At 43.9% G+C, this 264,028-nt stretch overlaps 1 protein-coding gene across 2 annotated transcripts; it reads right to left on the bottom strand.

The window, feature by feature from the left end:
- Window positions 1-22,185: 22,185 nt before the first annotated feature.
- On the bottom strand, window positions 22,186-227,006 carry DISP2 (dispatched RND transporter family member 2). 2 transcript variants are annotated; one of them, XM_086937397.1, is made up of 8 exons: window positions 226,786-227,006; window positions 207,160-207,618; window positions 174,714-174,743; window positions 114,128-114,251; window positions 78,492-78,607; window positions 61,852-61,982; window positions 32,071-32,168; window positions 22,186-26,808 (listed from the first exon to the last, which is right to left on the bottom strand). In XM_086937397.1, exons 1-8 carry the CDS (start codon window positions 226,854-226,856, stop codon window positions 23,389-23,391), a joined length of 4,449 nt encoding a protein of 1,482 aa, XP_086793523.1. In that variant the 5' UTR covers window positions 226,857-227,006; the 3' UTR covers window positions 22,186-23,388. The 2 variants fall into 2 exon arrangements, with proteins under 2 accessions (XP_086793523.1, XP_086793524.1); XM_086937398.1 differs by lacking the exon at window positions 174,714-174,743.
- Window positions 227,007-264,028: the final 37,022 nt, after the last annotated feature.

The raw sequence follows: 264,028 nt of genomic DNA, 5'->3' as shown, positions 1-264,028 counted from the left end.
GGCAGAGAGCAGTGTTCTCCGCAGAGAAGACTACAGAGGCCTCCGAAAGAAACTAATAGCGATGGACTGGGACACTTTCATTGACATAGTTTCTTAGTATTAAATGTATAGTGCAATTTTCTAGCAGCTGCTTAATACACAACAAGAATGTCTTTCCTTTTTTTGTTACTATACAAAGGTATTGTACACACAAAAATTAAAGTTCTTTCTCCATGACTAAACAGAAAATGAAGCCTACTTATCACAATGATCAAATTATCTGCTATGACTATGGTAATACCTTGTTGTATGTGATTATAAAATATCAATAAAGTTTGTTTAAAAAAAATAAAATACCCTGTCCTTGTTGTGTCTGTTGTTGCAGGTTTCCCCGTTGGGTGAAATGGGGCGCACCAAAGCCCAATGACTTCCTGTATGTATGGAAAAGAACTCTCTATTGAAACAGATCGGTATCACATAACTTAACCTCACTGTACATTTTATAACCAACACTCCTTACCCCCACCCCTAAATCCCACCTCCCCATAAACATACCCCATAAAATATACATCATGACATATTGTACTTCTAAGCTTGCCTCGCTTTAAATTTCCCCTCTCGCTTAACAGTGAACCAGTTAATGTGGTCAACTTGATATTTCTATGGCGTAACCTTTCCCTCCAAGACTTCTGGTGTGTGCTTGTTGACACCCTCCCTTTCTGCCTGATTAGCCTATGTTAACCAAAATAACCTTAGCCTATGTTAACCAAAATAACATTAAGTAAAGGCCTGCATACTTGTGGACCAACTGCCATTTCCAGGACCTGTTCCAAAGCGACACCCAAACACAACTACCTACCCCTTACGCATCTGCTGCAAATAGCTGTTCCCAAATGTAAGTTAATAAAACAAAATAATTTCCCTAAACTCATACAACAGAGAGGCGAGGGCGGGACGGAGAAAATTCTTTGTCAAAATAATGGTTGCCACAGTGTAGACCTACAATAAAATGGTGGGTGGCAGCCCAAAAATGGCGAGATATATACCTCTTGGGCTATATCCTTTTCTGGATCTAGACCAAAAATGCAGAGTCATCTAGACTTCACCTCTATCCCCCCAATGCCCCAAGGTAACATACCTCCCTTTAATCGGCTGTCCCCCAAAGCCCTATTGGGTGAAATGGGGTGCACCAAAGACCACTGACTCATTGTATGTGTGAAAGAGGCCGCTTTATTGAAACAGGTGTGTATCACATAACACAACCGTAGTCTAACGCCTTACAGAACTAAACCTCACTGTACATTTTATGACCTACACTCACCCCTACCCCTAAATCCCACCCCTCATAAACATACCTCTCAAAATTTCGTAGATCTTAACATGGTGATGTTTCTAAATAAGTTTGCTAAAGACCCAGAGGCTTGACAGAGCTTGGAGGGGATAACAGAAAAAAACTAATGGATGTGTCAGGTCCCCTCACTAGGATTTTAGACCTGGCAGCCTGTGCTAAGGATTTCAATTCCCATCTCGGTCCAACTGAAGTCTTGGAATGGACACAGAGAGTGCTTTGCTTTCTAGGGAACGCTAACTGTGACTTATCAACAGAATGTCGAAAATCCTTTCTGTTGAGGATCGATGCTCTATTGGCAGATTTGGCCTCTGCAGAGGCGGGCTCCTTAGCCAATGGTCTGTTGTTTGGCAACAAATTTGTAAAAGATTTGGAGAAATATGTCTCCACGTTTTCTGCCCTGGAGAAGTCCCAGACTTCACTTAAAAAAGTTTCTCACAGTGGCCTTTTTGCCAGGGCTAGACGCTTCAGGGGTCGAGCGCTGGGCCATGGATTGTACCGGGCCTCCAGAGGAAATGAGACCAGAGGACGTGGGGGAGCCCCGCTCCAATTTCTATCCCACCCACAATTGGGGTGGTAGAGGCAGAAAGAACTGTGGAGGATATAGAGGAGGGAACAACTCCGGTGACGCCTCATATGCAGGTAAAGATTGTTCAGCTTTGGGAAGTGTTGGTGGGAGGAAGGATTGGTTTCTTTCACCACAATTAGGAGACATTGACCTGGGATCCATGGGTTCTTCAGACGGTCCAGGGTTTTTGCTTGGAATTCTACTCCTCCCCAATACAAGGTCAGAGTCTGGATCCTCTCCATTTTTCCCTAACAGAGAATGCTTACATAGACAACGAGGTTATGTCCATGTTAAAGGAAGGGGCTATTATAAAATCATGTCCTCATCCTCATGGCTTCATCAGCACAATATTTCTGGTTCTGAAGAATGACCAAGCATTCCGTCTAGTGTTAAATCTCAAGGAATTCAATTCCTGGATCGTGTATCGCCACTTCAAGATGGAGGGCATACATTTGTTGAGAGATCTATTATTAGAGGGAGACTGGAGGTTCATCTCAACCTCATTGGAGGTTCCTACAGTTTCTATTGTGAAATCGATGGTTCGAGTTTATTTTCATGCTCTTCAGCCTTCCACCGCCCCCCCCCGCCCCCCCCTTGGGGTTTCACAAAATTACTCAGACCGGTTGCACAATATCTCTTGGAAAGGGGAGCTCGTTTGATTATTTATCTAGACGATATTCTAGTCATGGCACAGAGTGTGGAAACCATCTTACTGCACTTATCCTGGATGACCGCACTAGTTCAAGATCTGAGGTTCATCATCAATACGGACAAATCGGTCATGATTCCCTCCCAGACGCTTGAGTTTCTGGGGCTCCAAGTGGGCTCATTTTTTACACAATTATTTCTTTCGTTTAAGAAAAAGTTGAGGAGAGTGCTTGGCTCCCCGACTGTATTCTTGCGTATTCTGGCTCTCCTGGTGGATCTTTTGACCTCTTCGATTCAGGCGATATACCTGGACCCTCTGCATTATCGTGCACTGCAACGGTTTAAGATCTTGCATCTTCGTAAGCGTTCAACTTACTCGGAACAGATTGTTCTGTCCACGTAAGCCAGTACGGAAATATCCGGGTGGATGGATACATGGAATGGCAAGGCCATTTTTGCATTGGTTTCTTAGGTAATGATAGAATTGGATACTAGTCGAGTGGGTTGGGAGGCCCGTTGTAGCTCGGTGGAGATGGGGGCAGGTGGTCTCTGGAGGAATTACACCTATATATCAACTGTCTGGAACTCCTGGTGGGTTGTTTTGCTACTCAGACTCTATCCCTGCGAATGGACAGCAATATGGTACATCATTTGTTTGGGCGGCATGAGGTCATGTGTCCTGGCAGAAATATTCAAGGTCTTCTGGCATTATTGCCTTCAACACCATCTCTCAGTGATGGCGGAATACCTTCTGCGCAGCTTCACTTCGGTGGCAGATTGAAATTCCCATTTTTTGGGGTATTCCAGCAATTGAAGACTTCACTCCAAGGTGTTTCAACAACTGAGCTTGAAGTGGGGTCCTTGCATTATAGACCTTTTTGCATCACGACTGAACACTCAACTAACCCTGTTTTACAGTTAATGGCCAGATCCCTGGTCGCTTAATTTGGATGCATGTCTTTAATCTTGGATGACGGGCACGATTTATGCATTTCCCCCATTCCCCATGATTCAGCGGGTACTGGCACAGATTTGTCGCCAAGGAGCAGAGGTGCTCTTGATCACTCCTTATTGGAAGGCTCAGTCATGGTTTCCGGTGGCACTAACTCTGTCCTGTGCCCCTCAGATTCGACTTCTCTCGTTCCCAGACCTTCTGCGAGATGTGATGGACCCCTTTGTCCTCTTGTGGCTCAGGGTCAGTTGTCCTTCATGGCCTGGAGACTTTCCAGCTATGCTGGCGGGTGCCAGGAGTTTCGCAGGACGCAATGCTTTTTCTGTCACCATCTTGGGCTCACTCTGCTCACAAACGTGATGAATCGGCTTGGCGTAGATGGGTTTGTTGGTGTGGTGCATGTGAGGTGGATCACTTGGGATCAGGTATTCATATGATTGTTAATTTTCAATCAGACATTGCAAGTCGGGGACTGGTGTATAGAACATTTAATAACGGTTGTTCCGCAATTTTTGGCGGGACATCCGCATGCTGATGGCAAGCCTGTGGGGGAACATCTTCTTGTTTGTAAACTATTGCGGCCCATGAGATTGGCTCAACCTCCCAAACCTAGATATTCCACAGTGTGGGATGTAGATGTGGTTCTGCGTTTTATCAGGAATTGGCCCACGAATAAAGGGCTTTCACGCAAACAATTATCGGCAAAACATACTCTCTTGCTGTGTCTCATCTCCTGCAGAAGGTTGTCAGATGTAAGGGCCATGGATTTGGCATGTAGAGTATTTACTCCATCTGGAGGATCTTTTACAATTTCTCAGCGGACTAAGACTAATTTCAGATGTGTGAGTTATCCTGCATTTCCACATCATAAAAAATGATGGGCCACATGTATGAACAAACTTTGGGCCACATGCATTAAGGTATTTAGGAGTCGCAAACGGTGCGAATCGGTAAATTCGGCCGTTTGCGATTCCTAAATATCTTTTTTGAATGCATCAAGCATTTTTGATAAAATCGCTATTTTTAGCGAATTCCAAAAATGCGATTGCTTTTAAGGAATCGCAAATTTGCGATTCCTTAAAAGCAATGCCTGATTGCTTTTGAAATTGCGTATTCGCAATTAGGGGTTGCGAATTACCTAGAGGGTGAACCTCGTGGTAATTTGCGAAAAAAATTTAAAATGCACAAAATTGCATTTTAAACACTGTCATGTCACAGACACACATGTCCTTAGGACATGTGTGTGTGTAACATGCACTTACAAATGCATTTCAGGGGTGCAGGGGGGGGTCATTTGGACCCCCCCTGCACCCATGGAATGCATTAACATTTTGCGAATCGCTAATAGAAATTCGCAAAATGTCAATGCCTTCCCATTGATTCCTATGGGCCTTTTGGCCCATAGGAATCAATGGGAATTGCGAAATCGCTATTTAGAATTCGCATAATCCTTGCGATTCGGTAAAAATTGCGATTTTCACAGAATCGCAAAAATTATGCGAATAAATTGATGCATCCCGTTTTGCGATTCCTTATTTGCGATTCCCTAAAAATCGCAAATAAGGAATCGCAAAACCTTACAATGATGCATGTAGCCATTAGCGTGTACAACCGGGCTGATCAGCCTTACATGTCTGAGTTGGCTACCATGATATAAACAGAGCGCACAAAAAAGAGTGATTTTGTTTATTTGGGATTGGTCAGTTGATTCTTGGGGTGACTAATGTGGTACATACCCCAAGTAACAGCTGATTCACTGAAATTTCCAGCCGCACATGCTCCTGCAACTTCGCTTTACCTTGCCAAACGTAATTTAGTTTTTTTACATTTTAACTTTGAAACGATGTATGTTTTCAAATCTTTCAATATGATTGTTCTACTCTTTGGTTGACAGTTGGAGCCAATTTTATTGTCAATTGTTACAATTTCACATTATTTAATTAATGGGGAAAGACAGATTAATCTAGCATTTTAATAGAGGCTTTAAAATTTGTAAAAGATGTATTTGCTGGACTTGGCAGTTTCTTTGTTGCAGTCCATTAGTTATGCTTTTTGCTTTGAAAAAAAGAAAGCTTAAAACGGTTTCTAAACATTCACAGGGAATTTCTTATTTTTACTGTTCAGAAGAAAGGTTTTCTCGGCAGGCTTCGTTAACATCAAGTCTTTTTTTTGGCAATGCTCGACAAAACCCCAGTCTCAAATGAGATGTTGTCACTGGTTGCTGAACTTGTCTGGCGACAAACTAATGAAAACACTGTCAAAACCAATTGGTCTTGAACTTTAAAAGTGATGCAGACAGACCTCAAGGCCTCTCTAAACTGCAAGTTGGATGATGAGTGAATGTGTCATGCCTCTCCTATTTACAAGATGCAAAAGTAAGTATCAATTTTTTGTGACTGCAATCCAAGCTGCGGTGCTAAGTGATTTGAAACATGGAAGCTGAAATCAAATGTAAGGAGGTCAAATATACCTTAGTTAGTTTCTATGGGCCCAATGAAGATGATACTACACCGTTGAATAACCTTTGTCTTGCCCTGGCCGACTTTGAGGCCCCTTTGATCTTGAAGGGGGGGGGGGAGGGATTTTACCGTGCTCTTAGATAATAAGCTAGATAGGTCTTCTCCTCGTATACAGATAGCAGTTCCCCGGGTTAAAGCACATCTTGTGAATATCTTAATTTTTTTTAACCTTTGCCATGTGTGGAGGACAAAATATGGAGAGATCAGGGAGTACTCCTTCTATAGTAAAAAGAATTCTCACTACTCTAGAATTGACTATATATTCATGGAGCACTCGGAATTCGATAAGGTTAGTCTAATTAAATATCTGCCTATTCACTTATCGGATCACGGAGCCATGGTTTTTAACATGGATCTCCCTCCAGATTTCACTATGAGGAGATGGACATTAATTAGGAGATTCCGCTTGTTATCTTCTACTCTGGGCTTTTTAAAGCTTGAAACTGACACTTTTTTTCATAATAATTTAGGGCACAGCTTTCCAAACTGTGTGGCGTGACACATTACTGTGTCGCTACCCACACGTAGGTGTGTTGCGCGATGCGACGCGATAACGTCTGCTTAGGGGAATGCGACGTGAGCCCCCTCACTCAGTGATCGCGACGTGCAAGGCGGAAGGCGGAGCAGCTGCAGAGCGGAGCCCCGTGGACAAGAGCTCCAGTGAGTATTGACCCCCCCCCCCTACGCGGCCTTTCTGGGACACCGTGATATCGGAGCTGCCTTCACCCCACCATCCCAGGCACTCGGTTGGTAAGTAGTGAGGCTTTGGGGCACTTTTAAATTGCTAAATCTACTGTTCGCCTGCTAGTCTCTCAGACGGGGAGCCAGACAGCATGAATACAAGGCCGGGCGCGCAGAAGGTAAAACCCAGGGCTTCTTGGCTATATTTATTATTGGTGTACTTTAACTTCCTGCGCGCTCACTGAAACTTCGACTCGCAGCTATTTTGGAGAAGCTATGATTGGTTGACAATTTTCGCTATGCGAAATAATTTTACTTTACTCTAATACCAAATTTTAAAATAACTCCCAATTTTTTTACATGTGCCATCGAACTGAAATGAGTTAAAATTGGCGAAAACAAGTAGCAAACCCTTATAATAACCTAATAGTAGCCAATACGTCAAACAATATTTGAACTTCATGTTCATTATTTAAAAGGCTCATGGGGAGCTCAGCCTACTGCAATAACTGAACGGAAAAGCGCTCTCCTATTAAAAACAAATTCATTTAAATATTTCCTCATACCTTTACCACCTTCCTCTTATCAGTCAGCATGCATCTGTCGGTCCCTTTTCAGAAGACACCTTGCTTTGTGGCCCTGCTGAACAGCACTGGCTTTACTCATCTGTGCCTCAATGTTGAGTTTCCGCACTGACACACAAAAGCATGGTTCCTCCTAACCTTCCAACTGCTCAATTATTCACTGCAGAGAAGGATTAATTCAAGACGCCACAAAGACCCCTACCGGTGCCATTAGAAGTCTCCCAGGCCCAAAGTCTGCCCTCCTGGGTGGGACTCCTAACTACACTCTCATAGGGTTCCTGCTAATGTGGTTGTTGTGGACTAGGATAAAAACACACACACAAATATATATATACATACATATATATATATATATATATATATACACATATATATGTGAAAAAACTGATGTGCTAGGCAATAATGACTTTTGAGCTGCATTGTTCACCAAACTACTAATGTTGCTAGTCTGTGCTCGTGTTACATCCATACACCTTGTTCTTTTGTACACAGACTGCACCTAGCAAAACAATTCTTTTTCCATAGGCTGATCACAGATGATTGATCAGACTTCTGATTAATTTTGGCTCGAGTGCCTATGAAATTGCCCGGCACCCAATCAGTTACACAAGTATTTGCTTTTGTCTTTTACCTTATTCGGTCCTCTCTTTGTGTCTTCAGAAATTGTAATAGCAAAAGTTATGCTTCTCTTAGCAGAACAGATAGAAGAATATACATACTCCCCTACCTATCTAGCTCCAACACAATACAACACCTTTTTCATCTCTTTGATTAAGAGAACCCAGCTATTGCTTTTCCCTTTGAGTCTTCTTACTGTAGGGGTGGCAGAAATTACCACCGTCGGGGTTTTGTAGCTACATTCCACTCCTGTGGCTTCATTGTATGCTGGATAGGGGGAAATAACAGAAGACCTGCACAACAGAGGAAGGAAGATCCAAACACAGTGTCCCGACCATGAGAAGGAATTCTGAAAGTTGCACCTTTCCAAGTGGAGAATTATTTTTTTCTGCATAGAGAAGAAAATCCACCTCCTTGACGTTATCCAGAAGTGAATTTCTAGAGCACGGGTACAATTAATGAAAATAAATCTGTTATTACCAAATTGGAGCTGGGGGGGCTAAGCAATCTAAAAGGGCATGCCTGTGGCTGAAGTATTTATTTTTATTTCAATTTAAGTGCCTTGCTATCTATCAGACGTGTTTGATAAGGTATCAGAAATTGTGCAGAAGAAAAAATTTCATCAGGTTTGTCACATAAACATAAGATTGTGTCAGAGAATTATTAGTGGAGGGATTTAAACAGCAGATTAGCAGGCTTGTGAGATAGATAGTAATGTTGTTATCCAAGGGTTGTGAGGGAAAGCGGTCAGCTGATTCTATGTTTAAGACTGGATTTTATCTTGGGTCCAAGAGAGGTCTTGGGGTAACGCACAGTGCACAGATTTCAACTCTAAGAGCAAATGCCAGACACTAAAGGGCCCATTATGATGTCGGGCGGATTGCCCCCACCAGGCTGGCGGTGGCAATCCGCCCGACATCCACTCTTGATTTCCCCCGCCATATTAGTACGGCGGGGAGGACCTCGGCGGACGGAAAGACCGTCCGCTGCTTTTCCGCCCGGTCGCCTTGCGGCCGGGGCGGAAAAGGAATAATATGGTGGCGGTGTCTATCAGACACTGCCAGCCATATTATAATAGGCATTTTTCAATGCCGCCACGGAAAGGCATGCAGACTTCACTCTGGGGGCCCCCTGCAGGCCCCCAGAGTGAAGGAGAGTAGAGGGGTGCACATGGGGGTACCTGTGGTACCCCCCTGCATTTGCATAATCAAAGCGGCAGGCACCGGGCGGTGCCTGCCGCTTTGATTATGCAAATGCAAAAGTGCTTTTTAAGCATTGTGGAGGGCGGTGCTGAGAGCACCGCCCGCCACAATACTTAACATGCACGCCACTGTGGCGGGCACATCTTTATACCCCCCACTGGACCCCCGCCCTTATGGCGGGCGGTCCCTATTACCACGAGGATGGCGGGCTGGCAAAGTCCACCCGCCATCCTAATGACCCCCTAAATGTTGCTAGCTGGACATGATCGATGACTTAGACGAGGAAAATGATGGACGTAGCTCCTGTATTCTGGACCAGCTGTTTCTTCACGAGGTCAGAGGAGACGCCAATGTCAAAGTAGCCGGTATAGTCACTCTCAGAAAATGCAATGGCTCATATCAGAAAAAACAGGTGATAAGCATAATTATTTTAGCATGCCTGGGGTAGTAGCCATCTGATAAATTTTGTGACACGTGCATCAAAGGTCACTTTGTGATTTAACAAAATATCAAGGCTGAGAACCACGCAGACAAATTTGTGAGATGGTTCAGTGGAGTCGGCCATTGAAAGGGGAGAAAACCAAGTAATTGGGGGGGGGGGTGAATGGAAAACATATGACTCATCTTGTTTTCTGTTGTCTTTTGGCGCGATGCACGGATGAAAGTGGTCCCACCTGAGTTCAATGCGCAGAGACCGCTTGATAAGTTGCATGATTGTTTTATCACTCACAATTCCCCCTTCCTGAATGGACTTTTGTATAAGTCATATTCAGCAAGGCAGCAGGTGGACTTTGTGCGTGGTTGAAAGGGTTGGCAGGTTACGCACCTGCCCTTTTTGTGCCGTAAATCACTGGGGCACGTATGCATGATTATATTATTGTTTCATGCACAAACCTAACCTTGCTTACACTCAGTTTTGCCAGTCACTGGCTTTTTTAGACCAGATTAACAATTGCTTTATTAACCTTCCTGCTTTCTCAAATTTGCTGGAAATGCACCATTTGCCCACTACTTTTTCTCGCTCACGTTACTGTGTCCCTCAAAATTTTTTCATAAAAAGGTGTGTCACCAACATGAAAAGTTTGGAAAGCTGTGATTTAGGGTCTGCCCCCTACATATTGTCTGGGATACCTTCAAGGCTTGGCTGAGGGGAAATTAAAAGGGGCTGTAGTGGGGTGGGCAAGGTCTGAGAGGGAAGAACAGGCCAACTTACAAAAACAGATAGCGGGTCAGAAGCTGTCTTAAAGGCGAGTTCTCCTGATGACCTTGAGATAGACAGTTGGATAAAGAGGGTGGAGGAGCTTCAGTTAAAATTCAGACTTAAGTCAGAAGAGATCTTACACCAAAAATAGGAGATAAGTAAAATGAGGGCGTTTGACCAAGGGGATAATTGTGGTAATCCATGCCAAGAAGACCAGGGTTGATAGAGCCAATAATTACATAAGTAAGTTCAAAGTGAGTACACAATTTATAGAGGAGAAAGATAAAATAGAACAGGCCTTCGCACTGTTCTTCCAAGAATTATATCATGAAGATCTTCAGGGGGTGGAGGAGCATATGGTTAGGTAGCTGAATGAGAAACCGCTTCAAAAAATAACTGAGGCCAGCCAAGAATGACTTTCTCTAGAAAGATCAGGGAGCGAGATATTAGTTGTGTTAAATTCTGTTAAAAAAGGAAAAGACGCAGGCCCGGATTCAATCCCAATCCAGATTTATTCTATGTTGAGGGAAGAAATCCTTCCGGTTGGCTCAAACTGTTTAATGAAATACTAAAAGGTATATCTTCGTAGCCGGACTCATGGTGTGATGCAGTTATCACCTTGATCCTGAAGCCCGGTAAGGGCTCTTCTCAGTGCCACTCATATCGACCAATTTCTTTATTAAACGCCGATTATAAGGTCTTTGCAGGGATTTTAAATATTCGGCTTTGTAAGATCATAGGCTAAATGATCCATGAAGATCAAAAGGGCTTTCTCCCGGGTAGACAGATGTCAGAGTTGGTATACACTTTAATTGGAATAGTGGATATGGCGTCATCACAGGGTCTCCCTCTGTCAATTATCATGGTCGACAAGGCCAAAGCCGTCAATTGTGTGAATTGGCATTTTTTAGATAGGACCTTGAACGCTTTGGGCTTTACCCCCGGTTTTCAGAGATGTTATTAAAAAAAATTATAGATCACCATGGGCTCGGAACCTGGTTAATGGAAGCCTCTCTCCTGTTGCTAATATAGAATGTGACACTAGGCAAGGTTGCCCACTGTCTCCTATTTTATTTGACATTATATAGAACCTCTGGCCCAGAGTTCAAGATTAAATACAAAGATTGCTCCTTTTAAAATAGGTGGGTTCTTTACAAAAATAGCTCTTTATGCGGATGACCTAGTTGTATTTTCCTCTAATGTGGACATCACATTACAGGAACTTATTACTGAAACTCAAACTTTGGAAAATGTTCTGGCTACGAGACAAATAAAGATAAAACGGAGATTATGGCATGGAATATTCCTGTTCCACAGATCTTAGATACCCTAGAATTACAATATCCTAAGACCCCATAGAAATTCCAACAGTTAATCTAGATAGAGTTTCAAAGGAAGGTGAGAGCCTTTTAACATTTTTTTTTTATTTTCATTTGCCTCAGACCTCAGTTGACACAACAGTAGGATGTCTGCAGCTGGTTCTCATTTTATGGGAGACGTAGGGTTCAAGATCGAATCGGGGGAAGGCATCCACCTACCGGCTACCAACAAACCCGCATGATGTCACTGTACCCCCATTTGGAAAAGGGGAATGGTCCCACTCTTTTCTGATAGCTTCTGACCGGTGACTGTTTATTTTGGCCAGATAGACAAAGGCCCAACACAGTCAAAGAGCATCCATGAGGCTTAATCATAGGACTCATAAAGTTTTTATGGAAGGAGGTAAACATTTAGCGTGTCTGAGTCCTCTTTACAAAACATTCCCGTATTGCTTTTTTTTTGTTACTTTGTAGTCTGGCCAAATCGATCTTTGATATTTTATATAGAGAAGACAGCCATTCTGTGTGGGTGGGGTCACAACCTCTACCCATTTCTTACAAATTTCCCTCCTTCCCTTTGAAAAAAAATGGCAGAACATACCACTCTCTCACTATGGCCAGGTTAACGTGATAAAAATGTGTTTCCTCCCGAAATAAACTTATCTTTTTAATTATATACCAAAAAAATTTTCAAAAGCTGAGACTCTTAAAATTCAGGGCAAAATGTCCTCATTTATCTGGGCAGGCAAAGTCTTGGAAAAACTCATGCGCAAATTAATGCAAGGAGGTATGGGTTTACCAGATCTTCAGCGCTATTGTTGGGCTTACCAATTAAAAAACGCCAGGATGTTACTGCTTACCCCAGATGACTCGCTAATTGGCAGCATGTTTAAAGTCATGTTAGATGGGGTAGGGGAGAATAGCTCCTATTTTTTTTTAATCCACCTGAAGATGCTGCGTATAGAGGCCAAGTTATGGTCGGACTGTCGAGACTGCTTGGGGCTTGTCTACTATAGCGATTGGGCACCGGTGTGGGACTCTCCTGGAACTCTGGATTGCCTTTAGGATGCTTTAGCCCAGCCACTAAAAGAGGCAGGAGTTTCACACTGGAAGGATGTAGTAGTGGGCAATAAATGTCACCCTTTGGAATTTTGGAGCCATACTACGAATGGAACCTCATCTAGATTTAAATTTTATCAGCTTACATCATGGTGCAAGAGTCAACGCTGGTCTCTTTTGGAGGAGAATCGTATGGAAAATGATCTACAAAACCAAGCCCCAAGCAAGAAGGAAGTTGCTCTATGGTATAACTATCTTCTGGCTGCAGCAGAAAGAAAGATGGGTAAGCCATTTCGGGTCTCGGATAATTACTTGCCGTGTAAAGAGCGGAAAGAGTTAGGGCAAGTATTTATTGACATGCTTTACCCATTGATTAAATCAGCTGCACTCAAAAGAAACCACGTTTTTACACTCCATAGGATATATTGGACCCCCCTCAAAATTTCATTTCCAGAATGAAGGGTGGAGGAGAAGATAGATGCTGGAGGTGTGGATTCCAGAATGCAGATGACGTTCATGTATTTGCTTCGTGTCCTAAGATACAAGAATTTTGGAGTGATGTGGGTAAGACTATCCCAAGAGTCATGCGGGCCGATGTGGAGGTAAGCCCAACTCATATTTTACTTGACATTGCACCTATGTTGGGTGGGGTACGAGACCAGATTGGGCCACAATATAAATTGGTGTTTTACTTGATTTTGTTGACGAGGAGAGAGATTTGTAAACTGTGGCACCAGGAAGCTCCTCCTAGTTGGAATGCCTGGTGGAATTCTGTCAAGTATTTCAGAGCTTTAGATCAGAGGGTAAATGTTTCTAGAGAGAGGCCTGATTCTGGGTTGTTTTGGAATTGGTTGGATGATTCTCTGTGAGATTATTTCAGAATAGATCAAGGTACAGGATTAATTCCTATGATTAAAACCTCTGGGACTGCTCAAGTTGTGTATAAACGGGCAATCCCCGTAAAGAAAATAACAGCTGAGACTAGGAATCACCAACGTTATTTGTGCAGGAGGTGGACTAGGTCGAGAGGCGGCTGTAGCTACGGAGGTCATATGAGGGAAAAAAAAGAAAAATGTAAGCTGTCCTTGTGGGTCACCGTCCAGTTTGGGAATCGTTATGGCCAGACTGGATGACCACAAGGATCATGCTTCCTCCAGTGTCTTCCCAACCTCGTAATATATATATACTAGTACTTGCAGTTCATCAACTTTTTCCACCAATTAGGGGAATGTATTCTACATTCAAAAAGGGACTGCGATATGGAGTCAGGACAGGGAGCATAGGTATCTGAAGAGGGACGATTCCCGAAACGCGTCATGCCATAAGAAACACTGAATAAAATTACCTGTATTCTGCCCGCTGTGTCCCTCGTTGTCTTCTATGAGTAGGCGACTGTATGTGGATATTGTTTGCGAGGTCACAAGCGCAATGGGGGAGACCCGCCCTGACGAGCCAAGCACTTCTGTGGCATAACTGAGGAGAATTGCGGGAGTAATAGGGTGCTTGGAGGGTGCAAGCCACTGGAGGGCAGACATCGGGCCTAGATGGGACCGCGACTTCGCGGTAAAGCACGGAGCACTGTCACAACGCTTCCCCGATTAACCCCCACGGAGGCTGCAGAAGGCGTTGGGCAGCAAGGGATAATTGATTCAGCCCCAATAAAAGGAACTATTCCGAGTCCTGGCAGCCTGATCAGACTTCCCACCACAAGGGTTGCTGGTACTTGCAGTCCATCAACTTTTTCCACCAATGAGGGGGATGTATTCTACATACAAAAAGGGACTGCTATATGGAGTCAGGACGGGGAGCATAGGCATCTGAAGAGGGACGATTCCCGAAACACGTCATGCCATAAGAAACACTGAATAAAATTACCTGTATTCTGCCCGCTGAGTCCCTCGTTGTCTTCTGTGAGGAGGCGCCTGTACGTGGATATTGTTTGCGAGGCCACAAGTGCAATGAAGGAGACCCGCCCTGACGAGCCAAGCACTTCTGTGGCACAACGGAGGAGAATTGCGGGAGTTATAGGGTGTTTGGAGCGCTGCAAGCCACGGCAGGGCAGACATCGGACCCAGATGGGACCGCGACTTCGCGGTGAAGCACAGAGCACTGTCACTGCGCTTCCCGATTAACCCCCACGGAGGCTGCAGAAGGTGTTGGGCAGCAAGGGATAATTGATTCAGCCCCAATAAAAGGAACTATTCCGAGTTCTGGCAGCCTGATCAGACTTCCCACCACAAGGGTTGCTGGTACTTGCAGTCCATCAACTTTTTCCACCAAGAGGGGGATGTATTCTACATTCAAAAAGGGACTGCTATATGGAGTCAGGACAGGGAGCATAGGCATCTGAAGAGGGACGATTCCCGAAACGCGTCATGCCATAAGAAACACTGAATAAAATTACCTGCTTTCTGCCCGCTGAGTCCCTCGTGATCTTCTGTGAGGAGGCGACTGTATGTGGATATTGTTTGCGAGGTCACAAGCGCAATGGAGGAGACCCGCCCTGACAAGCGAAGCACTTCTGTGGCACAACGGAGGAGAATTGCGGGAGTAATAAGGTACTTGGAGCGCTGCAAGCCATGGGAGGGCAGACATCGGACCCAGATGGGACCGCGACTTCGCAAAGAAGCACGGAGCACTGTCATGGCGCTTCCCCGATTAACCCGCACGGAGGCTGCAGAAGGCGTTGGGCAGGAAGGGATAATTGATTCAGCCCCAATAAAAGGAACTATTCCGAGTCCTGGCAGCCTGATCAGACTTCCCACCACAAGGGTTGCTGGTACTTGCAGTCCATCAACTTTTTCCACCAATGAGGGTGATGTATTCTACATTCAAAAAGGGACTGCTATATGGAGTCAGGACGGGGAGCATAGGTATCTGAAGAGGGGCGATTCCCGAAACGCGCCATGCCATAAGAAACACTGAATAAAGTTACCTGTATTCTGCCCGCTGAGTCCCTCGTTGTTTTCTGTGAGGAGGCGATTGTACGTGGATATTGTTTGCGAAGTCACAAGCGTAATGGAGGAGATCCGCCCTGACGAGCCAAGCACTTCTGTGGCACAACAGAGGAGATTTGCGGGAGTAATAGGGTGCTTGGAGCGCTGCAAGCCACGGCAGGGCAGACATCGGACCCAGATGGGACTGCAACTTCGCGGTGAAGCACCGAGCACTGTCACAGCACTTCCCGGATTAATCCCCACGGAGGCTGCAGAAGGCGTTGGGCAGCAAGGGATAATTGATTCAGCTCCAATAAAAGGAACTATTCAGAGTTCTGGCATCCTGATCAGACTTCCCACCACAAGGGTTGCTGGTACTTGCTGTCCATCAACTTTTTCCACCAATGAGGGGGATGTATTCTACATTAAAAAAGGGACTGCTATATGGAGTCAGGACGGGGAGCATAGGCATCTGAAGAGGGACGATTCCTGAAACGCGTCATGCCATAAGAAACACTGAATAAAATTACCTGTATTCTGCCCGCTGAGTACCTCGTTGTCTTCTGTGAGGAGGCGACGGTACGTGGATATTGTTTGCGAGGTCACAAGCGCAATGGAGGAGACCCGCCCTGACGAGCCAAGCACTTCTGTGGCACAACGGAGGAGAATTGCGGGAGTAATAGGGTGCTTGGAGCGCTGCAAGCCATGGGAGGGCAGACATCAGACCCAGATGGGACCGCGACTTTGCGGTGAAGCACGGAGCCCTGTCACGGCGCTTCCCCGATTAACCCGCACGAAGGCTGCAGAAGGCGTTGGGCAGGAAGAGATAATTGATTCAGCCCCAATAAAAGGAACTATTCCGAGTCCTGGCAGCCTGATCAGACTTCCCACCACAAGGGTTGCTGGTACTTGCTGTCCATCAACTTTTTCCACCAATGAGGGGGATGTATTCTACATTCAAAAAGGGACTGCTATATGGAGTCAGGACGGGGAGCATAGGCATCTGAAGAGGGACGATTCCCGAAACGCGTCATGCCATAAGAAACACTGAATAAAATTACCTGTATTCTGCCCGCTGAGTCCCTCTTTGTCTTCTTTGAGGAGGCGACTGTATGTGGATATTGTTTGCGAGGTCACAAGCGCAATGGGGGAGACCCGCCCTGATGAGCCAAGCACTTCTGTGGCAAAACGGAGGAGAATTGCGGGAGTAATAGGGTGCTTGGAGGGTGCAAGCCACGGTAGGGCAGACATCGGACCTAGATGGGAACGCGACTTCGCGGTGAAGCACGGAGCACTGTCACGGCGATTCCCGGATTGACCCCCACGGAGGCTGCAGAAGGCGTTGGGCAGCAAGGGATAATTGATTCAGCCGCAATAAAAGGAACTATTCTGAGTCCTGGCAGCCTGATCAGACTTCCCACCACAAGGGTTGCTGGTACTTGCAGTCCATCAACTTTTTCCACCAATGAGGAGGATGTATTATACATTGGAAAAGGGACTGCTATACGGAGTCAGGACGGGGAGCATAGGCATCTGAAGAGGGACGATTCCCGAAAGGCGTCATGCCATAAGAAACAATAAATAAAATTACCTGTATTCTGCCTGCTGAGTCCCTCTTTGTCTTCTGTGAAGAGGCGACTGTACGTGGATATTGTTTGCGAGGCCACAAGCGCAATGGAGGAGACCCGCCCTGACGAGCCAAGCACTTCTGTGGCACAACGGAGGAGAATTGCGGGAGTAATAGGGTGCTTGGAGCGCTGCAAGCCATGGGAGGGCAGACTTCAGACCCAGATGGGACCGCGACTTTGCGGTGAAGCACGGAGCCCTGTCACGGCGCTTCCCCGATTAACCTGCACGAAGGCTGCAGAAGGCGTTGGGCAGGAAGGGATAATTGATTCAGCCCCAATAAAAGGAACTATTCCGAGTCCTGGCAGCCTGATCAGACTTCCCACCACAAGGGTTGCTGGTACTTGCAGTCCATCAACTTTTTCCACCAATGAGGGGTATGTATTCTACATTTAAAAGGGGACTGCTATATGGAGTCAGGACAGGGAGCATAGGCATCTGAAGAGGGACGATTCCCGAAACGCGCCATGCCATAAGAAACAATAAATAAAATTACCTGTATTCTGCCCGCTGAGTCCCTCTTTGTCTTCTGTGAGGAGGCGACTGTACGTGGATATTGTTTTGGAGGCCACAAGCGCAATGGAGGAGACCCGCCCTGACGAGCCAAGCACTTCTGTGGCACAACGGAGGAGAACTGCGGGAGTAATAGGGTGCTTGGAGCGCTGCAAGCCATGGGAGGGCAGACATCAGACCCAGATGGGACCGCGACTTCGCGGTGAAGCACGGAGCACTGTCACGGCGCTTCCCCGATTAACCTGCACGAAGGCTGCAGAAGGCGTTGGGCAGGAAGGGATAATTGATTCAGCCCCAATAAAAGGAACTATTCCGAGTCCTGGCAGCCTGATCAGACTTCCCACCACAAGGGTTGCTGGTACTTGCAGTCCATCAACTTTTTCCACCAGTGAGGGGTATGTATTCTACATTTAAAAGGGGACTGCTATATGGAGTCAGGACAGGGAGCATAGGCATCTGAAGAGGGACGATTCCCGAAACGCGCCATGCCATAAGAAACACTGAATAAAATTAGCTGTATTCTGCCCGCTGAGTACCTCGTTGTCTTCTGTGAGGAGGCGACTGTACGTGGATATTGTTTGCGAGGCCACAAGCGCAATGGAGGAGACCCGCCCTGACGAGCAAAGCACTTCTGTGGCACAACGGAGGAGAATTGCGGGAATAATAGGGTGCTTGGAGCGCTGCAAGCCACGGCAGGGCAGACATCGGACCCAGATGGGACTGCGACTTTGCGGTGAAGCACAAAGCACTGTCACTGCGCTTTCCCGATTAACCCCCACGGAGCCTGCAGAAGGCGTTGGGCAGCAAGGGATAATTGATTCAGCCCCAATAAAAGGAACTATTCCGAGTCCTGGCAGCCTGATCAGACTTCCCACGACAAGGGTTGCTGGTACTTGCAGTCCATCAACTTTTTCCACCAATGAGGGACGATTCCCGAAACGCGTCATGCCATAAGAAACACTGAATAAAATTACCTGTATTCTGCCCGCTGAGTCCCTCGTTGTCTTCTGTGAGGAGGAGACTGTACGTGGATATTGTTTGCGAGGTCACAAGCGTAATGGAGGAGACCCGCCCTGAGGAGCCAAGCACATCTGTGGCACAACGGAGGAGAATTGCGGGAGTAATAGGGTGCTTGGAGCGCTGCAAGCCACGGCAGGGCAGACATCGAACCCAGATGGGACCGCGACTTCGCGGTGAAGCACGGAGCACTGTCACGGCCCTTCCCAGATTAACCCCCACGGAGGCTGCAGAAGGCGTTGGGTAGCAAAGGATAATTGATTCAGCCCCAATAAAAGGAACTATTCCGAGTCCTGGCAGCCTGATCAGACTTCCCACCACAAGGGTTGCTGGTACTTGCAGTCCATCAACTTTTTCCACCAATGAGGGGGATGTATTCTACATTCAAAAAGGGACTGCTATATGGAGTCAGGACGGGGAGCATAGGCATCTGAAGAGGGACGATTCCCGAAACGAGTCATGCCATAAGAAACACTGAATAAAATTACCTGTATTCTGCCCGCTGAGTCCCTCGTTGTCTTCTGTGAGGAGGCGACTGTACGTGGATATTGTTTGCGAGGTCAAAAGCGTAATGGAGGAGACCCGCCCTGACCAGCCAAGCACTTCTGTGGCACAACGGAGGAGAATTGCGTGAGTAATAGGGTGCTTGGAGCGCTGCAAGCCACTGCAGGGCAGACATCGGACCCAGTTGGGGCCGCGACTTCGCGGTGAAGCACGAAGCACTGTCACTGCGCTTCCTCGATTAACTCCCACGGAGGCTGCAGAAGGCATTGGGCAGCAAGGGATAATTGATTCAGCCCCAATAAAAGGAACTATTCCGAGTCCTGGCAGCCTGATCAGACTTCCCACCACAAGGGTTGCTGGTACTTGCAGTCCATCAACTTTTTCCACCAATGAGGGACGATTCCCGAAACGCGTCATGCCATAAGAAACACTGAATAAAATTACTTGTATTCTGCCCACTGAGTCCCTCATTGTCTTCTGTGAGGAGGCGACTGTACGTGGATATATATATATTTAAATTTTTTTAAAATATATATATAAATATATATATATTTAAAAAAATCTTTTTTTTTAATGTTTTTATTTTATTTTCAAATGCAAGTCAGGAACCAGAAAGCTAGGATGATAGTCTGCAGTCCTTCCATGCATTCAAAGTCATTTTCAAAGTTAGAAGAGTGCCTCCATAGTGCAATATTATTCCGGAGGGAGCAGGATTTGTAAATATACATTTTACGATGTGATAGATTAGCACATGAGTTGAATCATAATGCAGCACTGTTTGCAAACCAGTCTGTGTAGTTTGCTCCTTCTAGTTTGGAAGCAAGGCTTCATACATCGGGCCCATAATCCTTTGACAGTTTCCTTAAAAAAACTCAAAATGACATTTTCTGCTTTGTTTCCTGGCCTGGATATTAAATGAGGGGTAAGCCTGTCACCTTTTGTTAATTCCCGTCAGTTGTGTAAGTTGTGATATATAACTTTCCTTTGTTTACTTATGGTCCCAGGGTTGACATATGGTACTAAGGTAGATTTACCTCACACCAGAGGTTGCTGTTAGTTGAGAAAACAACAGGGTGTGTGTTGATCGGATACTTACTCTATCCAACGTCATAGAGCAGTGCACGGAGTGGTTGAGACAACTATACATCAACTTAATCGATTTTGAGAATGACTTTGACAATATTCACCTTGACAGGCTCTGGCGTATACAGAGCGCCTAGGGCATACTGCAGCAGATAGTTCTCCTCATCAAGAACTTCTATGATAATTGCACCTTTAGGGTGGGAGTTAGTGAGTATAGCTTCAAAGTCAAGACTGGTGTGAGATAGGGATATCAGCGCTGCTCTTCAACTTAGTCATCGACTCGGTGATGCGACACACAACTGAGTCCAAGCCAGAGGCATCAGATGGATCTTATTTTCTACAATAGAGCACCATGAATATGCGGATGGCTTTGCTTTAACACACACACCAGCATATGCAAGAAAAGATATTTCGCCGCAAAATCTATGTACATCAAGTAGGCCTAAAGATTAACATAAAAAATCAGAAGACATTCTACTCAACATCCCTAACCCTTCACCAATCAAGGTGGATTGAGAGGACCTAGCCGTGACTGAAGAGTTCACCTCTGCAGGCAGTACTATCAGACATGATGGAGGGGAAGCCAGTGACATCAAGAGCAGACTGAAAAAGCTAGGAATGTCTTCAGAACGTTGTGTGGAAGGCATCACAGTACAGCACCAACACCAACCTGAGGCTTTACCAGAGCTAAATTCTGTCGGTACTCTAGCAAGGATCAGAAGGCTGGCGGATGATGAAAAGCAACATCAGCAAACTGTCAGCCTTTCACTCCAGTAACCTGACAAGAATATTGTGCATGTTTTGACCATGAACCATCTCCAACCAGGAACTGCCCACGAGATGCAAGCAAAAGAACGTGGTCACTATCCATAATTATGAGAACAAAATGAGGATAGATAGGACACAATATCAGAAGAGAACAAGAGTCTATCTCCAGAACAGATCTTCACTGGACCCCGGAAGGCAAACGGAAGAAAGGCAGGCCAAAGAACCCCTGGAAGTGAACTGTGGAAACAGAAAGGAAGACTCTAAACCACATCTGGGGCACAGTTAACAAACTTGCAAAAGACAGACAGAAGTGGAGGTCATTCATTTCTGACCTACGTGCCAGTCAGCATAACGGTCAGTAAGTAGAAGGTAAGAGATTCTCATAGAACCTTAGCTGTGTCTCCCTGAATGATGGTGTAGGCCTCTAAACCTAAAAACACAAAAATCATATACCTCTACACTTACTGCAATAAGCATCTTTTCCTGCTTAAGCAGTGACACAATCTTATGTGAGGTTGGAAGATTGACAGAAATTCCATGCAAAAAGACATATTTCACAATGGAATATGGTTAGGAAATCAGGATGAAGATCGGCTATCCATCAATAAATTCTGTAGGATGAGAAACATCAGAGAACATACGGTTGTGCTGTGTTACCATGCGGTCCTGGGATTGAAATTGCTTAACAAACAAAATATATACTGTTACCAGTGATATTACATTAGTAGTGGGCAGACCACAAACCCTATAAAAACCTACCCATCTCAGGAATGGTAGGGACTTTTAATAAGGTATTACCCTAGTTAGCATTTGTGAACTCATGTTTTTCTGGCTGATTAACACAACAGCACAAGAAGATATTAATGCAGATGTGGTACAAAAAATTATCTATGGGTGTACTGAAAAAACGTTTGCGGTTATCTGGAAAGACAAGGCAAAGATAGTCTATATATGGACACTCATAGGCAAAATTCTGAAAAACAACCTGGAACTTGCAAATAACTTGCCGCTAAAAACATACATTATTGTCCAACACCAGAACACAAAAGGCCACCTTCTGGAAAACAGGAATATCATTTGTTTAATTGTTCATCTGAGATCACATCATTACATATGTACAAAGGCAATAACTGAATTATATTCTGAAATGGAAATACATTTATAAGATGCTTCGATCATTTTTAAATATTTATAAAAATGCAAACATGTAGGTGCTGTGTGAAATCTTTATACAATTGAATGCACATTTTCTGCAAGGGCATGATTTGCTTTCATAAATCAAAGTCTGGTTAAAAATTCTTCTTTCACTAATGGTCCAAGCACACCACTTATTCCGATACATTTAACCCCCATCTTCCTTCTGCATTCTTCAATACAACTTGTGCCCCTTCCCTTATTGAACCAATGCGCATCCATTCAAATGTATTTAGTAACATTTGCTAAAATTTAGTATGGAGCAAAAAAGGAACATCGTGATATTTGTCATCTAGTAAAATACTTATTAGAAAGGGGGCTATCAGTTATGTCTAATCTGTCGTGCGCATGTTTTAGTGTGGACCCTGGAGCATATCTTGGCAATACAGACTACCTATTGGTAAATATAGCAGTCTCTATGATTGAGCTCAACCAAGTTTCTACTTGGGAATTTTTAAGGCATAATGCACTGCAATCAGCTGAGATTGCCTAATACAGTACCTTATAAGATTTAGAAAACATAATTTGTGTATAGTATGGCAACCTATGTGATCAATTAATTTTAGGTAGCTCATGTAGTTACGAAACGGTGCCTTTGAAAACAAGCTGCACACCCTTTCCAAGATCTGACTGCATTTTTACAAGGGAATGAATAATGATGCTATGCCTCACGGAGGTGGGAATTTCATCAGGTAATGTGCCACTCGAAGAGTGCATAGCTATGCATTCACCAAAAGTGCAAAGAGAGAAGGCGAACAAATACTGTATGCAATATTGCTTATTTCCTAAGCATTGGTTTAAAACCATCGCACAATGTTAGCAAATGGACTCACAATGTGTTTTCTGGATAGAGGCACAAAATAACTATGTTTATAAGACCCTGCTGCATCCATTGTTTAATATGCACACTCATACATGGACACCAATACTTCCAACCCTAGTTTACTTATTTCGATGACATCCTAATACTGTTTTGGGAACCTACTTTTTCAGTTTTGATATTTACAGATCTTAAAGTGATGCCAATATGTTGGCAGCAGGAAGATAATTTATTTGGAGAAAAAAAATCTTAGCTGCTATACCCAGAATTCTGGTCACTAGATCGTCTAATCCAGACATCGGGCATGTCTGGCTTACTATTGGGTAAAATTATTGGAGCTTCAGTACTGTAGGAAACATGATTTTTCCATGCGGTAATGTTTTGCTGAGAGGATGGTGGGGATATGTCAAAAACAGTTTCCCTTAAGGTTAGTTTCAGGGTATCCCTCTTTCCATTTAGGTTCCCTTTCTCAGCCAGGTACGATGACCCAACGACATCCACATCTGATGAACTAATCGATTCAATCAGCTTAGTGCTCTGATCAAAATCACTGAGACACGTTTCATTCGAGTCATTCAGAATATCAAACGAGCTTCCAGAAGAACAAAGGCACCTAGTATATTTATATCCTTCTGCCTCTGGCAGTTGTTCTTTTCCAGACCTGGATCTTATCTGCTGTTGAACGCTGCCTCCCTTATCGGCAGATACACCTAAATGGACTTCTTTTTCAATACCTGCAGAATGGCGATGGTCAAACACGGAGCCATTCCAAACCCTTGGACTGTATTTTTGGCATCTACAACCCCTACAGAGTTTATTTCCTAGAACTTCTGTTTCTGCTTCAAAGCTGATTTGCTTGTAAGGTGATGATGTCTGCATGGCAGAACACTGTCCAAAATCTGTTTGGTGGCTGGCAAGGTTCTCTCCCATTTTTGGTGCGTCCACTTTAAGAGTGTGATGGGTTCCCACCTTGGAGGGCTTGTTTTCCTGGAACTGCATGTCTTCTGAGAGGACAGAGGGTCGGTTGGACAACTTGCTTGTACAGGTGCTGTTATCAAAACTGTCACTGCGTTTTCGAGATAGTGGCTGAAGTTCATACTGTTCAGTATCTGCATTGGACTCTTGGTCTTTTCGTAAATGTATCTGTTTCTCGTTTCCTACGCAGTTGAATGTTCCATTTGGTCTAGGATCATCCTGGTATTCCTTTGCCGCATTGCTACATGGCCAAAGAATCTGCCCAAAATTCTTTTCAGGTCCAAAAAAACAGCACAAAGACTGGAAAAAGAAGCTAGCAAATCCACAGCTGATGCACTTGATCATCATAATAAATATCCCTAGTTTTCTGTATGCCAGCACAGTAGCCGGCAACATTATAATCCCAGCAGAGAACAAAGCAGAGGACCCCATGGCAGTTGCACAGCTCATCTGTTTGATTGAAAAAGCCACACGGGCCAAGCGATCAGAATGTGGGCACGTGTGGTAAGAAACACTGTAGTTCACGGTAAAGTCAACAGAGAGACCAACTGCTGCTGAGACAAAAAGAGACTCAACTGCGTTAAGCTGCCATTCTAAAAGAACCAGGAGCCCAATGGTCACCAATACTGTACCTCCAATGGCTATAACAGAAAACACACTGAGCAAAATATTCCACGTAGTGAGTAGTAGTACCACAAGTGCAATGGCTATGGACAAGCCAGTTACCACCATGGTTTCGGTGCTCAGGCTGAGCTGGAGATTGTACAAGTCCAAGTTACTTGTGAACCACCCATTCTGAAGTCCAGGCGGAGCTGCCCTTATTTCATTTGAAAGCCAGTGGCTTATTTTATTGTAAAATTGTCTGGTTGTACTATAATTGAAACTGTAATGATAGTTGGTTTGAAACTCCAAGACTAAAGCAGCTATATTTCCATCCACATTAAATCGTAGACCCAAATCATTTGCATTGGTATGATCACCTCCTTGTTCCATAACCATCATTTTTATGCAGTGCATAAAGACCTCACTCTTGTATGGGAAGGGGAAATGGTTGCAGCACAGATTAAGGTTGTGATCTCCCTTGGAGCACTGGCGACTACCCATCCACTTTTGGAAATCCTCCATGAAGCAAACTGTGGGTTTCGTTTCTGCACTGAAATGGTAGAAAGATAGATTTTTCACTTTGTGACAGAAATCAAGCAGCCACTTCTGGGCGTCAGAGCTCTGGATGGAAAAGGTGGGATCTGACACAAGTGTTCCATTGCTTTTTGGATTGAAGTGATCCCCATTGTCCACAGGCATGATTCCCCAAACCAAGGATATTGGCATTCGCTGTCCTTCTCCATGGTCCTGTCTTTCAAACATGAACTGGTGGCAGTATTCGGCATCATATCGTTCAAACGGGTGACTTAATCGGAACACTTGGACAGATGACATTTCAGAAGTAGGAAGTTTTAGTTTTGGGCTATAGCATGAAATGTAAGCACCTCCTATTGCTAAAGCAGCAAACCAGCAGATCCAGATGTACCGAAATTTGATAACACCACATGGCAAAAGTTTTTCAAATAAAAGTTTTGAAGTTTCAGACACTGTTTTTTGGAGGCCCTCAAATTTTTGGTGGAGGGACAAAATAACTTTTTTGTGCCCATGGGTATTCCAATATTCGTCCGCCTTGTACGTACAGTTTGTTGCTATGTATCTTTCATAAATCACCATTGATGCAGGAAGCCAGGTCACCATAAAGGTCAAGCTGATGAGCACAGATGTTCCCATGTAGATGGCAAAACACCGGACAGCAGTAATTTTGCTCATGTAACTAGAGTAGAATGCGGCTGCAGTTGTGAAGCATGAAACCAGCATAAGATACCCAAACTGGTGCATAGTTTGGAATACCCAATGCTGCAATCCTAGTGTTGGGTACTGTATTTTATTAAAGTTCCACAGATCATAGAAAACAAAGGTATGATTGGCACATATATTGCTGAGTAGAACGATCGCTATGAGGTTCACCAAAGGGAAGTAGGTCACTCTAAATGCTACCTTGTACAAAAAGAAAGAAATTATCAAAGAGCTGATAATTGCCAACATGACCATAAAAGTGATGAAAACAGAACGCAAATAAATAGATACACTTAATAAAATTGCTAATATTGCCAGAACAGGATACACAGTATCCAAGACCAGGTAGTGCTGGAATAACTTCTGTTTTAGTCCAAGATCCATCCCAGTGATTGAAGTGTAATTATCAAAGAGTTCCCAGGATTCAAGGTTGTCCATGTAGATACTCATCATTGATGGCCCTTTCTTTGCAGGTAAAAACAACACGCTGTACTTCAGGGATGGTACCTGGTAGTTGGTGGTCTGGGGGCTCAGGAAGTCTTTATCAACAAGGAAATGAAGGAGTTGGTAAATGGCACTGTATCGGGTACATTTGTCAGGAACTTTGGCACACTGGGGATGCTTCTCCGTTTCAGTACTGGGACCTAAGCATGATGGAACAAGGGTGCCTCGGTGGTAGTCTGGTGCACAAGAGCGAAGTACTGTCAGCGTATGGGAGATATCAGCCTGCGTGATCTCGAAGCATGAAGACCTATTGTACAGAACAGCAATGTAGTTCCCGAGAGACCAGCTTGGGCAGCACTCATTGGCTTCTGTACGTACACACAGCTCTTCAAAACTCGAATGGGAGCGTATCTAGAAAAGAGAAATAAAAAATAGGTGGTTAGCACAATATATAATTCCTTTGCATAGCAGTAGCACCAAAGCCCAGTGGTGAAAAGCCGAATGAACATTGACCCATACAAAGTATTGGCATATAACATACTTTTTATAAAGTATAAGCACAGCAACAGGAAATAGGCACATGAAATGATCCTTCAGCTCAGCCCTTTAAGATGGCCAAACACTGCAATACAGATGGCTCCTGCTCCGCTTCTTTGGGGAAAGATGTCCGCTTTTTGTATACAATAAATTACTAAGTGCCTGATTTATATCCTAGCTGATGGACCATGGTTCCGGCAGGGCAACGTAGTAAATAACTCTGTTGTCCTAGTTGAAGAACCGCCTGCCAGAGTTATAAATGACCGCCTACCTGGCGGTCATTTATAAAGCAACACTAGGAGATGATGGAAGAAGCAATGAAACGTTTCATACACTCACCCCCAGTCACAGATCTGGGTTGAAGCCATCATCGTTCTTTAGCTTACTTTGCCACCCCAGTTTATTTATAAAGGCATTGACAGGAACTGCCATTACGACGGTTCTGGACAATGCATTTTGCTGTTTGCTCCAGGGCTGTGTTAGAAGGATGCTGGGGATTACAATGGTCCACACGTAACTCTACATCTGACTGACCTGACAGATGACTTTGCCTGCTGATTGAGCTCTTAGCCTACCCGGCATTTACCCCGATGAGCGAACATTCCCCAATGGAACATTTGAGAAGCCATCCGGTTTAGCACGACTCAACAAGATTTATATATCTGTAGAAGTGCTTGACTCCACACATTTAGATTTATTTCTGTTGTTATGCACTGTACACATGAAATTTAGCCTACTGGACACAATACGTAAGGGTTCTAGAACTTGTATTACCAGTAAAAGACACTGCTACATGTTATGATTACAGTTAGATATATGTATTTGAGAATGTTGTATGAGTCTGTATGAGATTGGATGGTTGCTTTGTAGTATGTATGAATTTTTTTCTTATGTATCGTTTCTCACTCAGTGGTTATTTGCTTAACAGTGTATTGCATTTAAACTTGAATTTTATGTAACAATTTTGTTTATTTGTATGTACATGTATACGTAAATAGTTTTAAAAAAGGAGAAAAAAGTAAAGACATTTTTGATATATAAAAAAGAAGTCAAATAAACAATGATAAAATCAATGTTGTCATATGAATTTTGTTGATGTTATGACATTGTTGTTTAGCCCATGCTGAATTCAGTTCTATATTCATGAAAGAAATATAGGTCATGAGGTAGCTCTCTATATTGTGTTGCAGCCCTGCATGAAACAATAGTCTTTTTTCTTTTCAAAAACAAAATCTGGAAACAGGATTTTCTTTTTGAAAAGAAAAAAGTAATACTCCCCTCACCACAAGAGGCTTCTCCTACAGCAGTGGGAGCTTTATTACGATTTTACTGTTCCTTACGGCAGATTTTTCCTGGTGGTAAGGAGCAAAAGCCTGGAGAGCCAGTGCTTGCTTGAAGTTGTTAGGGTCTTAGATCTAAGAATTCCTGCTTGGAATAGAGAGCACCCACCTTACCTGTGGGGGAGTTTTACTGCTAAACACATCTTAAATAAGTAATTTTCATTGGAAGTGGTTCAGGTTCGTTCAAAGAAGGACCTTGATATTGATTAATCAGTGCATCAGTGAAAGATATGTCAAACAATCTATTTGGTCTATTTTGAAGGAAGGGCTGAAAATGCAATATCGTTTTTCAAGTTCTTTGCAGTGCTTTTAATCTGTGATGTAACAATAGCACCCTCGGGGGGGGGGGGCGGTATCTGAGCTCCAGGGGAGCCCATCCTGCAATGCAAGGGTGGCAGCTGAGAGCTCGTGACTGGGTCCAGAGCTTTGGGGTACCCCCCATGTATTTTTGCAGGGGCTCACCCTCAAGTTTTGTTACGCCATTCCTCCTAGTAAGACATTCTGTCTTGAGGTAGGTCTTACCACTAGCTGGGAGGAAAGCAGTGGGCCTGCTTGAGAGAGGACATGTTGGCAGTGTACAACAAAGACTGGCAGTGTTGGATGCAGGTTACGAGCTTATAGAGGTTGCTCCACGCGATACTGCCCGACAGTTAACTGCAGGTCCCAAGGCCCTATGTACTCTCATGGGGGCTGGCGATGGCGGAGGCCAACTTGGAAAACTGGGTATAACTCCCCTCGCTCTTCGTGTTGCCCTCAGATGTTGCTGCAGTTCGACCCCTTGCTCTGTTTACCATTATTCAAGTTTTTTCTGCTTGAGAAATCGCTGACAGGCATTCTGCTGGATATCCAGTCAGTTGAAAACAAACTCTGAACTGTTATATGAACCTATATTTAGTGAGCACAGATTTGGGGACTTCTGCATTACTTTTAAATTCGAACACTTTTTGAAGAAACAGAAAGAATTTTATCACCAAGTATCTTTGATTATGAAATGTCTATGTGACGCAACAACAACAAGGTTATGGATAGAATGTTTGAATTATTCTCAGCCAATGGCAATCACTCGGGCCACACCCCAGACTATTGTTTTCCACCCATCGTGCCACCACAGATTGGACACCGTTCATATGCAAATCAGTCCTGATCCTGGTTCAATATGAACATTCCAGCCCAAACTGTCAGACCAGGTCCTCCTTGAACCGAACACAAGCAACCCAAGACCAGTTAGCCATGATTAGGGTTCAACTGTCGGGTATAGCCTGGCAGTTCGGAGTGGACTGTTTCTGATGTAGCAGGCTCAAGATTGATTTGCATATGACTGGATCCGAACTGTGGTGGTATGGTGGGCAAAATAACAATGGACTTTGATGAAGCCTGAGTAATTACCATGCCTGAAATCAATTCAAGCATTCCAACCATCATTTCTTGTACACTCAAGTGTGTATGTGATGAGCATTTATAGTACAAGTAGTATTTAAGAAATTATGCATCTGTGTTGTAATTAGGAATTGAGGTAAATCAATGTATATGAATTATTTTTCAATTGCTTTGTTGAAAAATCAGAACTTAAAACCCATACATATTAAGAAGCGCACAGACATGACATTGAAAGTTGTTGTCTTACTAATAGGGAGAAAGGTTAATACATGTCCAAGTGATTACTTAGGTTTTGCTGAGTTTCAGCTTAAGGAGAGTCAAATTCATGTCCTGTTTGCAGAGAGCTACTTCAAGGTATGCCACAGTCAATATGAGAGTTGTATGCTGAACATTCATGACAGAATATTTAGGATCCCTTATTTATTTGTAGATATCATTTCAAACCTACAGACATCAGGGCCCGGCAAAGAGATGAGGCAGAGGAGTCAAATTCAGTGTTTATTTTATCTCTATTTATTCCACTGCCATTTCCCTGTTTTCGATATTTGTCTCACCTCTTATTTTTTGTAGAGTGACTAGTGAGTGCAGTGAGGAGTGGAAAAACCTTTCGCTCCATTTAATCTGTAGAAAAAAGTTAGTGCTTTCTGACACATTCTCCTTCCAAGATGACCAAAGGCATTTAGAGTTGGACTATAGCAGGCTTTCCTTGGAACATACTGATATCATACATTGTTGAGCCTTCGTGCAGACCTGACCATGCTCAAGAGTGTTGTACAAGCAGTCGCTTCCTAAGCAGTGTTGCAGGTGTGGGACTGTCTGTGCAGTAGTGCAGGGAGCCAGTTGGACATTACAACCATCTGCCTTTCTCCCACCACCACATCTTCTGCCATTTTGCTATCACTGTGTATACATGTCCTGCGAGTTGCAGGGATGTGATGGCAGAACCTCTAGGACAAAAAGTTATCCCAGTAGGTGACATGCAGTCTTGTAGATGGCGAGTGAGAGGGGATGCAGACCAGGCCCGTATGAGGGAGCACTGTAAATCAGTTGCATCCTGAGACAGACGTCTGTCAGCAGTCTGCTAAATATAAATCTGAGCAGTACAACTGTGGGCTAGTGCAAATCTGAAAGACGCTTCAGTCAAGCATTGGCTGATGGCAGCCTGAACCAAATCGAACAATATCCGATAAGGACTGACCCAAAGGCCTTCTGTGTAATTGTTTGTTGGTGTTGATGATCTAAGCTCTTGAAATCAGCCGAAGCTTTCTGTATCCAGACCTAAAAATGGATGTCAGATTTCCCCTTAGAAGGATTGACCTTGCAAGTGAATCTGTCTGCTTAAAGTAGAGATATGGGGTAATGAGGAGTGTCGGAGAGAGTAATAGGGGGGTGGGAGGTGGGAAAAGCTGAAGATAATTCATGTTTATCATCAAAGGTACGATATTAGGGGATTACAAGGACCGTTATGTAAGACTGAGATGCAAAAATGAAATGTAGGACTCAGACACTGCACTTACATAGGTTGACTGTGAATTTTGGTGTAGTGGAATTTCATAAAAAATCATAGAACAAGAATCAGTTAAACAAATATGTGAGCTATAGAACACAGAACAGAGTAACTAGGGGCATAATTATGATGCCGGTAGGACTTTCATCTGACCACCATCCTGTCGGGAATGGGACCGCCCCACTAGCTGTTGGCAGTCCCACTACAGGTATTACCATGCCCTTCAAGGTGGCCGCACTGTGTATATTTTGCATTGCGGCATGTGCTGTGGGTTTCAGCAAACGGCGCAATACAAAAAACACATTTAGCATTTCCCTGCCCTATGTGGCAGGCACCATGCGGTGCCTGCCACATGGTGCAGAAATATGGGCGCCCATGTCAGAGGGCCAGGGAAAAGTAGGCCAGCAAGTTGCTTTCCAGGTTAACCCCCATGAAAAGATCGTCAGAAAGGGACATTGAAATAACTACGGCGGTGCCTGAGCACGCACCACCACTGTGGTAGGGATTGCAGTCCCTCCAAAGGTCCAACGGGCTCAAGGAGCCTGTCCGATCCATGGCGGTTGGTCTTTCCACCCTCCTTTCATCCGCCCTCCATCGTAATGCGGCGGGAGGTCAAGCAGGATCCAATGGCTGTGGGACTGCCACCGATGGTGGCGGTCCCACCGCCATCATAATCAGGCCCTAGGTTCTGAAAGATCTTGTTTGTTATTGCAATTTACTCTTCCAGTGAACGAACAATGGAATGATGTTTGCATGTAGTGAACGAGAAGTTATTACCCATTTCCGGACAAGAAATTAGCAGTGGACTGTGTCCTGTTTTGCTTTTTCATCTAATACACAATTGCAACATTCAGAAAATGCATAAATTAATTTAAGCTGACACATGATAAGGAAGAAGGTTGCCTCACTAACCTTGTCCTGTTCTATTCGACACATAGACTGAATTGCCTGCAGGTTCCATAAGCTCCCAGATGTTTTTGACATAAACACGAGTTGCGAGTAACTCTTTCCTACAAAATAAAATGTAAGTTTAGGCAATATTGGCAAGGGTGTTCGATCCATGAGAAGGTGTGTAATGCATACAACTTGTATTTTAGAGCAATGTTTTGTTTTTTACACATTCATTTTTAGTTTTTTTCACCAACACTAGATTATGAAGGCATTTGGCCAACAGTCGTAAATGTAAAGTCTTTTGAACTGTGAGAGACTCCTTAATACCTTCTGAAGTTACATGTAGAACATCTCCTTATGTCAAATACATTGTTTTCTAGAATTGCTAGAAGAAAAATTACAAAAGCTTGTATTACCCCCTCATTAAAGTTTCATGACATATCAGTGTTTCTTATCACCCTTCGACCATCTATAACCCCAACTCTCATAACCATGTCATGTTCTACTTCTCATCTCCTTCTGGTTGAGAAATGAGAGAATCCATCTATCTTCTTGTATACTGGCTGCTGAGCAACTGAACATGGTTATTCTATGCTTGCTGAATTAGTTGGAGGTGGTATCTGTTAGACGTGAAGTCTCCCACCTAAAGCCTAAGTGATCACTGTCCCCTAGTTGCCATCTACCATTCTGCAATTTAACTTTTCAATGGAGCTGTAGTGGAACAATATTATGTTATTTTCTTGTGCATGTGTCACCAGTGGCGACTGCTAGCAGGAAAATCGGTGGGGCGGCCTGGGGGAAAAAAACGTACCTGCAGCCTGACATCCGCTGCCTCGCCATGCGTCTGCTGCTTCGAACAGTGGGGCGACGCTCCTCCGCCATAGCAGAGGAGCCACCCATGTGTGTCACTTTAACTCATGCATAATCACTGCTGAGAAACTGGCAATTGTTCTTTGCTCGCCGAAATAGTTGGAAGGAGTAGAGGGGGATCTGCTACCAGCTGAGAGATTGACTGCTCCTCCCCTAGTTGCGGCCTACCCTGTTGTATTTAAACTAGGGGGCTCATTAGGATGCCTGTGGGACCAACACTGACGGCACATCGGTGTCGGTCCCATCGGCATCTTAAGCAACAGTCAGACCACCGCATTACAATGTGGTTGATCCGACTGCATGTGTTAGGGACAGACCACTGTGGTTCCGACATGCTCAAGGAGCCCACTACAGTGCGCTTGACGAAGGTATTTTGAGGTGCGCCGAAGGGCTCCCTCGTACGCTGAACTTGCACTGCCATTTTTTTATTAGATAACCTCTTGAAAATCGCTTCTGTTTTTAAAATTGTTCTGCACAAAATTGTAATTTACACTGTACCTACCAGCTCCACGGTCCCCGGTCCACCACCAAGTTTTTGGATTGTTGTGGAGGGACGCAGGACGAGATTTCGGGCCCCGGAAGTGATTTACTACTTCCGGGCCCATCCGCCTTTCAGTCACACCAATCACTCATCCCCACTTACCCGCCCACTCACTACATAGCCAGATGGTTTACAAGTCGCGCAGCGGGCGCGCCGCTGGCGCGCCTAAGGCAAGCCCGTCTACGCCCGTCCGGGGCCGGCCGGGGCCTAGGGCCATACCCCCTGCCCAACTTGCCCTCGCTTATCCCTCAGCAGAGCTCAGAACCTGCCATGGCAACTGGCCCATTAGCACTGAACTCCGCAGCAGGCTACGCAACACCGGGATTTACTCCCTACCCCTGAGGTTCTGCCCGCAACTCTGGCTGATCCATCCCCTACCACTCCCCTGGCACTTTCCAGTGCCCTCCAAACCCCTTCCCCAATCACTCACCCCAAACCCACTCCCAACAAACTCTCCATCTGGTATCTAAACACCCGCTTGTTAGCCGGGCACCAGGTAGAGATCTTCCACCTGCTCGACACTAACAGTCCTGACATCCTGTTTCTCTCCGAAACATGGCTCTCATCTGAGTCCACACCAGACATCCTGGCTGCTCTCCCTGATAATTACTATATCCTCCAGACTAACCGGACAGATGGGAAGATTGGGGGGGGAGTTGCCACCATCATTGCTCACCCACACATCTTCACTTCCCTTAAAATTCCTATTAGCCATTTGGCTGACATCCTAGCAGTCACACTGCACTCTAAACATTTTCCGCTGGCATGTGTTCTCTGCTACCGGCCACCTAACCCTTCTCCGAACTTTATCCAGTTCTTCAGCAATCTGGCCGCAGAGCTGGTGGTCAACCACGGCAAGCTCCTCATCATAGGAGATTTCAACTACTTGCCACATGACCCACTTGAGAATCCCTGCTCCAAACAATTTAGGAACTTACTCTCTGGGCTTAACCTCTCAGAACAGATCAAAGTGGCTACCCACATTAAAGTGAAATCGTTTTTGGACCAGGTCTGGAGTCTAAACCTGGACATTCTTGAACTCCGAGTATCCCCCTGTGCCTGGTCCGACCACTACTTTGTTTCCCTCTCCATCAGCCTGCCGATCTCCACCGTAACACACACAGCTGCTCCCACTATGGTCAGAAATTGGAAGCATGTAGACATTCCCTCCCTCTGCAATAGCCTCACCTCCACCCTTCCCGCCTTTCCCGACCTCATGGATCCTCAATGCTCATCGCACACGCAGGCTGAAGCCCTCACCTCCTGGCTGACCCAGCCAAGAGACAACTTTGCCCCTTTGTAAGTTCTTGAAATAAAGAGACCCCACGACGCCAAACTTTGGTTTACTACAGACCTTAGGGACAGGAAGCTCGCTCTGCGCCAATTGGAGCGCAAGTGGAGGCTTCACTACTGCCCCCTCAAAAAATCTTTGTTCTTAATAGCCCTACAGGACTACAAAGTAGCCATCGTTGCGGCTAACTCTGCATACTTCTCTGCGAAAATACTTAGTTCCAGCTGTGAATCGAAAACCATTTTTTCTATCGTGGATGAGCTGGTAAAACCTGACCGCATCACTGATAAATCCCCCCATCGCAATCCCTCTGCGACTCCCTCAATAGCTATTTTATTGAAAAAATCATAACAATTAAAACTAGTATCCCCACTGCTGCTACCATACCGCATTCCACAGTGGCCCCCCCAACCCCGTTCACTATCTCACGTTCCCCACGCTCACTGAAGAAACATTCTTTTCTCTTCTCTGGAAAATTAAGTCTGGCTCCCCCAGGATAGCTGTCCCCCTCACATCAGTCGTGAGATTTACCTTAATATTCCCACGCCCCCTCTCACTCTCTTAAATAACTCTCTCTCATCAGGGGTGGTCCCCCTCTCCTTCAAAACAGCTGTGGTCTCACCCATCCTTAAAAAACCTGGAGCAGACCCCGGCACTCCCTACAATTTCCGCCCAATTTCCCTCCTCCCCTATTTGGGTAAAGTCCTGGAAGCCTTTGTGGTTAACTGCCTGAGCACTTTCATCGAATCTATCCACTTCCTTGACCCCCACCAGGCTGGCTTCAGGCCTCAGCACTCCACTGAATCAATCGCCCTGGCCGTCCATGAGGAGCTAAGAAAGGGGGCAGACCAGAACATCTCTCAGGCTCTGGTGCTCCTGGATCTGTCGGCGGCGCTCGACACCGTTGACCACACCATCCTACTTGAAAGTGTCAAACACGCCGGCATCCGGGGGCTACCACTGAGATGGCTTACCTCCTTTCTCCAAGATCGTGTTCAGGCAGTCTCCCTCCCACCCTTCTCCTCAGTAGGAAAGCGTCTCACCTGTGGAGTCCAGCAGGGCTCCTCGCTCTCACCACTCCTTTTCAATCTTTACATTCGTCCCCTCATCTCGGAGCTTCAACAAAAATCAGTCACCATCTTCAACTATGCTGACGACCTGCAGATTATCTTTAACATCAACCCCTCCCCATCCTCCATCCAAAACGTCCATTTGGCCATGAATTTTATCAGCTCCTGGAGGAACCTAAATCAGCTCAAACTTAACCCAGACAAGACTGAGTTAGTTCTCACTGGTCCCCACAGTAACCCCTGGAATTCTTCTTTCTGGCCTCTCTCACTTGGCCCCTCCCCTTCCCCTGTTGACTCTGTCAAGAGCCTAGGCATCACTATTTGCAAGGACCTCTCCATGAAGGCGCAAATTAACTCAGTTGTATCCGTCTGCTTCTACCATCTGTGCCGCATCCGCAAAATCAGCAGACTTCTCTCCCGAGAAGCTCTTGTGCAGGTCACCCTGGGGCTAGTCAGGTCCCGCATCGAATATGCAAACTCCCTATATGTGGGCATACCAGCATATCAATCACAACACCTCCAACTCATCCAGAATCAGGCAGCCAGGTTGATCTATGGCCTGCCAAAATCCACCCACACCAAGCATCTCCTTAAGAACCTTCATTGTCTCTCAGTTGCCCAGCGCAGCCTCTTCAAACTTGGCCGCCTAATTCACAAAGCCCTTTCCTCTCAGGGGCCCCCTTTCATCTCCTCCCTCTTACATCGATATGTTCCCCAACGTGCTCTTCGCGCCTCCAACTACAATCTTCTCACCCCCTGCTCCTTCAGGCGTAAGAAACATGGAGGCCTGTGATTCTCCACCCAGGATCCTCTCCCTTGGAAATCCCTCCCCCCTGCACTCCGCCTTCTCCCTTCCTACGCTCACTTCAGAAAATCACTTAAAACCTGGCTTTTCTCGTTAGCTCACAACTAGTTCGCCAGTTATGTACCGCACAGCCCTCCCACTCCAACGCCAAGAAACCGTTTACAAGTCCCATTTATCATATCATCATATCACTGGCCCTGCATTGGAATTTAAACCCTACAATGAGGGGGGTGCCTGCTAATGCACCACCGTAGGGATTACAATTGCCCTTCCGGACGGCATTTCATTGGTGGTCCGACTGCCATTGAAAGGCTGTCAGAAACGGACTTTAGAGGCACCTAGCAGGGCCCCCATCCCTCCGTGGTATCTGCTAAGAGGCCTGGGGGCACCACTGGCGCCCCCACAAACATCCATGCCTCAGGGTGCAGGGGTGTTTAAAAAGATGCATTTTGGCATTGGGGCTTGTGCTACAGTCCTTTTCTGGGCCTCAGCACAAGTCTCAATGCAAAGAGGCATGTTTCCGACCCCCTCCACGGTGATCGGATCCTAATTAGGAGGTCAGGACTCCTGACTACCTGTTGGCCACTGCTACGATGTCGGTCGGACAGTCATGGTTGATGCTGTGAAATCGTTTTTTTACTTGCTGAGAACTCTACCAAAGCCTTGCATTATTGCACATTAACACATATTTTAAATGTACTGCCAGCTTGTATTTTGGTAGTGTATGCTGTGCATTTAGCTTTAAGCTCGAGAAAGCAGAGCCTCGTTCTAAAGTTGGCTTAGACAAGCGAGAAACTGCAGATTTAGTGAAGTCAGCTTTCTACCTTACCCAACTGTATTTATATTCCAATGTTTCCTAAAAGTCGTCCCACAAGAACGGCTGGGCTCCTTGTTAGCTCCTATCTTGAGTTATATATTTGAAAATGTGCTCTATCTCCCACTGGTTGTGTAGTTGCGTTAAAAAAATGTATAAATATCGAAATTGAAGTGAAAACTAGCATTGTATGCTCCAACTACTTAGATGGTGAAGCACCTATCTTTTGAAATTAAGAATTTGAATTTAGAATATTTTTGCTGCCAGCTATATTTTTGCACTTAACATGCATTAGACTCCAGTGGGCTTCGCAGAGTGTTATTTTTCTTCAGCAATACAGAGTGTCAGCATGCAAGGTGAAGACTGGGGCCATCAGAGCCCAGAAACTGTTTGTTTTTAGAATTGCATGATGTCCTGAATGTACAAGCGAACTAAAATGGAACATTCATCTGTTAAAGTAAGAACAAGGGGCTAGATGCACTAAACACTGTCTCAAATTGTGATCAGTACTTTTGCTACCAGTGTGATATTTTGAAAACTGACCTATGTACTAATCGGCCGGTTTGAAAAAAACTCAAAAAAACAAATCCCAGTGGATCGCAATATTCATGAATATTAGTGAGGCAGGTTTGAAATTTCTACCTACTATGATTCGCTGCCATCACAGGGATGGTGGCCAGCTGGAAGGGCGCACAGCAAAAAGGTTACCACCTCCTTTGAAGTGTCGATAAAATATCAATGTTTTGCGCCTGACTTAGGTTGCAAAACATTGATACATAGCATACCGATTCGGTGTTTAGAAGGGACGCTTACAACACACACCAATCCGTATCCATTTCTAAACATATTTAGAGTTTTACAAACAGTTTTCTGGATCACTAAATGCATTGAGTAGATGTGAAAAAAGGCTTTAGCATATGTAAACCATAGAGCTGTTTACATTAAATCAGGACAGTGAACTCAGCTCCGCTCAGGAAGTTTGCAGATTTATTTGCACTTTTTGCCTAATGCGGAGCTCGCTGAGTTCTGAAAAACTATGCTACACATAGCGTAGCAGAGTTTTTTTCCTCGTTTGCGTTCGTCAACGTCAAGTTGTTGAGCGTGAGCGAGGAAAATCTACCTCCTGGAGAGATTTTTCCTTGTTTGTGATCATCACATCAAGTTGGCGAGCCCAAGCATGGAAAATCAACCTCCCGGCGAGATTTCTCAACGCGGGCAGTAGGATTTCTCATTGCGAGTGGTAGCATATGCTTGCTACAGCTGTCGTTGAGAAACTGCCACTCAACTTTTTTTATACTTTTTACTCAAGCGAAAGAAAGGAAGCAGCATCCGCTTGTGCTGTGCAAGGTGCTGTTTGCAGCAATCGCACACTGTGGACAAGCAGCTGGCACTGAAAATCACTGCTAATAGCATTTATCTAATGCACTCCGCCACTTGCGGAGCTCCAGGTAGTCCAGCGGACTTTATTTTCCACTTTGAGCGGAACTCCGCAAACTCTGCCCAGGCTTACTTTACATATTGTTATAAAGGGTGTGTTCTACAGAATCTGTTTTTAGATCTACTGGTGGAAGCTAGGAGCAAGGTTTTTCCTAAACTAGAACTGTCAGGTTTTGTAATCTATGGTTGTGGGGGGAAGAAGTGGTCTGTGGCCAAGCTTCCTTTGTTGACTGTCACCACCAGGTTCCGCCACTGTGGTGCCATTGGGTAGATTTGTAGGTTGGACCCAACCTAGATTGGACATGGATGTCCATCTGATGTACATTAATCATTGAGGACATACTCACTGTTCGTTACTCTGAAATGGTAGGCAGAAAGCTGATAAAAAGTGCTCTAAAGAACTGAATTGTTTCTGCGTTGCTAAGTGTTTTCTCCTATTTCGACTTATACCTGTTATATAGGATACCAGACGACTCCACTTTACCAGCGACACAGTGATTCAATACTGCGCCTTCTTTAACAACCTAATGCATTCTTGGAGTAGTAGTCCTGGTTCACTTCAGTTTATTCACTTGAACTAACAGCAATTAGCAAAGCAATAATGGCCTTATTGTGAGTTTGGGGGTCTTGGAGCGGGCCGCCATGCCAGCACCCTGGTCCAAATTCGCCAAACCTGTAGTGAGTCCGCCCAATGCATTACAAGTTGTAATCCTGGTGGGCAGTCCTGCGGTGGCGGTGCCTTTCAAAGGCTCACAGGAGAGTCTTAGAAAGGCACCACCGTAGGAGTGCCACAGCCTGTTCCTTGCACGGACAGACATGAACAATTTTGTGCATTTCTGTCCATGCAGGAACAGAGGATGCAAAAATGCAGAGGGGGCAAAGCTTGTGTCCCCCTACATGCACCACCGTGCACAAATGCAAGAGGGAGCCCTGTCGGGCTCCCTTTGTTTCCTCACTGCTATCATTTTCATGGTGGGCTCACTGCCATGAAAAGGGTTGCAGTGAGTAAACTAGTAATATGCTTGGTGGTGTCGCAGTGGCACCGCCAGCATATCACAGCATCACACTGCTGCACCACTGTTGTGAGATCCCTGGCTTTTGCAGCGGTTCTGTGGTGGCCCCACTGCCGTAGTTGTAATATGGCTGGTGGAACGCAACTCTGGTGGTCCAGGGAACTCATAATTAGGCCTTAGTCTTTGGTGAAACCAAATCATACTGTATGCAATCACAGCCTTGTTATCTCTCATTGGGCTTGTCTTTAAGACTGCCCTAACCATCCGAAACAACTTTACTTATCATGATAGCTGAACCTTCTGACAGTGAAATATGTAAGCTAGAGGAGCAATGGGCATAGAAATAAAAATGTCTATGTATTTGTATTTGTAGAACAATGGGATACCTTTAACATCAAGCAAAAAGTGACAGTTACTATACCCTGGAAGTGACTTCCATTACTGGGGCTTCCAGGCCCCTGGGGGTCCTTCCTGAAAATGACACCGCTTTGGGGGTCACATTACTGTGTTGGGTCACGTGTGTTGTGACATCACTCTGGTTACGTGCTAGTCACGTGCTCATGGCCCTAACATGTTGTAAGGGTGCAGTCACAGCAGGCACTGGGCTTTTCCTAGTGTAAAGGACATTGTAACAGGCAAAATGGCAGCACTCTTGGGGTGCACAGTCTGAAACTCTCTAACAAAACAAGCCTGGGCATGTTCAGACAGCCACAGTCATGTGTCAGCTTGGGTCTGAACATACCCTGGCCTGTTTTGTTAGAGACGCCCTATTTATTATTCAGCTTTTAGAGGACTGTTGGTGGGTTTCGTCAAATAGGGTCAAATTAATGCCTTTGTATTATGTAACGTCTGTCCTCTGGACGTGGGCAAAACAGAGCCGTTTGTGGTGAGGGGAGATTTGTATAGACGGTTTTAGAAGGAGGGGGTGAGGAATGAATGGTGGAGAAAGAACGAGAGAGAGGGAGGAAACAGAGAAAGAGAAAAATATAAATGAATATAAATGAATTAAAAGGAAAATATGTCTGTCTATCATATAGTCTGTGCATGAAGAGAAGATGTTACTGCATTGATCCTGCAGCTAACCACACGAAGGAGCTTTTCAAGCTAGTCAATGAGTTCTCCAACTCAGCAGCCATAGAAAACAACATCAACACCTCCCAGGAACCCTCAAACACCCTTTCGGACTACTCCCACAACAAGATCTCCGCCATCTACAACAACTTTGACCCCCCAACCCACCTCCCTCAGACAACCTCAGTCAACCAGCAAACACCGACTGAATGATAATAATCTGATAGCCTCTCACCACCCAGACCACAAAAGACATCATGGCGACCACCCACCCCTGTGCCCACCATCTCTTCAACCTTGGAACCATCCAATCAACTCAGAACTCACCAACATCCTAAACTCCTCCATCTCCCCCACAACCTTTCCAAATATCTGCAAAGATGCCGAAGTCAAACCCCTCACTAAAAAGCCATCCACCAACCACAACAAACTCAAAAACTACAGTCAGTCTCCATGCTTCACAGCCCTGAACAAGTAGTTGAGAAGGCCATCAACCAACAGCTCACCAAACACTTTGAACACAACCACATGCTCAACATCTCACAGTCAGGACCGAGACTGCACTGATCGCTGCCACAGACGACATGAGATCCATACTTAACAATGGAGAAAATGTGGCCATGATCCTCCTTGAGCTCTCGGCGGCTTTTGACACCGTCTCCCATCACACCCTCATCGAAAGACTCTACATTATAGGCATCCAGCAGAAGCCGTCAAACCGATCATCTCATTCCTCACAGGGCGCACACAGGCCTTTCATCTGCCTACCTTCACCTCAGGTCCCAAGAACCTCTTCTGTGGTGTACCTCAAGGATCATCCCTCAGCCCCACCCTCTTCAATATCTATATGACCCCCTTGTAGATGTCATCAAATCCCACGGACTCAACATAATCTCCTTCACTGTCAACACCCAACTAATCCTCTCACTCATCGAAGACCATGCCAACACTGGAATCAACTTCCACAATGCAATGACTGACTTAGCCAATTGAATGAGAGACTGCTGCCTCAAACTGAACTTGGACAAAAACAGAAGTGCTGATATTTGGAAGGAACACCACCGCATGGGCCCACACCTGGTGGCCAGCAGAACTCGGACCAACAGCTGCACCGACAGACCATATGTGCAACCTGGGCATCATCATCGACAGCAAATTGACCATGAAATACCACATCAATGGAGTCACCTTCTCCTGCTGTTACAACAACCTGTGCATGCTCTGCAGAATCTTAAGATGGATCCAAAGTGACACCAAAAAGACTGTCACTCAGACATTCATCTATAGCCGCCTTGACTACAGCACTTCCCTTCACACTGGAATTTCCACCCACCTCCTCAGAAGACTCCAAACCATACAGAACACTGCAGAGAGACTCATCCTGGACTTCCCCAAATGGACCCAAGTCACTCGACACCTCACAAACCTCCACTGGCTCTCCATTCAGAAGAGATGCCAATTCAAGATCCTTACACATGCCTACACAACCTTAAACAACTAGGTGCTGTCCTGCTTAAACATTGGCTGAAATGCCACCAGCCCTCAAGACACCTGTGTTCCACCTCACTCGCCCTCACCCACACCCCTCACATCTGCTGTAGCTGCTTCTTCTCCTACATCACCACCAGGACCTGGAACAACCTGCCACTCAGCCTTCGGACTGATCCCACCCTGGAGGTTGTCAAAAAGAAACTCAAGAACGGGCTGTTTGACTAAGCTCCGGCAGGTTCAGCGCCCAGATAACCCTCAGAGTGACAGCGCTAAACAAATGCTGATTGATTGATTGACTGCAGCAAAAGCCTTTCATAGCCCCATAGAGCCAGAGCACATCTCCGGCACATAAATTACACGCCAGAATCCTTGATGAGACAAATGGGGGCTCCTCAACGAGATGCATGGGAAATACAGAGGAAACCCCGCTTTCTCCCTAAGCCTTCTGTCTTATCTTAGGCTGTGAATATAAGACGTAAAAAGGTCCTTTTTTTTAGAAAAGTCCAGACAAATGTATAAATCAATCAAGACTGATATGAAATGGAACATGGGTATGGGCCCTACCCACACCATCCCAAAGTGTGCCCATCTCATTAAAAAAAAACAGCATTTTGACTAAGCATGGGCAAATTTTGCGAATTCGCAATTTGCGAATTTGCGAATTTGTGAATTCGCAATCCGCAAAATCCGCGAATTTGCGGATTCGCGGATTTTGCGGATTGTGTGGGTAAAGGCCGGGCGGGAAAATGGTGCACATCGCTAGTGTGAGGGGCAGGGCCAAACTGGCGAGGCTTATATGCGAGTTCACATGCCTCTTGTGTGTATAAAAGGACAGGCACGGATCAGAGAAGATCGTGGTCACAGGAACTGCACAGGGATTGAGCTCGTGAAAGTCAATAATGCAAAGGCCTCCATCAAGCATCATAGCTATTTTTCGACGATAGATATGGGGAGAACGCACACCTGCCCAGCCTCGACAAAACTCACATTTTTGGGGGGGCTGATTAACTTTGCCATCACACCGAAGAGCACCGGGGTCCCTCGAGTGAGCTGTCCTTCATAGTGGGTAAAGGGCTGGAAAACGATGCACATCGCTAGTGTGAGGGGCAGGGCCAAACGGGCGAGCCTTATATGCGAGTTCACATGCCTCTTGTGTGTATAAAAGGACAGGCACGGATCAGAGAAGCTCGTGGTCACAGGAACTGCACATGGATTGAGCTCATGAAAGTCAATTATGCAAAGGCCTCCATCAAGCATCATAGCTATTTTTCGACGATAGATATGGGGAGAACGCACACCTGCCCAGCCTCGACAAAACTCACATTTTTGGGGGGGCTGATTAACTTTGCCATCACACCGAAGAGCACCGGGGTCCCTCGAGTGAGCTGTCCTTCATAGTGGGTAAAGGGCTGGAAAACGGTGCACATCGCTAGTGTGAGGGGCAGGGCCAAACGGGCGAGCCTTATATGCGAGTTCACAATCCATCTTGTGTGCATAAAAGGACAGGCACGGATCAGAGAAGCTCGTGGTCACAGGAACTGCACAGGGATTGAGCTCGTGAAAGTCACTAATGCAAAGGCCTCCATCAAGCATCATAGCTAATTTTCGACGATAGATATGGGGAGAACGCACACCCGCCCAACCTCGACAAAACTCACATTTTTGTCCTGTAACTATTTTAAGATGGCGCCGGCAAGCTGCCAGCGTCATCCTAAAATAGTTACTAAATTAGCTTCATCAGGAAGCACTAATAGATAAAATAAAGCAGGTGCTCGAGCACCTGCTTTATTTTATTTATTAGTGCTTCCTGTTGAAGCTAACTTAGTAACTATTTTAGGATGGCGCTGGCAGCCTGCCGGCACCATCCTAAAATAGTTACAAGTTCAACAGGCTTGAACTTTTGCCCCCCAAATCCGCCGCTTGCGGATTTTGCGGATTTTCAGTAAATTCGCGGGAGTTCGCGGATCGCGGATTTACCGAAAATCCGCGAAATCCACGAGCGGAACGGATTTTGCGCACATGCTTAATTTTGACCAAACTAAGTCTTTTTTTTAAAATTCATGAAGCTGGAGTGGCTTTGGAGGTGTGGAAATCTGTGCATTATTAGTATTCTCTACTAAGTATAAAATGCCACCCTAATCCCCGACATAGCCAGAATCAGCCATGAAACGCCTATTTTAAGTCTGTGGACAGAGGGGATTCCCGATCAACATGGAGAAATGCTTTGACCTGTAACATGATGGGAAGACTGGGGACACAGGACCACTTCTGCTGCAGGTAAAAACAATGATAGCTTATATCATTTAAATGATATTTTCCCCTTCAATGTACTAAATTGCACCATTTCTGCTTTTGTATGGTTTGCAAAAAAGTGTGTCAGCTTGTAGCTTTCAATTGTGAAAATGCTAAGTGTTACAATGTCCCCCAAGGCTGATCGTCAAAATGTGCATATTAAAGGCTAATTGTATGTGTGTAGAATCAAGCGCTGTTTAAAGGGAGTTATTGCTAATATGCTGAGATCATTTGTACCGGTCTTAGGTAAAATTGTAAATGTTGACAAGGTAGCCCTTGGTAATATCTGGTAAATATTCAAATATGTGTGTAAAACATGGTTGTCAGTTTGACCACTAGTTCTTTTTAACTGAGAAGTCTCCAGGCCCTTGTTGTGGCTTGTTGTACAATAGCTTAGCACATAGGCACTGAAGCATATCATGTGTTTCAAGGCATTGCTTTGTTTATGAGGATGCAGGCCATGTAGAAATCTGCATTTACAAAATGTACAAATAAAATATGTTGCTTAAACCGCAGGTTTGCAAGGGTTACAAGTCAACAGTAGGCTTTGAGCGGTGCTGCAAAGCAGGGTGTGACAAGTCTGGTATGCACGACGGAGGGCATGGGCGAGAAGGTGGGTTAGACCCACTAGGGCAGCTGCAAGGATTTAAAAAATAAATTTGAAGGGTTTCATTGTTTTATTTGTTTTTGAGCAGAAGAGTGTAACTATTGATTATTGACTTGTGATTGTTTAATGTTACGAGGTGTCCCCCTGTGAGTTTATCAATGACAAAACCTAAGCGTTGTGTTGGAAATACATAAAAGAGTACCCCACAACTTGTAACAATATAAACCTCTTCATAGCCTAATTAACAACAGCTTTAGAGCTTTACAAAGTGATGGATAAACTTCTGGACCGGTGTCTGCATCACAATACCAACTCAGTTATTTTTTGTGAGCAAATTAGGGAATGAAGATCCCCAGCTCGGTGAATATCTAGGCAATTTAATCAGCAAGTTAGAAGATGATGAGTACATAGTTGAGTTCATGTCAGCTGGCCACAAGACCTATTCTTACAAAACCTCTAACAACGCAGTATGTATGAAAGTCAAAAGCATCAACTTTAAATGTTAAAAACACAGATCAAATCAATTTTGACAATATAAAGGATGTGGTGAACAAATACTATACCTCGAGCGACCCCGAAAATGATAAAACAATCCTTGTAAACAACCTAGCATAATGCAGTCCAAAAAATGTTGGGAAATTACAACCCAGTCTTTACATAAAACCTTGTGTGTAGAGTTTTAGAAAAGGGTCCTGACTGAAAACTACAAGACCCTACCATACAGTTATTGAAGGTGAATTAGAGTCTAGCAACCCCCCAGCTATAAACATCAGATCGCAACACACGTTCTTCAGCATTTTAGCAAGCCCCTCAAACTGGGATAAAAGCTATTTTATAAAGAAACTACTAAAAAATGCTCATAGTGTTTTCTTCCAAATCCCTATCAGTATTGCTTGGCTTTATTTGTGCTGGCAAACTCTTTATACAGAACTATCCCTAAGATTCCCACACATCAAATTTATAGAAAGCATACTGAATAATCGCAATGATGATGCTTTGTTACCTATAGACCTTGTAAACGTGGTGATTGTGGATGCCCTTATGAGCAAAGGCGGGGATCACCTGGAGAGAAAGCTTTTACTTAATATTCATCACAATCTAAGCATATGTTACATTGTGCAGAACTTGTTTTACAAGGGTAAGAGCAGTCATTCTATAGCTCTCAACGCCTCATATCTGGTTTTATTAAAACCCCAAAGGCAAACAACAGATATCCATTGTAGCTAAACAGATGTACCCTGGAAACATACAGTTTTTCTTCACAGCCTTTAACGACAATACAGAGAAACCCCACGGTTATTTACTGGTAGACTTAAAACCCAATACTGCTGTTATCTCCCCATCATTTACACACTTAAACCAAGCCCAAAGCCTATAAAAGGAATTGTGAAAGAGACCCTCGTAATATTTACACTCAAGGTCTTATAATACCAGGTACTAACCATTTCAGCACATCTATCCAGTAATTATTCCCTCCTAAAAATGCTAGTCACCGCTAGCCCCCAGCAAAGAAAGCCCATTCTGTGTGCGGTTTCGGACAATTTAATGGCTACAATTTCAAGTATGGTCCTAAACACCCTAAGAGGTAATATCACGATATCAGAGCGCCATTTCTGTGTTGTGAAAAAGAAGTGTCAGCTTATCAAGAAGCTCAGTAATAAAAGGGCTTCCCTCGTTTCTAAAAAGAAACTGGTAAAACAGTCGGGAGGTTTTATAGGTACTTTGTTGGTCATAGCTATTACACTAATTACTAGCCTCCTAAGCAGGAACTGATGGAGTATGCATAAAAGATGTACTTGGTACCACGGAAGTAGCTGGACCAGTTAGGGACAGCCAACACCTGGGATATCCGGAAAAATTACACACATAGCCTGGATGCCGAGTTTAAAGACATTGTGAACCGTACTGAATTAAAACCTTATGACAAAGCAGGTCTTTATTCCAGCGCTGTTCAAAACTTCAAAACATATTACAGTCAGGGGACTGACAAAAGAAGCAGGTTGTCTCTATATGCCCCTGATTCTCAACAGCTGCAACCACTTCCTTCAACACCTCAAGAACCAACACCATCCTCGGAGAGCTTTAAAAAAATATAAGTTAAAGGTACAGAGTGCCTGGACAAATGCTGCTGAGTAAAATGCCAGCCTCTATCGACCTCGCCTCATGGAATGAAAAAGGGGAATTCCTCTACAAAGGGCAGCCAGTTGTTGGCTCCCACAAGTAAGATTAGTCAAAGGTCCTTCTGACTAGTCTGACTCTGAACCTGCTAGTTAGGACCCCAGTCAGTTTGCTTCCTCTCTAAATTGGTTATTTAAATTGGCCTATTTGGCTACTGGGGCACCCTAGTAAGTCCCTAGTATATGGTACTATGGTACCTAGGGCATGGGTACCCCAGGGATCCTTTAAGGGCTGCAGCATGCATTATACCACCCATGAGGGACCCTCCAAACTTCGTCTACGGGCCTGCCATAGCAGCTGGTGTGTTTGTGCATGCACCTCTCACAAAAGATATGTTTCCTTATATCTTACCTCACTGCACTTGAAACCTGTAAGTCACCCCTCTAGCAGGCCTTTCAGTCCCACATGCAGGGTGCTTGGTTCCAAGTGTGAGGGTGGCACTGTATGAGCAGACCACCCATACAAACCCTGGAGTCCATTCTCCAGACTTTGTAAGTGAATCAGTCATTACGATATAGAGAGGCCATGCGTCATTATGCGATGACGAACTCTAAACGGGCTGGAACGAACCTGGGCATGTTTGGTATCAAACATGTTGGAATCATACCCCAACAGTGTATCCGGTGTTGGAGTATGATTGCGTCCACGGTACGGCACCTCCGGGAAGCTCTCCAAGCTCCCGGGACCAATCTTAGAGAGCCTGACAGCAACCTAGGGCTGCTGCTGACCACAGACACGATTCTGCCCTCCTGCTGCTGGGCCAAGTCCGAGCAGGGGAAGGTAGGACAATAGGTTTCCTGTCACAGACAGGTGTGACCACCTCTCAGACAGGATTTAGTGTGTTAGGCTGGAGTGGGGGCGCTTGCCAGCACCACATAGTCTGCTAGAAGGGCACATTTGGTACCCTCCTTGCACACTTCAGCTCAAACCAGCTCAGGGAGCCATTGGCACCCGTTCTGGTTTGAAACTGGACAAAGGACATGGGAGTATCCTCCCCTTTGTCCAGCCCCTCTTCTGGGAGGGACCCCTGAATCCTCCCAACTCTCTCCTGAGGGTATTTAAGGGCTTACCTGTGGGTGGGTCCATAGATTCATTGTGGTATTCGATTCAGCTCCAACTCCACTTCATCTTTGGCCGTCTGTCTGCTCTTGACCTCATCATCCTGCAAACCTGCTGCATCATCAGTGTCCGTGCTCGACACAGGTTCTGCCCTGGGCCTCTGGACATCTAAAGACATCCAAAGGAATCTCCCTTGGAGTGAAGGAGTCAATCCCCTACATCCGCCGGCACTGCAACACAATCGACCTGTCTGCCGAACTTGGGCTCCAACGCACTCCAAATGGTTCAGCATCACGGGTGGTGGTTCTGCATTCCCTCAAGGCCTGAATTGTCCGCTCATCGAGATGAGGCCAGCATCCCTCATGGAACATGCTGTATTCGAACCCCTGTGCACCACGTTGCTGCATCACTTCATTACACGGTAACCGCATCGTTTCCCACGGCCGACTTGTGTCAACGGAGTTAGACACATATAAAGGTTCTGTCAACGAGTCTGTCCCCGCTATTACTGACGCATGCCGATGTGGTTGGCTGGATGGACAGATCCTGTTGTCTGCAGTATCACGATGGCTCGGGCAGAGCTACCGATTAGGTGTACTCGTACTTGAAGCCTTTTCATCAACTCACCTGTTTTCATTGAACTTGATTGGCCTTCTTATTTTGTGCCTCCTGGACATCCCAGAGCGGCATAGACTCTGTCCCCTCTGCTTTCAGGTACTTTTCGACACAAACCCACGCCCGGGTTCCAACAGACTCTTTCATCCTTCTGCAACAGCGGTCTCATCTTGAAGTTCTATATTGTGTTCGACAGTGGTTGTAAATCTTCTGATTCCGAGGGTATGCACAGGTGGGGTGCCTCCTCAACCTTCTGTCTTCCACGGGGTATCTTCGTAGTCCACTGGGAAAGGTCTTTCCTCTTCAAGACTTCAACCGCAACGTACCCTGAGTAGTATTGAGTACGTGGTCGTATATCCTCTTGGCATATGACTATCGTGGGTTGCCTAGACTCTCACCTGGGGTGGTATCTTGTGTCCCCGACTCTCTACACCTTCTGGGTCCAGTCTCATCAACTGTCGTGGTTCACCTTCCACTATTCTTGCATATAGTTTGGTCTCCCCCAGGGGACCGCTATTTATTAGTGCTTCTTACTGTTCTATTTTGAAGTATTGTGTGCATTGTCAGTATATCTCTGGGTGTGAAAGTGTATAATGTTAGTAAGTGACTGTGATAAATATCTATTTTTATAAGTAAACTGTGTGGTTCTTTTTCACTTAGCATAATCAAAAGATTGGATACTGGTGAACCCTAGCTGCTTTACACTTCTCCTAGAGTAAGCCTGAAGGCTGCTCTCCACAGCTACCACTTAGAGAGTCTTTCTACAGTTGTATAAACCACTAACATCACAATAAGGGTTGCCTGGATTAGTGCAGGGTGCTACGCTTACATAAGTGAACATCATGTACTAAGCCATCCTCTCACAGACAATACATCCACTGTTAATATATATCGAGCTTTGTTATCATGCTTGGCTAGATCTTAAAGACTGATTATGTCCTCCTGCCATTAATAATCTAGCTACTAATTAACAGTGGTCGGTCTCCTCTTAAAATGACTCCTAGAGGACTTGTGCAGTGAATATGCCTCTTCAGCAGATAACCAGGTCTTCACATGCACTCTATTTCCTGGCTCGTTTTCAACTTGAGCCCTTCTAAGCAGAGCTTCAACGCTTCCAAAGCTTCTGACCCTGCTTGTATCATAAAAAGCTTCCTTAATACAGTCCGACTTGTTATCAGCCCTGGCCTCCCATGAAATGAAAGACAATGGTTTGGTATAAGGTAATTTTATAAAAAATAAACAATGTTGGCAACACATAAACAGGACATACTTTAAAGTTTCATGGTAAACGTCTTGTTGTTGGGCAGCTTGCTTATTTTTGATTAGGCATACATAACACAACACTTGCTACACACGTATTCGTATTCAAAAACTTTATTCGATACATAAAATGAATCATAAAAGTATTGAACATACAATCATATCGCCTTTCAAGAAGAATTTAAGAACACATTTGTACTAATAGTATTAAAAACTAATTTGAAAACACAATTACACAAATAATTAAAAAAAAAGACATGATGATAACAATGACAGAGATTCAAAAAATAACTTTACAGTATAAAATTTTGCGAAATTTCTATACATGTGGTGCTACCCATAATTCTTTCTAATCTTTAGGGAGATTCTGATAAAATTTAACATTGCACAACAGATTTCCACAGAAGATAAGGATAACAAATATTCATAACCTTCCTTGTAAGTGCAAGGTTGCCTACCCTTCAAGATTGGTTTAATAAACCGGAGTCTTGGCTCTTTGTACAGGGAGCAAAAGAGAACCAGGTGTAAGGTACTCTGCCTATCCTTGTTATTACAGGGACAAGGGGACAGTCTCTCACCCCAACCCCCTTGTTTAGGAAAAGCAAGTAAAAAGTGGAGAATCTCCAGCCTAAACCTTGTTAAAAGGAATCGCCATTGCACATTAAGGGTAAATGTTAAATAAAACTGAGGCTGTGGTTTACGGGCATAAGTAGTGCCAGTGTCAATTATATCCCTAGAAGGCTGATTCACTGACTTCAAATACTTTGTCTTTATGTCTATCTTATAATTCCCCTCGATTTTCCCGGGGCTGTAGAAATAGGAACCAAGTTCGATTTTGTTCAACATATTACAGACATAAGACAACCAGGGGATCTGTTTTGAGTTTTGTAAAGCCATGCAATCAGTAATGATTTCTTTTGTTAGTTGCAGGTCTTCAGATTGCCAGATTTTACCCCATAACAGTAAAGGGGACATGCGGATTGTATCGGATACGCTAACCATACCAATTTCGTTATGACAGAAGGTGTTTGAGGTGCTTTTTGGAACTGACAAGACCCTTTTTATAAAGTTATTTTCCACCACCTGTATTGCGGCAGGCATTTCAGTCCCCCACACCCCTGCCCCGTAGGTGGCAACAGATAAGCATTTTGAGGTGTAAAGGGTTCTGAGATGCATGATGTGCTTTTGCCCTAGTTTACTACAGAAGCGGAAGATACCCTCTATTGCCCTTGTCATGTTCTGGGCTCGGACCTTCATTACCGGTGTCCAGCTTAGTTTACTATCAAACAGATTACCAAGATAGTTAAAACTATCCACTTTCCCAATTATGCGGTTGTTTACCACGAACTTCCTAATAGACGACCCCTTTGGGCCACAAGACATTACAAAGGATTTTTCGAAGTTTACCTTTAGATATAAATCAAGCATGAATTTATTAAATGCATTTAAACACATTTGCATGCTGTTGCCTGTTAATGTCATTAGGACAGTATCGTCCGCATACGAGAGCATAGGAATGCTTTTACCATTAATTTTTGGGAAATCACAGCCCTGGTTTAATAGGTACTGTTCTAATCCATTTGTATAAACCAAGAAGAGGAAAGGCGCCAAGATACATCCTTGACGCACTCCTTCAGTAGAAGGTATTGGTTTCGTTAATTCCCCTCCAGAGCCAAATCTGATGGACACATTTGTTGCTTCGTGTAACCTACGGAGCAAGGCCACTAGAGGTTCCTCAAAGCCCATGTCACTCATCATCTTCCACAACTTGCTCCTGCAAACAGTATCGAAAGCGCTTGTCAAGTCCATGAAGGCCAGATGTATAGCGGAGTTTTTGGCCTTCATATACTTGCCCAAGATCAGTGCCAAATTAAGGCACTGCTCATTTGTCCCCTTTCCATGCCTGAAACCATATTGGGAATCAACTATCAATCCAACAGAATCTGCCCAGCTTTCCAATCTCACCAAGATTACTCTGCCTAGAATTTTACAGGCAGCATCTATTAAGGAAATTGGACGGTAACAACGAGGATCTGATCTATTACCCTTCTTAAAGATTGGCACTACAGTTGCCTCTTTCCATGTGCCAGGGATGCGGCCAACCACTACAGCTTTGAAAACATTCAATAAAATGGGTGCCCACAGACTAATATTAGATTTAAAAAGATCCAGAGGGACAGCATCTGGGCCCGGGGCTTTTAATGATGCTCCCTTCCCTAGGGCTTCCTCAATCTCAGTCAATGTAATTGAGGAGCTGAGGGTCAAAGCCGAGGGAGATGATAGCACCACGTCCCCTGTCCCCTCATTGCTTGGCATTATTGAATAGGATTTGGGGTTAAAAATCTTACTATAGTGTTGAACCCATTGTTCAGCGGTGACCTGCATAGCTATAGCTTCGTTGTTATTACTCTTAAAAAGGGGGCGATTTATAACCTCCCAAAATAGCCTGCTGTCTTTCAGTTCTGCTGCCTTTTCAAGATCATCCCAGGCCATGTCTTTCAGGTCTTGCTTTCTTTTTGTGATGGCATCTCTATAAGCTTTCCTACTGATCTTTACAAGCTCTTTGTTTCTTGGCTTTTGAGACAGAGCTAATTTTAGTGATCTGTGTGTGGCAGAACACACAGAATCAAACCATCTAAAGGCCTTTTGGCCACCCTTCCCTTTAGGCTTTTTTAGGCACTGTCCTATATGGCAACACAACTTCTCAAAACTACCTATGACCTTATGTGAATCAGATCCTGCTAAACATATATCTATTTCAGCTTTACAATTTGCAGCAATATCATCTTGCAGCTGGGGCACGTTTATCTTCCCCCATTTCAGAGTAACACCCTGATTTTTATTATATTGAATAGATTGTTCACAGGACCTTGGTGCTTCATGTTTCGGAACCCAAATTGATAGAATTAAAGGATTATGATCACTGGTGGGATTTGCTACCACCTCCAACTTTTCCACGTACTTAAGAAAGGTACCTGATACCAAAACAAAATCAATTGTACTCATTTCACCCCTCAAGCCCTGAAAAGTTGGTAAATGCAGGGTATCTGGGGGAGACCAGGGGTCTACTACACACAAATCATTAGTTATGATGATATTGTTCAGGGCATCCCCCTGCGGTGTGTGCCTAAAATGGTTTAGAGGCTGGACATTCAAATCCTCTAAACCGCATACATTCGATCCTGCATAAGTGCAAAGTGTACAATTAAAATCACCAACCCAAATGAGCGGAGAAGAAGGATGCCTACAGCGGACTTTACCCAAAGCATACTCCAAATCTTGAATTATTGAGGTATCGTGTCCATTAAAGATGTTATAGTACCAGTTAATTAATAACACTGCTTCAGGGAAAAGGTGTTCCAATAGCAACACTTGATACCAGTTTGTCTCTACCAATGTCGAGATTTTGGGGTCCTGTAGTTTTGTTGACAGTGCTGTCAATATTCCACCTTTTGCCCTTCCTGATGTAGATGGGACAGCCGGGACAGCAAGTGATTGAAAGCCCTCGATATCACAGGTGGTCCTAGACCATGTCTCTTGTAAACACAGAATTTCATAAGGTTCCACAAAATCTAGCCAAATCTCATCTTCTAGTTTATTCATTATTCCAAAGATGTTCCAGGACAATAGGGATATTAATGAAGATGAAGATGAAGACCCTTGTATTCCATGGCTATTTCCCAAATCATCTCCTACGACAGTGGTATTTGGGTTGAGAAATGATAACCTATTTTGTTCATGGCCTTTGTCTGTGCTGACCATTGGCACAGCAACAGACCCCATCTGTGAATGTCCAACAGTCGCATTATCACCAACCGGAGATGTCCGCACTAAGTTGCCATCATTAATGCATATCCCTTGGTCTTCCTTCGTTCCCCCAGTTTTTACTGATGGTTCTATGGCCTTAGTCCTGGGTGGCAGTCAATCTACCTCATCCAGGTTCATTAAAGGGTCAAAGCGATTCCTCAGTGGGATGTTGTTATTATAATTATTATTTGGGAACCAGCCAGGATATTCTGTGCCCCTGAACCTTGGTCTTCGTGGGTTATAAGGGACTTGTATAAAGTTACCCATACTTGGCGGCCCCATGAAGTGGGCTGTCTCGTGCCAAGGGGTGTAAAGGTGATGCGGTCCATGATTCGTATTTAGATTATGTGCCCAACCCGTTTGATATCTACCATTTGTGCCATGCCCTTGGCGGAAGGGGTTTTGATCAGGGATAGACTGATAGAGATTGGGATAAAAATATTCAAGACCCACACACTGAATGTCCCCCATCCTCCCAAACCTAGCCTTGCTACAAATAATATCCTTGACCCAGTTATCTCTAAAATTTATCAAGATACAATCGCCCTCCAGGTCTTTTTTACTTGGACCAACCCAGGGAACCCTCCGAACACTTAGGATTTTTGTGACTGTATCCTCAGTCAGTAGCCTATTTGTATTTAGCCAAAATTTTGTTTTATTTAGGAGGTCCTCATTTTTCTCGTATTTATTCTCTGGGATTACTGGTACACCTGTCAGGATTGCCATGTAAGGGGCAGACTCCGGAGGTATATTTACGTAGATCTCTCTACCTTGCAATGGGGTTTTGCTGGGAGCCTGAGGTTTACTCTTCGGAGTTTCTTTCACTTCCTTATTAATCTGGGCCAGTGGAGATGTAGTAACCGGTGTGGTTACCACCGGCGAATTACTTGGCTTAAGGCCCAACGTGTTCCCCTGCTTGGTTTTTATTGTTGAAGTCGGTACTAAAGAGGGGGTACCGCTGGATAGGGGTTGGGGTATCAGGTTGGGCTTAGGGCCCTTTTTACCTGAACTGGTGTTATCACTATTAGTCTTGCCAACAGTGGTAGCTGGTGGTTTTTTACTTCCTACTAGGTTTTCCAATAAGGCGGTGTTCTTAGATGTTAGGAACTCCAATTGGTCAAGTTTTGAATTTATTATTTGAGTTTTCTCCATCAGGGGGTTCCATAAACTTTTTATAAGTTTCTCGATGCCAACCATTAGGTCTTTATCTTCCTTGCCGGGATGTTTTTTCCCTGATTGTGAGATGCTCTTATCAATATTGGAAAGTTGGGATCCTATCTGTGATAATCTGTCCTCAAAGGGGTTTAGGAGCTTTTTAAGCGTTTCCCACACTACGGTCAGAAATTCAACGTCTTCCCCGTTTATGACACAAAGTGGTGCTTCATTATTCTCCTTTACTATCGTCAGTTTATCCTTCTCTTGGATTATCTCCAGCGAATCCACCGCAACCTCTGATATAAAGTCAGGATGTTGTGTAATGGTCGCTGGAGATGGGGATGGCAACTTAGTGGATAATTGGGATTTTGCAACCTTTACTTTTTTCCTGGTGTAAGATGTTTGATTACCACGCTTCCTTTTGGTGTATGGCCCTTGCTGTTTGTTTCCAAAAGTTCCCCCAGCCTGCTTTATAGAATTAGTTGTTAAGCCCGACACCGGCACATCTTTTTTACACTCATTCAATTCCTCTATTACTCCAGACATAGACATAGACATAGGTGCCATTAAAAGATTAGGGGGCAATGAAGTTGATGGTGGGGTCTCACCTAATGTCGGTATAGTAGGAACAGTTGGCTGGTGAATGTCTGCAGTTGTTTCAATCAATTTTAGTGGCTGGGCAATGGAACGGTCGGGAGTTTTGGCAAAGGCAAAAGTACCTAAGGAGGATTTTTTGGCCGCAGCTATCTCATGTGACAGCCTCCTTGCAGCGTCCAGTTCAGATGAAACTCGACGCTGCATTTTGGCAATCTCATTGTCTATAGCGGAATGGGTTTTGGTAATAAAATCATCTAGGGTTCCGTTTTTTAATTTAGTTTTAGCAGCCCTCTCCTTGTACTCCCGGGATGACATATTACCTTGTGATTACAAGAAGGACCCGTGTATAGCGACTTAGAGGGCTGGCCCAGCCCAGTCCACTCAGTCCTCGAACGGCCTCAAACGGCCCACTCTTTGCCCGCTCTTCGCCCCGAGCTGCGTCCCGCGCTGCGGGAGATTACGTCTATTATGTAAGGGACGTAAGGGGCAGGGGGCGGGCCAGCAGGGAGAGCGGACCGTCAGCTGTTACCCGGTCTCGCAGGGACTCCTGGTCACTGGAGTCCCTGCACGCTCGCAGCCCCGCCGAGCCTCTCACCCGGACCGCCTTAGGAGCCGCCTTGAAGCCCGCTGACTCACACCAACTCGAAGCGGCACCCGCGGAGCGGGTGCGGCGAGAAGTCGACCCGGTTTTGCTGGGTATGTTACACACGCCGTCAGTTTCCAAATGCCTCCGTCGATAGGTTCAAACAAGTGTCCCAATGGTGGAAGGTAGAACGCTCCTTTTACCAGCTACAAGGGGCGGGGGGCGGGCCAGCAGGGAGAGCGGACCGTCAGCTGTTACCCGGTCTCGCAGGGACTCCTGGTCACTGGAGTCCCTGCACGCTCGCAGCCCCGCCGAGCCTCTCACCCGGACCGCCTTAGGAGCCGCCTTGAAGCCCGCTGACTCACACCAACTTGAAGCGGCACCCGCGGAGCGGGTGCGGCGAGAAGTCGAGCCGGTTTTGCTGGGTATGTTACACACGCCGTCAGTTTCCAAATGCCTCCGTCGATAGGTTCAAACAAGTGTCCCAATGGTGGAAGGTAGAACGCTCCTTTTACCAGCTGCGGGGGGCGGGCCAGCAGGGAGAGCGGACCGTCAGCTGTTACCCGGTCTCGCAGGGACTCCTGGTCACTGGAGTCCCTGCACGCTCGCAGCCCCGCCGAGCCTCTCACCCGGACCGCCTTAGGAGCCGCCTTGAAGCCCGCTGACTCACACCAACTCGAAGCGGCACCCGCGGAGCGGGTGCGGCGAGAAGTCGAGCCGGTTTTGCTGGGTATGCTACACACGCCGTCAGTTTCCAAATGCCTCCGTCGATAGGTTCAAACAAGTTTCCCAATGGTGGAAGGTAGAACGCTCCTTTTACCAGCTACAAGGGGCGGGGGGCGGGCCAGCAGGGAGAGCGGACCGTCAGCTGTTACCCGGTCTCGCAGGGACTCCTGGTCACTGGAGTCCCTGCACGCTCGCAGCCCCGCCGAGCCTCTCACCCGGACTGCCTTAGGAGCCGCCTTGAAGCCCGCTGACTCAGACCAACTCGAAGCGGCACCCGCGGAGCGGGTGCGGCGAGAAGTCGAGCCGGTTTTGCTGGGTATGTTACACATGCCGTCAGTTTCCAAATGCCTCCGTCGATAGGTTCAAACAAGTGTCCCAATGGTGGAAGGTAGAACGCTCCTTTTACCAGCTACAAGGGGCGGGGGGCGGGCCAGCAGGGAGAGCGGACCGTCAGCTGTTACCCGGTCTCGCAGGGACTCCTGGTCACTGGAGTCCCTGCACGCTAGCAGCCCCGCCGAGCCTCTCACCCGGACCGCCTTAGGAGCCGCCTTGAAGCCCGCTGACTCACACCAACTCGAAGCGGCACCCGTGGAGCGGGTGCGGCGAGAAGTCGAGCCGGTTTTGCTGGGTATGTTACACACGCCGTCAGTTTCCAAATGCCTCCGTCGATAGGTTCAAACAAGTGTCCCAATGGTGGAAGGTAGAACGCTCCTTTTACCAGCTACAAGGGGCGGGGGGCGGGCCAGAAGGGAGAGCGGACCGTCAGCTGTTACCCGGTCTCGCAGGGACTCCTGGTCACTGGAGTCCCTGCACGCTCGCAGCCCCGCCGAGCCTCTCACCCGGACCGCCTTAGGAGCCGCCTTGAAGCCCGCTGACTCACACCAACTCAAAGCGGCACCCGCGGAGCGGGTGCGGCGAGAAGTCGAGCCGGTTTTGCTGGGTATGTTACACACGCCGTCAGTTTCCAAATGCCTCCGTCGATAGGTTCAAACAAGTGTCCCCACATTACTAGAGGGGTAGGCATATAATTTGCGCAGCATCCCAAGTTTTGATATTTTTGCAGCTATAAACTCAACGGCTCTAGACAGGACTTCCTGGTCACCTTTCCTATAACTTTGCACACTTAGGATACTGACAGCATTCAAAAGATTGTACAATTCTCTGTCGTACAATACAAAACCTTTATTTCTGAAATAACCTTTAGTCAAAAGTTCCAATGCGATATGTAACCTCGTCATTGGTGATAGTATTAATTCCAGCATAGGGTAATTGTACGAGCTCCAGTATTCATCTGATGTAGGTAGCCATGCATTGACACATCAGATGGCTATACACGTGGGCAGTCACACTGCATAACCGTGGATGGTTCAACAAGCTTCAAATAACACAGAGTTGCAGCCTGTATTTTGTCTATTCTTTCTTTAAGCAACACATATATCAATTTGCCAATACAAATGTATCCTCGAGGTAACTCAGAATCATCTTGCGCAGCGACATTCTGATCTTTGTTCTGAAAGTGAGCAAGTATGTAACGTTAAATAATACATTAATCACACAATACAGAAGGACTCATCAATTTTGAAACAGTTTTCACAGGGCTAAAGATAGGATTTGTCTATTTTTAAAATAAATATTGCACATACATCTTTCTATAGCCCTTTCTGCCATCCTTCTAACAAAATATGTACATAGCCCTTGCATACAGCAGAGTTTTGAGCCTAGTTTGCATTAGCATCAGATTTCTTTCAGCGTGGCGACAAGACCGTAATCATATCAGGGTAGACATTTTTCTTTTCCTCTGTCAAACAATACGCCATTCATAATAGTTTATATAATTCGGGCAGGTCTAACTAGCTACTTATATGACAGATTATTCTTGATGTGTTTGAGGCGTATAGACACTTCTGCTTGTGAGCCTCCTGCTATGGCTCATTAACTTTATGGCAGGAACAGAGGTTATAAAAGTCATGGTTGAGACAAGCATTCTCAATAATCACAGCAAAACGTTTAACAACCCACATTTCATTGTAGGACACACCTGCTGCTTCCTTTTCAAAATCTGTGATATCATAAGTACAAACACATTTCTAATGCAGCTCTTTATTTTGGATTGTGGAACTTTCAGTCTGTTTTGAACAGCATAAGCAGTAAAAAGTTATGGCGTTTACCATCAGCTATGTCCCCTATACGATAACTCTTTTTGCTAATTCTTTTCAAAAAAGAAAGACAAACTATTAGCTAAAATTAAAATGTAGCCTTATTTATGGTAAAAGTAAGTGACTATAATCTTAACTAACCTCTGCATTTTGAGGGACTAGTCAATGATTGTGAATCTTGAGAGTCGCTGAGATCCATTGAGGCATAACCAACGTTGGAGTTTGTGCTTGACTGTTGCACCAAGTTAGCCTCCAAAGCCGGTTCCTCCAGAAACCCCATATCTTCATAGATCAGCGCGTTTGGAGTTGTTATAGATTCTTCACCATCCTCCATTTTGGTGACATTGTTTCCGACAGTTGTTTCGTTATTCAAGGCTTGGCCGCTGGAGCCCTTGAAAGGGGATATCAGTTGCGGCAAATAATTGAGAATGAGCATTTCCGACAGGCGACAGAGCTCCTCATCAGAACTTCTGACCTCATGCCCACCCTCATAAAAGGTTGCTCTACTGTGTTTTCTGCTCCATTGTCACAGGTGTAGGCAGTGATAATATCTATTGATAGTGTTAAAACCACCACCCGTGCGCGCTTTTTTGATGAGGTGGGGGTGGCTGAATCTCTTTATTATGACCGGGCAATCTTTTTCTGGACGGTGGCTCCTGGGTTTGGCCTAGGCTGCTTAGGAGTTCTTTATATGTAATCTAAGCATAAAAAAGGGGCGTACTCCTTGATATCACATCATGGTCATCTGATTTCCTGGGGCTGTGGTTCATGGAGGACTGCCGCATAACCCTAACCACGTGTTAGGGCCATGATCATGTGAATAACACGTGACCAGGGTGATGTCACACAACACGTGACCCAACACGGTCTTGAGGCCACCGGAAGTAGTGCCATTTCTGGGAAGGGCCCCCAAGGGCCCAGAAGACCTTGTAATGGATGTGACGTCTCTTCTGGGGCATTATAACTGTCAATTTTTGCTTGATGTTAAAGGTATACCATTGTTCCACTTTTATAGCGTTGTTTACTTTAGAAACCAAAAATAATGTAAAGCACCAATCACATGAATTTGATCCACATAATATTCATTTAGAGTGTCTTAACATACTCCCAGGAACCGTTATTTCCTGAGGTATTCAATGCAGCTTACTGTCGACAGAGTGCCCGCGTCAATTATGTTTGACCACAGTAAGTCTCAAGCAAAAGGCATTGATGCTTTATATCAAACGTCACACACCCGATCCTTTTTACATTGCTTTATCAAGGGCAGGTGAACACTTACTATTGGCCTGACCTCACTGACCCTCAGTTAGCCCTACAAACCTTCAACATGAGTAATGTAAAGCTGCCTACAGGGCTAGTGCCTGTTTTTCATTTGACTAGGAGGATGCAGCCCAGAAGAAGCTCTGTTGAACAGAGCTTTAGAAGCACCATTTACTCTTGGGGCACTAATGGGGAGGAATATGAAATCCTCCAGTAAAGCCACTAAAACCCAGGACAGCAGAGGCAAAAACCAGCAGGGGAGCAACCCACAAAGCTGCAGTAGCCAGACCGCATCAATACCCAGTTTGCCCTGCTACCAAGCGTGTCATTCTGATGCTGTTTTACTAAAATGACTTCACTGTATTTTTAGGGAAGTTCTTTCATTTACAAGTCTGGGACTGGGGCATGAACTTGAGTGTCCATTGCAGGATAGCACTGGGCTGTTGGGGGTGAAGAGTTGGAAGACCTTTGGGAACACAGCAGGCAGCAACTCTGCTGAAGAGAATATTCTCAAATGATTATGGTCAAGCAGTTGGAATGGGCACAAGGAGAAATAATTGAGAACTTGACTACAGCCCTGGAGATATAGGGGTGGCACACTCACAGTGTGCTACAAGGTGTCTTAGTGATGCACAACACAGAACATACTGTAGGGAAGGATAGTGAAGGACCAGTGATGGGAAGGAAAGGATGTTTTGCAAAGATAACTCTTCTGAGAAATGACCAGACCAAGAAAATGAGAGATAATGTGCTAGAAAGTACAACTATTACTTGATAGCATTAATAAAGCAATTATATTGAATTTTGTCATAAAGGAACTAACAAAAGGACCCTGAATACACCATGCACACTAATAATCCACATATATAGGACAATGCAGGCCTGGTGAGGTAAGGTGCAAACGTAAAAGTGCAAATTATGAAAGGACTGCATATATACTAACACATTCCTTCGCTTCATTCCAAATATCATTACAGTCTCCACATTTATGGTTTAACACTGCACTTTTGAAAGTGTGCTTGTTTTTAGGTAGGTTTTCAGAGATGAATACCACATCTCTTTCATCACACTAACAGGGGTTCTTTATATCCTACTGTCACTCACCTGGCGGACCACAGAAGAAACCATCTTTCCCATACTCTTGTTCCACCATTCTGCGGGTGCGTGCATCTCTTTTACTAGTCATGACACTGACTGACGGTTCTCTTCTGCTGCTGAGGCCCATCTCATCAAAACTGGAAAGAAATGAGAATGTTAATCTCCTGACGTGTCCAGATGCAAATGTGATGCTCAGTGAAATGCAGCATGGCAATGGTATGCCACACTAATTAACTGGCAGCAAAAACAACAACTGTCCATCCTGACCTGCTAGAAAAGGCGCCCTTCAGAAGGGAACACAAGCAACCCCAGACTGGTCTCAGCCTTTCAGAGCCTCATTGGTAGGGTTTAGCTTACGTCCTATAGCACAGTGAGCAATGCAAAAGGGCCAAAATTGCTGCAGAAGCATTACACTACACCACAGCTTGGTAGGTCCCTTGGTGTACAATGCCCACGAATGTGCAATACCATCTGTCCATTCCTAAAAGCATGTACCGAACATTTATGGAAACTTCTGAAAACCAAATTTTGAATTCTTACAGAACTTTCTGACTACCACGGTCTGTGACCGCAAAACATTAGCCACAGGTATTCAATATAACTGGTTGGACACGTTCGCCCTCTCTGTTGCTCCATTCTTTAGACAGCGCATAGTTTCATTATTCATCTTGCTGTCTGAAGTAACTGATAGGTTACAAGAAGAACACTATAATATCCCCAAATAAATAAGCAGCTAAAGTGTAGATTACTTATTTATAGACCATAACGGTAGGGAATTGAATAGATCACCGTTAGAAAAGTATCCAAGGCCAACATTTTGAGCCTTTCGTATGACCTGAAAATTGGCACAGATGCTGGCCTCCGCTCACCTGATAAAGGGCTGCAATATTTCGAAATTCCAGCCTGCCTGACTTGAATCTCAGCGTTACAAAAGTAGGGTCAACCCAAAGAAAGTCACTGGGACCTGGGTATACAGTTTTGTAGTAAGAGGGGTCCCAGAAACGGGAGGACAGATATAACAAGTCAAAAGAGATTCAAAGATATCTGTAAGATTAGGAGTACAATGCTGTTTATTCACAGAGTACTCATCCAAATATTTGGTATACATTGCCTGAAACATATCCATTGGTAAATAATTGTGCCCAAAATGGGAGGGGGGTGGTATGGAGGGGGGATGTGGTAGGAAGTGGTGCAGGATAGGGAACTTGGTGCAGGTCAAGAATACATTATTTACAGACAAAGTTATTGGCTTCCCACGTGAGCCAAGCATGAGTACCACAAGTGTTCATAGAATTTTACAAGCAACCAGGCTTCAGAGGTAAGCAGTGTAATTCTTGCTAGGGGTAGAAGCTGGTACGGGGGTAGTAGTCTACGTTTCGACCCTGACTGGTGTAGGGTAGTTGTTCCCTTACAAACAGGTCTTCATCAGGACAGGAAAGGAGGGATTGGGCAGAGTTCCTAGAGGGTGGCATAAAAATAAAATTAAAATGGAAAAGGGTCCATATGGGATCCCGGAGAGAAAAACACAGAGGATTGTTGTATACAGAGGATCGTTGCATGATTGCCAAGTTATTGTGGATTGAACACAGATAGACAGAACACCAACATTGTTGGCTGGGGACTACACACAGGAGCATTGACTGCTTACAAAAGGAAAAACAGCTTCAAAACAAACGGGCCGTCAGAAAACGTTAGTGAATACAAAGGACCCTTGCATGATCAGGCATGATTCTAATGGACTGAAAGACATTCTGAGCTATACTGAACACCATCAATGAAGGGGACTAAACACGGGAGCACTTACTGCTTGCAAAAGAAACTTCAAAATGTATAATTGGGCTGTCAGGAAACGTTTGTAAATGGAGGCGGTCCTCTAGAGGGGTAAATAAACCTAGTGTTATTTGTGAAGAGAGTCGGGGTAAAGGATAGACGTCCATTGTTTAAAATTGTGCTATATATATATATAGTTACCTTCAAAGATGAAGCTGGAGCTATACCTCGTGGTGGGCCTCGGGATGATTAGGGGCATACGTTGACGCCGATGGCTGAAAATAACGGGGGATCCGTATTAGGGAAAAAAGGGACCAGAGCGTGTCATTAAGTCAAGGAACAGAGCCTAGAGGGCCAGAGGTTACCTGACAACGGGACGGATTCCATCAGGAAGTACCGGGATGTCGGCTGCTAAGCTCGAGTGGGAATGTGGCGGCCAAAGGTTGAGATTGACAGGGGGCGTTACCAAAAAGGGGCACTTTTGATGTCATGCTCGAAACGGTAAAGACGGTAAAAATACTAAGGGTCCCAGTAACCATGGTAATGCTTGTGTATACAAAACAAGGTCAGATTGCAGTTAATGGCAATAAAAACATAGACATATATTGCGCGTACCAACCTAGCATGGCGGTAAAAGCGCATGCATAAACAAGTCCCAAAAGGATCAGGAGGGGAACATGAATCATACATAATACATTGCCGTGGTGGCAAATAATGGGATAGCCAGACATGGCAGTGTAACACATTATGGCAGCACTCAGATATGAATCTAACTTTTAAATTAAATAAAGTGTTGGCTCACAGTCCGGACCTGCCGCGCAGGGTGGTAAAGGCACTGAGAGGTCAAACTCACAAGGCTCACCAAAACGTCATCCAATAAGTTCAAGTATATTGAGGCAGGGGGAGAAGATTACTACTAAAGTGTCTCAAAACACAAACCTACCGCACAGGGTGGTACAGGCGCTGAGGGGTCGGACACATGTATGCAGATAAAGTCATCAAATTAACAGTGCGCTTACCTGCCACGCAGGGTGGTAAGAACGCCTAGATGTTATTCCAAAAATAGAGATTCAAGCAAAGAAAGGGAGGTCAAGGCCAAGCCCTAGCTAGTGTATCATTCTGCATGAAGGTAAAAACATGTAGGTGCCTGACTCTGCCAAAGCGAGGAAAGAAAGCTTTAGATAGTTGTAGAGTGATTTATAATGTTGCAAGTTGGGCGTAGCAGCTATCTGACTCATTTAGCCCGCTGTGCATGGAGTCAAAAGTAGTTATCCATTTGAGTTCTCGGATGTTCTGTATTGTGCCAATGTTACCGCACATTGGGCCCAGGGGTACTCGTTCAAGGACAATCCACTTAAAACACTCCGGGGAGTGTCTAGCTTGCTTGAAATGTTCCACCAACGGTGCACCAATTACTTCGCATCTAATGCGACTGCAGTGCTGTAAAATCCTTATTTTTATCTTCTGTTGAGTTTGTCCTATGTAGATCAAATTACATGTGCAGATAATGCAGTATATGACATCAGATGTATTCCAGTTCGTGTGAGATTTGAGTGGAACTTTGTAATGTTTGAATTGGAATTATTTGGTCTGAATGCTGCTGGCACAGGCCTTACAACTCCGACACCTCTGGTGACCAAGGACAGGAGGAAGGGTCCAAAGTAATAGTATTGTAGTCACAGCTGGTGGATCCAAAAAGGATCGAACCACGTGGTCACGGATATTCTTGGCCTTTTTAAAGGAATGCATGGGTGGCATATCACCGCCCAGATCATCGGATATCAATTTCCAATATTTATTTATGTTTTTTTTTATATCATTACTCTTGGTTGAAAAAGTGGTTACACAAATCAGACGTTGTTCATCAGTGTTCACGCGTTCCTTAGGTTTCAGGAGAGATTCACGAGGGCTTAACCAAGCTTGTTTCCTCGCTCTTTTTATTAGTCTTTTTGGATATCCTCGCTGGATGAGATGTTCCAATAGATTTTCAGACTCATTCGTGTAGTCTTCCTTTAGGGGAGCAGTTAAGCCGATCACATATGGACCCTTTTTAATTTTAATTTCATTTTTATGCCACCCTCTAGGAACTCTGCCCAACCCCTCCTTTCCCGTCCTGATGAAGCCCCGTTTGTAAGGGAACACCTACCCTACACCAGTCAGGGTCGAAACGTAGACTACTACCCCCCCATACCAGCTTCTACCTCTAGCAAGAATTACACTGCTTACCTCTGAAGCCTGGTTGCTTGTAAAATTATATGAACACTTTTGGTACTCATGCTTGGCACACGTGGGAAGCCAATAACTTTGTTTGTCTGTAAATAATGTAATCTTGACCTGCACCAAGTTCCCTATCCTACACCACCCTACTAATTCACCCCCTCTATCCCACCCCCCTCCCATTTTGGGCACAATTTTTTACCAATGGATATTTTTCATGCAATGTATACCTAATATGTGGTTGAGTACTCTGTGAATAAACAACATTGTACTCCTAATCTTACAGATATCTTTGAATCTCTTTTGACTTGTTATATCTTTCCTCCCATTTCTGGGACCCCTCTTACAACAAAAATGACTTGAATCTCAGGGCCTATAGTGTAAGCAGTGTTGTGGAGCCATTGTAAGTAGAGCTGTATACCGATCAGGCACCACATTTTTTGTCTCCGGTCAGCATACTGGTTTAGCTCACAAGTCAAAAACTGGAGTTTGTGTCAGTGATACAAAAGAAAATAACATAACATGTGTATTTGCAAAGCGCACGTTCACCCCAGCAACGAGGCAACAGATGTATATTATTACCCAACTCAATGGTACCCATTTTATCGACCTCAAATGGAGGAAAGGCTGAGTGGACCTGCCGGGATTTGATCCTGTGACCATGAGGTTGAACACAAGCCCCTGCAGTGGATGCATTAATGCACTGAGCTAATAGAGTCGGCTTGACCTAGACATGCAGGGAGTTTTTCTCCAACATTTCTTGGTCATTGTTTGTATTCCTTTCTAGCGTTCCATGCAGGTAAAATGAGTTAGTGATTTCCCAACATTAAACAGGAGGGGAATTGGGGCGGCCATGGTGACCCAGCAACCCATTGGCCGAAGGGCTTTCATCATATCAAGCATTTCTGATGGTGGAGCCAGCTGAAGCTCTGCTGTCGGAATCCCTGTGGTTCGCTCACCTCTAAATGAGGCAGGGGGATTACAAATTTGGCTGATAAGGCATCCACCATTTTATTTCAAAGGTTCAACAACCGCCAACATTTACGTAGGATGGTTAGAGACCCTAGTTCTCTACACACTAAAACACAATTATCAAGAGATGAAAAATAAGTGTACTTTTCAAGGATAACTATAATCATACTTACAAGGTGCAAGAAGAAAGGAAACTATTTACAAAAATTAAAATGGGCCGACTGGGAACCCAAAGCAGCCCTGACAACTTTTGTCAGACCTGCCCAATATGGTGTGCAGCGATCGAGTGCAGTGAGCAAGTCTGACCATTCAAAGCAGGCTTGGAGGAGTTCTCCCAAAGAAAATTTAGAGATAAAAAGGAAAAATGGTGCACTTTACAATACATTTTTCATAATGTATATATATATATATGCACCAGGATACCCAGTTATGACCACGGAAATTCTTAGAGAGAACATAAAGACATACCAGAGATATATTGAAATTTAGATTTGTAGAGCACTCTACCAAAGGTGTCTAGGCACTAAGGGTAGTAATGTATGGATTAAGGAGTTTAACAGGTAAGTAAACATATAAATAAATAAAATGAATTTTGTTGCGCGCACTGCATTACCAAATGCGATGCAGTGCGCGCAACGAAATTCGTTTTATTTGTTTATATGTTTACTTACCTGTTAAACTCCTTAATCCATACATTACTACCCCCCACCCTGCCCCTCCCCCTCCCCATTTCACCGCCCTGCAGGAACTCCTACTGCCGACCGCGGCTGCCCTCAGAGGCTGGAAAGTGGGCCCATTTAATGTGAGGTATGGTGGTCTGCTTGATTGGACCCCTGTAACAAAGCAGGGCCTCACCCCTTCCGGCCTGCCAGGGAAACGCCCAGTGCCCAGTACTGCCAGTCAGGGCCTGCAAATTAAGTTGAATGGCTGTACACACTATTAGCTGAAACACCAAACATCGGAGTATAACTTCAGAGTGTGATTTGTACACACTGCAATAATGTTTAACTGATTTCTATGGGAAAATGTAATTTAAATAATTTACCAACTTACACATTGGGCTGGCAGAGAAATTATAAACAATGAAAAACTGTATACAATGTCAGCATTAAACTCTCAGAATACAGATCACCAACAATGGCATTTAAATAAAAACAAAAGATTCATAATTATTCTGAGAGCACTATGGGCTAGCTAATTTTATGTTACACATTCTGGGAAAATTGTATTTGAAAAAGAGGAAGGAAAGCTGATGGCAAGAGGGAGATATGAGGTAAGGAGAGAAGGAAGCAAATAGGACCTCTTTTACCTGCCTAACTTGTTGCATTGTCCCAAACCTCAGTCTTGCTTTCAAGAGGCAGCAGCTTGCATGTGCATCTCTGAGCGCACTGTGATTCATAGTCCACTGAAATTAATCAGTGCTCCGCCTTGCCCATATATTTAAAGCTTCTTCTTTATCCAAATTGAAGTAGATAGATGAGTGTTAAAATCCCCACTTGGAGATGCAGTCTATTCGTATAGCCACTTGAGCCCACTAACTGCAAGCCACAACTTCCATTGGCCACGGCAAAGTCAACCTGTGCAGAGACACCGCATATACAACGAGCAGACCATACATAGGACATCTACCTTCTTATAGAAACAGCGTACCTCAAGAAACCAACACCATGCATTTTACTGGCAGGTGCAACCCAGAATATAGCAAAGTATTTGCACATTTTAATACGTCTTCCACTTCAGATACATCAAAGTATAATAGCCCATCATGTCAGCATGCAACTTGACACAAAGGAAAGCATATCCATTCCTATGGACATAAATAAGCACTGAGTAAAAATCCGTACACTTCCTTTCATCATGATGCAAATAAGCACACAGCAAGAACATCTAACATTCAACTGCTTAGGGCTGTTGGTGATCTGGACAGACATGGTGTGCAGATGTGCAGACATGGTTCGAGCCCTTCCCCCAGGTTTTCTAATATACCATCTTGATAGACCAGAGGGGCGGCATCGCCATTATATATAGAGATACGTTTGTGTGTAGGGCGCAGAACAGTGACGTCCAGGACTGTGAGAGCTGTCAGTTCTCACTTCAGATGTCCCCCACGGTGACTGTGTCAGGCGTCTTGATCTATCGCCCACCAGGTGGCATGGGAAACGCAGTTGGCCTCTTCGAAGACTAATTTTATGGCGTTAGGGGATCTGAATCTTCATTTTAACGAACCGGCGGACTTAGTGGCGGCTGATTTGTTGGGTGACCTTAAAGCTTACAATCTTAGTTTAAAAAACTCAGGACCTTCGCATTCCAAGGGCCGCCTTCTTGATCCCATCTTTTCGAACATCCCGTACCTTACAGCTCTGCCCGTTTGCCCTTTACCCTAGACAGACCATTTTCTGGTCCCGGTCAGTCTGCAAGTTGATCCAAGAACTACCTCCTCTCCGAGAGTTTACACCTTGGAAAGAGCTTGGTCCAGGTTATCAGTTGATAACTGGATCGCTAAACTTGAGAGTTCATGCCCTCCTGTAGCAGTGGACCCGGTAACGGCTGACGCGGATTTTGAGCTGTGGATAACTAACTTCCTGGATGCCATCCTCCCTAAAAAGAGAGTGGCAAAGAGGGGAAAGAGGACGGGTTCCGCCCCTTGGTATTCGCCGGAACTGCGAATCCTCAGGAAAGGATGTAAGAGGCTGGAGAGGACTTGGAGAAAAAATTGGGGGGTGGCTAGCCGGGATGAATATCGCGCTGCGATTAGAGCATATAAAAATGCCCTTCGCAGTGCTAAGGCTCAATTTTTTGAGGAAAGGATAAAAAGTTCCTCCAATTCGTCGAGAGAGACGTTTAAAGTAATAAAGGAAAATCGTTAAAATTCCGTAGCCCCGCTGATTCAGGATAATCCTGCTGAGAAGTGTAGAGATCTAGCGGAGTATTTCCAATTAAAAATAGAAAACATCATAGGTGCACTGCCTCAAGTTTTGCAGACTGCACACATAGGCAATCAGACAGGAGGAGATTGTGCCCGCCTGGACACCTTTGGTCCAATACCTGTAGCAGAGGTCGCAAAGGAGCTAGGATCCATGAAGAGTGGTTCCCCAGGGGATCCAGCCCCAATGAGATTTCTGAAACAGGTGACATCCGTGGTTGCGGCCCCCATTGCGAACCTGATTAATACTTCCCTTTCCCAGGGTGTGGTGCCGCCGAGCTGGAAAAAAGCAGTTGTAAAGGCTCTCCTGAAGAAACCCAATCTGGATTCATCAGATTTGGCAAACTTCAGGCCCATCTCTCTGCTGCCGGGTCTTGGTAAGATCGCAGAAAGACTGGTCAACCATCGACTATCTGACTTTCTGGAATCCAACGGCCTGCTGCGAGAGTCACAAACGGGCTTTCGGCCAGGGCAGGGCACAGACACCGCCCTATTGGCAGTCGTTGAGGAAGCAAGGAGCATTCTGGATTCAGGAGGGTCAGTGGCAGTGATCCTCCTGGACGTCAGTGCTGCCTTTGACACTGAAAACCACCAAGTGTTGATCCAACGGCTGTCCAATGCGGGGGTCACAGGAGTGGCGTTGCAGTGGCTTAGGTAATTTCTGTGTGGTCGTACTTATCAGGTCTGGGAAGGCAGTGAGAAGTCTACATCTATCCCCCTCCAGTGCGGTGTGCCACAGGGCTCTTCGTTGAGCCCTACGTTGTTTAACGTTTATATAGCCCCCCTGGAGGATGTTGTTGCCCCTTTTGGGATAAAAATTGTCAGCTATGCTGACGATACCCAGCTTGTGGTTGCATTATCCCAATTGGTGAAGAACCCAGACTCGCTGCGCCTATGCCTGACCGATGTACACACTTGGATGTGTGAATCGTCGCTCAAATTAAACGGTTCCAAGACCGAGATAATGCTGTTAGGGCATAAGACTCCCTCACTTCCCGCGACCATATGGCCTAGCTGCCTGGGTGAGCTCCCCACCCCCAAGCAGGAGATCAAGAGTTTGGGGGTATGGTTGGAGCAAGATCTCTCCTTTAAGACCCAGGCTACGAAAACGGCGGGGATCTGTTTTGGGCTTCTTCGCTCAGCCTGTAAAGTCTTGCCTCTCCTCCCCTTGCCATCGAGGAGGTTACTCATCCAGGGGCTAATTATTTCTAGGCTCGATTACTGCAATGCCATTTTCCTTGGCGCCCCGGAAGCCACGTTCAGCAAGCTGGAGCAGGTGCAAAATGCTGCTGCTAGGATGCTGACTAATGCGCCAAGGAGGCAATCAGCTAAGCCTGCCTTGAAAACATTGCATTGCATTGAGAGGGTTAAGTTTAAAGCTCTCTGTACAGCCCATAAAATACTCCAGGGGAAAGGTCCCCCCTCCCTAAGGAAGTTAGTGGTGCCTTATAAAGCGAACAGAGCTCTTCGTTCTGATCAGAAACTTCTGCTTCAGGTCCCCAGAGTTTATAAGGCCCGTACTGGGGGCAGAAGATTTTGGGTGCACACAGCCACCCTTTGGAATGCGCTCCCATTGAAAATCCGCCTTGAGACATGCACTCTTCGTTTTCGGAAGCTTCTGAAGACACACCTCTTCCCGTCTTAAGATGTCAGATTTCGCTTTGCAGCTTGTCGGTGGATACCTGGACAAGCGCTGGGATGCCCCAGGGTAACCATGCGCTATATAAGATTCACAATAAATAAATAAATAAATAAATAAATCTGGATTAAGGATGATGGGAGTCTTGGACCCTAAACCTGGGGTGTAGTCCGAAAGGAAGAAAAGGGTTAACGAGTTGAGGAATTCTAAGGGTGCTGTGCCTGAGACCTGATGAATAATAATGAGAACAACAGTGGTCCCATGCACAGAGGAATTTCAAGAATGGAGTAAATATAGACACAATGGAAACTATATTATGTACTGACTTGCCCAGCCGGGCAGAGGTCCAATTTTTAATTTAAACAACAATTGTTTTGGAGAAAATACCTTCAACAATTTCTTAGAGAAGGGCACAAGCCTGTACCCAAACATTTACAAATTGTCATAGTGAGCAGAGTGGACAGAAAGTAGAGCAAGATTTTTAGGCAAGAGCTATTGTATTCTGTGAATATTACAGTAACAGAATTTATTTTCATTCATACCATTACTAGCCCTATAGTAATTGATACATATCACAGTATATGGTGTTGTAATTGTCGACGGCGTTCCGATCCCATTGAAAAAGTTAGAGGGATCATCATCAGGACTGAATAATGCCTAATTATTACTAGCCATGATAGCCGTGATGGGTAGCCTGCGCACATTGGTGCCGGCCGGTACACAGTGAGCAAAGCAGTTGTGACCCGTGAAGGAACTAGTAAATACACGTTCCGTTTTGAAGCGGGCAGTAATTCCGCAGTCGGACGGAGATCAGTCTCCCCGTTTACGCTACGACGCGACCGCAGTTTGCTTGGTCGTGTCAGAAAGGAGCCTTCACAATGGACTGCAGTGACTTTCCAGGCCGGTCTGGAAAGTCACTGCAGTCCGTTGTGAAGGCTCCTTTCTGACACGACCAAGCAAACTGCTGGCGCGTCGTAGCGTAAACGGGGAGACTGAACTAACCTGCAGATGCCAATGTCCAAACTTGCAGCTCGACACACATCCTGAGTGGTTTCTCAAGAACCGGCACGCCAAGCACGTTTCCGTGTATACCACTGATCGCGTTCTAATTGGTTAACGGTCCGATCATGTGACAAGAAACAGACAACAGACTATCCGACGCTAGACAACTATCCAATCCCTTAACATGTCTCAATCCTTCGTAAAGGATTCCGGTTCTTCTTGAGAAACCACTCGGGATGTTTGTCGAGCTACAAGTTTGGACGTTGGCATCTGCAGGTTAGTTTGGCTACAGACCAGGGATGTAGGAGTTTGGTTAACATACGAGGACTAATATGTTGGTTATCATTGGACTCATCCGTCTTTATGTATCATTTTTATCACAGATTGTTAGTTTGCCGCCAACAGACGGCATGTAAGTTTCTTTTTGAGCGTTTTTGACTGCTTCACTTATTACCATGCGGGCATTAAGGTTATAAGGTGACACCATAGAGTCACGGATCTACAGCACAAGACACACCACTAGTTTTTATCCTTTGAAGCGTGTGTTGAGCACCACATAACACCAGAAGGACATGGGCATATATATTACATTGTTGATGTTGACAGCATCAGAATATATTATGTTTTATTGTTTATTCCCCAGTATTGCTCCCTGACGAAGGGCGTTCTTTATGTCCGAAATGCATTGGAGTTTGCTTCAGTAATGCCGTTTTGAACACGTTTACAATTTTGAATGAAAAAAAGAAATTCAAAGAAATTACGTGAAATAAAAAATGAAGTACTTTTCATCATGAACTAGTGTGGAATCCTCATTTCTTACAGAGGAGCATGAGTGTGCCTACAGGGATGCAACTAATGCACCATTAGGAGCACGTACTTAATTATACTTCAGACGCCCACGGACGGAGGCGCCACCTGTAGAGCACCTGAAAATTTGTGAAAGTATCACAGTACATTGGAAAAAGAAGGCATTGGAAAAATTAGGCTGTGCACCTGACCCATCAAATTTCATTCCTATGAGAAGTCACAGCGATAGTTAGTGGAATTTTAACCCTCTTTCATTAAGTAGTAACACACTCAAAACACTATGAAACAATTGATATAGTATAAAGATTTATTTTAAAAACAAAATCCTATCCTAGTGCACACAATATGAATTGTAACAATAATAAAGATAAACTGATTAGTAGCTGCAACGTTTATCAAAAGCATGAACAGCAAAAAATACGCTAACATATTTGCTGTATAATCTTTATAGCAATTCCTACCCCATTCTTCTATTCAACACGCCAATTTTAGCACCAAAAGGAAAGCCTAATTGAGTTTCCGAGATGGTTCACACCCACATACCTGTTTGAACAATAATTTGTTATGTTCAGTATAATAGCACAGTGTGTTATTCTTGTCTTGTGTTGGCAGCTGGGCTGAAAAGTGCAGCAAGTAAAGGCTGAATACTTTCCCGTTAGCCTTCAGCCAAAGTAGGTGATGCGATTCTACGAGGTCTGTCTCAATTGTGTCACCTGACATGAAGTTTTTCTCTAATCTTTCACACCCTAATCCCAGCTTACATAGCATTATTTAGTTGTTAGTTAGGGCCCGATGTAGGTAAATGCCATTTACCGATTTTAAAATACCGAATCCTACCGATTCGGTATTTCAAAATCGGTAAATGGTATGTAGGTCCCAACATCTGGATTCGTTACCGAATCCTTAACAATTCTTTAATTACCGATTCGGTAAATACCGAATCGGTAATGCCCATTCATTCCTATGGGCTTTGAAGCCCATAGGAATGATTAGGCATTACCGATTCGGTATTTACCGAATCGGTAATTAAAGAATTCACAAGGGTGCAGGGGGTGTCACTTTGACACCCTCTGGCACCCCCAAAACAGGCACAGGTGCCATGTGGCAGGCATACCTGCCCTAAGGGCAGGTCTGCCTGTCACATGACATAGGTGTGCATGCACACATGTGCATGCACACCGGAATCGGTATTTTACCATGGATTTGTATTCCATGGTAAAATACCGATTCTGTAAGCCATGTGCAGAAGGTACATTGCCTACCTACATTGCATTTTCGGTAATTTTACCGAATCGGTAAATATTACCGAATCGGTAATTATTTTACCGATTCGGTACATATTACCGAATCGGTATATTTACCGATTCGGTAATGATACCGATTCGGTAAAATTACCGAAAATGTGCCCCTACATCTCGGTAGCCCTTTACCGATCGGAATCGGCCGAAAATCGGTATTTTCGGCCGATTCGGATCGGTAAAGGGCTACCTACATCGGGCCCTTAATCTTTTAGTTTAAACAATTATTAGAAAGTGGCCTAATGCCTTTTTACTTTGAATAATAACAAGAAATGAGACACAAAAATAAATGTGCATTATACATTAATCACAGGTATTCACTTCTAAATGATTAACAGGTGTAACCTAAAAGAGGGATACATAGAAGAGAAAAACATAATTATAACAATTTGGTGCCTTGGGCTCTTGAAAGTGGACACTTGGCAGTGGTCCAGTCAGCTTGCTGGCATGGTAGGTGAGTTTGTGTCAAAATCATATACCTTGCATATGCTGAGGCGCTGGATGGGATGAAGATGCGAATCTTTAGGACTGGAGGGCAAAGGGTGAGTGGCTATCACCACCCAAGAAGTGGCAGAGGAGGTGATGCCTTGGGGTTAAGGTAAGCCTGTTGGGTCTTTGGGAGGAGGGGAAACTTGTGGCTGATAGTGAGGAGACCATTTGAAACAGAATTGTAAACTGGTAGCTTGTGCATGTGGAGCATCACAGACTGCAGGCGCCTTTTGAAGTTATTTGGATTGTGGAGTATGAGGACTGCATGCTGGTGGCACTGATACATTTTACCTGGGACACTAACATGGCAGCTTCACCTGTCCAGCTAGAATGGGTCCTACGTCATATCTTGTGGTGGGTGTTGGTTGTAGAAGGATGGCCTTTTATCGTCTTCTTGCCATGCTACACTTCTTGTGACAGTTAGAAATCTGTCACAACAAGATATTTATCATTGCCTGGAACAACCATTGGACAGGAATTTATGCCAGATGTCAGGAGAAAGTGTTTCATTTTCCATTTAGAGACAAACATGCCTGCAGGAAGTACTGATTTCATGCCGAAATACAGTAGGCAACCAAAGGTGAGGATTAATCTATTTGGAATTTGATATTTGAGGGTGTAGCGCAGTAAGGGCTTAAGTAGCAAGGAAGAGGGGATTTTTGCTGCCCTTTGGTTTGTAGGAATCACATTTATATTTTTGTGTAGATGTATGAAAGAGCTCTGTGGAAGAGCTGTTTACCTTACCATCAAACTTCAAAAGGGATGGCTGATGTAGTGTGTTCTGCCAGTCACTTAGAATATTTAAATGAACAAGAAGAAAAGACAGAAATATTTTATTTGCTGGGGTATTACACTTACTGCCAATTGTGACAATTCCCCTATATTTCATTTTCCATTCATGTACTCTACAGTGGTGCATGTGCCTAGTATGTATCTAAGAAAGATATCTGTATCATTAACTGAGACCTCTGAAGAAATTTCAGTGTTGTTTATTAACTATGGTATCATAGGGGTTTTAGCCACTGGATTCCCATAGGTGCTCTAAAAGAGCAAGGTTTTGTCCTGCTATGAAGGGCTACTGAAAGACCCACTGCAGTAAATGGGCTGCCAGACCTACAACAAAGCAAAAAAGGCTGTTCACTGAATATTTTGCACTGATTTTGCTCCTTCCAATATAGGAATTCTAACAAATAGGGTTTGCTTCAGTCTATGTTGTTTTAAGATGTGTGTGGGGCTTTGTGGGACTGTAGAGTATTGGGTGATATGAGTCTTTTTTCTAACTTCAACACAATGCCATCGTTTGAGTAGTCCATGATAGTTCTCCAGCCCTTGAAATTAACTCAAACTAGTGTATACCAATCACAGCCGCCAAGCTTTTAGGTTGCTTATATGTGACATTTTTGTGATTATAGGTGCTTATGTATGACGTTTCAAACCATATGTGGGATATTTTATTGCGAGTAGATAATTGCCTATGCAATGAGATTTAGTGGTCTGGAAACAGCAGCATCAATGATGAACAGACTACGCAAAATCTTTAATGTACTTCCGCAGTCTGTTTCTCACTCAGAATGTTCATGATGGAGTGTGTGTAAGTGGCTAGGCCGAGGAAATACAAGTCAAAACTGCATATTGCACTAGCACCAATGGACAGCAGATGGTTCACAATGGAACCACCTTACAAGGGGTGAACATAACGTAAACACAGCTCACCACACTGACAATTGATACCTCAATCGCTCATTAGCAAAAATACTCCCTAGGTTGGAGGGGTGTCCTGGTGGCCAAACATGCCTTAAAATAGTAAACCAATGTGATATGTTTATCCAAAACTAGCCAAAGGTGTGAAAATGCATTTCAGTTTTCATATGGGCAGTTGCTTAAAAAACTGCAAAGCAATGCATTTACGTCACATGATTCATTCAATGTAAACATGACTCTGCCTGGAGCGCCAACCAACTTGTGAGGGATCACTTCTGGTGTACAAGTGTGATCTCTTTCAGGACAGTAACAGCGGTGCTTTTTCAAAGTTTAGTAAATGGTCTATGCGGTGTCTGACAGTAGGATTGTCAACAATTTTCGGCAGGACCCTGGTAACGTCTGGCCAACAGTTTCCTACTCTAAAATAGTATTACTTACGGAATTAAGGGCTATTTTTCACACTTAATTCTACTTGGTGACTTGCGCTGAGCCTTAGAGAAGTTGCCTTCTAAGGAGACATGAATTTATAGGGTGATTTGGGAATAAAACTTTTGAAACTTTATGAATCGATTTTTTACAACTGTTTTTGTATTGGACTATACATCATGTGTGCTTCGGTATCATGTGTTTTCTGCTGTGGGATTACAAACCTTATAGTTTATGAGTAACTTACACCCTAGTAGTACCCGGTGTAGAATACCATGCAAGCACCATTATTGAATAATAGGGTCCCGTATATGAACTCAAGCCAACATTTGGAGGTGTCAGATGTGCAATTATCAAACCATAGATACCAAAGTATTGCATATATGTAATATACATGTAAGCCTGCATGTCATGAGTAGTTTGAAGAGAGAAATGAGAATGGACTCCAGCTTAACATTCTTATGCTATTCAATAGGCAAGTAAAGGTATCCACTCTCCTCACATTTATGGACGACCTCTCTCATCAAATAATAGCATAAAAAGAACAATAATGAAAGTGCATCTTCTGGTGTATTTATTGGGTGCCAAATGAGGAAAATGAACGTATTAATGGCTGAAATTCAGTTTCAAAAGCTCCAATGGTATTTTGGTATCGTTCACACAATCACAAAGATTCAGCAATGCCAGTTATTAACCTCTTAGGTGCTGCGCCTATTCCAACGGCCGACGGCACCACTACCTCAGGAGTGCTGCCGTCGGCCGTTGGACGTTCGAACCTCACCTGCGCAATGGAACGTTCAGCACTGGAGCTGGACGTTCCATAGCTGCTAAGAGGCTAATGATCGTACCAGAGATATGTAATTGAGAAGCATTTTGGACGATAGCAATATAGGGACTCCCAGATCTTTAGATAAAGATATAATTAAGCTGCTTTACCCAGACTGGAGCAGAACAGTCCACAGTGATGGCCTGCTGAGCCTGTATACAGAACAAGACTCGTAGCAACTCTGGGCAAGTACCTGTGAGTTTTGGAAACATCCTTTACAACGCAACTTTTACTCCACTCTGCCATTACGATGCAGCTATTACAACGCAAGTCGTTACAACGACTTGCGCTGGAGGGTGCTGTAGGAAAGGGAATAGTTTAATTTTCTATCCAACACCTTCCCTACTATCCACACGGACTGGAGTTGGAATACAAAATTAAACTATTCCACTATCCAGCGCCCCCCAACGCAAGTCGTTGTAACGACTTGCGTTGTAAAAACTGCGTTGTAATGGCATGCGGAGTAAAAGCATGCTTTGTGATGACATACATCCGAGAGTTTAACGGTTGCTGCCCCCAGAGTTCAGTTAGAAATGCCATGTACACCCAAAAAAACGAGCAGTGCTTTTACTATACCTGCTCTTCTCTGCATAGGGGTAAAGAGATAACTTCTTCCTATAGCCGGTGTGACTCTGCAAGCGCTTCCAGACAATCAGCTTCCTCCCAATGTCAGTGTCTGTGGGTTCAAACCCCTGCAGGCAAATACAAGCACAAGTCATTTTAACATCTGCACAAGCAACTGTTAACATTAACTCTTTCTATTATCTCTCAGTATGACTGCTGGTGTGAGGGTTTCACTTGAAGACCTTTCATTTAGTAAGTGTGAAAGACTATAGGGCACTTCGTATACATAGATTGGAGGTACTTGGTTTGATGGTAACTGATGACACATGGTAAAGATGCATATAAGCCAGTATTAGCTGTTGAATTAACTGGTGAGAATCTTAAGAGACATCTAAAACTTGTGGGTGGAGGGGACTGAACTGTTCTTTACGGAGCGAGTTTTCAGTGGGTCCAGAAATCCAGCAGCAGTGTAAAGTGTTTCTAGAGGTACTAGGAGTTTTTGACTGGTTGAGAGAAGGTTGTCAGACAGGCTGTACTGGGCCAGCATTTGGGAGAGATTGTTGGAGTAATTTTTGATGACTTTAAACCCAAGGGTCAATAGTTTTTAGAGAGCCCTGTTTTAGGCTGAAAGCCTTCTAACATTTTCAAAAAAGGATGAGGAGTGGTATATTTAGTAAGATTATACTGGGTTCTTTTGCTGATGGTTACTACTTTGTCTAGAGGGAATGTTATGTTATGTGATTTTATGTTGACTTGCATTGTGCACTAATCACCGAGAGGGTACCCAGGAATGAGGATCTAGGACTAGTGCAGGCATCAGCATTTCTTGGATGCGTGGAATGACATGTTTATTTGGCTACTGAGAGGTTTAAAACTTAGTATTTGCCTGCAGTGCTTGGAACAGTAATGAAATATTCCGATCACATGGTGGGTTGAAGAGCAAGTCAAGGCTTTTGCTGGTGGTGATTGGGTCCGATTTTCAGGGGGAAAGGCCATATAGCCAAGTAGGGTGCTAGGTGCTGAGGTGGCAGGGAAGTAGAGCATCTTTGTTTTTGAGGAACAGAATATACCCTTAATGGGTCAGGCAGCTCCTATAAATATATTTTTAATTCATACACAGCACCTCATTGTCTCAGTGTTTGTGTTTAATGTGGTACACTTCATGTGAGATTTCTCGACTGCTGAATAATGTTTCCATACGTTTTCATATCTCTTCTCCCTAAGAAGAACTCCAAATTTTGTGATAACTTAGCAAAAGTATGTGAACATTAAAAGCATTGTTTGTCTTTCCAAAAATAGCAACCTACGACGAAGGTCCTAAATTCACTATAATGTCTTACAAGGCCCTTAAGGAGGGAGATGCAAGACTGCTCCAGTAATCCCTGGACATAAAATGCAAGTATACATCTCTGCAATCAAAGGTCGCCCATGGTCTTCTCTTAATACTTTTAGAGGTCACTCTTTTCATAAGAGAGTGCACTCAATCATTGATCAAAAATATATTGGGCTCACACCTGATAAAGCTGTCTTGCGTATATGGCTTGCTGTCATCCTCCTGCAATAACGATGTCCTACCCCCAGTCAACATCAGAGAGGTCTTTATTGTCAATGTATTCATTATTACAGCTTTTGCCACTGCAACAATGATTGACAGTGAGATGCTTCTTGCTATGAATGGGTCACCCTCCACCAAATCAGTCAATACGGCAACGGCAAGAATCTTCGAGACGCCAATTGAAGGAAAGATGCAGTCTACCGTTGAGACTCCCTCACCATCCATGATGTCTCCTTCAATATTCAGAAAGTATCCGAAAGTGTAACATGACTATTCAGGCCTCTACCACAAAAGGCTGTATGTAGAAATCTGCAACACCAGGCAAAGGTTTTTACATGGAATCTGAGGGGATTCTACCTAAATGTTTAGGCAACTTTTAGGTCTTTACAGGTAAATGTTTAGGCCTTTAGAGATGCTGTTTGCTTCAGAATGGACCACGAATTTGAAGTTTTGGAGAATCAGCACAAGATCCACACCGCTCACAGAAATAAGGTGTGACTCAGCGAGTACTTCCCTTTCAGTTTCACAATGGATGAAACCTTGCGGCTTTCCAGACAATCTCCTTTTAATGACTTTTAAGCTGTCACCTAAAATGTGTTCAGGATTCCCGAAAGATTTATCAGAACATTGAAATGTTGGGACCTACACTGAAGACTAGGAAGTGGCAGAGGGCCAATAATGGCTGGTATAGACCTTCTTGTTCAAAATTCCACTGCTTGAATTTGTTTCTCTCCATTTACTTTAGGATATCATATATCTGGTAGGTAATAGCTTTGTAGTCCTTATCCCTTGGGCTATACCAGTCATTCAAGGCTCCCTTCCTTGTTACAGACCCTCGCTTGTTGCTTGGGTCTCAAACTTGAGGGAGGACTGATACAGCCCTTGGCAGTAGGCCATCATTTCTTCCCTCTTTTGTCCTACTCCTGACATCCATTAATCTGTGAACCAATCATCTGTGAACCCTTGAGGCTTCAGCTGAAAACTTGGGGGCAAATTTACAAGCTCCGTACGCCACATTTGAGCTGCCGCTGCGAACACTTTTGTGACGCAGCGGCGGCGCAAAGCCCGCGCCATGCTGCGGGGTATTTACAACGTGGTGCATCTTGGAGATGCAACACATTGTAAAGCCCTGCGCCACATGTGGGCGTTCCGGCACTGGGGGAGGAGGGGTGTTCCAGCGCAGGAACGCCTCCTCAAAGTGGCTGAGTGAAATCTACAAGATTAAACTCAGTCAATTTTAAGGCCATGCTGCGTCAAAGCCTTGCGCCTGCTTGATGCAGGCATAAGGATTGACGCAGCATGTTAGGGATAGGGGCACCCTAGCAATGCTGGAGCTGCGTCGCACTTGCAACGCAACTCCAGGTGCTTCTCCAACGGCTGTCGGGGGTGGGAGTCTCCGGGACGGCCCTCGAGTGGTTTGCTTCCTTTTTGGAAGGCCGGACGTTTTAGGTGTGGGAAGGCCACGAGAAATCAGCTTCGGTACCTCTCCAGTGTGGTGTGCCACAGGGCTCATCGTTGAGCCCTACCCTATTTAACATTTACATGGCCCCTCTGGAGAGTGTGGTACTGCCTCTGGGTATCAAGATCATCAGCTACGCTGATGATACTCAGTTGGTGGTAGGGCTTTCCCAGTCGGCTTACCATCCCGACCGGCTGCACATGTGTTTGGATAAGATCTTCACGTGGATGTGTAGCTCAGCACTCAAGCGTAACGGCTCCAAAACGGAACTGATGCTGCTGGAGAACTCCTCTCCCTCTTTATCATCTAGCAGTTGGCCCAGCTGCCTGGGAGCCGCACCCACCCCCAAGCAGGAGATCAAGAGCTTGGGGGTCTGGTTGGAGCAGGACCTCTCCTTTTAGACACACGCTAAAAAGACTGCTGGCGTGTGTTTCGGTCTGCTCCGATCAGCCCGGAAGATCTTACCTCTCCTCCCAGTGGCCTCTAGGAGGTTACTCATTCAGGGGCTTATCATCTCGCGGCTAGACTTTAGTAACGCATTGTTTCTGGGTGCTCCAGAATCCACCCTAAACAAACTGCAGCAAGTGCAGAACGCGGCCGCTAGGCTCTTGACGGATCTTCCTAGGCGTCAGTCAGCTCGCCCCGCATTGAAGGCGCTGCACTGGCTCCCTGTCAGAGAGAGGGTGAAATTTAAGGCACTGTGTATGGTCCACAAGATTCTGCAATGGAAAGGCCCACCTATCCTTCGGGATATGGTTCAACCCTATAAGGCCTCCCGCTCTCTCGGTTCCGACCACCAACACCTGTTGCAGGTTATGAGGGTAAGGAAGGCACGAACTGGAGGTAGAAGATTCTCTATAAATGTGGCCAACCTGTGGAACTCCCTCCCTCTCCATCTGCGTGCGGAAACAAGCTTTTTACGGTTCCGCAAACTGTTAAAAACCCACCTGTTCCCTGCCTAATTGTTGTGCTTAAGGTTGCAGCGTTTTTGTCTCTGGATGAGCGCGGGGATGCCCAAGGGTAACCAGGCGCTATATAAAACTCTTTAATAATAATAATAATAATAATAACTCCAGCAATGCGTCAGCTTTACGGTAGCAGATGAGTCACGCATCTGCCTATTCTTGCCCCATGGTGCGCCGCATTGTAAATGCGGTGCATTCATGGTGGCGCAAGAGGTGTCTGCCGTGACCCACAATAACTGGCGCATCCCTGCTGATATGCAAGGATGCGCCAGTTATTGTAGATCTGCCACTTGGTTCCTCTTGTTCAAAGTATTATTGAAGTACAGTATTTTTCTAGGTATAGCAGCAATAAAAGTAGAAATATGGCAATGGCTATCTCTTTCTTTGAATTGTTGTCCTACAGTTGATTCAGTTGCAGTTTTGCAGTAGGAAGGAAGAATTTTTCAGAGCCTATTCTCAATTACGCATCAAAAGACAATATACAAATGGAGATCATAGACACAAAGGTATGCACCCACCATATTAGTGTACCCTTGCTTAACAACTCTCTTCCGCCATTGTGTCAGTTCCATATAGTAAATATTTGAAGACTTTATGAAATATCTTCACCAGATGTCTGTAGGATTTAGGTATTGTAGGAAAGTGGATTATTAGTCGTTGGGGGCATTCAACTTTTGCTAGCAATAATATCAAAATCACTAATAGGATCAGTCAGGTCTCAATGAATAAACTAATCCTTGCTCAACTGTTGGTAGCTTGGCAAACAAGCAGTCAGGCTTAACTTAGGCGACATCACCAACACAGCAAATAAGTAAAAGACACAACACAATAAATATCCAACATCAATTTATTAAAATAGAAAATATATTTATTTTCAGAACAACACCAGAATATCAAAAGTGCAATGTAGGGAACCACAGTTATGAATTTTTAAGATTAAATCAAAATTGTGCATTCTAGTGCCAAAAAGCTTAAACCGCCCCTCTCACCTATTTGGTCTTGCTGGACCGGGACAAAGTCAGAGTTTTAGGCCGACTGCAATGGAGCGCGGGTCAGTTGGGATATGGGCTAGGTCCCGGCCAAAGTTTACCTTCGGACTTAGTCTCTTTCTTGGAACTTTTTTCTTATTGATGGGCTCATCGGCGGGTCCATGGGCTTCTCGGATTCGAAGTTAGATTCGACGATGGCGACCTGCTGCAGCACAATGTCTTGGCAATTCTCCAAGTCTTTGTCCTTGACATTGAAAGCTAGGAACACCGGAAATTTCAGTGGGGCAAGCCAGCGTGGTCTGGATAATTTGGACGTCGATGACGGTAGCTTGACTCCTGACGAGCCTGTCTCCTTCAGAAGCTTTCCTGAGAAAATTTGCAGAGAGTTTCTGAACTTTTAAATCTTGATGTTTCTTTGCTACCTTGGGGAAAATAAGTGTCAAATATCTCAGTCCAAAGGTTCAGAAATAAATTCTAGATTGCCTCTTGGGGCCTAGGACTCAATTTATCACAGTGAAACTGCAAAGTCTAGGAAAAATCCGGTTGCAACTGGTCAGCTGGGGTGATCCTCTCTTTGGGCTTGCAGGTGATTTCTTCCAGCTCTGTTGTACCTGTTGCTGATTAGAGAGTCCTCTCCTTTTACTTTGAGTCAGGCACAGTCATTTCTTTGTAAAGCCTTGAGAGTTCAGCAGGTGTAGTCCTTCTGAGTGCAAGCCTTCTGTGGTGCAGTCCAAGAGACCAACAGGCCAGTCCTTCTTCTTTTGTTGCTGGCAGTGTTCTGAGGATCTCTTGTAGTTCTCCCATATTTATCCTCCAGTCTGGGCTGGGAAAAGGAGGTACACACCAACCAACAGGGGTAAAGTTACCTCCTTTTGCTATGACCACTTCCTGCAAAGTGTGGCATATTTGTAACTCAGAAGGCACTGTTCTCTCAAAAATAAAAATGAAGAAAATCTCTCCTTAGTGTGTCTGTGTACCCCAACCCAAAGGTGTGCAACAACTCACTACACTCCTCTTCCAGCCCCTCTCCTAATCTAATTAGGTGACTCCCACCTCTTTGGGGATCAAGGAAGTGGGGGCTGGCCTGGGTCCTGGGACATCTGTACTCCTGCCTTTAAAGCCCAGCTGATCTCCCCATGCCCCTTCCTCTCCCTAGCTTCTCTAGGAAGCAAATCTCCTCCTACAAAATGGCTGTATTGTTTTAGCCCCTAAGCCTCTTCACACCTACTCATGAAGCAGCTTGGCTCAGGCTGTCAAAGGCTGGCAAATCAGAAGAGGCAGCTTTAGGTAACCTCAGGATAGTAAGTTCTTAAACTACTTTCCTGTAATAGTTATAATAAATGTGACCATGGCAAGTTTCTGGAATTATTGTAACCATTAATTTGATACTTTGAATGATATTGCAAGCTAGTTCCTAAGGAAAAAAGTCTTCCCATGTTAGCCTCTGGTTCTAGAAGCACTACAGTAGAGAAAACAACGTTGGCTCATTTTCCCTACCAGGGCATATAACACATATTTTGTATTGTTCCTGCTATTTATAACAATGCACCCTACTCTTGGGGCACCTAGGGCAGACCTTAGGAGAGACATATAAGTTACAGAACAGTAGTTTTGGGCTTTGGAAGGACCTTTAACCCAAAGCTGAATTTGGACAGGGGTTTTAATTTTAAAACCAGTCTGAAAAGCAGGCCTAGCTTACCTTTTACCTTTGGAGGACAGAACACTGACCCTGGGCCTGGTTAGCAGAGCCCAGGGCACTTTCGAGCCAGTAATCACCAGCATTAGTGAAAACATGGGGGTGGTAAGGGCAAAAAGGACAACTTTCCTACCCCCCTAAACAAAAGGCGATGGGTAACTAACCTACATCCTGGCAGTCCTCATCATCTAAGTATAAAAACCTGGAAACTCCATCGCATTGGCATGGGCAGTGCCAGGCCTGTGCTCCACTGTGAAGTGCATTCCTTGGAGAGAAATGGACCACCTCAACAATTCTGAGTTCTCCCCCCTCATCTCCATGAGCCATCTGAGAGACCTGTTGAACACGAAAGATAGTACCAAACAGGAATGACTTCAGATTCTTCAGAGACCAGACAACAGCAAAGACTTCCCTCTCAATGGTACTCCATCTTTGCTCTCTGGGGAGTGGTCACCTGCTAATGAAGGTGACTGCTTGATCTTGGCCCTCTTCATTTACTTGTGCCATCTGTCTATATCACAACTCGGTAATTTATTCAGGGGCTAATGGGGCTGGTGGTAAAAACATAGCCTCCTTCAGAATGTTAAAGGCCTTCTGACCCTCTGTGGTTCTAATAACCTTTTTGGACTGCTTCTTTTATGTAAGTTCTGTCAGGGGAGCCTCAATGAACCCTTAACTCATCACAAACCTCGTGTAGTACCCAGTCATGCCAAGAAAGGCCCTCACCTGTGTCTGGGTTTTTTGATCGTCCCAATCCAGAATTGTCTGGATCATTGGCTGGAGAGGTTGTACATGGCTTCTACCTACAAGCTGGCCCAGGTACTCCGCTACTCCTTGCCTTACCTAGCGTTTGCAGCCTTGATAGTCAGACCCACCCGCTGCAGGGCCTGAAACACTTCTCACAGATGGACCAGGTGCTCCTCCCCGGTGGAACTGAAAACAGTTATATCATCCAGATGAGCTACATAGAAAGTTTCTAATCCAGTTAGGACTCTGTTCACCATCCTTTGATGGAAGGTGGCAGGGGCATTCTTTAAGCCAAAGGGCATCACCTTGAACTTAAAGCAGCCCTCTGGGGTGGAAAAGGCTGACCTCTCCAGGACTTAGAGCAATCTACCAGCAACCTGAGGTCAAATTAAATATACTCAGGTACTTTGCAGCCCCAATCTGTCAATGAGCTCATCAGCTCTAGGTACGGGATAAGTGCCAGTCTTGGCGACTGCGTTCAAGCCGCTGTATTCCACAGAAAGCCTCAATTCCTTCTTTCTCCCTTGTCACTGGGCCAGTCACTGGACTGGCCCATGGACTGTCAGAGGGCTTAATTACCTCAAGCTCCAGCATCTTGGCTACCTCAGCCTTAATGCCATCTTTGACCTGACCAGTCAGCATGTGCAATTTGTTTTTGAAACATAGGCTGTCACCAGTGTCAATATCATGGACACACCAAGTGGTGAGTCCAGGGGTCGGGGAGAACAGGCCAGGATATTGCCCCAACACTTGAGAGCAGCCCATTTGCTGGTGGTCTTTCAATTTGGGGGAGAGTACTACTCCCTCCACTGACCCATCTTGTGCATAGGTGGAGAGGAGATCTAGCAGAGGCTCACTCTGCTCCTCCCCTCCTTCATCTGTGAACATCAGCATGGTCAAATCTACCCTGTCTTGGTGGGGTTTTAATCTGTTGACATGAAGTAACCTATGGGGATTTAGGGGTGCCAAGATCCCCCAAGTAGGTGATCTTACCTGTTTTCTCCAGAAAGTGGTAGGGCCCAGTCCACTTGTCCAGAAGGACCATTCGAGCCATAGCCTCCAACACCCATAACAAATCTTTTGGATAGTACTCAGGCATAGAAGCCGCCTGGTCATACCAAAGCATAATAAACTATTGGCTGGCCTCCAGATGCTGCTTACTCTCTTCATTTACTCTGCAATGCGGGACCGCAGACCTAGCACATAATCCAGCATTTCTTGTTTGTGCTCCTTGGTAGGCTTCTCCCAAGATTCTCTAATCAAACACAACAACTCTCTTACAGGATAGCCAATCAGTAACTCAAAGTGGTTAAAACCAACCCCTTTCTTTTGGTACCTCTCTGCGAGCAAACAATAGGCAATGGAGGAGAACATACCATCTCCTCCTGAGCGTGTCATATTAGCCCATGATCATCTCATTCAGGGTCTTATTGAATCTCTCCACCAAACCGTTTATCTGGGGATGACATGGGGTGGTTAACTTGTAGGTAACACCACATTCATCTCACATCGCCTTCGGGTAGGCAGACATAAAATGAGTCGTCCTATCCAAGACCACCACTTTTGATAAGTCTACTCTGGTGAAGATGCCAAAGAGGCTCTGACCCCTGTGGGAGCAGTGACTTTCTTGAGGGGTATTGCTTCTGGGTATCTGGTGGAATGGTCCACTACCACCAAGAAATATCTGTTCCCAGAGGCACTTGGTGGGTCAAAGGGACCAACAATGTCAATTCCAGCCCTCTCAAAAGGAGTCCCACTCACTGGTAGTGGTATCAAGGGAGCCTTTGGCTTAGCCCCTGTCTTGCCACTGGCTTGACGGATTACACAGGAGCCTCAAAACTCTTTTACCTTACCAGAAATGAGGGTCAATGGAAATGGCTGACCAACCTGTTCCAGGTCTTGGTCTGTACCATATGTCCGACTAAGTGGATGTCATGAGCCAATTTGGGGAAAAACTATCTATACTTCTAGACTTCTGGGGGACCACCACTCTCCTGGTTGCCCCTGGTTTGGGGTCCCTGGCCTCAGTATAGAGGGCTCCATCCTCCCAATAGACTCTGGAAACCGCTGACTTCACCCTTTTCTTGCTTGGAGGGAGTCTGCCTCAGGCCCTCTAGTGTGGTACAATCCCTTTGTCCCTGGCACAGCTCCTCCCTGGAGGGTTCACCTGCTCCCTGCAACTCCGCTAAACCAGACAGATCTTGCAAAGGTGGAATCCCCCTTCTGGTACCACATGCTCCCACTCATGGTTGGATTCCTTATGGAGTTCTTGAGTTGCTTGCGCTGGCTCACCAGACCCTCTACCTGCTCTCTTATTCTTGGAAGTGTGGCCACCTGTCCAGGGTCCAAGTGCCCAGTACTCCCCTGATGTGCTGCCTGGGCCCTCATCACAGCACAAACCCATTCTGAGAAGTTCAACATTTGAGCATAGACTTGCCTTTCCACCCCTGACCACTCAGAAGCTTCGATATCATTTCCCAGCAGACACTCTTCTGGGAGGGCAGGAGACACAACTACCTTCTTAGGGCCAGTCACACCTCCTCATTCCAAGATCACCATTGCCATGGGATGGAGCTTTTCTCTGTTGTCTGCATAGGTAACCTGGTGAAATACACCAGGTAGGATCTGCTCTGGGGATACACACCATGGTCATACTGGCTTCTGTATCCTTCAGAACCTCAACCCCAGTCCTGTTGATCTTAGGCCTTTGCCTGTACTTCTCCATGCTTGGAGGTAAGGCTGCCAGGGTTGCAACTTCCATTCCATTCATGGAAACTAAGGTCACCTCTGCAAACCCTTACCCCATATCTGGGCAGACTTCCACCCACACACTTACACTAGCAATCCCCATGGAGTGCCCACAGGTGGGTGGCTTCTTTGCGCAAAATGCATCTCCCCTTTTATGTCCTGACTGCAAGCAATCAAAACGCAACCACACCGTCGTAGCGTCAACATTTCTTCCCTGATAACACTTCCCCTTCTAAGAGGATTGTTTCTGGAAATTAGCTCATTGGTCTGGTGTTTGGGGACCTTTTGAGGACTGTTTCTGTTTTTGATCTTGGTTACCAGGGGCTTTCCTCTGGGAGTGGACCTATCCTACGTCCTTCTAATTACCTCCCTATTTTTTCTAGGTCAACTTGTTGCAAGCCAACTCATCTGCTGTCTTGCCCAGTTCCCTGGGACTAGACACCACAGCAATGCACACCTAAGTGCATTAAATCCACGGGGATCTCTAAACCTACATGGCCTACCATACCAATTACCATATACCTTTAGAGGACAGAGCACTGGCCCTGGGCCTTGTTAGCAGAGCCCAGGGCACTTTCACAGACAGTAACCACCAGCATCAGTCATAAAATGGGGGTTGAGCAGGGCAAAAAGGATGACTTTCCTACAGATGTTTTGTCAAAAACTTGACCCCTTTTTTATTAAATCCAACATAAGTTCTCACCTCGTGGCAGAGCTTTATTCCCTGTTGCATGTTAGCTGTATGCAAACATTGTTTTAGCAAATGCCCAAATCAAGGTTACATTTTACTTTCAAAGTACACTCTCAAATTCCAAAAGATGTTTCACTAGCTGACTACTAGCTTCATCGGAACAAAAATGTTTATCATGGCGAACTGCTGAATTTCTCATACAAAGCAAGAGGGTTCATGCCTTACCATAATTGTAAATAGTGGCTTTAAGATGGTATTGTCCTTTCAAGCTATTTTTACATCCATATGTTGCAAGTTTTTAAGTGATCTGACTTCAATAAGCTTCTGCCTGACATGATAATTGGGCAGAAGCTGAATGAATTGAGTATATTGAATATTAATTGATAGATTAATATTAGAACTGCACATAGTAAAGAATGCAAAGTTCCTATGCTTGTATTTCTGTATAAGAATAAAATGGGTCGTCAGAAGGGCTGTCATAGCGTAACCAACTCACCAGAGCATCTATTGATTTTCCTGACTTTTGTATACAGGTGTCTCCTATAACATTTCCAAGGGTGTTAGCCTTAGCTTCATTCTGTTGTGCCTCTAGTCTGTGCACATGAATACATCTACAGGCTATACTTTCTCACCTGCAGGTGGCCATCACATAACATATGAGCATTTTTGAAGCACACGTTTAGCCTGAAGGGTATCTTGGTGATGAATAACAGATGTTTATTGTTACCTAACGGTGCTCATTTTATTGACCTCTGAAGGATGAAAGGCTGAGTGGACCCGCCAGGATTTGAACCTGTGACCAAGAGGTTGAACACAGGTCTCCACAGTGGACACATTAATCCACTGAGCCACCAGATCCAGCTTTACAAGGGCAAATAACACACGATACTCTGTTCATGTATCAGAAAAGCTCTAAATGATCTGTGATGAAAAAACTGTTAATTAACCCAGCAGCTTAAAAAGCAATGACGTTCAGTCAGCATACATCAAATATTTGCCTTTGTTTCCCTATTAAATATTTCTCGGATCCTTTCCTCCTTCTCATCTTCAAAATGTTACAGTGTGCCACTCTTAGGTTTCTTTCAGCACTCCATACCCTCAGAACCTACTCTGCAGCTCTTGCACTCAATGTACTGCTGAATTAGTATTACACTTTTCTCCTAGCCATGGTGACCCCAGTGATGGACTTTTTGTTGCTTCTGTTCTGTCCTGTTCTGACCACTGGGGTGTTCATTTGGACTAGTAAAGCCCTCAAACTGTTTATTTTGACCTACTTTTACGAAGCTCAGCCACATGTAATCCTAGTAAAATCTGTCTTTGATCCTGAATAATTGGGGACACAGCATATATACGAAGAAAATAGAAGGGTAATCCCTCCCTGCAGAAAGACTAATATTATAAAAATGCTGTTGCAAACCAATGCAAAATCCCTTACAAAGCTCTAGGCAGTGAAGGCTGCAAAACACTAAAAAACGTTTTACTTCATGATGTTAATTTATGTACTAGCTTACCCGTCGCACGTTGCTGCGATCTCAGAAGAAAGGACATTTAAGGAAACTTGTTATGATAACATTTAATTTACTTTGTGTCATTTTTATTGAAACTTATTCATTTTATTATGGAAAACATTTTAAAGTGTTGTTTTAGTTTTGTTTATTTATTCGAGTGCTTGTGGATACACAGTATTTTTTATTTTTCCGTCTGGTGCGTACACGAATAAATCAGAAGGTTTTCCGACGCGTGAGCTGGCCATATTCAGTTGTCCATGTGAGAAGCACGGATTCTCCAAATCTAGTCCACACACTTGCAGCGATTGTTCTTGTGCTTTGTTGATGGTCATTGCAAAAGCGAGTCGCACCGGAAACGGTAAACGTTCAGCATTGGAAAGATTATAAAGGCCCTGGGGGGCCGGAGGGCCGATTTTAACAATTTTTTTTTGTTGCCAGAAACCTTTGCGGTAGTGTACTCAACAACTTTTAACAATTTTTTTTTTTTTGCCAGAAACCTTCGCAGGAGTGTACTCAACAACTTCCCAAAGTTTCATGCCGATCGGAGGAATGGTGTAGTAATGCATAAAGGACAAACAGACAGACATACTTTCGTTTATATATATATAGATACATGCGTGAATCAAATTATGTTGGTCAAGTTACATTTATTTAGTGGTGGCTCATAGTTCCAGAAGTCTACAGTGCAGATATTATTGGACTTTCCCAACCATTGGCACTTAAAGACTTGGCATTCTCCTTCCAAAAGGAACCTGCCTTTTGATAGGCATGTAATAGGACAAAAAGTAACCCTGTCAAGATTATAGGCGATCCCCTCCACCTGACCTGCTGCAGCCCACAAGCATAATCGGTATGAAGTGGAAAGAGGCAAGAAAACCAATAGGGTGGCATGACTGGATAGTGACAGAGACCACACTGTGGGACAGACATGTCCTGAAAGAAATTGGGTCACAGTTAGGTTTCCATCAATGGGATATCATTGGTAAATCCAAGGTTGTCAGTGGCGTGGAACAACTGAAGCATAAAGACCTTCAAGAACTTGGAGGAAGAATCTAGCCTCACTCAGACAAAAGTTGTGAACTACTTACAACTCAGACAATCATTGCATGAATATATGGGTGCGACTGATGTAGGTGTGTGATTGCTCTCTTTTTACAGAGTCTATGCCTTTAAAGGCAATATAGTCTACTAATAAAACACTGATCAATAATGCACTCTACTGCATGAAGCCAGTGAAGGCCAAATGGGCAGAAGACGTGGGTAATCTTGATTGCACTGGGTTGGAGAAAGCTATTTGGACACCTACAACGGTTGCCATTAAAGCAGGCTTCCACCTGGTACAGCTCGTTATTGCGCCACATATACTACACAAGTATACAATTAAAGACCTACTGCATTCTTCAACCAGATTTGTCTCTCTGAGGATACAGGGACAGGGATGACTTCATGCATATATGCTGGAAATGTCCTCCTACACTTACATCCTCACTTGTACTCATCATTACAGCTTAAAATGAGAAAATCCCCAATGAAGTGCTCCCTTGGCCATTGCAGCGCCGGCACAACAAGGAGCAGGCCAATGATGAAGCATGACGATCATCTGGGCGTGTGATGGCAAACACTTCTGATTACTCGGATCCCCGGATCCAGTTAATCATCTTCTGACCAACAGTTTTGTATCTTTTCCTCCTTTTTCTGTTTCTCCTGGAGAAACAGCATCCTTCTTCTGCATAACTATGATATTTTAGGAGCATGGGTGTAAATGTAAATGTAAATGTATAGGCATTTATATAGCGCACTACTTACCCGTAGGGTCCCAAGGCGCTTCGACCGCTGCGAAACCCTTCCTGGCTTCCCTGAGAGATGGTCCCTTAAGGGGTATCTCCAGGGTGAGACCAGGCATCCCCGGCGGTCTGGTGGGGCCGTTAGTGAAGATGAGGCAAGCTAATGCCCAGAGTTGCCGAGTGTGATCGCTGATCAGAGTGGGCACCGAGGCGAGAGAATTATCGAGTCCGCTGACCTTGGTCCAGAAACCTGCCGCGCAGGGAATCGAACCCTGGTCCCGGGTCGTCCTCTGCTCTCGGGTCTGCCGCCTCTAACCAGTGAGCCACACTACTTCTGTGTGGACCTTATAATCTGCTCCTAGTCCCTCCCTTGATTTACAGAACAGGAACAACCCTTGACAGTGCAATCACAGCACCCATGTCCTGGGTGGAAAGAGCCCACAGGCTTTCTGGGGACTCCTTCTTGTCCAGGCCACAGCAGGTTTTAAAGCAAAGGACTATCCACTTGGATAGAGTCCTCTTTTGCACCGCCTTGCTTTTTTGGACCCAGGGAAGCTAATTCACACAATAGTGTCTTGAACTGTGAATTTAGGGACTCAACCCACTCTTAGGGTCAAGCGGAAGGAACCGCTCCTCCTCTTTTGAGGAGTGTGGTGGAGTGAAAAATGGCAGCAGCATACTCGACTGACTGACCGGCTAGAGTGATATCATCTTTGCCTGGAAAATAGATAGCGGCCACTCACCAATGTGTCTGAGGAGAATATGCTGTAGAAAGGTTGCACAAAAAAGTGTCTGTAGTTCCCTCACACTCCCCAAAGAAGTGAAAGCCAATAAGATGGAGCCTCCTGATTGTCAGAAGCTGTAGCAAACAATTGTGCAGAGGCTCAAGTGGCATGCACATAAGGAACATCAGGACTAGATTGAGGTCCCAATGAGGCATAATGATGAATGAGTTTGGAGGAGACATATGCATCAGTCCCGTCAGAAAACACATCACTGCCAGTGATTTAAGCTCATCCGTGTCCATGACAAGCTCAGTTCGTCATGAGGCACGGTCGCGCTGTGCTTATGACTAGCTGAGCTCGTCATGACCGCTGCGCCGCGCCCACGCAGGGATAATTCCCCTGCTGTGCTGGGCGTTCTAAGAAACGGGCGTGTTCATGACGAGATCAGCGCCACCGTGCTGCGTGACGAGCTGAGCTTGTCACTAGCACCGCGGCACTGCGCCCCCCCCTCCCCCAGCACAGCGAGGGAATTAGCCCCACGGGGAAGGGCTTAAAGAGAGAAGGCATAGCCCCCTCTACCCTCTCTAAGTCCAGTACCCACTCAGAGGTGTCTTTAGCTAACAGATTGACTTCTTGCCCCAATATAGAGGCATGTTTAGCTGGAAATCACTCTGGTGTGGAGGTAATGAGAGGTGAGGATGAAATAAAAGGCAAACCTCTGTGAACAGTGGAGTGGTGTGGCTCACTGGTTAGAGGCGGTAGACCCGGGAGCAGAGGACGGCCCGGGACCAGGGTTCAATTCCCGACGCGGCAGGGTCGTAGACCAGGGTCAGCGGACTCGATAATTCTCGCCTCGGTGCCTACTCTAACCAGGGATCACACTCTGCAACTCTGGGCATTAGCTGGCCTCATCTCCACAACAGCCCCCCACATACGCCGGGGATGCCTGGTTTCACCTTGGAGATACGCAGTAGAGACCACCATCTCACAGGGAAAGCCAGGAAGGGTTCCCCAGCGGTCTATTGCGCAGAGATACTCCTTCGGGAGTCGATTCTAGCGCGTTAGAAACCCACAATTAAATTTTCAATTAAACAATCTGTAAAACCCATTGGTGGGATGTGATGGGTTTCAAGGTTGGGAGAAAATAACACCTCCTGCTACCACTGCTGATCATGGGTCTGTGAGGCCAAATCAAAGCAGCTTGGGAACAGTGGAAGCAGGGGGGAAGGGTTGAGCAAATGCTGTCCCTGGTGAAGCCAGCAACTGGGTCTGCCAGCATGCCCTCAGCCCAAAAGGGCTGAGATTGCAGCGGCACTGTATTGTTAGGTAGATGATACCGGTAAGATAGGTCTTTGAAATAGACCCCAAATCTTCTGGCAAAATTGACTGGCTGGGCCATAACTCTAAGGAGCTGTGGTTTATTATCTTTTAATTGCTTGATGGCCAAGTCATCCTTTTCCCTGAAAAGTCTAGCTCCATCAAAAGGCATGCTCCTAAGGGGCAGTCGGCCATCTCCTAAAAATTTGGTTTATCATATCAAGGGGTATTTTATAGGCACTACACTTGTATGAAAAGCATGGCCTATGTAGATGGTGTTGTTCAGGTCCACACAGAACACATACTTTGCTACGTCTTTTCTGTCTTTGATTGTTAAGGCCAGTGAGGTCCTGAGGTCATCTGGAATGTCTGGTATGATCTCGCTTGTTGTGTCCCAGTGGGCTGAAGAGTGGTTGATCTTTTGACCATATTATATACCTGCACACTCTCTCAACAGGTTGTAACCTGGAAGGCAAGCATGCAGCATTCATAAAAAGGGACTGAATGGGTTGACCTGAAAGCATGTAAAAAAATACTTTTTCAGCATTTGTTTTAGCTTAAGGTATTTATACTTACTGACAAATTCACATTTAAAATCTGCACCTCCTTTGTGTTGAAGGATGGAGACAGATTTACCAAAATACCTGTCTAGGAAAACAGGACAGAAACAGGAGAACTTCTTTCATTCTGACATCATATTTGAAAGAATACAATATAAAGTACAGATGTTCTTCAATGCAATAACAATAAGAAACTTGGTTTGGTCAGCCTTACACCTCTTGCTTATGCTGATGTATTTGGTGGTATATATTTTGTCATTACACCTTTACTACTTGAATACTTGGAGACACTTGCTGAGTGATACTAGTGTAGTGAGTGGGTGGGGAGCTGCTTATTCAGGAAGTGTAACCTAATCATAGAGCTGTCTCTTCAGGGCATCAATACAACCAAGAAGTCCTCTGTTCTAAGGTTTTCATAAGACTAGGCTGTAGTTCATGGCTTGAATGAAAGTTGTGTGGTCATCTGTCTACTACCAGAAAGAATGCCAGAGAGATTATTGTGGCAAAGTGTCAGTTTATGTCCTTAATGCTTTATGGTAAGTGCAGTGTCAAAGTGTGTCCCAAGGGTCTTCATACCTGTGGAGTGCTTATAGAGTGGTATCACATTTTTTAATTATTTATTTTATTGTGTTTTATTTACAAAGTAAAGAGCAAAAATACAAGACTAAAAGCGGTATACATCAACTGTTGTGCATGCCAATTTATGCATGTAAGAAACAATACATCAGCGCTTATCACAGAAGGTCTTGTGCAGAAGATGGGCCCACAAAGAGGCACAAAAGCTGTGCAAGAAAAGAAGGAGTCTACAGACAAGGGAAGAGGGTTCCAGACCAATGGCACAAGGCATGCAAACCATTTGACGCGGGAAGAAACTCCTACTAGGAGGCAGAGCATGCAAGGTGAGAGAAAATATAGAACTGAACAAGAGAGTAGAGGCGTAGACCATGGATACATTTAGAGACTATACAAAAAAGCACAACTTAAGGTAAAAGAAGAGAAATTAAGGAGTTAAAGACCGATTTTTGATGGGCATAGACGGAAGATTTGTTAGTAGAGTGGTACAGAAGTCAAAACGAGACAGAAAAAGAGTGAGAGAACAGTTTTGGAGTCCTGAAAAGTCAAGAAATGGCAAATTATAGGTTATATAAAGTTCGTAACAGCAGGACTAAGAGGTAGTAGAGATGTGCAAGGCGACAGAAAGACACATGTCGAAAAAGATGAGCAGATGGGGAACAGGAAAGGTGAGAAGGGGGACAGAAAGATGAAGTGGAAAAGAAAGAACGAGTGGAATTTCAGTTTTAGATGGATTTAAGTGACGTTCGCAGGAAGATACACAAGGTTTAATGACCAGATGCTGGAGGGTATGGTATTATGGATGATAAAAGAAACGAGGAAGAAGAGAGAGAGGTGCGAACCAATGGTATAGAGACGGTAAAAGGGGAGATGATCACTTAGAAATGTGAAGGACAGACAGAGCAAAAGAGTGGGCAAAGCACCAACAACCTGGAGTACCGTATAACAAAGAGAAAAAGAAAGGGAATGAGAATTAAAGTAAGAAACATGAAAGTTACAATTGGAAAGTTAGGAAGAAACCATCAACCATGTGTGCCAGAAATACAGAGAATACGGGATGGAAAGCAAAATAGAGTGGCCCACTAGATCAAAATCAGTGGCCTTATCTGAGAGAAGTGAAGATAATCTAGTGACGAGGGAAATGAAGGTGATTGGAGACAGCTAGAAGGCCTGCTTACGTTGAGTGAGTCTGACTAAAGACAAGGAACTAAACAGTGAAGGAATCTTGGGAGCTAGTGGCACAAAGTGTGCTCAGGATATTTAGAAAGAAAAGAGAGACAAGACATAGGATGGAAATTAGAGGGCACTGATGGATCAAAAGTTGTTTTTGAGAAAGGGTAAGATATTGCTGTGTTTAAAGGAAAGAGGGAAATAACAAATGTAGACTGAAAGAAAAAAACGAGGAAAGATATTGTGAAGAAGAAGATGCAAGTGCTAAGAACTATGAGCCAGTGGGTCAGAGCAGGTCACCGTAAGGGTGACTTGTTAAATTAAAAAGTGGAATTCAGCATGCAAGATGGGGAGAGCAAGAAAAAAGATAATTGCATTCATAGGGACAGCCAGTGCTTAATTTCAGCCAGTGCTTTCCGGTGCTCAGCACCAGCTCTTAATTGGTTTCCAGTGTTCAGCACGGCACTTACTCGTCAACACCATACTTAGAACAGTCTACCACATGGTGGCGCTGCTCATCTAAAGTAGAGATGAGCAAAACAATAGTTGTTTAGGAATACAATATATGTTAAAGTTTCTCATTCCTGCCTCCCCAGCCATTCCTTTAGCTTTGGGGAATCTGGAATAATCTTAACTGACACATTCACATGCAAGAGAGATGCAAAATAGTTGGTTAGTAGTTGTTTTGGCAGCGGTAACAACGGTGATGGGCGGTGCAATCTGCAGTGGCCTCCTGGCCAGAGCCCTGGCCCTTAATATTTTACAAATTGAGCACTGGGGACAACCTAGCAATGTCATAAGTGAGGCACAAGGTGTTCCCCACTAAACAAGACACTGAGCACTGTGCCTGAAAGGTGACCTCCCAAGCCTCATTATCCCTCTACAGTCACTTGGCTATCAAAGCCAAGCTCCACAAAGATGGTTAGGTGGATGAGAATATATTTCTCATAGGACAGTTATATCCACTCAGAGATGGTATTTTCTATGAAAAGACTAACACCTTAATAGTACCCTAGCTATACATGTACGTGTACAGTAAAACAACAAATCACTGTAAATGTACAAACAAGTAAAGCAAAACATCACACAAGAAAATTCATTAATTGACGCAGTTCCGCACAAGAAACCCATTCCTGCCAGAAGATGACATCATGACAGGCATCCATGCACAAGTCCTATCTCATTTCGATGGGTTAAACTCTCTCTTTAGCTGAGTTAACAAGATTACCCTGACAGCTTGATTTGATGTTATACTTATGAAGTGCTGACTATTGTCCAGAGACATCTGGGTTAAGAGGATGAAGGAGGATAGAGGATAGGGAAAAAGCAGAAGAGATCTGATCCTGTTATAAACAGTAGCTACAGAGTGAAAAGCAAGGTCTTAAGGGCCTTTCTGAATGGGAGCTCAAGCTAGCATGCTTCTTGTAGAGGCCTGCCTCATCAAAGATCTCTGGTAACTCCCCCCCACTACCAACCAACATCGCCTTCAATACCTGCTGCATCCTGAAAGCCATGTTCTTGGCAACTAAGATAGAGCAGAAATAAATAGCCTGGTACACTTAAAGAGTGTTTAAGAGTCACATTTTATCCGATACCTTCACTTACGGTCTTCAGCAAAGAGCTCAATATCCTACTCTTTAAGCAACACCTCATCACAGTGTGCCATCTTGGTGGTCAGAAGCATCCATCAAGGTTTCACCTTGAATGCCATGCTATAACATTACCACCCCCACCTTGCGTAGCATCCGCCACCGCTTGAATCTTCAATGCTGCTCAAACCACAGACCCTCCTCATCACATCCCTCCCTATCTCTCACATTGTAAATCATCCTTCCCGCTCGCCTTTTCTTGCCGCATTGCATTCCCCCTTCTTGGAGTTATGGTCTGTTGCTTTGTAGCTAGGTTTGTGCTATAAAGTTACACATATAAACATATGTACATGCATACACATAATTTTATATATATCCAAATAGAGAGAAAATGAGAAGATTATTCAATTATTTACATTGAACAATACATGCTTCTTGTTCTGGGCAGCAGCCTAGTAAAATCATGCTCCCCTCAGGCAGAGCCAATTGTCATTTTCATGGGGGAGCATTTTATTGAACAATCTTGAAAAACAGACATTTTTTTTCCTTCTGGTGTTTATACTGCCTTTAAAATGTGTAGCTTGAGGAACACAAGCATTGGTCCATGGGCTGCCTTTAAGAAAATGGTGTGAGCTGGATGCAGTGATGGAAGCCTGCAAGGGACACCACACCTCACTCCCTCTATTTGCAGCCACTTGTAGAGGGTTACACAACGGTATTTGTCTCATTAGTATTAATAAGACATACTTATTGAGACCATTTAGGAACATTGTAGAACTGGAGCTGGGCACACCTTAATTTTTAACCTTAGAAACTAAATTTTGAATGTTATTCAAAGCGTGCTGCTTAGGTAAGCACAATGTCCATATTGTGCTGTTCAGTTAGCAAAGAAATACAAGCGTCGCCGCTTGTCCTAATGCGCACTGTTGCGTTACCTGTTTCGGTCTGTTTCTATCTTGTCCTCACTCACCTACACCTTTCCATCATGGCCGACACCGTATTTAGTCAACAAAGAGCTATTGTAGTCCTTCCTTTAGTTATTAGTTTTTTATACGGCAGTCCTACTTCCACGCGACTATCACCAAAACGGCAGCTATTCCGCCAGCACTCCGCGTAGCATCACGAAGTCTTACAGTCTAATCAAGGTGAGCGTCCCCTTAAATCATCTCGTATACAGAACCCTTTGGGTTCCGAGCTGCTTACTAATTTCGCTCATATTACTGTTGTAGTTCGAGGACCTTCCCGTTCCGAACAGCCACGACTTTTTTCAGCACACTGCTGACTCTCACAGCTAACCCTGGGTATGTTTTCCGTTATTTTTATTTTCACTCCTTGAACAATCGAACCTATGCTTTACTCACACTTGATCCCCTTATATTTTCATAGAACAAATCGTTCTTAGAGGTGCGCCTCCCACGCAACATAATACTTATGTATTTTGAAGGTCAGTGATTCTCTATGGTGCCGTGTGCACTTCACGGTGTGGTATACAGGTCTTTCACTTCATCCTTAGCGCAAACTTCTCTATAGACCTATTCCTTCTTCATTGTCGAATTAAACACTCCAACCCGGTATTTCCTTTTGGTTCTTTTCTAATGATTTTCAACACTATTTAAATCTGTTCTGCACTACTAGAACTGTAGCTTTACCACTATCTGCATTTGTTCTTAACAACTAAATATATTTTGTCTGTTTACCCAGTACATTCCTAGAACATTGTCAAATAGAGCGTTTATCTTTTTGATTTCCACAGATACCGCCCCCGAGGAAGGGCCATGGGGCCCGAACTGCATAGGGCATCACTAAGAAATGTATAAAATGTTAATGTATGATTTATGAAAGTGTGACCATAATCCAATGAAAAGTACAATTGGTTGAACCACATGTTTTTTTCAAAAAAAGAATTAAGTAAAATGTTTATGCACTAACGTATTCATGGATTAAATAATTTCTATTGAATGTTGAAATGATACGTACAATTGGTTAAGAATTATAAATTTAGCACTCCAGCAGGTAACGCAACAGTGCGCATTAGGACAAGCGGCGACGCTTGTATTTCTTTACCATTTAGGAACATGCCTTTTGCAACGAGAATGATTAATGGACCTGCCCAGTTACACATCAGACCTATATCTGGCACTCAGATTATGACTGAGCGCAGTGCACAACAGGGGTGTAGATCAGCATACTCTCTTGAAATTCCACAAATGTCCTTGCCCTGATCACATTTCTTTACCAAACTGTTATTTACTTGTCATTTACTATTCATATCTTTCCTTTACCTCTATACATATGCCAGCCAAGGCCAGTGCAGGTAAGAGCCATGGGGTGGTGGCTCCAGGTTGGGGGGTATTTCGACGGACGATGACGAGGAAAAGTTAAATATTTATTTGAATAATCCCTCGCCATCGTCCGTCGAAATCCCCCCTCACCCAGCCCCATTGCCCCCCCCGCTCTTAACTACACGGGCTGCCACTGACATATACTAAATAATTGTTCTGTAATTTATTACAAAGGCCTCTAAACCAAATTCAGAATTAAAAATGTAATTAAAAATGTTAGTCTGGCTAATGATTACAAATAGAGACAAGCTCACATGGTGTTGGGGCCGTGGCTAGATGCTAATGGAGTAAGACGTGACTCGCCCGCCGATTACCCCATCTACTACCATTCTGACACCCAGTGCCCCCAGGAAGTAAACAGAGTGGCTGGGGGGCACTTATTACCCCTGTTGCAGGCAGTGGTGGCATGAGGCCAGTGAAGAAAGACACACTTTGTGCTGGGGCACATAAAATGGTGGCCCTCTGAGCGACACAGATACGGAACAGGCCCTGAAGCGAGGTGACTAGCAGCTCCTGGGCTGAAAGCAGACAGGCAAAGAGTCCTCCAAAAATGCTGCTGGACCTGGGTCGTCGGACCAGGAGAAGTGGTGCTCCTGTGTGGTTGGAGTGCTGTAGGACTGGCCGGCCGCACTGCCGGGTGTGGCGCTCTGGCTGCGAATGCTGGGCTGAGAGGCAAAGCACTGATGACCACTCAAGACCCCCGCTGAGTTCGCCAGAACCCAATGCAGGGCTGTCCTGAGGACAGCCGCTGCAGGAGGAACGATAGACCCCCAGAGGTGGGACCTCTGCGGTAGATGATGGGGGTCAGCAGATAATGCTCCCAGGTCAGGAGAGTAGTGGGAGCTGCAGAGGAGACCCCCCGCCTCTCCCTGGCATCTGGGGCTGCATTGGTGGAAAGCTGGTGGACAGAATACTGATCTGCTCTGGAGGAGAGGCATGGGGACCTGCTCTGGACGATGGGAAGGCGAGCTTTGTGCTGAACAACGTAAAATGTGGGCCAACTGAGAGGAGAGTAGCTCCAAGCATGGGTTACCCGACAGCCCTGGAACCGGTGGTGAACCAGGTGAGAATCCCAAGCGCACGCTGCTGAACTTGAAACTGGCGATCTGGGATGTGGGCGAAAAAGAGTGGGGCCTGAAAACTGCCTGTAGCGCGGATCAACCTCCACCCGGACTCTCCTGTTCGGCAGAGTTACCATTGCTGTTGACCTGGTTGGTGCGACACCAGAGGTCATTTGGGACTCCTGTGAGTATGGCTGGGCACTGGCAGGGGCTGACTAGCCCAAAGAGGGGTCACCGCGGGAGGGCTGTCGGACACCTGGAGGCACACTCTATGTGGAGGCTGTTGGGAACCAAACGATCGAGGCCTCAGCTTGTTTGTCCTGTGGTGCTTCTGAGGAGAAGCTGCATGGTTCCCCCCGGAGGGGATTGTCAGTTGAACCCCTGGTCCCGAGATTGAAGGTGAGCAGGGAACCAGTGGGCTGAATCCTGTGAGGAGAGGAGGAGCAAGGAGGAGACCTAGGAGGACCACAGACTATTCTTGGGGCCCCCATCTGACTGCTTCTGAGACTGTGCGTCCCCCGGTGACTGCCCGTCCTGGTTGCAGATGGAAAGGAAAAATGGCTCGGCGTGTGGAGGTCGCAGGAGGGGAGTCAGTGGGCCTGTGAGCACTTACCCCCATGATGAGAGGAGTGTCGGTCTGCATCACACATTGGCAGACAGTAACTAAAGGGGCCCTGGCTCTGGTGGCTAATTGCTACTCCTGAGCGGCGGGACGTTCTAGAGGGACAGCAAGATTGTTTTGGGGAAAAGGGCTGCCACAACCTCCGGAGGCAGAAATTGCACAACGTCCTTTAGTGCTGCGATCTAGGGGTGAGAAGCATTTACAAAGAGCAGAACTGTGTTGGAAGGAGCCGAGGGCCCTGTGCACGCAATTTGGGAACCCGCCCTTCTTCAGGGGAGCGCTGGTTGCCCTGGTGAACTGGGCGAGGAAATGAGGTTCGGCATCCTAAGAAGGCGCAGGCTTCTGGCAGACATGGGAAAATGATCCAGGAAATGCAGGCTGGGGAGAACTGACCAGCTATTGCAGTCAGCTCAAACGGATGAAGAGGAAGAGCTTGGACGGTCCCCTTGGGGGGGACCCCAGTATAAACCAACGTTGAGTGATATCATGCAGGCTATCACCATATCTCGTGAGGTGCTTGGGGAAAAGATAGATACTATAGACACTGACCTCACCTTCTTAAAGGATAACCACCGCTGGCAAGCTGAGAGGGTCGCCTCCACCGAGTGGACACTGACAGATATACCCCCAGAGATCACCTCATTGCAAAACACACTGTCTCTTATGGAAAATAGGGTTAAGACCCTGGAACAAAGTGCAGAGGACATAAAAACAGATCGCTCAGGAACAACATACGGATCATTGGGGGTTCCCGAACACGCGCAGGGCACCAACATGTTGACCTATCTGGAAGATTGGCTACGTAAAGAAGCCGCACTTGAGGGTCTTTCCTCATTGTATGCCCTGTAGAGGGCACACAGAGTGTCGGCCCGCCCTCCTAGACCAAGGCCACACCTACGCCCAATAGTGGCTAGGCTCCTCCACTATAGGGATCGGGGGTCTCCAGATCAACAACAATAAAATCATGTTATTCCCAGATTTCACCAGGGAAGTCCAGAAGCAATGTTTCACCTTTATTGAGGTCAAGAGGCGACTCCGCCAACTGAACATTCCCTATGCCATGCTATTTACGGCCCGACTGCAGGTGGTCACGCCATCTGGTGTCCAGTTTTTCCAAAACCTGCAGGACATATGGAACTGGATTGAATTAAGGCTAGAGTTTGGGTCAGGAGAGGGCTCACTGCCGGCCACACATTGTCAATTAAAAGCAAGGTGCACTAAAAAAGAGCCCCATCGATAGCGGAGGCTAGACGTGAACATCATAAAGAGCTGAGTGCTGTCACAGCAATCAGCAACACTGGTGCGAGCCCGCGCTCCTTGCTCAAGGAGCAGGGAGACCAGAATTCTGAGTGTTCCAAGGACATTAGCTCTGTAGACACTGAGCTGCCCAAGATAACTCCTTGCATGGTGGACAAGATCATTTGAAGAGGAGCTTTGCATAACATTGTCAGCTGACTACACTTGAGACAGCTGTTTGAAATGTTTGTGAGCCTCCTGCCCCCCCCTTATTAGTTACTTTCTCAAATCTAGAGGGGTTGCTGGTTGTAATTTTATGTCTAAAGTGGCGGGGGGGGGAAGCTGAGGTGGGGGTTTTTGTTTAGCCTTTGGCCACTCTAGTTCACCCCTTGGTGTAGTTCCAAAGGTACTCCTGCAAACAAATGCTAGTTGGTGTCATTCATGTATGGAGTCAGCACGTTTTCCTGTTCTTGGGAGTTATACAGATTGTTCACTGTTCAGTTGGGGTTTTGGTGGGCCTGGCGGGCCAAGATTGACACAAATGCACAGAGGAGGCAAAGTGAGAGTAGAGTTCCAAGGGCCCTTCTGAAGTGGAGATTGCTAATACAAACCTGCACATGCCACCCCCTGTAGAATATAAATTACTGTTGTGGAATGTCAGAGGGATGAACTCCATGTCTAAATGACACAAAGTGCATGCCTATCTTGCTCAGATGCCCTATTACAGGAAAGATATTTAAGGGCCAAAGAGGGAGTTGCTTCACAGCGCAGATGGCACAGGCAAGCATACAACATGGCTTACTCTGCCTGTGCTAGAGAGGTATCGGTGTGGGTTAAACCTGAAGTACCATTTCAGCATACTTGTTACCTGGTGGACCAGAGGTGTGCTATGTAGTGGTTTCTGGCAGGCTAGGCCGTGATGCCACTATTGGTTACCCATATGGGATAAACATAGATCAGGTTTAATTTCTACTGACTCTCTCAAGGGCACTGGCACCACACCTAGTGGGATTGGTAATATTGGGAGGAGCCTATAACTGTGTGGTAGAAATTGGACTGGATAGATCTCAACCTCCTTGAGGGACTCTACAGTAGTCAAGTCAGCTAAGGCCGTGAGTGAATAGCAGACTCAGTCGGGACTCATTGATTCACGGTGGACACTTCACCCACAGGAAAGGAATCAATCCATCTTTTCACACTTGCATGACTTACATGTACGCTAAGACAAATCCTCTGTACACCTGATATGCACAGGCTCATCGTAATCAGTGAGTAATCAGTGAATATCTAGCCAGGACGATCTCGGATCACAATCTCTGTTTTTGGCTTCGGTGGTCGAGAACCCGCCCTTGTATCCACACTTGGAGACTGAAACTAGAATCCCTTGAGGATCCCATTTTTTAGGCCATGAAATGAACAGCTGCTGGACAGTTTTTTAGTGGAGAATGAGGGCACAGCATCAAGCCCACAAGTAGTGTGAGACAAATTCAAGGCGATGATCAGGGGCAGATGCATCTCGGAAGTAGTAGGTATCTAGGGGACAATACTGCGGGAGACTTTGGCCACAGAACAACCATTGCTAGACATTGAGCAGCAAAAGACCTGAACATCAGGAGACACAGGAAATGCTATTAAATACCAAAAAAAGTGGTCAAACAGGTCTAAAGACTCAGATGCTTTGATTACAGGAATGATATGATCTAAGCACACATAGAGAGAGATCGTACTGGGGCGCTCCGGGCATGGTTGGCCAATCTCGCAAAAAGAGGCTCTGTAATTTTGTAGCTCAGGGAGGAACACTCTCCCTCTCTCTATTGGCAACAAGATATTAACCAGGCATTCTATGATTACTATGCTGATTTATATCAGAACAGGGTGGCCTGCACATATGCAGACATTGATACCTTTTTGCAGACGGTAGTCTTGCCGACTGTGTCGGATGCAGTGGCAGACTCATTGGGGGCGGATATTGAGCAACCCAAGGTCAGGGCACCCATTAAATATATGACCAGGAACAAGATCCAAGGTACGGATGGACTGCCAGTAGAATTCTACTCACTGTACATAGAAGAGATAGGCCCCCGGTTGGTGAAACTTTACAACTCGGCAAAAAGAGTGGGTAGGCTCCATGCAACCACGCAAGAGTCCCTGGTCATGCCCCTTTTAAAACCCAGAAAACCAGCTTTTCATAGGACAAGTCAGCCCCAGTCAGCCCCAGCACCTATAAGAGCCTCCAGACATGAAAGGCTGTGTTATTACAGACCGCTAGCTGTCAATGCTCAATTTGGATTATAAGATCCTGAGAAAATCCTGGTTATGCTTCTCCTCCCACACATGGTGCCACTTGTCCATTGAGACCAAGCAGGATTTATGCCCCGACATAACACAGCCTTTCATGTCTGGAGGCTCTTATAGGTGCTGGGGCTGACTTGTACGACAAGAGGGAAGCTGCAATATTTGCAGTAGACATTGAGAAGCCCTTCGAGAGTCTGGAATTACCCTATCTTTTCAAGGTAATGAAGAGGTTTGGTCTTGGTTCAGGGCTCGTGGCCTGGACTAGCCTGCTTTATACAGACTCTTGGACAGCTATGGGCTGGGAAGGGGTACTAGACAATGGTGCCCTCTTTCACTCCTGCTGTTTGCTCTGGCCGTGGAAGCTCTGGCCTGTCAGGCCAGTTCTGGAATCCACTACAGAGGCCTGGAGGTTCAGGGCGAACAGCACCATATCGCATCATATGCTGACAATCTTTTGCATTTCTTCCATACTGTGAGGGAGGACTTCATAGGAGCAAAGGAGCTCCTTACGCATTTCGGGAGGGTCTCAGGCTTACTGTTCAACTGGAAAAAATCATGCTTGTTTCTGATGTAATAGAGTGACATAGTGTGGGATTCAAGATGCCTAATCTATCTGGGGTAAAATTTTATCACAAAACCACTGACCTCCTTGAGAGCAATATTGGGAATGCTATCAGGGGAGTGAAGGGAAGTTTGGAATTCTGGACTTCACTTCCCCTGTCCTTGATCAGTAGAGTCGCCCTATTGAAAATGATGGAATTACCACAACTGCTTTATTTTTTGTAGTCCTCCCGGTATGGATCCCTGCGGGTGTATTTCGGGACCTCCCCTCATTTATAGTTGGATTTATCTGGGGGTTAGGCAGGCATAGAGTCGCACTATCCACAATGCAGAGACACACGGTGGAGGGTGGCCTGTCCTTCCCAGACTTTGAGTGTTATTTCTTGCAGCACAACTACAATGGCTCATGTGGTTAGCTGCTGGAACAGTCAGACGAACAGAGAATTTGGACCCTGTGTGCCAGATCTTTGTCGTCTTCCCTCTTGGTGCTGTATTTGCCAACCTTGGGAACAACGGATAGCACTGAGTTTAGATGAAATTTCTTCTCGAACTCCCGCATGGAGGTAGCCGGCATGTGACTAGGAGGCAGCTAGCTCAACTACAATGGGGGTTTTATATAAGGATGGAACGTTATTGCCATTTGAAGACATTAGAGAGGGATACGACCTACCATAAGAACTCTTCCTATTACATAGGAAGCTCATGGCGGCAATTCAGAAGCACTTGGGGTCGGGGCTGTGGAACCTCCACTGGCGGAAGGGTGTCAATATATAGTGCTTTCCTCGTGCACATACAAGTCGGTCACTTGTCTATATCGGCGGCTCTGAGGTGAGGGGTAACACCGCTGGACGACTATGATCATGCTAGGAAGAAGACCTGGGGACTCCCATAGATGGGAAAGTATGGGAAGGTTTGTTGTCCCGCATCCCCAAGGTGTCTCGAAACACCCAACTCAAACAGATCAACTTCTATGTACTTCATAGGGAATACCTCACACCGGGATGGATAAACTGTCATTTTCTGATAGTGGAGGCTAAATGGCCCCGATGTGAAGAACCGGGAGCCGATTTCCTAAATATGTTTCGGAGCTGCCCAGCGGCTACTGGAAGATGGTGAAGGATACTTTGACCGAGGTGATAGATAGAGAGGTCAACTGCACTGTCTTCTTCATTGGCTACTGCACACTGCCATGACTAAAGTGACTAGTGAGTTTCAGGACCTGCCACTTCTCCTGGCCAAAAGGGAGATCGCCGGGAGCTAGAAGACTCCAAGGGGGCCCAGTGTCAACGGTTGGAAGAGGGAGGTCCTTCTTTGGTAGAATTACGAGGTAGCTGTCTGCCTGAGAGATGCCAGACGGGGTCACACCCGAGGAGCCACCACACACCCCCTGATCTCCTGGGCAACGCTTTAGACCTGTGGGATGGATCGCAACCCTGCGGGCAAGTCAAATGCACTATTAGGAGGGCACACGAAAGACCTCCTGTTCAGGGCGACAACATCACATGGGGCTTTGATTAACCTCTCTTGGCTTTGCGACGGGGAAAGTATTAAAACACCCCCTTGATAGCGCGTAACAGGCCCAGCCATGGCACAACTGGGATGGGGGAGGTGGAAGGTATCAGGGGTTCTGTTGCTTCTCATTAAGAGGACTGCTGCATGTCAACCAGGGAACCCGTGAGGGGATGCTGTAATTGTGATAACAATGCTTCCAGCCTTGCAGTATCCACATTGAATGCTGAGATACTGGCTGGTAATCCTGGCCCCTGCTGTGCGGGAGGGGGTACACGATTTCAGTTGTTTGGGTTTTGTGGCAGATTGAATGCCTATTGGTATACTATTGTATCAAGAACCTGATTGCGCTTGAAAACAATAAAATGTGTTTGGAAAAAAAGAGCTCCCAATGTGTTTGCTTGCATCAGCACGTCATTAAGAAACATCTATTCTTCAATCACATAAAAGAGAGTTCATCTTGACACAAGCAAAACACTTCAATAAAAGATAAACTGGAAATCTTATAATCAACTCATGCTTCATAAACCATGCCATGCAATCCTTTAATAACTCAAAGAACAGTTTTGAGACATGTCAGATTCTGCAAAGACCTTAAATCCCACAAACCCGGCTCTGTGCCATAGTAACTGTAACTGAATTGTTTTATGGTTTATGTATGGAGCACAACCCTTATCTTCTTTCAGCTCATGCATTATCTAATTAGGTTGATGCAATTCTTCTCGGAGTTGGGGGAGGATTTCTGACAAGTGCAAAACATGCATGTACCCAGTACTTAATTTTTTTTTTAAGTGGTGCCTCGTCTTCCGTCAGGAGGCCACTATAGCTTCCACCACCTACCACCCCTGCCTGCACTGCCAATGACAGTACCAACACAACTTCTAACTTCCACACTACTACAAGTGAGACAATGCAGACTATTTGTTGCCCCCAAAGCTATGAGAATTACTTGAGCAGCAGGTATTAGTCATTAGAGTTAATAAACAACTGTTTTAGTGCTCATCTCTAAATTATACAAACAGCACAGCCATGTGGCAGATTGTCATAAGTGCCAGTGTTGACAATGAAAGGCTGGTGCTGAGCACCAGAAACAACAGGCTCAAATTAAGCACTACATGTACCACAGTAACATACGCCGGTATTAAACCTTTTTCTTGAGTCAGACTCAGTGCTCGAAGATTTTTTCACAAAAGTGCAATACTACATGCCAGTACCCTATTTCCAATCTAAATGAGATAAAAACAAGTCCTTGAGCAGTCTTTCACAAAGTAGCTCTACCACAGGCTGTTACCAGATGTTTTTTCTTGAGTCAGACACTGGTCCTTCAACCGACTTGCACAAATGTGCAGTGCTGCAATCCGTCCTATGTTGTACCACGTTTCAGTAATGTAGGCAGTTACTAACGGCCCCATAGGCATCTCCAGTTGTAATACACACCACTGCCCCCTCAATGTCAAGATACCAGAGAATTATGAACAGATACAACATATCTGAGTATCTCCTTTCGTTGAAAGTGGAATGAAACAATGGGAAAAGCCTGCCTGTGCTTTTGGGCATGGCAGATGGTAGAAAGAGAGAGGCTTCAACACTAGGTGTGAGCACTTTTTATTAATCCACGCTCTCTTGCTTACAATTCCTTTACCGGGAGTTTGAAGTGTTATTCCATTAACTGCACTTGTGCAGTAACATCGTTTGATGTGCATCTTGTATTTATCTGGCTTATTCTGTTATACATGTTTGTCGTAAAGTAGAAATGCGATACTTGTATTGTACCTGCAATATATTTTCTGCAAGGTTTTAATCATTGATGGTCCATGGAATTCTTTTTTTCCCCAAACGAGCAATCAAAATCCAAACTTTGTGGCCAAAAACATTGTGAACTACAGACATTTGGGTGAGGACAACATTTAGGTGAAATACACATAATAGTCGTTATTCATACTGAACTATATGTAGTCCGCTTAGAAAAAACAAAAAGGCACCTTCACACAGCACTATGAAACACATATATTTGCACAGGTACTTTTGTGGGCCAAATTATCTTTGCTTCCTTTCTATGAACTAAATAAATGGGCCAATGTGGCTTATGACAGTGATACGCATTATCACGGTTCTGAGTGCTTCTCCTGTATATTCTGGAAGAACCTGGTAAATACGCCCTACTAGTTGTAGGTATTATCAGACACTGGTAGTTGCCTGTATTCAGAGTAGGGAATAGTTATTTATCTGTTTAAAGCTGCTGACAGGTAAAAAGAAATAAAAACTGTGAACCACGATGATTGCAGTTGTTTTGTGACTTTTCCTTAGATGACAATGACTGGATTTCTAAAATGGATGAGACTGTGGAGAATATAAGCCTACTGTAAGATGACCACCCAAAGTCTTGTGAGATTGTGACTATTGTTGGTGATCGCATGAAACTGTTGCGCTATCTAGGGATCAGGCTATCCTAAGCTACAAAACAATCAAAGAGTCAGGCTCGCTCCTGAGTCCTTCCCACAAAATAAAAAAGAACAACCATGAAGCACAGAAAAGGAAGGGGTATGCTATAATCCACTGGGATATTTTAATAAAATGGGAGTAAATATATTCCAACAAAAAGCTAGGAGAATTACTATATAGTTGTCAAATGTTCTCCATAAAAACCATCATTTAGCATTGTTGTGAGATTTTATAAAACATCATTATTAATGGTCTTTCTTTCATTGGTGCACAAAATGATGAGGAACATCATATACATTTTAAGAATTGAGAAGGTTGAACTCAAAATAATTTTAAAGGGAAATTTGAGAGATAGCTTAATGAATTTCCAAGCACAACATGTTGCTGTTAATAGCGGGAGACCTTCTTTCCAAGATGGCTTCAGCATAAAAAAAAATTGTCCTTTTCAAATGCTGAAAACAATGCAGTTCCTGCAGTTCAATGGAAGCCCTCTCTTGGAAGAGGATCTATAAACCAACCATGCGCTAACTTGTGGTGAGAGATGTTTACTTCTTTCAAGCCAACTGTATGCATATTTGTAGAAGAGCAGTGAAAAAAGCTCTGGCGGGCAGATTTTCTGTCAAGCCTGACTTACAAAAGTAGAGTTATGTGTATAAAACCAAGAATAATTGCATTTACTCCTATGCTAGGACTGGTATACTATTTCCACATCTACAGGTACATCACTACTGAACTGCCGAACCACCTACTATTCACTCTTAACTAGAAAACGCCTAAGGCAATGTAAGAAATGCCTGACAATGGTATTTAATGAAAACAAAATGTTTGCTTGACACTCTAGTATGTGTGGCAAAACAATCCATAGGACAATCCGTTATTTGGTTTGGGTCTAACAAACTTTTCCCATTTGTATCAATAGTGCACTTTTACATTTGTTCTACAGTGTGCAGCCCAACTAGGAGACAGCGGCGGCTCACAAGAAATAAAAAAAATATTACAGTACTGTACTAGATTAACAATGTTTAATCCAATACAATAATTCCGAACATAACCCCCAATTAGAAACAGGCCATTAATTTCGATGCACTGGCCCATCAGATTAAAACCTTGTTGTTGCGTTCCGCACAGAGATTTTTGCTGCTCATAAAATTCTAAATCTCCCCGTGAAACACTGGGTAAAAAAATATGCAAAAATTGACTTGGAAACTCTTATCCCCTCATGTAATTCCCCAATAAACTTGTAATACAAGTTATTTTTCCTTCCCTTAATTTACCAGGACTACACCTAATGTTAACTCAGGGGTAGGAAATAATGGGGATTATACTGGACCTTAGGAGAAGAACTTAGATGCCAAAATCCACATCACATAACAGCAAATCTATTTAGTTCAAATATTAGTGTGCAATGAAAAATATTCTAGAAAACGTTACCCCTATTCACATCTTACTTTTGTGACAAATAACTGCACTGTTTTTCAAGAGTTCAATAAGAGATTTTTTCTATGAGCATCCCAAATTTCCTCCTTTACATGGCTGTCTCACTTTTGTGACAAGTTAATATTGCTTCCTTATCCTTTGAAAAGTCAACCTCGGATGGTGTCTGGCATCCCCATTTGCTAAAAACTATTTCATGTATCTTGGCAAGTGCAAGGCTGGGAAAGGACGCCAGTTACATCATGGCTTCTTCATTCAAAATGCTCACAAAAGTAGGGATGCAAAATATTGTATTACTGAATTCAGGCTATAAACCTTGATGTAAACATATCTATTTATGATTCTAAATTGATGTCAGTTAATTCAGTTAATTGTTGACACAGTAGGAGGTCGACACTTTTTATTGATAATGTCTATTTATTTAGTTTTTTAAAATCCTTCTACAAAGACCTTCACGAGGCTTTATGCTCATTAGGCATTTCAATGTAGCAAAATAATTTAGCAATCCTTTTCTGAATTATAATTTCAATATATCAATTGTAACTGCTTCATCTTGAATATTTTTCATCTCTAGAATAGATCTATAAAGCAAGCAATGCTGTTTTCCAAAGTCCCTTCCGCCTTATCAGACTGCGCACCGTGCATCACTCCGTTCTTGCAATATGGTGTCCATTCTGCTATGGCCTAAAGCAGGCATGCACCTAGCAATTTTGCCCTACTTACAAATCATGTTCCTTAAGCCGTTTTAGCATAATCGATACTATCCAGGGTGATTCTGCTCTACTCGTGCACCCGGATCCCTCCTGTTACATTCCCTGCTTGCTGCCATGCTTTCAACTCCTATAACAGGCTCATCGACACCAGAGTAGACAAGGGCCCTGGTCTCCACATTGTGGCTCAACCGCATGAACCAAAATTTTTAGAAATAAGAGGAAAATGAACGTGGAATGTAGTTCCATTAATGTACCTGTATGATGGATATCTGATGATAGACACTTCAATTAATTCTCTACTGTAGTTTGGCTCATCTTCATTCATTGTCAGCATTTCCCAGAGATTTAATAACTATAGAGAGGAAAAATAGAGGCAAGGACCTCTAAATCATCTTGCCTTTCTATCAACTTGTTGGTCACATGTCCAGGAAATGGAAATTTCAAGTAGAGTATATTATTAAAATTGTTCTGGCCAGACACGTACTATAAGGTAAGATCAGTGCTTCATTTGAGCCGGTAGCTACCGGTGCTCGGCACCAGTACTTAATTGTTAACACCGGCAATTATGACAGCTGCCACGTGGAGGTGCTGTCTGTCTAATTTAGCGGTGAGCAGAACAACAGTTTGTTATTAATATTATATATATTAAAATGACTATTAGCCACCTCCCTAGCCATTCTTTTAGCTTTGGGGCCTGGAATACTCTGAATTGTCATTGGCAGCGCTGGAAGGGGCAATGGATGGAGCAAGCTGCAGTGGTCTCCTGACGAGGGCCCTGGCACTTATTTTTGTTTTACAAATTAAGGACTGGGGAGATTAAGTAAATGAAAGACTGTAGTATGGGAGGAGCAGACAGAGTGAAATTAACTTGAGGTGCTGGTGAGCATGAGGAAGGAGGCAGGCTAACATTCTAAATATATGACAAGAACACATCTGGCTTTGTAGACCAGAAGAAGGAATTACACAGAACCTGATGAAGAACAGAGGCGAACTGCAAAGCATGGTGGTAGGCGTACCTGGAAGATGAAACAAGTACGCATGTGTAGAACTGTAGGGTCTATTGTGAGGGCAATAGAGAAATGTGAGGACTCTAAAGTAAACGAAGCAGGTGTCGCAATAATCATCCGTAAATGATACCAGTGAATTTAGCAAGTTGTTAGTGGTTTTACAGATACCAAGAAGGAAACAGCAAGTTTTGGCAGCAACGGATATGAAATCAGAGAAGTTACCCGTGATGAAATATTGCCTACCTCTTGCAAATGCTGAAGGTGCATAAACATGTTTAGCATCCATCTTTATATTACTGCATATTTTATAAGGCCAACTCTTTGTACATATTTGCGCTTCAGAGACTCACCAGTAGAGGCTCAGAAAAATCTGGAAGGTGCCCGACCAGAAAGCCTGCCAAGGTACACACTAGGACCAACAAAGAGCATAACCCCAGTACAGCCATTGGCCAGTCAGCAATCACTTGGGAATAACTGAAATAAAAGAGAACACAAATTATTATAATATCATTGTAAAAGGGACATAAAATCGTACTTATCTATAACACATGTTCTCCAGAGATAGATTCACATGAGGTAGAGTCACAGGACACATAAAGCTTCATTAACAGATTGCAAGACTGATTTCAGTAAGTTCAGTGTAGTAGTTACTATATGAAAGTGAGCCAATATTCGACTGCACTTCTACTAAGTAACAAGCAAGTTTTAACTACTCAATTGAAGTTTTGATTCTACTGTGTCCCAATGGGGCTGTGCATAATTGTGATTCTGAAAGCATAATCTTGCATGGATCACCATTACTGGCCACTGTATTTGCTGTAACCTGCTGTTTACCTTATGCCTACCGTAACCATGTTGCTGGTTCAATCAAAAATGCCTCTTAACAATGGAGAACCACAACAGAAAGGTCATCATCATCAAAATTACTTTATTCGATTAATACAAGTTGCTGAATACCAAAACTGTATAGTTTTGATTCTACCTCGTGCCTCTTTAATCCATCACCAAACACTCCTAGGCTCTATATCTCGCACCAGCAGGTCATTTTTATCCCTGCCTTCTTCATTTGCCACAGTTTTTCCATCTTTCTCCTTCTGTTCCCATGTAACGTTTTTTTCTTTTTCTGTGAATCAAAGCTTGCCGAGGAAAAATAAGAGCTGGTCTCCAAAAATGAGGGCCAGCTGACCCACATGCAACCAGAAGCTCAGATTAGGCACTGTTCACAATCATTTATTCTCACAAACAGATGATGAATCTGGGGACTTCTTCATGAAAAACATTGTGAAAGTTCAGATTTTAAGCAATCTCCTTTTACAGTATGCATAAAACTCATACATAGCCATTCAAAAGGTAAGTTGCTACTTTGGGCTATTCACAAAATCTGACTCTAAAATTGCTCAAACATGTAGACGTAAATTCTCCACCCCCTGAAACAGGGGGTCGAGGTAAACTGTGTAATGTTACTACTGCCAAAAGAATCACAAGTAAGTCCAGCACCACATATGGCCACCACTGATACTGATACTGCAACAGCCGCCCCTAGAAAATAGCTGAGGCGAGGACTTAAAGTAACATCCCATAAATTTTTTTTAAAATCATTTTAAACTGTTAAAAATATAAATAAATATAATTTAATGTTAAGAAATATATAAATAAAACATATTTATTATTTTGTTATACAATATTTCAACAATATGTTTTTATTTAAAAATGAATGTAACATTAATGTTTGATAAAATATAATTAAATTACTTTTAATTCATTCTGCACATCACTTTTATTAATTATTAATGTATAATATAAAACTCTTTAGGTGGGAACTTATTTTTTAATTTAAACTTTGGAAAAATAAGTTTAATTTAATTTAAGGTATTTAAATGAATTATTTATTAAATTCAGAATTAAGTTAATAGTGCAGTACCATCTCATATTTGTTCTACATTTAAAATAAACATATACAATTATTTACAATATTATTTAACATAAAAATAAATGTAATAACTTTTTCCAGGTTTAGTAAACCCTTTTTTTTCTGAAGTAAACAAATTATTTTTTTACTATGCATTAGTAAATGCATTATTAAATCTAAAGTATTGAATTAATTAAAAGTAATTCAATTAGGTTTTAATAGAAATTAATGATACATTAATTTTTAAACTCAGTAAAGGTTATTAAAAGTTTATAAATAAAAAGTGTTGTACTATTTTAGTACCACAAAACAAGCTACAACATGCAGTTTGTGACTAGGCCCCCCACTAGGGTAAATGTACTACTTTCCTTGTGAATCAGATCTCTAGTTCCCCTGAAAGTTATCCATACGGTATGAGAGAAAAACTACACAACTCTGCCAGTTCCATAATATTGTTGTCTCCACAGGGAAGGCCCTTTCTACCTCTCTTGCTGACCTAAGAGAACACCACAGGTTTCACCTTCTTGATTTAAGGTTGTGAAAGTTCTGGTAGTGCATGCATTTGTAAACAAGTAGGCAGGTACCTGGGAACTTTTAGTGTATTACAGAGGTCTTTAAACTTAGCTTGCCTTTTCATACGCAGAGTCATGCTGTTAAAAAGGGAGAGGAATGTTCTCTTCTGTTCAAGCTTATGAGCAGATGAACCAGCACATACATGACATTAACTATTTCGGTTGGTGGGTCAAAACACATTGATTGTTGTCATAGTCAATTCTTGAATAGATTATGGTCAACACACGTGGTACCCTGTGATTGAAAACCCAATACAAGAGATACTTTTCATCAACATTTGCTGGAAAAAGCCTTTGCCAATCAGTGCACTAAAGTTGGGAACTTGAGAGAGTTTATGGAGTCGGTGGTTTGCCCAAAAAATAAAGTCCCTAAACGCAGGGCTACAGTCATGGCACTTGCACAGGAAATCTAAGCAATAGACTGCATCTTTGATGGTCTTTGTTAAATTTAGGGAAAATAAACCTATACAGGGTTTACACATTGCAAAATGTTGTTTTCCGTCCAGTGTCAACCAATCTGGGTGCCACTTACTTGGTCTTGGTATGCTTTGCTGTAAGTCGGTAGTGGTGTATTTAGATATTAGTGTCGTTTAGACACGTTTGCACATAGAAGCCATTTATGTTTGTCCCCCTCTAAACTCTACAACACTTGGGTATCACCAGCAATTATATATACGGAAAGGATGTAAATACAGTTTGAAAACAATATGTAGATGGGTTAAACACTCAGGGACACCACTTTAGAGGGACTAATGGAAGTCACACAAAGGAGTTAAAATATGGTACAATGAGATGGTTTAATAATACAAAATCTCTATTTTGTAGCTACACGGCCTCAGGAAGAGCAGCCACTGTGGATTCAGGGTTCACATTACATTGAGCAACTCACACAGTCCATGCCCAATCAGGTACTAACATTGTCATGTTTGTTGTTTACATGAATGTGTTTTCCTCAACACCTCTGATTACCATCTGGTGTGGGTGTCATTATATTTTTTCATCACATAACAGGTTATTGTAGTTTGATGTTATTTGTGATATATTACTCTTACTCAATGTTTGACATCATCATTCTCTTGGGAGAACAGTGATTGTCTTGGATGAGCAGACAGTGATACAAAGGGGGACTAGGTGTTGGCAGAGTGGGCCATCCTGGCAGGATGGGAGGGGAGGAGCTGTTCCGTGTCCCACTTACATTTCCAAGGGCTGCCTCCAGCACATGCACAAGGAACTTGACACCAGCTTTTTGCTACCCTAGACCTTTTGAAGCCTGGGCAGGGAAGGAAGGAAATTGCCAGAACCAGATGTTGGGGAAAGTCTAGAACTTACTCCCACTTCAAAGGCTGGCACCAGATTTAAATATTAGATCATCAGACCAACTCTTCAGTTTACTCCTGAACCTGCGGAGGACCCCCACAAGAACTTGCTTGTACCTCAGAGGATTGCCCTGCTGCTTCTGGCCTGCTTTGTACTGTAGAGGATTGCCCTGCTGCTACCAGAGGACTGCCCTGCTGCTAGAGGTCTGCTTTGCTGCTTGACCCCAAGACTACCACAGTGACTTCAACGGCTAGTTGGATGGCCTCCTGCTCTGAGCTACAGAGACACAAGCTCCAACAAATTTGAACCTGCACCTGGACCCTGTCGGAAGTGAGTCCTGCCCTCCAAGTAGTGCCCCACAGGTCCTGGACCCTTGGAAATGGTTCTAAATGTACCCAAACAGCCAAAAACTGAAACTTGGGACTAAGAACATTTTCCAGTAAAAATTGGCATGAGAAACGAGAGGAGACCTCAACCTACCTGCTTGCCCATTTGCCCAAAGTGCATTGCCGGTCAATCTGACTTTGCGTTCACTCCCGCTATGTTTTTCTCTGCAGCAGCAAATTCTTTTCAGTGGCTCCTCTCGGAAGGGGTACCCTCGCTAGCTACAGTCTGCAGTTTTGTCTAGTTGGAGATTTTCAACTTCCAAAAAAGTGACTACGTCCGACCGTAGAAATCTTCACTGCAACTTCATCTAGCGGCTACTTGATGACAATGCCTCTTTCCCGGACAACGCCAGCTGCCTTGCCCTACTAAACTTTACCTAGTCCGCACCATTTTCTTCAAAATCCTGCTAATTCCAAAGGTAAGTTGGGATCGGGTTCAATCCACTCTGTGTAACCAAACCGCACTCCATCGCTGTCAGCCTTAACTTGTGACTTTGTCCCAGTATTGCATGACCAGATACCAGCAGTTTTGGCTTAGACCTTTTAGGAACTATTAATCACTAAAAACGTAAAAAATACATAACTCTGGTTCTACTGATTTGATTTTTGTTGTTCTGCTGTCAAATTATTTAATACAATTTTCTCAAGTTTTCTAAATTGGTATGCAATTTTTCTTGTGTTGTGTTTATTAATGTTTGAGTCAGGCATAAATAGGTTATACATTACTTGTAAGTTAAGCCTGACCGCTTTTGTGGCAAGCTACCAGAAGGTTAAGGACAAGGACATTTAGTGACATTTGTGGTTCATCTTGACATGCATTGTGGGTATTGCTTGAGAAGGTTCTTCACTCCACTCAGTCAAAAACCCTATTTCCTACACATGCTAATAACTAATAAATTCATAAATAAATAAAGCAAAGTAACAATAAGCAGAACAGCATCAGCTGGAGGGCACTGAGGTAATATGTTTGCCACAAAGACGTTTTGATGGCATCCTGGCCCATATGCATAAAAGCTCTTCAGTTAAATTGCCATGCTTGCAAGAACTGTGAACTGATCTCCAATATGATATGTTTCTCAGCAAGAGGGTCATTGTTCAATAGTGTGGAAGCAACCGATGTGCTGCATGCATAAAAGGAAAACCAAAGGGGATGATGGACGGAGCGTTGACAATACAAACACTCACCCCCAGTCAACTGATCTGGGTTTAATCCATCACCGTTCTTTAGCTCACTCCGCCACCCCAGCTCAGACATGGCCATATGTAAATCAGTCTGACACTGTGCCTCATGGGAACAGTCGAGCCTGAACTGCCAGACGTGAGTCCCTTGCTCACTTTGCCACTGGAGTCAAGCAAGCCCGGCTGAAGACGGCTGTAATGCCAGAAACCGGTCCTGGGAAGCTTGATTCCGGTCCATGGAAGACATGGCTTGGCAGTTCGGGCTGGACTGTTCCCATGAGGCACAGGGTCAGACTGATTTGCATATGGCCATGTCTGAACTGGGGTGGCGGAGTGAGCCAAAGAACGGTTATGGATTAAACCCAGATCAGTTGACTGGGGGTGAGTGTTTGTATTGTCAACGCTCCGTCCATCATCACCTTTGCTTTTTCTGCATGCAGAAAAGGCTCAGAGGTAAACCAAGCAGGATGGGGCATTGATTACCTTCATTGAAACCTAATGCAAGCAGTACTCCCAATGAGATGCCTTTGTTCGACACCACATATCACTTTAAATGCCCCTGCATTGGGAAAGCATTGTGTATCTTTGCGGAGACCAGCACTCAGGTTCTGCTCTGCCTTCTGACCTTTATGTACCGTGGGTTTCATCGCATTCTAGCTCAATGGCTTGAACCTCAATGCACTCTGCATCTTAGAAACTGTAGCACCACACTGTTCACCAGCGTCCTACCTCTATTGCTCAGGCTTCAGTGCATTTTCTTCCTGTCTATCCCCACAAGTTGCATCTTAGCATCAGCCTGCCCCTGTGCCATCGCAACTACGTGCAAACTTACAGTTCCGTGTCCCCAAACTTCAGTCCTTGGTTTTCTCTCAGATAGAAACCAGAATGGAGGTGGTTATTGGCCAATCATACGCTGACCCAGGGGCACAGAAATCATTAGGAGTCACTTTTGAATTGTGGGTTGGTGCAGTAGGCAAATGTTACTTGTACTGCCCTATCTAAGAAGGCATCAGCTCATTGCCTGTTAATGCATAAACTCAATCAAAAATGGCGAACTAGCACTTATGTGTTATGGCTGATAGCCTGAACTCCAGAATGAAATTGCACACCTGAATCAGTTCATTTCCACTATGTTAGTGTTTGTGGTTGCTGCTGTTTGCTTCTGGTGCTTATTGTGACGTCCTGATTTCTGAATTGGGCTTTCTGAAAGGAGCACTTTCCCTGTTTGCGCCACGATGCACCTTTCGCAAGGTAAACTGGCGGCAAAGAGGGACAGTGCTCTGTATTACAAAGAATGCGCTGTCCCTAGGGCAGCCGCCACTAACACTGCCCTCATGGCAGCACATGCAAAAGAAATACGGAGCGACGGCTTTAAAGTCACTCCATGTTTCACAGGGCAGATGGTGTGACCCCTGCACCTTGGAGAGGAGAGAGAGATCCCCTTGAAGGTGGGTGCAGTGAGTGACTGCACCCGCCTGCAGGAGGATTTCTGGGGGGACATAGGACCCCTTTTCCCCACTCAAGAGGACTGCCTTAAGGAGGCACACTGAAAGTATGCCTGCTGCGTCCCTAATACGGCACAGGGACAGAGGCGAATTGATTCCCTCCAAAAATATAGAGCACAGTAGCAAAAAGCAGACTAACGTCAGATAGGATGGCACTACATTTCCTACAAAGGTGTTTTGATGGCAACCTGGCTCATCTGCACTACAACCTTCATTTAAACTATATACTGCAATGCTTACAAGAACTGTTAACTGATCTCCAGCATCTCACGTTTCTGAGCAAGAGGGCCATTTTCCAATAGTGCTGAAGTGACAGATGTGTTGCATGCACAATAGGCTCAGAGGTGAACAAATCAGGAAGGGGCATTGGATAGGTCTGATAGAAACCTAATGCAGGGCTTCTCCCCGTGAGAGGCTTTTCTTCGGCACTACATATCACTTCAGATGCCCCTGCATTGCGGAAGCATAGAGTATCTTGGTGGTGACCAACACTTGAACTAAGGCACTGCTCTGCCTTCTGGGGCTTTTTGTACCCTGGGTTTCATATCTTTCTATCTCAATGGCTTGAGCCTCAGTGCACTCTGCATCTTAGAAACTGTAGCACCGCACAGTTCGCCAGCATCCTACCTCTATTGCTCAGTTCTCAATACAATTTTCTTCCTACCAATCCCCACACTGTGTTCCCAATCTCAGTCCTTGGTTTCCTCCCAGACGGGAAACAAGTAAAACAAGCATTTGCAATGCAATAGGTCTCACATTAGGAAAGTTTGAGCGATTGGTATTGTAAATGACACATTTTTTATTTATGTGTTTGTTTTGAAAATAGCGAAATTAATAGCTTTGTCATTTACAATGCCAATAGTTATAACTTTCGCAAATGTGACACCTAAAGCATTTGTATTGCAATATGTGTTGTATTTCCGTGACCATTGTCACAATTGCAGCCTGATTGACAATGCAGTGTCCGAAACAAATGACCAATCATAATCGGGTTTCTTTAACCAATTGGCCATATACTGCTGGATGTACATTGTCATGCTTGGTTGTATCAGTATAGGGTCTATAATGGCAGGATCCCAAGAGGCTGCTGCACTGGGAGGGAGTGTGTGTTTTGTGTGTGCTCATGAATGAGTGTATCTACGTGTGGAAGCGCGCATGCGTATCTATGTGTAAGTGCATCTGCGCCTCGTGTGATGTCAGATAAAATTTACTTTTACCTCCAGACAAAGCATGCGGAAGCCAACTATGGCATCCCTGGTGCCACCCCTGAGGCAAAGTTAGTATTTACTAAGAGCAGGCACTTCTATTATGATGGGGTACTCCTGGCATAATGGTCACAATTCTTGGCAGACTGCAGGTTTTTATAACTTATTTTGGAGCACCCATGGTTTAATTGTGAGAACTCTAGGCAGACTATGAATGCTTATGGGAAGAATGAGCCAAACCCTGGTAGAACAGTATTAATTTGTAAAAAGTCTTTACACGTCCTGCTGGATGAGGGCACCCCAGGGATAAAGGTGGTCATGCTGGAACTATGCTCCTACTTGGAATAATGGAACCCATCACTGGCAATATCTAGTCCATGGAATACAGGTAGTGTTTCTTGACTTATGTATGTTCTGCATCTGTGGAATTATGGGGCCCACTGCTGGCATAATGTGCTACAGGGCACAACAAGCTTATTGCATAGCATTCCTATAATAAAATGAGCATGCCTGGCATGGTGGCAGTGGCACAATGGTACCCAATTAATGACATATTATGGCCATTCTTGATATAACTGTCATCATCACAAGCATATGGGAGGTGGAAAACACTAGGATACGATTGATTACCCTGACATGTGCGGATTATACATGAGCATGTAAAGCAAACTCTTGGGAAGGGGAACAATCGAAAAATAAAAGTAACTAAAACCGAGAGCAAGGAAAGATGCAATTTACATTTTGAAATGCGCAAAATTGAATAGATTTATTGAACTGCTCGCAATGCTTAGGACTTAATAACCAAATTATTTTTTAATGCAACCAGCCGACATGTGTCTAGACTTTGTTTTATATTGTTTTGTTGCAAGACAAACTGCCTTTCTGCTGTGGCTACTTCTTAACAATTTCTTAAAAAGAAGCATAGGTCGACTTCGCTAAAATAGGCAGAACCGTTAAGAAAAGAAAATCAAATCCGTTAAAACAGTCTAAACACAGAAATATCTTTACATACTGGAACAGTGCGCTGCGCACAGGATATACTTCAATATTTAGACACTTTAAACAGCATTTTATGTACCTTCGTTTAGTCTGTAAAAAAAGTAATTTGTTTTAAGGAAGAACATGTACAACTAGGTATTTAGTTTCCACACACGTTAGTTGAATGTACTGCACACAAGGTGTGACAAAATTAAAAATCAACGCAAAGATTGGAGCGGAAATGCCCCAAACCACCGTAGTCGCTGATTTATTGCTCCTTCCCTCGGGAAAAGGAGTCAAACAAGCATTGGCGGCCGCCCAAAAAAAATCGGCAGCGAAATGAAAATAAAACAAACAAGTACTGTATTATAAATGTGCACGGCGGCGAATGTGAGAGGCTAAGACAGTGCAAGGCACACAGTGAGAGTTCACTGCAGAGCTTGGCATACTACGAGCGTGTGGAGAGCGGCGTGCTGGTTTGGAAAGCAATTTGTGAGAAGTAGAGCAGAGAAAGTGAGTGGGCAAGTCCGCGTTAGAGGGTAAGGTAGTGAGCGTGCAGTACACCTTGCGATTGTGTACGACGGTGAGAAGCAGAGAGTTTTCAAACAAACACGGTGTTTCTGGCAATACTTGAGTGCATGGTAAATAGAGAGCGTGGGCGCAAGGGAGTAGAGGAACGGAGTCTATGCACAGCAGCCCGGTGAGTGGGGCTGCTGGCAATGTGATAGTGAAAGCGTTAAGCGCTGCCCACCTCACTGTTGTTAGGGACCGTATGTTGTTGGGTCCGGGAGTTGTTAGCGTGCACTTGTACAGCGGCGTGTGTAATAGTGAAAGAGTGAGGTGCTGTTCGCCTCGCCATTGTCACGTACCGTGTGCATGCTGGCAGTAGCAAGAAGGGAGAAAGGAGATGGGCACAGCGCGTAACTGGACGTGGTGAATGCGCGTGTCCCGATCCCCTCGGCACTCCCACACAGCCCTAAGACCACGAGACATGACTGCAACAAAAACAAGCTGCGAGCGTGCGCATCCTGAAAACGGAAGTTCGGGAGCGTCACGCCTGTCGTGGGTCCGGGACTTCCGATTTCCGCGAAGCCCGCGCCCACGGTGTTGATGCCCCGCTGTGGCTGCAGAAGTCAGGACGGAGTGGCAGCGATGCAGTGAGTAAGGCTTAGTTGTAAGGGGGGCGGGCGGTGTGTGTGTGTGTGGGGGGGGAGGGTAGAGGGAGGCAGCGGCGTGTGTATGCGGGCGTGTCTGTGTGTGTGCAGGGGGGTGGGGGCGGCAGCGTGTGTATGTGTGAGCGCGCCTGTGTGTGTGTGTGTGTGCGTGCGTGCAGAGGGGTGGGGGCTGGCTGTGTCTGTGTGGTGTGTGTGCGCCGTTAATGCATGCGAGAGAAGCGAGTTAGTCTGCGCAAGCGCGGCTCAGAAGCGCGCTCCCGCGGTCAAAACTGAGACTGCAAAAGCGCGCGTCTGAGTCGTGTCTTCATTCCCAAATACGGCTGACAATAGGTCTGAAGCAGACAGCAATCAATGCTTACGCATTGAATGCAGGTCTGCTCGACCTAAAAAGGAGGCTAGTGTCCCTTCTTATGCTTACCGAGGAACATGGAAATTGGTAGGAGGTCCCTTCTGCAATGTGGGTTGATTCGAAGGTCATGGATTTGGATGCAAACAGGACCTATGCAAATGTTACTTATACTGCCCTATCTAAGATGGCATCAAATCGTTGCCTGTTAGTGCATAACTCAATAAAAATAGCAAACTAGCACGTATAGGATACGGTTGATAGTTTAAACTATATAATGAAACAGCACATCTGATTCAATTCAACTCCACTACGTTAGTGTCTGTGTTTGCTGCAGTTTGCTTCTGTTGCAATTTGTGACGTCCTGAATTCTGAATGGGGCCTTTTCTTTCTCCTTACCTTTTGTATTTTTCTTGATTTTAGTTCTTCATCCTAGATCTGGATTCTACCAGCCACTTTGCTCCAGAATATTCCCCTCAAACATAGTTATGGTTCCTCTGAAAGAAATATTGCTTTTTTTTATGGGAACAAACTGAACCTTAGGCTGAGAAAGAAACTCAAGAATACTAAAACTTATTTATGGAAAACAGTTATATGCACAGCAGTACCTAGGTCTTTAAAGTAAAGAAGGATGTTACAGGGTCCTTATTTACTGGAACTCATCCACGACGAGGCACGGTTGCTGGGCTTCACAATGGGAAAAATAAACAGCACACGATTTCTCAAATTTGCAGTAATAGCTTATATTGTCTGGAAGTTGTGGCCACAATTCTTGAAGGAACCGGAAGTACATGAATTGAATTTAACATTGTTGGTGCTGAGAGAAGGGACTCTCTCCCCTAGAAAAGATCTGGAGCTGTATTTTGCATATGGTGCCCTTTCCCCGTTTGTGCCACAACACACTGTTAACAAGGTGTGCCGGGAGAAAACTGGGCCAGTGACCAATAGTACAAAGAATGTGCTGTGCCCAGGGCAGCAGCGAAAACTCGCACTGCCCTCAGGGATGTCGTGGGTGGTGGGGAGTACATATGCACTAACACTATCAGTAATACAGAAGGAAATGCACAAGCGTCTGTAACCCTTCTGTAAAGCCATTGCGCCCCAGGGGCGCCCAACTCAGGTGCACATTCGAGTTATGCCCCCGGGGAAAAAATTTATAATATGCCCCCTGGAGTGATGAAAGAGAAAATTAAGGCTCAAGATTTATGCAAAATGTAAAGTACGTCTAAAGCACTAACCAGTAACTACAAAATGAAGCATCCATTGAAAATGCTTGCAAGAAGGGTGCATAACCCCAACTGTATTTTTTCCTTAACCCCTTCGCTGCTGATGACGAGCTCAGCTCGTCATCAGCCACGGTGGTCGTGTGCGGATGACGAGCTGAGCTCGTCATGTAACGCAGGTTTTTGTAAATTGCCGCACAGCGGAAAAATTACCGCCGCAGCAATGTGGTTAAACACGTATAGGTCATGTGGTGCGACTGACGGGTAGTAGAGCAATTCTGTCATGGAGCAGTGTGATATCTGTCAGAACAGAGTTCACTTGGTCACTGGCCCCTGGACCACGGCTGCGTTTTTTAGATATAGTACCATGTATAAAAGGACAAACAACAGATAAAAATAGTAGAGGTAGCTTAACCCTGGCGATGAGATGAATGGCTTTCCCCCATAGACAGTCCACCAGCATAACACTGATAAATTAGGAACTAGATTTAGTGAAGTGGGTAACTGCTGATTGTGGAGTCAGAAACATCAACATTACTGCCTGGGTGCTTGTTGTGGCCTCTTTGGAGGTTTTGTTCAATGATGAAGATGATTGATTGGAGTACTTTGTTAACACTTTATATCTATAATAATTATATTATCATGAAATAACTGAAAAGGTGGCGCTTTGCATAGAGTGTAGAAGCATCATGTTGTAACGTGTACACAGTGTAGTGCATTTTGGTTATTTCCTTTCCTGTTCATCGTCATTTTCTTGGCTATATGTGGAACCCAAACAATTTTCTTTAATAAACTTTAAGGGTGAATTGAACAATGGGTCCTAAAATTAACCCTAGAGTTATGACACATTGTAAATCTTGTTAACGGGATGGGTGTGTATTACATGGAATTTTCCTACACAATTGCAGCTCATCCTCTCCCTCAGGATGAACCCCGAAGACACTAGACTCACCTTCCGGGAAGGAATGAAAGACGTTGCAGCCTGGATGAGCAACAGCTGCCTAAAGCTCAACTCGGAAAAGACTGAGGTCCATGTCCTTGTACTCTCCCCCACTTCCTGGGACAACACCGGGTGGCCTTCCAAAACCCACCCACACCTACGGACGACGCCCGGAACCTGAGCATCATTCTAGACTCCTCCCTCACCATTACTCACCAGATCAACGCCGTTGTCTTAACCTGCTTCAACTCCCTCAGCATCCTCCACAAGACCTTCAAGTGAAACCCCCCGAAGCCAAAAAAAAAAAAAGAAAGACCATCACCGACGCACTCATTACCAACAGACTGGACTATGGTAACGCCCTTTATGCAGGAGTCAACAAAATCCTGCTACACAAACTCCAGACCATCCAGAACACTGCAACCAGACTCGTCCTCGCCATCCCACGACATGAGCACATGACCCAACACCTGCAACACCTCCACTGGCTCCCTGTTGAGAAGAGAGTAACTTCAACCTACTCATCCACGCCTCCAAATCCCTCCACAACATCGGACCAAATACCTCAACAAAGAGTCTCTTTTCACGTACCCAAAAGAAACCTTCGCTCCGCGGACCTTGACCTAGCAGAGACCCCGCGCGTCCACAGAACCAGAACAGGTGGGAGAGCCTTCTCCTATGTCACGGCCAAGTCCTGGAACGAGCCCCCAGTCAACATCAGACACTGCCCTATCTTGCACACCTTCAGGAAGAACCTCAAGACCTGGCTTTTTGGCAGAACCGGAGCGGCACCTTCCTCTCCCCACTCCCCCCGCATCAGCGCCTTGAGACCCTTACAGGTGAGTAGCACGCTTTAAAAACTCCTGATTGAGTGATTGAATGCAGAGATCTACATTTACACATATTCATCAACTCAAAGATATATTGCACCAGTTTCACCAGCACAAGATTCAGTTGCCACGTTCACTTTAAATATGTGAAAATACACATTGATGTCCCACTGAGCATTAGTAAACCAAACCTTTTGGAAACCAACAAAGAATTGCCACTTTCATATGGACAGTGATCAGAGATAAGCAATCTTTAAACAATGAATGTTATACATTTGATTTAACAAAATGTAAAGGGAAAATAACAATTTGCATAGAAAAGGCTCATTCCACATGACAAATAGGATTCCCCTAAAGTGTTCCAGTCACAGGAATATAAACTACTAGCAGCCCGTCCCGACGTTGTGCGGGTATGAATTGCTGCCAGCCAGTAGTATATTTTTTAGTAGAATTTCGTTTTGATAGCATTTCCTATCTGTGACAGGCCTGCGAAATGCTCCAATTAACAGCTCACTGCTGATGCACTTAAGAGTGCGCGTTCAGTAGTGTGTGAACTCGAGTTTCCCTACTATATTTTTCCTTGCAATATTATATAGCGCAAACTCGACAACATGGCTTGAGAACAATTTACATTACAGAAGAACACATTCATTTGTGGTAGGCACGGGGAGACAAAGCAATTTGCCTGGAATCACAGGATGTTGAGCTGATGCCGAGATTCGAACGTAGCTCGCCAGCTCTAAAGTTCGCAATTCTAGAACTTGTGGCGGGAGGTGTGTCTAAAAGTGTATGTCGGTGCTGGCCATCAATGAGAGTGTGGTGGTGAAAAAATATGAGTATGTTGCTGGAGATGTGGGCCGTCGCTCGCCCTCATCCTCCTCGACCTCTCTGCAGCCTTCGACACAGTCTGCCACAGCACCCTTTTACAACGCCTCAGAAACATCGGAATCCAAGGAAAGGCACTGGAATGGATCACCTCGTTCCTCACCGGAAGAACCCAGAGAGTCCGCCTCCCACCATTCAAGTCCGAGGCCTCTGAAATCATCTGCGGCGTACCACAAGGATCCTCACTCAGTCCCACCCTCTTCAACGTATACATGAGCCCCCTCGCGGCCATCGCCCGCCAACACAACCTCAACATCATCTCTTACGCGGATGACACTCAACTGATCCTATCTCTCACCAAGGACCCCAGCACCGCTAAAACTAACCTACACGAAGGAATGAAAGAAGTCGCCGAATGGATGAAACAAAGCCGTCTGAAACTGAACTCAGACAAAACAGAAGTCCTCATCTTAGGTAAATCCCCCTCTGCATGGGACGACTCCTGGTGGCCGGAAGCCCTCGGAAATGCATCCATCCCGACAGACCACGCACGGAACCTTGGCGTCATCCTTGATTCTTCACTCTCAATGAACAGACAAGTCAGCGCCGTATCCTCTTCCTGCTTTAACATTCTTCGCATGCTCAGAAAAACATTTCGCTGGATCCCCTCCGAAACAAGGAAAACAGTCACCCACGCTCTAGTCACGAGCCGACTGGACTACGGAAACACCCCCTACGCAGGTACCACCGCCAAACTCCAGAAGAAACTACAACGAATCCAAAACGCCTCAGCCAGGCTCATATTAGACATCCCACGCAACGAACACACTCTGGTCACCTTAAAGACCTCCACTGGCTACCCGTCAATAAGAGGATCACTTTCCGACTGCTTACCCACGCACACAAATCACTCTACGACATCGGACCAGATTGCCTCAACTCTCGACTGTCCTTCTACACCCCCTCCCGCCAACTTCGCTCTTCCAGCCAAGCCCTCGCCACTGTTCCTCGCATCAACAAGACCACCATGGGAGGCAGATCCTTCTCATACCTGGCTGCCAAAACATGGAACTCACTCCCCGCTTACCTTCGCCTCACCCAGAACCACCTAGCGTTCAGAAAGCAGCTTAAAACGTGGATTTTTGACAAATAATCCACCTCCCCCTCCTAAGCGCCTTGAAACCCTCTGGGTATGTAGTGCGCTATATAAATGTTTGACTTGACTTGACTTGACTTGACTCCGCAATGCAATTATAACGCATGGTATTACATTTTATATGCTTTTACCACGCATACATTTACAATGAAATTCGTTGTAAATGCATGAATGGTAAAAGCATGTTTTTTTTAATATTTGGATAAGGTAAGTATGGGTATGGGAGTTAATGTTTTGGGGTACTGAGGTATATGTGTTGGGGTGTTTAGGTATTTTAAGGGTTCAGATATAGTTTTGGGTTATGGGGTACAGGGGTAGTTTCAGGGTTTAGGGATAGGTATGGATTTTGGGGTACAGGGGTATTTTTAGGGTTCAGGGCTAGGTTTGGGTTTTGGGGTATAGGGGTATTTTTAGGGTTCAGGGGTAGGTTTGGGTTTTAGGGTACAGGGGTATTTTAAGGGTGCAGGGCTAGGTTTGGGTTTTGGGGTACAGGGGTATTTTTAGGGTTCAGGGCTAGGTTTGGGTTTTGGGGTACAGGGGTATTTTTGGGTTCAGGGGTAGGTTTGGGTTTTGGGGTACAGGGTTATTTTTAGGGTTCAGGGCTAGGTTTGGGTTTTGGGGTACAGGGGTATTTTTAGGGTTCAGGGTTCATGGGCAGGTTTGGGTTTTGGGGTACAGGGGAATTTTAAGGGTTCAGGGCTAGGTTTGGGTTTTGGGGTACAGGGGTATTTTAGGGTTCAGGGGTAGGTTTGGGTTTTGGGGTACTGGGGTATTTTTAGGGTTTAGGGATAGGTTTGGGTTTTGGGGTACATGGTATATTTATAGGGTTAAGATGGGTTAGTGTTTAAGGGTGTTGGGGTATTTTAAGGAGTAAGGGTGGGTTATGATTATGGGTTGCAGGGGTATTTAAAGGGAGCAGGGTGGGATTAGCACACAATATGAGACATGGCATGAAGGGCGGAACGTACCACATGCCCCCAGTGTTTGTCACGCCCCCAGCACACACCCACAGCACAACGCAGACACGCCCACAAGGGACTACTTTGCTGACGCAAGGCGACTGGGGCGGAAAAGCGGCAGACGGTCTTTCCGTCTGCCGCGGTCCCCCCGCCATAGTAATGTGGCGGGGGAAATGGGTGGCGGGCGGGTGAGGATGTCTGGCGGATCGACCATGCCCGCATGGCATTGGCGATCCGCCAGACATCCTAATGGGCCCCTAAATATTTCAATAATATAGATTTGTAGGCTGCCTATCATCATGTACCCTTGAAGGAGAAGTCTCAATTGCTCAACACTTTCATAACTTCATTTTGTGCTTTTAAACATCTATGGCTGCGTTTTGATTTAGCCTCAGTGGCCAGAATGTTCCAAAACCATATGTATCATATCTTAAAAAAAGTTACTGGAGTTTTAGAGTTTCAAGATGATTTGCTAATTTTTACTAGAACGATTGAAGAGCATAATAACATCTTGGACACGTGCTGTATTTCTTCAAAGATTGTGGTATGACTGTGTCACATGATAAATATACATTTTTTACCAAATTTGTTGATTATCTAGGTTACAGGATTACCTCAGAGGGATCCAGCATCACCTAAACGGCTGGGGGACAGCTTGACGACACTAGAACCATACATTAGGCATCTGTTGGATGTCTCCTTCAGGTCCAGCACTATGCCTAGGGAATTGAAACAAGCTGTGGCGCTTCCCCTCCGTAAGAAGCCTAATATCAGCTTCGAAAAGCTGGAGAATCTGCGTTCATCTTCCTCCTACCCTACTTCTCTAAAGTGGCGGAGAAGGTGGCCAATTTGCAGTTAATGCAATTTGTGGAAGATACCAATCTTCTACATCCCACCCAGTTTGGGTTCCGGCCTCGACACTCGACGGAGTCAGCGCTCCTCATGGCATCCGAAACCATCAGGCAGGGTGCCGACGAGGGCCATACCATGGCCTTGATCCTTCTGGACCTTAGCGCTGCGTTCGACACTGTAGCACATTCCATCTTGCTACAGTGTCTGAACAAAGGAGGGGTAGGAGGTGCAGCGCTAAAATGGATCCAATCGTTCCTATCTGGCTGAGGTTTCCAAGTCAGGCAGGGCAACTGCTACTCCGAGCGAGTAGCCTTGGACCAGGGGGTGCCGCTGGGCTCGTCCCTGAGTCCAACTCTTTTCAATCTGTACGTTGCCCCGGTTGCCACCATAGTGGAGAGTCACGGTTTGCGCATGGTGTCGTACGCCGACGACACGCAGCTGGTCATCTCCCTATCGCTTGCACCCGGTCTCGCGGCAGACATCTTCAGAGCATGCATGCAAGACCTTGCTGCCTGGATGTCTGCCAACTGCCTTAAGCTCAACGGAGGCAAGACTGAGGTGCTGGTGGTGGGGGGAGACTGAGCGGCTTGGACGTCGGCGTGGTGGCCACCTTGCCTGGGACCAGCACCAATTCCCTGCCAGGAGGCGAGGAATTTAGGTGTCTGGCTCGATTCCAACCTAACTTTCGGACCCCAGGTGAATCGGGTGGTTGGTACCTGTTTCGGGATCCTCAAGACCCTCAGGAAGGTTCTGGAGCTCCTTCCTATCAAAGCCCGCCAAACACTAGTGCATGCACTAGTCACATCCAAGATGGACTATGGCAACCTGCTCTACCTGGGGACTCTTGAGAAGAATCTGAGCCGCCTGCAGGTTCTACAAAATGCCGCAGCCCGGTTGGTTCTCAGACTGCCCAGAAGATCAGCTTCTAAAGCCGCGCTCCAGGCCCTGCACTGGCTTCCGGTGAGAAGCAGGGTGGAATTTAAAGCATTATGCACCTGGCATCGGATCGTCAACGGCAGGGCACCTCTTCCCTTGCAGGGTCTGCTGACACAATACGAGCCCTCTCGTTCTCTCAGATCTTCTGGCTCGGGCGCCTGTCCATCCCTAAGGTGTCCAAAGCACGGATGGGCGGCAGATCCTTCAGGTATCTGGCTGCATCTAGCTGGAACAAACTTCCTGTGGCGTTGCGCCTGGAACCCTCAGAGCCCATTTTTAGAGCCAAGCTAAAAACATTTCTATATGCCCGGTAGTGGGTTCCCACCTTAGTACCTTCTCCTGCTAGCGCTCGCATCCTAGCGCGGGGACACCCCGATGTGCGTCACCAAGCGCTTTACAAGACCCCCTATTATTATTATTATTTTTAAATTCAAGCACGATCTCCGTGAGGCTCTAAGAAATGCTCCCTGTCCTAAGAACAAGGAGTTAAGGTCGTTCATAGACCTCTGTGATTACTACTCCATATTTGTAGTGGGTTATGCTACAATTATGGAACCTCTAAAAAAATTGCTCTTAAAGAAAGAAAAAATTGTTTGGGTTGAGGAAGAACAAGAAGTCTCCCTTAATATTAAGTATTTTTTGATTAATGTTCCAGCGTTGAAACCTTTGCGAGTGGACTGAAATGTCTCAAAATGGTGGATACCAATGCGGTGGGAATGGGCACAGTTTTATGCCAGTTTTATGCCAGAAAGCTGAAGTTGGTGAACAAACTCGCTTTTGCAACCAGGACACTCAATGAAGCAGAAAGGAGATACAGTACAATTGAGAGGGTAGCATTAGCTTGTGCCTGAGCCATCAAGACATTTAAAACGTATGTCGGAGGTACAAACTTTATTTTATACACTGACCATAAGCCTTTTACTTATTTATTGGGTGAAAGAAGCAAATGCACTTGTTTCATCATGGCAAATTAGGATTGTATCTAAGTTGCAGGAGTATCATTCTAATGTTTCCATAAGGTCTAATCAATATCTTGACTGTTTATTTCGATTACCTCTTAGTTCAGATGTAAATGTGGTAGATTTGTTTGATGATGAGTGCGTGGTGGCAAGAGTTTATGTTGTTAAACAGTGCCAGTGTGTTGTTATTGAGGAGGATTTGGTTGCTACCTGTAATCAAGATTTTGTCATGAAGAAGTGAGTATTTTCTAAAAATAAAGCCTTATCGTTGACTGATGTCCCCTAGGAGCTTTAAATACTAAGTGGGAGGATTCTGAATCCACTGTTTCCATGAGAAATTCCTAAATTAAAATAACCCTTTCGGAAGGCTCTTTCTGGACTACTACTAGTAAGAGAAGAGGGTGTTGGGGAGCAGATGATGAAAACATCCAATAATTTCCTCAAAGTCTAAACTGGAGGCTGGCAAAAGGCGGAAAGGCATACAATGACTTTGGCTCTGTCAAGATCTTGAATGTTCCGACCGCTAGAAATGCTGTTATCTGGCTGTTAGAGAGCACCTGCCAGTCATTTTTGTAATAAAATCTAGCATTTATGACCTATGGTAAAAAGATAAAGTGAGCCATACAGGAAGTCAATAATTCGCTCAAACTTCATTGACCCATCTGGTATAGTGTAACATGTCTGACTGGTAGCATTAACATGAGTTCTTAGTGGGATTCCCCATTTTCATGCTTTATTTGTTTTTTCCACGCTGACTTCATCTTTTTTACCTCAGCATCATAGTATCCTGTGTGGGAAACATCCACCTTTTCCTCATCCTTTTTCTTACTGTGCCTTTATTCTGTGTGCAGCCATGCAGCCTTGGTTTCTTGTGTCATCTTTGTATATAGTTTGGCAGGTCTTCTGTCTTACACTGGTGTGTCACCGTTGCATACGCCACTTTATGCAGGGGCTGCGGTATCGCATTGACCAGGAGCCACAGTACCCGGATACCGCAAGACACCTTTTAAAGGCTGCAGGTGCAAGCAACGAAGAATTCTTACATGGGGCTGCCGACCTTCTTTGTCCCTCAACAATACATCGACAGCTGAATCAGCGAGTAGCAACGAAAGCAACGCTTGAGCATTTATATGCTTTTACCTCCGCAGTTCGATACGGTGCCCCCTACGCCACACTATTTCGATATAGTTCAGATATTAATCACTGGAACTCTATCTAGTAGTCATACGGTTGGCACAGATTTGACTATTTTGAATGATGTCTTCTTAGAAGGTAAAATGCCAGTACTGCGTATTAAATTCAAGCTGAAAATAATTGAGTTGAAGTACCTCAATTACAAAGACCACTCTTTCAGTCTAATTTATCAAACATTATTCATTTATTTCATTTTTCCATTTCTTTCTTTTTGAGAATTTTAAATGTTTTTTCCAATCAATAAAAAACAAACACCATGCAAATGACTCCTACTGGGTCAAGTATATTTCACAATTAATATACAGTGAGACCAGATTATTAATATTGGGGGTAGTGTCTCAAAGAAAATAGTAAGAGGAAAAATTGTTTTGGAGAAATATACAACATTAATTAGACAACAAGCAGTGCACTTAATTGACACACAAAAAACAAGACTAAACAAATCAAGGGATAGTGCGGGGGAGGAGAGAAGAAGATGAAAAAGATGTGTGTATGCCCTGCGCTAATCCTATTTTAGGGAGCAAGTGCTACCACCTCCAATGAATAAAAAAGCACAGTTTTGCTTCAATCAGAACAATAGACCATCAATAACTTGAACATTTGTATTATAATAGCATGAGATTGGTCTAGATAATGGGTAAAGGAGGTCGACGCGTTTCGAATCCCTTTTGGTGTTGGGATTCTCATCAGGACCATGTGGACAAAATCTGAAAAAATAAATTTACATACTGTCAGTCATACAAAAGAGCAACTCTCAACTTAACATTCAGTACCTCATACACTCAGCTCGTACCTGAACGTCTGTGAGTACTAGTCGGTCCCTGAGGGGCAGAGTAGGATGTGCTGGAATATAGAGGAAGGGTTCATAAGTTCGTTTCGTTGAATGGAGTGTTTTATGATGAGAGCGTTCAAATAATTGCAATACTCACTTGGATATATTGAGGCAAGGATCTCTTCTAGTCTTTATAGTCCTCAGACTTTTGTATTTTATTTCAAAAGGAACGGAATTGATTATTTTGCGATGTTTTCTGTAAAAATCAATAGAGTTGAGGGTAATTAAATGTCTCGTACGGCTGATGAAAAATTAAATAAACTGAAAATCCTGGATGTCCGGATATTCTAAATTAGATGCCCATTTAACACATAAATCTGTGTGTGCTTTTTACATTGAATTCGGCTGCTGCAGGAAGTTCAAAGGCAAGGCGTCTATTAAATACTCGCATTTTGACACACTGTTGCCGGGTGATTTTCAGGTTGGTCCCAGTTTAGAAAACATACTTAATCGTAACCCTTGATGTTATCACAGGGCTTGAATTGAGTTGGAGTATTAGCGTACGCTACATATTCACGTTCGTAACACTATTGTTTAGTTCATTCGGAGATTGTTGTATACTTAAAAAACGTCCTAAATCCATAATCGGTAGGGCCTTGGAACCGGGTGGAACTTGCTTGTGCAAGACGGACTCTGTGCTTACTATACGAGGAAATTGTGACTTCTTTAGACGTGCTTCGTCATACCATTACATGGAGCCCTGCTTAACGCCACACACGGGCTATACGAGCGCTGCATTTTTGTGAGCTTAAGTGAATATAGATCGCAGCCATCCTATATACTAGAGCGTGTCTTAAAATGCAGTGCGTAAATTAGTTGGTTATCTCGGCGGTTACACAATCCATGTACTTAATTGTTGAATCTTACCTTCAGCTCAACATCGGGTGGCCTCCATGGGCGTCTCTTTCCTCGGTCGGAGCGCCGTGCATTGTATCCGGTTGAGCAGGTTATTATGGAGATCAATTCTGGGTCAGCGGTATGCTGGGATTGTAGTTAGACACTGATTTTGTTTTCCTAAAGGGTGTTTTGGAATCCAGTTGAAGTGTGTTCTTTAAGTCTAGAATTGTTTCCACCGGAGTTTGAATTTAAATTGTCAACACACAATGATATTTATGACATAGTAGAGTTTTTTGGTGTCCGTTTTTTGGATGAACCAGAAGGCTACAAGGTGAAGCAGTCAAGTTTTTTTCAGACCATCCAGTATCTTTTGCAGAAGAAATGACAATTTAGAATAGTATGTACTCCCAATTAAACCATTCAGCTAGAACCCTATCTCTTGTTGTGGTGGACACCACGTGAAGAACTTCTCAAAAAGAAAGAAAAGAAAAATCTGGAACGCACAGTGTGCGTATCAACCTTTTGTCCATCATCTAATTTTCTCAAAAAAGTAATGCACCAGAACTGGCATTTGATAAAAGATATAGATGTCCAGTTTATGTCCACACCACTCTTTGCTTTTAAGAAAGACAAGAGCATTGCCAACCAAATTGTGCGAGCAGCCGTACCAGGAACAAAAGTTCCCACATTACGTGATTATGTCAACCTGCCCCCAATCACAGAACACAAAAAATGTGGAACATGCCTGTGCTGTAATTCCACAATTGAAGGAAATGTGTTCCAACATGAAGGAATTTCGTGGAAACATAACATCTTCGCAAATTGTAAATCGCGCAACCTGGTCTATGCGTTTCTTTGCCCGTGCAATAAACTGCATATAGGTAAAACTAATCAGGAAGCTAGGCAAAGAATATCACAACACAAATCAAGGTTAAAGAGAAAAATTATCACTGCCCCTTTAGTACAACACTGGATTGACGAAGCTCATGGAGATTTGGACTTCAGATGGACAGTCATTTCAAAAGTAGAAAATGATCTGAGGGCCGGAGACCTAGAGGCCAAATTAAGACAGCGTGAAGCTATGCTCATTTTGAAATTCAATTCTGCCACCCGAGGTTTAAACGAAATGTCTGAATTATACAATTTGTGAAAACACAACAAGAGATAGGGTTCTAGCTGAATGGTTTAATTGGGAGTACATACTATTCTAAATTGTCATTTCTTCTGCAAAAGATACTGGATGGTCTGAAAAAAACTTGACTGCTTCACCTTGTAGCCTTCTGGTTCATCCAGAAAACGGACACCAAAAAACTCTACTATGTCATAAATATCATTGTGTGTTGACTATTTAAATTCAAACTCCGGTGGAAACAATTCTAGACTTAAAGAACATACTTCAACTGGATTCCGAAACACCCTTTAGGAAAACAAAATCAGTGTCTGACTACAATTCCCAGCATACCTCTGACCCGGAATTGATCTCCATCATAACCTGCTCAACCGGAACCAATGCACGGCACTCCGACCGAGGAAAGAGACGCCCATGGAGGACACCCGATGCTGAGCTGAAGGTAAGATTCAACAATTAAGTACATGGATTGTGTAACCGCCGAGATAACCAACTCATTTACACACTGCATTTTAAGACACGCTCTAGTATATAGGATGACTGCGATTTATATTCACTTAAGCTCACAAATATGCAGCGCTCGTATAGCCCGTGTGTGGCGTTAAGCAGGGCTCCATGTAATGGTATGACGAAGCACGTCTAAAGAAGTCATAATTTCCTCGTATAGTAAGCACAGAGTCCGTCTTGCACAAGCAAGTTCCACCCGGTTCCGAGGCCCCACCGATTATGGATTTAGGACGTTTTTTAAGTATACAACAATCTCCAGGTGAACTAAACAATAGTGTTACGAACGTGAATATGTAGCGTACGCTAATACTCCAACCCATTTCAAGCCCTGTGATAACATCAAGCGTTACGATTAAGTACGTTTTCTAAACTGGGACCAACCTGAAAATCACCCGGCAACAGTGTGTCAAAATGTGAGTATTTAATAGACGCCTTGCCTTTGAACTTCCTGCAGCAGCCGAATTCAATGTAAAAAGCACACACAGATTTATGTGTTAAATGGGCATCTAATTTAGAATATCCGGACATCCAGGATTTTCAGTTTATTTAATTTTTCATCAGCCGTACGAGACATTTAATTACCCTCAACTCTATTGATTTTTACAGAAAACATCGCAAAATAATCAATTCCGTTCCTTTTGAAATAAAATACAAAAGTCTGAGGACTATAAAGACTAGAAGAGATCCTTGCCTCAATATATCCAAGTGATTATTGCAATTATTTGAATGGCTCATCATAAAACACTCCATTCAATGAAACGAACTTATGAACCCTTCCTCTATATTCCAGCACATCCTACTCTGCCCCTCAGGGACCGACTAGTACTCACAGACGTTCAGGTACGAGCTGAGTGTATGAGGTACTGAATGTTAAGTTGAGAGTTGCTCTTTTGTATGACTGACAGTATGTAAATTTATTTTTTCAGATTTTGTCCACATGGTCCTGATGAGAATCCCAACACCAAAAGGGATTTGAAACGCATCGACCTCCTTTACCCATTATCTAGACCAATCTTGTGCTATTATAATACAAATGTTCAAGTTATTGATGGTCTATTGTTCTGATTGAAGCAAAACTGTGCTTTTTTATTCATTGGAGGTGGTAGCACTTGCTCCCTAAAATAGGATTAGCGCAGGGCATACACACATCTTTTTCATCTTCTTCTCTCCTCCCCCGCACTATCCCTTGATTTGTTTAGTCTTGTTTTTTGTGTGTCAATTAAGTGCACTGCTTGTTGTCTAATTAATGTTGTATATTTCTCCAAAACAATTTTTCCTCTTACTATTTTCTTTGAGACACTACCCCCAATATTAATAATCTGGTCTCACTGTATATTAATTGTGAAATATACTTGACCCAGTAGGAGTCATTTGCATGGTGTTTGTTTTTTATTGATTGGAAAAAACATTTAAAATTCTCAAAAAGAAAGAAATGGAAAAATGAAATAAATGAATAATGTTTGATAAATTAGACTGAAAGAGTGGTCTTTGTAATTGAGGTACTTCAACTCAATTATTTTCAGCTTGAATTTAATACGCAGTACTGGCATTTTGTTTGTTGAATATAGATTTGGTGCAGCCTTACTGCGCTTTAGCCAAAACCGCTGTTGTTTCTCTCTGTATTCTTAGAAGGGATATGCTGATTTCTCCGCGTTTTGTGTGTTGCTGTCGCAGTCTACAGTTAGGAGCTTGTTGACCCTCAACTCTCATTGAGTCCTCATTGCAGAATTTTGGTGCCCCCACTTCATCACTGTCCTGATGAAGACCCCTGTGGAAGGTGTTATTCGGCCTACGTCAAAACTTTGGGGTTGAACCGTCGACACTTCTCTTCCTTTACACCAGACCTTGAAACAACAGAGACTATATTAATTGTGTTTCACCAATGGGGTCTAGCTACCAAAAAACTCTCATGGATAATTTATGTACCGTTGGCTTGATATTGAAAGCCTGGTTTGTTCTAAATTTGGCATATGATTCCACTTTTTTTCAACGCTTTTCCCACGATCACGTATGCTCACCAAATTCACTTACCCCATCTCCTTTCCCTGTCCTATTGGGCACCTTTGGAACATATGAAAACTGCATTTTTTTGACATATATGTAAAGTATTCAATTTTGTGGCAGTGTGATTAAATAACATTTGCTACATATTATCTTTGTTGCAGAGTATTGCTATTCGGATGTGTATGTGATTCTATTTTATACTTGTCCAGTTAGTCTTGAATTACTGGGACCACTATATATTGTACTGCCCTTCTTACGGAGGGCTCGACTCCAAGAGTGCAATCACTTGCGGATGGGCTTTAAAGGGGTACGGCAAATAGTCCAGTTCGGTTTTCCTTTTCCTTTTCTTCCCTTTACAATATAGCAGTTTCTTCCTTTGGTTTTTATTATGTTCCCTAATCCATCAAAGGGATTATAACATGGGATGTTTCATAATTTCCAGTTTATTTCATGTATAATGGTTCTAATTTGGTTGGAGGGTTTGTTGCAAGGCAGAAGTTTTCCTGTGGTAATTATACGCTCTTGCCACCTGCTGGTTTCAGTGTCTTGTGCTAGCAGGTGTTTCTTTTGGAATTCTTTCCTGCACACTTGAATCCTTCATTTGCCTCTCAAAGTTTTTTATCCTGAAATGAGATTTTTATTCCTATAGCTTTTTTCCTCCTGAGACTGTGACAGATTCTTGTGTGCACCTGTTTATAACACGTTTGAAGAGAGGAAATAGAACAATATTCCTAGCGGAATATCTAAATCTACATATGAATACTTTTCTTATTGACTACACCCCTCCCTCAGACTCGTCATGGTGTCCCGACCTGGTCGTGATGCATGCTATGTGGCAGACTTCATTCTAAGGCTTGCTCCTTTGTGGGAAAGTGGAATCCAATGGAAGATGTGGAGTGTGGGATGGCTTACAAAAATGAGAAAGCAGTCTATATGGCTATGTGCCTTTTAAACTCCTTGTGCCTCTAATGCTATAGCTATTTCCTAACGTCCCCACCTAATGGCGGTCAGTGTTTTTCCAGTAGGACTCCATTTATGTCACCTTAAAACTCCAATTAAAATGAGGGTGTTTTTATACCATATTCTGATAACCTCAAAAAAACATTAATCCACCAAATGAAGGTCTCAATCACAAACCACTAATGCCTGATGTGTCGACATGTTTCTTCCTCGTATATGGCCCATTACGGGCCTCGTGCCTTCATCAGGACAAAAATGGGTAATAGGTGATTTTCATCCACACCTAAAGTGCCATGGATTCCTTCATTCACAGTTCCCAACCGGCCACACAAGCATCCATTTTGCATAGAAAAACTGCAGCCCTAATATGGAAGTGTATCAGATTGTGGTGCTATGCTATCAAAGCACTCCCTTCAAGGCTGTATTTATTTTGCTTCTGCTTCTAGTTTCAAGGCTAGCAGGTAAGGCTCTAATGATAGGGGGAAATAAGGATGCATATAAGTCTTCTCTGGGGATGTGCAGTGTCTTTAAATCACAAATAGTCATCACTCGTAGTGTAGGTGGAAGGACATGGTCACCATTAGATTGTGCAATGTGTTCCATTTTTGCCAATGGTATTTGCGCCTCTATGGCTGTGAATAAGAAATTGAAATGTTGAGTGTATTTATACATTGCCCAACCAATCTCATAATTCATGCTTTTGGTACACATTGCAGAAGTTCTCGTTGGAAGTCTCATTTGCATTAAAATATTATCACTACTGTGAACTGCAGTGTGAACATATGAATATGTTTCACATCTTCGCATATTCACAGCTAATGAAGAGACGATGACTGACTCGCTGTGCTCTCCTGCTAAGTTTAGAGTGATAACTGCAAGGTGTGTGCATGTTTCTTTTTGAAGGATTAGTTTATATGAGCCAGACTCAGCAGCCTGGCTTCCCATGACAGTAGAGGGATACAGAAGGAAAGCAGCAGCTTGGTGACATGGAGAGAGGGAAAAATGACAGCTAGCTAAAGGCCCATGGTAGGTAACCCATGTCCCTAGGGCTAAACACAGATTTGTGGGCCTTCGGCCTGTATATACGCTGGGGAAGTACAGCTAACCCTACAAGGGGTGCAGATAAAATAGCCTGAACATCACGAACATCACTCAGCTGCTGCCAATAGTTCTGTCGTGGCCTGGATATGGGGATTCTAGTCCCTGATTTTAAAAGGTGTTGTTTTGGGTGAACCCAATCTCTAGAAGTGTAATTCTCTGTCTGGGAGTGACGTATACAAAAAACATTTAGAAGAAACACCTGAAGACCAATTACACACGTCTCTAGTGCATGAAAACAGATTGGTCATAAATGTTGAAACCAGGAACATAGCGACACATGGCAACTTTGCCAGGTAGTTTTGACCGTAAATCCTCATTACTTTTAAATTTCATGTTTTATTGCTGACATTTTCATGTCACTGGCAGCTTCAAACGTGCAAAAACGCCATTAGAAGAACCATTTTGATAACAGGAGCATTGTTTACACATAATGTAAGAAGTGAAGTGTAAAAATGACCATTTTGTAGGAAATATTCTCATACAATTAATACAAATAGAAAAGAACTTTACATGATTGGTTGCTGGACATTTCGATGCTAGGCGCCGATTTACAAAAGCATGTATGAGGACATAAAAAGAGTACCCCTGTAGTACTACTTCCCGTACTCGCACATACTTTTGGAATGTGGCCAAAATGATCTTAATCTCCTATATCACCATGCTGTAAACAAACACGAAACCTTATGATGACTCAGTTTTTAGTCAGCACTTTGCAAATCGCAAAATAAGTAAAACACAAAAATACATCAGAAATACGTCCACGTGCGATGGCAATTAACATTTCCTTTCAACAGGTTATAATTATGTAATTCATTTTTCTTCACTAATTACCTAAGTGAAAAGACTCAATCAAAAGTATAACCAACATAGAAAACCAAACACAAAAGCAATGCCTCTTATACCCTCATTCATAATATGGCGAGCAATATGGTAGCATTTATCTCTTTTACCCGTGCTAAGGATGGACCTCAGATCAATAAAATGCGATTGTGTGAAAACGTGCAATAACATTATCATACCTCCATTTAAGATCAGTGAATGGGATCCTTTTTGCTTTCCTCCCTTCCTTGTGTGCAAGAGAGGCCATAATATAGCTGTATTGTGTGCCTCGGCTAATATGCAGCCACTGCACTATTTAAAAAGCCAGATCACTGTCACATGTCACTGAATGTTTTATAAAGTTCAGACCCTAATCTTTCATCACTCAGCTTCTGTTACCTGAAAAGGCATAGTTTAGTGTTAGTGACCCAACAATCTCAGCGTTTTTTCAGAACAGGCCCTGTTTCAGAATCTTCCTGCATGCAGAAATGTCATTAGAGGAGCTACCATGGGAAAACAATTGCACACATGCACATGTTTAAAGAGAAATATATGTTACTAGAACTGCTATACACCAGACTCTTTATGCAGGCACACATTCTTCTGGTTTCAACTGACATGGTTTAATTTTTCAATTCTACTGTTCCAGTGAATTTTAATAGCCTAATCAAAGGCACTCAAACTCAATGCAAGAAAAAATGTTATTAATGTTGCACTCCCTCATGCTAAACCTTTATATCTAATATTTCTGAAAAGATACTAAATATAAAAGGGAGTACGATTTGACATTGAACATTAAGAAAACGAGAAATTCAGACGTCATAATCACCTAATCTTTTTTTTTTTGTGTGGAGTTTTATATAGCGCTAACTAGACCCGGAGGCATCAGAGCACTTTACATGAGCACCAGTTATGTTACATACGGATTAATTCTTTTTTTTTTTTTTTTGCTAGGCACGAGGAGATTAAGTGATCTGCCCAGAATCACAGAATGTTGAGAGTCTCTGCCGAGGCTCAATCCCGGTTCCCCAGCTCCAAGGTCGACTGCCCTAGCCGTTAGGCCACATAATTACCACCTATGCCACACTTATTAAAAATAGGTTTTTCAAAGTATACCTTTACACAAAAACATCCTCATGGTGGGGGTGGAGGTGTTTGATGTGTGTGTGTATGGAAGTTTAATGGTAGGCATGTGTGCACTTGAAGTAGTTTGTGTGGCCATGTGAATACTGGGTGTCGGATACTAGGTATTTGTGGGGTTCTGAAAGTGTTTATGTTGTCTGAAGGACAAAAGGTAGATTTCTTCACTCTCGACTTGACTAAGAGTGGGTGGCAATAAACCCTCCACATGGGCCAAGAGGGTGTTAGGGTATATTTACTAAAGTCTGGGCGTGAACTCCGCTCGGCTCGCAGAGATTGTGGAGTTTTCTGCACTCCGCGTTAAGCGCCGCTCTTAGCGTAGTGGAGTTTTTTCCTCGCTCGCATTCATCAATGTCAAGTTAGCAAGCACGAGTGAGGAAAATCCACCTCCCGGCAAGATGTCTCAACGTGTGTGGTCAGATTTCTCATTGCGAGTGGTCTTGTAGGCTCGCGACCGCTTGCGTTGAGAAACCGTCTGTTCGCGTTGAGAAAGCTGCCGCTTGAGTAAAAATCTACTAGAGCGGCAGAAAGGAAGCAGCACCCGCTTGTGCTGTGCATGGTGCCATTAGTGATGATTCCACAGTGTGGACACGCACCTGGCACTGAAAATCCCAGCGAACAGCATTTATATAACACCGTTTTTTTTGTACTTTGCGGAGTTCCGCATAGTGGAACTCCGCAAACTCCGCCCAGGCTTAATATTTACCCCTTGCCAAATCGAAAGATCTGACACTTTGGCTGGCCTGGCACAATGTCTACCACCTCCACTAAATGATCTCCAACTCTCCCAACCTCCCCTCCCCAACCTTCCTCTTTGTCTGAGTAACTCCTGCCAGGCTACGTAACTTCCAGTCTGGCCAAGGGACATCTCCCACTGAAACCAACCCAGTGGCTCCAAGTTGAGGCAAGTACTCCCATACTTCTGTCTTCGAGTGTAGATGAGTGACGTCACCTGCAGGGCCCATTTTCCAGACTGCCCGTGTCCGTCAATGAGATGCTAAGATCGTGTTTTCAGCACAGTAATGTCCTTTTGCAAGGAGTACTGTGATCGATCCTGGTGTTGTGTGCAATTAACTTGGAACACATTTAGTCAGTGACATTTTTTTTAAAGCAATCACAAGATTTATGTACTCTCACATTTGAAATGGAATAAGTACAGAGCAGAAAGAGCAGCCACAGAAAACTGTTGTCATCCACAAGTATTGTTACTACTTACTTCTACTTCTTCTAGTTACTCCTAGTCTGACTGCAACTTATGCCTTCTCGTACACCTACTTACTACTACTTACTGCAAGTTAACCATTTTCTTATTCCTACTCTTTATTCCTACTTTTACTATTACACTCACTACTACTCTGAACTTACTTCTACTTCCATCAAGTTACTCATTCTTACATGCAGTCCTACTCTTCTACTTATACCTACTCCTACTATTACATATAGCCACTATTACTCCCAAACTTACTCGTACTTCTACAGCTACACTTCATCCAAATTATTCCTAATCTTACTTCTAAACATATTATTACTACTATCTTACTATTGCACTTAATTCTACTGACCCAGCTTACTTTTTAAACTCCCTCACCCTTGGGCAAGACAGGAGAGAGTGAGAAAGATGGTCCCTGGCAACTTTTGAATGAGGAGGACTTGTACGTACTGCCCTGCCCTTAGTCAAGAAGGGGATGTACAAGTAACTTTACAACCTTGGTCAAGATATAAATAAAGCAAATCCATGCACAGGCTGGCAATGCAGTTGGTAGATCTCCATCCAGAGCCTGAGGCAAAGCCAGAGTACTGGTCTAGTGGTGGTGTAGAGTGTAGCTTTCCCAGTGCACATGAACATTTCCTCTCAAGTCCTTGGTCAAGGCAATGTGGTGAAGTCTACCATTCCCATTCACTGCTGTGTTGGAATGTACGGGGAGCGAAGAGCCCTCCCACTCACCAATGGGTAGGTGGGAATGTTAGCTTAATTTCTCCCCAGTACAACGTCCTGGCTAGGGAGGGTTAATTTTCTTAAGGCAGTAATATATTAGTGGTGTGTGTGTCTATAACCCTCCCTGTTGTGTAGCTTGGCTTCACAGTATCCCGGCAGTGGTCAGGACAGGCGGTACATCTGTCCCTGGCTTTATTACAGGCTTGTCCAGAATTGATCAGCAAGGCCTGCTGGTTTATGCATAATGCAGCACTGACTCTGCCATTGTGCTGCCTTGTTTTTGATTCCTTTCCATTGTCGTGTTCAGAGACATAGGTTTGGGGGTAAGTGAATAAGTGAGTAAGTATCCATTTTTTAAAAATGCAATGAATCCCTCATTTTCTATCCAGAGATTACAAGAAAACATTAAAACATACAGTCCTCCTCCATGCACAGCAGATATCAGGAACTGACTGAAAACTCACTTAATCCCCACCCCCCGCCCGCCAAAAAAGGCAGAGAATAAACCCACAGGGCGATTACACTTTAGTGAGCTTTCAATCTGTTGTTTTGTACTTCCTGGAGGCACACGTTTGCTATAGAAAACCCCTTTAAATTTCAAAAGTGACAAGTTTGGACTTATATTCCTGTATCCATCAGGACTGCCCCAACCCTGCTCCAGTTTAGGAAAGACTTGAAGACAGGTCTCTTTTATGATTACTACATCATGATTAAGTAACAATCCATTTCAGCTCTCTGAACTCAGCTTCCTTTCCATTCACTTACTGACTCTATCCTTGTCTTTTACCTAGTATAGGGGTTCACTGCCTTTTGGCTATGTTCGCACTATTCAAATATTACATGCATACATAATACATGAATACATAAATTTAGCCACTCCCATTTGCACTTGTGAACAGTTTGACCAATCTGCACAAAATTTTAAATACTTACGGCTTCAATTATGAACTCAATTTCTCACCCCTTTGCTGCAAGTAAGTTGTAGGATTAGGAAGTGCCATGAAGAAGTTGTCGAGAGATCAAGGTAAGATTGAAATGCTCTTTATTCAGTCTCAAGTTACAGAGACCCCATCCGGCACCCAAGCCTCGCAACAGTCAACTGACGAGTTGCAGCATTTCTAGGCAACCACATTCCATGATGATTACCTAGGAACCAGGAACTGCACTCAACATAGAATCAAGACACCACATAAGTCCACGAGGAATAAGCCTATAGAGGATGCGGAAACAGGATTTCCTTTGGGGTGAAGGGGCAACCTAAACTCCAAAGGTGTGACTGGCCCTCTGTAGGGGTCTTAAGGTCGGGGTTAGCCAAGACCTTTTCATTTTACTAAAATTATTTTTATAATAAACATACTTAAATAGGCTTTCAGCTACCTCATTTTATCCATTGGTCCGTTGTTGCCTCATTCACATTCTGCTTCTGCCCACTACATCATACAGCATGGGGCATTGGGTCGGCATCCTTCAGCCTCTGGCTAACTTCACTTTGAGGGACTTCATTTAGCCGTTTCACAAGTACATCTGCACACAAAGTTGTTTGCTTCAGAGCCAGTGTTAATGTTTTTACTGTATTAGTACTTAAGTGTTGCCTTTGTGATAGCAGGGCTTATTCTACTAGCTGCTTTTGATGTGAGCATTCAACTTGATAATTTCGTGCCTCTTGTTAATATTGATGTAAATGTGCTTGGAGTAGGCTTTGTTTATCTGACTGCTGCTATTCCACAGCAGACGAGACCATATCCATTTGAAACTGTTTGTATGAAGTTATCCTCTTCCCTAGTATGCATGCAAAACTTTTAAAATAAATAAATAAAATAAATGAAGTGCCTTTATAACTGCACTCTTGTACGTCATGCTGGTATGTATTTTAATTGAGGGCTACAGTTATACTTGTCAACCAATTTAGTCTATATACCCTGCTTGATTGCTTTCCAGTTTGCTATCAGTGGTCTATTATCTCACGCTTAGAGAGACATTCAGATATTATATTAAAAATTCAAGTTATGCCGTTTTCCACCAATTTTGTGATCTATCTATCTGTGCAACACTATCCATCAATCCGTGGAACACTCTCTAAATATTTTATCAAGGCTTTCTAATGTTATATGTTTCAACCAGCTCTGTTTGTAATAAAGATTTACTAAAACATTACAAAAAGGTATTAGCAAAGGTAAGAGGCTGGCAGCCAATGACAGACGGATCGTCTTTTTTTACATCTAGTGATAGTCACAACCATTTGATGTTGTTAAAATTAAGTGTTTTATAAGTTATGCCATTCATATTTTTCTTCCACCCACTCCAGCATGTAACATGGGGCATTGATAAATTGGTAGAACACTACAATGTTGTAAATGTCACAACTATTAAAGAAGTGAAATAAAACATCAAAGGTTACAGGTGTATTATAGGGCAGATTTGTAGCTATGCAAATTAAAAATGTACTTTAACAATGGTTCTATTCATTGTTCATGAAATACAGCTGGACAGTCAACACGTTTCATCTCTTACAATGGGAGTGTTTTTAACAATACAAAATCATATTCTATTTTTACATATAGTCCATGCTAAAGCAATAAATGTGCCTTTCACATTTTTATTAACTATAATAACCAGCGCCTCGGTGTGCTAAAGGATGATATGGGTAAGTACAAGTACACATTTTTATGAATAAAATGTCCCACTAATCCAAAAATCCTAATACAAGTATGAGTTAATAAAACTGAAAATATGTACATAAAAGAAAACTGAGGGAGGCAAAGAGAAAGAAAAAACATTGTACTCAATATATATGGGTATGATGCAAAGCTAATAGTTACCAGGAATTGTTACTTTATATCTCTTGCTATGAAAGTTGAAAATGAGGAACTGTATATTCTTGTCAGGATACAGATTGTAAGACTCTGTGTTTATGTATATCAAATTTAGACTGTACACATTATTAGTAGTTCCATTAGCAATGTATTTCTGATACTAAAGAAAAATGATAAAATATCGACCTAAGTTAATTGTTTAGTGAATTAGTGCTACTGTATCTTCGGTGAATACAACTGTGACTCAATAGTTATATGTAATATTATGTGCAATGTACAACTTTCTCAATTGTTAAACCAGTAGAAGTGTGCCTTGTTGCTTAAAATAATGTATTTGCAGATCACATAGGTGGGATCCTTTTCTAGACAAATGAAGTTTAATTCGAGGCCACACTTATCAGCAATTATTCTATTGCAGTTGACACAATATCCTAAACTCACATTTTGTTCAGTTTCAAACATATTCCTCGCTGTGAGGCCTAATCACAAAGGCATACGTAAAGCAGCATTCCTGTAGTAGCATTTTATGTTCTCCTATACGTCTTTTTTAATTGACAACGAAACATCTAAAATGGGAACAAAATAGGAATATTCATGTACATTTAGTAAAGATAGAAAAGAATGTGTCCTCTTTGAACTGTCACTAGTAGTAAGTTGGTCACTTCGGGCCGCCTCACAGAGTCATGTAAGAGTTCATAAAAGAGTACTCCTGTAGTACTATGTGGTGTTGTCGTGTCATACCTGGAATCAGGAACACTGCTGGGTTCCGGATTCCATGGGTGACAGTTACGACCCAGGCTTCACGTATCGACTTGTTTTCTGTATCTCGCAATAAATCCTCTTTATTCTACATTGCTGACCTCGGAGTTATCATCATTTCACTGGCGACGATTGGGCAAGAACTTTTAAAAAAGCCTGGAGTCCCTACCTGCATCGTTGTTTTCCGTTGTATGCGGAGGATTACGAACTGTCCATGGAAGCTGTCGGCGCTGTGTCACAGACCGTAGCAGAATCGAACAGGTGAAATCGCCACAGTTTTGTGCCCATCTGTGACTGATATTTTTAATTTTAGGCATTTTCCGGAATCGAATGTTGGTGCTTGGAAACTATGCGAGTCTTGTGGTTCCATGACAAGCCTGTGCGCATGCGCGTGACGTCACGACGTGTCATCACGCATTTTGACGCATGGCGGCCATCTTTTGGGATAGGATTTAATGAAATCTAATGAGAACGTGATAACATCACGTGTTAAACCCTTCATCTATCGATAAGAAGTATCACATTTCATATTAACACTGCTAGACAGTTTGACATTGCCTTATAACTTTAAAAACGACCCTAGGGCTACAATTCAATAAAGAACACTACATTTGTTCTCAACAAAATTCACCTACTAATTTATTTTAGGTTTTTGCTTGATCAAGATGGAAAGTTTTTTATGCTTACATTGAAGCTATTGGTGGAGATGACTACACCGATAAAACAAGCTATTTTAAAACACTGTTTAGGTGCTGAAGGAAGACATGTCTTAAGTCATTTACCTTTGAGTTCAAGCAGTGTAACATCTTCTGAAGAAGGGATAGATGTTTTCGAGGAAGCGATCAAACAGTTGGATAAACAATATATAAAGAAAGTTAACGTTGTGGTTGCCCGTCATAAATTCTTGAGTAGAGGTCAATTACCAAGTGTATCTATTGACTCATTTATGAATGACTTGAGAATTTTAGCATCTAAGTGCAATTATTCAACCTTTCATGATCAAATGTTGCGTGATCAAATGGTCCACAAAATTGCTGATGTCAAGCTTCAAGGAAAACTTTTGGACACTGAGGATCTGACTTTAGACAAAGCGTTAGATATTGCTCATCGTTTTGAGAACATGAAACTGGGTGTGAAAGAACTTGCGGAAAGAAATATTGCTGAAGTCAATATTGTAAAAAAATCTAACTTTGAGGAAAGAACTTCATTTAGAAACAGAAACCAACCATTCCAAGAGAGGAGAGAATATGCATGCTTCAAATGTGGTAGTCCGGATCACCTAGCGAATGACAGAAAATGTCCGGCAATTGGACAAGTGTGCAGATATTGCAGATTGAAAGTTCATTTTAGTAAAATGTGTAAAAATAAGAACAAGTTTAAAAGTAAGGGTTTTGTTCAAAAAAGGAGTTCTGATGAGCATGTTAATGAAATTGATGACGATTACTTAGAAGAAGAATTTCTTTTTGCAGTGTATGAGTTAATGCGTGTGATAAAGATTCCCCATATTGCACTGTGGATATTGGAGGGAAGGATATCAGTGTTATGGCAGACTCTGGAGCAAAACGTACTCTCAATGGCGAGGAATGGGTAAAAGAGTTTCCGGGTTTAAAATTATCTCCTCCAGACATAAAGTTACTTGGGTATGGGAAGAAACCCATTGAAATTCTTGTTTTTTTTACAACATCCCTAAGTTTCACGGGTAAAACCATAAATTCCAAGGTTTATGTGGCAAAAGATGGCTCTTGTTTATTGGGATGGCCTCAACAGAGGGACTTAATGATAAGATTGGATCCTAATCATCCTGAACAAGTGCTTGGTTATTCAGACCTGGTCATGAATGTAGAGTCTGATCTTGGTTCTGAGTGTGAAAAGAAGTTTCCTTCTGTTTTTTCTACATCTGCATTAGGTCTCTTAAAAAATTTTGAACATAAAATCATTCTTAGGGAAGATGCTGTACCAAAAGTCCATAAAGTTAGGAATGTCCCTTTACATTTAAGAGATGCTGTAAAGTCTGAACTCAAAAGGTTATTTGATTTAGATGTCATTGAGGAGATAGAATCTTCTGTTTGGTTGTCCCCAGTCGTTGTCGCTCACAAGCCCAACGGCAAAGCGAGACTTTGTGTGGATTTGAGAGATTTAAACGGGAACGTATGGGTGGATAGGCATCTGTTGCCTAATATTAATGAATTGTTCACAAAATTGAAGGGGGCATCCATTTTTTCTACATTAGATCTGTCTAATGCTTACCACCAGATAGCGTTACACAAGGACAGTAAGCATTTGATGTCTTTCATCACTTCAGAAGGTGCTTTCAGGTACAAAAGGATGCCTTTTGGTCTAATATCAGCATCTTCTGTCTTTCTGAGAGAGATGCACAACCTTTTTAAGGATTTTGATAATGTCTTGTACTTCCAGGACGACATTTTGATCTTTGCATCTAATCCATCTGATCATTCTGAAATTCTGTATAAGGTATTATGTGTGTTGCAAGATAGTGGTCTCACACTCACAAAAGAAAAATGTAAATTTGGTGTGTCTTCTGTTGATTATTTGGGACATACTATTAGTAAGGAGGGCATTTCCCCGAAAATAAATTTAGTCAAGGCCATTGAATTAGCTCCAGACCCTGTGAATAAAGATCAGCTCAGGTCTTTCTTGGGGCTTGCCGAATATTACTCCAAATTCATTCCCCTGTTCTCTGATAAAACTGCAAGCATGAGGAATTTGATGAAAAAAATGTTCAATTTCTTTGGGATGAAAATTGCAAAAAAGAGTTCATGTTGTTGAAGCAAAACATTGCATCTGCACCTGCTTTGGCAACGTTTAATACTGCACATTGTTCATTTATCATCACTGATGCAAGTAATGTGGGTATTGGTGCAGTTTTAATGCAGCGTCAAAAGGGTCAAATGGTAACAATTGGATTTGCATCAAGACCTTTAAGGGATGCTGAGTGCAAATATTCTACTTTAGAAAAGGAAGCTCTTGCTTGCTGGTGGGGTAAAGAGTATTTCCGCAAGTATGTGTACGGTACTGTTTTTAAACTCTGGTCTGACCATCGTCCTTTAGTGGATTTATTTACTACGAAAGGTTGTGGGAAAGCGACTTCAAGAATTGCTAGATGGCAATACAAGCTTCAGGATATTCATTTTAAAGTGGAGTATATTCCTGGTGTTAGGAACGTGTTAGCTGACTGCTTATCTAGATTGCCTGTGCCTGATGACAATATTGTTGAAGAAGACAAGGATGATGATGATGATAATTGTGTCAATTTGTGAAATTTCCAAAGGTTGTGTTGATGAGGATGCATGGAAATTGGCATGTTGTGGTGACTCTGTTTTTAGTGATGTTTGTAATTTTGTAAAAACCCAGTGGCCACGCAAAGCTTTGTTGTCTGATGATATTCTTCCTTTCTTTCACGTTGCTCAAGAGTTGTCTGTGGTTGAAGGAGTATTGTTTAGGGGTCTGTAATTGGTGGTGCCTCGTGAATTGCAACCTAAGATTTTAGAAATGGCTCATGAGGGGCATCCTGGAATGACATCTATGAAAAGGAGGATTAGAAGTGAATTCTGGTGGCCAGGGATGGATAAATGCATAGAACGGCATGTCAGAGACTGTATGGATTGCTGTTTGAGTGATAAGTCTCAAAAGCATATTGCATATGAACGATTTCCCATTTCTAGACCTTCACGGGTTTGGGAAAGTGTATCATTGGATATTGCTGGTCCTTTGTTGTTTAACAAGAGTGTGATGTATGGAATAATCTTGATAGATCAGTTGTCTCAGTGGCCTGAGGTAAAAATGGTTTCTAACATAACATCTAGTGTGGTGATCAAGTTTTTAAATGAAGTGTTTGAAAGGGAGAGTTTTCCAGAGTCTATTACAACTGACAATGGTGTGCAATTTGTATCCCAGGAGATGAAGGAGTTTTTGGAGCATCATGGTATTAGACATAAACGTGTGTCGGTTTATTATCCCAAAAGTAATGGTATTGTTGAGAGGTGGATCAGGGTGTTTAAGGAGGGCCTTCAATTAGCCTTGCTTAATGGTAGAGATTGTAAACAGACCATTAGTGAAGTCCTGTGGTGTTACAGAAACACACCTAGGAGTATGGGTGATCTGTCTCCTTTTGAGAAGATGAGAGGGAGGAGGAGTGGCTCCAACATGAGTCAACCTTGGATGAGAATGTTTGGTACAGGAAGGGCCGTTGAGGTTGATCGTGCTCTGTGTAGTGATTCTTCCCAGTTCTGTGTCAATGATTGGGTCCGTGTTAAGAAGTGTAGATTTGTCAAGTCTGGGGAGTCACGGTATTCTGGTCCTTTGATGGTCACGCGTGTTGGAAGACAGGTTGTTGAGCTTTCTGATGGTAACGTGTGGAGCTTGTCTAAAGTGGTAAAGGTTCCTAGTTGGTTGTGGCCTAAGGAGGTGTCCCCAGAGTCTGGAATTCCGTCCTGCTTAAAGTCTTTCAATAGTGCTAGCAATTGGAGGAAATTCTCTGATTCTACAACCCTTCACAGTGTTCCTGAAAGCAAGTCTTCCTGTTCTTCTGATGACTCTGTGCCTGTCCAACGAGCACAGAGGAAATGTCATGTTCCTGTGTGGTCTAAAGACTATCAACTTTATAGGTGATCTGATTTGTGTATTATGCAATTTGTTCTCTTGTTATTCATGCCTATGTCTTTTCTTTTCAGAATTCATATTGTATATTGTTTATTTGTTCTTGTTCTTTATCTATTGCTTAAGTTGCTTTATTTCTCTTTACGAAGGGGAATGTGTGATGTTGTCGTGTCATACCTGGAATCAGGAACACTGCTGGGTTCCGGATTCCATGGGTGACAGTTACGACCCAGGCTTCACGTATCGACTTGTTTTCTGTATCTCTCAATAAATCCTCTTTATTCTACATTGCTGACCTCGGAGTTATCATCATTTCATACTACTTCCCATAATCAGAAATTCTTTTTTGATTCAGCCCCTTTTGAAATTACTTTCATTCTCCTATTATTGAGTATTTTCTTGTTTCTCAGTACCTTCAGTAACATTGATCCTCATTTGTAGTTACTTTATTAGTGTTAGTAATTATTTGCTGCGTAAAAAGGCCCCATCTGCCTGATTTAACATTCCCAAAAAATTACACCTTGAAAACACTATTACATAACCTCATTGTTCCATTTGTGTCACCATTGCATTCTCCCAAAATTCAGTCCCACTCAGGGCCGGACTGGCCATAGCGAGCACCGGGCAATGCCCCGGTGCGCCGCATGGGTGGGGGCTGGTTTTGGGCTCCTGGGGGCCGTTTTTGTTACAGGGGCATTATTGCAGCATAGCTGCAATATCGGCCCTGTACCAAAACCAGCCGAAAACCGGCCCCAGCAAAGAGCTCGGCGGCACCTCCAAACCCCCGAGTGGGGAGGCGGGTGGGTGAGCACTTTGCCAGGGCCGGTTGTGGTTCCCAGTCTGGCCCTGGTCCCACTAATTAACCAAACCATTACCTGGGTCAATATATCTTTAATTTACTACAGTATGAGACACATCTTCTTACTGGGACTAAGAATACTTCTTACTATCACCATTTGACACTTTCATAATGTCTCAGAAGTTGCATCCTAACAAGAATATACAGAACCTAATCTTAAACTTTCTCTGTACGCAAAATAAAAGAGCTACTCTTTGTGACTATTACCTCTGCCGCGTCCCTGAGATTTACTTGGCATAATATATTTTTTTCTCCTCGCTCAATTGGTATGTATACACGTACGTGCCCTCATTATTTCATTAGGCCTCTTGAATCTGTTCCTATTTCAGATGATATCAAATTGCTTGTGTCCACTAAAAGAGCACGCCCACATCTGCTGTTTTTTGCCCATGGATTACAGGAGCGCCATGACTTTGAGGCACAACAACCACTATCTACCTGAAACGTCATTAATCGTCGTGGGAGCCCCAAGCCACTGGGAACGTGTGACACACCCAGGCACCAAAATACATTGTCCTCTGTGGAGATGGCCCATCATCCAATCTTGGACTACCATAAACAAATAAAGCTTTTTCTTTAGGGTTGTCCCTTAGGACACCACACAAATGGATTCAAATCTCAGCCACAATACAAAAGAAAAATAAGAGGCACTTTTTTTTTTAAGAAAAGAGGGACCCCATCAAGATTTCCAGAAATTCTCTGAGTCAGTCATTGTCTGTCCATAGATGAATAAGGTACAGATTGATATAATACCAATGACTGTATCTAAGGATTACATTGTTGATTTAAGTAACCAAGTGTTTTTGCTTTATATGCACAAAACGTTTGACCCCTATTGAGGACTGTGCCCTGTGTAGGAAATACTATCATTGAGGCAGTTGTACTGTGATAGAGAATGAAGAGATGCTTACACAGGCACTACAGTGCCTATGCAATTAAACACTTAAATACACGTACCAGGACAAGAAGTTACCTGCAATTAGGCATGGAGACATTGAAACTTGCATTTGAATGGAGAAACACTGAAACCTACGCACACACCCATACAAACACACACACACAAAGTTTTGCCCCCCAGTAACTGTGTCAGAGGGACACTGATCTCACACATACATTGGCTTGGTGAACGAACGCCAGGTCTGACCCTGGTATGGAATCTCTGATATTGTAAAAACGTAAAACAATCAGACAAATGTCAGTTCAATGATACTCATCAGCAACAAGAAACATGGAATGACAAAAGCAGCTACATGCATAAAATGTGTATCATGGCTAGGGCTGAGCAAAATGTAAGTTTTAAATATCCGGTACACAGAAGTGAATTGAGACAAAATTCTACAATAGAGGAAAAAAGACCAACCTCTGCCATTTGTCCGGTTTGTGCAGTTCACTTCATTCTCCCTAGCAAAAGCAGGCACAAAGACAACCACATAAATCACACACGTTGCTTAATTTGTGGGCATTTTGTGTGGTTCACCTTGAACAGTAGGAAAATATGTTCTGTAGAACCTCACCCCTAGCAGCTTAAGCTGTGCAGCATCTGAAACGCTGGGAAGGAAGGGCTACTCAGCATGAGTTTGCGCTATGTTTTAGGTTCTCTGTTAAAGAACCCAGAACTGAGTTTTATATTTGAGAATGATTTGGAAGAGTTTGAACGGTGGCAGTTGATGATAGTAGGAGAGAGGCCCACAATTGCTGCTGTTACTGTGATTAAATAAAGCTGGTAACTTTCTCGCTTTATGCATCTGAACTTAATATTGGTGATGAGTTACAAGTTACAAGCTCCACACCGCTGCACTACTGTCACACGGAGGGATTCATCATTAGTGGGTGTAGAAGTGCTGGAAAGCAGTTGCTACTGGTGGGAGAGGAACCGCCAACTACTCCTGCTGTCTGGTGCAATAAAGCTGGGTTCTTACTTTCTTCATGCTACTGGACTTGTAGTAATGTGGTTCCTGTGTGGACCAGAACAAACAGAAATGGCTAAGGGAAGCAGCTCATCACATCTCAACAGTATCGGCTGTTGAGAAGCAATTTACCTTTGCTGGAGCTTTAATCTGTTCTTCGCGTATATTCACTGGGGTATCAAGATCATAGCATTTGGATTACAGAGAAGTTTTTCGCGTTGGGGCATGGGACTACCAGTTTAAAAGTCAGAGCTGCATAAAAAAGTTAGGTTAGAGTGTAACTTTGCTCAATCAACTAAGTCAAAAAACCTTAGTTGGCTGAATTCACTTGCTAGTTGGTCTAACATTTGGGTGTTCCTAAAACACGAACTGTGAAAAGTAATCCTGTTTTCAAGACGTTACCACCATAGCTACATTATTTAATTAGCCTTGATAGACTTTCATGGTTGTGTACATAAAAAGTATCGAAATGGTTAAAAACATTTTACTCTATTTGTACATGTTTGAAGATCTTAAAGTTTTAGCATTATTTAGCTTTTTGAGATGTTGAATCATTCCACTTGCCAAAAAGAATCCAAGGAGCAAGTCTTGAGCTCAGTCCCCATTACAAAAGGGTAATACAACTGTTGTTTACAGAGTTCTTTTGGTTGTCTTTTTGAGGCCTCTCTAGTAAGTTGTTGTGGAATCTTAGTCATTCCATGTGTTAAGGTTTTTGACAATGCTGCTTCCTCAGCCTCCAAGAAAACTTTTTCTTAAATCCTGGTACTGCACACATTGCAATTATGAGTTTGTTGGAAAACAGCAACCTCACAATTTTCCACGGGAAGGTATTGGCAATTCAAATTTGCTCATGTCTACTGGGTGGGAAAATGCCTGGAAGAACCTGGGACATGTGGATTAGGGCGTGGTAAGCACCAAAAATAAACATATTATGCCCCATGTTTGAAGTACAACTTGGAATTGAAGTTACTAATTCATGAACACATACTCTCAAGATCCATGCATGATTCACATATTTTTTACATACATACTTTTTACTGGATGTTTTGTGTGGGTGTAGGATTAAAATTAATGTGTATTGTCAAGTAAAAGATTATATAAATTTAAGTTTCTGACTAGTGTGAGTACCTTTGGTAATTTGTGCAAATTTAGTGTCTCCTCGAACTCAGATGACCAAAGACAGTTCATAGCAATACCACATTGAAAAAGAAATGCACTATTTACAGCCTGATTTCTATATTACCTATTTTCCTGAAATTTCCATATCTTTGATTCAAATCAAATCCAAGAAAACAAGTGTCTATCTATCTATCTATCTATCTATCTATCTATCTATCTATCTATCTATCTATCTATCTATCTATCTATCTATCTATCTATCTATCTATCTATCTATCTATCTATCTATCTATCTATCTATCCACCTATCTATACATACATATTCAGAGATATAGATATATGGATTGAGGTTCCGTGACGATTTGAACCCGTGTTTTCAACATTGTCGTAAACTCATAATTTTGGTACCAATGAACCGCAAATGATCCATTTAGCATATCCTGGTGTTTTCGCTATGTTACGAGCAAGAGCACTCCTGTTATAACCACATTTCTGATACACCGATGGCATCCATTTTAGATCATGGCATCCATCTTGTTTCCTTGCCCTCACATAGTCAATGGACACGCAGTGACCTCTGATCGACCCATTTCGCTTAAGGACACGTAAGCTTTAACCGGCGATTCACCTTGCTAGTGACACGTGCACTTTAGAACAGAAACGCTGTGGCCGCATGACTCGGCAAAAGCTGCCTCCCCAGCCTGAGGCCAGTCCTGCTATACTGGTTCTCGTGTTCGTTGGCCTGATCATGATTAGGCGGCCGAAGCTGGTAGCCTTGCCCATTTACAACCCACAAACATCTCTTATCCTGCTTTTCTATCTTCTGCACCTGGCTCTGCTCCTTTCCTTCTGGGCCTTTATTAGGGGGAGGTAACAAAATTTACGATGAGGCGGTCCGGCTCTTGAATGAAAAGTTGACATGGGATTATGATGGAACAGTGGGAACCCCTCGTTCGTAATGTTTTGACATCAGATATTGTTGACGATTCTTGTGTAACGCCAAATATTTATTGTTTAGGACATAAAGGTTTAGAAACATACCAACATGTGAAGAATTTTGCCCCTAGCTAAAAATTCTGTATTTAAGGAGCAACCCACTTGGTACAAATCGAACAGGCTCCTAGAATCTGCCCGTGTGTAGTTTCTGTGACTTCTGTGTCCCTGCAGTAATAAACCTTTGGTCTTTGATGCCACCATCGAGAAGCCCGTGTTTCTGTTTATTTGTGCACCGAGACAGGTAGAACTCAGGGGTCTTTGGGTGTTGTCCCTGACACCTCTGGACAGTACCAAAAAGTCCAGAACTCCAATTGGCGCCCAAAGTGGGGCGACGTCATTCGGTACCGGTCCAAAAGCCTGAAGAGTTCGAGAAGCTTCGTGTGAAGATTCCAGAGGGAGGCGCCCCACTTCATCGATCCCGGCATATCGCAAAAGTGGCCCGACGTTCTCTTCCACGAGGGTTCCCGTTTGGACGGCTGCAGTGGTCCGCTGCCTTGACTGTCGCCCTGTCTTGGACCCGAGGTGCAAACCTTAGTACGACGAGACAAGACGGGTTTCTCCTTGGTGACGTCTTCAGTGCCTCAGTTAAGTATTAAGTGGTTGCTAGTTGTTTGGTTACTTCGTAAGGGTTTGCTCCTGTTTGGATAATCCTTTTAGTCCTTGGTTTGGTTTGGTTTCGTAAGATTATCACTGGTTGTTCTAGTTACGATAATCATTTGGTTTAGTTTGGGTATCGATACATTTGTTCGCTTTGGTAGGCCTAAGTTCTTGGTTCGAGTGCGCACCTTTGTTTGTGTCTGTTCTGTGTTCCGGATTATAAAATGGTAAGTCGGAAAAATTGTATGTTGTCGTGTTTTGGTTGCAACAGGGATTCCCGGTTGGAGGACTCATGTCTGGTTCCTCCGATTGGAACTCCTCTTTATGATCTTTATTGCAAGTTCGGTGTGGGCCCTATCTCTTATAACGAGGTATGGATCCGCTACACGGAAAAAGATGGTGTCCTTAGTTGGCCACTGCATGGTAGTTTTGAACCTGAAATTCTTGATAATTTAGAAATGAAATTGTTTAAGAAGAAAGCCCGGCCGGCAATGTTTGATTCTTTCCGTTATTGGCGAAAATAATCCAAACAGAGAGAAACTAAAAAGTTAAAGAACAAAAAGAACAAGAGTTGACTTTAGAACAGTCTGCCAAGCAGCTGCAACTCAATGAATCTGAGAAAGCAATGGAGGTGGCCAATAGAGAGCGTAATTTAGCGATAGACAAGTGCTATCCTGCCTTGCCATCAAGTACAGCTAAGATAGTAGAGGACCCTGAAAAGGATCCCCTATTGTCTTACTTGTTGAGGTCACCCCCACCATATGCACAGGGTGCTACAGCTCCACCCTTGCCGAATGTTCAATTACCGGTTGCTGGACAGCCTGGTATACCTGCTCCTGCACCCCCGAATCAAGCTCCTGTACTTCCTGTGGTTAATCTTAATGTTCCTCCGGCACCCCCTCTTCCAGGGTTGCCGGCTCCTCTGCCTATGCCTGTACCGCTGATTCCTGTTGTTTCACAAGCTACTTTGCCTGTTACCCCTACTGTTGCTGTTTCCTCTGTCCCGACTACTACTCTCCTCCAAACCTCTGCAAGCTATATGACTCCGCTTTCTGTTCGTCGGAGAATCACTGATTCTGTCACTAATATTCTATCTCCCTTTTACAAAACTTTGATTAGGAGTCCTGTCTCTGATTCCGTTCAGAGACGTAGTCAGCTCCCTAGTAGTGAAGAACGTGGAATCTTAGACTCCACTGCCCTTAGGTGGATTTCGAATGTTGGGAGGTATAATGTACGAGATGTATTAGATACATTCATGCAATGGAAGGAACCGACACAGCGCTATGTGTTTGATGTCATGTGTTCCCTTTTACGTGAAGAATGGGAAGAGAGCGAATCTGAACAGGTACCGGATGAATTAATCCAAGTTCAACAAAAATTCGCTGCAGGTATGATAGTTGGTCAAGAGATAAAAGAAGCAATGGAATTAATTTTAGATTTTAGATTCGATCCTTCCCTTCGTTCACCAAGAGATTTAGACAAGCGTAGTACGAAACAAGGTCGTCAATATCCTATGAGAGAAGTTCCTCCAATATGGCGCGAGGCTGTGCAAGCTGATGCAGTGCTTGGTATTGCAGCCGCTCCGGCTCAATTCCAAAGAGTGTGGATACATATTCCGTGGAAGCGAGCAGAAGTGTTAGCAGTAAAACAGGCTTTGCCAGATCCGCGTAAAAATCCAGCTGGATATTACAAAGAGTTGGCCCAAAAGGTTGAAGCTTGCGTTATGAATTTAGCGGACATTGACATGTTATTTGGCAATGTAGTACCACAACCAATTTGGGCTAAAATTCGTAAAGAAAATCATCCAGTTGCCCTAGGTGGTGATTGGGCAGCTATAATAGCGGCAGATGGTCAACAAATAGGTGGTTCTAAACCCGAACCTCTAATTGCTGATCTACCTGGTAGAATAATCGAATTAATGAAAACTCTGATGCCAGCATTGCGTGTTAACTGGGACAAGTTGTCCGCATGCAGGCAAAAGAAGGACGAAAGTGTCTCCGACTTTTTCACAAGGTTTGAAGAAACTTTCGTAGATCACAGTGGTCAGGATATGAGCACGGAAGGAGGCCAGAGATTATTTGTTGATAAATTTGTGCACAATCTGTTACCAGAGCTCAGTAATAAATTAAAAGATTCTGAAAGTGCGTGGGCTGTCTCTACAACTGCACAGATACTTGCAACTGATCAGTACTATGAAAATAGGGATAAGGAAGAAAAAGAAAAGTCAGATAAGAAAACAAAAGATTTAAAAACTAAAGTCCTTTTGCAACAAGCATATCCGCCTCGCACGAATCAGACAAATACCCAGCAAGGACCATATCAGAGGACAGACTATAATTCTCAGAGACCACAATACCAATGGAATCAGTGTGCGTACTGCAAAAAGGAAGGTCATTATAAGAATGAGTGTCCAGTACTAGCACAAAACAATGCTGCAGCAGCTCAGAGAGGTCGTGGTGGTTCTATGCAAAATTCTAGAGGTCGAGGACGAGGTGCTATACCTCCACAAACGAATGATCGCCCTTCTAATTATTTTGATCAGCGAAACGGACAGTCTGCCCAACCTACTAGATCTCAACAGTATCATGTTGTAGACTACTGTGAAGTTAGTGAGGAATTTCAGCAAAATGAGTACTAAGACAGCCATGGACAAAGAGAGGGAGTAGTATCAGTTCCAGTAGATCAGAGTGGGCCTTATGTCGCAGTAGCCACATCAGGTGTAGTCGAACCGTTTCTGTTGGATACTGGTGCAGCAAAAAGTTCTATCATACATGCGAAACTCCCTGGCGCACCTTTGTCTGGCTTAACAAATATTTCAGTAGGTTTTTCAGGCGCCCCTGTTCACAACCCCGTATCTGGTCCTTTGTCTATTTCTGTTGGACCACGTCAATTGAAAGCACCCCTGATTTTGACCACTGGTTGTAATGAAAATCTGCTTGGTTTAGACTTGTTAAAACGCCTGTATGCGACTTTGTACTGTTCTCCGGCAGGAGTACAGCTTACATTAGGTAAGAGAATCATCTCCCCGATGTATTTGTCAATGGATGCGCTCCCACTGGAGCTGCGTTCTCTCCCTGATACTCTTTGGGCGACTGGTCCTAACGATGTTGGTCTTTTAGAAATTCCACCATATGTAGTCACTTTGAAAGCAAATGTCAAATTTCCACGAATCCCACAATACAAGATCTCTAGTGAAGGTGAACGTGCGCTTTTATTGATCGTGCAAGATTTGATCAAGAAAGACGTAATAGAGGAAACTAGAGGAAATGTCTGTAACAGTCCTGTATTGCCTATTTTAAAACGCACAGATCCTTCAAAGCCTCCAGTCTATAGGTTTGTAATCGATCTTAGAGAGGTTAACAAAATTGTGATTCCACAGTTTCCTGTGGTTCCAGACATTACTGCATTGTTAACGTTGATTCCTGCTACAGCCACATGGTTCTCAGTTATCGACTTGAAGAATGCCTTTTTCAGCATTCCGATAGCCGAGGAAAGCAGAGATATTTTCGGCTTCTCTTTAGGAGGCCGAAGCTTCAGGTTTAAACGTGCTCCACAAGGCTATTGTGAAAGCCCATCCATTTACAGTCAGGCATTAAAAAGTCAGTTAGATTCCTTTGTACTTCCTTCTGGTTCTGCTTTAGTGCAATATGTCGATGATCTTCTAGTGGCTGCCGATGACAAGGAAACTTGCAAAGCAGCTACAATTTCCTTACTGCATCATTTGTCTAATTTAAATCACAAGGTGTCACCTTCCAAAATGCAATACTGTTGCCAAGAAGTGACCTACCTAGGTCATCTCTTGTCAAAGGAGGGAAGAAGGTTGACTCCAGAGAGAATAAAAGCAATTACGCAGATGAATGTTCCTAGTACACAGAGAGAAGTGCGTGCCTTTTTAGGTATTACTTCATACTGTAGGCAATGGATCCCAAATTTTTCTCTTTTGGCAAAACCATTGGTGGCCTTGACTGGAAAAGGTGTTCCGAGTCCGGTGCCATGGTCTGCCGAATGCCAGCAAAGTTTCTCTGAGTTACGAAATGCATTGTGTTCAGCTCCTGTATTGGGTACACCCGACTACAGTAAACCTTTTACTCTCTATGTCCACGAGAGGGAAGGTTGCGCGTTGAGTGTTCTGACGCAACGATTTGGTGATAAACAACGCCCTTGTGCGTATTTTTCATCAACATTAGATCCGGTAGCCAGAGCGTTGCCTAGTTGCTTGAGAGCTACAGCAGCAGCTACAGCAGCAGCTGCAGCGTCCATTCGACAATCTGCTGGTTTGGTCATGACCAACATGCTAGTGGTCATGGTTCCTCACGCTGTGGACACACTCATGAACCGAACCAAGACACAACACCTTACCAGCGCTAGATTATCAGGCTATGAGCTGACACTGTTAGCAAGTCATATTCAGATTAAAAGATGCAATGTATTGAATCCAGCAACATTGTTGCCGACTAGTCAGGAGTCGAGTGATTCTGAGCCTCACGACTGTTGTTTCAGAACCGAGGAAGAGACAAAGGGACGGATTGATCTCAAAGACACTCCATTATCAGAACCAGATGGCAAGTTGTATGTTGACGGGTCTTGTTTTAAATTGGAGAATGGTGATGTAACAGCTGCCTACGCAGTAACGACTTTGAGTACAATTGTGGAGACTGCAAGAGTGAGTTTAAGTTTAAGTTTAAAATATTTATTAAGCGCATCATACACCTGAGCGGTTTCTTGGCGCTGAGATAGCAGACAGCCAGCTGGCAAAGTCAGTCGCTAAAACATAGACTGGAAAGGGGAACAGAGATTAAGACAAAAAAGCCTGAGTGAATAAAAATGTTTTCAATTGTTTGCGAAAAATGGAATATTGAGTGAGAGACCTAAGGTGAAAGGGAAGAGAATTCCAGAACATGGGGGCGAGAGTGGAAAATTTCGAGCCACCCAGTTTTTTTTTCCGGTAGCGGGGAACTGCTAAAAGATGTAGTGCCGAAGAGCGAAGGTCTCTGCCAGGGACATAAGCTTTGACGGCTGAGGATATAAAAAGAGGGGCCAGGCCCGTCCTGGCCTGAAACGCCATGCAGCCTAATTTAAACAGGGCGCGTTCCCGAACAGGAAGCCAGTGAAGGGTCTTCAGGAGAGGAGAGGTACGATGAAATTTGGGAAGACCGAAAGCAAGGCGGGCCGCCTGGTTCTGCACCAGTTGCAGTTTGCGCAGGCTGTACTGAGGGATGCCATTGAACATGATGTTCCCGTAGTCCAGGCGGGACAGGACCAGTGCGGACATGATTAGTTTAAGTGCAGAGAAGGAAAAAAAACGAGAGATAGAACGGATAGTACGAAGAGTAAGAAAACAGGAAGAAACCACCGAACCTATCTGGGAGTGCATAGTGAGTTTGTCATTTAGTTTGATGCCAAGAGTCTTAACAGAGGAAACTGGGATAGGAGGAGAACCAAAGGAGGGGGGCCAAAATAGAGAATTCCAGGGACTGGAGCAACCACCCGTAACCACAAGTTCTGTCTTATCGGGATTGAGCTTCAGGTGGTTGAAGTTCATCCAGTCCCTGATGAAAGATAGAGTAGATTGGAAGTTAGAGATAGAGTCAGAGGAAGAAGATAGATTGAAGATGAGCTGGAGGTCGTCGGCACAGTTATATACCGTGACCTCCAGCTGCTGTAGAGCAAAGATGAGAGGCGAGATGTAAAGGTTGAACAGTAAAGGGGAAAGAGAAGAGCCCTGGGGAACGCCGCACTGGATCTGGCAGGGGGTAGCTGAAAACTCCCCAAGATGAACCGCCTGGGTCCGGTCCCTCAAAAAGGACGAGAGCCAAATAAGGGCTGAGCCTCCAATGCCCGCCGCCCTGACACGGGAAAGTAAGATGGAATGATCCACCGTGTCAAAAGCGGCGGACAAGTCAAGGAGGACCAGCGCCTGGGATTTGCCAACGTCCATACCCTCTCTGAGGGTGTCTAGTACTGATACCACCACTGACTCTGTCGAGTGCTTGGGTCGAAACCCAGCCTGACACGGGGCCAGCCTCCCATTCTCCTCGACAAAGGAGCTGAGCGCAGATGTAACGTGTCGCTCAAGCACCTTCCCCAAAAAGGGAAGAAGGGAGATGGGACGATAGTTGGCCATCACGGAAGGATCGGCTCCTGGCTTTTTTAAAATAGGAACGATGGAAGCAGATTTTAGTGATGGAGTGACAACCCCTTGGGCCAGTGAATCGTTAAGGAAGCCAAGAGGAGGCAGGGTACAGACAGAGTAGACCTGCCGTAAGATGTGTGCCGGGCAGATATCAGAAGGGGAACCGGATTTGATTTTGGGGAGGAGGGACAGAAAAAGTTCCTCAGAAAGAGGGGGAAAGGAGTTGAAGAAAGCTGAGGCGGCGATAGGCGGAGGATCGACAAAGAGAGGAGAGGGAGGGGGGATGTTGGATTTAATTGTCGCGATTTTTCCTACGAAGTAGGAATTCAGCGAATCGCAGAGTTTCTGGGAGGGAGGGGGTTTGAGTGAGGTCCTGTCGGAAAAAGCCAGGTCGTGAGTGATGGCGAAGATCTCCTTCGGTTGATTCTCGGCCGCCAGGATTTTGGCTGAGAAGTAGGCTTTCTTGGCCTCAGTGATGTTTTTTTTGTAGGTCCCTAGGAGAAGGACATAACTGGTCTTGGAGATAGGGGAGTAGGCCCGTCTCCATTTGCGTTCTGCCCGTCGAACTGAAAGCTTCAGGTCTTTCAAATCATTACTGAACCACCGATTGGCGTCTTTAGGGCGCCTAATCGAGGTGCGCCGGAGAGGGGCCAAGCAGTCGCTTCCGTTCATAAGCCATAAATCGATGGCTTTGGCTTGAGCTGCGGAGTCCAGGCCCGATAAGCAGGGAGAGGAGGCCAGAAGGGAGGTCGTAAGGTCGGACAAATTGACCTTGCCCCAATTGCGAGCCCATGAGTTTTTCGCGTGGATGGGTATCTTGGTCTGACGGAGGCTAAGGGAGAACGAAATTAAAAAATGATCCGACCAAGTGCAAGGGATAACAGACAGTGCAGACAGGGGACAGTTGAGAGACCAGACTTGGTCTAAAATGTGGCCATGGATGTGGGTGGGAGTGTGGACAAGGGAGGTAAAATTAAGAGAAAGGAGGGTCTCCGAAAATTCCTTCGATGAGGCACATTCCTTAGGGTCCGTCGGCCAGTAATTGAAGTCCCCGAGGACTAGAACCGAGGCATAGTTGACGGCCAGGGTGCCGAGTAAATCTTGAAAGGCCGGGAGAAAAGATGGGGTTGGTTGAGGTGGGCGGTAGACCAGCACGATGGCTAGGTGGGGGGAGAAAGAGGTGGACCGGGCCACCAAATAGTCGATTCCTCCCAAGGGGGGTGAAGGGAGAATCTGGAACTGGAAGTCAGAGCGGGCGATGAGGGCAACGCCTCCACCTGTTTTCCCGCCCGAGCGATCGGCACGAATAGCGTAGTAGGTCGAGGGGAGGGCAGCCAATAGAGACGGAAGAGAGGATTCAGAGAACCATGTCTCAGTTAAAAGTAAAAGATCGGGTTTGTCCGTGTCTAGGAGAATGAAAAGTTCCTGATGGTGTTTAATGGCTGATCTGGTGTTTAATAGGATAATAGATAATAAGGGAGGGCGGAGGTCTGAGATGGTTGAAGAGGGAGGAGCTGACGGGGAAGCCAAAGGAAGGGGACAGCCTAGAGGGCAGGCATGACAGGGAGAGGAACAGCCCATAGTGATGGTCCGTTGAATAATGCGAGGGTCGAGGGGCCAATGACCTTGTAGTAGGGTCAGGTCCATGGGAGAGTATCGGAGACGAGGACCAAGAGTAGTGGCCCCTAGCCCCGGCCGGCCGCGGACGGGCGCAGACGGGCTTAACTCAGGCGCAACTCCGGCGCGCCTACGTCGCGCCCGCTGCGCTCGTCCGCTGCGCTGACACATAGTGGACACAAGAGTGAGTCAGAATTCTGCCCAAGCTGCAGAATTAATTGCATTGACAAGAGCGTGTGTTTTAGCTAAGGGAAAGAGAGTGAATGTGTTCACAGATAGTCAGTACGCGTTCGGCGTTGCCCATAGTTTTGGCCATTTGTGGAAGGAAAGAGGTTTCATTACGTCCCATGGGACTAAGATCCAACATGGTCAGCTAGTCAATGACCTGTTGGAATCTCTAACCTTGCCGACTGAAGTTGCGATTGTGAAGTGCAGTGCTCATCGAGCAATCACGGATGATGTTGGGCGTGGAAATGCTTTTGCTGATGAGACCGCTAAACAGACAGCTAGAAATACGATGAGTAGAATGTATGTTGCAACGTCTGCAAGATGGATTACTGAATCAGGAATGTGTGAGGATAAAGTGGAAAGTGTGAAAGCAATTCAGGAAGAAGCGACTGAAGAGGAAAAGCTTGCATGGAAAGAGAACATGGGTAAGTTGGACTCGAATGGGTGTTGGATTGATTTGTCGGAACAGCAGCGGTGGATGTTGCCTGATGCGTATGTGCTTGCGGTGGTAACGATGGCACATGGAGCAGCGCACATCAGTTCTAAAGGGATTTGTAAGATGTTGGCTCCAGTCTGGAAGAATGATGGAATTAGTAAGTGTGCAGAAAGAGTGGTGAGAAATTGCATGATATGCCTGATGCATAATCCTGGCAAGGGAATCCTCACACCCGCTGGTCACTTCGCTCCTCCTTCTTGCCCCTTCGAAGTGATTCAGTTAGACTTCATTCACATGGATCGTTGTAACAACCTCAAGTACGTTCTAGTGGTAGTCTGTGCTTTTTCGAGGTGGATCGAAGCATATCCACTGAAAGACAATACTGCCCTGTCCACTGCCAAAATCCTTCTAAAAGAATATTTCCCCAGATATGGTATGCCACGGATTGTATGGTCAGATAACGGAAGTGAATTCGTAGGGAAAGTTATGCAGAGTGTGTGTGCAGGTTTAAATATTAAACAAAAATTTCACAGTGCGAATCACCCCCAGTCTGCTGGATTAGTTGAAGGCTACAATGGCACCCTCAAGCTGAAGCTGGCCAAGATACAAGCCTCCACGGGCTTGTCCTGGCCAGACGCACTACCTTTGGCTCTGTTATCCACAAGAGCGACTGTACATTCTCGAGTAGGGCTTAGCCCTTATGAGATTGTGTTCGGTCGACCTGCAAACGTTTGGGGGGTACCTAGACCGAAAGAGTTTAAACAACTGGAATATCCAATGCTAATTGATTACCTTTTTGACTTGACTGCTAAATTGAGTCTCATTCACCAACAGGTTTTCGATGCATTGCCAAAGCCACCGGAAAGTCCAGGTCATCAGCTGAAACCCGGCGACCAAGTTGTCATCAGGAACTTTGGACGGACCAGAAATCTACAACCGAAGTTCGTCGGACCATTTCAAGTTCTTTTGGCGACAAGGACTGCTATACGTGTGGCTGGCAGAAAGAATTGGGTCCACGCGACACATGCAAAGCGTGTACCCCTTCCACTTCCTTATGATAACTGGGTGAGAAAAGGAATTGGTGCCTCTGAAACAGAACCAGTTCCTAGATACATTCCTTTCAGCGATGCAGAATTAATTACTGATTCACCGAACTTTGACTCCCCTTCTGAAACTGTTCCTTTGAACACTGAACATTTGTCCTCTGCATCAAACGAACACTTGCCATCTGCGGACTCGAACATTGAAACTCCTGCTGAAAACAGTCTATTTCCAGACCAAACAACGCCAGGAAAACTGAGATACAACCTCCGTTCTCATTTTAAGGACAAATAAAGCAGGAAACTGCCTATCTCTTTCATATTTTAATTTGATACATTGCCTCCAGCCAGGAAGTTTGCTAATATTTTGTATTTCTCTAAGTATATTTTGTTGTTTTAATTACCTTGCCGTCTGGGTAGCCGTAGGGTCGTGGCTTTGTGCCTAGTTGAATCTGTGGGGGCCAGACACAAGGTCGGTCTTTCTGTTAGTTCTGGGAACTCCCAGGGCTGATAGAGGCATTTTCAACTACGTACATATCATCAGTGGTCGCGAGCGGTTGTAGAAGATGGAGCTTCCTGAGCTGCACCGAGAGAATGTAATTTATGTTCGCAGAAATAGACTCTACAAGATTCTTCATAACAAATGTTTTCTGATGCAATGTGCAATTACGTTTTTGATTGTTTTAATAACGTTGGTGGGTGGAATCGTCTTTGGTGTACATTTAATTTTTGCACCGATAACAAATACAGTACCTCCCCTTGATCTTGTTTCTTCTATTGTTGCTTCTTACCATTCTTTTCACCCGTTCCCTGAACATGAGCAAGCTCGACGCTCAGAATTCATAAATAACACTTTTGTACAACTCTTGCATCAACACCAACTGGTAGTTAACACAACAGACTGTTGGGTATGTGGATTGATACCACACACTATGGATAAAGGCATTCCCTATCTGGTCTTGCCTTTTAGCTATAATGGATCATTTCAGGCCTTTCAGACTATATTTGTCTATGCCCTTGAGACCTATTCCCCGCGTCCACCACGTTCCGCTAAATATAACTCCGCTAATAAATCTCTAGTCAAGGGAATCATTGACATGATTAAAGACGTCAATAACACCCCATCTTATCCTAGGGATGAACTACGAGTATATCTGAGTTGGAATTCTACAGAGTATCGCATTAGTTTGGGTGAAAGCAAGCGTAAGAGCTCCACTCCAGTTTGGGTCGTGCCTCACCGAGGTCAAGTCTGTTTGCAAGGTAATGGGAGAAATCCAAGAGCTCGGCTAGGGAAGAGTGACTGCGTTGAGACTTATGTGTATCCGTCTAACTCTTCCCCTGCCTTTCTCACTGCTAAGGGTACCTACTTCATCTGTCAGGAAAGGGCATATACATGGTTGCCTGCTGACTTTTCAGGTTCATGCTATATTGCTCGACTATTGCCTCCGACGTACACTGCTTCCCCAGATTATCACAAGACCAGAGTAGCAAGAGGTGTTTTCAGCAAAGAAGATACCGCTGGTCAGGAAGCCGGAGACTTTTTCAAAGGTTTCCTTCCGTTTTGGGGGCCTATGGCCAATAGTAGAAATCTACGTCAGCTAACACGGGTAGTTGAATCTACTATTACAGAAACTGCTGGTGCCCTTAGTAACTTAACAGCTGAGCTCCAGGCGGATCGTCTCATGACGCTACAGAATCGTATGGTTCTTGACGTAATACTTGCAGATCGAGGTGGGGTATGCAGAATGATCCAATCGAGCTGCTGTGTTTTTATCCCCAATAATGCTCCGACAGTATATGAAGCGATCTCCAAGCTACACAAGATTTCCGACTCTATTCACGTAGACAAGGGAAATTGGTCCCTAATGGAATGGCTCTGGACTCTAATATCAGCGTGGGGATGGAAGGTTCTGATGGTCATTGGTATTATCCTAGTATTCCTATTCTCGTGCTGCCTTATTATCCAATGTGGTCCCGCTTTATGTAGCCTCTGTGCTGCAACCTGTTTTGGAAAACCACCTGTGTTTGGAGACAAGGTACGAGAAAGGATGATGATGCAACAACATATCACTGACCTAATGAACATCGAGATAGACTCTGACATAGACTGAGTAATTGCCTATGTAAGGGCAAAAGGAGGGTCTGAGGTTCCGTGACGATTTGAACCCGTGTTTTCAACATTGTTGTAAACTCATAATTTTGGTACCAATGAACCGCAAATGATCCATTTAGCATATCCTGGTGTTTTCGCTATGTTACGAGCAAGAGCACTCCTGTTATAACCACATTTCTGATACACAGATGGCATCCATTTTAGATCATGGCATCCATCTTGTTTCCTTGCCCTCACATAGTCAATGGACACGCAGTGACCTCTGATCAACCCATTTCGCTTAAGGACACGTAAGCTTTAACCGGCGATTCACCTTGCTAGTGACACGTGCACTTTAGAACAGAAACGCTGTGGCCGCATGACTCGGCAAAAGCTGCCTCCCCAGCCTGAGGCCAGTCCTGCTATACTGGTTCTCGTGTTCGTTGGCCTGATCATGATTAGGCGGCCGAAGCTGGTAGCCTTGCCCATTTACAACCCACAAACATCTCTTATCCTGCTTTTCTATCTTCTGCACCTGGCTCTGCTCCTTTCCTTCTGGGCCTTTATTAGGGGGAGGTAACAAAATTTACGATGAGGCGGTCCGGCTCTTGAATGAAAAGTTGACATGGGATTATGATGGAACAGTGGGAACCCCTCGTTCGTAATGTTTTGACATCAGATATTGTTGACGATTCTTGTGTAACGCCAAATATTTATTGTTTAGGACATAAAGGTTTAGAAACATACCAACATGTGAAGAATTTTGCCCCTAGCTAAAAATTCTGTATTTAAGGAGCAACCCACTTGGTACAAATCGAACAGGCTCCTAGAATCTGCCCGTGTGTAGTTTCTGTGACTTCTGTGTCCCTGCAGTAATAAACCTTTGGTCTTTGATGCCACCATCGAGAAGCCCGTGTTTCTGTTTATTTGTGCACCGAGACAGGTAGAACTCAGGGGTCTTCGGGTGTTGTCCCTGACACCTCTGGACAGTACCAAAAAGTCCAGAACTCCAGGATAGACACACACACACACATTAATCAGATTTGTTTCTTGGATTTTGTATAAATCACAGATCTGGATATGGTAAGAAAGCAGACAAAATACAAATTAGCCCAAATCAAACATCCTTCTTCCATAATGTAACTTACATCCAAGTACCTTTACCTAGAATTGTAGTAAGGGTGGTAAGTATTCGTTTAATTTCTGATCTTCCAATGCAGCCTAATTGCTCAGAGGAGTCAAGTATCACAGTGAGTCGTACATAAATGCAATTCACAAGTAAAAAACGCAAATACATATATTCCCAAGATGAGTTCCCTGTTAATTAGTGAAGTGGTGTGGCTCACTGGTTAGAGGCGGCAGACCCGTAAGCAGAGGACGGCCCGGGACCAGGGTTCGATTCCCGACGCGGCAGGGTCATGGACCAGGGTCAGCGGGCTCGATAATTCTCGCCTCGGTGCCTACTCCAGTCAGGGACCACACTCGGCAACTCTGGGCATTAGCTTGCCTCATCTTCACAACGGCCCCCCCAGACTGCCGGGGATGCTTGGTCGCACCTTAGAGATACCCATTAGGGACCATCTCTCAGGGTGAGCCAGGACGGGTTCCCCAGCGGTCGAAGTGCGGAGATACTCCTCCGGGAGTCGATTCTAGCGCTATATAAACCCACAATTAAATTAAATTAAATTACCATATACATTTAATGATGACTATTTCACAATTTGTTAAACATGCATTCATTTTGTATCACTCTAGTTTCAATTATTTCCCAGTCCTTGATCCATCTCCTTGCACATTTAAAACCTGCTTAAATCTTCTCTTTCGCTAAGTCGTGCATTTAGACTGGAAATAAAAGAAATCATTTGTAGGGTCTGTGTTAACTGCATCTCAAATACCTACCCTGCATTTGAACTAACAGCATACCCTTATCACTCACTTAAACGCTGTTTGCCCACTTTGCTGTCCTCTTGTGTTGTCTAGTGAGGATTGTGTTATCAGCTGCATATTATTGTACAGAATTGTGACCCAATCAGCTAATCTCATTTCGACCTTGAAATGTAGCACAATGAAGTGCTCACTATTAGCACCTATGGCCACATGTACCAGAACTGTTTATAATAATATTAACTTGTCACCATTGTAATCTCTCTAAAACAGATTGTAAGTATGCACATATTCACAACAGAACAAAAAACATGACTTAAACCCATATGTACATGTTACAAGCCAGCAGGGTAAACAGTATCGGTATGGAACAAGAATACCATTTTCAGAATTGAATTTATTTAATTTGACATAAATATTGTGTCCTACATATTATCTACAAAATACCTCCCCATTGAAGTTAAACTTATTAAAAGAAAATCTATTCCATAAATGTGATAATATATTCGTAAACATCATTTAGGACACAATATTTATGTCAGATACTAATTCTGTGTATGATATTCTGGCATACAGTCCCTGGGCACCACACTAAATTCAAGTCTGATGTACACTGCTCAAGCAAAAGGTATCCAAACCTACAACATAGGGCCTGGTTATGAGTACCCCAGTATTGGATCTTGTTTATCAGATGGAATAAATTACTCAAATTATCAGATTCACCTACAAAAATGGGGTATAACATGCATGCATTTTATCTGCTTGACCTACCATTTATGACCTCCAGATATTTACCTAGGAAAAATAGGGCTACTGTGTCTGCTGCCAAAATTCTAATTGCGATATGTGTGGTTACCAGACATACCACATTAACCATGGCACTGGTGATTGGGGCCATGGAGACTGTTTTCTTGGACTATGCAAAATCAATAATCCTTTCAACAAAATAGTTCATAGGTTGTAAGTATGAGCATGGTGTTTGCATTGCTCGAAGACAGACTGTTTCTTAATCCCACAGAAACAATACAAAATCCAGATGGCTTTGGACAGAGTCATGGTCCTCTGTGTACCTGCTCGTCTTTGTTTTTAGATATACTTGGGGTCCTCACCAATAAAGGTGAAATACCAAGGAACCCCAAGGAATGTTTAGTTTGTCTGGATCCCGCCTTGTCCAAAAGTTTTTATCTAAGAACTTCCTTCTTCCCTAAAGTCTTCGAGGAGGTTGAGTTTGCCTTGGTGGCACTGACTTACCAGGGTGGGGGGAGGATGCCTATGATGAAGTATGACACTACTATGTATGTGAGGTTTCCTCTTTTGTAAAGGATGACTTCCCTCATAATTCTTATAGAAGTCCTGTGACATCCAATATGTGGATTTTGAATTGTTTCTATGGGATTAAGAAACAGCCTGTCTTCTATCTCTCTTGTTTCATTCTTTGTGCTGCTGTACTCATTCTTGTGATTACATGGATACTTTAGATTCTCTGCTTACGTGTTAAAAGTTTGCATCGCTCCTTGATTTTTTATGCCTCCCAAAAGAACAGTAGAGCTTATAGCTGTGAAAAAAGATTTCCTTTTTGCATTTTCAATAAATATTTCTTCTTGCAGTAGTGTGGAGCCAGAAGCTACTACAAAGGTATTTTTTATTTATGACGTGAAAAAAAGACTATAAATGTAAGGGCTGTCCCTGGGGACACAATAAAGGAATCAAAAGATGGTGTGGTGGTGTAGAAAGGCTATCTCATATTTGTGATTTTCTTCTTGCAACTATTGTAGCTGTCTGGGTAAAGGGAGCTCTGAAGTCCAGTTTTTGTCTTTCAATGGTTTAGACAGATGAAATCACTGCATTACAGCCACAAGGACCAGCTACTGACCCTGACTCTGCTAAAGTTCACAGCATTTCCCTTCATCCTGATGGATTTGAAGAGCTAGAAAATACTGAAACATACAGTAGCAACCTTTGTCAGGAGGTGGGAAACACCAACACCATTCTCTGTTCTTGCTGCTGAAAGCTCTGGTGGGCATTTTGCCAAAGCCATCCTTTGTAGCAAAATGTGTCTTACAGCAGAAGGGCATACTCACAACGAGAACTTCAAATCAAGACCTGAGCCGGCCAACACTGGACATACCTTTTAGGCATCCCGAAAGCCTTGCCATGCCTGTGGGATAGAAAAGATTATGAAGCCATCATTAGTTACCCTTGATATAGCACTACAGCCCCATGAATGTGCCAGCATCTAGGAAAAAATGGCAGCAACACCGTCTATAATGCCAAAGAAAATCTTACAGCTGCTACTATGATGAAGGCACCACTTGACTGTAGGGAGGCGGTGCTACTTCATATGTGCTTCTGTTTCTCTGATTAACATTGTCTTACAACGGTGTCTGGAAATAAAGATGGGATTCATTGAAATGTATGAGAGCAAGTTTTCAGATAGTTTGCCCATTTCTTGGCTCAGTATATGCTCCTATCTGATAAGGCTACACTAATTCCATGCAATATTAGTGAGTATCATATACTACCATGGCTATTCTCAAAATCCAGCATGGTCTTGATCTTGCAGCCCTTTTCAATGTTGGCTTCCTTTAAACATGACACATGTTTGTTTAGGCTAACCCTAGGCACTTCTCTTACTTCTAAACTGTTTCATGGAAAGAAGAAAAAGATCTCCAGATACCAATCAAATGTGACAGTGAAACATAAATATTCGGACAATATATAGAGTAAATAAATATCAAGATGCGGAAATATCGAGTTGCACATATTGTGATGCACAAATACTGTGCAAAACTATTGTTGAAACGAATATCAATTTTCAGGTAAGTAAGATCAATGTTAAAATATCTGTGTTGTTGAAATCGTTTAAAAAATATTGTTGTTAATAATATCCTTTAAAAATTAATTTGATGTATTTTAATATATATTTAATTGTACATGCTATAAGTTGTTTGCATACTTATTGTTAATGTTTTTTAATATCATTTTCAAATATTTAGTTGTTATTAAATTGAATTGAATAGTTGTGGGGTTTATGGGGGTACAGGGTGGGAAGTAAATTCATTATAATTATTTATAACACATTTTTCAATATTTAATTTAGAACTATATATGTAAATACCGTAATTAAGTACTATATCAGGTGCTGATTGTTGGATTCGTAGGGGTAAAGGGTTGGAGTTAATCAAATAAAATGAATGTATTATTAATTAGTTAATTGATAATTATGTTAATTATGTTATTAAGATATTGTTTTATTTATATATTTGGTGTGGGTTATAATTATTTGTGTAATTGATAATTATGTAACATTTATATTTATTATAAATTCTAAGATATATATTTAGGTGTGTGTTGTTTAGTTTGTAGAGGAATAGGGTAGGAAGTTATTTAAGAAATAATACATGTAAAAATATTTATTCATTCATTAAATATGGTGTTATTTATTAAGCTATGTGTTAAATGTGTTAGGCTTTTAAATTGTAAAAACATATTAGTTGGTTGTTATGATTGTGAGAATATAGTATGGTATTTTAATTATATTAATATTATTTGTTTTGATTGAAAATAATGTATTAAACATTACAATAAATATGACAATTTTATTTTAAAATGTATATAAATATATTGTAATGTCTACATATTTATATTTCTTATTCTTAACTACTCTCTCTCTATTTCACAGAATGGATTGGGAATAGTAGATTTTACCCCTCCTGAGTCCAACGCATTCCCTACTGTTGCACAGACTGGAGTGGAAATAGTATAGGATTTATTCGTACAATTTTTTATATTTTTTTATATTCTTTAAATTAAGATTATTATGATGTTTCTGTTTATTTGACATTATATTATTTTTATTTAGTAATGTTTATAATATATATAATATTTTTTAGCAAAATTTAATTTTTTATGTTGTTTATTTTTTATGTGTAACTAAATCAGTATGCTTTTAAAATAAATCCAATTAATTTTTTACAGTTTTTAATTTATTGTGTGTATTTATATATATATTGCGTACACAGTTGTCCGGTTGCTCCTGGCGTCTAAATTCAGCTGCGATCCTGCGCTGGTGCTGGTCAGCCAAAGTAATTAATTACAAAGTTTCCCCTCTTAAGAAGAAGACAACGCAGAATACTTCTGGATGCTGAAAGGTGTTTAATAAGGCAAAAGTGGCAACTGCCTACCGACGCGTTTCACCAGTTACGGCTTGGTCACGGTAAAGCTGTTATCCTGAAGGTGCTATTTACATACAATAACATAAACAGTGAAATAGGACTGGGTTCCACTACCAAAGTGATAATGGCAGACACTTTAAGCTAGTCATTCTCGTATGTCCAAAAGATGATCACCCTTAGTAATATCAATGAGAAATATAATGTACAGCACATCAAATAAAAGGGGATGTCATTTACAATTAATAAGAATATTTTGTCTATTCCCGTTATTGTTTTTATATCATAACATTGCAGTCAAGCCCAAGTGGGCATAGTGAATTCATACCGGTTAGACCCATCTAAAGGCAAGGTTACTCTTCATTATGTTACAAAAAAAGTTATTTTATAACCATTCATGTTATCTTTGACCAGTGACACGATTTCCGCACACAAATATTCACAGATATCAGTTCTTGTGTAATCTGCTTCACTCCAGCCCAAGTGGGCATATAAATTCACAATAGTTCTGCATAGCTGGAGCATTGGATCAATGTAACCTCTATTTAATCCTTCCCAAGATGTGATGTCTTGATAATTTTTGTGGTACCATACATTCTAGTCGTCCTAAACATAAAAACATAATTGTGAATAGGGTGTCAAGTGCTCTAGTGCAAAATTTCTTAAAATAATTTTAAATTGATTTCACATTAAAAACAGTTTATTACATTGAAAGAAGCATTTATCTTCAGATCATCTGTCTCTTATTCATGCTATGTGTACTGCTAATTCTTCGTTAGAATTCATGCCTGTGGGTTGTAAAGTTTCGAAGTCAATAATATATCTTGACTCCAATACCCTTAGCTGATGTAATCTGTCCCCACCTCTCATTGATTGTTTGACAGAATCTAACACCACATAGGCTAACAGATTGTCATTTTGGCCATGATGGATTTTAAAATGTCTGGCAACCGGATATTGCTCATTGTTATTGAGGATTGCTCTCTTGTGCTCAAGCACTCTCTTCTTTGCCCTGTGTATCGTGCTTCCGATATAATACTTTTGACAGGGACAGATAAGACAATATACGCAATACTCTGTATTACAATCAATCGGCCCTTTGATAGTAAATACTCTGGTGCTGTTGGGTACTTTTATGGTCACACAGTTTTTGCTTCCCTTGCATGCCTTGCACTTCATACAGCATTCAAATCCTCCTGAGATTCTATTAGTTTTGCTTTGTAAAACTGAAATTGCATTGTTGCTTAGTTCATCCTTCAGTGATTTTCCCTTCCTGAAGGTGATTTCTGGGGTATCATTCAAACATTTACTCAAGCAATTGTCTGTTCTTAGGATTGGCCAGTTTTGTGCTAAAATTTTGCGCACCTGATATGCCTGTCCTGAGTATGTGGTGATGAACCTCACTGTGTTGTTGCTTTCCTCTGGCATTTTTTGTTTAGGTGTCAATAGCTCTACTCTCTCCACTTTACTGACTTTTTCAATTGCTTGATCGATAGTTTTTTTAGTATACCCTCTCTCCATAAATCTACCATGCATCAATGCTTTCTCTTTTTCAAATTCATCAGTAGTACTGCTATTCCTTTTGGCTTTTAGTAATTCCCCGTAGGGGATGCTCTGAATTAAGCTATACGGATAGGAACTTGAGGCAAATAAAAGACTATTGCCAGCTGTTGTCTTCCTATGGAGTTTAGTTACCAATCTCTGGTTCAATACTTCCACCTCCACATCAAGGAATACCACCTTCTCCTTACTGATATGAGATGTCAATTTGATATTCCAATCATTGTTATTTAAAGAAGATATGAAGGTTTTTACACTGGACTCGTCACCTCTCCATATTAAAAAAATATCGTCTATGAAACGAGTCCAAAGAATCACCTGTTCTCCATGGAAGTCTTGGCTACTGGACACCTGCTCCTCCCACCAGCCCATGAATAAATTCGCGTAGATGGGGGCGAAGCAGGTGCCCATCGCCGTGCCCTGTGTTTGCCTGTGCAGTTTGTCATTGAAGAAGAAGACGTTATTAGTTAAACAATAGTAAGCCATATCTATTAACATTTCAGTGTGTAATAGTGTTTTTATAGATCTTGCCCAGAGGAAATGTCTCATAGCTTGAATGCCTAAATCATGTTTGATTGATGTATACAAACTGGTTACATCGAGTGTGACCAATAAAAACTCAGGTTCCCAAGTCAAGTCATTAATCATGTTGAGGAAATGCATGGTGTCCCTTAGATATGCTGGGAGAGATACTACAAATGGTCTTAAAAAGAAGTCTATGTACTTAAATGTCATCTCTAATTGGGACCCCATTGATGATACAATAGGCCTGCCCGGTGGTACTTTGGGATTTTTGTGGAGTTTAGGTAGGAGATATAAAATTGGAGTTTTAGGATATTTACAACTCAGACTGTTAAATTCTCCCTTTTCCAAAATTCCATTCTAATGCCATAGAAGCAACATGTCATCAAATTTCACATAAGAGGCAGCTATTTCCTCTTGGGATGCCAGCTGGTAGCATACCCCTTCATTAAGCTGACGGAGACCCTCTTGTAGGTAATCAGATTGCCCCCAAAGAACGACATTCCCACCTTTATCCAATTGACGGATTACAATGGAATTGTCATTCTTAAGGTTCTCTAATGCTTTCAATTGCGGCATAGTCAAATTGTGTTTAGCCCAGCCTTTCTTGCAATAGCGTAATTTTTTCAGATCTCTAATAACGCTTTTCTCAAATACATCTATTGCATCACAGTGTATTACTGGTAAAAATGTGGACTTAGGCTTAAAGCCACTTTTGCATGGTTTGTCTGTTGTCATTTCCAAAGCGTCTAAATTCAATAAAGGATTTTCATGATGTTCAATGTCCTCATCTAATTCAGTTACATTTTGTAGTGTCTCAATGTCTGATATACACAGGGTCCCCTGTGAATCTGCTCCCAACTCAGTACCTCTGTTTGGCGCATGAAATTGAAACCACTTCTTCAGTTTCAACTTACGCACAAAACAAAATGTGTCAATACGAGTCTGTACATAGTCCATTTTACGCATTGGGACAAAAAGACAGTCCTAATGCCAATAGGTCAATATCAATAGTAGTTAACTCACGTTTTGATAAATTGATCACAGTCATTTCATTCCTCTTATGGCTCTGGTTACCATTGGACCGGGTTTGTTGGAATCTTCTTTTCTTTCTCCTCCTTGCTTTTTTGTTCCTCTGAATCCTCCGGATCTGCTTCGAAAGCCTCGTCCTCGGCCTCTCCGAAAATCCTGTTCCTCTTGTCCCATTTGTGGTTTTTGTTTGGCTTTGTTGAGCATTTGAAATTGTGTGAGGAAGTTTATCCTGCCTCGTCCAATTGCTGGGGTTTGTGATGTTCCTCTACCACCTCATGCGTCGGATAAGTTGCCATCCGATATATCACTTTCTTCTGCAGTAGTATTTACTGCCTCCATTGTCGTGTTTCCTCTTGTATCTGAAGGGTTAGTTTCACTTGCCTTTTTGAATAAATGATCATATTTTTTGTGGAACGTTAATGTTCTGCCGAATTGGTAGTCCTTAAAATCTCTAATAAATTTCCTCTGTTTTTTATTTGTAATGTCTTCTTCCAATTTGACCAAGCGCCCTTCTAGTTTGGTAATAAATTCTTGCATTTTTTCTTGTGTGGTTAGTTTGGCTATCTCCGTGAGTGCATTCTCAATTTCTTCCAGCAGTCTGGCTCTGTCCTTCAGGGTATATTTAATCAGTATTCGCATCATGGTTATAGAACATTCTTTGGAATTTCCTGACCACTCCTCCAACATTTCGGGGTCAGGGTTTTCGTAGGTAGGGATCGTGTATACCCTCAGACCTCTTGTTACACGCCCAACATCTATATGCTTTTGCAGTGATTCTGCCTCCCACCATTTGGATACTTCTTTGCGATGCAGTTTTTCTATTTTATCAAATAATTGCTGTGTTTGTACCTCATTATTCAGCAAAGAGTGTTCTTTTTGAATCTGGTTGTCTTCATTCGTGCCTTGTGTCGTTGTTGTAAAAAAGAGACGATCTGATACTTCTTTTCTTTTAGCTTCAATGTGAGCTGCCATGTATATGCCTTTATTTGCGTTGATATTGGTGCGTATTCCAGCGCACAAACACCCAGATGCGTTTGTAAGAGTCGTAGTATTCACGCTCTCCTTCGCTCAGCTACCGCGGATTGGAATAGGTTCAAATCGCGCCCTCCCTCCAGAGTATTAGCGGTCGTGCAGGTTTTTCGTAAAGCCGCCTGAACGTTACCGCCTCAAAACTGGATTTTCACTCCGGGTCTTACCGATGCCGTTTTCGTAGCACGCCGTTGTTTGGCGTCTGAATTCTTTTATCTACCTTTCCTTTTAATCCCCCAGCTCTTCCTGAAATCCGGTTCGAAAGATTATTTCTCTGATCTCGGCTGGATGAGATTTTATCCGCGGGACACCCGGAGCATTGAAATTTGTTGCGTACACAGTTGTCCGGATGCTCCTGGCATCTAAATTCAGCTGCGATCCTGCGCTGGTGCTAGTCACCCAAAGTAATTAATTACAAAGTTTCCCCTCTTAAGAAGAAGACAACGCAGGATACTTCTGGATGCTGAAAGGTGTTTAATAAGGCAAAAGTGGCAACTGCCTACCGACGCGTTTCGCCAGTTACGGCTTGATCACGGTAAAGCTGTTATCGCGAAGGTGCTATTTACATACAATAACATAAACAGTGAAATAGGACTGGGTTCTGTTACCAAAGTGATAATGGCAGACATTTTAAGCTAGTCATTCTCGTATGTCCAAAAGATGATCACCCTTAGTAATATCAATGAACAATATAATGTAGATCACATCAAATGAAAGGGGATGTTATTTACAATTAATAAGAATATTTTGTCTATTCCCGTTATTGTTTTTATATCATAAAATTGCAGTCAATATATATATATATGTATATATATATTTATATTTCTAAACTCCGTTTCCAAATCCGCGTTTGCCAGCAAGAAAGGATGTAGACCCAAAATAGTGCTAAAGCAGTTTTATTTCGCCCGCACCTCCGCCATATCGCGTTTCACCCTGATCCCAGGGCTTGATCACATAACAGGATTAAAGCATTTATTTAACCATTTATAGTCACCCTTTCTATTACGTCTACACCATAGTAGGATTGAGGCAAGGACATAGAAGAAATTTGCACACTTATTACCCAAAGGCAGTCTGTTTTCTTCCGGCTTTAATCTGAATAATTCTCAGGTTGTTTTATCCTTAATGTGAAAGGTAGAAATGTACAATTCACATCGTCCTTATAGGTTTGCATGACAGTATAAATACTCAGTCACAAATATAAAATCATATAAATATATAAATACATAAATATTTATCATGTGCAATAAAAACATTCCATTGTTTGCTTCAAACCCCAATGACATAATATATTGTCCAATATGCTGTCATTATAAAACATTATGTATTGATGAAATAGCTAGTAAAATAACATATATTGCTTCTGCCTATTTTCTAAGGATATAATAGGTTAAAGCTAGGCTGCTTCTTCGGTTGTGCAAATAAGTCCCCTGTTAAATCTATGTAAATGGTATTGCCCCAGTGCGCATGGTCTCCATCTCCTCAAATATGTGTCACGTAAAGTGCATTAGTGCAAAATGTACAAACTGAGTAATTTTAATATCTGGTTCTACAGCCGTAAACATCTGTGAGATAAAATTACTCTAAAAACCATTATTATAAAAATAGCTATAAAATGGATAGTGCAATCAGGTGTTTGTATATGTGTTAAAAAAGTGTAAATACAAAATATTTGCAAAAATTGTTGTTTACATGATTTCACATCGGAATGCAGGCAACATATATCCCCTAATGGGTAACTGCAGCGTAAGTGTATAAATGCAATACATATACTATACTACAGTCTGCAACAAGTTGCTAATAGAAAATGCACCTCCAACTCATTCCGCATGGCGCTGCTATGGGCATAAAGGGACACTAATTCTACAAATGAGTATAAAAATCCTCCCTAGAGTTCATACCTCTTCGGAGTCTTACTGTCCAAATTGAGGATGGAGCTAGTTTCCATTCTCCTCAACTTCGCTTCTCTATTGCCACCCCTTCTCTCAACCGGTATTGCGTCAACCACCCAATAGCTGAAATCCTCCAGTTTGCTCCCATGGCGTCCTTGGATGTGACGTGCCACCGGGTATGTCATGTCGCAATTGGTGATTGCCCGCATGTGCTGGAGTATTTGCTTGTGGACCTGCAGCTTGATGCTGCCCACAGAATGCAGGCCACAGGAACACTCCAGCACATAGATGACAAACTCCGTTTTTCAGGTGAGATGTTGCGATATGCATATGGGTTTGGGTGAGAATGGGCTGCTGTAGGACAAATGATTAACCCCAAATTTGCAGGCCTTGCACGAGGTACAGCGATAGAACCCTTTTCTGGCTGAGAGTCAGGAGCCGGATATTACTTCCGGGCTGCTACTGACCAACTTGTTGCTCATAGTCTGAGCTTTCCTAAATGTAATTATGGGTTTCTTAGGAAGCTGATTGCCTATTACTGTATCTGCGACAACCAGTGGCCAGTTCTTATTGACTATCTGCCTCAATTCTTTATGGTGTTGGTTGAAGGTCAGGATTAGCCTTGTTTCCTGATTTGTTCCCTGCTGCAAGATAGTTTCGTTGGCCGTCTTTTCCGCTAATGCCTTAGCCTGACTTATAGCATTTGTCCTAGCTATCACTGTATCAGGAATCTTTTCGTAGCCCCTGGCTAGGAATCTCTTCCTGCACTCATCACGGGCCAATACAAACTCTGAGTCTGTGCTACTGGTTCTACGGATACGCAACATTTCCCCAAACGGAATACTGTTAATTAAATGCTGGGGATGGTGACTGTGCGCATGGAGAATGGTGTTCCCTGCCGTCTCCTTTCTGTGTAACCGGGTTTGAAGTAGCTGGTCCTTTATAAATATTTCCACATCCAAGAACACCACAGCACTTCTGCTCATCTGTGATGTGAATTCTAAATTCAATGTATTCACATTGATTTCCTTAATAAATCTGATAGCAGAACTTTCATTACCCTTCCAGATCAGGAATAGATCATCAATAAAACAATACCAACATATTATTATGTGCTCCTGACATGTGTCCGCATGCTGTGCCATGAGGACCTGTTCCTCCCAGTATCCCATATGCAGACAGGCGTAACTGGGAGAAAAACAGGCCCCCATGGCTACACTCCTCATCTGCTGATATATCTGATTTTGAAACAGGAAGAAATTGTTATCCAAACACATTGATATCATTGTCAGTAACATTTTGTTATGTGCCACCCTTCCTGTAGATCTGATATTCAAGAAATATTCTGTGGCCCTGATCCCATCCTGATGGTGTATACTGGTGTACAATGCGCTAACGTCTAGTTCAATCAATAGGTAATCCTTATCCCATGTGACACTAGCTAGTTTGCGCAAAAAGTTACCCGTGTCCTGGACATATGACTTCAAAGACTTAACATATTTGGAGACATTCTCCAAAGTACTCCCTCTGGCCGATATGATTGGTTGTCTTTGTGGCTTGAGAATGTCTTTATGGACCTTGGGGATGAAATAGATCATCGGTAGGATGGGGTAATCCACTTTTAGAAATTTAAATTCATCCTTTGTGATTAATCCTGCAGATTTCCAAGCTAATAGCTTGCCTTGGCAATAATTCCAAGTGTCCTTAGTGGTAGACAATTAACTTTTTTTTATAGCAATCTCTATTGGTAAGATGCTTCATTGCTTCCTCCATGTATAAGGACTGTGGCCATAGGACCACGTTGCCCCCTTTGTCTGACTGTCTTATGATGATGTTCTTATGTCCTTTCAATTTTTGGATCAGTTTTAAATATTTGTTATCATGCTCACTGTAGGTTTTCTTTTTGTATGCTATAGTTGTGTGTAATTTTTTTTTGAGCACAACAGTTACTTTGCCACTGAATATGTCCAGATTGTCCTTTAGCATAAGTGGACAAAAGGTTGATTTGGCTTTGAATGGTGTATGTATAATCATTTCTGCAGGGCACCCAGAAACTGTCTCCTGACTGTCTTGCCCATGCTCCATTCGCAGTTCCATTATGTCCATTAATAGGCCCTCATCTCCAGCCGTCAGGGATGGGCTTGCCGTGATATCAGATCCCTGTATTTCCGTGATGGTATGATTGTGCCCCCCTTGTATTGTGTGATACTTTCATAACTTGAGCTTGCGTACAAATCTGAACATGTCTACTCTGGTTTGTGCATAATTAAATCTGGTTGTTGGACTATACAATAGACCCAAACTTAAAATTTTGTGTTAGTCCTCATTGAGTTTAATGTCCCTTAAGTTCACCACTGAATTCACATTTGGTTCCTGGCTGTTAGTGTCTATCTGCGTCTCCATACCCAGTTTGTTTTTTTGTTTTGTACGTTGCTGTTTCCGCCTACTTCGGCGCCTTGCCCGCCGCTTTTGGGTCCTTCGGCTGGGGGTTTTGGGACTTGTGCACGGGGCCTTAGTGTTTGTTTCCTGTCTTGTCTCATGTAATTTAGCTCCTGCCCCAGGGATGGCTTTGGAAACCCCAATCCACTTTGCTGCTCACCCTATGATTCACTATCCACAATAGAGCTCATATCCTTGGCAGAGCCCAAGGTGGAAGCAACCTCATTGCCCTGGGACTTGTTGCTTATTTACATTGTTTTTCTGGTGTTATTACTGACTGCTTTAACTGCATCTTATCTTTTGGTAAACGTAAATACGCGCCCCTGCTCGTAATCAATTTTATCCCTTTGGAATTTAAAGATTTTTCTTTTTTTGATGATCTCCTCCTCCCTATGCAGTCTTGCCATCATATCTTCTCTATAGCTTTTTACTTCTGTCCCTTCTCCCAGTTTCTCAATCTCAGACTCCAATTCATCAATTTGTTTTTGCAGCTTCTATTGGTCACTTATGGCATATTTCACCAATATCTCTAACAATCTATGGGAAGAGCCCAAGTTGCAGTTCGCCAACTCTGTCAGCATGGCAGGGTCCAGATTCTCATAGCTAGGGGCCAAAATAATCCTGAGGCCCCTAGGAACCCTGCCCACCTCCAGATAGCGAGTTAATGCTGTATTTTCCCACCACTTCGCCTGCTCGCGTATCATCAGCTTTTCTAATTTCTTGAAGTGTTCCCTTGCGCCCATAGGCTCCTGCGTGAAGACTTTGGCTTGTGCGCCTTGTGCGTGCTCTCCACTCGGTGTGTCATTAAACATATCTTTTGCCGCTTCCTCTTGGCTCCTAAGCCTGTCGACGGTCATGGTGCTGTTATTTGTTATGGGCTTGTTGTTATAAGATGGCACTTAACCTGCGGCTCTAGATTCCGGCACTCCGGTTCTATTCCAGCCCGTATGCTGCAGCTCTCCTCCCTCGCTCACAGTCGCCACCGATCCCAAGTCCACCGACCCGATGTCCGCGTCCCGCCTGCTTCGCTCTGGTATTGAAGTTCCTGCTGCTTGGGGGCTGCCGCGGCTTCTCATAACACGATGCACTTCCCGCCGGGAAACCCGGAAGTAGACTCCCTGCCGCTCTGCCCAGTTTGAAGGAGGGGTCTGCAGAAATCGGCGAAGCTTGCTGATAATTATTTTTCTAAACTCTGTTTCCAAATCCGCTTTGCCAGCAAGAAAGGATGCAGACCCAAAATAGCGCTAAAGCACTTTTATTTCGCCCGCACCTCCGCCATAACGTGTTTCACCCTGATCCCAGGGCTTGATCACATGACAGGATTAAAGCATTTTTTTAACCATTTATAGTCACCCTTTCTATTAGATCTACACCATAATAGGATTGAGGCAAGGACATACAAGAAATTTGCACACTCGTTACCCAAAGGCAGTCTGTTTTCTTCCAGCTTTAACCTGAATAATTTGCAGGTTGTTTTATCCTTAATGTGAAAGGTAGAAATGTACAATTCACATCGTCCTTATAGGTTTGCATGACAGTATAAATACTCAGTCATAAATATAAAATCATATAAATATATAAATACATAAATATATTTCATGTGCAATAAAAACATTCTATTGTTTGTTTCAAACCCCAATGACATAATATATTGTCCAACAGGCTATCATTATATTTATTATATATTAATATTATGTATAATATATATATATATATATATATATATATATATATATATATATATATTGCAACACAGCAACTTTACCATCTGAAAGAAGTCAACTCGAGCCCAGATTCATTAGCGTGAAGTTTTATTTACCACACAGAATGCCCAAAAACACGTGTTTTTTGGCATTCTGTGTGGTAAATAAAACTTCACGCTAATGAATCTGGGCTCGAGCTGACTTCTTTCAGATGGTAAAGTTGCTGTGTTGAAATACTAGAGGGTCGCCTACTCCCAAGTTTAGGTTGAGAGCCGCTCCTGTATGGAGCCCCTTACAACACCAACAACACTCTAAAGTTTCTATCCATGCCCAGATAGTACCCTATATTGGATGCTCCCATGTGTTTGGACAAAGCTAAACCTCTCTGCAGAGCTATAATGATAGCAAAACATATGTCAGGTGTTGCTTTTCTCCATTCCAGGTTGGCTTAGAAGATATTTTACTATTACGAAGCAGTCTGGAGTGGTAAAAGGCTTTTGTTGATTTACCGTAACCAAAACTGGGTCTGGGCTCACGGGCAATAAGGCCAAGCCTCACTACTAATCACAAAAACCAAAACGAGCACCACTATTCCCAATACAAAGTTTCACTCCCTATGAACTATAGACTACCTTTGAGAGCGAATAATTTCCGATGCTGGTTTGTTGTGCTAACTGATGTAAATAATGACCTTGTATTAACTGATGTAAAGTCTTTTTTCTGTTGTGTAGTATAGTTTGGATGAATGTGTGAATGAGAGATTGAGAATGCGAGAACTGTTATTGTAAGTCTAATGTGAAGTGAATATGTTGTTCTATTTAATGTGAATTTTCAAAAAATGTGTTTAAAAAATAATCTGATTAAAGTCATTTGATTGATTCTTGACAAAAAGTGTCCTGAGAGGTACTGTTTAGTTCAGTAGGTCTTTCTAAACCTTTTCATGAATAATTGGCAATAGTGGTGCTCGTTTTGGTTTTTGTGATTTGTTGATTTACAGCACAGCTTGGATGGCACTATGCTTAAAGACTTTGCTGTAGAAATGGCAAAAGACGTCTATTTTGATGTGGATGGCACTTTGCTTATCCTATGCCTCAAACCTTTGATAGAAAAGCAGATATTTGAGGTGAGCAATTTTTTTGTGTTGCTGGTGTTGTCGGGTGCTCCATACATGAGCTTCTCTTCACTTAAAAATGGGAACTACCCAAAGTTCTCTGCTTTTTTTTTGCATAATGTATGCAGCATTCTGATTTTCTATTTTCATTTTTTATTCGTTGTTATCTGTTTTAGATAATATATATTAATGCTGTCTGACTTATAGTTTAGTTGTCTATACACCTTTATAAATTGACGATTGCCTAGGAGTGTTTATATATATATATAATATACATTATACAATTTTTATATTTTTTAACTTTACAGAAAATTAGTAAAGTATAATATAAATTACAATTAATATTTTAATATTGGTTTTAAATTATATATATTTAAATAAATATATACACATACATATATATGTGTGAATTTTTAAAAATAAGTATAACATTTCTATATATATTTTAATTATTTAAAAATATTCAATTTACATTATGTTACCGTTAAATATTATTATATTTATTATTTATTATTCTTAACTATATATATGTGTGAAAAGAAAATATTTAATCGATAACAGTGAACAATAATATTTTTTGTTTGATAGTTTTATCAATTACATTATAAGTATAGGAAAACAATAATTTTGTGATGGATATTTTTGAGACGGTATTTATATAGCACAATATTTGTGGTTTCGATATTTTTCAGTGAACCTGAAACATCATGATTCTGCAATGTGGCCTTTTCTACAGTATACTTGTGACAGTGCTGCATTGTTGAGCCTGGATCCCAACAGTGGGTCACCATATCACACTATGCTTGTTACAATAAGAAGATGGTCTTCCAGATAATGGGTGCATTGTTATATATTTAGTGTTTTTAGAAAACATAATACACAATACCTTGTTTTCTAACTTGAGCTTCACACAACTCTTCTGCTGATTCTAAGCAATGTAAATGATAGCTGTTACTGTTATTCAATTTAATGGTACTTGGTTTCCCAAAGCATGAAGCATGGCAGGCTGAAACGACTTCACCAGGACATTATATGGTATTTTTCAACCAGGATCTTCCTAGTTGTTAGCGGCCATTCAAAAGTCTGCAGCATGTACATCCAGTTAAGCACAGAATCGAGGGAACTGCACATCCCATTCTTCTGGACAGCAGTGTCAGGCAGCTCAGTTATGCAGTTTTATCTATGCACATTTCTTTTTTATCTGGTACTAAGCAAAGCCATCATTGTAAAAGTTCAATTTTTTTTTTCAGTTATAAAACTGAAAGTTTTGAGTGAGCTTATGGGGAAAAGCCAATACAAATATATCATAAAAAGCCCAGATATGCTGAAGGGAAAGTAAGTTTTAACTTGTGAACGTGATGAATGAAATGTGACTGAGGTTTTGACCCAAAGTGTAAGTTGTAGTGTCATGTCTCTCACTTTAAGAACTTTCATTTTAAAAGGATTAATCCTTGCCATCCAGGAAATTATCAACTTCCAAGCCTAAATGCATTTTTTAATGGCAGCTTTTAAAGGGGAGTAATTGTTGTCACAGGTGATCTTTAGCCCCAGGTATTTGATGTATTTGTTGGCACAGGGAAACGGAAATGACTGTTCTAGGACTTTAGTCTCATCTTTCGGGGTGGTTAGGTTCACAGGTTTGGAATTCTCATAATTGATCTAATAGCGCCAGACTAACTCAAAAGAATTAAAGAGATCAAGTCTTCGCTGGGCGGGATGAGAGTGTTGACCCTAGCGTAAGAAAAACGTTATCAACATACAAGTTATTTTTATATTCTAGGAGCTTGACTAAAACTGCAGGCGAGGGATTCTATAATAAAGGCAAACATGAGTGGTAAGAGGGGGCAGCCATGTTTGGTGCACCTTTGCAATTTGAATATATAAGATTGTGAGAATATAGTATGGTATTTTAATTATATTAATATTATTTGCTGTATAGTTTGAAAACATATTTAAGAAATGCAGGCCAAATCCCATTATCTTTAAGGACTGATCACAGAAAAAAAGCAATCTACCTGGTCAAAGGCCTTCTCTGTTATCAAGGGACATGAGAATCAGAAGAATATCCTCATGGGAGGCCTTTCAACCAGGTGCATGACTGCCCTTATATTATCATGTGTGTGCCACTCCTGTACAAAGCTGCTTTGGTCTAGGTAGATCAAAGATAACAGTACCTCATTAAGGTGGGAAGATAGAATTTTACTTTAAAGCTTAGTGTCTATGTTGAGAGGCACTACAGAGCGGAACTAGGCACAGAGTTTAGCTTCCTTAATAGTTTTAGGGATAATTGAAATAAGGGCTTCATTCATTGTGGATGTTATCGCCTCCTTCGTGGCACAAAAAAATAAAAAGATCAGGCAGTTTTTGGGATAACTTATGAGAGAAAGTTTTGTAAAGTAAAGGAGAAAACCCATCTGGTCCCAGATCCCTATAGAGCTTCAAGTGCTTGATAATGGCCTTGACTTCCTCAACCTAAATTAATTGATCCACAGTTTTCCAGGGCACCGATGTTGGGTACATTATTTCATGTGTGCTTTGAAGATATTAAATGTATTCCAATATCAATCGTGTAATGTAGGGATATTACAGAAACCAAAGAATTCACTGCTGAAGTGCTTGAACCACTGTTTATCTTGTGAGTGAAGTTGAGACAAAGAACCATCATTGACAAATCCTGGAACGGATACTGTCAAATTACACATAACTTGCTTGTGTTTGAGGTGAACAAAGTTGAAAGGAGTCCTTTTGATAATGTGTCCTGGAAAGATAGAAATCTGATGCTCAATTAAATGAAAATTAAACAGTGACACTGATCCAAGGGAGGATCTTGGACAGTGCATCCGCAATTGGGTGAGTTTCGTGAGCCTGATTCGCTCCGGGATGAGGTGCATTACACATTTTTCTTTCTCTGCAATTTGTGTAGATGGAGTTTTAGAGTGATGGATATCTCCAAGTTGAATTTTTGTGTGAAGTGTGAATAAAATAAGTTATGAATTGATTACATCTGCAGATATGACCCTCTGGGTTTCCGTTGAGTATCTTGTTATTTAGGAGTGTTTGACCTAGAAGTGAACTTCCTTGGGGAGGGGACACAACACAAGCGGTTACATCAGCACCCAGTGGATCCAGGTGGACCTCCTCAGAGGAAGTGATGAGTAAATTGTTAAAAAGTGCAAGAGAGGTATTTGTGGTAGCTATGCACTTACTTCAAATTATTTAGGTTTGATGTAAGCTAGCTAAATTTACTTTAAACAGTAAAAATTAGGGAAAACCAATGCTATTTCAATGTTCTTGAGGTACTACGTAGCACCACGAGGCATCCAAGGTTTTTATTTTCTGGAAGGTAAAAGGATAGCTCAGATATGACATTTCCACCTTTCAGTGACGTAAAATAAAGTGAAATGCCTCCTAAGAAAAGATCTACCTGTTGAAGCTGACTCTTCAGGGATCTTAATTCAATCTTCATACAAAGGCACTAAGAATTAACTGGATGCCAATCTTCCTAACAGATAATACAGACTTTGCAAGTTTCAGCTGTTAGCAACCACTGCCTGCGGATGCTAAAATTAAAGTGCCAACATAGCAAAGGTGAAGGTCCAGGCTTCTGTATTAACCAAGAGCAGGTATAAAAGTGAGATGAGGGGCATGGCAAGACACCGATAGAGTAAGATGCTCTTTGCCAGCCGGCCGGCCAAGCATACGCAGCAAAGGCGGGACCTCAGGGAAATGGCCAGACCCTGTCCTGGGGTGAGTGAGGCCCCCACACCACCATGACCGCCTGCGCAAGCTCCCAATCCAGTGACGGGGCTGCCGGGAGGGATCTCCCAGAGGGAGTGGCTCTGTTCGCCTTTTTGGCTCCGGCCCTGACAGAGCCAGAAAACACTGTAGCACCTGAGGACTTGGAGGACCCAGCAGCAGATTCACTGCCCAGTGGCTGCCCTTGAGGAACCGGGGGTAGGAGACTGGACCCTGAACGTCACTTGTGCACCCCTGATTAATTTGCGATGATCAAGGCTGCCCTCCGGCCTACCTGTGGAGAACTTGCTCCAATGGTGACTGGATCACGTGGTGGTGAGTCTGATCATTTGCCTACCGTCCAGTGGTCTTCTGCATCGGGGAGGAAGACGTTGGAGACCAGGCTCCCCCCTTGCAAAGTGCTGGCACTTGTGGCTGGTGAGCCCCGCATTGAGCCGCCATCGTGTGGGCTGTCTCCTCGTGAAGGGAGGAGAGCCTGCCACGCTGTTGGTGCTGGAATTGTGTCGCAGTGCCCTGCTGTCCCTTAGAGTGGAGGCAATGTTTTTCCCCCCCAGCCCAGAGGGCTTGGCACTGCGGCAGACCAGGAGAGGGTAGCAGACACCACCTTCGTGCCTACTTGCACCTTCCTGAGGCAGGGAGTTTGACACCTAGGCAGCATAAATGGAGGTGAGGAGGACACTCGTGGTTGGAGAGGGGGAATCTGTAAGCCCTGTGGTTAGAGGAGGATCGACTGTGTATTAAGCCAGTTTACTGGTCCCCCTCCACTTCTTTACTGACCTTTGATACTTGCTGACGGTACGAAGGAGATCTAATCCTACTTCTTTACGGGGGCTATCACGATTTGACTGGTTCCCCTGGGGTGAGCATTGTGGGAAATTGGCTGCACAATAAAGCAGCGTCTTGGAGCCTGAACACATCTTTTCCCCCTTTGTCCACAGGCAGGTCCAGGCATTCAGACCTGGACCATGCTGGCTTTGCATTGGCCCCTGTCCATAGCTCCCCATCGCCTGCACCTTCTCATGTATCTGGAACAGACTTGATCGCTGGGGCACTCTCCCCCTTGGGTGGAACCTTGCTGGCCCTGGCAACTGCCCACTGAGAGCAGATAATAAGGATTGAAGGGAAACCTGGTCGAAGTATGCCCTGCACCAAAGGGGGAAAAGACACCCTGCCCCAAAAGAAACAACAGTTGGCTCACTCTGGGCAAAACCAACTTCCACTGCGCGCCACTCAACAGACCGCCAAGATGGCGGCGTCCCCAGGAGTGAATGAGGCAAACCCCCTCATACAAGCTTTCATGACCAATTTCCTCCAGGAAATAAAGACAGAAATGGGTTCACTCAAATCTGAGTTCAAGTCCTGCCTGCAAGACATCTAGTGCGAGGTGTCGGAAATCGGAACTAGAGTCGGCGACCTAGAACAGGGATTGGGAAAATGAATAAAAGAGATTTCAAACAAAAGTGAGATGAGTGGGAAATTTTATCGGATGTGGGCACCAGGGGTTTCATTTTAAATAGCTTTGAGAGTCCGGTACTGAAGCATAGTAGAGCAGATGCATATGTACTCATGATTGTACACCAGTAGGCACCTCAAATGTCAGAGGTGTTAGAACAAAACTGAAAGAATGGCAGGGCACCTCATTTATACAGCTTCCCCTTTTTGTGGTGCTCTGTGTCCTCGTTGAGTCTACTGCTGAGAGAACCTAATGTCTATGAAATGATTTGTTGTGGAATTGTGTCAGTTTTATAACTTTTTTATGTAAGGTAACTTAGTAACAAGGTCTGTTTTTTTTATTCCTATTTTATCATCATTTTCAGTCCTCCAGTACGATAATTTTCACAAAAACCTCCAATTTGTTATGATTACTGCATTTTACAATTTTAATTGGATTCATCACTACAGTGCACATGGTCGAGGCATCTTTTTTGCAGTGTTCCATAACAATTAGTAGAGGTGTGACCAGGCCATAGAGAATGGTAACAAACAACTGGTTGTAAACCCTCCAAATAAGTTTATGGGTCATCATGAGTTTATCTGCTTCATATGGGGAATAAGTGTGTTCCCTCCTGGGGGTGCTTCCTCCAGTTCTTTAGTGAAAGCTCGCATGTGGCTTCCCAGGCTTCTGGTTTGAAATACATAGGGGCTCTCATGACTAAGGCACAAAAAATTGCTATCCATGCTGCTACCCAACCAACCACATCGGATCGCCATACCTTGCCTGAGGGGGTTTCTACTGCCCTCTAATGCACATCTGTTCTACATTTTTCCAGTAGCAGGGCTTAATTTACAAAGCCACATGTTCCAGGTTGTTCCCTTCACCTGTGCAGGAACAACCTGAATAAGCATCTCCCTGAGGTCTCATCACTGCGAAAATCATTGATCTGCTTGCGTATCTCAGTCCAATACACATGGATGACAAGGCGGCCCCATATCATGTGATATCATGTGGTAATGGTCCATGGTCATCAGTCCTACAAGTACCGACTTGCACCCACCTGGGTGATCCACTGAAGAACTGCAAGTACCAGAGTCCCGAGGGGCGATCCGGAGGAGGGGCTAGCGGTGTGCGCTCCATTTATGACGAAACACAATACGGCTCCCTTGAGCTTTGGGCCGACGGGCTCTTGGAAGACGCACCTGCGTGCCGGTTCTGGCATCGAAGCCTTTGACTGTTGTGTGGCGGCCTTCTCTTCCACCCCTAAACAATCTTTCTCTACTGATGAGGGAAGTCATCCCGAAACCCGAGACATGTCTCGGGCGATATCCTAAAACCCGGGACATGTATCGGGTCTAGAGATTCATCAGTCCTACAAGTTCCGACTTGCACCCACCTGGGTGATCCACTGAAGAACTGCAAGTACCAGAGTCCCGAGGGGCGATCCGGAGGAGGGGCTAGCGGTGTGCGCTCCATTTATGATGAAACACAATACGGCTCCCTTGAGCTTTGGGCTGACGGGCTCTTGGAAGACGCACCTGCGTGCCGGTTCTGGCATCGAAGCCTTTGACTGTTGTGTGGCGGCCTTCTCTTCCACCCCTAAACAATCTTTCTCTACTGATGAGGGAAGTCATCCCGAAACCCGAGACATGTCTCGGGCGATATCCTAAAACCCGGGACATGTATCGGGTCTAGAGATTCATCAGTCCTACAAGTACCGACTTGCACCCACCTGGGTGATCCACTGAAGAACTGCAAGTACCAGAGTCCCGAGGGGCGATCCGGAGGAGGGGCTAGCGGTGTGCGCTCCATTTATGACGAAAAACCATATCATGTGATATCATGTGGTAATGGTCCATGACAGCTGGGGCAATGTCCAGAATTCCTTCCACAGGAGTGAAGTAGGCTCCATGCAGGAATTACATTGCATTACTTTGAAGCTATTTTTTCTGGACACTGAAACCACACAGTGCAGTATTTTATTCCAATGATCAAACAGTGTACTCAAGAATGTTTCTGAGGCTATTATTGCTCTATATATTTAGCTTGGGAGGTCCATTTGGTGACACATTAGGGATGTGATGGAATGTAATAGTGCTTCCAACTGCCCATTTGTTGCAAAAGATAGGTATAAACAACAACGGTACCCCTGTAGTAAGGCCAGGGGTGGTATGAATAGTTAAAAGGAACAGTGGTCCAGGAAGGCCTCACTGGTCCTCTTGTGGCCTAGGCTACTATTATTAGGTGCCGTATTACTCTGCAGAAACACTTTTGAAGGGAGTCCAGACGGGACTCAGTGAGTCCTGTCTGGACTCCCTTCAAAAGTGTTTCTGCAGAGTAATGCAGCACATAATAATAGTAGCCTAGGCCACAAGAGGGCCCATTTGTTGCAAAAGACATCATTTGTCTAATGTTAATCTGCTCCTTCTCCCTTTCCAGAGCAATGTTTAAAGGAGTGTGTCTATTTTGTTTTTAACAATGATTGGGATAATATTGCTGCTAGACTATTAAGGAAGTTTAACAATCAGGTCAAATAGCGCTATTCTACCTACAATTTGTGAGAACGAATTGACTCTCAAGGAGACCTCTTTTAACAATCTTTTCACTGGCAAACTGCTCACCTGCCATTGTAAATGGGGTTCAATCTGCTCTTGGTTTAGCGCCCTCCACAAACTACAGCCAAAATTTCTGCAACTCTATTAGAAAATATAAGAAACTTTGGTCTGAAAAATAATTATGCCAAAATCTAAGGATATTTTAACTTGTGGTTTGAATCTTCCCAAAAAGGCTTCCTTTCGAGATTTTCAGGGCCTGATTTAGAGTTTGGCCGATGTGCTATACTACGTCACAAATGTGACGGACATCTTGTCCGCTGCATTAAAGGTACTACGGGATTTAATGCACTTGTAATACTGCAGATTGGATACCATTCTGTTTGTGACAGAGATTTCCATTCACCGAACTATAAGTCAGGCCCTCCATCATGAAGCTACACACCAGGGAAGTCATCTCTTTGATAACCAATTCATCTCAGCTGACATGCACTGAATGCACTCCCTGTCCAAATATACCTTTGACACTGTGTCATCGTGTGGGGTACCTTTATCTGTTCAGTTTTCAAAACCTTCTTGAGCCCCAGCCTCAGCCTCAAGATTCACTGTTTTTAGAGACATTGGAACTACTTTTCTATAGAAGAATTAGTTGACATTGTCTCATCATTTTTTCAAATGTAATGTCCAAATCCAAATGTCAAGAACATTAACCATCTTCCTGCGGCTCTAACCGTAACTCCATATGTAAGCCCTGGTTTTCCACAGAGGTCCAAACTTTTGAAACTAAAATGAGAAGGGCATATTGCTGCTGGTGGTTTGATGATTCTTAAAATTCTTAATTACTTTATAACAAAGCATTATTTATCTACGAAACATTAAATACACTTAGCTAAACATAGATATTATCAGAGTGTAAATCAGGCCCCCAACTAGCCAAAGAACTGTTTAAAGTTATTGGAGAACTCACAGCCACTTGGGTCAATCAAGCCCTATTCCCATTTGCACAACACCTCTGTGAAACCTTATCTATTTTGTTATTGACAAGCCCATTAATAACCAGGGGCCCGATTCACAAAAGTAATCTGAGACAAAATCCTAACTTTACGACTTTCGGTATTCACAGAAGGCATTTAGGAGTACTAAAGTTAGGATTCTGTCTCAGTTAAACTGAAGTTTTGGTCTTAAGGTAAACTTAAGAGAAACTTAAGTTTATGTGAGACAAAATCTTAGTCGTAAATTCAAGATTTTGTCTCAGTAAACTTAAGTTTGAAGTTTAACTGAAGACCAACACCTAAGATTGACTGAGACAAAATCCTAACTTTAGTACTCCTAAATGCCTTCTGAGAATACCGAAAGTCGTAAAGTTAGGATTTTGTCTCAGATTACTTCTGTGAATCAGGCACACTGAGAAAGATACTATCCCCCCATGAAGGTCATTACGTTGGAGGCTTTATCTTCAAGCATTATGACCAACAATGCAGTGTCTAACAGCTTCTCCTTTACAGAACTTTTGGTCACAGAAGTGACACAGGCCATCTCCGCTCCAAGTCATTGTATCTACGCCCCACCATCATGTTCATCCAATTTGACCCTGACCTTGCATCTGACAATACCGACATTACCATATTGTTTAACCTCTCACTTGGCCAAGGTAAGATCCCTGACAACTGGAAGTTAAACCTTTCTTAAAAAGCCCAGGCATTCTCCCACCAGTCCCAATAATATCTGTCCCTTCTAATTACTGCCATTTCTGACAAAAAAGTTGGAAAAGCTATTTGTTTAATCAACCTCAGTTTTCAACTAAGTACGTGTTCCATCCTTGGCAAGTCTGATTTATCTCCGGCCATAAAACTGAGCTGTTTGTCACCTCTGTCTTAGATTATATCAGCCAGAGTATTGACAACGGTGACATCCATGCCCAATTTCATTAGATCTTTTGGCATTTTTTTGATACTATCCAGCATGTCATTTTTCTCTCCCGACTGATTGACCTAGGGTGCAATTGGCTTTAAGTTAAATGAATTGAATAATTTCCTTCCTGTTGTACACAGACTGTTTTTCTTTCCCATTCAAATTGGTATATGAGTTGCAGAGTACCTGAGTCTTATTTAACATCTGTCTGGCACCCTTTGCCCAACTACTTCAACCCACTGGGATTCTCTTGTCTATGTATGCTGGCAAAACTGCAATTTATCTAAACTTCAGCAGTTACAACTTTCACTATTGGTTCCAAAACTCACATTCGTTCTCCGTTGGATGGCTGTCAATGACCTGAAATTAAACTTTGTTAAAACAAAGTGATTATTACAAGAAATGATATCCACAAGTTGTAACTTTTTGCCAGGCCTGACGCAATGGGCCCTTGTCCTACTCCCTAAAAGGTTGTGCTGAATCCAGGCATCCACATTGATGCAGATCTTTCCTTAGAATACCAGGTCTCTAAGGTGGCCAGTACATGCTTTTGGCAGCTGAAGGTCTTGTGGGAAAGTTTACCCCATGTAGATAGGCACTACTAACACACCTCAATGGTCTTAGCCGTCATTCAAACTCGTCTAGATTATGGCAATGCCTGCTACTTGCGTATTTTTAACAAAGTCATGAAGCTTCTTTGGTTGGTGTAGAATACGGCGGCTTGGCTATTGTTGATACTTTTAGCTGAAAACAAATTTCATCAGTCCTAGAACCGATACACTAGCTACTTATTAAGAAGAAGACTGTATTTAAGGCTATGACATACAGTTTTGGATTGGGTAGTCCTCAGCTCTTTCTTCAGGTCTCGACTGCTAAATTTCTTCTACACATATCATCCGAGACCCATTGTTCTTGTAGACTTTTTTGCTGGACATTAGTTAATCCCAAACTTCAACTTTCAGCAATAAAAGCCTTTTGAATGGGGGCAGTTAGGCTATGGAACAAACTACCATGTGAGTCATGTTCTATCCTTGCTCTTCTTCTCTTCCATACATTTAAAAAAAAATACCCTTTTTAACCTTTCCTATTAAATGTATGTCTTGAACTCTTTTCTTCAAGACTTCTTTTAGTTTAGTGCCAAGAAACATCTGTGAGAACATGCGCTTAAAAATATAAATACAAATACATCAAGAAAGGGACGACACTGCAGAATTATACAGAACTTCTAATTGCCCTATTGTACTGAGGAAGTTGCCCTCTGTAAGGTCCTTACCCACATGGTAAACCTGGACCCCAAGATACTTGAAGGTCAAGGTACGAGAAGTCAGGGGATTGTGAATGCCCATTGTTGTTTATCTACGTTTGTGTCATAAATAGGAAACAATTTTCCCCAATTTACTTTTAAACCTAGTATTTCACCGAAGTAGTCTAGTTGTTTGTTTTCTGAAGTTTGAAGGTACAAAAGAACATCATATGTATATGGGGTATTCTGTCCGGGACACAGCTATGTTTATTTCTACCGTTCTCTGAAAGTGGTCTACCATAGTCTCTTTGGCCAAAGCAAACAGGATCAGTAATAAATGCCATAGTTGGATAAGCCCCTCGTCATCGACCACTCCTCAAAATATATCTGCCCGGTTTGCTCCCTGGCCATGAGTCCATATACAGCTGTTCAATTCAGATTAGTATTGTTGGTTCAAATCCATTTTTTTCAAGACTGCATAAAGATATGGATAACTAAGTGAGTTGAACGTGTTTTCTAATCCAGTAGTCTGTTAAATATCTTATCCACACCATTTTTGACATTCGTTTGATTTCCAGAAGGATCGCTTAAAAAACCAGCAGATCCTAGTGACTAAGAGTAAAGTTTTTGAAGTTCAATGCATTTTTTATTTAATTTTCTGTTATATTGGTCAATTTCCCCACTCTTTGTCTATCCCCTACCCCTCTCAGGTATCCTCCAAAACCACTTACTTACATGGTCAGTAGTTCAAACTGCAATCCTTCCACCTTTGAGAAGATAAGTTCTACCTGTTGTGTCTGCCCACACTGCTCTTTATTTAATATAGCATTGTTCATTAAAACCCTAATTTCATGTTTTCATGAACATGAAGCCCAGCTGTTTTGGCCTCACCAGACTCCTGATGATGAAAGGATGGGCCCGGGGAGGCTGATGAATAATCTATATACAGAGTTTTGTTTAAGAATATAACACTCTGTAGGCGGATGTCTGAATTGTCCATGTGCAAGAGGAATATTTCAACTATGGTCCCCGCAGACAGGTATGTGAGCCAGTGAGTACAGGTGTAAGAGTGAGTGTATATCTGAGTGTGTTTGGGAAAGATTGTGTCTAACTGTGACTGAGTGAAAGTGAATATGTAGGAGAGAGAGAAAGAGTGAGGGTGTGAATGAGGGAGTGAAGTGGTATGAGTGACTTAAAAAGAGTGAGTGAAGGGGAAGGAGAGAGAGGCTGCGTGAAAGCGTGAGAATATTGGTAAGTATGTATGAGCAAGTGAAAGTGACAGTGAATGAGTGTGTTTTGGCATAATATTGAGAGTGAGTATGAGTTAAAATGCCAGTGTGAGGGAGTGTGAATGTGAGTTAGAATAAAATAGTGAGGGAGAGTGAGTGAGCAAGCAAGAGAGTGTTTGTGAGAGTGTGATATGCTTGCGAGTGTGCTGCTGGCCAAGGCATACCCAAGGTATTTGTGGTTTCTGCAGGTACCTCTAGCCTCCTACTGGCACAGACCTTTTGTAGCTAATTTTTTAAAGGGGGGGCACTCATAGCATACTGGAGTTAATTCTTGGAATAAGGAGGCACCTGTGTCAATCAATGGTGCTTGTATACTGGAGATAATATTGGCTGATGGGGTTATCATGAAATACTGGGAATCGGTAGGCACCATGAGGAAAAGCTGACCATAACATTCTTGGATTAAGCCAAGAAACCTCCCACAGCATCCGCCTTGCCAGGGAGTCTTCCAGGAAATACTAATTGTTAGACTTGTCAGCCTTAGGGTCGTCTTTACCAGAACTTTGCGCCTTCTTCTCTCCTGTTTTTCTAAATTAATTTTTGTTGGTTATATTGCTGTTTGCATTTTAACACTGTTAACCAGTGTTAAAGTGGTTGTGCTCACTCTCTTAACCCCTCCCATGCTCATGACGAGCTCAGCTCGTCATGAGCCACGGTTCCTGTGTGCTCATGACGAGCTCAACTCGTCATGACCGTTGGAACGCTCACACGCGGGGCTAATTCCCCTGCTGTGCTGAGCGTTCCATGGAAACGGGTGCGGCCAGGATGAGCTCAACTTATCATGAGCACATGAGAACCGTGGCTCATGATGAGCTGAGCTTATCATGAGCACCGGGGCGCTGTACGCGCCCCCACTCCCCCCAGCACAGCGGGGGAATGTGCCCTGCAGCCAAGGGGTTAAACCTGGTAAAATTGGCTTAAACCTAATTGGCCTGTTTAATATACTTATAAGTCCCTATTAAAGTGGTAATGGTGGGCCTGCAGCATTTATTGTGCCACCCACTGAAGTAGCCCCTTCCCACATGTCACCGGCCTGCCACTGTAGCCTGTATGCAGTTTTCAAATGACAATTTGATTTGGCAAAATAAGCCTTTTGTTCCTAGCCCAGAAGCATCAAAATAATACTGGCAAATAATTTTCTGAATAATGCTTAATTATTTGCCGTTTTTTATTTTATTTAGATATCATTGCTGCATAATTATGTCTTCCATTTCTGCATAATCATAGTGGCCCTGATAATGGTAAAGAGTAGTATGGTATGGTATGGTATGGTAAAAAGTTTTGTACCGCGCTCGGTCACCATACGGTTTCATGGCGCTCATAACAAATGCGGGGAGGCAGAGGCGTGAGTTACTCAAAAGCAGACTGGAAAAGATAGGTTTTTAACATTTTACGAAAACAGCCATAAGTAGGGCAGTGTCGAAGGGCGGACGGGAAAGCGTTCCAGGTTTTAGGGGCACAGAAGGAAAAACAGGAGCTGCCATGTTTTTTCCGTTTAGTTTTTGGAATAACTAGCAGATTGTGGTCAGAAGAACGGAGGTCTCTGGAGGGAACATAGCATTTCAATTTAGAAGAAATAAAGATAGGAGTAAGATCAGACAGGGCTTTAAAGATTGTACAGCCCAGTTTAAAGATACAACGCTTAGCCACAGGGAGCCAATGAAGGCTTTGCAGAAGCGGCCAGACGTGCTGGTGTTGGGGTTGATGGTAAACCAGGCGTGCTGCCTGATTTTGCACGAGTTGCAGCCTGTGAAGGAGGTATGCAGGGATACCGGCATACAGAGTGTTTGCGTAGTCAATTCTTGATGTGACCAGGGCCATAATGACAAGGATCAGTGCGTCTCTGGTAAGAAATCTACAGATTTTACGAAATCCTGCGTAGTTGGAAGAAGCAGGATGACGTAACCGCACTGATCTGGGGCCCCATAGATAAGTCACTAGAAATGACCACGCCAAGACTCTTCACAGAGTTGACAGGGCGGGGAGGGAGCCCTAGTGAGGGAGGCCAAAAGCTGTCATTCCATGGATTGGCTACTCCACCCACCAGAACAAGCTCGGTCTTGGTAGGATTCAATTTGAGTTGGCTATGATACATCCATTCCGAGATCTCAAGCATGGCGGACTGAAAAGTAATGCAAGAGGAAAGGGAGGTGTCAATGGGAAAAATTAACTGTAAATCATCCGCATAGTTGAAGATGGTAGCAGCGGATTTACGAAGGGAAAAGATCAGGGGTTGCATGTATAAATTAAATAATAAAGGGGATAAAGCGGAGCCCTGAGGGACACCGCTGGACAAGGGAGAGTAGGAAGCAAAGAAAGTAGACAAGTGCACTGCCTGAAAGATTCTAGCGCCACCAAAGCGACTATCCAAAAAGGACTTCACCCACTCAAGAGCCATGCCCTGAATACCAGTGTTCCTGACACGGTCGATCAATATTGCATGATCGACCGTGTCAAAAGCCGCCGATAGGTCCAACAGGACAAGGGCCTAAGGGATATTATTGTCGGCGCCCTTTCTAAGGGTGTCCGTGACAGCCACAATAACCAACTCAGTGGAATGGAGAGGGCGGAATCCGGCTTGAAGTCTCAATGAAGGCACTCAGGCATCGGGTGACATGGGTCTCCAAAATTTTCGCCAAATAGGGGAGAAGGGAAATGGATCTATAATTGCTCAAGACCGTGGGGTCAGCATTGGTCTTTTTTAGGATTGGTGTCACCACTGCCTGTTTAAAGGAATCCGGAACCACCCCTGTCGCCAACGAGTTGTTGAGTAAAGCCAGAGGAGGGTCGGGGTAGGCCAAAAAAATTTCCCTAAGAACCTGGGGAGGACAGCAATCAATAGGGGAACCGGAGCTCACTTTATGCAAGAGTAAACAGAACTCCGAAAGGGAGATCGGGGGAAAGGCATCCAAGCAGCAAGGATTTCTGGGAGGTAAGGGAGGGGGCTGGGGGGATGAGGGCAGAGGGATGTTATTCTTAATAGTGATGATTTTATCCGTAAAAAAACATTAAGTGAATCACACAAGGATTGTGAAGGTTGAGGTTGGAGGGTGACTCTGTCTGGTAAGGAGAGCTCATTCACAATGGAAAAGATATCCTTTGCCTTAGAGGCGGACTCTTTGGGAGAAATAGATAGTTTTAGCCGATAGGATAGATTTTTTATAGGCTCTCAAACGATCCACGAAATCAGTTTTCAGCTGGTGGTCGTAATTACGCCTCCAACGGCGCTCCGCCTGGCGTAAGGCCAGTTTATCTGCCTTCAGTTGGTCCGTAAACCATCGCTGGGCGTCATGAGGGCGTCTAGTTTTTATATTTTTCAAAGGGGCGATGGTATTACAAGCAGATAATAACCATTGATCAAGGAGGAAAGCCTGGTGAGACACCAGGGTCGAGGTCGGAGGAATTGTAGAGGCCAGTGTGGAATGAAGTTCCTCCAGATTGGCTTTCTTCCAGTTCCGGGTAGTAAAATTGGTCAAAGGGGGAGGACGATTAGGAATGACCAAATTAAGAACAAAAGAGATAAAATAGTGGTCTGACCAAGAACATGGGGTCACAATAGGGGGGGAGATATCTAAATTAGTCGTCCACACCTGATCTAAAATGTGGCCCTTGCAGTGGGTGGGATTTGTAATGTGTTGATGGTAGTTCAGACCTAATAAGAGGTCAGAAAATTCCACTGAGAGGTGACTTTCTCGGGGATCAGAGGGCCAATAGTTAAAATAACCGATAATCATAACCTTGGCATTGTTAATAGTAAGCTGAGATATAAGATCAGCAAACTGTCGAGGGAAGGAGGGCATGGGGTCAGGGGGTCGGTAAATGAGAACAACAACAAGAGAGAGCCTAGGAGACATAAATTTAACAGTGAGACTTTAAGTTCTAGAGATCGCTGCACAGGTTAAAGTAGTAAAAACACACTGAGAGCGAATAATAGCAGCCACCCCCCCACCGACTTGCCCCACTAGTCGATTGGCTTGCAGGATATAATAGCCGGCAGGGATGGCAGCAAGAATATCAGGGACAGAGTCCTCAGTCAGCCAAGTCTCTGACAGGAGAAGGATATCTACAGATCTATCATCCAATAGTTGGAAAATTTCCAGCTGGTGTTTCACCAATGACCGCGTGTTAAGGTATACCACAGACAGTGGTGTAACCCTCAGCGGTGGCGGATAGAGGTGAGAGGATATCGGCACAGGACAAGGAATCGAAGTCACAGGGCTGAAGGTGCCTGGAGGGGCAAAAATACCACAATCCAGTGCAACCTGTTTAGCGTGGGCCGGTAAGGGGAGTGGACAGCGAAACAATAAGAGATCAGCGGATGAGTAGGAGATAAAATGGGCATTATGAATGGCCCCGGGCCACGATCGGCCGCGGAAGGGCGCAGACGGGCTGAACTTAGGCGCGACTTTGGCGCGAAGTCTGCGCTCCCGCTGCGCTCGTCCGCTGCGCTTCCGCCAGGTCACCATAATATACCCAGAGTGAGGTGAGCCGCTAGACCGCTGACCTGCACGATGGAGAGGCAGGGCGGAAGTGGGGAGAAGGGCAGGAAGTGGTGCTCAGTGCTGCGACCCTCCGCACAAACGGCACAATGCCGGGGCGGAAAGGGGTCCAGAGCGAAGGATACAGGTAAAACAAGCCCGAGCCCAATGCCCAACAATATGCAATGAAACAAATGCACGTTAGCGCTATAATCACTATTTAAAAATAAAGCTTTTATTCAGCTCATAAGAAAGTTAAAAATCCTGCAGCAGCGCAATCCCACGCCCGCAGCCTCAATCGCCGCGTTTGTCAGATTGTGAGGTGGCTGGCGTGCAAGATATAGACACAGGAGAACAGCCGCTAGACCGCTGACCTGCACGATGGAGAGGCAGGGTGGAAGTGGGGAGAAGGGCAGGAAGTGGTGCTCAGTGCTGCGACCCTCCACACAAACGGCACAATGCCGGGGCGGAACGGGGTCCAGAGCGAAGGATACAGGTAAAACAAGCCAGAGCCCAATGCCCAACAATATGCAATGAAACAAATGCACGTTAGCGCTATAATCACTATTTAAAAATAAAGCTTGTATTCAGCTCATAAGAAAGTTAAATATCCAGCAGCAGCGCAATCCCACGTCCGCAGCCTCAATCGCCGCGTTTGTCAGATTGTGAGGTGGCTGGCGTGCAAGATATAGACACAGGAGAGCAGCCGCTAGACCGCTGACCTGCACGATGGAGAGGCAGGGCGGAAGTGGGGAGAAGGGCAGGAAGTGGTGCTCAGTGCTGCGACTCTCCGCACAAACGGCACACCGTTTGTGTGCAGACATTGCAAGACTGCCAGCCCTCAAAGGCATTTTGTTCCCAGTTATTTTTGTTTCAGTGTAGTTCAAAATTCACTGGAGTATGATCACATAAAACACAGGAAAAACTTGGAAGTCCAAGACAAAGATTCTGTCAGAAGTTGGATTATGTTGATCTCATTCAGGTTCTCTGATACATCTTGTTAACAGTGTTCTGTATTTTTATTTATCACAATATTATTTGACCCCATGCCATAACTCCAATCATACTTATGACCAGAATCTAATTTACTAGTTCATGTTATGATTGGAAATTCTGTTACATTCCTGTTTCCACTAACAACTCCTATTGGTAATAGTACATCTTCATAGCATTCAACCAAAACCAGCCCAATTTCTCGTTACATTTGTGAAGGTTGAGTTAATCAACAACTACATATATATCGAGTATGTACCCGTTATCATTTTTTTACAAAGCAGTGACATATTCTTTCATTAGCTTTGTCTAAAATGTATAAACACGCTTGTTAATCTCACACAGAGTATAGAGTAGTTATATGCAGAAGGAACGGGAAATAAAACTGGGAGAAACAGGTGGTTCACTACAAGTGTTTGGATGAGAAACAGGCTTTTTGCCACCCACTGTCATAATTCAACAACTATACAAAATCTTTGTGCTAAGTAGTATTTTTTGTAATCAACAAATGGTCAATTTACGTATCGTCTGTGAACTAAATACTTAATGGTGTGTTATGATAGCTTCACAAAAAAAGTAATGTGTGTTTATTACATTTCAGTCTTCATTGTATCCTTATTGCCTTAGCACAAAAAACGTTCTATTAAAATGCACAGTAGCCACTCTCAAAGGAAATCTTCACCTCAATAGATATTTTAATGTTAGCATGCATTTACTGCTTTCGCCACATTTTCCTGGAACTATGAAAGGAATTATTCATTCCACTTCACACTGTATACTTTGTTGACATCAAAATATTTTGTTGGAAAGTAAATATGAGGTACACCCGCTAACCTAAAGACAGCTAATTTTTTTCGCAAGTGATTTCTAGTGCAGTATGACATTTGCCGACCAAATATCAGTCTATCACAGTATGCAAGTAGAGTGAAGTCAAAAATACATGTCAACATTTCCCACTAGAATGCAAAGCTAGCCAAGATATGACTTTTGTATGAATAGGAAGGCAGAGATTGTCACAGATATCACCATATAAAAAACCTTAATAACCAAAACACCCTCACAAAGAAAATATTGAATGATTTGGGTTTAAGAATTAAACTTATTTTCAGGTGTTTAATGTTCAACATTATCACTTAAGTAATGAGAGATGTTGCCTTCTGTTAGTCCTTCTGCTTTATCTATCTTGAAGCAGTAATTTGGATTTCAGACTCCTAACTTCTTTTGCATATTGATCATGAGAAAGTAATAACTTCACTGCACTGCACACTTAAATTGCATCAAGCTAGAATTAAGCAATATTTACCAAAAAGACACATACTTGACTGGATTCTGCTCAGTGCAATATTATCTTCTGACATCCAAGTTAACAGATGGGTTGAAGTTTCTTACAAACTGTACATCTACTATACAAAATGTTGTTCTGAATATATGGGGCTTTGAAAATGTTTTATCTTTACCTTAGTGATACGATGTGATGTTGCTTTGCTCGTCGCTGCTGCTGGTCACCTGGACACTGTTTCCAATGAATTTCTGAGGTCTGCTTCACTGAAGCAGATGGGGAGGGATTCAAACTCGATTGGTTAGAACACATATTTCCTCTCTCTTCGTGGCCGGGCAAATGTGGCATTGTGTATCTGTCTTTGGAATCTATTTGACTACAACAGCAGCATCTACGATTTGGGTTTAAATCCATTGTGGTAGAAGGCACCTGCCCATTTGTTCTGTTTGAGGTTGCTCTTTGTGAGTGGCTAGAGGAGGAAGGCAGAGGGTCTCTTGAAAATACAGGAGATGCATTGATTGGACATTGATGTACCCGACAAACTCTTTCATGGGATCCTCCTCCACAGTACGAATCAGTCCTTGTGATGCGTGGTACATTTTCAAACGCTTGGTTAACTTCTGGATGTGTAGTTGACCTGTGAGAATAAATGAAAAGAAGACTGATTTAATAAGGGCAATCTGAGAATCCACTGTTAAATGCTCACATGTTCCTACTAAGCCCCAACAAACCATATAAAGCTCCACTCAACCCAGCAGGGATTCAGTGCAAAGTATATTCAAAGAAAGTTACAATGGAAATGTACCTATTATATTTATTATGTAGTTCATTGGACCTTTGCAGTCTTAAAATACATGAAACTTTACACTATTCACAGTACTCAAAATGTACACCAACAAAGAAGAAAGTTGTCTTAGAATTGCCAAACTTCACACTTATAGAATAGTTTTCTTCAGAGTGAACTTTAAGAATTATGCTGATCCGAGGTAGAATCTACTGGAAGAATGCTTCTACCATATTTTCTCAATATTGGAAGAAAATACCACAACAAAATGCAGATTTTCCACAGTTTTAATGGGAACAAAATCAGAACTATATTAAAGAGACACAGGCTAATATTTTGCACTCTCTTCTTTATTGTCCTTTATTGCCCTCATTCACAGCAGCAACAGAGTACTTAGATATAGAATAGTACAATAATAAACATTCTTGAACATGCATATAACCATTAAACTAGCAGCCATCTTCCTTCATTTTTTGCTGCGAAATAACTCAAAGTTCAATCCAAATCTCAAGAAAAAACATAAGTCCTATTTTGCTGTAAATCCATACATCTTCTCCACAATGTCAGGAGACCTTTCTTCGAAGACCTTTTCTTGACTTTGTCCTGGAAAACACATTAAAATACATCAATGGGACTGGGTACAAGACTAGAGAGGGATAATATTAGCCTCTGTGTCTTTAATAAAATCCTGATTTTCTACCCAATAAAACAAAAAAAAACCTGCATTTTATGGCAGGCATGGAGGACAATATTATGCATTTCCAAAGCTCATCCATAACTCTTTGTACATCATTTCCCACTGGTTTAAAGTAAAACCTCTTAAACGTAGAAGCACTCGACCAAGCTGCAGCCTTCATGAGACTACTAAGACTCTACCTGAAAAAAATGCCTTACTTGCCATTTTTCCTCTAGCCGAATGTGCTCTAAAAGCACTCACATCAATGCCTGCCATTTTAATGACCTCTGTAACCCACCTTGCCAGAGTAGTTAAAGACACAGCTCTAAAAGGATGTCTAAAAGAAATCAAAAACTGAGAACATCCATGTACTCTCAACCCAAAAGTCGTTTTCTCATACTCCTTTACAAATCATAACATGCACAATTTTTCGTGTCCTTCCATTCTTAGATAAAAGATTGTCCTAAACATAGTCTTGGTACGCTTCCTTAACTTAAAACACAACCTCAGGCTGAAAACTCATGGAGGACACCTCCAAGCTCTTATATCTGAAACCCTTCTAAAAGTTACTAAGCAAAGCAAAAATGCCATCTTCCAAGACAACAGCTTTGAAGGAATTAACTAATTACTTCCCTAAATTTCAACTTCCTTCAGCACCTGCGACACATCCCATAAAGAAGTATACTTCTCTTTGGAGGAATCTCCAAAAACTCTTTGTTATCCGTTTCACCAACACATGTTGTCCCTCTGGAATTTCATTCTCTAACTCAGGTCCTTCTGAAATCGCTGACCTACTTAAATTCACTGAACTGTGAACAAAACCTTTCTTGAATAATTCTGTCAAATAATTTACAACCCCCACTACAGATGGTGATACAGAATCCAAACACCTTGCAGCACACCAAAAACTGCATCTTCTCCACACTGTCCTGTACGCCTTCGTTGTCCCTGGAGTCCAGGTTTTTGTAATAAGCTCAGAGTCTCCTCCAAAACTCAGGCACCTGCCACACTCTCCCGAAATAATCCATCCCATTAGAGCCAACTGTCCTGCTTCTACCATCTCTTGGCACCCTCCCTGGACATTTACCAGCAACTGTGGAAAATATCGTAACAACACTGGTTCGTCTATCAACAGACAGACTATCACATCCAGAAACCACACCTGTGACTGCCAAAACCAGAGTGATCCACACCAGCTCCGCCCTGTCTCTTCTGACCTTCACAAGTACTCTCTGAGGTCGACATGTATCATAATTAGTTGGTTTGCTCCTTGTTCTATTGGAGCTCCCCTCTCCGAGATGAACTTCAAAGAAATATTGTACGTGTTGAATTCATTATATGTGATGTATAATATATTTATATCATAAATTTAAAGAAAAGAGAAAATATATGTTTACTATTTTGATAATAAAAATAAATACTCTAAAGTTAATTGGCATTTTCCTCTGTGGGACATTGTTTATTAAGTAATGTAGGATGTGAATATTTAATAAGGGGTTTAGTGTTGTATATTTTGTTGTTTTTCCCTGGTTTTCCCCTTACATATTCGCTTTACAGGGACCCTCTTTCTTTTATTGGAATTACGCGCTCTTAAGAGACTTGGCCTGAACGGCTAGTTCGCCCCCAGCATGCTCGGAATAACAAGCAGCAAAAGAATCTTGGATGAAAATCCAGGCCACACATCGGTGTTCAGAGTGGCAGTCACCTCAAGGCCTTGCCTAAACTGCTAGGACATTCTCCTTTGCACAGAACAGCAGTCACCCCACCTCCTCAGAAGTCAGTTATGAATTAGCCCGCATCCTCTCTGCATTAAATTACAGGCTGGCCCATAAATGTGTTTGCCTAATTGGGTTGATCATTAGATGTGGATGAGTCATAAGAAAGACTAAAGGCTCCTCGCCTGGACATACCGCTTCTCGCTTTAGTAATGGTTCATGGCCTGCACATTCCTCCCACTTAATAAGGGCTCCTCGCATGGACAAACCACCTCCAGCTTAGTAAGGGCTACTCGTCTCTACATACCACTTTCAGCTTAGTAAGGGCTCCTTGTCTGCACATACCACTTCTCGGTTGGTAAGGGCTCCTCGCCTGTACATACCACTGCCAGCTTAGTAACGGCATACATGTGTACATACTACCACCTCCAGCTTAGTAAGGGTCACCACATGTACATAACACATACTGCTTAGTAAAGCTGTGTAGTTTCAACATAGCAGTTCCTGCTTGGAGAGAGCTCACAGAAAACATAAAGTAGCTTTGGTAAATGGATTAGGTTTTGCCTATGTGATTAATAATAAGCTGTTTTTTGTTGCAAGTTCTACCTTGCTGAGTACTTGTACAATATAAGTAGCAGAAAGTCTATTAAAGTGTTATGACTTGTTTATGTGCATAAAGGCAATCTATTGTGCTGTTACCAGTGGTATAGTGTGGGTAAGTAATAGCAGCATTTTGAAAAATGAAATGAACGAGGGAAATAATTTAATTAATTCATTTAATGGCAATAGTATGTGTTTAGAGGAGTTATGACAACATTTGGGCCCGGCACCACTGCACCTGCTGCACCATTCAAATAATGCCCCTAGTACTTGAAAGATAACTGCCTTTGTGACTGCCTATTTAGTAGTAAAATATAGCAATATTTGCTGTTTAGAGGAGTTATGACAAAGTTTGGCTCTGGTGCCACTGCACCTGCTGCACCATTCAAATCATGGCCCTAATGTCTATAAGGTAACTGCACTTGTAACTGCCTGTTTATTAGTAAAACATTGCAATATATGGTGTTTAGAGGGGTTCCTAGAGTTTTGGGTCCCGGTGTCACTGCATCTGTTGCACCATTGAAATCATGATCCTAGTGCCTGCAAGGTAACTGCACTTGTGGCTGCTTATTTAGTAGTTGAATATAGCAATATTTGGTGTTTAGAGGAGTTCTAACAACGTTCGGGCCTAGTGCCACTGTACCGGCAGCACAGTTGACATCATGGCCCCAGTGCCTGCTAGATAACTGCACTTGTGACTGCCTGTTTAGTAGTAAACTTTGGTAATATTCTGCGGTTAGTGGGGTCCCTGGAGCTTTTAGCCCCAGTGCCACTGTACCTGCTATACCATTCAAATCAAACCCCTTTTAACTGCAAGATAAATGCAATTATGTCTGCTGGCATTGTAGTAAAATATGGCAATATTAGGTGTTTATAGGAAATCTGACAACTTTTGGGCCTGGTGCCACAACACATGCTGCACTATTCAAATAATGACCCTGTTGTCTGCTAAATTCAATATATGTATTAAGAATTTGGATCTACAATGATTGCATAATAAGCACATTATGATGCAATCTCAATTCATTTCCACAACAGTAGATAGGATAGAGTACAAAGACAGGCAATATAGTCAAATTCTAGTGAAATCGCTTCAGAAATTCATTGAGAAACAGAATGTAATACTATATGGCAACAGCAGTTTAAGTGTCAAGTTAGTCCATAATAGAAGTATCGAGACCCTTCATAGCCAGTTCTGCGTTCTCCCTTACGCAGAAAAGTAAAATTTCTACACGCAGAAGAATGCAAACAATGGCTCCAAATGAGCAAAAGAGTAGGTAAGAATATTCATCATTATGACAGTAAACAGATTACAATACCATAGTTAACTCCTTTACCGCAACAAATAGATCCAGTTAAACACACATGCATTTTGTAAATATGGAAATACTATGATAGCAGCTTCAAAATTAATCTAATTTTTAATAAAGTGCATCATGAAGCTGCAGAAAGTTGTAAACAGAAAACGATTCTAAGGAAGAAACAGCAGTTTAAGAATCAAGTTAGTCCATCATAGAAGTATCGAGACCCTTCATAGACAGTTCTGAGTTCTCCATTACGCAGAAAAGTAACATTTCTACAAGCAGAAGAATGCAAACAATGGCTCCAAATGAGCAAAAGAGTAGGTAAGAATATGTATCATTATGGCAGTAAACACATTACAATACCATAGTTAACTCCTTTACCGCAACAAATAGATTGAGTTAAATACATATGCAATTTGTAAATATAGAAATATTATGTGATAGCACCTTCAAAATGAATCCAATTTTAAATAAAGTGCATCACGTAGCAGTAGAAGGTTCTAAACATAATAAGATTCTAAGGAACAAACTAACACATTTATAACTAACAATTCATTTTCCCTTGGAAATATTGGTCAGAAGCAAGGTAAATGCACTTGTTACTGCCGGTTTAGTAGTCATAGCAATTTCAGAAGTTTAGTGTGGCCCCTAGTGCTGTATGTCCTGATGTCACTGCACCTGCTGCACCATTGAAATCATGACCCTGTTGTTTGCAAGGTGACAGCACTTGGGACTGCTTGTTTAGTTTGAACTTTTGTAGCAAGATAAAGCACAAAGTTCCCCAGAAGGACTAAAAAGGAAGAGTGTGCATGTGTATAGAGAAAGCCAAGAGGGAAAGGAGAAAGGGAAATTTCCCTCTTGGGAACTAGAACCCCCACACACCCAGCAAGCTAGATGTCATGCTTCATCATATGGGTCCTGCTCCTCGTCAGACAGGCGCTGCAGTGTCTGACGGGCACCCGCGAAGGGGCTCTTTAACGGAGATCTTTTGTTCCAGCCATATGGTGCATGTTTGTGAGAGGGCAGAAAAAGTGTATAGTCGTGAGAAGGTGGTGGTGATTAAAAAAGGTAGGTCAGTCCACAAGGATTTTTAAAAGCGTGGCTGACTCCCTTGGTTAAAAAAGTGGGAGGGGAGATAGACGCTACGGAAGTAAGTGGCGAAGGTATCTGCAACCCTCTGTTTAGGTCAACATGTTTCTTGCTTCTAGCAATTCCTCAGGACCTTGGTATCTAGTACTACACAGTGAATTAAAAAACTTGTATACAACCTTAACTTGATTGGTCTGTGATAGGCAGGCCAAATGGTCCTGCTTCAAGTGATGCAACCTAGAGAAGGGGAGAACATATAGGAACGGTTGTCAGCATAATTCTCCTCTAGAGCCTAGGTGCATTTCCCTATACATAAAACAAACACACTAAATTATTTACAAGACTCAGCCGAGTCAAAAACAATCGAAGATTTGACAAAAAATTTGTTTACCCTAAGAGTATCCCTAAGGTACCCCGCAGTCTGCTCCTGTGGGACCTGCACAGAGGAGTCAGGGACCTAGGGGATGTAGGAGGAGGAGAAAGGGAACAATTAATTTTCTTCAATGGGAGCCGGTATTCAATTGCAGGAAGAGCACAATCACAACCAGGTTAAACTGGCCAATTTCACTACTGATGCCCAGTGTCCAGTTCTCAGAGGGGGAAATGTGGCAAAATTGGCCTGCAGAATGGATTCCAAAGGTACCGCCCTTCCAATGATCAGTGGTGATTGACAAGGAGAGCCTGAGAGCCTCGCCGTCCCTCTCGAGTCTGCAACGTCAACAAAGGCAGGAGACGTGAGAGTGCGAGGGGAGGAGATGCCCACGATCCCCTCTCAGGGTTACATCCACTAAAAGTTATGGCAAGGTACGGACCCCGTCTCCAGAGTTAGCCCATGTGCCCCAGGATAGCCTGTCTCAGACTCCACATTGGACATAAGCGCGTAACTGTACCGAAAAACCGCAAGTATTTCGATGAAGCTCAACCCAATTGGTGAGCCGACATCAAAACAAGGAAACTTACCCGAACGGTGTGCGGTCTCTGCCTGCAACACCTACCCCCACGTGGAATCCATGGCGGATCCGGAGCGACTGGTAACTAGGTCGCCGTTGTTCCCGCGTACTTGTACCCAGCGTCTCCGGATTCTGGTGATTGCCATTGTGGGCGTGGTCGCACCTTCAGAGTCCGCGCATGCACAAAGGTTAGCAAAAGGGCTTGTTACGATCTGAAAAGAGTGAGGGGAACAGACGGGCATATCTGGCGGCCATATTAGGTGGGTAGGCGGATGGGTATTCACCTGGATGCCTCATAACCCCAGACGATCGTGACAGCCCAATAGGTTGTGGGATCGATGATTCCAGTGACATATAACAAAGTGCACAGGAATAGAGGTTCATATTCATTTTATATATTTGGACGGGGTTAAAGTCCAGGAAGACAAAAAGTTAAAAAGTTAAGGGCTCATGATGGTGGAGTTGGTGGAGTCCAGTCTGGCCTAATCACCTGACATGGGCGGGATCGGGAGTGGGAAAGGCCGATGCAAGCTTGGCCGGAGGATGAGCCAAGGGTTTTGGGTAGAAGAACACGTAAAGTGTAGGTCATTGAAACAATATAGCTGCACGTAGATGGTCACATTATGAGAAATATGAGCCAGGGGTCAGATATGAGTAAACTGGGTGAGTGCAGGTCACTAGAATAATCTAAGTATAGAGAGATAGTTCAGGTGTGAATGGATGACCAAGGCACGGCGTCATTAAGACCCAATGTATCCAGGTGGAGGCGATGGACCCACCTTTGTTCAATCCTGAACAAGCCTGCTTTGGTGATTCCTGGATGGCATTCTAGAACTAGCCAGCGAATACTGTCGGCTGTGTGTCCCATTTGTGTGTAGTGTTGATAAAGCCTAGTATTTGTTTTTAGGCATCTTATGTTGCTTTTGCGTTCTTGAATGCGCAATTTTATCTGTCTCATTGTCATCCCAATGTATTGTTGGTTACAGGGACAGGTGAGGAGGTAAATGCACTTGGCACTATTACAATTGGTATGTCTTTGCAATAGCCAGGTGAATGTGTGGGATAGCTGGATCTCTTTGGTAGCACTGGTTTGGGGGCACACTGTGCATCCACCGCAAGGGAAATGGCCAACTACCGGAGGGAGGTCCCACAGGGTGCTCTGATTGTTTGTATTCTGTTTTTTGGTCTAGTATGGACCAAGGCATTCTTCAAATTGGGTGTGCGTTTAAATGCAAATCTTGGGCGGGGGAAGCTCAAACCCCCGGAGTTAATAATGTTCCAATGTCTGTTAATAGTCTTCAAATGAAGGCAGAGTTATTTGTGAATGTGGTCACACAGGTGATTACATCCTCGGGGTCTTTCACTCTAGTCTCCAATAGTGTCTCTCTGGGGTTGTTTGCCGCCATTTTGTAGGAGTTTTTTTTTCAGTCTGGTGGGATAGCCCCTGTCTCTCAGTTTGTGCTGTAGGGCGGAGGCTTCCTGTCTAAAATCAGTGTTGGTGGTACAGTTTCTGCGAACTCTCAAAAATTGGCCGAACGGGAGATTGTCCCTCAGGGCTTTTGGATGGTGGCTATTGTACAGAAGTAAGCTGTTCCTATCTGTGTTCTTGCGACAGAGAGTGGTGTTTAGACCATCAGCCTCTAGATTAACCCTGAGGTCTAGGAAAGGGATGGAGGTCTCAGAAATAGTCCCTGTAAACTTGAGATAGGGATTCCGTCCATTTATCCAAGTGCAAAAGGCCTCACACGCCATACGATCTCCCGTCCAGAAAATTAGGATGTTGTCAATGAAGCGACGCCAGAGTGTTATATTGCCCAGGAAGGGGTTCTGTGGTGTTCTGATTATGCTCTCCTCAAATGTGGCCATGTAAATACAGGCTAGACTAGGAGCAAAAGTTGAACCCATGAAAGTCCCTTGGATTTGGTGGTACAATTGGGTCCCATATTGAAAAATGTTTTCGGTAAGGGCTATGCTGGCCCATGCCATGAGGAAGGAGATCGGGGTAGGGGAGGACCACTCTTCTTGACGGAGGGTGGCTTCTACAGCTTCCAGGGTGGCTTGTTGTGGAATATTAGTGTATAGTGCTTCCACATCTAATGTTAGCAGCAGGTCAACACCCTCCCTCCCTTCAATATTGTCTATCAGACGGAGTACATCTCTGGTGTCCTGGAGAAATGATGGAATTTTCTTGACTAGGGGTTGCAAGAAAGCATCACAGAATTTGGAGAGTGGTTCCAGTAGAGAGCCAATTCCGGAAACTATAGGTCTCCCCGGGACAGGTACCGTGCCCTTATGAATTTTTGGGAGAGTATAGAAGTAAGGTGTTACAGGATCAGTTGTTAGAAGGAAAGCTGCCTCATTCTTTGTGATCCATTTTTTAGTCTCACCCTCCATAATAAAGCTAGTAATGGATGTTGTGAGTCTTTTCGTTGGATCTACAGTGAGGGGAAGGTAATGTGAGCGATTGGCCAGTTGACGTTTGCACTCCACATCATAATCCTTACTATTCTGAATGACCGTGGCGCCCCCTTTGTCTGCCTGTTTGATGACAATCGAGGTGTCATTTCCTAGGGATTGGATAGCCTGTCTTTCCATTGCGCTTAGGTTGTTAAAACAATGTGTCTCAGGTTTATTTTCAAGGCTTTTTAAGACAGCTCCCTCAAAAGCCAACACTGCAGGTGGAACCATGTTATCGGTAGGGGTGAAAGTGGAGGGGTTCCGTAGGCCAGTGTCTGCCGTTTCAGTGTCTGGTCTATCCTGAAAGAAGGAACAGAGGCGAACCTTCCTGAATAATTGTTTCAGCTCAACCATTTTATTGAAGCTGTCAGTTGTAGGGGTAGGGACATGGCCTAGACCTTTTTCAAGAATGTTGATCTCAGTAGAGGTGAGTATCCTGTCAGAGAGATTCACAATCAAACTCTCCTGCCCCGAGTCGTGCTCCTGGTTTCCACCGGTGTTGTGGCCGATTGATCTTGCCACTGTACACCCTTTTTGTGGCCCTCGCTTGCGCCCTCTTCCTCTGCCCCAGCCTCTGTCGTGAAAGGGGGGATTCAAACGGTAAAATTGGGGTGGGCCGTGTTGGAAAAAGGGGTATTGCCAGGGTTGCAAAAATAAAAAAATAGTTTTAACTTTTAGCAATAATCTGTGTTTAGTCTGATTTTTTAGAGCTTTTGGCTCTGGTGTGCTTGCTGCATCAATCATTCATTCAAATCAAGTCCCTTTTAACTGCAAGTTAACTGTAATTGTGACTGCCTGTTTAGTAGTCAAATATGTCAATATTATGTGTTTAGAGAAGTTCTGACCTCTTTTGGGCCCGGTGACACTGCATCTGCTGCACCACTCAAATCATGACCCTGTTGTCTGCAAAGTAACTGCACTTGTCGCTCCCTGTTAAATAGTAAAATACCGTATTTTCCGGCGTATAAGACGACCCGGCGTATAAGACGACCCCCGACTTTGGCAGAAAAATTTTAGGTTTAGTGCTATACTCGCCGTATAAGACGACCCCCCACTTCCAGCGCAGCATAGCCATTCCGAGTATGTACCGGTATTTTGAACTTACCGTATTAGTCTAGTCCTCCTCCCTGTGGGTGAGCAGTAAGGCTTTATCAGTGGGCAGTGGGTACCTATAAGCGTTTATTTTACAAACTGAAAGACTGAACGCAAAGAAATTGGTTGTAGAAACAATCTTGCTTTACTCGGAAACATTTTATTTAAAACCATATCAAAAACTGTCACTTCTGAATAACGGCAAACATAAATAACGTAGTGCATGAAACAGTGCAAGTGCATTAAACGTTCCATAACTTCCCATAAATCCAAGCGATTTCTACAGGATTTATAACGTTCCCTTTAAAAACCTTCAAAATCCTCCTCTTCGTCATCTGATCTCATAAGTAAGTCTATGAGATCTTGTGGTACATCTGTAAGGCAGTCATCGTATGGATCTTGTACCAATTCCGTATCAGATGATGTGGTCTCTTCTTCGGCATCCTCTTCACCTTCCCACAGATAGTCGTCCTCCATACCATCTAATGAGTTCGATATGCCACACTTCTTGAAAGACTTTATGACTGTTTCTGCATCGATGTCGTTCCAGGCCTTTATGACAAAGTTGCACAAAACATCCAACTGTGGCGCACGCATGTTTCCTCCTTTTGTGAATGTTTTTTCACCGCTAACCATCCACTCATTCCACTGTTCTCGGATGCGATCTTTAAATGGCTTGTTTAGGCACACATCCAGTGGCTGCACCAACGATGTCAGTCCTCCAGGTATAACAGCAGCATCCGTTTTCAGTCTTGCCAGCCTTTGCTTGGTGCTGGGAGTTAAATGAGCCCTGAACATATCCCACACCAGTAGACTACGCCTTTGTAGAAGTCCACCTGGTCGCCTGCTCCATACGTTATCAAGCCATAGCTTTACCCCTTCTTCATCCATCCATCCTTTCTCATTCACATGCACAAAACAACCAGCAGGAAACTTGAGTTTCGGCATTGTTTTCCTTTTAAAAATAACCATTGGCCTCAGTTTGCCACCATCAGCTGTGCATGCAAGTACCACAGTGAAACTGGACTTCTCATGTCCTGTTGTTTTTATTAAAATTGTCTTTTCGCCTTTTTGATGGACAGTTTTGTTGGCGATCATATCAAAATTCATCGGAGTTTCATCCATGTTTCCGATGCTACTTAGCGCATACACATGTTCATTGCGCAGCCTAATGACGTAGCGATGGAAGCTATGCATTTTGGCATCAAGATCCGCTGGTAATTTCTGGGCAATTTTTGTCTTTTGCCGCAATACCAGATTATGCCTTCCCAAGAATCTGGTACACCAGGACACAGTGGCCTTAAATCTGTGGCTGAGATCGGGATTAGATTTGGCCCACTGAAGTGCAACCAAGCGGATTTTATTTCGGGTCACGACATACCCGCTTTGCCGATGCTCGGCCACCATGTCTGCTACATGCTTTTCCAGTTCTGGCCAATGTGGGGTGCCTCTTCTTAGTGCACACTTGCCCCTTGGCATACTCCGCAATGCTTGCTCATTTGCTCTCCAGGCCCGAACCATCTTCTCTGTCACTCCATATTGCCTAGCAGCAGCACAGTTATTATGTTCCGTGGCAAAAGCCACAACTTTGAGTTTGTAGCTGGCTTCATATTTTCTTCTCCTTGCCACTGCTGGAGCCTTGCTGAGTTCTAGACTGCCAGCCATTTGCTCTGGATGCGCTGCTGGAGCCTTGCCGGGTTCTTCGCTGTCTGCCATTTGCACGGAATGTGCTGCTGGAGCCTTGCCGGGTTCTTGACTGTCAGCCATTTGCACTCGATGTACGGTACTGGTGCTGTACAGAATGGACAGGTGCAGAGACTGTCTTCAACACCACACGTATGGTACGGCAAATACGCTATCTGGTCACAAGACTGTTTTTCCTCTTAGCAACAACCAGCCAATCACGGCAAGTGCTCTACTGCCTTCGGGAACATTCGGGAACATTGTACAGTCCCCTTTCTATGCCATGCCCATGCCAAGGGGAGAGGTGAGCGTGCCAAAACGTGCCAAACGTGCCAAACGTGTCAACACACTGGGCGCTGCCATCTTCGGCGCTGGCTGCCCATTACCATGTACCGTGTTTCGGACGTCCTGCTGCCTCGTCCTGCTGCCTCGTCTGCCTGGGGATGTGCAAGCGGTTGGAGGCGCGTGTACAGCGGCAGCGGCAGTCGAGGTAAGACTCATGGCGCCATTTGCTCGCTTGTGAAGCGGTTTGACACCTTCGAGTGAAGTCCTTGCTATGAAAAAAACGCTCGCTTTCGATACTTCATGGCGCGGGGCCTGGGTGTGGACGTTGCCAGGGTCGGTGGCTGTATTTTTTGACATAAGGTGTGTTGTTTCTTGTTATTTCCTATTGTGAAGCGGTCTGACACCTTCGAGTGAAGTCCTCGCTATGACAAAAACACGCTCGCTTTCGATACTTGCACAATTCATGGCGCGGGGCCTGGGTGTGGACGTTGCCAGGGTCGGTGGCTGTATTTTTGGACGTTGCCAGGGTCGGTGGCTGTATTTTTTAACATAAGGTGTGTTGTTTCTTGTTATTTCGTATTGTGAAGCGGTCTGACACCTTCGAGTGAAGTCCTCGCTATGAAAAAGCGCATGAAAAAATACCATAAAATTTTGTACCCGGCGTATAAGACGACCCCCGACTTTCCAGAAAATTTTAAGGGGTTAAAAGGTCGTCTTATAGCATAGCTCTTGTATATTAACTTTATTTTTAACGTGTACAGTTTATTACAACATTTACAATTTGATAATAGTGACCAAATAGATCACGTTGAAAAAATCAATCCGACAATGCCTACAAAGTGCAAAGAAAGGTACTCAGCCATGAATAGGAAATGCCACAAACAAGCTAAGGTTAAAGCATCCGCCTTTCACAACTAAGTAATAAAAAGCAAGCATTTCAGCATACTGTTAGAAGTTGTCTGCCTTCTCCGTGGAAATAGATCTTATTTTGACAATGAAGGGGGCCTAAACAGTGAGAATAACTTTAGTAGAAGTATCCTAAACGCGAGCAGCCATGGGAAGTTAACAAAAGAAAGTTCAACACAAAAGCGAATGAACACAGTAATTCGGCACTGGGAACTGATAAGAACACCCTTTTAAGATATATTTAATACAAGAGATTTCACAAGCACAAGTCAAGTGATTTGCAGGCGAAACCTAAATATGAGATAGAAGTATACGGGAAAAGGCTTCTTAACCCGTGAACAAGACGTCAGGGATGACTCGTGCATTTTATACACATTTTAAATTTATTCTTATAATGTTCATGCATTTTCAGATTGGATGCTTTTTTTATAATTAATTGATATACTTTTATATGAATCTCTTTGTACACGTTATAAATTGGAAACATTAATTTAAAAAAAAATCACAGGGCTAGTGCAGTACTAGCCCCATTTTGTCCTGACGTAGGCTTATGAGGCAGGCACTGTCTGGGTTTAAACAGCCCTGAGCCTCACTCTGACAGAGCCCAAGTGGACTGAATAACTAGTGAGCAGAGCATCACGGTGAATACTGTGCCACCCAAATACCCCCAACTGACCTCCGCGGACAAGGGCATGCACCAACACCAAGTGGGAAAGCAGCAGCAGGCCCTATGCGAAACAATGGCTGGCAGGGCTGACTGGTCATTCCTCAAACAGAACTAGCGTTTTTAATGGACGAGAATTTTGCAAATAGTTTTGAGGTGGGTGGTTGAGAAGCAGCTGACAGTGCACCAGACCCTCTGGGTTTGGTGGGCCTCTCCCACCTATGGCCTGTGGCCACTAGCGGGGCCACATTTACAAATCAGTGCAATTTTGTTCTTGTAAAGACATGGGGGAGAATGTGGCCTAACGGCCAGAGCTATTGACTTTGGAGCTGGGGAACCAGGTTTAAGCATTGGCGTTGGTGCCACATCCTCTGATTCTGGGCAAATCTCTTAATCTTCCCGTGCCTACAAAAAGAAATGTATGTGTACTTGTGTAACATAACTGATGCTTATGTAAAGTGCTCCAATACTTTCGGGTTGAATTTGCGCCACATAAAACTGCAACAACATCAAAAAAGGTGTATATGTGTTTTTCAAGCTATACGGACTGCGCCGTGCATTTGTGCTTGCTTCAAGCAATGTTTGTGGTAAGGGTAGAGAAATAAAACATTCACCAGACTATAAAGCATACCCACAAACAGCCAAAAACGCTTTGTACACACTGACCTGTCTGACTAGCCTTTCACCACAAGCGCTGGTGTCCGAAGCTCTGCGGCCTGTGAACTTAAACGTCCACTACCAGAGACCCGCTTCCTTTGAGATACACTCTTGCCAGTTCCTGCTTTCTCCGTTTGTGAGGGGGTTGCCCTTTTTGCTCTTCTTTCTGATCTGTGAGTTTTCCCTCTCTTTTCCTCAGTAAATAACCTGATGTGGAAAAAGAAGTGCTGGTCCCCAGGGCTTTAAATGGGATGAAAAAACTGGAGGTTCTCTCTAAGAGGCGTGGCCGATGTAATTAAGGAGCTGGCTTAACAACACATAAGCAAAAAATCTGTGCTTAGCATAGTGTGTCTCCCGACTGGTTGCATCCAGATATATAATACAACAAGTAACATTACTCCTACAACAAGCCAGGACAATTGGCTTTGTCAATGGTTGTTAGTTACATAACATAAATAAGTAGCAACTATGGCTTCTTTGTATATAATATTGAACATGCTGCAGTTTGCATGGGAGAGGGTGTGGCGTAACGGCTAAAACAGATTAATTTAGAGTTGAAGATGTAGGTTTGAGTTTCCCGTGCCTACCAAAATTAACTAGTGCTCATGTAAAGCATGTGCAATATAGAACTGCAAAAACAGAAAGTTCCATCAGAAGCAGCAAACTGCTGCAGAGTTAAGCTTTTTTTTCCACCCTGGTGGTGAGGGGAAAAATAGAGAGCCCGATAGAGACCCATCTTAGCACCTGCCTTATAGAGGTGCCAGTGCTGAACACCGACAGGACCCGGCCGACTTAAACCCCTCGTGGTCCCAAAAAAAAGCACTAGTTACCCCCTCCGGCAAACACCTGACCAAGTTAAAGACTACCACGATGCCTTTGTCTAGAGGTCCTCATGTCCTGTGACTTAAAATGACGGGAAGGGTACATAGCAAGGAGTGGGCATGACAGGAGTAAATAGCAGGCCGAGAGGGATCAGTGTCGGACTCGCCTGAACAGGCAATCAAGCAGTTCCTGATGTGCTGGTCAGACAGACCCGTGTGTGTGCCATTTATTTGCAGCAGTTTGTGGGACGGTTTTATGGACAGGTTGGGGGGGGGGGGGGGGGTGACTGTTGGTTTTCCTGATACTACTTCAAACCTTGCGTGCAGCAAACATAAATGCATGCAGTTTCCCATACCATGCAAAATGCCCATACAGCTGTTTTACTATTTCAAAACTGGCCTGATTTTCAAATGTGGCCCACTTTTTTTAGATATCTGTTTTGCTGATGGCGGCGCTTTTATTTTGGTGGCCAGACCTACTTTTTTTGTTCGATTCCGCCGACCGTGAGTTGACCCGTGGGTGGTGTCACTGTTCCTCTTGTCTGTTAGGGAGACACGCGATGCTGGGCACACGGGAAGACCTGTGCCTGTGAAGGATTCCCTCGAAACATCGACTGTCAGGGGTGTGAGATGAGAGCAATAGAGGCGCATGAATAAAACACGCGGCTGGTTCTGGGCCGGATTTAACCCCTCGTGCTCTGGTTTCTCTAGCGGTGAAGCATCCTCTGGTACCAGGCCCAGTTAAGGGATCAGTGCGTCAGGTGACGTCGGAGGGGCTGCAGGGCCAGCTGTGCGAAGCCAGATGGCAGCTGCTGGGAAGGGGGCCAAGTTAAAAGATGAACTGCGTCGAGCAGGGCCATGTGCAACGTGTGCTCTCGTGCGTGGCTGGTCTGAAGTGGGCGGGGGTAGGAATGGGCGGGAATTAGGCTCTGTCGATGGATGGTGGTTCTCGTGCATCGACAGCACCACGAGCAATTCGGTGAGGTCAGAAGGAATAAATAGGTTGGCACGTGGGAAGGATAGAGGCGTGACGCAGGGGCCTCAACCCTTCAGGTCGGCCCTATTCAACTTAAGGGCAGTAAATATCTGTGCGAAATTGAGAGCCGGGGTCCCTCGTCGCATTCTGTAGGATTGGGGGGGGGGATTCATTTTGTGTAACGCCCTTGGGGATCACAGGCAGAGACTGAAGTCTACAGGTTCGGAGGGACGACCGACTGGGCGTCTGGGATGCAAGGCGTTGGCGAGGAAGGTAAACAGTGGACTGGAAGACGCTGGGCCCTGTGAGGGTTTGTTCCAGCAATACTAAGCGACTGGTATTTTCTGACAGAACAGCAGCCATTTGAAGTACCTGTGAGAAGGCTCTGGAGGCTGCACTGCCAGGAAAGGCAATGGAGCCCCCGAACACCTGTCACAGGTGAGGGGCGGCCCTGTTGTCTCAGTCACCGGCAGTAGGGTAACAAGGCCGCCTGGAGCCCGGTGAGAGATGGGAAACGCCCCCCAAACCGCAGATTCGGTAGAAAACTACAACCACAATAAGGTTTCGTAGAACCTTAGCTCCGGTGCAACTGTGCCTGCTGCACAATGGATTTCTCCGCTAAAAGTGACGTCACATGAACCGTCAGAGCCTGGTACGGGCTCCCCAGTTCTCAGGGCAAGAATGTGAGCTGTCCCGGCTCCCACAAAAGCAGGAGACGTGTGAGGCCGGGCCGTGCACTCTCAGTTACCAGACAGATTTGTGCCAGTAGGTGCCCCATAGTCACTGGTGGGGTCTGACCCAGTCCGTGCTCTAACAGGTACCAGAGATGTGTGGTGTCAGGTCGCGCTGGCCTGGTCTCCGCTCAGGCGACTTGAGGGACTGATCCATGCTCTCCCAGTCACCGGAGAGGTGTGGGGTTGGCCTGGTCACGGTAGAGGCGATGGGGCATGATCGTGCTCTAATACCAGCCACTGGGGAAGTGTGGGGCCCGTCGGTGCTCTCTTTGTCACTGGAGAGTGGTGATGCCAGTCTGTGCTCAGAAATCATAGACCGCTGATACGAAGTTACATCGGACCGGGTGCACAAATCTCCAATACGTTGCAGATCGGGAGGCGGTTTCCTTAAAAGAAGAGCCCCAAGAAACTGGATGAATTTCGCCTTGACAGAAATGCCACAAAAAGGAATTTAGGAATACCATGCTTTTCCGCTACGGGAGCCACTAAATAGCCCTTTAATCCCTACCAGATTAAAATTACGCCCTGATGAAGAAATACTTCAGCTTGGTCCTACCAACTGAAGGTCGAAACGTGTTGCCTTGACAATAAGAGAGGTTCAGATATACCTAATTCAAAAACATCGCTCTACATTAGGCGCAACCCATCTGAAAAGTTGACGCTGTACTTTAGAGTTTGTCAATTACTCTCTGACCTCTCTAGGACTTCAACAAGGACAGTATTGAGGATTTAACAAAATATAGTCCCAACTATATGATAAGGAAGTAGGACTGACCATTGTTGTTCACAAGAAATGTGTAGTAGCACTGCTTTATCCTGGTACACAGTTGTTTGTATGTTTTTTTGTTCAAGTATTAGGTAATACTAATGTTTGTTATGTAAATAGTGTATAGTTGTTTTGTGTCTGAAGCATTGCTTGTTTCTAAACAGAAGGGGTTACATGTCTTTAAATATGATGTGATGGCAACCTCTGTTTATTCTATTTGAAAAACACTGAATGGATTCATAAATAAATGGTAGCCCAGGGTTAATAATTGAGGTAACCACTGAGGCATAATGAATAATTGATTGATGGTGTTAGAGGTACTTAGTTGTGCACACTGATTTTGATTTCATCCTCTAACCGGACCTGAACCGAATCACTCCCCCCCTGTTCTGTGCTCAGCTAGTCACCCAATTGGCGGGGTCACAGGTGACACCTGGGGCCGCTCTGGACTCTGCCACTCACTGGAGAAGTGTAGGGCTGCCCTGGGCACGGTGGAGGTGTGGGGCAAGTTCATGCTCTTCCAGTCACTGGAGAGGTCTGTGGTCTGTCCTTGATCGCCCAGTCACTGGAGTAAGAGCTGTCATGGTCACAGGAGAGTTGTGGATCCATTCCGTGTCTTGCCCCTCGCGATGTTGTTGGAAGGGGAGAAACCATTGCGGCTGGATATGTGGGAACTTTGTTGGTAAACCGGAAGGGGGAATGTGGACCTCTTTAATGTTGCCCTTTGGAAAGGAAGTAAAATGTCCAGTGTCTGTTTTCAGTACGTAGAGCGGAGTTGTTAATATTGTCTCGTGCAGGTGAGCCGGGGGCCTCAATCTTTCTTTTCGAGGGGGGGGGGGTCCGTTCGGCCATATTCTTAAGAAGGGGAGGGGGTGGGGTCCATAGCGTCTATCTTGGGCGGGAACTGGCTGGTGTGTCCAGGCTTGCTTTTGAAAGGAGAGTGACAATGAGGCCATTAGACTGGCTCTTGTATGGACACGGTACCGTTTCCGGGGCCATCTTGCCCGCAGGGTATGTCGATTAAACTTAACCTCTAATTTTGCTTTCTGTGTGTGGAATACCGAGCCCCAAACTGATTCTTGGCGGAGAGCGGGAACGAGAACCCTCGGTGTTAACTCTTCGGAGTGCGGGCTGGCAATCAGCCTGTCTCAGTGGAGCGTGGGAGGGGGTTCAGTGCTCCCCGTCGGAGATGAGACTGAAGGGCGGCATGTGTTTGCACTGGCGTCTGCGGAGAGGGCGGGGGTGTAGGGTGGGCGTTGGAGACTTTCTCTTTGGAAGAAGAGAGCCTGCATGGCCTCTCCACTCTTGTGGGGCGAGCGGTTGTTTACATCGTGGATTCCACAGTCCTATTGGTTGTAGGGGGTGAGTGACAGTACCACCTTTGCTGTGGACTTCTGGGCAGATAACGTACCAAACGGCCTTCCTTTACTTTTGAAGACAGACAGTGATGGAGCGTGCAGGCTTATTCTGTGAAAAATAAGTCTGGTGAAAGGGGGGACCCTTGTTATTAATAAGAGAGACTGGGACTGTGATGTCGGAGCCCGCAGTGTCTGCCATGACAGCATAGTTGAAGTTCACCGTCTCGCCCACTAGACAGAACACAGGTATCTCTGGGTTGGAAATGCGACAAACCGATAGACCCTACCTTGGTTCTTCCGCCGTCTCCATCTCTTCGACACCGGAGCCTCGCTTGCTGGGGACAGCAAGCCTGTCCATCGGTCGCTTGATTCTTGAACCTCAGTAGCGCCTTGGCAGTTCTGCTGGGGCCAGAAGGCGCTGCCGTCGGACTGGAAGCTGAGCTGGTTTTCGGGAGCTGTCCGCAGGACTGGTGCTGAAATCTCTTCTTGCTCACATCACCGCGCATGCGCAAACCCAGGCGAGTTGCAACGCAGAACTCTCGCCTTGATCCGAAGGGCGATGAAGAGAGTCCTGCGCAGTTACTATGGTGAAAGGCCGAAAGAGAGAGAGCTGTAGCCAATCAGATTTCCAGTATAGATTATAGCACGGGGTGGGCGGTTTGGGAATCACTCATACTCATTTAATAATTTACCCAATTACAGGAAGTGACAGTTGAGCCACCATAGCATTGGCCAATCTCAAGGCTGCAAGAGGAGAGGCAGCGCGGTGGCCTCTTTTTGCCTTTCATTTGCTCTGTCTGAGAAGCGTCAATGATGCATTCAGAGGGGCGGGCGCGTTCTTTGACAAACCAGGGGGAGGACGTATACGAGAGGCGCTCTCATTTCCCAACATTCTGTATTTGAAAATGTGCCATGTGCGGCATCATGCAGACTGGGGATCTCAGAGTACAACGATGTGTACCGCCAACGGGTATCTTATTATACAATATAGCAGCACGGTGCCTCGGTGATATTGCTAAAATATTGAAATAATGTCGACTAGAGATTGAGGCGAGTATTCAGATTGTCAAATATATTCCAAGGTGTTTCTCCAATCTCGCCTGACAGGATTCTGAACCAGAGAAACCTCAACACTCTAAACAGGCTTCATGAGTAAGTTGGATTCCTGGAAGGATAGGAAGGAGAAATGTGAGAATCAAGGAAATTACAACAAATACAATTGTTGACTGGTGGCGGCTAGTGACTTTTGAAAGTGGTGAGCGTTAATGTTGATGACAAGTTCCACAGAGTGATTGAACAAAGTAAGCAAGACCTATTGACAAAGTGGGTCTGAGTAAATTAAGAATACTAGGCAAAATTGTGTAATTTATAGCATATTTTTTATAAAAAATGTGGTTACATCGCAATGGATATAAAAAAATGATTCAGAAGAGGTACTATACCAAGTTTCGAGTTTATTTATTTATGATTACAGAACTCCGAAGATGTCCACATAAATTACAAAATCACCAAACTTATAACAAATATTTTGTTTTGCGATAAAACAGAAACTAAAATATTCCTCCCAACAAGAGATCAGAGACTCCAAAACTGAAACCAGCGATCAAATGGTTTTCAGCTAACAACACAGCAGCATAACATACAGTACACAATATTGAAGTGTCCTTCGTGCCATCAGTGCAAGATTTTAGGAAATAAATAATATAAGATCGTTTTTATACCATGAAATATCCTCAGAAAATAAATCATAAAATCAGCCACATAAAACAAGTATCAGCATCTACAGCCCACATATCTGATGCACCTGATATAAATTTAAAAACACTTAACAGAAATAAAAATTCTATGACAGACATTTCGTTAAGGGGGTGTCATAAAGAGATTCTACTACTGCTGAGGCACAGAGGATAGATAGCTGTAAACATATTGGTCTCGTCCATTTCTGAAGGCTGAACAGATAAACAATACATTATTAACATCTTGGAGACTGTTATTGCACAGATTATAGATCGGCGATGAACCATACCATTTCGCAGTAAAGGAATTAGAGGGAGCATACCTTGCCTCAATAGTAACCAAAAACGTCGCACTCCATATGGCAAGTTCCAAGAAATATAAGCCTGTACTTTATTTATCAAGCAGGAGTCAATAGCCGGATGTTTACCCTTCTTTAAAGTGCAAACTTCTCTATACTTAGAGAAACTTATAGAGCAAATGGCCTGTTTCAGGATAGCTTTTAGTTGGTACAGCGGTAAAGTAAAATTCTAGGACTGGTCTAACTGCAGCAAATCAATCACAATCATAAAATTTCTAAAGATTAATGACTGTTCTTTTAAACCTTCTAAAATTTCTTTTCAGAGCCAGAACCTAAGTGCACCATAGTCACTCTTTTCCAAACCGAAGCCCAAAGCACTACTCCTGCGATGCCCTGTGGTACTTCTCAATCCAAATTCTAGCCTGAGGGCAGCGGCAGAACATGCCAAATTAACTGAGACTAAGCTTCCTAGAAATTAGCTTTCCGTTGTGTTTAAAAAGGCCCATTTCCCTCTATCGATCAGTTCTGTACGATACAGCAGGGAGGCAGGGATTTTTGCACAAAAGACCTCCAATAAAGGTGTAAAGTGTCTTCTCCAGGTAGACCTGTAAAGGGAGGCCAAGCTTTTCCCCTGAGTGGCAGATTTAGAAATATTATTTTCTATATGGGCTGTGTTGCTTAGGTTGCAACACACTATTTTTCCCCAAAAGGTATATGACTTTTCGAGTTCCAATTTTTGGCACCTAGAGAGCATAGAAAGTTTTCATATTTAAACTTCTTTCTCCCATGCATACGCATAATTTTACTTTTAGATATATTGGTCTTTAGGTGGTGAGCCTCAGAAATTTTTTGGAGTGTCTGCAGAAAACCATTTAAACCTTTAGGGGTTAAATCAAAGAATATTATGTTGTCTGCATAGAGGAGACTCACAGTCGATTTTCTCCTAATTGCCAGGGTGATGCCCTCACTTTGGGACATAGGGGAGATCTGAAATATATAGGGAGAAGAGCAAGGGGCAAGTAAGCATCCTTGTTTTAGTCCATTTGCAGCGGGGAGGGCTTGTGAAAGACCTCCATCCCATCCCACGAAAACTCTACACCAGGTTCGGTATGGAGGACACAAACTAACTCCAAAAGGGTGCTCGGCATGCCCAAGTTTAAAAGCCTACTCCACAGCAAAGGACGATCTACTTTGTCGAAGGCTGTGGAGAAGTCAATAAAAGCAGTATATACAGTTCCCCCTCTAATTTTAACATATTTTTCACTTATTACTTGGAGGGCAGTCAAATTGTCAATTGTTCCGTGTTCCACCCTAAACTCAGTTTGCTTCAAAGGTATGATTTTATTGGCCTCCGCCCAACCCCTAATTTGGGTCAGGAGTCATTTAGCAAAGGCTTTACCCATCGCGTCAAGAAGCCCAATCTAACAATAGTTTTGTGGAAGGTCACAGTCTCCCTTTTTAAATAGTGGAACAATGATACATACCTTCCAGGAGGGGGGAACCTTTTTTCTTTCATAACAGTGCTTAAAGACCAGGCAAAGGATTTGACTCCACAACGTACCATTTTGTTTTATGACAGTTATTGGTATTTAATGGGGGTCCATTGCCGCCGAAATACGCATTCCCCATATCACCATTTCTATTTCTATTTCAAGAGGTGGCCCATACAAGGCATAGTCTTCCTTTGACATGAGGTACTTAGTTGCTCCTCTTTTGCTGCGTAGGTACAAAACCAGCAATTATTAAGGGCAAGGAAGCTATCCATACTAATATAATAAAGAGAGAGCCCAAACCTTTGAGGCGGGTAATCTCAGGAACCACAGCACCAATCACAACACCCAATGCAGCGTTGGAAAGGGCAGTTACAGCAGAAGGACATAGGCTATGCAGACGCACACCATATACATTTAAAAGGTAAAAGAACCGTGCCAGCAAAGTAGTCCCTTGTGGGCGTGTCGGCGTTGTGCTGTGGGCGTGTGCTGGGGGCGTGACAAACGCTGGGGGCGTGTGGTACGTTCCGCCCTTCATGCCATGTCTCATATCGTGTGCTAATCCCACCCTGCACACCATAATCATAACCCACCCTTACTCCTTAAAACACCCCAACACCCTTAAACACTAACCCATCTTAACCCTATAAATATACCCTGTACTCCAAAACCCAAACCTATCCCTAAACCCTAAAAATACCCCTGTATCCCAAAACCCAAACCTAGCCCTGAACCTTATAAATACCCCTGTACCTCAAAACCCAAACCTACCCCTGAACCCTAAAAATACCCCTGTACCCCAAAACCTAAACCTAGCCCTGAACCCTAAAAATACCACTACCCCAAAACCCAAACCTACCCCTGAACCATAAAATACCCCTGTACCCCAAAACCCAAACATAGCCCTGAACCCTTAAAATACCCCTGTACCCCAAAACCCAAACTTAGCCCTGAACCCTAAAAATAATCCTGTACCCCAAAACCCAAACCTACCCCTGAACCCTAAAATACCCCTGTACCCCAAAACCCAAACCTAGCCCTGAACCCTAAAAATGCCCCTGTACCCAAAACTCAAACCTAGCCCTGAACCCTTAAAATACGCCTGTTCCCCAAAACCCAAACCTATCCCTGAACCCTAAAAATACCCCTGTACCCCAAAACCCCTACCTATCCCTAAACCCTAAAACTACCCCTGTACCCCATAACCCAAAAATATATCTGAACCCTTAAAATACCCAAACACCCCAAAACATATACCTCAGTACCCCAAAACATATACCCCTATACCCATACTTACCTTATCCAAACATTAAAAAAAAACATGCTTTTACCATTCATGCATTTACAACGAATTTAGTTGTAAATGTATGCGTGGTAAAAGCATATAAAATGTAATGCCATGCGTTATAATGGCATTGCGGAGTCATGGTACTTTCGTAATGAAAGCACGTGGAGTGATGGTATGCGGAAAGAAAGTTGCGGAATAATGGGTGTTTACCCTCCCCGCTAAGTACATTGGTGGCACGGCGGCCCACATCTCCAGCAACATACTCATATTTTTTCACCACCCATTTGAAAAATGCACATGTCTCTCTCATTGATGGCCAGCACCGACATACACTTTTAGACACACCTCCCGCCACAAGTTCTAGAATTGTGAAGTTTAGAGCTGGGGAGCTACGTTCGAATCTCGGCATCAGCTCAACATCCTGTGATTCCAGGCAAATCGCTTTGTCTCCCCGTGCCTACCACAAATGAATGTGTTCTTCTGTAATGTAAATTGTGCTCATGCCATGTTGTCGAGTTTGCGCTATATAATATTGCAAGGAAAAATAATGTAGGGAAACTCGAGTTTACACACTACTGAACGCGCACTCTTAAGTGCATCAGCAGTGCACTGTGAATCGGAGCGTTTCACAGGCCTGTCACAGATAAGAAATGCTATCAAAACGAAATCCTACAAAACAATATACTACTGGCCGGCAGCAATTCATACCCGGACAACGTCGGGACGGGCTGCTAGTAACTAATAAATCAGATTAGAAAGAAGGTACATTTACCATTCAAGAAAGCACAAGCAGGCTGTAGCCAAGTAGTAAGGCTTCTGAACTTGATGCACAGCTTAAATTTGTAATTGTATAATAATTAAAGCAATGCGATCTTTTGGATTCATAACCTTTTCAATAAATGGAAGCATTCAAGTTTAAAAATGAACAAAGTGGGGGAAATCAATAATTTAGCAGACTCTTGTACATTAGAAAGTGTGGTATCTTAGGGACAGACATTTCATGCATGAAACAGACTCTTCAAGGGCCCTGAAGCCGTTTCCTGGCAGTGGGCCTTATACGTGCCTGTCCTTGCTTTACCCATGCTAACTCCTAAGCCTTTGAAGCAAAGGTGCTGCAACTGACTCAGCCCCAGTTAAACTAGTCTTTCAGAAGTGTGCTTCCTCTGTAATTGACTTGTGTAAAGATCTTTCCAAAATAAGCCTTACATGCTACTGACTACACCCCAGTCCCATCTGCCCCCTGTGTCTAATGTCAGTCTGCCATATCTCTGAGACACAATGCCTTTCACGAAACCTTGTGATCTCCTTGCAGGCTGGGTCTGACCCCTTCGCCAGCAAAGCCAGCGGCGTAGCCAGGGTCTCACTCCCATGGTCAATAAATTGTATCAAGAAAAGTGCACACATCCCATCTAAGAGCGATGCTTGAAATTGAATTAGTAATAAGTGAAAACGGAGTGAACTGGTTCAGTTTTACAGAGGTAGTACTCAAAAGCACTGCACGTATCAAAGGCAATGAACTTAAATCTATTTAATGATTAATTTAAACTGAGAACAATAGCTGGCATAGGTAATGCAATTGATATGGTCATATGCATGTTTATTCATTTTCAATATATAATGATCATAATATTCACATGCTCACAGTCACACACCGGCACAGGCACATTGAGGCCGCTACTGGACTCACCAAATACACTTCAGGAAGTGCTCTCTCACTATTTAAAGGTAAATCAGCCCTCCATCTACATTCTCACAGTTTGGGCACAGTGCTGTTAGTTGCACTTATGAATGAAAGGTGCATGCTGAACACCAGAGATGGAAACACAGCTACGTTTTTCTTCATCATAGCACTAATTGCCTGCTATTATGCGTGCCGCAGACCTGTGGGGGATGGATATCTACACCGCCGTTTTCTCAGCTAATCCTGATGCTGCTTTCATGCTGTTGGATATCTGAACTGCATGACAGTAGCACCTTGATTGGTTGAAGTAGGCAGACACAGCGCTCCAACAGAGACCAGTAGGGCCATCGGTAGACCATTAAACCCTCGCTCTCCAGCTCTCCCAATCAGCATACCTGCTCCCTGGCATCTCGGAGGCACCGCAATGGGTACACTTCAAACGGGAGCTGCCCTTTGCCAGGGCAGAGTTCTCTGTGCTATATGGGGCTTGCGCCCTTCACTCAGGACACCCACATGCTGTATTATGTGCTTTGCACCAGGCCTGGCTATGTGCACACCGCGTCCTTGGGGTAGATCTGCACCTAAATAAAAAGGCGCCCCTATGGGGCAACAACGGTATAGGTGTTGATGGCCAGCCCCTTGTCTTGGACTCAGTGGAGGGAAGCCGGTATTCACACCCTAGACCAACTCCTGCTTGCTGGAACTTAGCACATATCAAATGCGACTGCCCTTCGATCCAATCCTTCTGGCTGCACATAGGAAATGAAATGAAATGAAAAAAGAACTTAATTAAGCGCACTGCGGCCAAGCGGCTTCCTGGCGCTGAGGGTTTGACCAGATTCACAGAGGGGACTCGGGGAAACTAACAGGGGAAGGCCTGGGAGAACAGAAAAGTTTTGAGAGCTTTACGGAAGTGGGTATAGATGGGGATGGAGCGGATGGACAGAGGAAGACTGTTCCAGAACCGGGGGGCCAGAACCGAAAATCGGGTGACTCCCGTTCTGGATTTACGGAAGCGGGGGACGTGGAGAAGGGAGAGAGAGGAGGAGCGGAGAGTGCGACTGGGGACGTGAGGAGTAATGAGAGATCCGATAAAGAGGGGAGCTGAGTGGGTGTGAGCGCGAAAGGCCAGACAAGCCAATTTAAAAAAAGATCTAAGGTGCACAGGAAGCCAATGAAGGGACTTGAGTGCAGCAGGAGTGATGTGGGAGGATTTGGGAAGGCGAAGAATGAGGCGGGCAGCCTGATTTTGAATGGCCTGAAGACGGCGGGTTTCATAGGCCGGTATGCCCAAATACAAGCTGTTCCCATAGTCAAGGCGGGAGGTGATAAGGGCCATGACTATGGTTTTGAGGGCATCCGCAGAAAAATACCGAGAGATTTTCCGAATGAGGCGGAGGTACAGAAAACAAAAAGATACTACGGAGTTGACTTGGGCATGCAAAGTCAGGTCATGGCTGACCTTGATGCCCAAGGTCCGAACAGAAGAAACCGGTGAAGGGGGGGAACCAAAGGAAGGGGGCCAGTGAACCGCGGACCAGGGGTTAGAGGGGCCACCCGTGAGGACAAGCTCCGTCTTGTCCGGATTGAGCTTCAAATGATTGATGCTCATCCATTCAGATATAAAAACTAAGGTGGAACAAAACTTAGGAAGAGAGACAGAAGGGGAGGAAAGATCAAAGACGAGCTGGAGGTCATCCGCGTAGTTGTACACAGAGACACCCAGCTCGAGAAGAGAAATGATAAGAGGGTAGATATAAAGATTGAAGAGAAGAGGGGAAAGGGAGGAGCCTTGGGGGACCCCACAGGTAACCAAGCGAGGAGGACGGAAAAGAAGGAGAGAGTTGAACCGCTTGGGACCTGCCCTGAAGAAAGGACTCAAGCCAGGAAAAGGCAGCGCCCCGGATGCCCGCTGCGCCAACACGGTCGAGAAGGATGGAATGATCGACCGTGTCAAATGCAGCGGACAGATCGAGGAGGACCAGGGCCTGGGGAAGATTGATGTCAGCTTTCCCTTTGAGTTCGTCCAGGACCGCGATGACCACTGACTCCGTGGAATGGCCTGGGCGAAAACCCGCCTGACGGGAGGCCAGGAGGTGGTTCTCCTCGATGTAGTTGGACAGGCAAGATGTAACATGGCTTTCAAGGATCTTACCCAAATAAGGGAGAAGAGAGATAGGCCTAAAGTTGGAAGGAAGGGAGGGATCCAGACCAGTTTTTTTGAGAATGGGAAAAACTATAGCAGATTTGAAAGATGAAGGAACAGAGCCCAAAGCTAGAGAGGCGTTAAGAAGGGCAAGAGGGGGGGCAGGACAGCTAGTGAAAAGAGTTTTGAGGATCCGTGCAGGAGCACAGTCCGCCGGAGAACCAGACTTGACTTTTGTAAGCAGGTTAAGGAACCGGTCCATGGAAATGGGTGGGAAATGATCCAAAGAGGAGGGGGGCAGGGGGAGGGAGCAGGAGAAGCCAGCTTGGAGCACCGTGGGGATGTTGGCCTTAATGTTAGTGATTTTATCAATGAAATAGTCATTGAGTGAAGAGTAGAGGGTCTGAGATGGAACAATACTGGTGCTGGTATGGTCAGAAGTAGCTAGGTTGTGAACCAGGGAAAAGATTTCTCGGGATTTGTTAGCAGAGAGGGCAACTCTCTCGGTAAAATATTTGGTTTTGGCCGCAAGGATCGCTCTTTTATAGTCGTTCAGGAGAAGCTTGTATTTAGCGCGGAGATTAGGGCAGTAGTTCCGTCTCCAATGACGCTCCGACCGCCTGAGATCAAGTTTGAGATCTTTGAGCTCATTGGTGAACCATTTGTGCGCATCATAAGGGAGGACGGATTTGACCTTCTTAAGCGGGGCGACCTGATCGCAGGAAGAGGAGAGCCAGGTACTAATGGCATCTGACTGCGAATCCAAAGAAAGGTCAGTGAGATCCGGAGCTGAGGAGGCCAGAGAGAGCGAGAGAGAGTTAAGGTCAGTTAAGGTCATGGAGGAACAGTCTTGAGTTCCTCCATGCCACTACAACTTCCGCTTACCCCCTCAGTTATCCTCCTTCATGACGCAAGGAACTCGCCAGAACTCTCATGCCCGCAGCGCCGCCTCCTCCACACAGCCTTGGCCACAGCCAAGATATGTATTCTCCGCCAGTGGAGGTCCCACATACCCCCATCACAGGAAACCTGGCTGGTAGCAATGATTCAAGCGGCCTCACATGAAAGGGCCATTTATAATCTACAAGACCAGACAAAGCTATTTTTACAGACGTGGGCGCCCTTCCTTCCTGACGGGACTGATAATGGACACCCTGTCCCAGGCTCCCCACCCCCTTGAGTAATATCAAGCTGAATTGGATCACAAAATCAATTACTGTCATCTCACGGAATGCCTATGGCCCTTCCTTCCTTTTTTCCTGCACATCCCACTCTGGCTACCCACGTAGGGATGACACTCCTGACCCCCTCACCCGCCCCGCCCTCAGCTCATCTGGTCTCCCTTCCATCCCCCAGATTCTCCTTTCTCTCCCCCTTCCCGTATCCCCTCTTCTATCCTCCTCCCCTATCTTCCCCCTTACGAGCCCCATACCCACTTCCTCTCAGCCTCTCCTGCACCATCCTCTACCACTGTCTCTACCCCCTTACCCCTGCCTCTCTTATCCCTCACTCCCCTCCTCTAGTCCCCTTCTTGCACTGGACTTGCAGGCCCACTGAACATCAGCCCCCCCCCATCGCCAAGGGCAGCAGCTACTGCCCCCAGTTCCACCAGCTCTACCCTCCACTGTTATTCTACCTACCCTACCAGCAAACAGTGAAAGCGACGGCAAAAGATTTCTCTCTCCTTCCTCTCTCCCTTTTTCCCTAGACGGCCCGGTACTCGCCCAACCCAGCTGCCTTTCAGACCTGGCCCTTGGCAGTCCGCCCCACTGATTCATCATCCCTCGTTAAGGAGATGCCTCCTCCAAAAGCCCTCACCCAGCTGTGTCTCCATCTGAATATCTCAGACCCACCAACTTCCATTGCATAGGTCCTCTAAGGGTTAGACTCACCTCAGGGAACTGGTATTTCCCCTCCTCTCCCTTCCCAGGGTTGCCGCTACAGGGCTTCAGTGTTTCCAAGTATCTTTTGGTATTTACTAGGTATTGCCTCTTACCCCTCTCTCTGCGTGTATCCACCTATCTCGCCTCTCCTTTTTTTTGTGCAAGGGATCATATGTATCACCCTGTCTCTATTTATAAAAGTGTTATTATAATTGGAAACTGACTGACCCCCACCCATGTTGTATGACTATAAATTACTAACTTAATAATAAAAAATGGTAACACAAAAAAAGACTGACATGCACACTTCATTTTATTATGACAGGCTGAGTTGCTGTTAATCATCATGCTTGGACCAGTCCACATTAACACCAACCGGCGTGGCGGCCCTCACTGAATTCATTTGAAAGTAGCGCGAGACAAGGAAACACTACAATAAAAAATATTGTATGCAATGGCTCATATCGCACATAGGGGGTCATCAACCTTTTGTTCCTCTAGACGAACCACCCCTGTTGTTGACCAATTTTGGAAGTGACCCAGTGTGAATGTTAATCCATCAACAAAAAAATATACCTGTTGTGAATTTAAGGTGAGTTGATAGGAGTCTTACTTAAGATGGTCGCCCTTCCGAGATTATTGTACTATTTTGGAACTCTGCCAGTCTGGATTCCAATGCGATATTTTAAACTACTTAAAATAATGAGCACATATTTCATCCGGGGCACCAGTAGACGAGGAGTAGCACTAGAAGTTATGATGCGTCCCCAATCAGAGAGGGGTGGGCTGTGCCTGATTATGAAACGTATTACCTAGCACCTTAATTACAATGGCTCACACAAAACATAGCAACAAGACTAAGGGGTTTGGGAGAACTGATAGATGGTGTGCCAGCTTCAGGAGTGCTATCTCGAATTGTGTTGGACTTCCCTGTTCGCGCCAGTGACCTCCCTGGGGATCTCAGAATAGCACGACAATGCTGGAGAAGAAGTTTGAAGAGAGCAGGGATTGGGACCCCCCTATGCACCGGATATCCCATTGTCAATGTGTAAGGTGTTGCTTCAGGGAGGCGCCTGGGGAGGACTAGGACGCTGGAATGAGAATGGCTACAATAGGGAATATATATGATGATGGCTCTATGATTCCCTTTAGAGATCTTCAGGAGAGGTATGACTTATTAGGGGGGGGACTTTCTCTTATATGCAGCTCTTACCGCAGCTATTCGCCAATATTGGAAGAAGGGCCTTATTGAATCAGCAACATCACTTGGATGTCAATATTTAGTGACACCAGCAGGAACCTTTAAAGCGGTTACTTGCCTGTAAGACGATTTACACAAGAGATGCTGCTGCCGCTGACTATGTTGCGAAGTAGATGGGAAGAAGATGTGGTAGAGGAGATCCCATACAAGGCATGGGCTGAGATTGTGGTGAGGGCATGAAAAAGTACTAGGAACACTCGTTTCCAGTTAATGCAATTTTACATTCTGCATAGGGCCTACCGTACTCAAGTGAAACATAACAAATATTTTAACCTATGTTTCGACTGAAGTGATGCCATTACTTAATACACACCACTGACAGAGACTTGGAAATGGCCATTGGACCGTGCATAATACATTGATTTCCACATACGGCTAAAAATAAAATCACTAGCAAGTTCATAGATTTGGGACTCCTGTTAGCAAGTGGGAGATCTCTCTACATTGGAAAGCATAGAGGGGTCCCAATATACATCACTGGACGAAAGAGTTAATCAAATGGGCAGACTGCAAGAGTGCTGTTCGGATGCAAATGGCAAAGAGGGCAGGGAGTGAGAAGGCCCTAGAAGCTGCAAAGACATGGGAAGCTTTGGCAGTTATTCTCAAAATCTCTGACGACGGTAGCGAGGAAGGTCCTAAAACGCCTGCCGATGTAGTAAGAGACCATATAGATTCCACATGAATCGGACTGATTGTAATAATTCCAATGCAATGTTGTAATGTATGACCATGTTACTTGTATGTAATACTGTTAGTATGTTGGGAAGATATACTTTTACTCACACATACTACAAATTATATGTAGAAATGGCAGTGGCTTGTCTAGGGGGACGGATGTGAGGGGGATATTATGAGAAGTTAGTTTAAAGTTACATTTTTATAATAACAGGAGTGAATGTCGTGAATATGATGTTTTCTGTGGGGTTAATTTTCATGGCCTTCGTTTCTGCTTGAGTTAGAGAGTGGGTGGGAGAAATGATGTTCAACGTTGCTCGCTTTAAATAATTATAACTGTTGGCTCCAACACTCTTTCTCATTGTGTGCACCTTGCTATGGAAATTTACATGATGTGTGTCTGTGTCAATTGAAAAATACAATAAAAATGTGTTTAAAACAAAAAAAAGACTATCCTCCCCATGAATACAATTTTTTTATAACCTTTATCAGTTTCAATTAAACTATCAGTGCATCGTTTAACATTTTTCTCATTGTACATTATACAGTTAAGGGAACAAAACCCAATAATAAAATGACTACAGCTGATTCGGTTCAGTGACTAAATATTGAGGGAACGAATATCGATTTACCAAAAATGTCGACTCCAAAATATCGAGGGACAGAATATAGAATGCCTATCTACAAACAGGTAAGTACTAAAATATTGATTCCAAAATATAGAAAGTTAAAATATTGTTAACAAAAATATCGAATTTTTTAAATGTATTAAAAATACTATAAAAGTAATTAAATAACAAACGCAATGAAATAAAACAGTTAAAATGATGTAAAAAACGTAAAATGTAAAAATAATAAATGTAATGTAAACATGTTTTTTAAAATATATTCACTTACTAATATTATAAAATAAATATTAATCTTAAATATAAAATATTTAGAACATTATTAAAATTATATTGATATATATATATATAAATAAACATATTATTATTTAAATATAAAAATAAATAATATGTAATAATTAAAATAATGAAAATAAAAATTTTTATGTTAATTAATAATGAGTGCAACAGTAGTGAAAGTGTTGGATAGCGTAAGGGTAAACTTTTCTAATCCCACTCCAGAGAATGCAACAGTAGGGAAAGCGTTGGATAGTGAAAAGGTAAAAATTTCTATTCCCACTCCAATGAGTGCAACATTCGGGAAGGCATTGGCTAGTGTAGAGGTAAAATTTACTATTCCCACTGCAATGAGTGCAACAGTAGGGAAAGCTTTATTTATTTATTTATTTATTTATTTATTTATTTCATTTATATGGCGCGTTATAACCACAGGGGTCTCTAAGCGCTGATAGCGGGCGGGTAAAAATTACTATTCCACTCGAGAAAGTGCAACACTAGGGAAAGCGTTGGATAGCGGAAGGGTAAAAATTACTATTCCCACTTTAGAGAGTGCAACAGTAGGGAAAGCTTTGGATAGTGGGAGGGTAAAAATTACTATTCCCACTCCAAAGAGTGCAACAGCAGGGAAAGCGTTGGATAGCGGACGGTCAAAATTACTATTTCCACTTCAGAGAGTGCAACAGTAGTGAAAGCGTTGTATAGCGAAAGGGTCCAAATTACTAGTCCCACTCCAGAGAGTGCAAAAGTAGGGAAAGCGTTGGAAAGCGGGAAGGTAAAAATTACAATTCCCACCCCACAGAGTGCAACAGTAGGAAAAGTGTTGGATAGCGGGAGGGTAACAATTACTATTCGCACTCCAAAGAGTGCAACAGTAGGGAAAGCGTTGGATAGCGGGAGGGTAAAAATTACAATTCCACTCCAGAGAGTGCAACAGTAGGGAAAGTGTTGGATAGAGGGAGAGAAAAAAATTACTATTCCCACTCCAGAGAGTGTAACAGTAGGGAAAGCGTTGGATAGAGGGAGGGTAAAAATTACTATTCCCACTCCAGAGAGTGCAACAGTAGGGAAAGCGTTGGATAGCGGGAGGGTAAAAATTACTATTCCCACTCCACAGAGTGCAACAGTAGGAAAAGCGTTGGATAGCGGGTGGGTAAAAATGACTATTCCCCCTCCAAATAGTGCAACAGTAGGGAAAGCGTTGGTTAGCGGGAGGGTAAACATTACTATTCCACTCCAGAGAGTGCAACAGTAGGGAAAGTGTTGGATAGCGGAAGGGTAAAAATTACAATTCCCACTTTAGAGAGTGCAACAGTACGGAAAGCATTGGATAGCGGGAGGGTAAAAATTACTATTCCCACTCCAAAGAGTGCAACAGTAGGGAAAGCGTTGGATAGCGGGAGGGTCAAAATTACTACTTCCACTCCAGAGAGTGCAACAGCAGGGAAAGCGTTGGATAGCGGGAGGGTAAAAATTACTATTCCCCCTCCAAATAGTGCAACAGTAGGGAAAGCGTTGGGTAGCGGGAGGGTAAACATTACTATTCCACTCCAGAGAGTGCAACAGTAGGGAAAGTGTTAGATAGCGGAAGGGCAAAAATTACAATTCCCACTTTAGAGAGTGCAACAGTATGGAAAGCATTGGATAGCGGGAGGGTAAAAATTACTATTCCCACTCCAAAGAGTGCAGCTCCTGTCTGAGCCAAGGGCTCCATCACAAGGGCAAACAAAATCAGTGACAGGGAGCAACCCTGCTGTTGCCCTCTGCCTAGCACCATCCCAACCACAATCTGGGAACTGGGCCAAGCATATAGCAGTCTGATCCAGTTCCGGAACTGAGGTCCGATCCCCATGACCCACAGGGCCTCAAGCAGGTATCCTAAGTCAAACTTATTGAAGGCCTTCTCCAGGTCTATGGAAACCAATGCAATTTTTTTGCGGCTAGTGATGAGCTTTGGGCATCTGAGGTTCATCCCGTACTCCTACTGAGGATGAATCCACATTAATCCTCATGCACCAACCTAGCCATGACAAGGTTTCACTCGGTTAGCCAAAAGTTTGCTGAGGACCTTGATATCAGAATTGATCATGGTGAGTGACCTATATGTCACTGCACAAAGAAACTACTGGTCTATCAAAGGGGAGGCAGAGTAAGACAAAAACACAACAAGATCTGAGTCGTAACCACAACCTGTTCATAAATTAGGAAGGAATCCCATCAGCTCACCAAATGGCAGAACTTCATCATCTGGGATTAGTTGTGTAATGCACAACCAGTACAGCTGACCATATGAAGTGGAAAGCTGCACCGGGCTGTAACACCAGTGATGGATAAAGCCACACCTTGATTGTAGTTAGTGGTGCTGACATTTTTTTGCAGTGCTTCAAGACATAATGAAATAAGTGCAGTCTAAAATTGGCTACTATGATACCTAAAGAAAGTTTTAATATACGCTATCATAGTGTCAAACCTAAAAACAGTGTGCTGATAGTTTGACAGAATAACTATCGAGATGTTTAATTAACGGGTCTACATGTTTCAGCAGCTTGGTTGAATTTAAACCTAATGGCTTTCTTCAGGACCAGGATATAAACACTACTGCAAATGTGGCAAAACTGTGCTATGTCAAATATAAACTACTCAAAAATGGTTGGTGCGATACACCCTACCATACTCTGTGAAATCGATATGTTGGGCGAGTTTCACAGGAGTCTTGAAATCTTTAAGCTTAGGATTAGCCCCGTGTCATCCACGCCGAGATAGAAAAGGACAAAAGGGCAGATTTACAAGTCCTTGAGCCACTTTTGCGTCACTTTTCCCATGTTAAAAGTGACGTCAAAGTGGCGCAAGGGGCTTGTAAAGCTGCCCCAAAGGCTTTTGCCATTTCTACAGCAAAGTCTTTAAGCATAGGACTAGCATAGTGCTGTCCTTGCCGAGCTGTAAAATGACAAAAGCCATTTACCACTCCAGGCACAGTATTACAGCTTTGATTTGGTAAAATACCAACCAAGCCAACCTGAAATGAGTAAAATCAACTCCGGACGCAGTGTTTTGCTCTAATTAGAGCTCTTCAGAGAGGTATAGCTTTTTCCAGACACAGGGGAGCATCCAGTATAAGTAAAAAAAAAATACCCTTTCAGGCATAGAGTGACGAATAAATTGTGCAAAAACGAAGCAGAGAACTCTGGGTAGTTCTCAAGTTCAGTTGGAAAGTGGCGCCTGTATAGAGCACTCTAAACACCAGCGATACTCTAGATCTGCTCACCTCAAATGTCTGCTTTTCTATCAAAATCTTTAAGCATTGGATTAGCACAGTGCCATACACACTGAGATAGAAGAGGATAACGTCTTTTGCCATTTCTACAGCAAAGTCTTTAAGCATAGGACTAGCACAGTGCTGTCCTTGCCGAGCTGTAAAATGACAAAAGCCATTTACCACTCCAGGCACAGTATTACAGCTTTGATTTGGTAACATACCAACTAAGGCAACCTGAAATGAGTAAAAGCAACCCCTGACACAGTGTTTTGCTCTAATTAGAGCTCTTCAGAGAGGAATATCTTTTTCCAGACACAAGGGAGCATTCAGTATAAGTAAAAAAAATACCCTTTCAGGCACAGAGTGACGAATAAATTATGCAAAAAAGAAGCAGAGAACTCTGGGTAGTTCTCAAGTTTAGGTGGAAAGCAGCTCCTGTATAGAGCACTCTCAACACCAGGAACACTCTAGATCTGCTCACCGCAAATGTCTGCTTTTCTATCAAAATCTTTAAGCATAGGATTAGCACAGTGCCATCCACGACGAGATAGAAATGGACAAAGTCTTTTGCCATTTTTACCAGAAAGTCTTTAAGCATAGGACTAGCACAGTGCTGTCCTTGCTGAGCTGTAAAATGACAAAAGGCATTTACCACTCTAGGCAGGTAAATATATATAGTTTGAAAGAGAAAATCATAGATATTTTAATTTATAACATTAATAAAATGTAAATTGTGTGTGTATGTTTATATATAATTCTGTGTGTATGCTTATATGTAACACTATTATTAAAGTATATAATTTACATTAAATATATTACCAAATACTTAAAATGTAAAAAAAAGAAATTCCAAAAATTAACTACTAAAATATTGTAAAAATTAAAACAAAAAATATATATACAAATAATATAATACCAAAAAATGAAGTTAATACATATATTTTAAAATATTAGAAAAAGTATTAATAGATAATATAATAAATATATTTTAAAAAATAGAAAAATGAATAATAGATAAACTATATCCACTTCAGTTTATGTAACAGTAGGGAAAGCATAGGCTTTGGGGGGCTTAAATTTCCTATAATCACTCCAAACAGCTCAGCCGTAGAAAAAGTATTGAACTAAGGAGGGGTAAGATTTACTATTCCCACTCCAGTCTGTGCAACAATAGTAAAAGTGTTGGACTTCAGAGGGATAAGATTTACTATTTCCACTCCAGTCTGTGCAACAGTAGGGGAAAGTGTTGGACTTTGGATGGTCAAAGATTTACTATTCTCACTCCAGTTTGTGCAACAGAAGGGAAAGTGTTTGACTTTGTCGGGGCAAGCTATACTATTCCCACTCCAGTCTTTGCAACAGTAGGGAAAGCAATGGACTTTGGAGGAGGAAAGTACTTCACTTCAAACACATTAAACATTTGAATAACCCTATAATTTAAAAACAAATATAAAACTATTAATATGAACATTAATTACCTCCCAAAAATATATATATACAGAGAGAGAAACAATTAAACAATTTACTTGATTATTAAACAATTTAAAAAAGAATTGTCAATTAATATTTTTTATTTTATTTATTGCTTAATTCACTTCCCACACTATACACCTACAAACCAAACTGCCAGCATTTACAATATTACTAAAAACAATAAGTATACCAACATTTACATAATTGATATTTAACTTATTCATTAACAATTAATAATTATTTATTAATAATTACGGAATTAGCATTCCACCTAATACCCCTACATACCTAGCAACCCACAACTGAAATATACCTAAAATAAATCAGTATTACATAATGTACATGCATAATTATCAATTAAATAATTAATAATAAAGAAATAATTGTCAATGAATTATTACTTAATCAACTCACCCATATAGCCCTGCAAACCCAGCACTCCACACCTACAATATAAATAAAACTTATAATTATTACACAATTTTATATCATTATTAATAAATACAATTATTAATAAATTCATAATGAATTGTTAATTATTATTTAGTTAACTTCCCACCCTATATCCCTACAAATGAGCAACCCGCAAAGAAACTATAAATTACTATTAGCAATTAAATAAAAATTATAAATGACTGAAAATTTTATCAACAGTTATACAAACAATGACGCATAAAATTAATATATGAACTAATCCATTTATAATAATAATCTTTATTCGGCAAAATTTCACCATAAAAGAACACAATTATAAAAACAGTTCAATCAATATGAGGTTAAAATACAATAGGAACAGTGTCACAACATTCACAATTTGCAGCATATAAAAAATCGTCCTTAACTAGAGGAATTTCCCGTTTGGAGTCTCGGCAACCGGCAACGTGTCCTCCACGCACTTCCTAGAAATTTAGCCACCCCACAAATCATGCTAGCAGATGAAGAGTCTGTAGTAAGGACACGTAGTGCCTGACTATGGCACCTCAAACCTAGTTCCCTACAGACGGGTTTCAGCCAGAATTTCCGTGCCCCTTTGTAGGCTGGGCAAGCGAAGAACAGGTGGGCCACCGATTCCTTGGGGGCCGCACAACCTGGGCATCCCTGTGAGCTAGCATCTGTATTCTTCCATTTTCTCGTGAACTCATGCACCGGGAGTGTCCCATACCGTAATTTTAGGTACAGTGCTCGATCCTGCGGTTTAGTTATTAAGTCTAAAAAAGGTTCCATGCTGCGTGTGCACTTAATGGACAGAAATTGGTCAGTAAGAGAACCCAATTTCCTAGACCGCATAACATTGTTCTGTACCCAGTCCCAGTATAGTTTTTTTATAACCTCTTTCGGTGGAGGTGATTGCAACTCCCATGCGTCACTGAGACCCAGAGTAAAAACCAGTTCCTTCAGGTTGTTTAACCATGCTATTTTTTTTCCAGTGTCTAGTAAAAGTAATTCGTCTAGGCCTGCTGCATACTTTGCCAGCTCTTCAGTTCTTCGTAATCGTGACCAAAATAACAGCGGGCGGAGCCTCACCAAATCCTTTACTGATTTCCTCCCCAAATCTAATCTTAATGGGATCATGGGGGTGGATGTGGGAAGGGCTACCACTTTCCTAAAAAAGTTATTTTCCGCTGTCATCAAGTCAGAGATCCCTTCAAACCCCCACAACTCCGATCCATAAAGTGCTGCAGGTAGGATCTGACCCTCGTAGATGGTCATAGCTGGGGAGACCGGTTTGCTGGATGACTCACGTATCTCCTTCAGTGTCACTCCGGATACTCTTTGGTGGTTTAGTAGCATTTTGGACAGATGGTCCTTCCAGGACATGTGGCTGTTAATTCGGACGCCAAGGTAATCAAAGGACTCGACCAGTTCAAGGGGGGCATTGTTAAGCACAAAGTTGTTTTTGAATCTTTTCGAGGGTGCAAAGGCCATCAACTTGGTTTTCGAAGTGTTGATAGTTAAGCCCCTGGAGGTGCAGAAGGAACTAAACCGATCCAGGAGTTTTTGTAAACCCGCCGGGGATTTAGAAATTAATAGGGTGTCGTCGGCGAAGAGAAGTGTGGGTATTTTCTCCCCCGCCAGGGATGGGGCGTCCGACTCCACCCCCATTAGATGGTCCACCACTCCATTTACGAATAGGGAGAAAAGAGTCGGAGCCATAACACACCCCTGTCGCACTCCTCTCCGTACAGGGATCCTATCTGTAAGTTGGCCCTGGGATCCCCATCTCACCCTTGCATAGTTCCCCTCGTGCAGCTTAACAATTAGGCTCAGAAGCCCACTGGGAATACCCAACTCTCTTAGAATTCCCCAGAGTTTTGTGCGAGGGACCAGGTCAAATGCGGTATGAACTAATCACATTAAGATTATTAAAAAAACAATATGTTTTACAACTATATTATTGGAAAAGTTATTAACAACAAAAATATTCCTAACAGCAATACTACTTACCTGAAAAAATTATATTCTTGACAATTGTAGTTCTGCATCACAATATTTTTGTATCACAATATTTCCCAACCCCTGATATTTCTGTCACCCGATATGTTTACAATGTTTTATTTTGTTCAAATACCTATAGTACTCAGGCCCTGGGACATCAGGAGTAAAAGGCTTTTGAAAGAGGTTCTGACACATGCCCTTAAGGGAATGTTGTGTCACTCTTTAGAATATGGCCGCCCTGAATGCAAAACCAAAAGGCATCTTGTGGACTCTGTATGTTCCAAAGGGAGTGGTAAAGGATGTGAAAGGTTTATATCCTGGGTGAATCGCTACCTGGTGATATGCTGAGGAGGGATCAAGGACAATGAAATATTTGGCATCATGTATAATATTCAGAATTTCATTGATCCTTGGTAGAGGATGTCTTTCCTCCCATATTTCTTAACAGGCCGAATCCCTATTTCAGCCCATTAAGAAATACTAAATGGCCTTTTCAGATGTACTAAGGGCCAAAATTGGTCGCAGTTTGTGATTTTTACAGGGAAGTATTTGTAAATTGTGACTGCGATTTAGAAATTCTAAATGGATATTATCCATTTGAGATTCCTAAAGCACAAGTACATAGCATTTCCTAAATGCGGATCGGGCATTTAGGCAATGCTTTTACCATTGATTTGAAGTTGATGGCAACCATGTGTAAAATTTAATAAAACATCTTTTTGTGTGACACGTAGCGCACATATTCCCCTGGGGCATATGTGCACTTACATGTGCACTTCGAAATTCGAAGTGCCTCCACGTAGGCCTTAAGCCCAGAGGCACCCTTGGCTTTGCATTTCTTAAATTGCAATTCCCTATTAGTGAATTGCATTTTAGGAAATGCAAACCATTTCCAATTTTGCCCAAAGGCCGGAACGCTATGCCATTTCTTATTTGCGATTCCCTAATAGCGATTCCTACTTTGTAGGAATTGCTTTTAGAGAATTGCAAATTTAGTACATATACTTTTGCATTTCTTAAATAGCGATTTGTACTGAGTCGCTATTTAAGAAATGCAATAGCACATGTTCTACACTGTTAGGGTCAAGTAAAAATTGTTTATGCTTCCAAACCAGCAGGTTAAATCTTTGATTAGTTATATAAACCGTTAAAGGAAACATTCTTATCATTCTGTCTAATGGCATGGGTCCTTTCTTGCACCCACTGGGAATTATGGGCCAGATGTAGGAGCCTAATACCGGTCGGTAACGGCCGAAATTACTGAATTTCGGCCGTTACCGACCGGTATTAGGCTTTTCAGATGTAGGAGGCCACATTTCAGGATTCGGTAATTTACCGAATCGGTAATTTAAGAAATCGGTAAATTACCAAATTCTCAAAATACCGATTCGGTAAATTACCGAATCTGTAATGTAGGGAGTACTCAAGTGAGTGCTTCTTACATTTAAGGATTCGTTATTTACCACCAATTATTAGTTGGTGGTAAATAACGAATTCCTTTAAATGAGCAATTTTTTGCTTTTTATTCAGTGCCATGTGGCAGACATACATGCCCTTAGGGCATGTATGTGTGCCACATGTGCACCCATGCACTATTCAGGGGTGCAACAGGGTGTCAATGTGACACCCTGCCACCCTTGAAAGGGTTCCCCCAATTACTGACTTGGTATTTACCGATTCGGTATTTACCCAATCGGTAATTCCCATTCATTCCTATGGGCCTCCAGGCCCATAGGAATGAATGGGAATTACTGAATCGGTATTTACCGATTCGGTAAATGCCGAATCAGTAAATACCGATTCTTAATTACAGAATCTTACCGATTCGGTAATTTTTACCGAAAAATTATCTACATCCCATTTATCTATTCTTAGGAAAATTGAGATTACTTACATCTGGCCCTTAGGCAGGTATTTCGAGTGTGTACATTTTATCCTGCAGAATTTTCCATTAAATGTTTTTCTGTCTATTAATGTGTAAGGACAGCATGAGTCAGCAAATACGTTGTTAGTGAAATAATTGAGGACAATGTCACATGAATTTGCCGATGTTTCCCCTAGTGTTCACTTGGATGACTATTTTACCATTTTCCTATCTTACTTTTGTTGTAAGGGGACAATCAAGGAACCTTTCTGAGGAACCAACATAGGGACTGCCTCTAAAGTGCCCAGCGAAATGAGCCTGGCTCACATCCCATTACTTGACTTTTTAAATGTTGTTAGATAGACAAACCATGCATTCATTATTGTTTGACATGTATCGCTGTGTTGTCCGAAATTGAGGACGATGATCATTAAGTCACAATATTCTTTGCCTCATTCTCTCTTACTCCCTAGGAAGAGCATTTATCTACAATAGAGTTGGTTGGTAGTGTATGGGTCATGGGAAAATTAAAGTAAATTGTGTGGGCTTCTGAGTTTTTAATTCATACTGATCATAAACTTCTCACAATTATTTTAAAGACCAGTGGTATGCTGAGAGCCACTCCATTCATCACCAGTGTGTCTCTGAGGTTATTGAAATTCAACTATAGAATATAGTATGTTCCAGGAGCAGAAAACAAGGCTGCTAATTCCTTAAGTCAAACTCTGTTGCCTGAAGGTAAACATACCCCCGATGTGTGGTAAAAGTTTTCTGTGGCTGATGTGAAAGTTGTCAGTGTGGCGGGTATTACGAAAGTGCAGTGATGGGATGGCTAAAGCATGGATGTGATATTGTGATGTGTGCATGAGCTTATGATGGGAACATGGCCTAGGTAAATGTATAGGAGTTAACAGTGAGAAACATTTGGGAAATAAAGGAGGCATTATCTGTGGACAGTGGATTGCTCTTGTTTAGAGGTGCCAGACTTATTCTTCTCGAGTTTTTGTGGGTCAGGATTCTGAGAATTAGCCATGAGGGTCACCTAAGCATTGTAGGGAACAAAAGTAGGCGTAAAGATTTCGACTGGTGTCCTGGGGTGGACATTGAGGAGGAGAGATATGCGCATAATTGTGTGTAATGATGCAAGGATCCGCGAGAGGAGTTCGCTATAGATATTTTAGAGCCAACTCTGGATCACAGTGGTGTGGCTAAATATATCATTGTGTTTTTGGATTTATTTTCAATGGGGCCAGAAATTGTATTGTTGAGAAAGTTGACTCTGCCGCTATTGTCAAGCATTAGGTGAGTTGTTCCTGCGAGACGGAATACCAAAGTCCATTTACAGTGACAACGGACCTCAGTTTGTATCCAAGTTAACGAAAGTTACGTGTCCAAGAATGGTGTTAAGGTTAAACTCAGTGTCTTTATACAATCCTTTTATGAATGGTGCTGTTTTGCACTTAACCATGGCCAGTATGGGAACTATGCAATCAGTAGTGGCAAATGGCGGGATTATGACATTTTTGATATGATCTGGGCATATCGTGGCACTCCAACCTTACCAGTATATAGTCCAGGGGTGTAACAAACACCCCCGCAGCCCCACTCTTCAGTAAATGAAGGGTACCCCCTCAGCTTTTCGGAGAGAGCTGTGAGAGAGAGGCTTGCTCAAAAGCAAGCCCTTCTGTCTCTATAGCAGCTGCGCTGCACTGACCCAGATCTGGAGAGAAACAAAGTAACATGTTACATTGTTTCTCTTCAGTCAGAGCCAGACCCGGAAAAAGGATGGGGGTGGGGGCCCCAGAGACAGCATTCTCCACAGGGCACAGCCTCTGAGAAGGGAGGAGGCAGCAGAGAGCCGGCAGGAAAAGGATTGCAGTTCCCTCCAGGAACAGGATCTGCTAGGAAGCATTGCAAGGTAAACAAGCATTTGCAATATATGGTTTTGCAATATATGCATTAGCATGTATGCAAGTCATATATGATTTGGATTGGAATAGTTAGTTGTGGAATTGTGTTGTGTGTATTGGATCTGTGTAGTGAAATAATGTGGCATGGTGTGCAGTGCAATTATGTGGATAGTAATTGTGTGGTATTGAGTCTACTGGAATTATGTGGAGTGGGATTGTGCGTCATGGAGTGGGATTGTGTGTCTTGGAGAGAGATTATCTGGTATGGTATTTTGTGCTGTGGAGTGGTATGTAGTGGAGTTTACTTTTATGGTGTGCTGTTAAATATTGTAGCATGGTGTAGAATTTTGTGGTGTAGATTGGATGTATGTGGTGTGTTGTGTAATTGAGTTGTTGGTTTGAATTATGTAGTTTGTTGAATTATGTGGTGTGGAATGGAAATGTGTAGAGTTGAATTTGTGTGATGTGGAATTATGTTGAGTGGTATTATGAGGCATGGTGTAAAGTGTAGTTTTGTGGAATGTTGCTTCGTTGCATAGACTGGATTTATGTGGAGTGTCCTTATGCAATATGGAGTAGAGCATAATTAGGTGGAGGTAAATTATGTGGTGCTGAGTGGTATTATGTGGAGTGTAATTATGTTGTGTGATGAATTGTGTGGGATGAATTGTGGAATTGTGTGACATGTGGAATTATGTGACATGGTGTGGTGTATAATTGAGCGGAGTGAAATTATGCAGCATGTTGCAGAGTTGTATTTTGTGGAGGGTAATTATGTGTTTTGGAGTGGAATGTAAATATGTTGTGTGAAGTATAATTATATAGGTTGAAGTTGAATTATGTGTAGTTGAATTTTGTTGTGTGGAGTGTAATTATGTGGTTTGGAGTGGTATTAAGTTGTGTGGAATGTTATTATGTGATGTGGAATTATGTGGTATGGAGTGAAGTGGAAATATGTGTTTTTGTAATTTTTAGGATTGTAATTATGTGGTATGGAATGATGTAGGGTTAAATTATTTATAGTAGAATTGTGTGGCATGGAATTATGAGATGTTTAAATGTGCTGTGTGTGGTAGACTTAGCATAGCTGCCAAGCTGAAAACTGAGCAGAGTCAGACTGCGTGAATGTCACCCATTATTACAGTTAAATTATGAAAACGTCACACTTACCAATCTGAAACCTTGGCATCTATGAGTAAATCAGTGTGAAAATGTGCTCTAATTGAGGTGTATTACTCTGCACCCTCATGGTGACCAGCCTACCAGGTGTCCTTGCAAACATGCAAGTGCCAAGCAGTTTCCATCAGCTACATGTTAATGTAACTCAACAAAATAAATACATAGGATGTTCTCTGCAGAAATCAGAGGTTTGCCTGCGCCAGTTGCACCTAATCCAGCACTTTAAATGTGGCACTTCATTCAAGGTCCGATCAGGCCTCCCATAACGTCTGCTTACTCTGCATAGAAATGCTGCAAAGTTGTTTTTAAATGCTAATCAATGGTCAGATTCCAAAAAGAGCTGCTTTCATCTATAATTATTTTTCACCATAGGGGTCACGTCCATTATGGGGGCCCGGTAGGACGTATCAAACTGCTATCAAATGGAAATTACCTGGCCACGATTCAATATCCTGCTTATTTATTCAGCAGATTGAAAATACAATACATTTAGTCATTGTACCTTACTTTAGCAATTGTACCTTATTCAAATCACCTTTAAACAACAATTATTCATACTTGATGCATTAAAGGATTACACATTTATCTTTAAACACACAGATTACACCGTGGTCCAGCCCTGATGATAATCCCCTAATGTAGAGGGCAATTGGAAACGTGTAGGCTTTTCTATATTGGTCTACGAGGGACTCACATTGATTGTGACTCTAGTGAGGGTGCAACAACACAAAATACACCCCGAGAGATAACTGAAAAAATAATTATTTCCCCGTAGCAAGTCTGTCATTGCGCTCTGGAAAACATAGAAGCGAAAATAGTCTTAGCGCAGGCAGACAGTTTACAGTATTGACTGGTGTAATGATAAAAATCACAAAAAAGTTGATGCAATGATATGGTTTTAATGTCTTTTGTTATTTGTTCATGTAAATATTTTTTGTTATGTGATCAGAAAATCATGCAACGAAGAATGAAATGTGTAATCCTTTAATGCATCAAGTATGAATAATTGTTGTTTAAAGGTGATTTGAATAAGGTACAATTGCTAATGTAAGGTACAATGACTAAATGTATTGTATTTTCAATCTGCTGAATAAATAAGCATGATATTGAATCGGTGGCCAGGTAATTTCCATTTGATAGCAGTTCATCTATAAGTAATCAGTCAGTTTCTGGGATGCTAAAATCACAGTAAGACCCAGTGGCTCACCCAGGGCCGGCTTTAGCACTGGTGGCGCCCAATGCAACAATGTTTTTTTGGCTCCCCCTTCCCCAGTGACCACCTCAGCCACAGATTCCCCCCCACCACCCTTTAACAGTCTCCATAATTGACAGTTAATAGCTCACTGTAAACTGCAATTATCAAAAGGAAGTTCCTGATAAAGCGGTAACCCATTGACCTGCTTACATTATATTCACTATTCACTTTGTTGATCTGCATTGTACACATTCTTTGCAGCAGGCATATTAAACCTCTTCTCTACCTTACCATGAATCAAAACTTCCAGGAGTCAAAACTTCTACTAGACAAAACTCTGATCTCGCCAGGAAGAACATTAATCTGACATTTTAATTTTTGACTGAAAATTGCTAGAGGGCAGGAACGCAGCAGCAGGTGCTTTTCAGCATAAAATAAACGAGCAAACAGGTGCCCCTCTATGCCAAGTCAGCACCTGGTGCGGTGGCGCCAGTCGCACCGCCCTAGAGCCAGCCCTGGACTTACCCTCTAGTGCCTCCTCAGTGATCCTCTGTCTGAGGTAGGGTGCAACAGGGACCCAGACTATATGGTCTAGACTGCCCTGGTCTGAAATGTTTCGTCCATTTAGCCAGGAGTGTGAGGAGGGGAGTTCCGAGCCTGAAGCAGTGTGTGCAGTGGTGCCTCTGATGCTCCCACTCTAGAGTTAGGCCACAGCTCCCTGCGCCATGGTAGGCACCTAGACCCTCAGGGCAATCAGTTTGTCTGCGGAGCAAGGTCTGTAGGTGCATTAATACAACACCTGCTGGACGAACGGGGATGTGAAGCCACTTCTGTGTGTGTGTAAATTGGGCCTCACAGGCCTGCGACCAGCAGGCAGAGGCCCGAACTTGAGAGGCTGGATGAGGCAATGTAGTAGACTGTTAGAGCATGCCTCTCGATAGATTCTAGTCAAAAGAGGAGCATTGAGAACCTCGGGAAGGCCAACAGACGTTGGATGGCTGCGAGGTGACTGATCACAGTAACAGTTGGAACTACGAGAGATGACTGGGTGCGCTAACCCTTGGAGGAGCAATAATTCATGGCAGTAAAGGGAGAGGAGGTTATGTCTATGCACTCTGAGAGTGTATTGTGCGGTATCAATACAATGTCACCTGGGTACAATAACGCTTTCGGAAACCATTGTCACTCATTTAGCAATTACTCAATGTAACACCCCTAATCAGTGCAGCTATATATCTATCTTGCATCTGAAGAAATCAATGCTCTCACACAGGTAAGAGTTACTAATACACCTAGGTCACAGGCGTTACGGGACCTTCACAATTAACGTTTTTGTTTTTCATTCCGGTATGTCTGCTACTGAAAGTACCTATTACCGCCATGTGAAAGTTTAGAAGAAAACAAGTAGGAATCAGCCTGAAAACAGACTCCCGCACCTTATTCCTTTAATACTTACTCATCCTTATTTCCGTTCCCCCAACAAGGAAACAGCAATGAAATTGGGCACTTCAGCGCTGTGGTGTCATCGTGAGGGAACTTTAGATCCCGGCTCCTCCATGTAGAGCAGCTGTTTTTGCACATCGTTCCCCGCAGGGAGGCAGAGTTATCCCGGGTCACATCACCCACTCTAGAGCTCTGGTGCCCTTTTTAAGCCTCTAGCTCCCGTCAGGAAAAAGTCCTTGCATATGTCCCACTTTAAACCGTTGACATCGTAGGGCTGCCGGTGTATGACGCACGCTTTCAACAAATCCTTGCGAGACCTAACTTTATGGACATACTACAGAAATATGGCAAAATGTTGTGAGCATAGAAAAGGGGCATTTATTACAGGACTACCACACAGGCAGCTGTACTGCATAACAAAATTTAACGCATCGCGTGTAGGAGACAGGGGTAGTGTAGGAAAGTGGGTTTCTGTTGCAGTAACCCACCCACTTTTTGCCAGACCACTGATGCACTTTTATTTAGTGTGTCCTGAGTCCCTGCCAATCAGGTTCCCAGGGCCTGTGTTCTTTCCCCAAAACAAACCCAATTGGCATCTCTGGCCACAGGTCAGCCCCTGGTAAATGGTACCACAGGTACCCAGGGCTCTGTGACCAGAGAAGGCCTCTAAGAGCTGCAGCACTTATTGTGCCACCCTTAGAGGTCCTGTAACACTACACTCACACACTGCCTTTGCAGGCTGTGTGTTATGGTGCAGAACAAAGTGAAGAGTCGACATGGCACACATCCCTGTGTGCCATGCCTACAACCCACTGCCCTATTATAGATCTGTCACCCCTCTAGTTGGGTGCACTATACCAGTGGTGAGGGCACAGGTGCATGAGCCCTGTACCCCTACAGTGTCCAAGTCCATTCTTAGACATTGTAAGTGCAGTGCTGCTATTAAGAGTATATGTGGCTGGGAGTTTATCATTACGAACTCCACAGCACCATAATGGCTACATGAAAACTGAGTAGTTTGGAATCAAAATTCACAGCACATTAAACACACACTGATGCCAGTGTGGGATTTAATGAAAAATGCAAACAGAGGGCATCTCAGAGATGCCCCCTGAAAACTAACCCACCTCTAGTGACCTGACTGAGTGGCTGCTTAGGCTGCCATCACCAGACATGTTTCTGGACCCTTAGATTGAAAGCCTGCTGCTCTTGGGGCCTGTAACAATGCACATCCTGGGACGATGCCAAGCCTCCTCTCCCAGGATGGGCAGGGTTCATGAAGCGGAAGCTTCAAAGGCTTGCTACCTTTGTGAGCTTCCCCAGACCACTCGCTGCTTTCAGCAACTGGTCCCCACTGGTTCTGCCCCCCACTTTAGGCAGGAGAACTGACAGGAAGAACAAGTGAGAAAGAGAGGTGTGCCCAACTCTGCCAACCCCACCCCTCAAGTGGGGGAGGCGAGGTGAAGCACAACTCCGAGTCTCCGCCATCTTGAGGATGGGCGGACCCAATCAACCAGGGGCAGGCTTGTGCCCACCCTCCCCTTGGAGGGTGGCACATTAGGGGGTGTACCCAGCCAGGGAAGGGACACATTGGTTCCTTCTCTCTACCTACCTGTAACGCCCCTAAATCTAGTATTTAGGGGGCACCCTGAACCTTGCTTTCTCAGATCCAGAAAAGACCAGAAGAAAAGAAGAAGGACCAAACAGCTGTGCAGCCAGCTAACAAGAGGAAGACACCCACTGGCGTATCCCTAGCCCTACAGGCCTGTCTCCCCTCGAACTTGCTCATGCGAAATCCCAGTGTGTCCTGCAGCCAGCAACCTCAAAAACCCCAGAGGAACTGCCTGCCTTAACTCCCAAAGACTGCTTCTCCTGTAAACACCGGATTTGTTCAACTGCAACCTCTGGTAGCAGCCGAAGACCGCAAATCCAGCCCACTCTTCACCTGCCGAACCCGGCCCGAGCTCAAGTGGAAAAACACCAGGAGGAGGTCACCCCGGCGATCCTGAACCGAGATCCGGTGACCCCGACCTGCCTGAAGCCTCTAGCCGACGCCTGCAGTCTAAATCCAGAAGGCCCCCTAACCGCGACCAGGAGCTGGTAAGAAAATCCGACCCCAAAAGGCACCCCTGCTCACGACGCCCCACAGCTTTGTGTGCCCAAACCGACGGTGCCTAACCAACCCTTAACTTCACAACTTACCTCTCTGTTCGCACCCAGAAGTCCTTCGTCTCCCTGCCTGCAGTGCTTTTGCAAACCAGAGGTTCTTCATTGAAGACAACAGGGCGGCCGACATTAAAACAGCACTCTGCACCCGGCCGCCCCAGGTGCACCTTTTGTGCTACTTTGTTTTCCCATTTGCCCTCACCTAAACCTTAGGAGCTTTGCTCCCACAACCCAGGGGAGCAGTGGGCGGCGGTCACAGGTTCGCAGTGACATCCGAGGGGTGGTATTAAAGGCGGGTGGAAAAGCATAACTGCAGGTCATGTAGGGTGAGAGTAGAGTTAATGGATGCATTAGTAGCAGCGACGAAGGCAGTGGTCTCTGTTTAGAGTTGGTTAACTGAGCGGGCCTTACTTGAAGGTGGGTCATCAAGTAGGAGGATGAGTTTGATGGGCCGGCTGGAGGCAGTGCTATGTAACTTTTGGTGGAGGGCGCAGCAGCAGTATATATGTAAATCGCACAATCAAAGGGCCGATGTGACCAATGGAGGAACCAGAATCTTTTTTATGGCTGGGGTGAGCCCCTGCAATATGGCGGGTCGCTGCCCTGAGAGCTCTTGATTGACTCAGAGAATGGGGGTCCCCCTCCATGTACTTTGCAGGGGTGCCCCCTCAAGTTTCATGACGGCACTGATATAGTCCCTTTAAAATACTGAAGGGGAGAGCCTTTTACTAAGGAGAATATTGCATGGCTGTCTGTGGAGAGATGTGAATTGGTCCCTTAGTGTCGTTAGAAAAAATGTCAGGAAAGCTCAGGTAATCTACAATCAGAATTTTGACTGGAAACATGGTTCCAGGGAATCCAAAACGGAGAAAGGTGATTGGGTCAGAGTGATGAGGTAAGTTAGGAGTAAGAAGGGTAATACAAAGTTTTCTGAGCACCTAAAAGTCGTGCAGTCGGTTATTAACAGATAAGAAAACATGGCATCTCAGGTAAACTGTTAGATGTAACAAGTTTGGTGTGTGAATTCATGCAAGGTAACAGGTGATTTTTGCAGGTGGTTGTTAGAAGATGATGAGGATGTTGTGAAAGAGACTACAGAGGGTTCTGGTGTTCGCTGTAAGAGGGGTTGAGTAAGTCTAAGGGATCTGGGGCCAGATGTAGGTAAGTAACATTTACCGAATCTTAATTACCGAAAATTACCGAATTTTACCGATTCGGTAATTAAGATTCGGTAAATGTGAGGGGTTGGTATGTAGGGAATCCAGATGTTCCCTTTTACCGAATCGGTAAAATTCGGTATTTACCGATTCGGTAAATACCGAATCGGTAAAGCCTATTGATTCCTATGGGCTTCAAAGCCCATAGAAATCAATAGGCTTTACCGATTCGGTATTTACCGAATCGGTAAATACCGAATTTCACAAGGGTGCAGGGGGTGTCACTTTGACACCCCCTGGCACCCCCTAAACAGGATTGGGTGCCATGTGGCAGGCATACAAGCCCTAGGGGCAGGTCTGCCTGTCATATGGCACAGGTGTGCATGCACACATGTGCATGCACACCAGAATCGGTATTTTACCATCAAATAGTATTTGATGGTAAAATACTGATTCTGTAATGCTTGTGGGACTCAGAAGAGTCCCACCTACATATCAATTTTACCGAATCGGAAAAAATACCGATTCGGTATTTTACAGAATCGGTAAATTTACCGATCGGTAAATTTACCGATTCTGTAAAATACAGGGCCCTACATCTCAAATTGCATTTACCGGTCGGTAACGGCCGAATTCGGCCGTTACCGACCGGTAAATGCCTACCTACATCTGGCCCCTATTTCCTAAGATTCAATGCGGTATTTACATCTCAAAAGTGATGCAAAACGATGCTAAATCATTTTTTACTAATTGACTTTTCAGTGCTAAAATTGTTTAGCATTGGATAACACTCAAAAGTAGCGCAAAGCAGCAGCTCATGGGGCTTCTTTGCATTACTTCGCGCTAAGGGAGCGTGCCATGGGTGGTGCATGGGCGTCCCCATGCAACCACCAGAGGTTTATGATGCTAACCCTATTTACTTAAAAAAGTAGACAGGGTTTAGTGTGAGAAAATAGCTTCTATTTCAAATAGGCGCTATGAAGGAGATATGATTTCTCCTTCCTTTTCTTACTTTGTATGCGTGCAGCATTGCACAGCAAACATACAAAGTGAGGAAAGTTTTAAAGTTAGCCTCAGCGTAGTATTTTGAACTGGAAGGCTATCCTTCCAGTACAACACCTATGCTAGACTCACACAGACACACTTACACTATGGTGCAAAGGTGTGTGTATGGCGCACAGCAGCTAATTTCAGCGTTGGACTGGAGAGAGGGGAGGAAAGTGCCATTTTCTGTAAATATGATGCTCTCCTTCTCGTGCAATGCAGCACAGCTTTTTTGCCTGTTGCGTTGCGTGAGATTTTAGTAAATCTGCCGCAAGTCTACTGAGGAAGGGTTTGAGTCCGATCTACTACCCGATGGTGAACATTTGATAGCTAAACATGGAAGAATAGCCATAGGCATCCGAAGTACTTTCTGATGGAAAACAACTCACAATCCAAGTTGTATGAATAGACAACAAGGGTAGCTCTCTTTAGAGCAATTGTCAGCGGAGTGCAGAGGACATTACCTTTTCCTGCATTGCACCAAGGAGCATCACTGCCCAGGAAGAACCGGCACAAGGAGACCGCAGACCGCGAGCACCAGGCACGCCACCGCCGCCTCGGGACTACAGGTCCCGGCAGCCTTTGCGGCGGAGGCGCGTTCCCTGACGCCGATCCAAGGCGTCAGGAGGGGCGTAGAAAAACAACCAGCCCTCGGTGAAGCGGGGGGAGCTCTCTTTAGAGCAATTGTCAGCGGAGTGCAGAGGACATTACCTTTTCCTGCATTGCACCAAGGAGCATCACTGCCCAGGAAGAACCGGCACAAGGAGACCGCAGACCGCGAGCACCAGGCACGCCACCGCCGCCTCGGGACTACAGGTCCCGGCAGCCTTTGCGGCGGAGGCGCGTTCCCTGACGCCGATCCAAGGCGTCAGGAGGGGCGTAGAAAAACAACCAGCCCTCGGTGAAGCGGGGGGAGCTCTCTTTAGAGCAATTGTCAGCGGAGTGCAGAGGACATTTCCTTTTCCTGCATTGCACCAAGGAGCATCACTGCCCAGGAAGAACCGGCACAAGGAGACCGCAGACCGCGAGCACCAGGCACGCCACCGCCGCCTCGGGACTACAGGTCCCGGCAGCCTTTGCTGCGGAGGCGCATTCCCTGACGCCGATCCAAGGCGTCAGGAGGGGCGTAGAAAAACAACCAGCCCTCGGTGAAGCGGGGGGAGCTCTCTTTAGAGCAATTGTCAGCGGAGTGCAGAGGACATTACCTTTTCCTGCATTGCACCAAGGAGCATCACTGCCCAGGAAGAACCGGCACAAGGAGACCGCAGACCACGAGCACCAGGCACGCCACCGCCGCCTCGGGACTACAGGTCCCGGCAGCCTTTGCGGCGGAGGCGCGTTCCCTGACGCCGATCCAAGGCATCAGGAGGGGCGTAGAAAAACAACCAGCCCTCGGTGAAGCGGGGGGAGCTCTCTTTAGAGCAATTGTCAGCGGAGTGCAGAGGACATTACCTTTTCCTGCATTGCACCAAGGAGCATCACTGCCCAGGAAGAACCGGCACAAGGAGACCGCAGACCGCGAGCACCAGGCACGCCACCGCCGCCTCGGGACTACAGGTCTCGGCAGCCTTTGCGGCGGAGGCGCGTTCCCTGACGCCGATCCAAGGCGTCAGGAGGGGCGTAGAAAAACAACCAGCCCTCGGTGAAGCGGGGGGAGCTCTCTTTAGAGCAATTGTCAGCGGAGTGCAGAGGACATTACCTTTTCCTGCATTGCACCAAGGAGCATCACTGCCCAGGAAGAACCGGCACAAGGAGACCGCAGACCGCGAGCACCAGGCACGCCACCGCCGCCTCGGGACTACAGGTCCCGGCAGCCTTTGCGGCGGAGGCGCGTTCCCTGACGCCGATCCAAGGCGTCAGGAGGGGCGTAGAAAAACAACCAGCCCTCGGTGAAGCGGGGGGAGCTCTCTTTAGAGCAATTGTCAGCGGAGTGCAGAGGACATTACCTTTTCCTGCATTGCACCAAGGAGCATCACTGCCCAGGAAGAACCGGCACAAGGAGACCGCAGACCGCGAGCACCAGGCACGCCACCGCCGCCTCGGGACTACAGGTCCCGGCAGCCTTTGCGGCGGAGGCGCGTTCCCTGACGCCGATCCAAGGCGTCAGGAGGGGCGTAGAAAAACAACCAGCCCTCGGTGAAGCGGGGGGAGCTCTCTTTAGAGCAATTGTCAGCGGAGTGCAGAGGACATTACCTTTTCCTGCATTGCACCAAGGAGCATCACTGCCCAGGAAGAACCGGCACAAGGAGACCGCAGACCGCGAGCACCAGGCACGCCACCGCCGCCTCGGGACTACAGGTCCCGGCAGCCTTTGCGGCGGAGGCTCGTTCCCTGACGCCGATCCAAGGCGTCAGGAGGGGCGTAGAAAAACAACCAGCCCTCAGCTACGCGGGACGCGCGCGGGACGCCCGGGGCTAAGCCCGGGCAAAGGGCGGGCCCTCTGTGGCCCTCAGAGGCTTGAAGAGGCCGGGCTAGGCCTCTCCCTATCAACTGTCGGTTGGAACATCAAGGTACTGTTCATAATCTGTTAAATACTTTAGTTACCTATCTGCTGTTACGTGTTAGGCCTGTATCCAAACAGATACCGATTTTCAGTCACATCGGTTCTCTCTTTGGCTATTTTTGAGGACGAGCCCTCTGCAAGTTGTTTAATTTACTGACAAGACAATGGTGAAAAAACGGCCACCTGCACCGGCTGAGACAGTGAACACTCTAGACTCATATTTGGTACAAGTGGTTAATGACATCAATAACAAGCGAAGGCAATCCCTTGGCCTAAGTCAGTCACCTATCATGCCTTTTGAAAGTCCGTCTACAAGCGTACTTAGCGCTGGGGCATCTGACCCACCACAAGCAAACCCTGCAATACATCTCACAGACCTGACCATTCATTCTAATGGATCTGAGGACACCAATGATGCTGACGATAATCTTCAATCTGATAGAGTAGACCCAGCAGATCTTTCTATAAACACCAATAACGACCCAAATCATCAGATATCTATTACGGAAGTAGCATCTCAATCACCGCGGCCCGCTACACGGGCGGTCAGAGCCTGCCGTAAATCCACAGCCAAACGGGGGGGGGAAACACCTAGGCAGAAAAAAGGCTATCACCCCACCTCCCAAGCGGTTAGGGAAACAGGCTGATTTTGATACTGAGATCGAGCCTAGAAGTAATAATGATGACGATCTCTTTAATAGGATCCAGGAAATGATGGACATTAAAATCAAGACCATCATCAAACCCCTGATCGGGAAATTGGATAAATTAACATCTGAGGTCAAAAAGCTGGGCACAGCTCATAGTAAGTTGGTTGAAGAGGTGGAAAACTTGTCCTCTCTTGTTACAAATTTAATACCCACTAATGGGGAGCACATTTCTAGTGTAAGTAACCCACAACCTATTCATCAGGGTTCTCCGCTCCCACCTTCCTCACTACCAACCTTATTGCCTGTTACTGGACAAGTTGCGGACGCAGCAGACCCTGGCACTAGTATAACTTCCGCCCCTGTGGGGACACAGCAGGAGGATCTTTCAGCTCAATTTATTCTGGAAGCCTCACCGGTAGTTTTGGTGCTGGCAAACGTCCCTGTCTTAGCAGAAGGCAAAACAGAGTCTAATCAGGATTTAAAAGACAAGGCGCTGTATTGGCTCACCAACAACATGCATATGACAGCTCAAGGACACGACAAGTTGGCAGGGGATATTGTCATGTCTAGGAGGGTATCCTGGATAGACAACAATCTTCTTCACCCCTCCCAGTCAGGCTTCAGAGCAGGCTACTCCACGGAGACCGCTCTACTAGGTGTGACAGAAAAAATTTGCCAACTCCTGGATGGAGGTCAAACAGTCGCACTCATTCTTCTGGACTTGAGTGCGGCGTTTGACACCATATCACACAAAACCCTTTTATCTACCCTAGAGGAAAATGGCATTCGTAACAATGCCCTCAAATGGATCAAGTCCTTTCTATCCGGAAGAACTTTCCAGATCAAATCCAACATCGCTAGTTCAGACATCTTCCCCCTGCCACATGGAGTTCCACAAGGCTCCATTCTAAGCCCACTGTTTTTCAATCTTTACCTCAGACCACTAGCAGACCTGGCCGACCGCGTAGGCCTGACCTTGATGACCTACGCTGACGACTCACAAATTATCTTTTCTCTTTCTGAAGCAAACACGTTAACCCCTTCCCTGTTGAAATATGGCCTCCAAGAGATTTTCAACTGGATGACCACCAACCAGTTGAAACTAAATGGAGACAAAACGGAGGTTCTTCTACTGGGAAGAAATAAGGAGCTCTGGACCCCTTTCCACTGGCCGCATGAGCTGGGCAACATTCCCCCGCCAGCCTCCCAGGTAAGAAACCTAGGGGTCATCTTGGACAATACCCTGTCTATGAAACAGCAGGCAAACAAAGTCACTGGACTCTGTTTCACCATAATCAAGTGGCTAAAAAAAATCATCTGGATGCTGCCCCTAGACACGCAAAAAACCGTGGTCAACGCTTTAATAACTTCACGTATTGACTACGGAAATGTCCTCTACCTTGGCTCCAACTTAGCTGTAATCAAGCGACTCCAACTAATTCAAAACGCTGCTGCAAGACTCCTGTGTAGGATTAAAAAGTCCGAAAGCGTTTCAAAACATCTGAACGAATTGCACTGGCTCAGGGTTGAACATCGGATAAACTTCAAAACATTGAGTTACATGTTTAAAATAAAAAACAAAACAGCACCCTCCTACCTACAAGCCTTAGCCTCTCCCTACCTGCCACAAAGAAGTCTTCGCTCTCAAACGGCCTCGAATTTTGTCGTCCCCCGTTTCAAACTACAAAGATCCGGTGGAAAATCCTTTTCTGTTAGAGGACCGGTATTATGGAACTCACTCCCCCTTCATATCCGGAAAGAGGACAGCTACACAAAATTCCGGAAACACGTAAAAACCTGGTTGTTTCAGAAACAACTGTGTTAAACTATTAATACAGTATTTTCCTTGACCATCCATATGTCATAGGCGCCGGGAAACCCTTGTTGGGTAGC

Source organism: Lissotriton vulgaris, chromosome 9 (genome assembly GCF_964263255.1).
Source record: "Lissotriton vulgaris chromosome 9, aLisVul1.2, whole genome shotgun sequence".
NCBI classification, from domain to species: Eukaryota; Metazoa; Chordata; class Amphibia; order Caudata; family Salamandridae; genus Lissotriton; species Lissotriton vulgaris.
Note: the sequence above shows the minus strand (reverse complement) of the source record. Positions and strands in the feature narration are given on the sequence as shown.

Excerpts from the sequence above, each read along its gene's own strand:
- DISP2 (XM_086937397.1), bottom strand. The coding sequence starts at position 226,856 with ATGGACAGGCTTGCTGTCCCCAGCAAGCGAGGCTCCGGTGTCGAAGAG. Across the intron at positions 114,252-174,713 it reads GCTTTCGGGATGCCTAAAAG|TTATTCCCAAGTGATTGCTG; the intron begins GTATGTCCAGTG and ends CTTTTATTTCAG. Across the intron at positions 78,608-114,127 it reads ATTTTTCTGAGCCTCTACTG|GGGTTTGAACCCACAGACAC; the intron begins GTGAGTCTCTGA and ends ATTTGCCTGCAG.